Genomic DNA, 210,000 nt, shown 5'->3' with positions numbered 1-210,000 from the left:
GCGCCACAATGACATGGTAAGAGTGCGCTAACACTGGGTACTTACTAAATCACAGGCTCGGGCTTTCATGTCTTAAAACGAATACCCAGTGATAGCACAAGAATTATGCTTCAGACGATGGCTTTCCTCGTCGTCACGCTGCCTGAGTACAGTCTGAACTGGGAACGTAAACCCGGTGCAGATGTGTAGAGATGACCACGCAGGCAAACTGGATAAACAGCTCTGCTCAGCATTGTTTTACCAAGCAAGAACTGAATCCTCTGCACAGCTGAACAAATGAAACGAATACCAAACATTTCTCTGTATTTGTCTGTTAAACCTCTATATCCAGTCTATCTTTCTTAAGCTGTGCTGCCCTACAAAGCCAAAACGCAGCAACTAGACTCACTGATATCTTACCTTAGCATGACAATTATTACACCACAGAAATGTTCCATTTTTGGCCAAAAAAAAACACATGAAAAATTCACAAAAACATGGTAAAAAACAAACTGCAGTGGCTGCTCTCCAGCTAGTTAAGGCTAGCTGGTGAGACTTACACTTAGCTAGAGTTTATTTACTTGCTTTTTACTGTTCCATGGAATCAAATTTGATGCTGTGACAACATAGTAATTGAGAGAGGGAGCCTGTGAGTATGGACTGAAGTTTTGACGTGACACAAAAACTTTCTTTCCCCATAAAGCCCAGTGTTGCTGTACAATTATCTGGTTCATCAGTTAAACTACACTGCAGACGGAAGTCTCTACCAACAGTGACAAACAGAGTGGCATATGATAAATACATATATATATATATATATATATGTCGCGCCTCTCACCCACGTCGTTGCCTTGGTTGGATTGTTTAGGTTTAGGCATGAGGAGTGAGATTGGTTAGGGTTAGGGTAAGAATATCAGGCAGAGTAGGGCAGGGCATGCTTTTGCCATAGTGGGATTCATAATATCGCATCTCCCTCCCTCTTCCTCTCCTTGCAGTTATCATACTCATAGAACAGAAGTTACATCCTGTAACTATTGAGACATTATTATTTCGGGTTCTCCGTCCGTCCCTCCATTCTTGTGAACGCGATATCTCAGGAACACCTGGAATGAATTTCTTCAAATTTGGCACAAACGTCCACTTGGACTCAATGATAAACTTTTAAATTTGGGTGGTCAAAGGTCAAGGAAACTGTGACCTTACAAATATATTTTTTGCCATTACTCAAGAATTCATATGCTAATTATGACAATTTTACAGAAATGTCTAACAGGATGAAATAATGAAGTGATTACATTTTGGACAGACATGGATGTAGACTGTGTAGCGAGATTGGTGCGTGCTACTCTTGAGAAGCATTTTATCTCGTCTTGCATCTACTGGGAAGAGGAAAACAAAATTCCTCTGTCAAAAAGATTTAACAATTAACACATGGAGTGACCAAAAGAAACAACTGGGTTTTCTCTAAAAGAAAACGCGAACCCCTTTTTACGAACATCAAGTTGTCAATTCTGACACTTAAATGGCAACAAAGATTTTCTTCCGGGAAGATAACAAACTTTTATTACTTTGGGAGAATCCTCTCTCGCTTAAATCAACAAAAACTGTTATCTCCTTAATGACCTCAAAGGATTCGCTTGGTCAGAACCCTCCTCTCACACACACTCCCCTTAGCATCTGGAATTCCATAGTTGCCTAGGTCTTGACCTTTCGGTGACCCTGAGAGTCAATGTTGTGCCAGTGGTGGCTTAACATTGCCACCTAACGGTATCGGGAGGTAATAGGATGACTAGTTGAATGTAAAGTTTGTCATAAGTTTAGTAAAACTGATTTTAAGATTGATAATGTTTATTACATATTAAAAATAGTTTACTCTTTTTCTATAAAAATTGGTGGTGCCCCGATCTTTATTTTCTTTTATTTTAATATAATTTACGAGAGCAAGTTATTTAATTACATTAAACAGTAAACGCTACAACTGGGACTTGACCGGTTGGCGGAAGCACACAACCGCAAGGCGGTTATTCTAGTTTCCTTTTGTGATTTTGTTTTTGCTGTGATGGCCGTTACCAGCAGATACACTGTGTGTTTTTGCAACTTCAGCATATAGGATTGTGATGTTTCAACATGTTCTCTTCTCAACTCGTCGCTTTGTCACGCCCCTTGACGTCACTTTATTTTCGACATCAAAACCACTATAGTTATCCTTGGTGTCACTTTAGGATTATGTAATAAAACCACTATAGATAAGTTTAGAAAAGAACTACATGGTTGGGCTTAAAACTGTTACGTTTGTACAATGAAAATGACTCTGAACGTTGTGAACACGGGACACAAATGAACATGATGCACGGGACAGGAACAGTGGTCTCCTGGATGAAAGCCTGATGTTTGTTGGACTCATTCACCTCTCCTGCCGCCTGCCTGGTGTGTGTCTTTTTGCTCTTAAAAGTACGTCACCACACTCCCGGTGCACTTTCTCTGAGCGTTCACCGTTGTCATGGATGGGTTTACATTATAGTTAATGGAACACCCGGTGCATTTCACACAGGCGTTAAAGGGTGCCTTGTGCGGTGGCACCGAACGCCGACACCTGACAGAGCCTCGGTATTCAACGCCCTGCTGAGATGTTCAGCTATATCAGCTGCCTTATGTTCGACACACAGCTCTGCTCGCTCTGCTTGCTCACCGGAGCAGCTCCAGTCTGCGTTAAGCTTTGCCTGTCTGTGACACAGTAGCCTTCAGTGTTGATAGACTATTACCCCTTACGGTCAAACCAATCAGATAGGGCAGTGGGCGGGACATCAGACACAACAGGCAGAGAGAGGTGGCTGCATTATTTAATTGGCAATCGGATAAAAAAATGACCAGTCCGATAATTATAAAAATATTGCAGCTAATAATCGGCCTGGCCGATGATGATGATAATCAGTCGACCCCAACTTTTTAGGTAACACTTTACGTTTTATGTAACGTCTGTGAGAAAAAGTTTTACTGTATAATTTAGTTTTCAGTTTGGCTTTTGTTGGCCTTTTGTTTTAATCAACTGACTGTTTCGGTAGTCACTGCTCTCTGTCTTTGTAAGGCACTGCAGTGTTACTATCTTCCACTCTTATTTCTAAAGAGAGTGACTGCAATGGCCACAGAGCATGAAACAGATAATTTTTTAACTTATCCACATCTTCCCAAACGGAATTGAATTTGAAGTTCAAGCTCATTCAAGCTGACGAACTTCATCCCATGATGCCTTTCTTTCCAGGTGGAGGCCCTGTGTTTGAATTCAATGCAGATTTAATTAAAACATGTAACTTTTAATTACCTAACTAATTAATTTAATAAGTGAAAATAGACTCAGAGCGATAAATTATTGAGGTGGTAATGTTCCTGCAGCAACTCGCTGGCTCACCAAGCCTCCCTGTGACTGACTTCAAGGCTGTGTACAGACTGTTTTTTTTTTTTTTTTTAAGACCGTAACAGGCTGTCCCACAAAAATAGAACGCTTTCATATGCTGACAACAGAAACGCACACAAAACATAAGCGGAAAAACATCCATAGAGGCGTCGCGGCGCATCAGAAAGAAGCTCGGCGACTAAATAAACTTGTAATGCAACAATGGCATTTTATACGGCTTTCTCAAAAAGATAATCAGGAACAGCTATCTATAGTGTTTCAAATTAAAAGTCGACTTTAAATGAAAATTAATTACGCATCAACAATGCTAATTATGATAGAAAGATTACATGCAGACGTGGCAGAATAGAAGATGAGAGGGGAAGATTGGGAAATGTTTGCCTTGCTTATTGTATCTGGGTGGTGGCTATGAAGCGGAACATCAATGTAAATTTGGCAAAAAAAGAAAACTTGTCTTCCGCAGAAAGGAGTCACCTTGAGATTTGGTTGAGGGGAACTTCAGAGGATGCTGCGTGAAGCTTAGGCTCAGCAGATAATTACAAATTTCCTGTCTGAAACACTTAACCTTTTTTTTTTTTTTTGGGTGGGGGTGACAGAGAAGGGCAACATGAACCTATTTTTATAGCTTTTTCTAATTAATCGCACCTAAAACGTCCACATCAACATCCAGCACGTTTCCTCCCTCTGGTAAACATCAATCTCTGATTAAGAATCAGACTGCTAAACATCAAACAGCAGCATCGCTGACACCAGAGCCTATGGTGCTGTTCACAGCATCTTTCAGGTTTGGAGTTAATCACCTCACAAACACACGTCTCTTCTCCCTGACACTTTCATACAGGATTAACAGGCTGGTTGTGTGTGCTTTAATTAATGCAGATTTCTCTGGGTCGTACTGTAGCAGTCTGAGATAATTGTGTTGTGGTTATCGCAGGCTTCAGGTGCTTGTCCTTCATCATTGTCTGAAACAACTGGCTCATCTGTTTCACAGAAAATGACTTGGCATTTTTCCCCCCACAATGTTAATAGTTGACTTGGCGCAGTTTGAGTTTGTTGGATTGGGATTCGTCTTTAACGCCTTTTTGTTCCTTCGTGTTAACTTCTCTCACAGTGTTTTACAATTGCTTTGGCTCAGATTTCACAATATGATATCTTTATATACAAAGTACAAAACACTAAGTCACCGGCTCAGTCCTTAGAGTATATTCACCAGGAAATTCCATTTTACATTATTCTACTCCACTATGTTTCAGAGGTAAATAGTGTACTTTTAACTGCAATACATCCATCTGACAGCTTTAATTGCTTTGTAAATTCAGATTGACTAAACAAAATATAAATCAACTTATAAATTATGATGTAATATTTAGAGCTGCCAATCGATATATATTTAAAATATTTAATCGCATGATTGTCCATTGTTAATCATGAATATTGCAAATTAATCGCACATTTTTTATCTGTTCAAAATGTACCTTAGATTGAGATTTATCAAGTATTTAATACTCTTATCAACATGGGAGTTGACAAATATGCTTGCTTTTTTTATATATATTTATTATTGTAAATCAAATAACAACACAAAACAATGACAAATATTGTCCAGAAACCCTCACAGGTACTGCATTTAGTATAAAAATATGCTCAAATCATAACATAGCAAACTGCAGCCCAACAGACAACAACAGCTGTCAGTGTGTCAGTGTGCTGACTTGACTATGACTTGTTCCAAACTGCATGTGATTATCATAAAGTGGGCATGTCAGTAAAGGGGAGACTCGTGGGTACCCATAGAACCCATTTTCATTCACATATCTGGAGGTCAGAGGTCAAGGGACCCCTTTGAAAATGGCCTTGACAGTTTTTCCTCGACGAGCGTTATTTAACCTCCTTCGCGACAAGCTAGTATGACATGGTTGGTACCAATGTATTCATTAGGTTTTCCTAGTTTCATATGATGCCAGTATCTTCACTCTAGCTTTAAAACTGAGCCTGCTACAACCTAAAAATTGCAAGTTGCATCAATGCATCAAAGAAATTAGTGGCATTAAAACCAATTTGCGTTAACACGTTATTATCGCGTTAACTTTGACAGCCCTAGTATAATTATAGATTAATCTACCCGGCAGTTAAATATAATAGTAGCTGAAATTAGCTCCACCTTTACCAGCTGCAGCATTAGTGACACTTACACACTAATGCATCACTAATCATAATCCAGTAATATAATATATAGCCTATTATTCTGCATAATGTGTGTGTGTGTTAATGTGTGTGTGTGTGTGTGTGTCCTTCCCATATCTTGAAAAACTGTTCGCTCCGTAAGGCCACGTCCCGAACGTGCACTGCACTAGTTCCAATAAACCACAATTTACACTAATAGAACATTCAATGAATTACAACATTTTGACAGTAATTAAAAGGAAATGAATTTGCATTTGTGTTCTTAGTAGCTAATACATGCTAAAACTTGTGCTAACATGAGGTAACAGTGGTGGAATAAGTAGGATACTCAGATTTTACTAAATCAAAAGTAGCACTAGCCTACCACAGTGTATAAATAATGTTACAAGTAAAAGTCTGATTGAGGAATTGCCTGCACACGGCTCTCAACATGGCGACGGCTGAGCTGGTGGTTAGGAGCTAATGATGTTAACAGCACGAGCAGTGCAAACAACGTCAACGGCTGACAGAGTTAACAGTGTTTACCTTGAGGGGGGAACCGGAGGGTGGGCGCCACGTTTCCATGATGACGCTGTGGGTCGGGACGGCGTTGTCAGCGGTAACCGCCGTATGAGAACAGTGCAGAGCTGCGGCGATTAGCTAGCCAGTGGCACACACATTGGGACTCACTGGGAATATGCATAAGCAAACTGAACCAGACCGATCCGAGCATTGACAATTCAATCATATGAAAAAGATATTGTAACCACTTTTTTTGTAATCAATCCGCTGTAAACTATTGTCATGTAGATTAACAGTAGACTACTGGCAGCAGGGTTGCCAGTACATTACAGTTTTTCCAGTTTGCTTACTGTTAACTTAATTTACAGTGTATAACTGTTATAAAACAAAGTGCTGTATTTTATTGAATTTAGTGTCAGCAGATTAGCCGGCACAATATTGTTTTTTGACATTAACAATGGAATTTCACCTTAATCCCAAATACAGTACAATGTAGTCATTTTTATAAATAGAGTATTTTACTGGCAGTATTGATGACAGCCAATTAATGTAAATCACAGTTTGAAATCAGTTCAAATTAACACATGACAACAACAATAAAGGGGCACTTGAGTTCATCTGACGGGGCTGTGGGAGTAATTCCTTTGTGTTCAGACTTTTTCAAATTGAACCTTGAAGTGAAAATTGAGCCAAAGCAATTGTGAAATACTGTATAAACAATTCCTCTGTAAGCTGCCATCAGGCATTTTTAATTTTAATTGTTGAGGCTTTCTAATCTTACATAGGCCCTATAGAATGGTCTAAATCTTCTGTACAGAAAGCCTGCGAGCTGTTCAGTGTAAGGAATAAAATTGCAGTTTAAAAAAGCGACATACTGGAGGGATTTGTCCTCTTGTTAACAACTGAATCAGTCAATAAATAAGTAAATATGAATTATGCAAGTCCTTTCTTCCTATTTGTGCTAAACAGGAGCGAACATAGAGGGAGATAAGTGTGCAGACAGAGCTTGTTGCGTGTGCCTTTGTTCACCGATTATTTATTCGCACATCATTTAATTATACCTCAGCCAAGCCAAGTGCTACATGCCATCAATCTCAATCAATCAATTAGCCAACTAAACAAGCCATGCTCAGACATTCGTTCACTCTCAATTTCCCCATTGTGCTAATTACACTTAAACATGTCATTCCAAATTAAAATTGAACATTTAATGGGATTAGTATTATCTAACTGAAACATCACCCTCCTACTTTCATGCATTCATGATGCACTGACAGCCGGTAACAGCAAATGCCTTGTACCTGCTTTTAATTTTCAAGAGTTTAACCTCAAAAGTTTTTTTTATAAATATACAGAAAATCACATCATTTGTCATGTTTCAAAAAATTCTGTATTTAATGTTCCTTGAGGGTCGCATTATATTTCAATTATTGTATGAGCAAGGGAGAAAAGTGGCTGGTTTCTAAGGTTAAACTATTCCCATTAAAGTTTGAATAATGTTATTGACCTTTACCTGGGATGGATCACTTAAAGTAATGGGAAATGGTGGCACTGACAGAATTATGATGACAGAATTGCTTATGGTTATGAACTGGGTCTTGTACCTCGAAATACCTATCAATTTGTCAAATCACTAACATGTTCAGCCCGGAAATCTTAACAGGGGCCCCCCGAGCCTGTCGGTGTCAGTCATCGTGTCCTTTAAACTGTTTCTCGCCTCTATACCACAGTGCATGTGTCACTCACTGATGGGAGCTCAGATTGCTGCCGCCGCTGCTGCACATCGAATACGTCGGTACAGTATTTCTGCCTCCACTCGAGATCTTTCTTCTTCGGGAGTTTGACAAGTATCAGCGGCTCAGGATGTGATACGAGCAGGTTCAATCCAGCTAATGTATTCAACACGTTAAAAAAAAACAGGCGGGAGTGAATTTTGACAACAAATACAAGTGAATAAATTGTACCGCCTTCCGTCTCCGGGCAGGACGGGACTACAAAGCGAAACGTTTTTTTGATCAAGTCACAACACAGCAGCGCTTTAAACATTGATATCTTTTTATTAAGACAAGTACTGTTCTGATTTTTTTTTTTTCTTTTGTAAAAATGTTGGTGTGAACCAATACAAAATATGCATGGTCATATGAGAAACATCCTCTTCACTACACAAAAGAAAAAAAAATGTCACCTGGGTACAGAGAGAAATTTAAGATTCAACAACAAAAACAACCATTTTTTGGGGGATAATAAAACGACTAACCCCGCCCTCTCCCTCCCTCCCTCCCCGACTCCCTCCCCAGGCTTTAAACATGAGTTTCATCCAAATATCCAGCACATGTTACAGATCATTCATAAAACTTCATGTCACAGTAAATACACCATCTTTTCATCTATGGAAATGTATGCGTGACTGAATGCAAACAGGTGCTTGGTTGACTGTCTGTGGTCACATCCTATAATCACTAAATAACCGATACTGTATGAGCAAAGTGTTAAGGTGGAGGAAGAAGAAGAAGAAGAAGTTTCATGAACATCATCGTGATTTTTGTCAACACTGACTGTACATAATTTTCGTCTGCTTAACAAATCTAGTTTTCTTTCTTTGTGAACTAGGTCTATGCAAAATAATATGTAACGTTTACTGTAACAGTGCACCATATTTAGAACACATAAACATGTACAAATGAGAAAAAAAACATGTACATCTTGTGATTTCTTCAATAGCTGTGGTACTACAGTATATACTTGGGGCCTTTTTAATTTGCATTCTACCTGAGATGCAAAAAAACACAACTATTAACACTCATGAACCTGAGAGAGTGAAAACAAACATACTAAATATCAAGTATTTAAAACAAATTGGATCAGAATGATGCTTCCGGCGATGTTTTTTTTTACGCTCCTCGATTAAAAGCAGCAGTCACGTTATGACCATTTAAGATAAATATCCAACCTCAAAATAAAAATGTCATGCACATAACTGTTTCCATGACACCAAAAGTCTAAAAAATGTACTTTTATTGTAGCTTATTACAGCTTTCAGTACTGTATTCCTCTCTTGATATTACTAGCGAGCCTTGTCCTTGAAGATGTCCAAATAAATAACAAATGAAACGAAGCAGAGAAAATAATTATGACCAATTGGAAACTGTTTTGCGATCACTAATTAAGACAATAAATAGTACACCCTGGCATACGACATTCTAGTCAGTGGAAGCTGCCAAACCACCCCGAAGAAACAAGGAAATGCTTTTTTCTATAAACTCATTCCAGCTTTTTTTTATGCTCCAGGTCGTAATCGTGATGCAAGTCTATGGTGCGTGAATACAGAAAACCTAGATGAGTATTGGCCCTGTAAGATAGAAAGGACAGAAATATACAAGATATACTGTAAGAGTGTACATGAGGATACTGTAAGATACTAACCATATGCCTCAAAATCAAAGAAGGCACTAAATTAAGTCCTTCAGTCCTTTCCTATATAATAAGTATCAAGAGGTGGGTTTAAGGCAGTGGTTATCCTTTTTTCATAATACATTTTTATTAATTTTTTTGATATTTTTTGTCTTATTCAAGCAATACAATGAAATCGCTCTCTAATTACCAAACGGGTTTTTACTCTTCTAGCTGTGACAGACTCTCAGAGGCATGAAGCATGCACGGCCTGCCCGCTGCGTCTCTGACTGCGAGCGCAGGATCTTCTGATTTGTGTTGGTGGGGGGAAATAAAAAAAATAAATTTGCAACAGTAGACTGCTCCTGTGTGAAGGTTTGAGGCTGCGGCATGACAGTTAAGAAAATGATCTTTCCCCAAACCAAGTCTAAAGTTCCACGCAAATCTTTGATAACTTGTAAGGCCGAGAGCCCTCACAAGCTATCAAAGACAGCCCAAAGGTAAAACGTCTTTACAGGCAGCGAGGAAATGTAACTGATTCATGTTTGCAGTGATTGAATGTCTTTATGCTGAAATATGGGTGAGGGTAGAAAAAAGTATATGTAGCAAGAATTTCTAAGCCAGGAAATAAGCAGTGAAAAGTTTTTTTTTTTCCACTTAATACAGGCATTCACGTGGACATACCTTGGTTCCTTATGCTGTACATCACCGAAAGGAAACTTTGCCATTGAAAGTGTAACAACCTTTCTTCCCTTTAACACAGTACTATCTCAATCAAAAAAAAAAAAAAAACCTTGAAAAAAAAATAAACCAATGCCATGGAAATATTTCCAGTTAAATGTCCAATGTATTCTATTATCAGATAAAAAAAATCTATTATTTAGAGAGAAGCACTCCGCACAGTGGACTTTCAGCCTTTGCTGTATACAAGTAATGCTCACTGTATATACGCACACTCACATGATTATTACATTTGGTCCAGGGTCGACCGTGTGGGTGGTATGCAAACGTGAAGAATTTCATATTTAAACCAAAAAGCACACACAGCAGGCTGTACCAATATCCAACAATTAATACATTTGATTAGATTTTATGATCAATGCAGCAGGAACAGTCGCTCTTTTAGGTACTACAGAGTTTAATGTAAAGTTTGACCCTAAAAACCCACATAATATCTGCCATCAGATAGTCTTTTGGCTCCGTACTTATAAGCCATTTTCTTCCATGTTTTTGGTCCATCCATCAAAAGGACGAAAAGAAAAATAATTCTGACAAAAAATAGCTTCTAAAATCACTCATAAAAGAGGCAATGTTTTTAAAGGAGTAGTTCGACATATTCAGGAAATACACTTATTTGCTTTCTTACCGAGAGCTAAATGAGAAGATCAATACCACTGTTATATCTGCATGCTAGGGGTGCATAATTAATCAAAATTGCCTACTGCAATTTTCAAATCGCAGTATTTGTTAAAATCGCAATATTTGTTAAAGGCAAAATGTGAGTTAAAATACCATTTCTTATTAAATATTGATGTGTTGCAGAGATGTCCTGGCCAACTCATCATGTTCTACAGACTTAAGAAAACATCTTTGTTTGGTACAGATCCCCGCAAAAATCACACGATAATAATTACTTAGGTTTTCACCGGCGTTGGTTTGTTTGTTTGTTTGTTTGTTTGTCTGTTTGTTTGTCTGTGACCAGGATAACTCCAAAAGTTTGTGATGGATTTGAATGAAATTTTTTGAAGTGTAGCACAATGAACAATCCATTAGGTGGCGATCCGGATCATGATACGGATTCAGGAAATTGTTTAAGGATTACGATCAGCCTGAGCATTAAGACCACAGGGTATAACACACGCGCAGTGTAACTGTTGACGCGTGACCCAGCCCCCTTCTGAGAGCAGAGAGATACATGTGTGGATGTGTAGCGAGACATCGAGGTGCGGGAGCTGCTGGCCATCCGTTGTGAGAAACACAAAAAGCGGTCGATGACAGGATGACAGAAAACGTAGTGTAACGTTATACAGACATAACTGCCGAATGAGAGAGGCATCTGCCGATACGTTACACGGAAACACACCGTGTTAATAATAAGCCGACCACCTCACGGTACCGCCAGCTGTGAGCTGTGATCTGTTTTTAAAGTCACGCATCTTGGCGGAGGTTTTTCAATGAAAATGAGAATAATGATGTAATACGTATCATTCCCTCTGATATCGCAAATCATATTGCAATTGCAATATCAGTCCAATTAATTGCAATATGACATTTTTTTCAAAATCGTGCAGCCCTACTGCATGCTAAACATGAATTTAAAGCCAGAAATAGAAATGACGTGGGGTGTTGGTAGTTGTATTTCTTTTTGCCTTTGGACAGAGCTCGGCTAGCTAGTTTCCAGTCTTTATGCTAGCTAAACGAAGCAGCTGCTGGCTGTAGCTTCAAGATATGAGAGTGATGTTGCTCTTCTCCTCATTCACTCTGGCCAAGAAAGCAAATAAGCGTATTTCCAAAAAATGTCAAACTATTCCTTTAAGATTTTTTTTTTTCCAGAACCAGTCATTCAGCTAAAGACAACAGAAAAACAAAAGAAAGCAGATGACAGTAAATGTTATCTGCTATTGTGATTTACTGCTAATCTCTCAATCAGCAGGAAAAACCTGATACAGAGTTTAAAAAAGAATAAGTGGTTCTGATTTTCTCTCTAGGAATTTTAACTCTGCATCATGGCACATTACAGCTGTCAGGATGTCTGACTGGACTCCACAACACCCTAAACGAATACTAAACTGACCTCACGTCTACTAATCGTCAGATGTTCTCTTGAAACCAGCGAGGGACCAGCTGTACTTTACGGTTCGGTGTGAAATGATACTTAACGGCACTCCTACTTCACTTTTAGGAACGAAATACATTCTATGATGAGCGTGATTACTCATACAACTGTTACATTAGTAATCGACACAGTGAACCTGACCTCGAAGGGGAGGGGGGGGGGGGGGGGGGGGTTGAGTGAAATCTGCGCTGAAATAAACCAATCTGTGATGACTTTTGCAGGGAGCGTTGGACTTTGACCCAGCAAGGGAGAAATGTGTTGACACTGTGTTCCAGTTACTGAACTCTGGAGATTACTCAAAAAGAAAAAAAGGAAGTGTGTATGAGCTGGCTCCTCAGATCTGGGTACATGAGCTAAAAGCTAGCTGCAGCACACATATAGACAAACACCAGGCCCATTTAATCTTCGAAAGCCAAATGCAACAAAGGATCAGGTGGATTACATTGAAAAAAAAAATCCAACAAGCATGTGAAGGAGGGGGAAAGAAAACAACGAAATAAAGAAAAGAAATAGAACAAGGCACAAAATTGTCTGTAAAATAACTGAACTGTACAGAATAGGCCCCGGCAGTCCAGGAAGGGTCGGATAGGAGACTCAGCAACGCCTCTTCTTACTACTTGGCCATGCCAGTCCAACTTTCCACTTTCTTCTCTTCCTCTTTAAATCTCGCCCTCCCCGCCCCCAAGCCTTCTCGTAACCAATCAGAGTTAGACATAATGCTCCTACAGCACCACCACCACCACCACCACCAGCATCCCCACCCGTCTCTCCTGGCCTGTCCAGTTTAGATATAGTACTCCTTCTTCTCGTCTGTGTTGTTGTGTCCGCCCTCCGCGTTGATGATTGCCGTGTCTGCGTCGGCGGCGTCGTCCGCCCCTTTGGCTTCATGCGTGAAGTAAGTTCCTGCAAAAGCACAGACGAATTAGCGCCCACACCTCTTCAATCCTATCACACTCCACTGACAACAAAAAGCACTTGAACTCTAAGATGTTGTTCATGATCAAGTACGATTGCACTGCCGTCGCCTTACCTTTGTGTCTGGCAAAGTATCGACCGAGAACAATGAGTGCACAGAGGATGGCAAACATCACCACGGCAACCACTCCTCCGATGACAGCATGGTCAATTTTCTGCGGTGCCCCCTCGCCGGCTCTGGAGTCTGAAAACAGGACCGTAAATAATTTCATGATCAGCAAAGCGCCTCAGCCGGTCACTAATACCTCCATACAGACGCGGACCACACGGGAAGCTGTGGCCCATTAAATCATTAGGCTGCCAAAATAAACTAAATTGGTTTGTTTTCTCTCAAAAGCATTTTAGCATGACCTAACCTGCAGATGAAATACTTGAAAAGGCTGTGGAGAAAAATGCCAGCTTATGTTGTTTACCAATAACAAAAAATGAGATGGCAGACGGGACAAATTTGTCCACGGAGGATGGTAATGCTTCACAATTTGAAATTAAAAATCCCACAAACAGGCTATCAACCCATTTAGTTCTCACTTACTGTCCTGACAAATCCTGCAAACCACTGCCAATAATTCAGCTTGATAATACCCAGAATGCAGCTTTTTACTAACTAAAATGTTTAATTTGTTATTATCTCATTGTCCATGAAACAACGCAAATTCAAAGCCCATTTGAATGTACAAAATCTATTCATGTTACATTGAAAGGCATAGTTTAACATGTTTGGGAAATACGCTTATTCTCTTTAAAGGAGTTAAAGGAGAAGATCAATACCTCTCGTGTCTGTGCAATAAATATGGAGCTACAGCCAGCAGCTGGTAAGCTTAGCTTAGCATAGACATAAAGTCTCACAGGAAGGCGTATAAATCGCACGACATTGCAAGGACATTCCGCGTGTCACAAGAACGCATTTTGGGCTTTTTGTGTGTCATTTATACGACGCTTTTAGCATGTCATTTGTATCCCACGCAATATAACTACGGTAACGTCTGCGGTTAGGTTTAGACAACAATACCACTTAGGTTTCGGAAAAACGTCACGATTGGGCTTAAAATAAGTACGTAAACTAAGTAAAATACGTACGGAAACAACGTAACATAAGTACGGAAAACATGTCACTAACGTCACTAAAAAACATGTCACAAACATCACTATCGTAACGTAACCATCCACCTCCCCACGCGCCCGCCATAAGCAGTATTTCTCACTTTTTATTTGAAATAACTAGCTCTGAGCGTAGCACATATACGTGGATGCGTTTACATTGCAGTCAGTACAGACTACATGGCGTACAAATGACACACCCAAAGCAAATACGGCGTTCTTATTGCACGCTAAATGCCTTGAGCATGACCGTGTCATTCATACGCCTTTCCATGCGAACGGGCTGAATGTGTACCATACCCAAGTGTAACTGTACAGACATGAGAGTGGTATCGATCTTCTCATCCGACTCTCGGCAAGACAGTGAATAAGCATATTTGCCAAAATGTTGAACTATTCCTTTAAAAAAATAAAAACAGTATCTATTACTTGTTTAAAATAAAGCCTGATGTCTCTCTAAGTTATAAACCGTATATTTGTGGTGCTATAGTGTTGAACCAGGCTCGTTATATGAACATTTTCAGTGCTTCAAATAGCTGATAATGGCTGCTCGAGCCCCTTGAGTGAGCAGTGTTGAGAAATGTTTTAAGACAGTTATTCCACCATGAAACAGTAGGCACCGTCTGCAATTTCATCGAGAGTTCACACACTGTAAAATACATTGTGATTTAAGAGGCCATTTCTGGAAGTTATAGAGCTCAATCATCAGAAATAGACACAAGTCTGGAGATAAATTGGCGCCCGGTGTCCCCATGCAGAGAAATACGTGGCTGCCTCAGGTGTCAGAGAGTATCACTGTCTAGCATTTAGCCAGATTTATCCGCGCATCGCAGAAGAACAAGGCAAAAAATCTGAAGCCTTTAAATTTCCAGTCTCAGAATAGTTCAGAGGCATTTATCAATAGTCTATATCTGTGCACATTTGGACTGATGGAGGAGTGGCAGGCGAGGGAATGGCTGCACTGTTCTTTGCTGCATGAGAGAGCAGCTCAATTTTCCATCAATCTCACTAGCCATGCTCTGAACTTGAATGATTTTGATAAAAGACGAGCGGAGAGTGCAGAATTTCTCAGCGCTGCGAGGGCGTAATAAGTCGAGTTGAGGGGTCTGAGACAAGTGACATTCACATCTCAACCCCAAAAACAAAATCCAAAAACACCTTGTTCAAGCTGCATTCAGTTCAGCACGAGGACATCTTGGAAGTGCATTGAAACTAATTAATGAGAAAAGTTTTGTTTCAGTTGAGCGCCCACTTAAAATGGACTCGTCTTTCGTTGCTGTGCGTCGGGGTGTGTGAAGCAGGGATGTGCAAGGCGCCGTTTGTTTACTGTATCGCCGATGTCAAGAAAGCACAGTTCATTCCCCGCGGAGAGGGAGCGGGCCCATGCTCCATGCTAATGAACATTCACTACTAAATGGCCTGTTCGCGCCAGTCCTGTCTCCTCACCCCCTCCTTACCTCCCTTACCTCACCTCCCCCCCACACCTCCCTGCCCTCACCTTGCTCCCCGCTGTCTTCCTTTTGACACATCCACGAGGAAACATGCAGGGTCTCGGCCGCCTCTGCACACCGAGGGAGAGTTTTTATTAACAGGTAGAAAAATTCGCCCAGGGTAAGCACCGAGACTCTATCACAAAAATGTCAAACTAAAAAATCCCATAACACCTACAGTATCAACTGTTATGGTTGGCTGCATATCATGTTGCCTGCATTAAGTACACCACTGAACACTGGTTTTCTGTTTGTCAGTTCTGTATTTATTACAAGGGAGGGCCACAAAAACATGATCTCCAATTCAATATAAATGTTACTCTTGTGCTCATTTTCATTCATCTTGCGGTGTTGCTGCAGCCTGCATTACATCGTAAGGAGATTATGAGACATGTTATGTAACGCAGTGTAATACAGAGGTCTAGAGCATAATGTAAGCTGATTTTAAACATAAAGGTCACTAGTCATGAGGTGTAGTATTCTGCCTGTGAAAACAGTTGTTTAATATTATTCTAAGGATCTGAAGCAAGATTTTCTTAAGTCTGAAAATGTCATTTGAGTTATATCAGATTTACAATTTTTAACAGAAACCCTTTGCTACCAACTAGATGTATAGAGTTTGAAAGATAGATGTATATAGTGCTCCAGGGATGATGTATTTTTGTAGGCAAACCAGGAAGTTAGAATCAGCCTCGCTCAAAAAAACAGTGGGATTTTTCCATTGGGTTTTGGGTCATTTCTTTTAATTTATCACATGACTGAAATCCTGTACCTAGGTCACATGATAGCAACTACCCCATCTCCATGACAACTGCGCAAACTCCACTCACTGAAGGACACGAGATATGGCTAAAGCTTCAGAAAAGTGGATCTATATAGTCAAAAATCATTATATATGTGTCTTGTATCCACTGACCATTGGGACCAATTGTGGTTTAGTGTCTTGGACAGGAGGACCCCCCCAACCCTATGATTATTGGGTGACCCACTTCACCTACTGATCTACAGCCGCCCCTAAATCTGTCACCTGCGAGTCCCCCAACTTCATGGATCATAAAGTGCAGGACTATCCCTTTTATGTTGCTGTGAGAAATTATTTTGCTCACAAGGTAGACAAAATAACATGAACATCCTACGATATAATCAGGACAACGACATCCCACGCTTCAGGTTCAGTTGAATCAACACCTCCAGGTACTATAGCAGGTGTTCATGTTATTTTGTCCACTTACTGCATTTGGGTAACAGCGTGAAAAGAGAGGTAGAGGACTCCAGAAGTGCTAATCTGTATTTGACCCAGATCTCTGACCTCAACAAGAACATAGTTTCTTTATAGTGCCATTACTATCATTCTCTCCCTCTTCCTGTGTAGATTAGTTTGTCATTCAGTGCTCTAACACACCCAGGATCAAGTGTGTGATTCCCTCAGGACTTCCATGCTCAATATATATTCGTAATATAACACAGTGCTTAGAATAGAATAAAAAAACTCCAAATGACAGACAGTGTTATTACAGCAGCCTTTGTGGCCTCACACTTGAAATAAGTAGAATTTGATTATGTCTGTAATGTGGCTGGTGTCCATAAGGCCTGCGCAGCTCTGCTCGCGGCTCGATGGGGGGAGTGCTGCTGACATGCCCACACCGGCGCCCTGACAGGATGTGCACAGCCGTGGGGATTTATGGGGGAATAAAGAGGATTTGCAACTGATGCCTGTGTCTGCGCGGCGGTGAAATCTGCTCCGCTGAACTCCCCAGTTCCACATGCTTTACAGTCGCACCTTTCCGTCTCTGTACTGGAATGACTAATTGCCGCTCTGGTCAGCAACAGAGAGTCCTATCAGACTATCTGTCAGAGCTGCGTGCTTGTCACCAGGCTGATAACATGGAACATAATTTCAGTTTTGTCATCTTTTTTTCTTTTTTTTTTTAATAGTTTTCCGCTCACATAACAAGGTGTGTCGCACACACATGCGGTAACCCACGCACACACAAACACATTACAATTTATAGATGTAATTACATGGATATAATTGAAACAATGACTCTCGTGCATTGAAAGAGCAAAGCCGTCACTTGCACTGAATAGACTCTCGCAGTAACCTTTTCCTGGACGGCGGCAGGACAATCGGGCATTGCTGCAGAATCAACTTGAGGACCGTCAATAGTCCCATTTTGGCGGCATTGAACTGCTAACATCCGTGGCCTTTTGTATTCGTTGTTGTTCGGAAAAAGGAAATGAACGTAATGAAATGAGCATACACGGGCAATCTCCACCAAATCATTTTTTTGCTATTGCTGTTGTAGCAGACCATCAACGGAGCACAATGTTGTCCTCGGTTGAATTCCAATGTCACTGCTCGCTCGCTAAATAGATTCCCGGAGTCCTTTGTAACAACCCAAAGAGTGATTTTGAAGATGTGCAAATACAGCTGTGACATTTAACGGAGGTGCTGAAATACAAGTGAAGGTCTCACTACAACTAATAAAATGGCAAATGAATGGAAACGGTGACAACGAACTTGAACTCCTCGATGGCAGTTTATTCTGTCTTTTGAGATTGGCAAACATCTCCGCACAAAAGCCGGTGGTACTCATCTCCACTTCGTGTTTCCGCTCCAACGTGTTTTCAAGGCTAGGGAAGAGGTTGACAAAATAATATATATAAAAAAAAAAAGAATCACTGCTCTCTTCCCAAAGTTGCATGTAACGTGCCACAAAAGTGCACTATATCAGCCGAAAATGAGGACACAGTGCGAGTTCATTGGCACATAACATTCAATCTCCAAACCCTAATGTGCTAAGTAGAGCTCTCATAATCATTTACTACTGCACCGTGAAAAAACAATATTACTGCAGTGAAACAGTCTTTTAACTTCAGGGTGGGCTGGCATTACTAACCTATTCCCTGGAGACCAATTAAAACGGACCATTACAATATTTTCTTTCTTTAATAACTGTTTAAAGGAAAGCAAGGAAAACCTCAGGTCAGAAAAAAGCCCGATTTCAACTGGGAATCAGAGTAAACAAACGTGAGGGGAAAAAAGTAATTAGCATTTCTAAATGATTCTTTAATTTTTCCAATGAAATACTTCAAAGAGAAATGATACATGCGAGAGTTAAAACAATGCTGGTAAATGTTTAATGGCTAATTATGTTGAATACTAAATGCACTCGTAGCAGTCTTTGTTGGAGTCAATAGCGTACGTGGAGTCGAGGCGTGAATCCCCAAGACTAAACAACGTTGGAAACCTGCCAACACCTCACATGTACCAGTGCTGAGGGAGGAAACAGCAAACAAAACATGTATGATAACCTGCCAGAAATGGATTCCTGAAATACCATCTGGTGCAAAGTCACATGGAAAAAAAAAAATCCATGTGTTAGTCAGAACAAAGAAAAGGGAATAACCCTGAAGTCATGTATGTATTCTGTGCAACGCATGTTAAAGTCATAAGGAGTTACAAATCCCTGACGGCTTAGCCAAGCAAGCAATAAAAACCATAATATGGTTAGTAGTATTATCAAACCTTAAGGGTGCAGTATAGAGGCCAAACTCTGGTTCATGCGTAGTGTAATGTTTGCTTGCAAAGCTCTCCTTGGCAGTTAATTTACAACTTCTCTGTAAATCAGGAGGCTGACCTCCCCCCCCTTTAACTCATCACATCCCAAAGCCTCTGTGATGTTTAGTTTTTCTATTCCTTTTAGATTATTCAGCAGAGGTCCTGCTGTAGCATGCTAAACAACAACTTACCCTGGACTGCAGATCTGCAGAAACATAGGGTCTTTTTAATCAAGTCTACAACATAATTCCTTGTTCCGTGTCTTTCCCTCTGTGACAAGCTGGGGGAGAGGGGGGTTACTGAGGGCTTAGCCGGGATATCATGTCCCTGGCTTGGATCATCTCTGAGCATCTGACGAGCTGGAGCATTACCGCCACAGACTCTCTTTATTCCTTCAGAGCTGGGGATTCTGGGTAAATTCCACCCTCTTCCCCAAAAAGAAAATACATCCACTGACAAAGAACTCGTGGAGTACTATTTTTTTTGTGTTTTTTTTGTTCCTGTGATGCTGGTGTAGGGCTGTCGCGGTGAAGGAATTTCCCCTGCGGTGACAACGACTGGCTCAAAAGCGCGATATGCGATGTTATTGCCATTTTTTTTTTTTTTTTACAAATTGCTTAATTTATCCTGATTTTAGTACTATATAAATAAGCGTTATTGTTAGGCTATCATTAGGTATATTGCTGCTTTTTAAATGACAAAAATGAAGGTATTAAATATTTATTTATTGTTAAATGCAGAACACAGAATGGCAATGAGGCACAGCGTTTTTTTCAGCTGAGACACTTTGGTTGCGTCTGGTTGCTATGATACGGAATGTCCGTCGTAGGCGGTAGCAGCATAACAAGAAGACGTTGAAACATGTCTCCAAACTTCTACTTTAGTTGTAGTTGGTTGCACCAACAATACATCCCAAAACTCTGATCTCCGATTTGTTCCCCTGCCATGCCCTAAAAAAGATATAATAGAGGGGCTTTATGGCTCCAAGCTATAGTCCAGCAACGCGTCATTGCTGAGGCTGTGCTCCCGTTTGGGGGAAAGAAACTCGCTGTCACAGTAGAGAAAAGGGAAAATCACGAAAAGCTGTTGTCTAGTAGGTTAATCCAGGCTTTCACACTGAGATTTGAGGCACATACAATATGTGCAAATTCAGTGTCAGTGTGGTAAATCGCTAAATGATGCTGGTCACAGTGACTAGCATGGCTAGCTAAGGTATTGTGAATGCTTGATTTAGGCAAGGCCGCAAAATAATGAAAAATAATTATTAGTTATATGTATAAAACAAGCGTTTGCATAACAAGAGATGAATGCATTCAAATTCTTCAAAATTACAATCCAAACATACGTCAAATTGCATTGAAGTCTATGGGATCTTCGGTTTTCTTTCCCCCAAATGGGGGTGCGGCCTTGACTTTTTGCGAAGTACATGTACGTGCCGGTCTGATGTACAACAGACAATAAGAACAGCTGATTTCAGGCTGCAGGAAACCGTTTCAGCCTCGACAATCGCTGCTCCACTACTCCGAGCACGGACCCGTTTCAGGTTTGGCCTGGGCCCCATCACGGAGATGAGGGAAATTCTATGTGGCTGCATCTGTACCACTGTGTTTATTGCAATATGTCAGAATCAAGTATTTAGATCAGTGAGAAAGAAGGTCGCACATATCTGTCAACCAAGACGTCAACTAAAAGCTTTTTGTTTTAGTGTAAATATGCAATAAAAACACATGGAGAGAAATGAAGTCTGAAAACTCTCAAACACATGAAAGAAATGTTCCTCTGAAAGGGTGACTGATCTCTCCCATGAGGTCTACACGCACACACACGCTCTCTGCATCTTTTAAGGCACTGAAAGACCTGACAATATGAACTCTTGTGAAAGTTTCTGAACATGAAACGGCATAGAAGACAAACAACTGTGAGATTCTGAGCTTTAAAGTCCCCTCGCTGCACAAAACCATATTTAGGCCTTGAACTGATGCTTCAGTTTGCACAGCAACAGCAAGAAAAAAAAAAAAAAAAAAAACTTAACAGAGAGAAGAAAATCCAGCAAGTGAAATCATAGCATTTTGGAAATTAAATCCAATACTTCTTTTTTTGACATATATAATAAACCTCAAAACGGGGAGACAGTGGGCTGACAATATTCAGAAACCCCTTTTCATGTTTTCTTTCATACTACAGAGGGAAAATAGCGTCCACCTGCTGCTTATGTGGATTATTGAATGACAGCAACTTGAAAGCTGAGTGTATTCATTCAGTAAGTTCATCCAAGTCACAAGTACACTGAAAATTACTCAGATCTAGGTGGAGCTATCAAAGTAGGGCACAAAAAACAACGTTTAAAAGGTACAATCTCTGATCCAGATGTAACTAAAAATTATAAGTTGCTTTAATGCTTTAAAGAAATTAGTGGCATTAAAACAAATTTGTGTGAACACGTTATTGTCGCGTTACCTTTGACAGCCCTAGTAAATAGATTTAAATATAGCAACTGGTCCTTATGCAACACAAGCATCAATAATATCAATAAATGGTTCAAATAAACGGATATATGGCTAAAACTAATAATTAAAACAATACAACCAGATTTAAAGGTGCAGTGTGTAGTATCTCGCGGCATCAAGTTTTCTCGTGTGCCAAGTGTGTACGGGAACTACTGTGGCCGGCACAAAAATGTGAAAACGCAAGAGCTAGTCTCAGCTATAGTATAAGCCGTCATCAGCGTGATGACGGCTTATAGCTAAAACGCGTTCGTTTGTTTGACCAGAATAAACTAAAAAAGACTATCCGTGTGTGCCAGTGATTTGTTTCTTCTGTTCTTACCACTACCTGGCACCCGATACTGTTCACGATTTGGAGACGTGCTCGCTGCTATTTTCTATTTTGCCTTTACGTACACAGCCATCGATAAAAGTCAGATAAGACGACGCCTATGTGTATTACCTGATCATTCATGATTTTCTTGCTTACATCTGCAATGTGTGAGTGATTCCTAGTCACGATCAGTTAACAAACATAACAAATTATGATTTAAAAAAAAAAAAAAAAAAAATCAAGAACTCAAACTCTTCAATCTTTATGTGGCAATAACTGAAATTTATGCATCCAAAAATGTACTGATTGGACCTTTAAAATCAGGATACAATAGTAGTTCAGTGGTCCCTGATTACGGCAGAAAATCGCAGCTGGTGGTTGAGGTGGCCTTGCAAATTCACACTCTGGTCATAATGAATGAATACGAAATCGTGCCGTATACTTCCTTATTTAGGAAAACGCTATACTGTGCTGTTATGCTGATTAAGGTTGTGCAAGGCAATCTACCGAAAGCCAGCTTATACCATTGCCCCTGTGACAGGGTATTTAGAAGAGTAGTGAACTGCAAGAAAGCTCAATTACATCCTCCCAGCATGTACTGCATAAATCACCGTAAATCCTCTTTCAAGCCTGTCTTTCGGAAATTACTGGAATGTTACAGCAGAAAACACGGCGACGGGCTGCATCGGTGTAACTCAGAGGACGAGAGCTTAGGGGGGGAAAAAATGCAGAGTAATGCACACTTCTGCAATAGCAACTTCCTGTTTGACTGAGCCACACCCAGCGAGACTGAAATGAGGCTGTATCCATGCAGCATGATCACTGGTATAATAACTTAGCATTTGAGAGAGAGAGAGAAAAAGCAGGTTTGAAGTAGGAATTTAAAAAAATGACGAAGTAATTTGAAACTGAAGCTCTGTCACAGTGAACAGAGATTAAAAAACAACCGAGGAGACCTCACAAATATGAGTACAGACAGACTCTTGACCCTATTTCGTTTTAATAAATAAATACATAATGCACAAACAAATGATTGGAAAGCCAATTATTTGATCAAATAAATGTATAAATGAATGATATCTGAAAGCCGCCACATTAGAATAGTGGAGCTTTGTGATGCAGTCTCACACTGAGTTTCAAACTTATTATGCCACTCCATATTTTTAAGACTGTATGAAATGCAGAGTGGTCATGACAAAAGGGCCAAAAATTGCCGTATCTCTAAAGCAGCTATTGATAAACCGATCTATTCTTTAAGGATAGTTTTTTTGTGTTGAAATGTCACATTCTGGCATATCCAAATGTCAACTCCCAAGGTTGCCTCGCCATCTGTCGAGCCTTAGCGGTGCTTTTGAAATAATAGCGATGGTTAATATTAAAATAATTCTTCGCAACAGAGCTTAATCAGGGTATAAAATAACATGTATAGAGGATGCCAAAAGGTTGCTCTGCTATAAACACCCCCAAATGAGCTGCCTTTTCGTTCATTTTGTTCGTCTTTGAGAAAAAATAGTTATTGATGTTTTTCGGCCTCGCAAAGACGACATGTGACTGGCATTTGTAGGGGAGATGTAAAGGGCATTATAATATGATGGATGGGCCGGTTGAGATATAGCTGCAGATGCTGATAAGATAGCGGAGCAGCAAAGCAGAGTCTCTACGTTCTCTCAGATCAGAACATGTGACTGGAAAAGGGCTATGACAGGTGTCTCTGACAGCCCCGCGCTGCCTGTCCTCAATGTCACCTATCAGCAGCGCTATCTGATTAAAACTGGCCATAAGGTACAAGCCCTCGTTCTTTTCCCTCCCCGGTCACCTGGTCGCACGTGCATGCAAGCTCCCACACACACACACACACACACACACACACACACACAAAGACACATACATGATTGCTGAGAGGGACAGTAGTGGGGGCATACAGTACCTTGCGTGTTGACTGGGTTGGTGGTGGGTGTGGGGATAGTGGTGGGAGCATCTAGATGAAAAGAGTGAAAAAAATAAAGAACATGTATAAGAAATAAAGGAAGACAAGAGTCAAAGAATAGACAAAAGTCATTGAAGACGAGAAGCTGTGCTATAAAAAAAATAATCCTAACATGCATACGTTTTAGCTTCTGTGGAGAGTTAATTTGAATGAGACTGGGAGCCCATGCTAGCGCAGTGCTGCTTTGAGCTAAATGCTAACGTCAGCAGGCTAACACGCTCACAAGGACAATGCTAACATGCTGATGTTTAGCAGGTGTAGTGTTAATCATTGCCTCCACGTTAGCTGAGTGTGTTAGCATGCTAGCATTAGCTATTTAGCTCAAGTGGGCAACCTCCGGGTCTGAAAAGTGAAGCCAATGTGGAAGTGCCTTAAACTTGCATTCTTTCTAACAGCCAGCAGGGGGCGACTACTCTGGTTGCAAAAAGATTGTATAGAAGTCTATGAGAAAATGAGCTTACTTCTCACTTCATTTATTACCTCAGTAAACATTGTAAACATGAGTTTATGGTCTCAATTACTAGTTTCAAGTCTTCTTCAATACAGCATGATGTTCATTTAGTAAATTATGGTCCCATTTAGAGTCAAATAGACCATAAAGCAGGGGATGCTTTAGGGCGTGGCTACCTTGTGATTGACAGGTCGCTACCACTGGGAGTCGTGTGTGTTTTCGTCTTAGAGCTTTAACTCTTTCACAGTGTGTTTTCAGTTCATGAAAGCCTAAAAATGTCTCATATTCAGCGTTCGGTTGCATTTAGCTTCACCCTCATGTGTCACTTCTGGTTGCAAAAAAACAAGATGGCGACAGCCAAAATGCCAAACTCGAGGCTACAAAAAGGCAGTCCGCAAACCAATGTGGACTACGTCCACTTCTTATATACAGTCTATGGTCAGCACGCTAACATGCTGATGTTTAGCATGTATAGTGTTAGCTTAGTGTGTTAGCATACTAACACTATTTAGCACTAAATACAAAGCACAGCAGAGGCTGATGGGAATGTCATGAGTTTTGCAGGTATTTGGTCATAAACCAAATTGGACGAATTAAACTTTTGACTTGATGATGCCATTAAATGAAAAGTCAGTGGATCACCAAGTTATTAAAATGAATCCTGAGGTCGACATGAATGTGAGTATCAAATTTCAAGGCAATAATTCAAATAGTTTACAAGATTTCTAACTCAAAACCGGAAAATGACAACCTCATGATGGCGCTACAGGAAATCAGGGGATCACCAGAGTCATTAGGAGTTGACATATTTCACTACAAAACCAAAAATGCCAACCTCTAGGTGGTGCTAGAGGAATAGCGAGGGGATCATTAGCCTATATCCTTCTCTGGGAACCATTAATGTATAAAATGTCACGGCCATCCATCCAACAGTTGTCAAGATATTTCAGTTTGGATCAAAGTGATGGACCGACTGACCTACAGACCGTCATTGCCATCCACAGGGATGCTTGCTAGCGTGGCTAAAAAAAACACACAAAGAAAAAGACACTAATATTTCACCATGCTGGAGTTTTATTATATTTTATTATGGTATGCTATTCTATTTCTTTTTTTGATACATTTTCTAATTAACTATGAATAATAATGCCTAGCAATCATAGAAAGGTGTTGCTATTTTCCACAGCCGCTCGCAATAATTAAGTCAAACTGCAAATTAAACCACTCTGGTGGTCTCCCGCTGCAGCGCAGCAGAGCCCCGAGCAGCATCCTCCGCCCCACACTGTACTGATTAGGCCTGTCACTAACCCCCAAACAAAATAATCAGAAAGACAAAATGGAGGGCAATTCAGGTATGCTGCGGTACTAAGGAGGGCTGAAAGCGTCCTCATCAGGGGAATATATGCCTGGCTCTGGTGCAGGGGAAAGATAGCACGACCCCTTGCTGTGGCAGAATCGCAGCAGGGGAAATTGGCTGGCTGTCTCCGTGCCTTTACTGTCTGCACTCCATCAAAAGACAGCAGTGGGGGACCACACACTCCCAAACTAATGATAAAACATCAAGGACAGCATAATGTTGCCGCCAGGGATGGAGTGTATGGCGGAGGTGGTGTTGATGGTGGTAGGGGGGTATCGGGGTATCGGGCAGAGAGATTTTACTCTGACAGGATTTGAAGAGGGGTGGGTGGGCTAGATCTCTTTCCCTGTGACCGAAGGCAGTCTGATAGCAGAAATGTCAGTGTCTGGAAGGGGGAAATTGGCCATTCAGGGAAGAGGGTCTTCACAAAGGCCGGGATAGGATGTGGCACATATAATATCCCGGCGAACATGAATTCTCCATGGGCAATTTCCAGGCTGGATGATTCTGGGCTCAGCATTATGAGGGCTGAAATATGAGTGTATTTTGGAGAGGCCATATTTTCAGGGAGCATTTGTATCAGTGAGGAATCTGATATGAGAAAATTTAACCACAAAGTGAAACAATGTAGGAGAAATTGTTTATCTATGCCTGCTTAAACCCAGCTGCCAACACGACAGCAGGGAAGAGATTTTGTTTTGTCTTTTAGTCTATTTGTTTTCTGTTGCTTAAAAGTTACTTCTACATTAAGTTGTATGGAGGTTTTCTTAAAAAAATGAGGTCGTAAAAGAGGTATCTATTGAATTTATATTATGAAAAATCAATCTACAAGCGGAGTTGTTCCTCACTATGTTGCACATTTGATGAAATCAGTGTGATTCACAAGGACAGTTTCACAACAGCCTTTCATAAGAACAGAGAGACCCATGAGTCCTGTCTGCTCATGTTATGTCAGATAAGCCCTGAATTTCCAGTGGCTTGTGAATCTTTGACTCCTTGTCCGCGGAAGATTTATAGGTCAAAAAGTCAACCGTGGGCTAAACCGCGGTGGTAAAAGCAGCATTATTCTCCTGCCAACAGGCAGTATGTGTGAGTTATAGCAGTAGGTCACCTCTCTGAGAGAGACAGGCCTCTCTCTCTCTGGTCACACCACACACCAGCCGGGGGGCACAATTCACAGCCCTGCTGCAGACACGCCCACGTGGAGAACAGCATGTCAAGCCTCTTTCTCAGCCTTTTTTCGACCGGCCGTATACAATACACGCACCACAATAGGACTTGATTTGACGCGGATTTACATCGGCCTCACACCTGTCCGGGCTGTCACGCGGTGAAAGGTCATTAGTCTTTTTGAAATAAGAAGAGCCCGAAGGACTAGCAAGCGGTGGAGGGTGGCAGCAGGATGAAAGGAGGATTGATGGACAATTCGGCTCGGCTCTATCAATAATGCTCACGAACAAATTTATCAAGAACAAAATAACTCATTAAAATAAAGCTATTTGTTGCATGCAGTTGGTTAGACTTTTTTTATGACAGGGGTGTGATGGCTTTAGAGCTGCAGTGGGTCGAATTGGAGCAAATGTGATTTGAATGATGTGAATTTATGAAACAATCACTAAATCCTTACAGTACTGCACGAGACAGGTAATGTGATAAAAATCATGTGCCTCTGTGTCCTCCGGTGCTCCTAATGGCTTCTGCAAGATTTCACAGACCGGAGGAAAACAACCAATCAGAGGCGAGCTGGAGCCTTGCCGTGTCTGAGCAGCTGTCAATCATTCCCAAACTCCGATCAAACGGTCAAACTAGGCAGCGCTGATCAAATATGAATCAATATTCTGTTACTGTAATGCCTATTTCTCGCCTCAAATGTTTTCAGAAACATCTTGTCACTAGGAAATTCTAATAAAGGTTATTATGGAATTTTTGCCCAATGATGCCAACAACTTTCTGCCTACTGAAGCTTTAACAGGAGCAAGAACACACACAGATTACCAAACAAAATGCTAGAAAAGACCAGGAAATTTGTTAGAAAAATGTGAAGTTAGTGGGTGGGATAGTTGTGGTGGACAGTTTGAAGTCGTGCGTCGCTGCTGAGAAGTCAAACACAAATAGCTTCAATGCTAAAACCAATCTATGCTGCAGAAACACACTAATTAAACCACTGTAGCAAGCATGATTAGTCTGGGGCAACAAACCCTCACATGGACCACAACATGATTTTGTCTGGCATTAAATCCTCCAGAAAAAGAGGAGTGGGAGTCGCAGACATAATTATACGCGGTTATGAGCACCTTTTACCAATCTCCTGTGTCTCATTATAGTGAGCTGGAGTCATCGCGCCTCCAACGCTTGCACACCAGAGAAACGGTGTTTAATGGAAATTGGTAAAATATGTGGATAGGAAGTTACTAATTGAAGGCGTCATAGCCAAAGGCACAATCGCTGATAGCAAATATACTGTAGGTAGAAAGGATGGTTGTTTTTTTAATTCTGGACCATTTGCCTCCCATTGCTTTTCATTCATTCAGTGCAAGTTTTAGGGGTGCAGCGTGAAGCAAATGATACATGAAGCAGCAGACCCACATCATTCATTCAGCTCTTAAATGCCTCCAGGCGCTTTGGTGAAAACTATTAGAATATTATATTTTGCGTTTGAGAATAACATAACATTCATTACAAAAAAAATACTGAGGATAGAAGCACGGTAAATCTCCGTTTCAAAGGAATCTTTACGCAACGATTAGGAATTTAGTCGTGATGGCTCGAATAAGTCTGCCTGAAGTGAGCTATTTGCCGGCATATGCTGTCCTTTTGTTTGGGAGCGATCATTATGGGCCCATTGGGAACAAGCAGATGCCATCATCTGCCTGGCAGAGCACGATGATGAATAACCATGGGGCGGCAGAGCTGTGAGAGTCACAGGAAACCTATGTCACGGTGACAAAGTCCCGCATGTCAGCATGGTGGAATAAACACATAAACATCAGACATACGACGGTGTGAAAATCCGTATAATATGTTCCATTAACTGCGTGTCACTTTTTCTGAAACTGGACTCTGAATGCTTTGTACCTGAGAGATTTGGATGAGTGAGGTCCTGCAGTGTATAAGACATTCATACGGTTATTCTTCCTGCAAATTGAAAACATCAACAACACAACACCTATCCACTAAACCATTCAAGAGGCAAGTTTTTAAAGTTTCCAGGTGTGGAAATTCAGTCCTAGGTTACTCTTACAAAGTAAAATAAATAGCTGCATTAGTCCTGCACCCACAGCACTCCCTATTTTCCTTCTCTAATTTCTCCTGACTCTGACAGCTTTTTAGACGCCTCCGATCTGCCCAAGAGCTTGTCCCTCCATTAAAATCCCATTCACCGCTTGCCCTACAATTGGCGAGATGGCGTCGACGTTAAAGCCATTACAAATGCATTCATTTCCACAAATGCACATTTTTCAGTAACTGCAATAAACATTTGCCAGCCACACACACACACACACACAAAACAATGTTACATTGCTGTTTTTTTGACACACAGTTCATGGCTGTCAACACAACCTGAGTAATAATCAAAACAATATCACCATTCTGAAACCTGCAATCGGCTCTCTCACAGTATCCACAATGAGCCCATTTTCAGCAACAGCTTTGCTTTTAGCATAACACTCTGCACCTCCACTCCATCCTGCTGCTTTGGGCACATGTTAGACTGAAACAGGAGTGTTGGTTTCAGTGGCCAAATCTAACGATCTGCATCAATGTGGTTATTCAGATATACAGTAATGGCATGCTTTCGCACCACAGAATAACCCACCAGTGTTTGGATGCTTCAAACAAAGACAGGGCTGTTATATCTCTTTCTAATGTGACAATGTTAGGTATGCAGACAGATCAGACAGGTTCATTTAAATAACATTTAGCTGTTGTCATTGCAGTAGGACTCCTCACAACTTGCTGAAACTATTGGCAATAAAAAGCTTAAGCTAAAGTCGATAACTTAGAGCAAATAAAAACGTTACTTTTATAAACCTGTCACTATATCCTCACAGTAGTGCATGAGATAGATAATCTATGAAAACCTGTGCTGGTGAAACTCACGAACTCCAACCAAAACTTTAAAAACTAGGCAGCACTGATCAAATATGAATCAAGATTCTGTTACTGTAATGCCTATATCTCACCTCAAATGTTTTCAGACACGTCTAGTAGTGTACTGTTTAGCTGTAAAATGAGATAGTTTGCTCCGGCCGGTGGTGCTTTGTTTTGGTTTGACTGTTTTCAACATGGCAGCCGGGTCACAAACCCACAAATTTCTCATTGCTGCCTAGTTTGACAGTTTGATCGGAGTTCACAAGTTTCACGAGTTTTGCGAGCATTGATTGTTAGTTGCCCAGAGACTGCTTGGCTCTGATTGGTTGTTTAGATTTGGGCACGGTGGAAGCCTGCAAATGCCATTAGGATACGGTGACAAGACGTCCCGGTTTGTCTGGCTATCCTGTATATAATAACTCCCTCAGGACCATCCGTTCCTGTCAGTCTTTCACCCGGTGTCTCCATCCTGGCCAAAATGTCGTCTGAGCTCCACATTATCATTATAATAGCCTGTGGCGAGCAACACGATGTGATAGAAATTGTTTGGGTTCAAAACTAAAGTTGAAAAATAATTTCCATAGTTCCAGACTATACAATAAGTTTCCTCTGATGAAAACTCTCTACAGGACTCCCAACCTGTCAGAGCGTCATGACGGGGGATAGCTCAGTGATTAAAGGAGGTGAAAGGAGTGAATGTGATTAGTCATGATTGTCACAGCGTCTAATGCACCCGCCTATAATAATGCCTTCTTTCTGCTCCCACTAGATGCTCAAATGCGCCAAAGTCATCCTGATAAAAACACCTATGGTGCATGCTTATCAGCATGTGCATTAACATACACATGCATGAATGTGCGGTACAAGGGTCCCGATTTGGGGGTTTGAAAATATGGTGACCATACATTAGGAGCACTAGGAGGATACAGAGGAACATGATTTTTTTTTTTTTTTAGATTATGTGTCTCACGCACCACTGTCAGGATATAGTGACAGTTTTATAAAAATAACTTTTTTTTAATCATATTTGCTCAAAGTTACCAACTGCAGCTTTAATTGTGGGCATGGGACCAGATAATGAACTCAGAACAATCAGCTATTTGCCAGCTAAATCAATCCCCACAGATTGGGGAACAAGCACAACATATAAATATAAAGAATTATATTAATATTTAACGGTAGGCTAAGGGATAATGTACAGCAAGCCGATCATTCGCCCGGAAGGGGTTTATTTCACAACAATGACTCGCTAGCTGTACATTATCCCGCTTATTACACAGCTACTTCTTAAGAAATCAATAATTTGACACAAAGATGACATCAAGATGTTTACTAATTCACTGCAAAATCCATTCTCATTGTAAAATATGTGCCCTGGAGGCTTCAAGTTTCATCACATTACATCTTGTTTAAGTTCCATACTGGACCATGATTGGCTTCCAAACTAGTTGCAATGTCAATTTAATTCAATTCAATTCAATTTATTTTTGTATAGCGTCAAATCACAACAGAAGTTATCTCAAGACGCTTTATATATAGAGCAGGTCAATGACCGTACACCATAGTTTAGAGACCCAACAGGATCCACCAAGCGCGCTGTGGCCAGGAAAAACTCCCCGAGTTGTCACAAAGTCATGCTTGCATATACATACAGTACACATCTAAAACTCAGCAGATGAATGTGAAAACAGCCTTCTAGTGTCAAACTCTGCACAAACATGCACAGTGAAGCTCAAATATCCAAGTGGAGTAACATTAGGTTACATTTTCGAGAGGAGGGGATTTAAGTTCTGAGCCTCCGTTTGTGCACGGTGGATTTGCCGTGATTCAAAAGACTCCTGGATATAAACATTTCAACCTGCATGAGTTCTAAGTAAAAACACATCCATTTTAACAGAAATGATTTTGTTGTACTTGAGTGTATACAGCAGATTCACCCTTCCTGGTTTCGGGTACGGTCACTGGCAGGCAGTTTTCTTGGCACACAGGCAGTAACAAATTGAAACTTGGGAGCGAAATACAAAATGCTCTTCTGAACAGCAGGGAGCAAGCGCTCCAAGGAGAGAATGCTAAACTCACCAACAATGGCTGCATCTGCTGCAAATTTATTTCCCCCTCGTCCTCATCACCCCTGCCAGCCACCAAAAATAGGAAATTAAGGTCCGAGGAAGAGTGAATACTTCACTGACTTAACGTCACAATATTTTTCTAAATGATTTCAAAACTTCAAACAGATACCTCCTGCTGTTCTCCCTTGGGGATTCATGTGCTAAGATGTCTGGTGCACCTTTAAACAGTTGAGTTGTTTACAAGTAAGTTTCACATTTTTCAGATTATGTGTGATTGCAGCCAAGTAAAATCACTCCCTCATTTTGTATGTTTGGTTTTATTTCGTGTTCTATTAATTGTTGTATTGAAGATGGTGATGTGTTGAAAACAAATGAGGATAAAAAATCTATTAGTGTGTCGTGTAGAGGTAAAATGAAGAAGTGAGTGAGGAATGAGGAGTGAGGAGAGATTCATACTGGTCGCTGCATTTGAGGTTCAAAGTGAGGGGAATAAACTGCATTCAGAGTCAAGTCCTGGGAGAGATGGTCCCTTTTATTTATTGCCCTTTACTGGTTGGCTGCAGAACACATTGAAATTACACCCACTTCAATATAAGTCAACAGAACCAAAGCCCATCTTCATGGTAGAAATATGAAGTTCAATTTCTGATATGAGACCTAATAGTCATGTTTTTTGTTTTGTTAAGGAGTAGTTGGAGATTTTGGGCTTTCTTGCCAAGAGTTAGATGAGAAGATTGACACCACTCTTGTGTCTGTACAGTAAATATAATGCTGCAACCAGCAGGCATTTAGCCTAGCTTATGATAAAGACTGGAAACAAGGGGAAACAGCTATCCTACCTCTGTCACAAACGTAACAAAATCAGCTGACCACCTGTTTAGTCTGTTTTTTTGGGGCCTCTTCTGGGTTTGCTCGATGACCATGTAACAATATAGGCTGTTTTGTTCAACAATTTCCACCTGAATCATTTTTTATATAAAATCTCACTTCCTGTGTTCCTAACATGCCGACATGACAACTCCCAGAAAGTGAAGCCAAAACATCTTAATCGCCCCCTGGTGGCTGGCTGCAGTATAGGTCATAAATCCTGCCCCCTCCATGTTAGCAGATGGGACACGGGCCAAAATAAAAAGTCAAAGCACACGTCAAATACATTTTACCTCAAGATTATTTCTCTGAGTTTAGGTAGTTCTTATCATGCCGATGTGTGTTCAAGTGTTGATTTTTTGTATAAGTTTGGTTTCAATCAGTTATTTGATGCAATAAAAAAGGGGGTGAGACATCATGATTGACAGCTGTGATTGACAGCTGCTCTGACTGAAGTAGTCGTGCAGCCGGAGCCTCGGGAATTGTACGAGAGAGGAGATGTAACTTTAATTTTCCATAGCCGTCACGACTCTGTGTAATAGAATGATTTGATCTTAAAAGTAGTGGTAGATTAGTGGTTAGTTGTTGTGTCTTTCTAGCCAAACAGCTACCGTGATGCTAACGTAGCAGCTAGGTGGCTCACGCTAACAAGCTGTGGCCGTGTTTGGCTCGTGATTGGCTCGGTTGGGTGTGTGGACGGGACCCTCTAGATTCCGCGGCTCTAGCCCCCCGATCACTACTGCGCAGACTAAATTTCAAGATAGCAGCTGCTGTATCTGGGATATTTTGGCTTCACTTTTGTACATTGACAGGAAGTGCAGACACATCATTCATCTATTTATACAGTCTATGGTCCAAAGTCAACAGCCACTTTATCCATTACTTTCTGTATGGTTCTCATCATGCATTAATAGTGCAGCGGCAGCTCAAATCTTCAACATAAATTCAGAGCTCTGTGAATTTGTCAACTGCAGCCTGTTCCTCTCAATAATGGCTAGCATCCATTATTAGTTTGAAATGTGACTCTGCTTGTTGCACAAACGCTGTACTAAATCCTTATGGTTCCAATACAATCCCCCGACTGCCAAAGCTACTGCAGAGAGTTAAGTCTATAAACCTTCCTATATCAGTAATACATGCTGAATCGTGGCGTAACAGAGTGATGGTGGCATTTACACATCGAGTGCAATGAAGCTTAATACCTACCATATACATAGAGGATGTAGTCATCATAGGCCTCTCCCACAGCATTGGACGCAATGCAGCGATAGGTGCCGTTGTAGGACTTATTGAGGTTCTCGATGTACAGATCAGAGCCGGTGACCACGGCGTGAGGCGGCACGTCCTCGTCTACTCTCAGCCAGTTGATCTGATCGGGACTGAGAGAGCACAAATACCACACACATCACTCAGGCGCTGTCTATCCACGCTAGAAATCTGAAATAAAGGTCAACTCTGAGATTGTCTGAGGAGGGCCATCGGCAGGCCCCGTCTAATGATGTGCTGCTCTATACAGCATGCAAACAACTGGTAGCATTTAAATGGTACGATGAATGTGAAGGTTAAAGGGGGTGCTCGGACTGGCAGAAAGTAGGAAACTTAACAGAAATTTATTTTGAAGTGCGTCCATTCTGCGTGAATACTTACTGTGGTTTTCCTTCTGCGATACACGTCAAATCTAGATTGTCACCCTCTCTGGTTAAACCGTCAGGATATGTCACCACAATCTTCACTTCTGGTTTATCTGAAAAGGAAAGACAAGTATATACAATACTCCAGAGCCATACGTTATAACAAAACTGGCTTTTCCCTGCCTTGTCTACAACCAAAGCTAAAGTTAACAGCCAAAAAGAAACGTAGAGGAGGATGAAATGATTATCCTAGTATGTGCTCAGTAGTAGACAAGTCCTACAGTACCTTACAGCTAAATTTTTTTTCTTCTTCTTCTTATCAATGCTAGCCAAAGATTACCAAAATGTCAAGCGGTTTCAGTCAAGCTTTTCTCTTCCTTGAAAGGTCAGACAAAACAGTAGTCTACCTGAAAAAAATGAATATTCTACACAGACAACAAAAGGCTACCTTGACCTTTCTTTGATGTCTAACAGTGTAAGGCAGCCTGTATTACCTCTTCAATCAATGCACCATTTAAAGAACACCTGAACATCATTGGACACCTGAGCACAAGGTTTTTTTAATTTTTTTTTATCCCTTGTGGTGACTGTATCGCATGGGCTGAGGCATCAGTAGACTAGAATGCCAGGACTGCATGATCCGTAGATAACAGATGGGCAGTGAAAAACATCCAGTACATCTATGATCTCATAATCAGAGGATACACTGGGAGTCTAACTGCACCTGGTCTAATGCTGCTTGCACACATGATGTTGGATTCAATACACGCACCGTGTTTCCATTCAATATGTCTAGCGATTTTAAGCAAACTTTTGAAATGTCACAAAAAAAGAAATTGAATTAGGTGCGTTCCCATCAACTGGTTTGGAGCAAATAAACGCATGGCTGTAATCTGCCAGTAAACAGAGTAGAAGAAGTAGAGGTTGGAACAGGAGACTAAACAAGTCGGCTTGGTCATCTAACAATGGATGCATATCTAACCCATCTACAATAGAGAAATGGAGAGAGTTGTAATTGTTCTTTCATGTCAGCTAGTATTGGCCATGGTTCATACTGACCGTAGACGAAGACAAGCATTCGCACGTTATGGGAATATCCGAGAAGACACTGACAGTAGAAACAGCTGATCAGTCTTGTGAGTTAAATGTTCGCTACGTCAGAATTTATTCGGCAAAGGCTTTTACATAATCCATTTAGCGCATCAACTCTTTTTCAACAAAGGCAAAAAACACCTCAAGCGAACTTAAAAACGTTTTGTATTTGAAGAAGTTATATTGGATTTGTCTGTTTCCATACGGCTTTTCTAATGCGAATAAAAATGTGTGGATGGAAACACGGCTATTGATACCTTTCAATTCATAAAGGCCAGTGTGACAAAATGCATTGATGCTAACTTTGCACTTGCCACCTCCGCTGTAGAGCGGAAGTAGATCCCTACTACTACTAGTACTTTCCATGTTTACTTTTGGTCGGACTCAGAGACAAGCGATATTAGCCCACAGACTAAAAGAGAAATATGAAATTATTTTTTTTTTGCAATGTACACATAATCACATAGATTCTTGCTGGCACATTCATTTAAAACCGGTGATTTTTCAAACAATGCACATATAATATGCATAAAAACGCCTTTTCTGCTCGAAACTAACTTGAATGTGTCTCCTCTGAGTTGAAAAGTTCGTTAAGCCAAATATTTCGACTCTCTCCAAGCGGCATGAATGTGTTAGTGACTGTCAAAGACCCTGTCTGTGTTCCTTGCTTGTTAGCTGTTTAGTTTTTTAGTTATTCTGCTTGTAATTTTTTTAGTCAGTTTTCCAAGTTTCCCAAAATTGACTGCATTTCTGAATATTATTATTTTTTAACTTCAAGGTCTTATTGATAACATTTATATGTAGACAAATATTAAAAAAAAACCCAAAACATCCACAGAGCTTTAAGAAAGGTGCCGAATAAAAGTATTGCTTTTCCTAAAATAAGTTATGATGATTGTGAATTAATCATTTTAAACATTTTGGCGGGTCCAAAATGAATGATATCTTGAAGATATATTGGAAGATATCTGATGTTTAGTTCAACTTCTAACAAGGCTTGTGAGCCAATAGTAAAACTGTGGTATCACGTGATATCTCTGGGTGGTCAGTTAGTGTGGAAAAAAATGGATAAATGGCTGAGATTGATGGTAAGTGTCTGGCAACGACTTGTTGTTAAGTAAATGCAATGAAACGCGGAGGGAAATCTAGTGGCTGAAAATTATCAGTGTCATCGATAGCACCTTTAAAAAAAACTGTTATTGTTAGTGGGTGGTACCCTTATAAATTATCGGAAGTGTTTGTCGTGGGCATGTGATACCAACAAATGCCAGAGCCCCACCAGAAAGTAATTAAGCCCCCAATAGCCCAAGCCAGAGAGAGAAAGTCTCTAGCACTGTCTATGGGGCCTTGGTTTTGTTCAAGGCTTGAAAAAGTAGCTACTGCAGTTTTAGGTCACTCACATTGCACTTCCAAGTGTCTTTGAGCCAGGAGGTCCTTTACAGCTGGGTGGTCAATGACGCAGTCCACTGGCACTCCATCATCCTCTTTGGTGACAGAAAATCTTACTCGGCTGGTGACAGTAAACATCCTGTCATACGTCTCCTCAACTGTTGTCTCACCTAGAAAAACACCACAAGCACGACAAAAGGTGGGGGGGAAGTTAAAGCTCAAAAACAAATCTCAAATCCTGCAGCTGCACCGACCCGCAGTGACCATAATAACCAAACAGTTATAGCTATTAAGAGCACAGTACCTGTCAAAGTGGAGTGCTTTCAAATGGCATTTACATTCAATTTATGATTCAGTGATGCGGCGCCCGGGACGATACTTTAGAGGATTGAGACGGGGGCCCGGGGCCTTCATTTCTGACGAGAGCAGTGAGGAGTGGCCGGGTCATATAAGCCTGATAATGAATGCCTCTGCAGCTTGAGGGTTGAGCATTGTTGGGGCTAACCCTGCAGTAATCTGCTGCCCACTAGGCCCTAGGCTGTCAGAGGGGCATTCATTTAGAGAGCATTACAATGCCACAGGGGCATCGCATTAGCTGCAGTGCTGAGTGTGATGGTTTACTCGCACTTAATGAAGTGAGGAAATAATTACAGCCCCACTCTGACCTGCAGCACACTTCCATTTCAGCCTTGTCACTGGGGAGCCCGGCCGGACTCAGGGAGGGCAAAACACTGTTGTTCCACAGTTGATGATCACCAATACACACATATGTGGCCTCTTGATGGATATTAACCCCGCGTAACACACACTCTCTCACCCAAGACCTGCCTACATAAAATTTGAAGTACCAGCATAGATAACTGGTCAATGCGCGTGAGGGCGTTAAATTTGACCACTCTGCCAACTGCGGCAAGACAACAGGCTGTTTGAAAAGCACACTGACCGTTGGAGAAGAGCAAGTAACACAATGATAATAACAGCAGGAATAAAAAAAAGTGTGACAGCGAGATGGGAACGCAGTAAAAATAACTGTGATTATCTCGCTTTTTTGCTGCAGAATTAATCAGCTGGTAAAAAGTTCTGTCTGGCAGACAATGAACAATTAAAAACCCCAAATGAGTAAAGACATAACAGAACATATAATGTACTGTAGGTCTAAAATGCTGTACATATCCAATGTTATACATTTATTTCCTCCCATAAGCAGTTAATTATAGCCTACATGTAAGTTATTTCACTTCACTCTAAAAAGCTCTGCAAGCATTAACGTGACACACAGCAAATGAGTTAATCCCGACCATCTTTAGTTAAAGTGGAGTGCGGTGATCAGCGGTGATCAGCGGTAACGCTCATAGAAGAACAATGCCGTTTTGTTCCCCGCCAAATAACGACACACATTTCCTATTAAGAGCTCTATTGTCACCGTGCAATCACAGAGACTTGACGCGCAGCACCAGGTCACATTTGTAAGGTCAATGAGGGCGTTTCCAAGCGCACCTGCGCCAAAGAGTTGGGTGAAGTGGAGTATAAATTGGAGGGGTGTGATGATGATGAGTCATTATCCTCTCAAAGAGTCACAATAATTGTCTCATACCAATCACACTGCTGCATTACTGAAATGGCTCAGGAAAAGATGGCACAGAGCAAACGTGGTAGAGTTGGACGAAATGTTGAAATCATTATCACAATATACTAATATGGATATTTTCCAAAATCTACAGTATTTGTATAATCATGATAGGCAAAATCTAACGGAAATTAATTTTGTCAGTTTTTGATCACAGTTTTGCTCAGAATCATTCATTCGGACAACAGAAATCTGTAGAATGATGACATGATACATAAACCATTAACACTGATTTATAGTTGTACATAGGCTCTACGGTGTAGGCTCAATGCTGTACATAGGCTCTACGGTGTAGGCTCTGCACTGTACGTAGGCTCAGCGCTGTATGTAGGCTCTATGCTGTACGTAGGCACTACGCTGTACGTAGGCACTACGCTATACATAGACTCTACGGCATATTCTCTACGCTGTACGTAGGATCTACACTGTACCCAGGCTCTACGTTGTACGTAGGCGCTACGCTGTACATAGGCTCTACAGCATAGGCTCTATGCTGTACGTAGGCTCTACTGCGTAGGCTCTATGCTGCACGTAGGCTCAATGCTGCACGTAGGCTCAGTGCTGTACGTAGGCACTACGACGTAGGTTCTATGCTGTACGTAGGATCTACGCTCTACGTAGGCTCTACGGCATAGGCTCTATGCTGTACGTAGGCTCTATGCTGTACGTAGGCTCTACGGCATAGGCTCTATGCTGTACGTAGGCTCTACTGCGTAGGCTCTATGCTGTACATAGACTCTACTGCTTAGGCTCTACGCTTCACGTAGGCTCAATGCTGCACGTAGGCTCAGTGCTGTACGTAGGCACTACGACGTAGGTTCTATGCTGTACGTAGGATCTACGGCATAGGCTCTATGCTGTACTTAGGCTCTACAGTGTAGGTTCTATGCTGTACGTAGGCTCTACGGCGTAGGCTATATGCTGTAGGCTGCGTCACCCTACAATTAAAATTAAAAACAGTTACTTTTACTGAAATTACTGGAACGCAGAAAAGAGAGGCGACTTTGGAGGCGATTTTCTGTGCTTGCCCGGCCACTGAGAGACATAGACTAGAGAATGTATTTCAAATATTTTCGTATGCAGGTATATTTGACGATTTGATTCGTTGTCTGCAACCATTTATGCCGCATCTGTGTACGCACAATGTGCCCGCTATGCCTCGATTTGGTCCAGGTGCATGGAGAAGAAGGAGCAGCCGGAAATGCGTAGGAGGAAATGCGATGCTAGCAAGCGGACCAATCACAGTTGTTGTGGTCTATGTGTACGGTAGTTACATTTCTGGGGAGGTACACGTCAGGCTACGCCGTAGATTCAACGCAGAAGTATAGACTGGCCTTTAGTGACAGAGTTGCCAATAAAGTAAAGATCAGAGTTGCTGATCTTGTGTGATATATGAAGACACTGAGTGCCATGAAAAGCGCCATTAAATAAAATGTATTATTAGTATTATTATTATTAGGATTCTTTTGCAACTTTACTGATATTGTTACATCAAGGTCAAATTTGTGTTTACTTTTTCTCTTTTCGACTTTGTGTGTATGTTTACTGGATTCATTACTGTGTTGCACTTCTTATAAGAACTTAATGTTAATCTTTCACTTGAGATACTTTGTTTCTTCCTGACATGAGGCACACTATAAATAATTTGACAGCTAGTCTATACTTTTGTGAATCCAGTTTCTTTAATTCATTTTTACAATACCTTTGGTCTATCCCTTGTTCATGGAATCTAATTACTTTCTGATTTGTATTCGCTATCATTGAATTTGTTGTCACTGTACTGTCTTCACAGTTTCCAGAAGAAAAACTACAAGGTCAATCTTCAACCTTAATTGGAAGTGTATTTGGCTCGCTGCAGAGAGTGAGGACAGAAGAGGTACAGAGTTTCATTTACTGTATGTTTGTGTTGAGTTATGTTTCATGTGACATGTCCTGACTGCGGTCCCCTCGATGGACAACGCTACCATCACTCGTGATTTTGTGCAAAAAAAACACAGCTGCTTCCATGCAAACTCAGAGACATTATATACCAAAATAGCAGCACCTTGCCTTGTACTAGTTTGTCTGCATGACAAGGTAGTACAGTCCCAAGATGTTGTGCCTCTCATTTGACTTCTGTACGAAGCAAAATACCAAAGGGACAAGCAAAACACACACTTCAAGGTCAGGAAAATAGTTTTGCTTGCACTCATCTCAGGCAGCGCTGTCATGCAAAAACAAAATGAGTCCTTAATTTGACTTCTAGTATCAATTATTTTCGGTGATGATTCTTCTTACGAAACAATTTGAATATGAGAGACAGTTTCAAAAAACTTTTGAAAGTCCTGAGTCATGTTTTGAAGATCAGACTCATACAGCCATTATCGTCGTACAGGCCGACCAACGCTTGTCAATTATCAGTGTCACTCGAGCCCTGATGAGGAAAACAACTGCGGATCAGGTCGTGGAAGGACTCGAATCTGAATGCAGAGGAGATTTGAGTGTTGCAGCAGAGATGTCAAATCAAACGCTCTTGTGAGCATCAACCACTGATCAGTCCCAGCGCAATCAAGCGTGGCCTCTTCTCAGGGTGACATTTTCTTTCAGTCACTTTCTAACCTGAGTCTTCTGCCTGCCAACACGCTGAGAAGCAGCAACTGATCAAACTGTTTGAAAGTGGCTTCCACATTATGATAATAATATAGATGCTAAACTCGCTCCACTCACTACATCAGTGCAGGACAACAAATTTGAGTGTCATGTTAAATATGAATGATATGGTAACACTTTCTAACAACTTTTATAGAGGGTTTGTACACTGTAATAACTTTATTTAATTTTTTTAAACCAGGAATCCCTTGAGATTAAATTCTCTGTTTCAAGGGAGACCTGGCCCAGATAGCACGCCATTACAATGTTACAAAAATTATAAAATAATGTAAATTATAAAATGAAATAATAATAATAATAATAATAATAATAATAATAATAACAATAATAATAATAATAATAATAATAATAATAATAATAATAATAATAATAACAATATTATTATTAATAATAATATATTTAATAATTCGATAATAATTTACACATCAATTGTAAACCATTCATTAATAAGAACCATTTTGGTGTTGCCAGGTTGTGGAAAAGTTTGATGAGTTAAAGAGAAAGCGTGTCGTGCTGGAGGAGGATTTTCCGCATCCTGGCAACCTAAAAGTTTTTCCTGTAAAGCATTAGTAAAATTATTTATTAACTATTAATAAATCCACAAACTACTGCTTATAAATCATTTATAAAGGGTGCCTTATTAGCAATTATATTACTTTTAAAAAACTGACTTCACTGATGTATTTACTTGTTTCAAAAGCAGCTCTTATAAAGTAGTAAATATTCTAAAATTAACATTCACCTGCTTCATTTTTCTGCAGCGTTCAACCACATCCCAAGAGCCACTTCACTGAAAGGAACTTGCTCAGATGTGAGGAAGAGTGTGGGATACCGACAAAAGCTCCGGAAAAAGTGAGTAAGTAAGCCTTAAGTTTAGAATATGTATTTGCAAATATCCCCAAGGTCAAGAATAAAACTATGCATATTCAAAACAATGAGTGTGAAAAGGGAATACAGCTTTTATTTGATCTGCTAAGAGATTCCCAAAATACACTTTTTTTTCTCCACTGAATATGGATTGTTTCCATGATCCAAAATCATTCAAAGCTGAATTTGAATTGCAATTTTTTTTCATGTGTAAAAATCATGAAATGTTAAGCTGTTTTCCATCAAGTAAAAACTCAATATTTCAAATTTAATTTGAAAAAATACAAGGTCTACTAACTTCTCAAAATTCTGATTAAATCTCCTGCGTACAGTTTTATAACATCTCATACAAATTTTAACGAATCTCCTCCTGTACTCGAGCTGCAGTAGCAGCCGAGCACCGGGCTCCACTACATTTAAATAATATTGCAGCTGTCATTTATGCTAACAAGCATTTTGCCACCTTGTGTGTGGAGTCTCTCTCCGAGGCCAGAGCCCATCAGTCCCTATACCTGCCAGGATGATAAATGGTTGCAAAACCAATCCGGCCAATTTGAAAGTGTGTTTAAATCAGCCGACGGATCTCTTTCTTGCCATTACGGCTGTCTTGCCCGCACAAGACAAAACACGATCACAGAGATTCTATATAAAACCAGTGAGATGTGTGCCTTTTAATCTCAATGCGTGCTCAGGCTAATGAATTGTTTAGCGCGTCCGTAATGAGAAGTGATTTGTGTTTCCTGGGGTACAGGAGGACGTGACTCTCTGGCTCTCTTTATGTATCCACTGCCACTATGGATTAGCCCCGCTCAGCGTGTCAGTGGCATTTCGCTGATCTAACCACCCTGTTGTCTGTCCCTCCCCCTACACAACACTCGACAACTCATAAACAGAAATTGACTTCGACTCCTGTAGGGAACACTGGAGGCACAGATGGCATTTAGCTTCAGACTCGCTCTTGTCTAAATATTTCATCTCTCAACAAGCCAAATGAATCCTCTCCATTCTAATACATATATAATTTGACAACAAGCCCAGAGATATCCACTCTGTGTAAATACAATATGACTAAAATGAATATCCCCCATTGCGGTACAATAAGTACGTAATGAATAATTGATGACCCCTAATCATAACTGAGAGGTAATATGGATTTTTCACCAGCCCAGATTATATACCCCTCTCTGCTGCAGCCTACAACCGGCCGAAGGCACTGAAGATGAAGATGAAATGTGCAGATATGAGTTCATAACCATCTTTAGCAGCTTTATAGTAAATAAAAAAGATTTAGGGTTGTCTTAAAAAAATATAGAATTCAATCAGCGGTCGACTAAATGTTCACAGTAAACATTCAAGCAATTTTAAATCTAAGCATGGCATCTCTGAAATGGAAATGAGTGCCTTTAGGGCAGATGTTTTGTCAGAACATGAGCCTGGATTGCAGCTCTTGCAATTGTGAATGCATAGTTTGATTATTACGTGCTGTAGCTGAGCGAGCAGCCCAGGCGTATGGATGGACAGGGGGAAAAGAAAGAAAGAAAGATGCCAGATTATTTTCTGTGGGTTCTTCCTATACATGCCAGTTACATAATCAGTACAACGCACATTAATGTTTGAGATTAGAACTACATGTTGTTCACGGAGGAAGCGCCTCCAGAGAGCGGGACATGTAGGGAAGTGGACAGGCCCGGAGCGTGTGAAGCAAACTGAGGGAGGCTGTTATTCTACCGACCTGTCAGTTCTTCCTCCCCTTTCATCCATCTGATGGAGGCGGCTGGCTTGCTGCCCATGGCGGTGCAGGTGAGCTCCGTCTCGTTCCCCTCGCTGACCACATCCTCGCGGCTCTCGATGATTGGGTTGCCTGGCGGGACTGACCCAAGGCAACGGTCAGAAACACACCGGAACGACAACATTTACACAAACACAGACACACACAAAATTTTGTAACACTTTAGAATCTGGGTTTAAAACACATGTTTAAGTAACTTAAGTGAATTCCGGTTTCTCACCATAAATCAGTATGAGTTTGTGTCATTAGTTAACACTTAATAGATAACCAAATAATGAGCGTTAACTAACAGTTACTTTAGTAATAAGTTTCACGACTAATTTTAAGAAATGGACATCTTGTGTGTGAAATGATGATAGAGTAATGATGAACACCTCATGTATCATATTTACAATAATTAGTGAATGTATTGGGTAGGCATGAGGCCCTTCTGTTAGCTCTAGCACGGCTGTCCGTTTTCCCCTGACTTGTCAGCTGGCACCTGCTGGATGTTGTTGAAGCAAGAGTTGTTGAAAACAAATCTTGTAAATGTGACATAAACAAGGACCGCAGGCTCATGTAACAACGTGTACAATGTTTGCATCTGACTACCAGTTTGATGGAAAACAACTTCATGTTTCTATGAGAATAGGTACTGTTCTGCTGAGTGACCGATCAGATGCATGGATCGAAATGTCATTTTTTATGCATACTTGGCAACGTTGAGACCTCAGAAGTAGGGAGGAAATCACATCTTTGTTTCTTGCATTCTGGTGATTTTTAAAGAATGAAAATAGCAAAATAATAAGTACACCGTGACAGCATTTTTTATCTTAAATACTTTTATAGTTACTTTTAATTCTCAGGAAAGAATACAGAATAATTGGCCCCTTTGGCATCAACTTGTGTGAAGCTCTGGCATTAACTAATTTTCGTCAGTTTTCATTCAGTCCTTCATTCATTTTTTGCCACTGCTTGAGAATTTCTTCTCTTAGTACTCTCCATTTCTCTATCTTCCATCTCTCACCCACTGAAGGCCCTTTCAGATACAACATAACAATGGCACCACTGCACACTGAAACCCATTATTCCCAATGGCTTGCACCACGCCATGACGGCTTTTCACTGCGACGAGCAAAGCTCAACTTTGGGCACTGCGCGCTGTGATTTGCGCTGAACCCAGCGGCGAGCGCAACTCAAACCGTGATGGTTGTGAGAAGCTCTCTTCCGCTAGGAAACGACATTTTGGTATTGCTGTCTGGGTGGAAACAGTAGGGCTTACATACTGTACAGTGCCAGTCGGGAGAAATACGAGGAAACCGAGACAGGGATGAATGAAAAACGTGAGTCTCCCGGGAAAATCGGGAGGGTTGGCAAGTATGTTTTTATGATACCTGGATCAATTCATAGTGTAATAAAATGACTATATTTGCCATTATTTACTAATTCAACATTTAGTTGGATTTAGTTTAGCATGTAAGTATGCACAAAGTACAGCTTAGATTGATGGGAATGTCATTAGTTTTGCAGGTATTTGTTCATAAAGTAAAGTATTGGACAAAAAATTGTTGACCTTATTGCACTAGATGAAAAGTCAGGGGATCACCAAAGTGATTGCAATTCATCCTGACGGGGGAACATGAATATCTGCACCAAATTTCATGGCAATCAATTGTCGTCAGGACATTTCACTCAAAACCAGTGGGCAACCTCCGGTTCTGAAAAGTGCATTAAACTTGCATTTTTTCTAACAGCCAGCAGGGGGTAACTCCTCTGATTGCAAAAAGAAGTCTGATTGTATAGAAGTCTATGAGAAAATGAGACTACTTCTCACTTGATTTATTACCAGAGTAAACATTGTAAACATGAGTTTATGGTCTCAATCGCTAATTTAAAGTCTTCTTCAATACAGCATGATGTTCATTTAGTAAATTATGGTCCCATTTAGAGGTCAAATAGACTAGTTTGAACGTTTGGTCGGAGTTCGCGAGTGATTGACAGCCGGCTCTCATAGACGGTTGTTGGACAGCAGATCCCAGATCAGCTCTGACTGCTTGTTTTCCTCCGGTCTGTGAAATCTTGCAGATGCCGTTAGGAGCAACGGAGGACACAGAGGCACATGATTTTTTTCAGGTTACCTGTTTCATGTACTACTGTCAGGACATAGCGACCGTTTTATAAAAATAACTTTTTTTTAATAATATTTGCTCCAATCTCGCCTAGTACAGCTTTAAGTCGTCCTTTAAATCGTGAGTCTTATGAAACATGTGTTTCGCACCCCGTATTCTAAATGTTTCCCGACATTCTATGCCAAAGTTATGTAAGTATATGTGATTACATCCTGGGGTGTAAAATGTACACAGAATAGGGTACGGCGCATTCGTCCCTTGCATTAGTCATCGCAACAAACTTGCTGAACTCCAGTTACTTGAAAGCAAAAAGTCAGCGGGGTGTTCATTTCAAGGACTCTTGAATGCAACCCTTGGTTCAGAAAATACTGCAGCTAGGCTTCAATTGTACAACTAGAGTAATTACTTTAAAGTGCTTTTAATTCCTTTCAATCCCCCAGGATGTCTGCATGTATAATAAAGCTTAACTGGAGTAATTTCACTCCAAAGCATCAAAGTGTGGCACAGCTGACTCTCAATAGGGAATCGTTTGGAGCAGCCAAGTCAACATTCACCGGGATTCACAGAGTCAACACAGCTGCCAAAGCCGACGTGGTCTGAGCCATCAGTTTCAGCATCTGCTCCTTTTCGCTATGCTGTTGAGCACCGCGAGAGCCTAATTGGCTGACATTTTGTTTCAGTTGCTAAAGATAACAGGATCAAAGATTACTATTATTTCATATTCACTAGCGAAATACAATAAGAAACGTGTGCGATGAGGAGGGGGTGTGATTGTGTGTGCGTGCGATGTTCGCACATGCACCCTCACACCTACCCAGGACAGTGATGTCTGCGTAGGCTTCCTGAGGAGGATCTGTGTAGAGCTGGCACACGTAGCGTCCCTCGTCGGAGAGTGACACATTGGACAGAGACACCCGCAGTTCGTTGTCAGAGAAATTCACCAGCTGGAACCGGCTGTCCTTCAGAGCTGTGGGGATACATGTGAGACAGAGAGACAGTGAGGATACAGAGTGCAGGGACACGGACGTGAGACATGGGGGTGAGAAAGGGAGAAGGGGGTGAGAATGAGAGAGGGGATGGAGGAAGACAAAGGAGACGCGAGGAGAAAATGAGATAGAGATAAGGGGGGAGAAGAAGGGGGGAGTGTTGCCCTTTAGTGGGCTTTCTCCTTAATTGAGTAAAAGAAAAGTGAGTTTCAAAATGATTCATACAAGTTGATTTATAAAGTAGCTTTACAGTCCACGGAGCACTCGCAGAGACAGGAAAGTGTGAAGAGTGCTCATGAGGACTCCTAACAAGCTAGGAACTCTTAAAATGGGCTGCTGCTGGTCATGGATGGATGCATCGAACTCACATATTCCAGAAAAAAAAAAGGGAGAGGCATTCAAACATACATAATGAATTAAATCACAGTGCGGAGGTAGAGAGGGTCGGGTGCCTGACACTCTAAATCAAAAAGTAGCCGGGAATCTGTATACTAATGGCAGTAAGATTGGCTGGGTTTTCTTTTAATGTTGTCAAACTAGGTTAGCCATCCTTTTCTCACTGAGAGTTTTTTAACTCTGCTTTTCATTTGGGTCAGCCCTCATCCCTAAGCAGCACGCTTTTACATAAACAGCTTTGGTTGATTTGATTGGGAGCCCTTTTGATGTTTTGACCTGCCTTCTTTATCAAGTCCTCTCTGCATCTGTCGAGCTATAACGAACTCTATTCAGGCCCTGTTTAAAGCACGGGGAGTTTGTTATTCCCTTCAGGCTTTGCACTTAGCATCATGATCATTACCCAAGGTCTCGGGGCAGTGTCAACATGAAACCTCATCCCCCAATATAATTTGAGAGCTCTTTGGAAAGCCTCTCCTCAAAGGGAAACAATGACGCTGATGCACTTTGAGAGCCGAAGCACCTGCTAAGGAGGGAAACCCTTCACTTTGGAGACGCACGGTGTGGTTTATAGGCTGCGAGGCAGTTTCGTAACCGGATGACTGCTTACATAAGAGCATAGAGGGGGCACAGTATCTAGTATTCAGTAGTCGGTGTAGGCATACATATTGGGAGATTATTTTCATTAGAGATTAATCCGCTGATTGTTTTCTCAGTTTATATTTTGGTCTATAAAATATCATATAATCAGTTCACTCTCATAGAAGACCAACAAAACAAGAAAATATTCACATTTGAGAAGCTGCAGCCGGTGAATCTTTGGTAGACGATTAATGGATTAGTAAAATTGTTCCTGATTAATTGTCTCTTAGTCAAGTAGCCAATTAAACAACTAATTGTTTCATCTCGTTTTGTGCTGTTGCCCCTCTTGAAGTTCTGAAGATCCCATGGACGAAATGTATCAGCTACAATTTAATGAAACAATGTTTTTTTGGACTATACAGGTAGTCATGTGACTTACATGTATGTGAAAAGTGTCACTTTTGGCAAGAAAGGCGAAGATAATTGCCACTTTGTCTCAGCTCTATGCAGCTTTAAACAGCTTTACTTTACTGTTTTGGTTCACTCTCATGGCTCTCATGGCTCTCATAGCAACACTAGTTGGTGAACATAGCTGAGATTTTAGCAGCTAAAGAGCCAGACATTTCCCTCAGGAGTTGATGGAGACCAAAGACAGAGCTAAAAGAGAGTGAAATGTTGTGGCTACCTTGTGATTGGCAGCTCGCTACCACGGCGTTGTCCGGTCTGGGAGTTGTGCATGTTTTCGTCTTAGAACTTTTACCCTTTCACAGTGTGTTATCAGTTCATCAAAGTTAATTGTAACATTTTGGTCGCCTAAAAATGTCTTGTGATGACTGTTGTGGGATTGTTTGTTTATATTGCGGGACCACTGTCAGTCAAATCTGCTCAGATTAGCCGAGTTTTTGAGTGTTAAATAATATCTAAAGATGTTTTTCTTTTCTTTGATGTTGTTTATTTAGTCATGGCTATTAAAGTTTTAGAGAAATACTTAAGATCTGAAGGAGCTTTTCAACCTGTAGTATCTGATGCTAAAAGGAAATTCTTTTGGCAGAGTATCATTTTAAACATTAAACCTGTGCAATACAAAGTCAGGTAACTCCCGGGGAGAGATGCAGTGAATAAATAATGGTGCGATATTGCATCACCATCCATAGAGGTCCACCTTCGCTGATAGAAGCTCATTCTTCCCATTTCGGATGACAACTCTGCCAAATTGCACGTCATTTCGCATATATCTAGCAGAATAAATACCTCATTCCCAGCAACACTCGCTCAGCCTCTACACCTATGACATAATTCATCTTTATTTGCTGCAATCTCAATTTGTTTATTTGGCCTTCACCGGTACTGTAAAGCTGTTATCATTTTGTATGATATTTGTGTATAGCCTATGTATCTGTTTCTGTGGCTGCTGCTGTTCTTGTAGCTCCTGGTGTGTCTCTATGTCGCTGCTGTTTACTTGCCCGTATACAAAGATCTGCCACTGTGTCGAGCGGCCCTGTTGACAGGTAACAATGCCACTGGCTGAGGGGGGTCACCACAGAACCGGCAGTCCTTTAGGAACAGAGTCTAGAATAGTGCTGCCATGGGGGTTCACTAAACCCCATTACGAGGAACACAAACACACGGCAGCGGCCTAATAACGCCTTTAGCCGCCTGTCAGAAATCGGACATATATTCAGATCTAAAACCATTTTGTGTTTTGTAATCGTCAATGAAACTGCGTTGACTAAGGCAGAGAAAATGACATGTATACATGGCCCACGCAGACCAGCTTAGGAAAGAACGGAGAAGAAAAGGTTGTCCTAACCGCCTGGAAAGATTTCCTTAACAGTACAGAGCTAATATTGATTGTTACTGACATGATCCCAGTCTCCCAGAATAAATATTTCCATGATGCAGAGCACAACATGACCTATGCTTTATATGAATCCATTCTCCTCTGTCATATTCTCGGGTAGCTTTGGGTATTTTGTACAAATATGACGAAGATGTGTACTCGAACTCCCCTGATGCTGTTCGCGAGAGAGAAAATGGAACATACGCGTCTCGCTACCTAGACTTGTGAAATAACAGCTGGGATGCAATATAGACTGAAATGAAGGGTGTTTCTCGTTCACCTTGAATCTTGGCTCGGATCCCAGATAGAAACAAGTAAAAAAGGCAGATACCAAAACTCGGTAGGAGTAGGAGTAGCCCATATGCTCATGCATAATCATAATGTTCAATATCCTAATCTAAGAGATTATCGTAAAATCGAACAGTGACAAGGACACAGAAGTATTCTCATTATGGTAGCGCTGTGTATTATCTCATATCAATCTTGCCGCATTCTGAGCTTAATGACTTGTGTAAAAGAGCCAAGAAGTCAAGGGCAGATGGAATCACGTTTAACCTAAAGCTGGAGCTGATCTTGCAGTGATACCTTCACTGTAAATGTCAAAACCTGAAATGTGAAACCAACACAAAAACTCACAGTTCTGGGGAAACGAAAAAACTGTTGTAGCAGCTCTTCTTCCGTAACACCATCTCACAAATGTAACGAAATTAGCACAAATTCTGAAATGCATGCCGTGGGTCCATGGGCACCGGAAGTAGTCAGCATTAACGATACAAGCTTTATGATTACATTTTTTACTAGAGCACCAAGTTCTTCATAGATCTAGCGTTGTAATTTTGCTCTCAAAGTGCACCAGATTGATGCATTCAACTTTAAAATGTTCAAAATGTTCTTCCGGGTGAGCACCACAGTCTCTCAAAATCCTGTGGGAAACACTGTATCAGCCTACGTCAAAGCTGGCCCCCCCATTTCAGAACTCATTCTGGCGCCGCTGATACAGTCAGGCCATTGTCACATATTTTTCAACGTGAAACTTAGAAGTATAACAGCGTTGGTTAAAGTCTGGATTCAATTTAGACAATTTAAATGAGTTGGTTAAGCTGTGGGAAAGGCTTTGGTTATGATTAAGTAGTTAAATATTAAATAACTTCAGCTGCAAGGTCAAACTTTTCCAATTATAATTGTTGTTGGGTTTTTTTAAAGAGTATGCATGCATAAAAGGGCTGACACATTTTGTAAATCGCAACTGCCTTGTAAAGTTAGCTTGTCACTCTCGTAACAGCAAATTGCGTGAGGAAGTAGCGAGATAATTTGAACAAATTAATTACATGATACTTTGGAATTTATTCAAACTTGATTATGAAAAAATTGACAGCCCTAACACATAACTACAGTAAGAATAAGTTTAATGATGAAGTGGCTCTACAAGGTCAAACTCATGTTTAGAACATACAGTTTGGGTAATAACGTGACTATCATTTTAATATCTCATTCATTCACATTTCACATCTTTGTGTCCCCATATCTTTAACAAAACTGGTTGTCATGGAACAATGTCCACCAAAACAGGACTTTGATTTGAAACAGAGTTTTCCTTTAAAGGTATGGTGGAAGTAATCTTGGTGTGAAGCAGAAATAAAAATAAAGTAGTTAGAATTAGATGCAAACACTTTTCTTTTTAAAGGGGACGTGTGATGCTGAATGCTGAATATACCCTCTGTCTGAAACACTCCGTTTTAACGCCTGTCTCTTTAAGACCCCCTACCGAAAAAGCCCAGTCTGCTCTGATTGATCCGCTTTTCCGGTCTTCCCCATCTGCGTTGTTGCCGTTTTGACAGCGTCACTGCAGCCGGGCACTCACTGTGATTCCCTTTACACCTGGCATTACAATGCGTCTCCTATCCAGATTGTATATGATTTAACCTGAATATATTTACACCTGGTATTAATATGTGTCTCCAGCGTCCACATTGAGATCTGATTGAGATCCGATATGCTCTGTCTGAAAGGGCTGAGAGGAAGCCTCTGGAGGCTGCACGGGCTTGCAGCCAGGCACTGCCGGAGAGGCAGTGTGTAATGCAGGGACACTTAAGCCTCAAAATGCCGTCATTTAGGGGGAGAGGGCCCGCAAACGTGACTTGAGAGGAGAGGAGATGCTGAGCACAGACAGAGCGGTGGCGGCTGTGGTGATCTCTCTGGTCATGGTGGTCCAGAGACCAGAGGAGCGCTGAGAGCACGCAGCAGGTTGAGCATTGCCCCCCCTGCCGAACACACACCCGGTCGAAGGTGTTGATTACTACCGAAGCTTCGGAGCCCAAAAAATGGTACTTGGGACAGATCTAGCATTACCTATTTCCGCCCACGTAATTGTTGGATGTTGGTTGAAAACGCATTTGCATTTTTACACTTGTGTTCAATGTGGTCATAATGCATCCCTGACCACCTCTGGAGGTGGTTTGTCCGATCGGATAACAATCCGTCCTCAAAACTGTGCATTTACACGTGTACTTTCATGTTGTCAAGCACTATCTGATTGCAATCCAATCACCCATAATACATTTTAATGCAGGTGTAAAGGGGCTCTATGTGTGTGTGTCAACTACACAGGGTTTAGCGGCACATCTACCGCTGACTGTATAGTTGTGACATCACAACCTTACGTTTAAAGGCAAAGTTCATTTTGCTGTGTTCATTTCTCCGTGGAAAAAAAACATCTTACTTTCACTTCCCCCGATACCTGCGGTTGAGGTGGTAAAGACCTGCATGGAGGAAAGTGTGGAAAGGGAGGTGGGAGAAGATAGTACTCCACCCCATACTGACTGCCCAAAGCAGATAAATCAATACCTTAAAAGACTTTGACAGAAGCAGCTCAAGATCGCCCTGAAGAAGTAACCCCAATGTGTTTGCATATTTCATGCTTATACTTCACAAGAATTTCAGGAGACATGGTTTACATTGTGTCTGAGGCACCAGCACTTACGTCTAACATCTTTGAAGTAGATGGTCTGTCTGTTGGGATTGAGAAGCTGGATGACGGAGTCGTCGTTGTCCTTCACTCTGCAGCTGATGGTGGCCGTTTCCCCCTCGATCACCGACACGTTGTCGGTCGCCAGGTTCTGACCTTCGACTTCAAAAAATACAGACGGGAACAATTAATTTTCAGATGGGAGGCAAAGCATTCCTGTCTGGGTATTTACAGCCTATCAAATATTTATATTTCCTACAACTGGGACTGCATGTAAACACATGCACAGTGTGCAGATACGTGAATAGGCTGCGTAGATTGTTTGGTTGCAGCCATGTCTAATCCTTTTAATATAAGAGCCATGTGCAATGTTTGTCACTATTGATCTCCCCTAGCTCAGAGTGGGCCCTGTGAGTCAGTGCCAGATGGGCTGTAAGCTCTGCTGCCCACGAAGGTAGGGAGAGAGGAGAGGGTAGGAAGAAAACGAGACAAAGAAAGAGTGTAAGAAAGTGGCGAGTAGTAGATATGGGCCGGGTTGAGGACGAGAGGGGGGAGTTAAACAGAGAGAGATGAGCCGGGCTGGATGCTGTTTATGGTTGAGCTTTATCAGAGCCCTCCATCTGAGGTTCCATGTGACCAATGTGCGCTCCGTGTGCTCAGCTGTTCTGTATCTCTAGGAATAAAAGTGCTGTAAGCGTCTGAGTCACTCTCTGTACACTGGCATTGTTGCCACAGACAGGCCGTGGACCTTGTCATCGTAATTTACACCCCACACAAAAAGCCTGGCTTTGTTTCCCCCCCCAACCCCCCGAAGAGAAAGAGGAAGGGAATCAAAAGTCACCTTGTGCTATATTTATCTGGCAGGTGCCCAAAAAAGCGTAAGGAGAATGGTGAATACGTTTTAATGCCTCAGATTCACACCAGCGGAGAAACAACACTCCCAGCCACAGCCCCAAGAAAACATCAGAAGCACATTTGCATGCCCGAGTTGTCAGACACCTCTATTGCATTCTGACATTTACAAAGTGGAGGAGAGAAAAAAAAAACACCTGCATTTTCAGATAGTGATAATGGGAATAGACAGCCAAACTAACATGATTCAAAATTAACTCTGTGAATGCGGCAAGCAATAAGAAATTAACCTCCTGTGGAGAAAAAGCTCGTCAGACCTGTCTGATGCAATGAACCACCCATTTCATTCCACTCTGCTGCCAGGGATCAGGTTCAGGACAAAATAGGTAAAAACAGACACAGATAACGTTGAGAAAGTACACACTGCAGCAGCCTATTAAAGGTTTTTAATGCAGTTTATATTCACTACTTGCTAATGGGCATTGACATAATGTAATATTAAATTAAAACTCACAGACATGAACTAAATGAAATAGCACAGCAGACGGTGATAGTTTATGATTCTGGTTCAGTGTTTACTGTAGACGAGGGAATACCCCCGACAGCCACTAGGGGCAGAGAGGCCAACAGTGAATGATGGATGAGGGAGAATATAAATATATGCAAGGGTTCTCAACCTTTTTTGCACATTTTTTATACTGGCAATGTTGTTATGGACCAGTGAACGGAGGTGTGGGCCGGTGGGGCATATCGTGTCTGAAATAAGCATCAAACATTTGGATAATATAACACACATATTAGGCCTTTTATCTTAACTTGGCTCCTCTGTGGAAACTCTCAAGTCCTCCCTCAAACTGTTTTTACTCATGTTGACTTGTTAACTGCAAAAGTAAGAGCACACGTAGATTGAGAAAACTATTGCCAAACAAGAACACAACTGGATGATTTAACAAAACCCCAGAATACGTCCAGTACCGATGTTTTTTTCTTGCTGTCTCTGTGCATGGTATCTACAGTATGCTTAAAGCTGCAGTAGGCAGTTTTCTGGAAAAGGCACAGCCCTCCTCCTACAGCTCACCACTCTCTGTCCTAAGCCCCTCCCACCAGACGAGCACAGGCATATGCACGTGCTTCATACAGTAACCTGTACGAGTACTAGTTAGTATGAGTACTAACTCGTACGGTACAGAGTTCTGTACTAGGACGGTATTCTGTTACAGAATTTCCGTCCTGTTTTCTTCGCAAATTTGTGGGCGTGAAGCCCTTTAAAATTACATACTGTGACTCGAGGCACTAGCAAGCATACGCAGCTGTGAGCCTTTGGCTGCGGTTAGCAGAAGGCTAAACTATTAGCAACATTGTCTCTCCATCTCTGAAGCGCTTCACAATATTGTCAGACTCTCCTTTAAACTCTCTTTTTGAGAAGTCCATTTTCCTTTTTTGGGTTGCTTTGTAGTGTAGGCAGTTGTTGCCAATGCTGGAATAGCAACATTTCCTGCAGGATTTTCTGCTGTTAAATCTGGCTTTCACTATCTGAAGGGACGTGCACACGCATCTGCATTTCTAGAACATGCCAATAGGAACGCTCTGACCTGTGATTGGCCAAATTCTCCCATCACGGGCTAGATTTTCTAAAGCCTGAAAACAGAGCCAAGAGGAGGTACAGAAGTCTAGTTTTCTCTCAGAACACTTGAATTACAGTATGTTGAAAGGTTATTATGGGATTGTTGCCCAATGACGCCCAAAATAAGTTTATAGGGAAAGATTGTAGTTATAGCAAATTAACTTCAAAGCAATTGTTCAACATTTCTTGCAGAGAGTTAGATGAGAAGATCACTTTCATATCTGTCTGTTAAATATATGGGTAGGCTACAGCCAGCAGTCTGTTGGTTTAGCTTGCTGGCGTATAGCTAACTGGCTAAGCTAACGGCTGCTGGCCCCCCTATAAAAAGATGAAGCGGCCTTCGTGTTCTCGGTGGGGCTGTTCCCTTTTTACACTTCGGTTTTTGTACAAATTGAACAAATTAGACATAACATGTTAAATGACTTTTAATAATGAGGTAATGGTAGGCTGATTTTGTCAACTTTGGATAGAGCCAGACTAGCTGTTTCCCACTCCTATGCTAAGCTAACCAGCTGCTGGCTCTACTCTAGGGTACATATTTACCGTACAGACATAAGAGTGATATTGACCTTTTTATTTAGCTCTCAGCAAGAATGAGAATATGCTTATTTCTAAAAATGTCCAACTATCCCTTAAAGGTATGGTTAAGGTTACGAGAAAGATTGTGGTTAAGTGAACATTAATTGCAGGTCTGACACAGGACATGAACTTTCCGTTTTGCTACGGGCACACTATTTCCTGCATTGGCATTGGACGTAAATCTTAAGGTGCAGAATCGTCCAAAATGGAAGTAATTCTGGTTTAGTTCAAAATCAGTATCCTGTTTTTGTGGGCTTTGCAGGGAGTGATGAGGACAGGCATTGACAAATTAATGTATTAATGTACAAATACTCTTAGGCTTTCATAATAGGCTTTAAGGTCACATCACAGTAAGTGAGCTTTTTCTCCCGACTCATATCATTTCCTCATGGTCATGTAGCAGCGTGGCTTCGCACTTCATTGCGAACAACTGAATTAGTGAATGAATTCAGAAATGAGAACAAGTAAATAAAGAGAGATAATCACGGGCATCACACCAAAATAATCGTCATGTGGAGAGCTGAAGTGTGTAAGTTTGTGATGATATCAAGTGCGCCGGAGCTCCTCTGCACATGCACTAAGAGCTGCGGAAGATGAGGCGGAAGCAATGTGGAGTGTTTTAATGTCTATTTTATTTCATCGCTGTAAAAGTAATATATTTGGCAGTCAAAACAGCAACATAGAGCGGCCTCAAAGCAAGGTTATTCTGCTCCCAATCTGTTGGACCGAGAGAAAGGGAACGCAATAGATAAATTCTCCATAAGGTTTAGCAGCCCCAAGCAAGGTTGGTCCCCCTCCAATATCCCGGCCTAGGCTCATCTCCAATTCAAAACACACATAAATAACGTCGCTGTGATTAGCAATCCCATCAAAGTGAAAACAGGCCACTTTGTGGAACATGGAGGGTTTTTGCAATTGGAGTAAACATTTTCAATTGCCTCGGCATCCTGGTCATGATTGGGTGCAAATGAGGAGAGGCAGTCATTAATTCTGGGTGGTGGGTGGGGATGGAGGGGGAGTGGGCAGAGGCATGGCACAGATGACTGGCTGATAAATTCACACTCATTCCAGCAGCTGTCTGGAAGAGTAAAGTGCCTGTATCTCTACACATGGCTGCCCTCCTGTTCCTGCATCACAACATACTGAATGAAACAGTCAGAGGAAATACAGACCTTCAAAAGTCTGTGCGCTCTCTGAGGGGATGTACAATCTGGCATCAAGTGCCTGGCATGGAGACTCGCCTCATCAGCTGTACTCAAAATGCAAAACAGCAACTGCCCCCCCAACCAATTTTAACAAAAGTTGACGAAATCAGGAAACATTAGCAGGCCGGCTCCTCCAGCAGAAGTTCGGAGACAGGCACCTTTGAATAAAGCTGGCTCCCTCTTTGAACTTTTCTCTCTTGTTTTCACATCAAAAGACATGAAAGGGGTAGCAAAAAGCAGGACAGCCATCCCCCAATTCCTCTCCCTTGAGTCACGGCTGTCTGCAGCCGTCGTGTCCTTTCAAGGAACAACCAGGACTATAGCCAGTCATTAACAATAAAAGTTTCTCCCTATCCTCCTCTGATGCTGCCTTTTCTCTGCCGCGCGTCTTCATCCAGCTCAGTCATTAAACCCCGATCCTCATGATGAAATGCTGTTTTAAGAATGTTCACAAGTAAGAAGGCCTCGGTCTCAGGGTATAATTAGCGCCGTGCCATTTCTCCCAGACCCTTTGCATGGGAAGGTTTCAAAAAATTTCATACCCACTAATTTGACCGTCTTTTTTGTTTCTTTCCAGCAAAGACGAGCTCTCTTAGAACCTCAGTGGAACCGATTGTATAATGATGCTACAACATGACTTTGAAAATAAGGCTGTTCCACCTGAGAAAGTCACCAACTGAAATGTAAAATGTGTCATTTTTATGAAGCAAATTAAATGGTCGATACACTGTAATGATTGGGTACCACTTTATAATAGGGTGTCCATTATAAAGGGTTTATAAATAAATTGTAACTGAATCATTTACTGAAGCTTTATAGATCAGTTACCAGCATTCACTTCGCTTCCAGAGGGCTGGAGAGGGTGAACGTTACCAATATTTATAACTGCATTATTACCAAACAAAAAGGCTAAACACTAACTAACTAACTAACTAACTAACTAGTCTTATTGTTGACTTATGAATGAACTATAGAGCAACAATAAATGGTTTATTAACCATTTTTGAAGCATTAGTTAAAGCATTAGTTAGAAGTTAATTGGTTTGAAATTGGTATCTGCCTCCCAAGGACTCACCACACTGTTAACCGCTCCCTTTTAATAAATGTTTTACTTTATTACATAAGGAACGGTCCCATGATTCACGCTCACATTTGTCTTGTATAGAGGAATGAACTTGACAAATTCATAGTGCAATAAAGTAAAATATTTTAGGGCAGTACTTGAACATGTCCTTGGGATGCAAAAATCAAAGTCTTTTTTTTTTTTTTTTTTACTTACTAGCATCTGGGCAAGTAAGATGAAGTGTTTTCAACAGTGATCATTTATCAGAAAGTGGTACCATTGCAGTGTGTTTTCTTTTTTTCTTGCTTTGCTAATACCAGCTAAAACCAGAGAAAAGCTGTCAATAATTCACAGTAACATCACACATTAAAAGACAACAACATAGAGAACTGAAGGGTTAGTTCACCTCTTCTAGATAGGGCTGGGTGATAATTCATTATGATAATTTATCGTCTTTCAATGGAATCATATTGTGATGAAATCATACATTGAGATATCGTGATACACAATTACGTCTAAATTGATAATAACAAGCACACACTAACTGAAATGTCTCAGAAAATCTGACTCAGTTAAATTATTGTCTTAATCTGATTACTCTGTATTTGTGTGCATGCATGTAAACATAGTCAGCATAAAGCTGGAAATATTTATTCATTTTTTGCTCTATGATTTCACTTGAAACTGTTGTGTTAATTTTTCACTAAAGATCTTCATTGAATGAGAAAATACTCTTAATACTTGTCATTTGTCAAGTATTTAATTCACACAGGAATAAAAATAGGATTTACCATATGGTTATTTCATATAGATTATTTATTTATTGAATTACCAGAAAACATGCTATATCTTGATATATATTATTATCGAGATATGAAAATATGAAATTACCTATATGGAGACAGAAGATTTTGTCCATATCGCCCAGCCCTACTTCTAATGAGGTGTTAGTTTGCAGGTGGACATTCAGAGAAAGGAGGAGACAGCACGACTCACAACTTCATGTTCCTGAATAATGTTCCGTACGAGCCAAATGTTGTTTGAATATATAGTGTATACAGGTATCTTATTATATACCGTTATGGATAATTGTATATAAGAACGGACATACATTTCTGTACAGTTGTCCAACACTTTGGTTTACGACCACCTTTATGTACTTATGTTCTTTGTGTTTACTGATAATTTGCTAACACTAATATTTGATAATATTGGCATGGTAACACGCTAAGCTAAGATGGTGCACATGGTAAACATGCTAAACATCAGCATTACATTAGCATGTTTTCTAGCTTCCGGGATACGCGGCCCACTGAGCATGTGCAGTAGTGTTTCCCTGTCTGGCCCCGCCCAGAAGCTCGGCCCATAGACTTTACATTGTGATGATGTCACATATGTTTAAATCACTTTTCTCGGCTTGAGGACAAATTACAAATATAAAACATCCATGGATCAAAATTTCATAATAGAAAGATTCAATAATAATTGACCTTGATGCAGTTTGAAGTGTCCTTCTTTACAATGGTGGTCTATGGGGAAAATGCTTTTTGGGCCGTTGGGGGATTTGTTGCCGCAATACCATGAACGGCCACTGGAAGCGAGGCTCAGCGGCGGCATCGTATCCAGGTCTTATTATACTTCTAGGCCCAAAACACAGCTGTGCCTAAGTATAGCTCACAGCGTCTTGTTTTCATTAAGAGAGATAGGCTAGTTAGAGCCAGATGTGTTTATTTTTGCCGTTAGAATAATTGCAATTGGTAAAGTGCACCTCCTAGCATCGTAGATCTCCAGTAAAAAAGCTAATTAAAAAACAGACAAACTTAAGCGGCAACCAAGTGGTCTGAAAAAACAAATTGAAATCTGCCGTTACATGTGGCGAAATGTTGACTTGAGAATTAAGTATATAAAAAGAGTCTCTGCATTTGCAAACGCGTGGCTCTCATCTCCTCCTCTTCCTGAAAGGAAAACACCAACATAACCAACCATTCATGTAAATATGCAACAGATGAACAGGCCGCGATGGACAGCCAATCGATAGACAGACAGAAGCGAGCACTTCCAAATGAACAGCAGGTAGCAAAAAAAAAAAAAAGAAAGAGTACCTGTCACGGTTTCAGTAGCTCCTGTTGCAGCGCAGGACGAGGACGAGAGCAGGAAGAGAAGAAAACAGACAGGTTGTGAGCAGACAGGATGCAAGCAGAGAGCCATATTCCACTGGTGGAAAAAAAAACAACTTATTCATAAGTGATAAATAGGACTGTTGAAATTCATTAAATTCGAGCTCCATATGCTATTTGTGTAATTTTCCACCAATTAAAAGAAATACAAACGGCATCACAATGAGTCATTTTTACAATCCGGTGAGTCTATTTTACCACAGGTGTGTAACCCGACATAATGAGACATTTTCCCCTCTTCATCCCGCGTTATACTAATATTGAGGAACAGAGGGAATATGGGGACTGTGTCTCCAACCCCCCCCCCCCCACCCCACCTCATGTCCCTGATTGAGATTCCAGCCAGCCCCCGCTCTGGAGCAGCCACTGCCTGGAGGCGCTCCCCTGGGACCCTGCGGTGTATCCTGGAGAAGAGAGCACCCATTCGGAACGGTGCCCACCCAAACTGGCATCTCACAGGGCATGGGAGACTGGCGTGTTCCCAAGTCCCCGCAGCAGTGCTCAGGGGCCTGTACCCTCGGGAGAGCTTCCATCATTCATTGTCTGCTATTCATAAACAACCCCCCCCCATTCTCTCTCTCACTCTCTCTCTCACACCTCCCCTGCCCTCTGCTACACATCCATATCTACATTTTTTATATTTCACACACCATCTTTTATTATATTGACATTTCACACACACTTTGGAGCTTCTTTGCTCCGGCCGTGAGCAATGTGGGCTTCAGTTGCAGAGCGCACAGTGTGTTGGAAGTGACTGCTTGTCTCACTTGTCATTGCCGGCGTAATAAGGGTGTAAGGTATGACACATGTCCTTGTTATACTCCTTTGTGCATTTCCAATGTGTCAGCAATTCCCCCGGGATAAAAAGACGTGTGAGTGACAAATCACACGCGATGGGAAACAAATTTTTTTGAACACTGTCCAGGAGCCTGCTGCAATATCTCACATGGCTTCGGCTTCTTTTAAAAAAAACTTCCAAGTGTCAGTCAAAACACTTTCTGTCTTTATTACGCCGATAATTCAACGTAATGAGGCTTCTGGGGCAAATCCGCTTTCGGCTGAGAGTAAAAAAAAGAGGCCGCGAGGTTGATAGCCGGGCTCAAACTCGAGCTTGAATGAGCACACCGTACGCATCCCGGTCCATCCGGCCCTCAGGACAGCCCATAATGAGGCTTTTGAGCTGCTTTAATTGCCAGGTAATTATAATGTTGTAGCAACATTATGTAAATGACTCATTATCATCTCGTATGTGTAGTATATCTGCCCTCGTTTTATGTTACAAGGGTGTAAAAATGTATCACCCTGATACCGGGGCATCTCAGTGTTTAATCTTGTCAACTGAGGCCTGCTTGTATCTAAACAGAGCGACTCGTCGTGATATAGTGCGGTGACACCTTCCCTAACCCTTCAGTATGATCCACTTCCTGCTGGTGGCCTCTGAAGGGGGCTATAAATAGCGTTGTGGCACGTCTGCCGCCGCGCTCCCCCTTCTCTCCTCTGTACCTGCAGCACATTAGGTAGAAGTTATGAGGTGCCAGCTCGCCTGTGATTAGATGTCATGGCTGTCGCTCTGCTTAGACAGTGCTGATAGACAGATTTCTGGGGAAATGCGTGTGATGGCATCCGTGCGAGTGCAGCCGCTGCACCAATCTGTCAATCACGGCGGATGAGAGCAGGCAGGCCAACCATCCTCCGAAATAATGTCTGTCCTTGTCTCTCCTCACCTCTCCTCCTTTTCATTCGGAAGCAGAAACAGCAAAAGTGGAACATTTCCCGGCTTTTCCACCTACATTGACGCTACATTTCCTCCTCGTTGTGAACATTTGAAAGGGCGTATTTTTGCACTGCATTATGTTTTCTATACGAGTGCTCTGGCATTCAGGCGTCTGTGTTCAACCCATTGCCACCCTCAACGAATCCATAATAATCTTCACATTTTTTTTTAAGTCACTGAGGCAAACTGAGACTCTCAGGAGACTGGCTGTCTGTGTGGCAAGAGTGGCACATAGCCTCTCTCTCTCTCTACCGCTGCTGCTGCTCAGTAAAAGCAGTGGGGTAACACTAATGAGGCAACATTTCTTCTCAGTACTAGTGTGATGCCTTTGAATTAATGCTCTTTCTTTCAGGTAAAACATTCCCTTGCTTATTTATGCTCATGATCTGCTGCGTGTTGCATGTCAACCTACTGTGTGATCGCACCGCATAAGAGGACACAACAGAGCTGGATGCTGGAACTCGGCGTAGTTCCCCATAGAGATCCGCGTTGGTTACCTTTGTGTGTGTGCACGGAGCGATGCTGTCTCACTGTGTGTAGCCCACTGTGTTTTCATTTAATTAGAGGGATCAGAGGTGGGCTTCAAACTTTTTCGCTTCAAGGAAATCGGATGGAAAAGCGAGCTCCTGCCGAGCGGACCCAATAAACACGGACGACTTTTAAGGTCGGGATTTTCACAAAAGGAAGCGATCAAAGAGTTTCCACTGTCCTTGCAGAAAGAAGAAGAATAAGAAAAACAGCGCCCGACCCCTCATGCAAGTCTTTCTTGTCAGGCATACTCGTTTTCATATCCACATTAAATAATTCATATATCATTACCTACAGATTTACTGTATAAATACCCTGTACTTATTGGACAAAACAATACTAACTCAATGTCCACTTCACAGCATTTCCCAGAGCTTTCAACCATATCACTGGTTTTTCCATCGGCAGATGCAATGATAACATTTTGACACCTTCATGACAACTGTGCAAACTCCATACCAGAGCTGAATTGATAAGTCTATTAATTGATGGACAGACAATTCTGATATCTGATTATTGTTTAAAGGGGCCCTACATGATGTCCAGGGCATTAATATAGCAGCAAACAACTATTTGCTCTGTAATGCTCTCATACGGCGGTTATAGCTGATAATGCCGTCCTGACTGACGGCGTCGTCGCGGAAGCGTCGTGCCCACCCTCCAGTTCCTTCCCAGGACAACACTGTTAGCTCTGCCAGCTGCGAGCCGCCGACTGGTTGTGTCTAGAAGGGAACCCCCAAATTGCAAAATCTGATCTTTGATTTGCAAAAACTTGCAAAACCTCTAGCGTGACTCACTGCCCGACGACCTATCCTAACCTTAACTATTTGAGGTCAATACCTAACCTTAAATATCTCGCAAGAGTTTCCCCAACTCATGGGACCCCACTGTCGCCATGTTGAGAGCCGTGTGGAGGCAATAGAAATGCTCCCAATCTTGCATTCAGCACGTTAAAGTCATTTTTTTAAGCGAAAATGTAAAAAAAATTAGACTCCAGCGTGTCGAATCGAACCATTTCGGGGTTTTTTTTGGCCATTTTCTGACCTTTTATAGACCTAATGGTTAATTGAGAAAAAAACTATTTGTTGGAGCCCTACTCCATATGCTGATGAAGATAGCATCATACAATTGAAAGCTCCTGAGAAAGCAAGTAAGTGGACTTTGAGTTGGGATTTCATACCTTTAAGCCAACAAGGAAGTGAAGTCCTCCATAACACATGAGGAAAATCTGTTCGCTAATGAGGACTGTGTGATACAACTGAAAGATCTGTCAAAAGCTAGGTGGACCTTGACGTGGGATTGTTTTTTTCAAACTACTATACTCAAGAATTATTATTGGTGGATGCTTTTAACAGACGCATTTGTGCCTGTAATTGTTTGTTATGCAGTTTTGTTAGTCAGTAATTTAGTTGCATTCTATTTACAGACTTGACCTGCTTCTTTTGTTGTTATCAGCTGTCAGGTACAGCTTAATCCAGCCCCACCTGTCAGCGAGATATCAAAACACGCACACCTGCAAACACTACTGGGAATACTCCGATTAATTCTCCCCAGAGTCGACTGAAACATATTAATCAGGTCGGCTTACAGGAGATGCAAAGCATGTTCCCGCACGATAAACTGTAATAAGGAGGAGATTTTGCCAGTATCCCCACAGAGGTGGTTAATTGCTCACTGTTAATGAGATATGCTTTGTAAATGTCCAATCTGTGACCTGAATGTTTGTGTTGTACTCACAAAAAAGCCAGGAGGACACATGTAGTCGAAGACAGCTTTTACTCTGAGAGATTAAGGGATAATCCTTCAGAAATGCTGTCAGATAAAAAGCAGATATATTGAATTTGGTGCCCTGGCTCCTCTTAGTAAGGTGCTATGGGCATCTGTAGTTGCACATAAATAACAATAGATGGATGCTCTTATGAATAAAAGGCTCAAATTAAGTCATTTCAGCATCAGTAATGTCTTTGAAAACAACAATAGAAAGGTGTGTAATCTCATAGGTGCGTGCGACTGGGTCCTGTCACTCACAACACACATTAAAAATGGCTCTGCAGCTGACACAAAAAGCAGCCGCGAACAGCAACCAGCCACTTTAATGACAACTCAGGTGGCGTTCGGCTCTCGCAGTCGTGTGACAAGAAAAGAGAGAGTGCTAACACATTTCTTGACTACTGTAGACGCCAGGCTGCTGTTCCACACAGCCTCACATGACAGACGCCGAGCTCTCCCTGGCTGTTACACAAATAAAACGGCATCAAAATGCACAAAAAAAAATAAAAGCGGAATAAAAAAAAAGACAGCGGCTGCTTAAAATCACGGTGACACATCGATCAAAAGGTAATTTGGCAATAATAAAACAAGACTGTTCTGCGAAGCAGGATGTCTCAAATCAACATGATATGAGGCAGGAAGAGCATTATAGTAACACACTATATTAAGTCATGCTGATTGTGACAAATGCAGGAACTTCAGAGGTCTATAAATCACCAACCAACTGCATTCGCTGGGAGGTACAATGATTTTCCTTTTTTCCTACGAGGCACAATCATTCACTCTGTTATGTTAACAAGACTGGTTGACTGAGCATGGACTTAAGTGCAGCGGCGGCACTGTGCTCTGCAACCAAAAACCAATGCAGCAGAGAGAGACACCCGCTTAAAGCCGTGGCGAAGCTTAACCTCTGGCAAAGTGACACATCACATCTTATTCGAATTGTCTATTTTGGGTGACGCTGCATCTTTTTGTGTTTTTTTTTTTTTTTTTTCTCTTCAGAGTCAGCAGACACTGCCGCAAAGCCTCTTTTCAGTTATTTTTATTTATTTTTTTTAAAGAAAACTTGCGGCAGGAGTGCTGCGTTTGTTACCACAGGAGAGAAAGCGAAGCTCTGATTCAACACGCAGCCCCGCCCGGATCAAAACGCACGCAGAACGATTGGAATCAAAGCCTCCAAAGAGTCTTGAGGGAGGGATTTTTGCTAGTCTGTAATGCCTCACCTATAGTATGGTGTCTTGCCAGGAAAGCTCACATGTTCACAGAGGTGTGTGTGTGCTTTCCTGTCTGCCGGCATAGCTGCTTACTCACTATGAATGTGCATATATCTGCACAAGCATTTCTGTGCGTGTGTGTGTGTGTGAGGGGTAATTAGGACATTAGGAGAAGCTTCTGACAGGCTTGTCATCGCCACAGCCTGCCCGGTGGAGAGGAGGTGGTCAGAGGGGTAAGTGGGGGTCCAGCGGGGTCAAGAGACAGCTGCTGCACCACCACTCACTGTCTGGAAGCTCTCAGAGAATATTAAACCGCCGGGGCCCTCGGCCAACAAGACGCTCCCTCATTTATGGAATACACAAAAGCTGTTTCACAAGGAGGCATAGCCACTAATTTATTCCCACTGTTAAATAATAGTGCTATTGTTTATTATCCTGAAACATGAGAACATAAACATAAAAGGACCAAAATAAATGGCGATGGCATCGCGGTAATTGAGGTTATTTTGTAAATCTAGAGCGCAATTTTTTTTTTTTCCGCGTGATGAGAAATCTGTGTGGTCTCGCGCCTCCTGTGTATCTGTCCCCAGCAGAGAGATGCTCCATTATTACAGTACGAGGCATATTAAATACATCCCCCCCAAGGCTGATGACCTTGGTGATGACGTACCATTAATTGTATGGATGGATTATTATCATCATAACATGCCTCCTTCGCCCGCTCCACTCTCCTTAACACCTGTGCCCATTCTGCCGCCGCTCATACACTCATAATCACATCTATCAGCCCCAAAACGCTAACTGCATCCGGGGACGCTAAACACGTCCATTTGTTTGCAGTTGTAATGTCTTTTGTGCGCCTCAATCAGGCACCTGTCAGACACGCACCTGCTACCTCCGTGCCAAGAAGAAAAAAAAGGCAGAGGGAAGGCCTTTTGTTTCCTCGCAGAGTTTATAATCAGCGCGTTGTTTCCAATCTCCTTCCACCATTTTTCAATTTCCCATTTCCCTTTTCTCAGTCAAATCACTGCTATCAATCAGGTGCATGTTTGAGAGAGGGGAGAGCGAGCGAGTGTTAGAGAGAGAGGGGGAAGTTCCTTGATAGAACCATCTCCAGCCCTAGGCCTCATTAGTCAGAGACTGCAGGAGGAGATGTGTGTGTGTGTGTGAATGTTAGCGGCGGACGCATATGTGTGTGTGATAAAAATGAATACTGCCAGAGTGTGTCTGTCAATATGAGGCCATTTAGCATTCCCCCATTCCATCCAAATGATGCACAGCGGACATTACGCTCTCTATTTGAGTCCTCCTCCTAAATGGATACTCAACCCAGTACGTTCTATTATATTTTGCCCTTTTCCCTCCACTGTGCTTACTGATATCATGGCAGAAGATGACCTATAACGTCTCCAAAACAATTTCTGTGCAGCCATGACAACATCTTCTCCGTATCACCGTGCCCCCTCGCTGTAAAAAAACGTCTCAGAAACCAATGCGGCTGACTGATGTGGCAGTCAATACGAATCAAACCGTAACAGCTGCATAGGCACAAGCAATATTGATCTCGTGTGACGAGAGGCGCTCGCAGTGCATCGACATCTTCTGAAGAGAGTCAACTTAGTCGCTTTGATTGTCTGTTTCATTGAGCGCGCCGACTCTCAGAACAGAAATAGCACCTCTGTTAACATTCATGAGGCACAAATTAGGCAACGAACACAAACAGTGAATAAAGGATGAGCAAACACGACGAGGCCAGATTATTGCCAACGTGGCAATATGCTCGCCGTTTTACTGAGTGTATTGATTATAAAGGGGGATCCATTTGAAGTGGCCATACAAAATGGCAACTACAGTATAGTAAATTCACAATGGCAGGGTAATATACGGCTTCACTGCTTTCATTTATTCACAGCTTGACATTTCCTCCCTTCCACAGAGTGTGCTCTAACTGTGTGCCAATGGCCACATCATTTAGACTGGACCCGCATGAATATTTAACATTAGTGCCTGGCTCGTAGCTCGCAGAAAATGAATTATTTTTAGTGGGCTTCGCAGAGGCACCGTGGAAAACCCTCAGTCCGGTGATGAATCGCTGGAGAGTTTATGTTGTATTAAGCAGGCAAAACAAATGGCTATCAATCATTTGAAGCTTTTGCATGCTCGCCAGCTACACATTGCCCCCCCACACCCTCCCCCTCCACATCCTTACAGAGATTCAGATGGTTTTCAGAGGGATCAGCTGCCAGCCTTGGGTGTGTAAAAAAAGGGTCAGCCTTGAGTTCACTGGTGTTTATTGACAAGCCCTCTGTAGAAGAGGAAGACAGACTCCGGATGTGTTACAGTAGTCTGCTACAGCTAGAGGGAAATGTAAATGAAATTATCCGTACATGTTTTCACTCTTCATGCTTTTAAACAGTTTACAGACAAACTATAAGTATCATGACTTCATCATATAGCCTATATTAGCCTATGTAGGTGTTTACATGTACTAGACTTGCTGACTTCACACCACTGTCATTCTTGCCTTGTAGTTTTGCCTTTGATTACTCTTTTATAGATTCAATTTTTTTCTTCTATTCTTATTTTAGTTTTATATACCTCTTATATACTTATTATTATGGGGATCAATAAAGGCTTATCTTATCTTATCTTATCTTACCTGTGATAACCAATTTTGAGGCAACTGGGTGTCTTATTAAACTGCAAGTAATCCATCTAATAAACACATTTTGTCACTACAAGATTTACATCTGAAGTACGGCATTGATTAATTTACTTATTCTTTTGTTTAACTGATTAAGCATTTTTAGTCTGTGAAATGTCAGAAGATAATGGAGAATGCTTCTTATAATTTTCCCGAGTCCAAGGTGACGTCCTCAAATGTCCTATTTTGTCCAACCAACTGTCCAAAACTCACTGAGACCATTATATAAAACAGAGAACAACCGCAAATGTGGCGTGATCTTCGGTCGTCAATCAAAAACATTGATCTTACAGTAGATCGTTCTGTGAAAGATGTCGACCAACAGCTGATTTAGAGCTCGACAGTGACAGACTCACAATGCGACTACAGCTACGAGCAACAAACTAAATTTACTATTTACAAACCAACCAAAAATGTCAGAAAACACTGGCTAGTTACCGTAATGCTCCGGATAAAACAACATTTATCTCAAACTCTTTTCGCAAAAATCTGGACTCCATATTGCCCTCTTCCCTATCAGCTTACAATGTCCTCTTCTTCTTTTGAGGTTTTTCGATGCTTGCATCTGTTTTTTGCATTACACATACATCGTATGTATACAGTACAGTATATCATATCATCATATTAACTCTGGAAAACATCCACTGAAAATGGAAAGAGCTCAAGCAGACATAAGTCCAACCAATGATCCAACTACAGAGGGATGTTTTAAACTATCTCTTCAATCAATCCCACTGTCCCACCAGTCAGTCAGGCAGCCAACACAAACTCACCCTGTTGTTCAAACCCACAAAACCTGATTTCAAATTCCAGAAAACTTCCAAAAGTTTCCAAAGATACCAAATATGTCAGGCTAAATATTGAGAGAAATGCATCTAAAATGATGCACAAGATATGTGGAATATTTCCATCTGATTGATTGTAAACAACGTATAGCATCAATGAAAAAATAGAACAAGCTGATAAGGAATAAATGTGTGATACTGTCAGACAGTGTCGAGCAAGAAGATCTTTCCAATCTTAAGAAAGTGGATGTTAAATGGCTACACTAGCTGTAACAAAGTGAAGTACAATTGGACAATTGTTTTATGTGCAGTTAAGCATGATTCCGCATCTGCATGACCTATTTTTGATTATTTCTACTCAGAAACTGAACAAAGGTTTAGCAGATTTGTTTCTTCTTTAACAGCCACCATGTTTTTCAGCACATTGGTACAGCTCTGATGAAGGCTCCATGCTGAAATGCGTAAGCATATTCCTATTGTGATGTGAGCCAAATAAACAAGTGAAATGTTAGTATTTTTGTCCTCCTTGACTTTGAAATCTGGCATGTTCTACCATTTCACGTTTGTTTGGAATATGCTCATTGGATTTTAGGTTTAGCACTCCACCATAAATCTCATTGTTGAAGCGTAACATCTCCTTTTCCAAGACAGTAGCCTACATTTGTACAATCAGGTGTGAGCAGTAGGCAATTTGTTCATTTTTAACAGGGGGGGACAGATTTAGGCAATTGCAAATCCGTCTGCTTCTTCAGCACCACGGACAGCGCCATGAATTCATCAGGCTACGTATATGTCAGAGTCATGGTTGGGGACATAGATTCTATCTTGCACAAACCTCATAAAGAATCCATGAGTCAGGCAGACTAGACTATTCAACTACACAACACCTCTGCCCCTGCCATAGGCGCCGGAATAGGAAGGGACAATGTGACTCTCAGTTTTTATGGTAATAAAGTTGAACTTTGGCGATAAAGTCTATATGGCGTCCTTTATCCAATCATAATCAACCCATTGTGTAGCCTGATTCAAATGAAATCAAAGAGATCTGACATCCAGACTGCTACAGTTTCATAATGATATTTTTCCGCTTCTCTCAACTGGTGGGGGCCTTTCCAAGCCGACTACTGTGAGTTTTGCAGCATCTCCCTCGCCACTTCCCGAGGCTGTGAAGTGCTCGCTGCACAGTGTGCCCTTTCTCCCTGCGGGGAGGGTCGGGTGCTCCCCGTGTGTCTGTCAGCCCGGGGCGGACTGTCCTCAGTGCGTCAGGGATCAGCAGTCGGCAACCCAGCCGACCCGTCTTGAAACGCACACACCCCGTCTGATTAAATTGTTTACTATGGAGGAGCTAGATGCAGAGCCAACCCTAGATTAAATTGTTTACTAGAGCACAAAGTTCTAAATAGATCTATAGACACTTAAATTTGCTCTCAAAGTGCACCAGATTCATGCATTTCATTTGAAAATGTAAAAAAATGTTTCCCCCCCCCCCCCGAGGGTTCGAGGTCCACCCACCAGAGTCTCATTAAATCCTGTGGGAGACACTGTATTAAGTCATCCAAAGCTGGTTGCCCCCCAACTTCAAAACTCATTCCAGTGCCGCTGGCTCCTGCTCCCTCTGCTACTAGGAGATGAAGAGTGGGGGTGGCAAGTTAACAAGGGGCATGAATTTTGGCCATTTTGCTAACAAGGGGAATGGCATCCTCCCTCGAATCGCCTACTGGGTGTCAGGGAAGCGTTCAGGTTGAGGTTTGAAGTCAGTATGAAAAAAAGCCTGTTGCCAAGGCCTGCTGGTACAAAGGTGTGAATCATCTCCTCCTGTACAAATTAAATTTCCTGCAAAATTAAGAGGGCTAAGAGATCAAACCTAAGAGTGCATAAAGGAGTAGTTCTTATAGGTGATTAAATGAGCTCTTCATGCTTCCCCTACCTGCTTGGAGTATATTTGATTGGCTATGTAATTACCTTAACATTGGTTAATTGCTAGTCAATTTACCCCTCATTGCAATCACATAACCCTCTAGTCTGCCAATCAGTAATTTAAAAATCAGGTATAAATTCAGTCAGATAAAACACACACACACACATGTACACACACACGTTCTGTTTTCATGACTTTTGAGGACATTACATTGACTCGGCAGTCGGAAGGAACTTTAACAGCAATGGTAAGTGTGTAGTGGATGCATTGTGGCCATTTAGTGTATATGAGACTGTAAAACAACATCTGAAAAATGATATTTCAGTTTTTGGGTCCGTTTACACCGAGCTGAATATGGATGACTTTCACAAATAGGTATCACCTTATTATAAAAGGGAACTCCACCAATTTTCCACACTCAGGATCAGTTTACCTGTAATGGGGAGCTCTAAACAGCCAGCGATATAAACGGAAGTTTGTTTTAACGCCACTCATTTATTTAACTCAAAGACTTACCCTAACTGTAACTGCTAATTGCCTAATCCTAACCCTTAACCTAAACCTAACCCTAAACCAAGTCCTCACACTAAAATATAATAACTGACTGTGTAAAGAGGTTCATGTCCCCACAACTTAGATAATACACACAGACACACACACACACAAACACACACACGCACACACACACATGCACACACACGCACATACAGAGTTTAACAGATTCTCGGATTACTTGACAGTTTCATTAAAACAGATTACCGTGACCCTGAAGTTTTAATCTGCCAGATAAAGTGAAGCTGTTTTTACACCCATCCTCAAGGATGCACTTCATTTCCAACAACATCCAACCCCGAGATGAGATTTGGCCTTTTCTCAAATACAATCTGAATTGCTCCAATTGATTAAACAGAAACTGGCAGGCTGAACAGAACAGAGCAGAGCCGAGTACAAACCCGCGTCCACACAGCCACTGGCAACTGTGGACACAAGATTGAGGGTAAGATATCTGTGAGTGGCCTGGCACCTGAGTCGGAGAGATAGTCCTGCTTACTTGGGGAGGAGGGGGGGGGTCAAATTGGAGACAGACTGGGTGGCTATGCCTGTGTTTCCCCTTCAGGTGAATATTTTATGGATGTGCGATTCAGTTCAGATGACAGTTTGAGATGACTGAGAGTCGGCGTGCAGGCGGCAAGAGTTCAGCGATTTATTATAAGGGAGGGAGTGCGGCACAGGGGAGAGTGAGGCTGAATCTGAGAAATGTGTTAGTGGCTGTTAATGTGAGGAGTCTCGAAATGACTAAAGTTTGTGCTCGCATGTGTATGCATGTGTGAGATGACTGAGTGCTATCTGCAACCGGAGCCCATGAAAGAGAAGAGGCACCGGCAGTACAGATGTGTCTCTCTCTGAGCCCAACATGAAACACAGGAAACGGCCTCTTTGATCATTACCTACCTGTCAGTCTGCCCTCCACAGGGACCGCCTGTTACGACTGCTGATGCGCCGCACTGACAGGCCAGAAACACACACACACACGCAAAACTCAAACACATCGAGAAAAAAAAAAAGGAAAGCAGCACCGCTATGAGCCTGACTGGTGCCGGCATTCAAACTCGTCCCCGAGGAGGCATAACAATGACGACCAGTGGTGTGGGCAAAGCGCAGGTTTATTATTCCATATTTGGATTCCAATTAGCCTCAGCGACTGCGAGGCTTGCCGGGGTCCACATTCATACCAACGGGCAATTTAGTCTCCACTCCCTGTGATTGCATGTTTGTTGAGTGTGGGAGGAAACAAGCAGAAAGCCGTGTGATCAAAGGGAGAACATGTCTAGAAGTAGTGAGTCAAAAGCAAACAAGCTTTTCCAAATTCATTTGTTTGACTTGCTGCTTTCTACAGTCGATATCCTACAACCTGCTGAGAAAATTTGTAGACAAACAGGAAGACATGGAAACTACATATGGACGGGGTCAGCCAGTCCTTCCATCACTGAGAACCTATGAACTTACTCATGTTACTGTGTGGATCTGAATAATCTGAATACATTTTACTGTTTATAACAAGCTGGATTTAAGGCATTTAATGTTGAGTTGTGTTTGCCGTACTGAACTTGTTGTATAGCTGTGTCTAGAAATGTTGCAATTAAGTGGGTGTGAAAATTGTTGTTGTCACTGTGAGGACTAATGTTCAAAAATAGGAAAATAAGACACCAGTAAGAAGAAGGGAAATTTACTGTGGTTCAGTTCAACCAAATTACAAAAACACGTGTCGTAGTAGTTGACACCGTGGGGGTTAACGGGATTTAATTTGTAGTCCTCATAGTTGGGAACATTTCAACCCTGTCACCAAACAAGAAAAGACAATATTAGACGAATCTGCAAAACCCTGAACCCTCACTTTCTGCAATATCTGTCAACTGCAAGTAAAGTATGGTTAAGATCATAAACGATCTTGGTTGTGGCAAATAAATTGTGGTTACACATAGTTAAGGTTAGGCAACTATAACAGGTTAGAGAAAGAACTGGGTACAAACAGGTGGCAACCTTCGGGTCTGAAAAGTGAAGCCAATGCGGAAGTGCCTTAAACTTGCATTCTTTCTAATAGCCAGCAGGGGGCGACTCCTCTGGTTGCAAAAAGAAGTCTGATTGTATAGAAGTCTATGAGAAAATGACCCTACTTCTCACTTGATTTATTACCTCAGTAAACATTGTAAATATGAGTTTATGGTCTCAATCGCTAGTTTCAAGTCTTCTTCAATACAGCATGATGTTCATTTAGTAAATTATGGTCCCATTTAGAGTCAAATCACACATAGAGCAGGGTATGCTTTAGGGCGTGGCTACTTTGTGATTGACAGGTCGCTACCACGGCATTGTCCGGTCTGGGAGTTGTCCCCGTTTTCGTCTTTCAACTTTAACCCTTTCACAGTGTGTTTTCAGTTCATGAAGGTTAATTGTAACATTTTATTGGCCTAAAAAAAGTTATTTTTCAGTGTTCGGTTGCACTAAGCTCCACCCTCTCGTGTCACTGCTGGTTGCAAAGAACCAAGATTGTGACGGATTGTGACAAGATTGTGAAAAACCAAGATGGCAACGGCCAAAATGCCAAACTCGAGGCTTCAAAACGGCAGTCCACAAACCAATGGGTGACATAACGGTGACTATGTCCACTTCTTATATACATTCTATGTGTTTGAAGCAGAAATATCAAAGTCAAACGTCTCAAAACCATGTCAAATGGGTGATCTGACCCTTCAAGGCTATGATACTTCTGCAAAGGCGCAGCAGGAAAACATGGCTTCCGCCTCCATCCTGTGCAGAGACCTTCTGGCTTTGACTAAAACTAACTTTGCAAACCAACTCTTGATGCAAGACTGTCAAAAAAGTCCCGAAACGCTATATCTGTACTGTCTGTTTTGCCGTTGTATCTGTGGTGTAGCAGCTGTTGGTCAAGATTTTTCAAAAGGACGCCTTCAGAGGCTCAGCTTGCTTAGCTTGTTAGGGGGATATCTGCACCTTTCTGATCAATCAAACAGTTTCCAACTCCCCACTCCCCCTGCTGCCTTCGACGCCCTTTCACCACGATCCCTGTTGCTCTTGTTCTCTTGATTTTTCTGTCACCGCTGTTTCCAGCATCCATAGGTTAAAGCTACCTCTTTAATCTTCATGTGCCCCCAACTGGCACAGTAAACAAATGAGCAATATAATGCAGCAGGAAGTATACGCAAATTTATTTATTAATGCAGAGCCGTGTTGGCTGTGTTTCTATTTCAGGCGAGTTCGACTCCGTTGTTGGTGTACCACCCACATGACTCAGGGTGGTCACATTTGGTTGCAGCAATTTACACAGTTTAAGTTGTAATGACTTTTCCACATCTTTCTCAGAAACAGCAAAGACACCTCTGTAACTACTTTGGGGATACACTGCGCAGCCACAGCTCCGACACCATTAGCATACATTGTACTGTCAATTTAAAACTAATGTTTGCAGCTTATTCTAATGGGAATGAGTCAATTTGTTTCGAGAGCAGGATGAGAATATGCGGACGGAGGAAACATGCGGCTGTGATGTTTTGTGGAGGAACATTATATCGTATATATTGCTCCAGATCAGAGCGCCAGATCTTGCAGCGCGACATCAAAGTCTCCTCACACCGAGCAAAACCAGACTCAGAGTCCAACAGACTGACAGACTCACGCATATTCACAGGAGCTTATTGCATCTGTGTTGCTGTGCAGCACAATGCGTCGGTGCCTTCAAGTCAGCAAACATACTAATGAGATCACATCACACAACGTTCGCTTATCTCTCCCTGCCCTTCTCACCTCAGATAAAGAAGATGTATATCTGTCACTGCTTCGGCTGCCTGCCTGTGTACATTTAGAAAACCATTTAGCACAAACAATGTAAATTCACAGACATAATGCTGAATAAATAATGCAGTGATTCATGGCCATTCGGGCACAGCGGTGGAGGATGTATTCAGACTGTTGTCAGGCTGGCCCCTGCTACTACTTTATTATTATGCTTTATATTATTATGCAGATGGGTAAACAACATTTTAATGTTGGTTAGGTGCATATCATTTTACGTATTTTTTTATTTAATTTAATGTACAACAATATATCGTATTTTATGTGCTTATTTTTGTTTTTATAATCTTAAAGGAACAGTGTGTAACATTTAGGGGGATCTATTGGTAGAAATTAATATAATATAAAAAATATGTTTTCTTTAGTGTATCACCTAAAAATAAGAATTGCTGTGTTTTTGTTACTTTAGAATGAGCTGTTTATATCTACATTAGGGCTGTCAATTGATTAAAATATTTAATCGCATGATTGTACATGATTAATCGCAATTAATTGCAAATTAATCACATATTTTTTTATGTGTTCAAAATGTACCTTAAAGGGAGATTTGTCAAGTATTTAATACTCTAATCAACATGGGAGTGGGCAAATATGCTTGCTTTATGCAAATGTATGTATATATTTATTATTGGAAATCAATTAACAACACAAAACAATGACAAATATTGTCCAGAAACCCTCACAGGTACTGCGTTTAGCATACAAAAATATGCTAAAATCATAACATGGCAAACTCAAATCCAACAGGCAACAACAGCTGTCAGTGTGTCAGTGTGCTTACTTGACTATGACTTGCCCCAAAACTGCTCGTAGGTACCCATAGAACCCATTTTCATTCACATATCTGGAGGTCAGAGGTCAAAAATGGCCATGCCAGTTTTTCCTTGCTAAAATTAAGCGCAAGTTTGGAGCGTTATTTTAGCCTCCTTCCTGACAAGCCAGTATGACATGGTTCACTCTAGCTTTAAAACTGAGCCCGCTACCACCGCCGAAAAGATAGTTTGCATTAATGCGTTAAAGAAATTAGTAGCATTAAAATTAATTTGCGTGAACACATTATTATAGCGTTAAAATTGACAGCCATAATCTACACAGGAGCGGACGGGTCTTCTTCACAGAGTCTGCCATGTTTATACTGTAGCAGACAAAACAAACAGTGGCCCTAGATGGGGCCATTCGCATTTTCACATTTTTACATTGACCACCGTAGTTCTCCTACATGCTTGGAACATAAGTGAGGTTTAAGTTTAGATGTTTAAATCCTACACACTTGTAGTGGAGTAAAAAGTACAAAATGACATTATTAGCTAACTGAAATTTAGTAGAAGTTTAAAGTAGCATAAAACTTAAGTACCTACAGAACTGTACTTAGTAATTGTACTTAGTTACTTTGCACTGCTGTATTAGGCCATGGCTGGGTATTATTTGAAAAAAAAAAAAGTTGATATATACACCTTTTAAATAAGAACAACTTCAAAACTCTTTTTTCATTGTTCATTGAACAAAAGATACCAGAGTTCCCAAAGGTCAGTACAAGTAGTCCAAACACCAGTCTTTATCAGTACATATACAGTGTATATATATTATTTAAATCAGGAACTCTCAGATCAAAGAATATGTGAACAAGACCAGGCTGTTCTAGTTTTCAGTACTGGACAGTTTACAACACTCAATTCAGTCGGTACCAAAAAAAGTATTGAGGTTTGATATCCCGCTCTGTAGCGGACTACCATACACTGTAAAATGTCTGGTGCTGAATGTTTGTTTCATACTGTATCCCTCCACTGTCCAGAAAAATAACACTAAAATCATGCTTCTGATGGCCTACAACAAATGCTACTGCTGCTAACAGCAACAATAATCCAGCTGCTATTACTACTGCTAATAACAATAATAAAATGTGAATGTAGGGTGTTGCACAGCCGTTCTTGCCGGAGGAGGCGATGAACACAGAAGAGATGATGATCATGGAGGGAAATAAAGAGAAAGAGTCGACTAAATCTGTGGCACAACACTGCTGACACCTCGTAAGATTAGAGACGCCTCTCAGTCTAAATCAGTCCTCTATCTGCATGCTTAGCGCCATTACTTGCTTTGTGGGGTACTACCCTCAGGGGTGCATTGCCCACACAATGGTGGAGTGCCAGGCTGCAGAGCACGAACACACACACACACACACACACACACTCACACTCACACAGTCACACTGAGAGAGATAGAGATGAATCGAATATGATGATTAACAAGGAAAATTCAGGGGAATCGTTACAGAAAGAGTCTGAACGTCCCCGCAGTGATGGCAACTCCCCAGCAGGAGTTTCCCTTTCTTTTCAAATTTAAATGCAAACTATTATATCTCAACTATATACTGCTATTAATACAGCAGCACAGACTGATGGAGCTTTAACCAGAAAAAAAAAAAATGGCAATTGAGGGATTTTTTCAGTGGTGAGAGTGTGTTTTTCCAGGAAGATCAGGGCTATGCATAGGGTATTGTTTGTTTTGGGCAGAGGAGAGTCTACCACTGGAATGCCAGAGTAAATACCCGGTTTTGTCAGTTCTCCGCGCTGCTGTTTGGGATCCAGAGCAACCGCAGGATCAGCATCAGAGAACATTTTCATCCCTCGGCTTACAGACCTACTGAACTGCAGCTCTGCATCCTCTTCCTAGCCTTGCTGCTCTTAGCTGTGAGCCAGCTTTACTCCTTGAAATAAAAAAAAAAAGGCCCCACAACTGCTCCTCGCATTTGATTTGTGTGCAAGGTTGAAGGACGCACAGTTCATTGGCAACTTCAGCTTGGGATTTTTTTTGCTTTTTGTTGCAATATGAGGAAATTAATAAAACTGTTTCCTGCAGCTTGTTGTTGAGAGCAATATAATAAAAATGACTAAAGGATTTTCTTTTTTCTGAAGCAATTCAATGTCTAAAAAACACTCAAATTCACCATTCAAAACCCAATGCGTTTCAATTTGCACTTTTCCCCACTCCGTTTTGTATTTAAGAGGTGCCGGGTTCTACAGTTATATTTTTAAATTAAATTACCAGAGTCAATTTCAACACTGCAAAATACTTCACATACAACCTGGCAATAACACGGGCCTGTATAATGAGGTAAAATAAAGGCTAAATGAATCCAAATCAGAGGAGCCATGGGACTTGGGGGGGGGGGGAATGTGCACTGTGAACAATTAGCCAGCTCGTGCAGCATACGAATCAGCTCCTGGCACATTACGCACATACTGTAAAGCTCATTACCGCTGCAAAACACACAATCAGTCGATCAAATCCAGTGACAGAGCAGGGAGCGAGCTCTGTCAGGATCCGCCTGTCATTCAACTCTTTAACCCGCCGCTGCACCCTAATCACCCGGCGCAGACACAACAACAGCCTCATGTTGTGTTTTAACAAGTCATGCTTCGTTATGTGCAGGACTTTTCCCAGACTTTTTTTTTTTGCTCTTTGATGGATGCTGACTGTTGTGATGCTTTCATCTCCTCCCTCAAAAAAAAAAAAGAATCCTTGAACGCAAACACCCATGGTTAACATAAAAGGGTTGAGATATTTTAAAACTGACATCACTTCAAAGGGAGTGAACACATTCAAAGGGTATCACAGGAAAGAGATTCAAAAGCCTGCTAGTCACCTGTAATCCAGTGCTAATACGTGGTCCCCACAACGGCATATTAACATTCACCTCATTCACACACACACACACGTGCCCTGGTTGAATATACAGATACACACCGGCAATCATTAATATTCAACTGGACGTCAACAAAAAACATACAGCTGCGAGAATGTCTCACGCGGATATTTTGTAGTTGTAGCTACTTTGTCTGTATTGATTCGACATGCCAAGAGGAAGGATCTACACACACATACACGGATTATATCGTGCATATATCAGTGTCATTACAGATCAGTGGCTGCTTCGTAGTGACAACTATCCTGTTTCGTCTCTTTTCTTCCCGGTGTCTCGTTCTTTCATCACTTCAGCTCTTTGTCTGCCTCCACGTTCTTTGAATTTGTTGCCTCAGTCAGTTGTGTTGAAAGGTGTAGCTTTAAAAAGAGAAACTACCTCACTTCTAAATAAACCAAGGAAGGAACTGTACCTTCAAAGGTTTTGTTTGTTGTTGTTGTTGTTTATTTTTCTACCCACGGAAGTGAAGTTAAAAGTTGTTTTAAAAGTTTAAGGGAACAGCGTTAAATCTTTCATGCAGCACAAACAAGCATTAAATAGAAGTCTATATACCAGTACGTGGCATACTGTCACATGATTCATAGCATATTATAGGTATCACATTCTAACAGGCTCGTTATTTATATTTTATAGATATACAAACGCTTAATAAGTCATTAACTTATGTTTTATAGATGAGTTAACCATTATTAAGAACAATTTATGGGTTGCCAGGTTGTCAAAAATCCCCTTTGCGTGTGTTGATCCTTTCTATTTGGTAATAATGCAGTGATACAATTCATCAATTACGTCTGATTGGTTTCTCGCTTTCTAATAAAACTTCAAGTGTGCCATTATGAATGTTAATAAGTTATTACTAAACGGCTTTTAATCACGTCATCACCATAGACTGTACTGTATATATAGATGGACGACGCTTCTCCACTTCCTCCCACTGTTAAAAAGTGAAGCCAAAATATCCCAGCTGCCATCTTGAGATTTTGACGTCAGTGTCTGCGCATTAGTGATCAGGGATTTGGAGCCGCGGTATCGAGGTCCCGTCGCCACACCAGCCCGAGCCAATCACGAGCCGAGCACAGCTGCAGCTTCTTAGCATGGGCCACCCAGCTGCTACGTTAGCATCACGGTAGCTGTTTGGCTAGAAAGAGACAACAACTAACCATAATATCTCTATAAATAGATTTATGATCAAATTGACACGTTCTTTTACACAGACTCATTACGGTTATGGAAAATTAAAGTTACGTCTCCTCTCTCGTACAATTCCCGAGCCTCCGGCTCCACGACTATTTCACTCAGAGCAGCTGTCAATCACAGCTGTCAATCATGACGTCTCACCCCCTTTTTATAGCATCAAATAACTAATTAAAACCAAACTTATCAGAAAAAATTAACACTTGAACATACATCAGCGTGATAAGAACTACCTAAAATGACAGAAACCATCTTTGGGAAAAATGTATTTGACGTGTACTTTGACATTTTAGTTTGGCCCATGTCCCTTACCTATGACCCATACTGCAGCCAGCCACCAGGGGGCGATCGAGATGTTTAGGCTTCACTTTTGGGGAGCTGTCTTTATATACAGTCTATCATCACCTATAATTGGATAATTGCTGTTGGGGCATGGTTTAGTAAACAGTCAGTTCCTTGTAACTGATCTATGAGTCTTAAATACATATCAAATGTTAATAAAGCTATAAATTAAAGCTTCTAAACCTTTTGTAGGAGGATGACTTATTAGAAAGTCGTATTCAATTATGTTTGTGTCATTGCGAATAAACACCAAAGAAACACTCGCATTATTGTTTTGTAAAGTAATCTCAGGCATCAGGCACAGTAAAAGTGTAAACAATGTGTAACAGAAGGAGGCTGTGAACATCAGCCAGTATACCCTCGGTACAGTTGCAATGAAAAAGAGAATCACACATTTTGGCAGAACACTCATAAGCTCTTAAGGGAAAAATGAGCTTCATCTTTAAGCTGCTCAAATTTCCATTTCCAGTTGATTGCTCTCTCAAACTGCTGCGTATAGTTTGGCAGTGCAAAGCAGATAGAGTCCACTCTATAAAGCAAATCTTTAAACCGCTTTGCATCTTCACTTCGACGCAAACATCAGCAGATTGTGCGAACAGACAAGTGAAGCAAGCAAAGAGAATTAAAAAATAACGACGAGATAAATTCCTTTGTGGACCAGATACAGAAGAAGGATAAAAACATACTTTTTAATTTGTTTCCTCTTTAACGCCCTCAGGCTGCAAGCAGCTTGGTGTACTGCACCAAAATGTAATACTTTTTAAACCTCAGACATGTATGCATAGATGGCCCTAACATCACTAAACTTTAAATTCAGAAGGAATCGGTAATGCAAAATCTATCTGCAAAAATATTCCAGTGCTGTCTCTGTTTTAAGCAAATTGTTGATGGATCAAAAGTGACAAATGAGAATGGCGTCTCAAAAACCACGCAGGCTAAAGGCGACCACACTGCAGGTGAGGCTGATGATGATGTATGCCTTTTGTAGGATAAAAAAATAAAGCTGAAAACTGCTAATCTCTCCACTCTGATTATTGCTGTCACTTTAGATTTATCCATTGTATGTGTGCAGATTTGGCAGTCAATTTCATAGCCTTAAACACAATCTCCCTGGGAAACGCTAAGGTCAAGAGGGATCCATAAATAATCCCTAAGTCTGTGACTCTTCCACTAAGCGTTATTCAAAGAGGATCGATTGGATGTTGTGATTCAAACACAAAAACCCATTCTTTTGCTTATCAGCAAATCTCTCTCCCAGCACTTTCTGGTGATCAATTATTAAAATCAACTTCACATGGCCCGTGTGTGTCAACAAAATGGGGAAGTCAGATTTATTCCATAGGCTAAGACTTTTGAGAGGTAATTTTTCATCTGAGTGGCCTTTAGCATTTCTTATTAAAATACATTATTGTTCTTGTAGATTTATTTATTCAATGTGATAGCTCATTAGTCAGATTAATGTAATGTACTCTCTTCTCACTGGAAATGGTTTGCCTGCAAAGAAGGTCCGTCTCGCTGTATAAATAAATGACACGAGGTAAAGTTCAAGTCTTCTGCTTTTTTGCCGAAACACTGACTTTCATTATGCATCTATTTTTAAGTACAGGCTGATGCTAAATTTAACTTTCAGTACTTCAGTTGTACAGAAGAACAACTCTCAGCTTCAATATTCTAAATTTACTTTAAGTATGAAAAGTAAGCAGCGTTTTAATGATGCTGCTGAGGTGGATCTATTTTTAGATAATAATTGTGCAATCATATTAATCATTATATTGTATATCAAAATCCTCATCTGTCTATAACTGTTGCTGTCAAATTAAAGTTGCAGAGTAAAAACTACTTTATTACACCTGAAAGTGTAAAATTGCATTCATTTGAAATACTTAAGTAAAGTATAAGTACCTCAGAATTGTAGGGACACTACTTTGGTACCATATTGTTTTTTTTTACTACAACTCTTTTTTTACTACAACTAGTAGTGGGCTGGATATCATTTAACAAGACAGGGATAACGTACAGCGAGTCGGTCATTGTTGTGAAATAAACCCCGACAGGGCGATGCAAGAGCTGTACATTAACCTGCTTATTACACGGCTACTTACTTAAGAAATCAATAATTTGACACAAAAATGGTCCGCCAGAGTTCGAGTTCAGAACTGCGTCCATAGAAACGGTCTGTTATACATAGAAACGGTCTGTTATACATAGCAACAGTCTGCTATAAAGAAATAACAGACCGCAGAGTGTCATGATTGACCAATCAGAATCGAGGTTTCAACAAAGCCGTGTAATAATGTTTTATCATCTTTATCATGTTCACACTTTTAGTGATAGTATGCTAAAATTTGCTAATTAGCGCTTAACACAAAGTACAACTGAGGCTGATGGGAATGTCATTAGTTTTGCAGATATTTAGTCATAAACCAAAGGTTTGGGCAAATACAAGTTTTGACCTGATGATGAAATTAATGAAATGATGAAATGCAAAATCAGGGGATCACCGATGTTATTACAATTCATTCTCAGGGGAACATGAATGTCTGTATCAAATTTCATAGCAATCTATCAAATGGTCTAGGCTTTTCACTCAAAATCAGAAATATCTACTTCATGGTGGCGCTAGAGGAAAAGTCAGGGGATCATCGCTAGCGGCTACGACATTTAGAGTGTAGCGCCGTATTTCCTAGTTTTGAGACTGATGTCAAAAATAACACATTTTTAATAGCTTCAAAAATGTAACTCCAACACGTTCATTATTGTTTCATTATTTCATTGTGTTTTACGAACAATACTAACATGACAAAAACGTATACAATGTACCTTTACCATGAAATACAATCATTATACACATTGTTATTCACAAGCATTTAACACTTATGCCACTTTGCCTTAGAGCCATTATTTCTTTAAATACACATGCCCACTGTTGCTCTGATCTCAATGCCGCTCTGAAAATTCTGTATCACCTCAATTATCACAGAGAATGGAGAGTTATTATTATCCTGGAAGGTTGAACTTTAATTAAGAGGAAAAAAGAAACTTGTTGAAGTGAAATTACTAATTTGTATATATGCAACTATAATTCAAGGAAAGCTATCCATTTGAGATTTTACAAGTTAGTGTACAGTCAATTCCTGTGTTTAATTACTTTAATAACCAAATCAGTTATTAATGCTGCATTTACCCCCAGCACCTCTTAAGCTTCTGCATGAAATAGCTGACAGAAAAGATATGTGGGAACATCAGCTATTCTTTGGGAGCAATTTGACGGCCATTCAAAGCTATTTGTAGTCACAATAAAATCAAATAGAATCTCTTTGTCTTGAGTTAGACGTTAAAAACTGCACACAATGTAGTGTGTAGAAGTCAAGGGAACACTTGGATTCTTTCAAATGTTGATGTACGGAAATAAAAGAAAACTGTAAAAGTTCATATTCATTGTCATGCTTACGAAACAGTAACACCAGCTGTGCACAAGTCTTCATCTAATACAGTCGCCAGGTTTCACACAGCAGCAATCCAAACCCACCAAAGTGTTCAGACATGATTGCGTGGTGAAGGCTTGGTATTTCGTATTTTATGATAACAATAATAATGTATCTTTTTATTTTACAACAACATGCTAGTCATTTACTGCAGTATATCAATGCTGTATCCTGAAAATTACATTTATACACTAATAATACACCAATTTGAAACATTAAATCCAATTGGAAGAAGCCTAATGCCACCTGGTTTACATTTTATCAACATAAAGAGAAATCTGACAGTTTTTTATTACACTATTTAAAAAGTTGTTAAACGGTTTTCATTTGTTTTCCCTACACTATCCGCTCTGTGATAATTAAAGTATGATTAACGTCTGTATGGTTATATTTAGGCAACTTAAAGAACTTGTTTAACTTACGTTGTCAATTTTTATCCAAAACCAACATATTTCCCTGTTCTTTAAGGACATTTTTGCAATTCCATTAAAGAGGAACTTTACAATAACCTCTTACAATATTGTCAAACTTTATTGCATGGTACACAGGACAAAAGTTATTTCGAGATGTGCACCATGTTGGGAAGCTGTTGACCCCTTTTATACTGTGGAACCGTCTGATCTTGTGTCTCCTTCGGTCCTGCGCTCCCTTCGATCAATAGCTGCTTCTTGTCAGCTTTTGTCTTTCTATGATAATAAGTAGCAATTCTGTTAATTTTTGCTTTTACCTCCACCTTTCATCTGGTGTTAACAAAAGTTTAACCACCTGACTAAACCTTTGTTGGTCAAGCACATATCGTTGACCCACTTGTAACAGTTATGAGACCCTTTGAAGCAATCAGGTTTAAGGTTCACATGGTTAGAGGTAATATGATACAGATTCAGAGTGATCAAACCTAGTGGAAATTAAATATGCTTACATGTGCAATAAGGATACATGATGCAATAAATACATTCAAGCATGATTAGAATATACGTACGGTATAATTTCCCCACTATACCATTGGTTTTGCATGTTTTAGCCAATTTACACCATTTACTTTGCATCACAGTGAACCATTTTGCAAAAAACGTGCTGCTGTGTTTTAGAATTTAAATCAATTTTACTACTGTTCCAGTTAGCCATAGATTTCCATTTAATGCCATTTTGTCAAAGTTACATCATTGTTCTGAGGTAATGCAGAGTAGACTTTTCATATTAAAGCATTACTACACAATGATTATGTAACATTGACTAAAACTAAAGCACACTGTGACAGATGGATGCAATTTGAGTTTTAAGAGTCTACTCACTGATTTTTCATACTGTGTAAAAATCAGTGGAAATCAATAGAAGTCCGAAACTGTTAAAATCTAAAGCTGTAATAAGATAAGGTATTCCTTTATTAGTCCCACAGTGGGGACATTTGCAATGTTAATTTTTAATTTAATTTATTTTATTTGCTATGTTAAGTGTCCATAATTTGTTGTTAAGGGACTATAACTCACTGGTATGGTCCTTTAGGAGAGTTGAGTATACACACACACACACACACACACACGCACACACGCACACACACACACACACGCACACACACACACACACACACACACACACACACACACACACACATCACTTTAGAGGACATTACACTGATTTACATTAACATTAATCCTGGAGACTTAATCTAACCCTAACCATAACTGCTACTTGCCTAATCCTAACACTTATCCCGATCTCAACCTAAAACTAGCCTTACCCTAACCTTAAACAAAGTCTTCACTCTAAAATGTAATGATTTACATTACGGGGACATGCAAGGAAGGCGAGTCCCCACAATGTGACAATGTGACAGATTTATGTCCCCACAACATGAGTAAAACAAACACATACACACGCCCCCCACACACACACAGACATAGACTTTTAAAAACATAAATAAATAAAAACTGTGTAAAAACACAGGTTTATACTGATGCCACCAATGCATGTGTATGTGTTGTTGATACTTAAAGCCATTGGGAGTCAACCTATATTGGGTTTATCCTCTGGCACTAAACAATTTGAATAATTAAATGAAAAATATTTTACACAAAGCCTTCCAAATATATTTCTGGGCAAAAATAAAACACATGATTTTGTTTTAAAATAACGTTTGTCTCTGTCATTCAAAACAAATTCCTAGATTCAACACTTTACTCGTCTCGCTCCAACTCTCAAAAGCAGAGTCTGCATTGCACATCAAAGCATTCAAATTGCCTCTCTTACTCTTGTGCAAAGTAGGACACACCTTTACTCCGGGGAAATACTGCCCATCTCTACGGCTATTTGAGGAACTACTTACTCCCGGAGGTCTGATTTCTAAAGTCAACAGTATTTGTATAAAATACAACTCATGACTGTGACTCATCTCCACTTTAAATGCCAACCTCAACTCAAGGGAAAAAAGGGTTAGATGATGTCTTTTTCTTTTTACTATGTCAGAAAAAAAGACAGCGATTACAGATAAACACTGTTTACAAAATGTTCTAATACTGGCTGTTTGAGATGATGTGGATCCAGTGTTTGATCACAGTCCTAAGGCAATTTTTCAAATCTATCTGCACTACAAAACAGTCTGATGGAAAACGCATTTGCCGTGCTCTGATTACAGATTATTACAACCCAATGAACAAACATTTGTCTTGTCAACATCTCCAGTATGAACTACTTCCTCATGATTGTGATGCTGTTTGAATTTCACCGCATGCTATTTTTCATGTCAAAAAGTCACTCTCATGTATTACTCATCAAATGTGAGGAAAGCTGCTCGCAGGGCATCCTGCTGGCCATTTAACCACAACGTCCGGGGTTTTAAAACCATTTTTGCATGTCATCCCCCTCTCTCCCTCTCTTTTCTCTCTACATTTGTCCTGTCATCCTCCACCTCCCACTGTTCAGTGAAGGCAAAAAATGCCCCCAAAATTTGATTTAACTTAACTTGCATTTAGTGACAGACTGCAACTATGGAGACCTATACGGATGTTGCAGCCGCAATATGCAAGTCTTATCTTGAGACATAAAGTATATAATAAGTCTACTTATTTGATAACTAAATGAAAATAAACTGTTTATTTTAAGGGCCCTTTTCTTGTGGTTCCAATTAACTGTTAATAAAAGTCTCATAAAAGAAAAAAAATATTTTAGTCAGTTGAACTCGTAAAAATGCAAAATTCATCGCCACAAAAAATATATAAAATGTATGAAGAATAAAGTTTCCAATTTAAAATGATAAATTCATATTTACTGAATTGAAGCAGCTTTTTATTTTTTCAAGTAAATTCTTCAGGAAATCAACAACAGATAATTCAGCACAACTAATTAAAAGAACTCTGATTTTCACTGTAATTATATATATATATATTTCTTACTTCTTTCCAGGAAACTAGTTATAGGAAATGAAATAATAAATATAACTTTAATAAAAAATAACTTTAACAAATATACATTTATAAACAAAATTAATAATAATAAGTTTTCATAATTTCATCAAAAATAACTTGTTTATGAACTGAAACATGCACAAATGAATGGTCGGTTGTATAAGCAGATGAGAGAAGAGGCCTTTGGCTAACCTTTACAATAAAAAAAGAAGTGATAGTTCACAACATGGCAGCTGCAGCACCTTTAGAAACTGTTAAAGAAACAAAGAGAAAATATTATTGTGACCTTTAGCTAATCTTTGCACTAAAAAAGAAGTGCTAGTACACAGCATGGCATCTGCAGCAGCTTTATAAACTGTTAAACAAAGAGAAAATGTAGTTGTGTCTGTAATAATGGAATAAACTGATATTTGCTTATTTACATCATTTTAATATAACATTTAAAAAAAATGTATTTCAACATGATCCCATGAAGCACACAGGCCATGTTAAGACAAATGCAACATAGAGGTTTGGATGTGGCTATAGTTATGCGGACACAAACGTCCAGCGTGGGGCTGTTTTCATGGTTAGGGCTTACATGTAGCAATAAGGGAATTCTACCAATTTTACACATCGAAGTTTGTTCACAGACATCTGTCGCCCTCTCCTCTTCTCTGCTCAAGGCTATATTAGTTTCTACTAGTACAACACATCCAAATCTCTCTCGCAGTTAGAGTTGCATTGTGGGTAATGTAGGCACTAGGTGTTGACAATGACGAAGAATGCATGGAATAAAAAAAATGTCTGTTGCAACAATTTTTGATCCTAAGCTTTTCAAACTATCCATCACGAGTTAGACAATGTTATAGGAGAGGAGTGCTAAATAGGCAACCCGATATCATGACAAAGCGTGTAATAGACCCACCTGGCCACCAGAGGATAGCGTGTCAGTGCCATGTTTTGCGCGTGAATATTACATACCAGTATGAAGGTGCAGTACCAGCAAGGGGCGACAGAACCACTCACTTAGGTTTAGGCAACAAAAAAACGTAGTTAGATTTAGGAAAAATATCATGGTTGGCCTTAAAATAAGTACGTAAACTAAGTGCAATACATATGGAAACAACGTAACATCAGTACAGAAAACATGTGACAAACGTCACTAACATAACTAGCAAAACAAAACACCAGTCTCGAACACCGGTCTCATGGTTGAAAGTCCTGTGTTTGTTGGAGCCATCCACCTCCCCACCCACCTTCCCACCCACCCATCGTAAGCGGTCTTTCTCACTTTTTTTACGCGGATGCCTTTACATTGCAGTCAGTACAGACTGCATGGCGTACAAATGACACACCAAAAGCAAGAACGGCGTTCTTATTGCGCGCTTTTTGCCTTTTTGTGCGACAGGGCTGAAATAGGTGGAGTACTCTATTAATACGACAGCATATAATCATATTCTACACAATAATGTGCTTCCTACTTTGTAGTAACAGTTTGGGGAATACCCCTGTGTATAAAACAAGCTCCATAAAGATATGGTTTTCCACATTTTTTAACTTGACTGGCCTGCACAGAGTATTTGAGTTGTCTGTGATGTTGGCTGGGTAGAGCACTGATCCCTGCAGTCTTCCCAGAGGAGCAAAGGCTATGATAGCAGCTTATTAATGCCCGTAGTTCACTCACATGTGACATACTGTCCACCTACTTTTGTCCGTCTATAGTGCGTCATGTATATGAAATGCCCCTAACTCAGGACTTATCAACATCACCTTGCTATCTTCCTTCCCTCCTCTGCAGTGATCTGAATCTTAATGCCTGCATGATTTGTGCAGACTGTACCCTGTGAATTCTGGTACAGCATGAAACAAATAGCTGGCTGCAGTGTATGCTGCTAGGCAGGCCATTTGGTGGAGTTTGGCACTAAGAGCCTCACTGGACTATTACCGGGAGGGATTTTTTTTTTTTTTTTTTTTAACATCCTTTAATTTATTCTTTTATGAGATCAAAAATGATTTTCATGAGCCAGATGTGGGCAAGAGGGCATCACATATGAAGCTTCAGACAAACAAGGCATTATCATATTACATAAACAATCTCACAGCCCTAAAAACACAAAGACAGACGAGAGAGAGAGAGAGCATGCAGTGCCACAGCCTGGAAGATAACAACTTATGCAAAACAATACGTCCCTCAGGATTCATCTTATACCGATGCTTTGAACTCAGTGAAAGAAATTAATTTCAAAAGTTTAAAGTTTTTTTCTGCAGGCGATTCAACACAGAGGGTGAACTTCAGGTTCAGTCAACAGAGCTGACGGTTTGAACCATGATCTCCACTGACCGCAACAACGCTGTCTTAATAATAATAAAGTGGGGAGCTGTTTTAATAATTGATGACCTCACAGTAGTTTTAAGTATTAATTGTCAGCCATTATTAAATGATTTATTCAAGCATATTTACAATTCAGTAATTAAGATGAATAATTAAAACGAAACAACATGTGAGGCTCACTATAACTGCTGCAGAAGTGTAAGCACACGTTTTTTAATCCTTTGTTTTATTTATAATTTAATACTTGTGCCTTCTTTCAAGAAAAACAGTTTTCTTCTATTTGTATAAAATGTTTGTTGTAATTTAATTTCTATGGAAGCCCATTTCCACCAAGAAAAATGTTTACTTGTATGTCAAAATTATGATGTAATTGACATATTAAGTCACAATTTTGACTTAGTATCACATTATTTTAACTTAATAAATACAAAATATTGATATCTCTATCTTAGTACATCCAATAATTTAATAAGTATCTTATATTTTTACGTACCGTGAGTATGTTTATTTTCATGACGTATAATTTTATATCTATGTGTTTCTTCTCGTGGTGGAAATGTCTTAGTTTATGCAGTTTATCTACTTGTTGTACAGCACATCTCTGTGTAACCCATGTTGTTGTTTTAGATTATCTGAATTTGATCTCTGTTAATTTACGGAGGATGCAGGTAAAACTGAACACATTAATTCTTTATAATGCACAAAATCTGCCAAAAGTTCCTGTCTGCTTTTAGAGCCACACAGATGAAGTGTATGTAACTTCTGCAGAGAGCTTTTGCCATTCCCACAACTCCACTCATGTGCCGTCCTATGCAAATCCATTTACTGTCGATGAAGCCGCAAACCCTCCAGAACCCCCGACCCGAGCTCTCCATCCCTGAGGTTGCTGGTGTGGCGTTCCCCGTCGAGGCCACCTTATTAAGCTGAATGACAAACACTTCAACACTTGAAGTGGAGAGATGCTGCTGGGGAGGAAGCGTGTGTGCTTTCCCACATTTCAGTTGCTTGTTAGTTTTCCAGAGTGGGCTACTTCATTATTCTGTTGTGCCATTTCGAACATCATCAACTTTACAGACTGTTTAACTGTTTGGCTGTTAGTGGAATGTTTCCACTATAAGTACATTTACTCAAGTATACATTTCAGATATTGCTATACATGCTACTTTCTTCTTCTACTCCACTACAATACAGAGGTTGATATTACTACATTTCACAAGCACGCATTCACCTACTGAAAATTTGCATAAGCATAGCCGGTAAATAAGGACATGCCTACAGGAATATATGTACAGACCCCACAGTATAAACCATAGACTGTATATAAGAAGTGGAAGTTGGTTTGTGGACTGCCATTATTAAGCCTCGAGTTCAGAATTTTGGCCGTCGTCAACTTGGTATTTGGCCCTCACCATGTTGGTCGCTTGCAACCAGAAGTGACATGAGAGGGTGGAGCTAAGTACAACCGAACACTGAATAAGACATTTTTTGGCCAAAAAGGTTAAAATTAACTTTGATGAACTGAAAACACACTGTCGAAGGGTTAAAGTTGTAAGACGAAAACACGGACAACTCCCAGACCGGACAACGCCGTGGTAGCGACCTGTCAATCACAAGGTAGCCCCGCCCTAAAGCATACCTTGCTTTATGGTCAATTTTACTCTAAATTGGACCGTAATTTACTAAATGATCATCATCAATGATCATCACAATCGGACTTCTTTTTGCAACCAAAGGAGTCACCCCCTGCTGGCTATTAGAAAGAATGCAAGTTTAAGGCACTTTGGCGTCACTTCTCAGACCCCAGAGTTGCCCACTGTATATAAGGCGGTACACAGCTGTCTGTCATTTTTTTCTCTTCAGCGAACGGAGATTTGCCCTCTAACATTTAGCCGGTCAGGATCAGTCTTGTTTGGTCGGTGTTGTGTCGCAGCAGGGCGTGCATCCATCAGGCTCCACCCACTGTACCAAAAGAGTCCAGTAGAGAGTGGAGCCTGTTTGAGTTAGAACGTAGGTTACGATATTGTAACCTATAGTTCTATAAACACAGGCAGAGCTCTCTACCAAAGGGGGCCCTGCGTTATATACTCTGGGGTCCGCATGTATTCCGGTGGGCACATCCTGATTGTGCAAATTTTCCGTGGGTTTCCTCCCACAGTCCAAAGACATGAAGGTTAGATTAATTGTTGTCCCCTCCCCCCCAACGACCCTGAATACAATGGTTACAGATAATGGATGGATGGATACTATAAGATACAGGGAAGAAGGAGACTGCTAGCTGGATGTAAACAATACTGGATTGAAAAATACTTCAGAACTTGGCTTTGTATGTATTTGACATGTATTCAACACATTTGTTAGAGCTCAAGGACACACAGAATGTGTGTTGGTGTGTAACCCTGAATGTAAACACAACTTTCGTTTGTTTACAGGAAAACTCTGCTTTATACTTCCTCCAGCACCGCACACATGTACATACTGTTTGTATATACAGTATATATAGAGGAGAGAGCAAGAGCGAGAGAGAAAGAGAGAGAGAGAAAGAGAGAGAGATACCACAAAATCAATACCAAATTTGAGAGGTCGACTGCACAGTGAACTCAACCCTGATATTTAAATGTATTTTCACATGACAGGCCCGGTCCAGACTGACAGGGCGAGCAATGCTTGAGGCACCGCTGCCACAAATAATGCAGTTTAATACTTTGCTTTTGCTCCAGCCCCGCGATATTTCCCCCCACTGGCTTTCTAATTCAATGTATGACCTCTCGCCAGAGAGTTTTAAAAGTCTTCAGGCAAAGATCCAGCAGGTTTAGGTCTGGCCAATGACAGATGAGCCGCAGAGGCAGGAGCAAGACAGCTTGCCCTGGGAAAACCACGGAGCTTTGGTCAGCCTGCAGGGGTGAGCTGCTGCTGCAGTGAGGGGAAGGAACAAACTCCTGTAACATTATTTTTCTTTCTACAATATGGCACTATCCTTTCAAACCCACCACCGGCCGCAGCGTGCGTTATGTGCAACTAAACAGTGGGAGACCGTTATGATACGGGCAGTTTTTCTTGTCTTCATTCTCTGCCTGAAACGTACTGCAGACCTTAACTGGCAAATGATTATGGCAGGGAGCGCTGGACACAATTCCCTGCACAAGAAGTAGTCACCTGTGCAGCAAATTCACGTGTGCACGTGGGAGACATGTTTAAATTTAACTGGATGATCAGCGCACATCACAGTCCACAGATTCAGTGATTGATGACACCAAAGGGAGACAATATGAGAGCAACAAAAAGACAAGCCATGTTACCCTCTGGTGTTACTAATTGCTACCATAGAGTTTTTTTTAGAGTTGTTGGAATGAGGCAAAGCTCATTTAGTAATTGGATATGCAAGCAAGCAAGTGAATAATAGATCTTAAGGAGTAAAAGGGCTGTTTTGCATATGAGTGGAAGCTGCTATTTTGCATATTGTAAGTAGTACACTTGAGGATGCTGGTCATTTTCTTTCACTGATGAATATGCTTTTATGTTTGCATGATGTATGGCGTGCACGAGGACACCTGTTTCATAACTGAAAGACACACAAACATTTTGCTTTAATCCCTGTTAAAAGGATCGCCTTATGTTTCTAATTAACAGTTCATGCCCCATCTCTTTCTATCTGAAATTGTGTCACACCATGTGGTATCAATTTATTATATTAGACACAAAAGAGACAGGTGAGAATATTTTGTGCCAACAGACTCCGACCATTTAAAGCTAATTAGATTTAACAATTTTTCTATTATCTGTTATTTCTTAGTAGAATTAGCATTTCCTTGTCTCCTAAATGTCCCACTTTGACTCATGCATACAGCAGATCTTTGCCATGCATCCTCCGTCGCCATTGTAGTCCGGCGCTGGAGGGAGCCTGCCCTCCAGTTACGCCGTTATCAGACGGCTGATAAAACGTTAACAAAGGAGACATTAGAAAGCAAACGGGAGACAGCTGGTGCAATCTTAGCAGAGCAGAGCAGAGCAGCAGTGGAGATGTCAGACAGTCATTCTGAGTCGCTGCCAAAAGCCACAATATGGTCACTAAAATTGCACTGCATGGACAATTTGCTTCTCTGTACAAGAAAAAAAGGCTCTTGAAGACTTAGTGGAGCGTAAGAAGAGTTCTTTTCATAGCCTTGTTTTTAAAAAAATATCATTATACCGTAGCTTTATATCAATACCATGATCTCTACAGGTCATCCTATGTCGAAGGGTTAGCTTGCAGAAAAGCTTAATCAATGTTGCCGTTGGTTGTTGGTTGTTTCTTTGAGTTTATCTTCGAGCCAGCTGGTCCGATTTCTGGCCCGCAGCAGTCAGCAGCGAGTGCCGGCAGTGCACAACTGCACATTTGTCATAATTGTCTGCAGGCAAGCACACAAAAATAGTACTTACAGTTGTTGTGCAGGTTTTCTGCTTTGACAAGTAAACATGCTGTGGGTGAACACACCCAGATCTGCTATTGGCTTGGGCAGCATCATGAGTTCAGGACTGGATCTCTGAACCATGAATACTGGGACTGGGAACTAGGACAATGTGGGTTTTTTCTGCATAATTTGGTGTGCAGTATTTGATCAAAAATGTAAATACAGGTAACATTCCAAACCGAGAAAATATTGACAATTATAATTATTTGCTGAGATTCATGCTGCACCCGATTCGACTGTTATCATTAAATAGGCTTTATCAGTCGCTATAGGCACCATAGGTACGGGTCAGTAGGGGTCAACTACACCTACTACGTTGTAAACATTAAAGTGAAACTGAATAGCAACACATGTTCTAACATGTTGTAAAACTGAATGAAATGTCATATTTTGATCACAAAAAAAAATACTTATTTCGGTTTAGACAACAAAACTACAATTTCTTTAGGTTTAGGCAAAAAAAACAGTTAAGTTTAGGGAAAAACACTGCGTTTTAGTTTAAAATAACTATGAATACAAAGACAACTACACATTGTTGGTTTCACAAGGGGTGCAAACTCCAGTCTACTGATTGACAACCCTGTGTTTTTGTGTCCCACCCATCGTACCACAACCTCCACCCCTTATGGAGTTTTAAATTGTCTAAACTACACCACCTGACTTCTGCTTTTGCTCCTGTCATAACTACTACGGTTTCTAGAGGTCACTGTTGTGTTGTTTTACACCTTCTTTCTGTGATCTACCATGTGAATAGATGATACAACCTACTAGTGGGTGTATTGGCCCTATATTGACCCACATCTATGGTGTTTATAGCGACTGATAACGCCTATTTAATCAGCTGCATGGTGGGAGTCTGCACGTACAAATCGATTTTGTGAAAATTCTGTCAAAGGGCATCAAAAAGCATGCATGCCTGTGTGTCTGCATGTGTGGAGGGAGAAATCTGTAATATCTTTTGTTGCATCATACGTGACTGCCATTCATCAAACCGGGTGACCTCTGGCCGGTGCCCTTAGCCACATCCACAGAGTGCAGCTATGATGGATGCCTTATTAGAGACCTTTATTAGTGTACTTTAGCCGGGAGATAAACTTTGTAATTAATGTCTCAGTTTGAGTATATCTCATTTATTTCAATCGGATAAAGGTGACTCTTCCAGCCGAGCGGAGAACAATGGCCATCGGAGGAGACAGCAGCTTGGCAGCCGAGCGGAGCCTAGGAATGCTGAATAACAATCCCGCCATCCATCATGGTATGTAGGGAGTCAGCAGGCTGTGTTCTTCCCGAGGAGAAGCTCCAAGGAGCAGTTCCCAACCATGAGGGATGGCAGAACTGAAAATGGCCACTTTCCCTTCACTCTGCCTCAGTATATTCTTCAAAAGAGAACCAAATGGTAGGGTTGTATTTGTGCACCTTCCTTGGCAACGTGGACTTCAATTAGAATCCAAAGCATTTTAGCTTCCAGGGGTGCCAATATGTGATACTGGCATGCTGCTGTAATCTACAGTTCAATATCACCCACGCATCATTAAAATCAGAGCTGATAAATGACATAATGATGAGAGCAGCCTGAGCTCTGCTCAGCTACGGTCTGTGATGATGGCAGTAGTAATTTTCCTGTTAGGCTGGCCCCTCCTGTTTACTTAACCTTTCCGCAGTCCTCATTAACTCACCAACACCAGCAACTATGTTGGGTTGCCAAGGGCAAACACAATGGGCAGATGGAGCCGAGCTGAAACCATCACTTAGCCGGGCAGAGGTCAGCTTGCTATCCTGCTGGTCCGAACTCTTCACTCTGAATCTTAACATGTTGTTACATTATTCCTGCTGCCAGCTATGCAACAAGCAATAACCAGTATCTCACAAGCTTTCATTCTCATTTACGGATAAGACGAGGCGTAAATCAGCAGGGTGTTGAGGGAAAGAAATCTCACACTTTCCTTCTGCTCTAAAGATACTCCAGACTTTTTTTTTTCCTAGAAATACCCTTCAGTTTAGCTCCAAGAGAGAGGACAAAATGCAAACCCAGCACTGGGGGTAATGGGATATGCAGTCATTCATTCTGCTGCTGGTTCATGCTCTCTGGCCAAATGACATCTTGGAACACGGCCACGCTGATACAGTAGCACCTCGTGAAATCACAGCTATTATTAATCCAGAGAAGGACAGCAGTCTGATTACCCACAGCCATAAAAGACAGAGAGAGTCACAAAACACAAAACACAGAGTTAGCCGTGCCTGTCTATAAAGAAAAGCTTAACACAGCACTGAAAATGTGTGCAATTAAATTTCCAGGAAATCCAATGCAGTCATAAAAACGCATCTTTAAAGCTGCAATCTGTTACTTTCCTCACATTCAAACTGTAGCAAAGATTACAGAACATCTGAGTTGTGCAAAACTGTATTTTTGTGATTGTTAGTGAGCAGTGAGTTATGAACACATAATTTACTGAGACTGTGAAGTTAGACGACGCCAATATCAAGTGAAACCTGACAAAACCTGGTCAACATTTATCAGCGGTAGCTAGAGGATGGAGAGTGTTTTCAAGCACACTAAATGCTGTTTGGGGCTTTAAGTGTTTCACCACTCTCCGACAAACAGAGGTACAGTTTATAATATTCCAATAAAAAAAACACTGGATTTCAGCTTTAATAATGAATTATGGATCAGCAAGGACAACAGATGTCAGGCCAGTGCATGTCAGTCTCTCTCTCCTCGTTTACTGTCTGCTATCATTAGTTGGCTGAAAATAAAACGGCAAATATTTTTATAAAATATGACTTGCTTAAGTCATTTTTGGGCAGAAATGCTGAGGATTTCCTGCTTTTCTTTGTCTTATGTGATAGTAAACTGATTTTGGGCTGTTGGTCAGACAAAACAAATAATGTGAAGATGTCACTTTCAGCTGTGGGAAGTTGTGATTTTGCGTTTTTCACTATACTCTGACATTTTTAGTTAACAAAATAATTCATTAAATTATTGAGAAAATATTAAGCAGAATAATCAATCATGAAACTAATTGTTAGTTGCAGCCCCAGTCAAAACATGCACAAATAGAAATATATACATGGTTCTCAAACTTTTGATGACAGAAGGCCAATTTAGAGAGCCAGCATATGATTGAGGCCCACGCAGGAAAAATGCAGGCGCGAGCTGTCGACCGAAATCGCTCACTTTAGCTAAAAGCACTAGTTTAAAAGACAGAACGTAATTCCTGCAACACTCCAACCTGCAACCAGTAGCTTTCTACAAGTTGTCATTCCAAACCTGAAAAACGCTTGTCGCAGTAGCCGAGTAGTGTATTAAATGTAAGCTATTGAAAGTGAAAGTATTCTAATGGACCCCGGATGGTTAAAATATAATGCATGCATTTCATGTCACGTTCAGGTGCCGCTCAAAATGTTTCTGAGGGCCGCCATTGGCCGCACTTAATCTTTAATACTTCAATACTTTTCCTAATTTGTCTGGCACCACAGACTGACGAGAAATGAAGACATCACCTTGGAGTTGGGGCTTGGGGCATTTTCTGACATTTCATAGACCGAACGGTCAATACATTAATTGAGAAAATAATCAGCAGTATGAAGACACTTTAGACCTGCTCAATAGAAAATAAAAATTCCAGCAAAAAACTAAGTGAAAGCATTTAATGATGTCCAACAGGAATAACTAGAATAATTTAATATTTATTCAGCCAAGCCCTTATGACTAAAAATAAATTGTAAAGCTGCTTGCACAGTTGTAAGTACCTGCTTCTGTGCAGCTCTCCCAGTCGACCTGTTAAAGCAGATGGCTGGTAATGTCAGCGCTAGCAGGAACTTCCTCTCCCAAGCCCAACTTTGTCTCTGTCAGGTCCCACTGGTTATTTGAAACGCTCACGAAAGGTCACGTCTGCCGTGTTAGAGTAAACAAGAGGCCGGTTATACCAACGTGTTTTGTCTCTGTAACACCCTCGGCGGGACGGCCGCACTCTGTTTTGTTTAAGTGGGCCAGTCTCCAATCAGTTAAATCAACAGCAGCCATTTGGAACGGGAGCCGGAGTGACAGGTGAACTGTGGCTCTGTCTGCTTTCCTTCCTCATGTTATCAGCTCCCAGGTTTGTGAATGGCAGGACTTGAGCCACTCTCCTGTCGATAGTGAAACAACCCACAGGGACACGCGGGAAATCCATTAGCCCAATTCTGCTGTTTGACATGCTCCGAGTGAACTGCACTTATCCTGACACGCTGCTGCCATCTGAAGCTGTCCTGTGGCTGAATAGCGTACTGCATTTGAGCTGACAACCAAATTGGGAAACATATTGAAAACCACATCAGCAAACGCTTTAAAGGTTTTGTTCACCCAAAAAAGAAAAAGAAGAAAAACACATTTCCTATTTACCTCTTGCCATATAGCCATGCAGACAGTTTTGGTTTTTAGTTGTGTTTACTTACACCAACACTTGACAGCACGTAGAAATAGAATGAGAGTAGAACAGACATTCCAATTCAAATCAACATAGCAGGATGTTTTTTTATGTGTACCGTTGCCATTGCAACCCTAGATTTTTAAAAACTTAAGAAATCTCTCGCAAGACTCGCTGCCCGACGACCTATCCTAACCTTAACCAGTCAAGGTCAATGCCTAATCTCAATCATCTCGCGAGAGCTTTGAAAATCAAGGGTTACCATCTAGACACGACCCATTGTAGCGGGCTAACTTCCGTATAAACTTCCATATAAACCAACTTGTGTAACACAACAGCATCTGCGTTTAGTGTGTGTGCGTGTCGTCCCGCCAATGGCGACTATCCCTTTTACACAGACGTTGATTCGGCTGGTTGCAAAAAAGAAGTCTGATTGTACAGAAGAGAAAATGACCCTATTTCTTACTTGATTTATTACTTCAGTAAACATTGTAAACATGAGTTTATGGTCTCAATCGCTAGTTTCAAGTCTTCTACAATACAGCATGATGTTCATTTAGTTAATTATGGTCCCTTTTAGAGTCAAATAGATCATAAAGCAGCGTATGATTTGGGGTGTGGCTACATTGTGATTGACAGGTTGCTACCACAGCGTTTTCCGTTCTGTGAGTTGCCTGTGGTTTTGTCTTGCAACTTTAAACCTTTCACAGTATGTTTTCAGTTCGTGAAAGTTAATTGTAACATTTCTGTCACCTAAAGATGTGTTATTCAGCGTTCGGCTGTACTTAGCTCCGCCCTCTTGTGTCTCTTCTGGTTGCCATAAAACAATATGGCGACGGCCAAAACACCGCTGCCGGCTTAGCGGTGGTACAGCAATGTGTGACACACTTTACAGTCTCACTGCCACGTGTTATCACCATAACAACAACAATCACCATTTTCTTTCAAACTACTTAAATTACTGCGGCAAACAGTTCAATTTCAGTCCTACTCTCATTCTATTTCTATTTGCCAACACTTTCACACCAGAAAAGAAATAACAGTCCCCACTAAATAGGCTCCCAGTTTGTCAGGGGTAAATGCTGGTGACATTCATGCCATCTGGTGACCTCCTCAAAGCAACTATGAGACATTACTCCAGTGGTAGCCGAGGCGAATAGTGTCTCAGCTTGTATTATTGGTTATATATCTCTATGGGTGTCCTTTGGCAACATTTAGGTCACTCCCTCCACTGTGTTATACAAATAAAATTACGCACAGATTGCAATGCAACTGCTATTCCTCTGCTTGGCAAATGCAATGAGGCCAGGAGAAATTGAAAAAGCTGGCAAGGTCTCAGGTACCTGACAGTGACTGTGACTATGATGAAGTATCCTCCTGTTACTACTGTTGACTTTGCCAAATATCAGAGATCTCCACAGTCTCCACCCCATGCTCCGGGCACGCCAGCTTCATAAACAGAGAGGAACCTGTGCCAATATTTCTATAAGTAGCACCAACAGACCAGCCTGTAGGATCATGCCTCTCCAAATATCTTGCTGAGAGGTTACTTCGTCTTCATGTTCTGTTTTGCTCCTCGCTTGATTTTGTGAGATTTCGGGAGCAAATCTCTTCCAGGCCTTGGTGGCTCGGAGCACTGAGAGATTGGAAAGCTGACCTGTTCACAGAAAAGTTGTGAATCCAAACAATTGGTGGCAACAGCTGGTGTTAAAAAACACAGGAGGGGTTCTAAAGCACATAAATGAGTCACTATATAACACAAAAAATATCACCCAAACTTATTTATGCAAAATATACTTTTTTAACAGTGTTTATATCTTTGACTTGTTTAGTTACGACATTTAAGTTTTATATATGTTTTATATATACATTATTTTTATATACAATACCATTCCATAGTTTTGATTCGCCTGCCACAAAAGCTTGATTGACTTGATTCACGTTGTAGAAAGTCCTCTTTATAAATAGATGTTATTTTGTATGAATGGTCTGCAAAAACAGTAATTCTTTTGTAGCCTACATAGAGAACAAAATGCTGTACAATGGTTCAACTAGACTGACAAGTGATAGGGCAGAAAGAGACAAAGATACGTCTGAGCAACAGTTCAATGAGAATAGAAGAAATCACCAGTCATTGGTAAAAGAAACTGGAAGCTTAGCATCAAAATCTGTACAAATAATGCACGTATAAAAAATACATGACTGGATCAGTAGGCAACCTCTGGGTCTGAAAAGTGAAGCCAATGCTGAAGTGCCTTAAACTTGCATTCTTTCTAATATCCAGCAGGGGGCGAGTCCTCTGGTTGCAAAATTAAGTCCGATTGTATAGAAGTCTATGAGAAAATGAGCCTACTTCTCACTTGATTTATTACCTCAGTAAACATCGTAAACATGAGTTTATGGTCTCAATCAGTTTCAAGGGTTTTTCAATACAGCATGATGTTCATTTAGTAAATTATGGTCCCATTTACAGTCAATTAGAACATAAAGCAGGGTATGCTTTAGGGCATAGCAACCTTGTGATTGACAGGTCGCTACCACGACGTTGTCCGGTCTGGGAGTTGTTCGTATTTTTGTCTTAGAACTTAAACCCTTTCGAGGTGTGTTTTCAGTTCATAAAAGTTAATTGTAACACTTTGGTTGCCTTGAAAAGCCTTATTCAGTTACACTTAGCTTCACCACATGTGTGCTTGTATAAAAAGAGGAAAAACACTCAGCATCAACATACAGTACGTAGGCTGTACAGGCTATGACGTGCACCAGTCAGCAGCGTACCATATAGAGTGTGTCCTAGCAACACCGACTCTCACATCTCAACCATTGCTATGGGAAACTCCCAGTCAGAAGAATGACACAAATACGTCCGAAAACTGTTTTAAAAAATGGAAGAAATTATGTAAAATAGCTGCAGTGTCATCATAGATTATATGTCCGCACAAAAAATGGGGAGGATTAAAATTTCAGTTTGACTTTAATTGGATTTAAATCCCATTTTCAATCAAAACAGAAAATCCCCTCACCCGTCAGTATTTGTGTACATGTACATCTTGGAGTAAATACAGCACACACAAAATGCAACCTGAGTATATGCATGTCAAACAAACATGTATGCACAAACACGTGCACACACACACAATTTTTGTAACAGCTGAACTCAGAGGAAGAGACAGGTTATGACAGAAGTAAAGTGGTTATCTGAGATAAGAAATGTCTATCCTTCAACCGAAAATCATATTTCTCACTCCACATTTTATCTGCGAGTAACACCTGTTGCAATAACAACAAGTCAAATGGATACAGACACATGAGGGGTATTCACTTGCCAATATCCTTTTAGATCCAGGGCAGGAAAACGGAGCCACACACTGTATGTATGGTATCCCATTTAAAATCACACTCTGATGTGCAAATTTGTGCAAAGTCACTTGGTGACTGCAGACGGTCTTCCTCGCTCTGTAAACACCTGTGTGGAACTGCTGCCTCCTTCAAAACCAGAACTACCGCAGGCTGCAATTTAATCTAATCCCACAATCGGTGATTCTCATATCTCAACGTAAACACGTTGCATTTATCCCACAAAGCATGGGGCTAGAGGAAATCTGCAGGTCACTCGAGTGAAACCGCGGTAATGTCCCCTTCAGTGTCCATCGATCACGTCAAAACACTCCTTTAGCTCGGGGACATTTCGTGTTTTGACAAGCCTCACTAGACCGAGCACCCTGTGTTTAAGGCCAAAAGCCTATGTTTATGTGGCTGCTGGCAGACTGGGCCCTGAACTACATGTGGCGCGGAAACCTGATCCATTTATCTTTTGGATTGTGAAGATGCATCTGACCTTGCTGCCCTGAGGAAACGTTGATAAAGCTTTTCACCTCAAAATCATGCTTGATAGCATTAACTTTTGCTCTGGAGCTTCCGTGTTACACATCAGCTAACATGTGCAGAGTGTGTTGTGCGCGAGGGTACAATATGCGGTGGCTTGAAATTGGATTGGAAATTTCTCTGTTGTGTTTCCTGGCAATATACTGTAATATAATGTTTTACGGGAGTCCTTAAATGAACTGTTTAAATATTTAAAAGACACTAAAAACGCTGTGTGGTGCGGCTGAATTGTGCAACTGTTGTTCTGGTTTCAAGACAAAATACAGCACATATATGGTTACACTGTGTCGGAAATGCACAGTTCACTTCAGCTGCTATGATTTGGGCATCAAAATGTATACATTGCAACACCATGCCATTACTGACAAAAGAAAGGCAATATGAAGAATTAGGTCAGAGATAACAAGTGCTAAGACTGTGGCTCCAGCTCCACCTCTGTCTGCATCCCCTCTCCTATAGTTCCCTAATGTCTCCCTGCGCTATATCATTAAGGGACCAAGTGAAATGCACAACCAGCTCTCACCTGTTTCAGCTGCTGCCCATTAGCTCATACTGTAAGTCTCTGCAGTCACTTCTCATTCTCTGCCTCTGCACCCATTCCTGGCACACTTACGCTATACTCATCACGCTTTAGTATTTCCAACAGCCATGTTTAAGGGTTGCTTAAAAATGAACTAGTTCATACAAAGTGACGTCCAGGTAAACACGTATAAGCCCGTTCCAAATGGCCACACTCGATAGCGATAGAAGTACCTGTTTGAAGAATTTTAAAAATATTGCTGTGTGAAGTGGATGTGCTTGTTGGATTCAGAAAGTTATATAAATTGTTGGACGCAGTCCCCAAATTCAGGCTCCAGAAAGTTTATTTAATGTTAGTTTTTAAAGGGACAAGTGAACCACAAACTACTACAATAGCCTAAGCTGGTTTGCAATGCACGTCCCTAGTTGCAACCCGTTCTCATTCCCAGGGCACCAATTACCGACACTTTGTCACGGCTGTCAGCGTTCGATACCTCCGCACAAGGCACCCTTTCGCGGTGGTATGAGACGCACCAATCTTTCCATTAACTACTGTGTAAATCCATCTGTGGCAACATTAAATGCACAGGGAAAGTGCTGTGGTGACATAGTTTAAAGAGCAAAAGAGATACACAGGGCAAGCGGGAAGGGAGGTGGATGGGTCCAACAACACAGGGCTTTCATCCAGGAGACCGCTGTTTGTGTCCCATGCGTTAGGTTTTACTTTCACGTTACATTCAGCTGTTCGTTTGTGTCCAGTGTTTACAACATCCAGTCACATTTGCACTGTAAAAATTTAGTAATTTTAAGCCCAACCATGTTGTTTTTTTCCTGAACCTAACTAACTGGTTTTGTTGCCTAATCCTAAATAAGCAGGTTTGTTTAATTCACAACATTAAGCACGTTTTTAGTGCGACAGAAAAAGTGACGCTGTGGGGTCTGACAAAGCGTCAGTATCAGGGGTGTCAAAATTAACGCGATAATAACACTAATTTGTTTTAACGGCACTCATTTTTTTAACACAATCGGTCTTCTGGAAGTTGTACCTGGCTCATTTTAAAGCTAGAGTGAAGATACTGGCATCATATGAAACTAAAAAACCTAAGGAATAAGGAATCCATCAGCTTGTCGCAAAAGAGGTTAAATAACACTCCAAACTTATGCTAAATTTTGGCGAGGAAAAACTGGCATGGCCATTTTCAAAGGGGTCCCTTGACCTCTGACCTCAAGATATGTGAATGAAAATGGGTTCTATGGGTACCCACGAGTCTCCCCTTTACAGACATGCTCACTTTATGATAATCACATGCAGTTTTGGGCACGTCATAGTTAAGTCGGTACACTGACACACTGACAGCTGTTGTTGCCTGTTGGGCTGCAGTTTGCTATGTTATGATTTGAGCATATGTTTTTTAAAGCTAAATGCAGTACCTGTGAGGGTTTCTGGACAATATATGTCATTGTTTCGTGTTGCTAATTGATTTCCAATAATAAATATATACATAAGTTTGCATAAAGCATGCATATTTGTCCACTCCCATGTTGATAAGAGTATTTAATACATGACAAATCTCCCTTTAAGGTTCATTTTGAACAGCTAAAATATGTGTTGTTAATTTGCGATTAATCATCAACAATTATGCGATTAATTGCGATTAATTATTTGAATCGATTAACAGCCTTAATCAGTATATGACGAGTTGGGATGAGAATGTGTTGCTAGTTGTGAAAGGAAGGCATTTGAGACGACGTGAAAGGCACTTTGTTCGAAAGCATATACCTGACACTCCACTTTAGACTGATCCTGTCCAGGTCACAGCAGTAGTGGCAGCATTTTTTCCAAGTTTTTCAAACTTTTTTTATGTCAGTTTCTCTTGACAAATTCACTTCCTGCTCCACATCATTCATCCCGTCTTCTAGGGCAGAGTGTTACTTGAGCTCAAGCATTGATCTCCCTCAGTGCCACTGCCTATACAAATCCACTCCAGCCCATCATTTTCTATTACTGCTGAGGCTGGGCGCTACATGAAAAACTCCAGCCCGGTCCCAAGTTCTACCACCAGCTGTCTACCAGCAGAGGGGAGCTATGACAATGGCAAACAAGAGCTGCTTGGAGTGGAGATACTGCATGGAAGAAGAGGGAAAACATTTGATAAATGTGGATGGGCCATAAAAGCATGCAGCATCCAGCATGCTTAATTGGATTCTTGTCAAGCCAGATGGATATTCTGCTTCTTCTTCATGCAGTTCTCTTATCATCCTGGGTCCCAGAACACTAAGCCTCTGTCTCGTCAGTTCTGCTTCATGGTCAGCCTGACGTCACCCTTCCTGCCTCCTAACTGTGATCGCTGTCACACTTAGAAGATCGTGCCTTTTGTGGAAAAAAACAAATTTGTAATCCTGACCCCTGCGACAATCTCCCCAATCCGTTCACTCTTTGTTCCTCTAGTGGGGACACTCTTCAAATCTCATCTATTGTCCTTTTGTCCACTCTGACTTCTTGTGCCGGCGCCTCCCTTCGTGAAGGAAATGATGCCGAGTGTTCCACCTGCCCTGCCGAGCTCCATCTGTCGACCTCTGCCTGCGTCTCACTGCCCATGTTCACCCATCTCTGTAGGGTTTGTTACCTGTTTGTCCCCTTCTGATAGGAAAATAACTATCCTGGTGGTAAGTGGTTTTCAGTTTCATGCTGTCCCAGTGTATCCTCTGAATTGAACCCTCCAACCAATAGCCAAACAAAGGCGCAACAATCAGATATTAGGTTTGCTTCTTGCTTTTAAAACTCTACCTGTTCCTGACAACAGATGGGGATCACATATGTCAATTCTGTCATTGTCACTTCTCCAGGTTTTTGCCTTTTCATCCATGATTTAATTGATAGCTGCGCTACCAACAGTCATTCCCAAACCCTAACCAAGTTAATATTGTTTTAACCATAATGATGGGGGTCAACTTAAACCAAATTCACAATGTTTTCCTAACCCTGACCGAGTCTTGTTTGTCCCTAAGCCTACCAAAATCTGAATACCGGTGCTTTGCAATGGTTTTGTAAGGAACAGACAAAGGACGTGGTCCTGCTAATAATGTCTTTCTCAGGTAGTTACAAACAACATATTTCATTATTTACCTTGAAAGGCTTGTTGACTGAACACTAATGGATCTGCAGCATCATTGAGATTCCTGTAGTGCTCAGTTACATCTCAGCTCTTGAGTTTTGGCTGCATCTGCTGCTAAATCATCTTCACTTTGAGTCCAACCTTGCCTCTGACAACAATCGTGACACCAATTGTTATTAAAGGGATGGTTTGGATTATTTGACGTGGGGATGTATGATGTACTTATCCATAGTCAGTGTATTACCTACAGTAGATGACGGTCGGCACGCCCCCAGCTTGGAGAAACAGACAGGAGTTTGGGAGTGAAGCAATGTACTGCTCTGGACAGGGCTGGCAGCAAAACATATTTTAGCCACCTAAAAGAAAGGCCCACCTAAAAATATCTATATCAGTTTCAGTGTAAGCTATATTTTGAATATTTTCCGCCAGGGAACTGAACTGAAAGTGAAACTTATCTATAGAGTTTTTTGTTAATGGAGTCTGGTGGCTTTGAAGAGAGCATAGATAAGTTTCACTTTTAGTTCAATTCCTCGTCTGAAAGGGCTGTCGGCAAGATAATGCGGTGAAAATATTCTAAATATAGTGTACACTTAAACGGATAGAGATTTTTTTTTTAGTGGGCCTTTCTTTTAGGTGGCTAAAATACATTTCGCTGCCAGCCCCGTCCACAGCACTATATTGCTTTGCTCCTGTGTCGTTGCTCCGAACTGGGGCGCACCGACCGCCATCTACTGTAGGTAATACACTGACGATGGATAAGTACCTCATACAAAGCCATTTCAAATATTCCAAATTAATTAAAAAAATATACTTTAAGGTTTTTTTTTTTTAGTGGTTATGTCTGCTGATCTTGTTTTATCAGTTTCTTACTGTAAATACCTTTAATATGATCTTGATAAGTGAGGTCATTAGTAGTGATCAGCCAGCAAACATCCCGGTGTTCTCTTGCTGTTTGGCCTGTAGATGAGCTCAGTGGTTGAGCGGGGAGCAGGGACGCCACATTAGCACCATGCAGAGCAGCAGCACTCTGATTTACTGTTCCCAGGGCTGGTGATTGAGGAGAGCATTACGTCACAGCTGATAGATCAGAGAGTCTTACAGCAGAGTGGAGCTCCATCAACTGCTGCTGACAGTAGCGTTAGTGCTGACAACCAACCGAAATGGATTTATGAAAAAGAAAAAAAACCAAAACACAGACGCTCAATGCACTGACACAAAATAGTGAGAGAGCTTACACGCGCACAAACACACATACACACACTGCAGGCACATAATTCTTGAGTGCAAACACCCACATTCAATAAAACACAGGAAGACATTATTGCAGTAAAACTAGATCTGCACAGCACGGTTGCTCCAATAAAGTGCTAACAGGCAAAGTAAAAAACAGCAAGAAGGATGTGAAGGACCACTTTAAGCTGTCAATCTACAGTAGTTTTGTGTTAGTTAATGTATTTGTTATTTCTTCGTGGGTGGCACTTACTTTCGTCTCACACAAAGGTTTCCTCTGACAATCCAAAGGCATGCAGGTGATGTGAATGGAGACTTTAAATTGTTCCTAGGTGTCCTTGTTTTTAATTTGTCTGACATACACTTCTAGATTACATTTTCAAAGAAGACAAACTTGCATGCATTATAGTGATATTTGATATGCATGCATATTCATCTTCTTTGAAAATGTTAGATCCAGTGTACCATGCTGCGTTACGATTTGTCTCTGATTCGGATATCCCCACACATCACTGCAGTTTGTATGAGAAAGTTGGTTTGTCCTTCTCATACAAGTGTAGAATGGTTCTTTATATTACATGAACTGCCTACTTATAAATGTTATCTACTGACTCCTAGAACTATCAGTAGGTTCAACCTTCGGTCATGCGGACAGATTATGTACGTCATTCCTCGAATCTGCACCGTCTTTGGTCTTTTAAGTTTTTGCAGCCTCATCTTAGTGTGAGCTACAGAGTCACTTTAAACATGGAAGATTAATAAAAAAAATAAAAAAAGGATTAAGGACTATTTGAACACTGAATGTTAGTTACTGAACAACACAAATTCATTGGTTTATGCAATTTGTTTGTTTTAAAGGAACAGTGTTTAACAGTTAGGAGGATCTATTGGCAGAAATTTAATATGATATTACAAAGTATGTTTTCTTTAGCATATAATCATCTGAAAATACAAATCTTTGTGTTTTCATTACCTTAGAATGAGCCGTTTATATCTACATACAGAGTGGGTTCACGGAGCCGGCCGCAATGTTTCTACAGTAGCACAGAACGGACAAACCAAACGCTCTAGAGAGGGCCATTCGCGTTTTTGTGGCGGCCGTCGTAGTTCTCCTACATGCTTGGCACACGGGAGAAGCTTCAGTCGGTTGCAATCTGCAACCTCACCGCTATATGCCGCCAGATCCTACATACTGCTCCTTTAAGTCTGTTACTTATCTCTGTTATGGGAAATTTATTTTTGGTTAACCTTTTGCTGTTTTTTTTTTAAGTCTAATATTTGTGGTTTTATGTGAAACTTGTATGCTGCCGTCTTGGCCAGGATTCCCTTGGAAAATAGACTTGAAATCCCAATGTGACTATCCTCGTGAAATAAAGGTTAAATAAAATAAATTAAAAAATATATATATACTCTTGTAAGAGCCAACATGAGTCTCATGTTTTAATGCCTTTGTTCATTATCTTATCAATGTTTAGGGGGCAGCCCTTCTATATGAGGGTCTGCAGGTAAACAACTGCTTTAAGCTAACTCTGGTACTATACATCAAATGGTAGCATTTATATTCAATATTATACATGGTCCCTACTAATAAATGCAATAAATAAAAAACAATTATTTATTTTTTTTGTTTCAGCTCTGGGATGGACTGGCGACATGTCTAAGATGTACACTGCCGCTCACCTGCTGTACGCTGGGATATGCTCCGACCCCTGCAACTCTGCACCGGATAAACGGTAGGCTATAGAAAATGAATGCATGCATTCACTCACCAATCACCATCACATACCAGAAAAAGGTTTGATGCATTCTTCAGGCTTCCTAAAATACTGGCATGTACCAGGTAAAGCTCGCAAAAGGTATTTAAGTTCATGATTTATTTAAAATATACCTGTACATCTGAAAACTAAGATTTTACAGCAGCCAGAGGCTGCATGACTCACTGCGTTGAATAAATGCATGATCTGACTATACAGTTATTAAATAGGAATGATTTTCAGACTAAGCTTTAATGGAGATAAAGTATAGAACTGAATTTCTATTAATTTGCTGATCACGGACATGTAACATATTGGTTCTGAAGCTGAATGTTAAATTAATCATGCAGGCCTCTTTGCATATTACAGTACATTATGGTATTAAACCTTTAACCAACACAATTCAATTTTCTTGTAATTCACAATATGATGTGCATTTTCCTCTCCGTGAACCTCAGCAACCAACCCAACTTTGATCTACCCGGCAACAACAGCAGAGACGCGGGCGCTATAGGCCCCGCATACCAACTGCTTATCAACACAAATGCTAATGTGACCTTTAATATCAGAAACAAAATTATGAATGAGATTCAAATTCAATAGCTGGCAGACATGAAGCATATTCTCTCACTCGACATGAAGCTACAGCTCTCGCTCTGAGAGTACTGTATGGGTTAATAGAAGTTAGTCTGTTTGAGAAACACCAAGGAGTCGCTGATAACAAAGGAAGACTAGAGATGAGTGATGATACAAGTTCGTGTTCGCTCTTGTGACTTCATTAGACCAAATCTTATAGATATATTGTACTGTGAAGTACACTGACTGCTTGAAGGTCATTTGTAATTCAACTTAAGAGACGCATCCTGAAAGCCCCACTATTCACTATACAGGCAGGTATAGGTAAACATTTTAATGATGAGGGTTCATCAGAGGTGGAAAACATACTCACATTGTGTAATCTGTACATAATATAGTTGAAGCCAATCATAAGTCTGCATACATACTGTATGATCACTGTCAGAGCCATTATTTTACTGTAGAAAGAGATGATGCCGAAAACCTCACAGTACCATGGGGGTGGCACACAGCTCACCGCTGCACTCAAACCAAAAATCATTAAAATCATGCTGGAAGTGTAGTGTGTCGGCTACCTGCACTAACAAATTTGTGCTTTTGAGAGTTTGTTTGTTTATCTGTGTGTTATTTAGCAGGATATGAAAATAACAAAAACCTTGTAAACAGATTTCAGTTAAATTTGGTGAAAGGTCATGGGTCATTTAGATTTTTATTTTGAACATGTATATACATATATTTATATTTATTAGGGCTGTCAATTGATTAGAATATTTAATCGCGATTGATCGCATGATTGTCTATAGTTTATTGAGATTAATTGCAAATTAATCACACATTTTTTATCTGTTCAAATATGTACCTTAAAGGGAGATTTGTCAAGTATTTAATACTCTTATCAACATGGGAGTGTGGACATACTGTATATGCTTACTTTATGCAAATGTATGTATATATTTATTACGGAAATCAATTAACAACACAAAAAAATGACAAATATCCAGAAATCCTTACAGGTACTGCATTTAGCATAAAAAATATGCTCAGATCATAACATGGCAAACTCAAACCCAACAGGCAGCGATATCTGTCAGTGTGTCAGTGTGCTGACTTGACTATGACTTGCCCCAAACTGCATGTGATTATCATAAAGTGGGCATGTCTGTAAAGGGGAGACTCGTGGGTACCCATAGAACCCATTTTCATTCACATATCTTGAAGTCAGGGGTCAAGAGATTTCTTTGAAAATTGCCATAACAGTTTTTTCCACAAAATAATTTAGCACAAGTTTGGATCATTATTTAGCCTATCAATGGATTTTTTAGGTTTTCTAGTTTTATATGATGCCAGGACCTTCACGCTAGCTCAAAAAACTGATCCCCCTACAACCTAAAAATCGCAAGTTTAACATGAACATTCTAACTTTCCACCTCAGTGTTCACCATACACACCTCGATCAGTCAAATATGTGATCCAGGTTTAGATTTTGGACTTCTTCATCATTCTTAACATTATGATATTGGTCACATACTGCTACTACTGCTGTTACTTGAATTAAAAAACAAAAAAATCTGGCACAAAACACCCCTCCCCATCAAATGATGTGAGCTTTAACCCTGTTTGTTGCTAACTTGTTGAATTATATCCCAGTGACCAAGAAGCTTAAATACAAAAAAATATACAGATAGTGTTCGTACAATAGTAATTTAATTTGTAAAATAAATGGGTTTTTGCTTTCCCTTCAGCATTCATTTGACAGTGCTTGCTTCCAATTTATACAAGACAAGATAAGAACTTTATTGATCCCACACCGGGGAGATTCACTTGTTACAGCAGCTCAAGACTCAAAAGAAGCAAAGAAAAAGTGATTGAGCGATGGATAAAAAATGAAACAAGATTAAAAAAAAGGCAGAGATGCAAACAAAATAATATAACGTACACTATATACACATTTCACTTTATACAGATATGTCCATAATGGGTTAATGCACCCATCATTTGTTATACCCACTTGGTGTAAAACACTTGTGGGTGTTGCATTCTGTTACTGAAGGAGCTGTTTAAGGCCTCCGCGGCTTCATGCCGGGGGTGAGAGGTGTCGTCCATGACTTTCTAACATCCTCCTCTCACCCACCTCCTGACATTCTGTGTCCACACTGAGCTGAGCACTTTGCACCAAGTCTGCATCCAACACAGGGGTGAGAAAAGCTCAGACCACTTATATATATATAGCCTCACTATTCCATATATACTGTCTATACTGCCGGCTGGTTTAAACTCAAACAATGCATCACATTTTATGAGCTCATCAAACCGTTCTGCATGTAAAATCGTATTCTGCAAGTTTAGTGGTCACCGGCAGGAGAACACAGCCTTCGGGTATTGTATAGAGTACAATACCTCTGAAATGCAGTGAAGTGAAATTGAGATTTACAAAAAAAAAGTTATAATATCGTATTCGTAAATGGGAAATGTACTGCAATCCTTAGATACACCCCTCTATTTAATCAATGTTCAATCAGCAAATCCAGGTTTTACCATAATAGTCTACTATCACTACTATCTACTAACTAAAGAAAAACAGTACACAATGCCAACAATTCATGTTTTCTATTACAATTCCTTATCAATTACTTACTTCCAGGATAGCACATACTGTACAAACATATGCATGCACTCTCAACAAAGATTTCTATGGCGCTAAATGTTCAAAATGTAATTGAGATATTTCGTTGGAGCAACCGGTCACATTTCTAATTAGCTGCACAGCTGCAGTGCCGAAGAGATAAAGGAGTCCCTTCAATTACCCTTAATCAGATGTTAGAACACAAAGGCTGTCTGATAAGGATTATTCCTAAGACGTTTCAGTGATGACAGGCTGTGTGTAATGTGTATTTGCAGTATGGTATGTGCTTATTAACACTAATCTATGGACTTCCTGAGGACATGAGATGGGTGCCTCATTTGGCATATGGCACCCTGAAAAACGATTCAGGGGGGAAGCACTTTACTTCCTCTCAAATAACAACCATCCCGAACCCGCAGCTGACAGTTATGTAAAGTGTTAATTTTTGTTTCAGTTTTCCATCCCCACAAGTAAGGCAGGGTTTTCACGATTCCTCATCTCACAAGGTTGCTACCTCTTGTTTTGCCTTGAGCAAACTCTTTTACATCCCGTCCGGGCTGGGAGAGATGAGCCCTGTTATCCAGATTGAGGTGAGAGGAGGGTTGGTCTCCTGCCTCCAGCACCATCTGCTCCAAATGGCCACTTTTAGACATGCTGAACAGACAATACTGTACTTGCAAACACAGACGGTGATTATCAGAGCCATGACATCATCAATACAGACAGGGCAGAAGGACTATTGACCGTTTTACAGATAACTGACCCTGAACCAACATGAATACTATACTGTATCAGTGTATCCTATAACCTGATCTACAGGCAGGCCTCGTTAACAAAACCAAACTTTACCCATCTATCTTATATTTGTTTCATATCTACCCTTCGGCAGCAAAACCCTCAAGTATAAGCAGTATATAATCAGTATATAGCAGTTTAAAGGGGAATACCACCTAAATTATGAATTCCAATATGTTATTTCCACAGTCAAGGAAAGTTCAATCAATATTTGTGAACATGAGCTACTCTCTCTCAAAGCCAAGAAACCAGAGAAGTAAGTCTCAAACTTGTGATGTCATAGGGTATAAAGTATTTAGCTGCTCCATAGACAATGAATGGGAGGCTGATTTTATGGACACACAGGATGTTTGTTTTCTTTTTTATACCCAAATGAGCTTTTTTCTATTGTTGTGTTCTCATTTGTGAAATAGAAAATGTTCCTATATACTCAGATCATTCTCCTGGTAGCTCTCAGTGTCATCTAGAACATCTCTCCCTATTCATTGTCTATGGAGCAGTTCCACACTTTATACCCTATGACATCACAAGTTTGAGTTTTAGCACTCTAGTTTTTGGATTTGGGAGAGAGTTGTTCATGTTTGCTAATCTTTTTTGGACTGTCTTAGACCATAGGAATAACGTGTATGAATTTTGAAAATGGGCTTAGTTCCCCTTTAATATATGACAATTATCAATCTGGATTCTGAAAAGCTTTTAGTACAGAAACTGTGTAAGTAAAAGTCTTAAAAGACCAGAGAGGCGACATTCAAACACTCTCAGCAGTCAGCTAACTTGTGGCTCTTGCTAACGATATTAGCTGTTCTCTTTCAACAATGGTGGGCTGAAAAAACATGCATGCAGGCTGAAATTCAACCGAGGTGTTCTGTCGACAGATGCGGTGACTTATAAGTAGGAGTAGAACAGTTATGAGTAAGGAAAAGTCTGCTAGCCGCTAGGCTAATTCATGCAGTGTAAAATGCCATCGGCACTCAGGAAGTGCCCTGTCTTAGAGCTGCTATGTGAAAACCATATTTTTGTAGATTATAGCACACTCATAATGCACTGCAGAAGGATTTATGTTTTGTTTTTGTAATGATTATGTACTGAGGTGGATCACACATACACTAGTTATGAAAAGATGCATTTTTTTTTATATAATAGACTCTTGTAGTCTGATATTTGGAGGCACTTTCAAGATAAAAAGGAAGTTTGGAATGATTGCACTGCTTGTATTAATTGATGAAAAATTAACCATGTGCAGTAATATAGGAAATGAGGATGCAATACATTGAGATGCGTCGAGAATCGTTAAAGAGTCGTTGACAGGTGAATCGTAATCGAACCGTGAGGCCAGTGAAGATTCACACCTCTAGAGAGCATGCCTCAAATCACTCATTATACTCCACAGGGTTCAATACGGAGTCCACTCTTCTTGTTTTTCATTATGCAATAACTCAGCCAAATTATATGACAACACAGTGTAAATATGAATCGTTATGCCGACGAGACACACCTGTACAAATCAGTTATGCCGATGACCCTAAAAACAGCCTGCCTCAAACATATGTGAACTGTGTGAACAACCGAGTGCAACACCCTGAATGCCTCCCAGAAGAGACTGTCTGTTATCCCCATAGTTAAATGATATCATGGATGGCCGTTTGGAACAACTCTTTTGGAACATTTTTGACTCATGAACTAGTTCTGATGGAGCATAACCCAACTCTTAATAAGCACATTGACGATGTCTGACTAGATTTTTCCAACATGAGTAATATTCTAAAAGTCAGACCATATCTTGCTTTGTCCTATTTCGGTTTTCCATCCTCTGGACTACTGCAATGCTCTTTTAACTGGATTACCCCCCAAAATATCTGTAAATAGGCTTCAGCTTATAGCCAGAGAGGGCACATCACCCCTACGTTAACATGTTTGCATTGGCTTCCTGTCTTTTTTAGAATAGATTTTAAAATGTCATTACTAGTTTACCATGCTATGAATGGTTTAGCAGCTCCATACTAAGGTCATCGAACCCTGCCTTAGGTCATGGAAAGGCAGCCGATATTAAACTTTGTATAGTCCTCAAATCAACATCTTAAGACTTTTACGTCATTTTGCTTTTATTGTTACTATTTTGTTATTTTACAAGGTTTATATTTACATTTTTATTTTTATTATACCCTGTTTATTGCATTTTAATGGTTCTGTGTGCCACATTTTAATATCTTTATATATTTTAGATGTTTTAAAACAATTTGATGGAAAGCTCTGAGATGTACTGTAGAAAGATTAAAGCCCAAACCATTGTTAGAATAATAATATACAATGAAGCTTTAAATACCCAGGGTGTGTTTAAAGCCTCAGCCTGATATTAACTCAAGCAAAAACAACCGGTGCCTGGAGAGAGAAAAAAAAAGGCTTTCCAGCTACTAGATCAGAGCAGTAGTCCAACCTTTGAACCTAGGCACGGGAGAAACCCAGCCACAGAAGGAGAGGGGGGGTGTTAACCGAGAGGAGAGGCAGGGCTGCAGTAAGTGGTATCCGGGTGGGAGTTTCCGTGTCAGTGGGCTCATCTTACAGCCTCCCTGATGGACCACGGTGACGTCCCCCAGGGTCCAGATGGGATTCAGTGGTCAGCTCGGTGACAGCTGGTGAAGGGTGGTCAGGCTTCATGCATAATGGAGGCTCAGCAGACCACACCACAACCTGACTGCTGCACTGATGTGGAAGTAGTTCCATCACAGTGTCAATACTACGGGGTTACTGGAATATTGACTGCTGTTTAAGCACTATACCCCGCTATGAGCAGCATTTTATATGACTTTAATTTAAACATTTTGTAAAAGCCAGCAGAGCATTTAATTCAACGTGTTGACTGATGATTGATATTTGACTCCGTTTTAACATCTTCTTGTTTATAACAACTTGTCTGTCGTTTTCATATTTTTTATCCTCATTTCTGTCAGTTATGACGACATGATACTCGGCTAAGTAACTGCTGAGGTCTGGGAACATGGCAACATCACTACAGCAAAGGCCAACGGGTCAAGAAACATGAGCAGTCAGATAGGCAGACAGGTTGTAAACAAGCCCACAGGTTATCCAGCGTATCTAGACCACTTGTTTGTTTTTTTAGTTTTTTGTACAACTGGAAGTGAGCACACTCAAAGTGTTGTCTCCTCACTGCACAAAAAATGTATGGTATGGCAAAGTTGAGCCAGGAAGTTGGTCGGTGAACTTTAAACCTGCAATTACTGTTGTTTTTTCGGCCAGTTATTGGCAGTGGAAACTGTGAACACAACACTGACATATCATCAGTGTTAGCAAACACCTGATAAGTCCAGTATTTACTCTCCTTTCAGCTCTGGTTTTGGTCTCCACCAACTCCTGAGGGAAATATCTGTCTCTTTAGCTGCTAAATGCTCCACTATGTTCACCAGCTATAGTCTCTAACTTTGTCTGTCTGCTGTTTGGTGCTGAGCAGAGAGCAGTGAGAGCGAACCAAAACAGTACAGTTCGCGGGCCGTAAAACCAAAACAATGAACTGAAAGATGCTTAAAAACACTCCATAGAGCCAAGGGGAACTGTATGGAGGAATTGAGTGATAATTCTCTGGGGGTTTGTCACAACAAGTAACCCTTTTCACAAGTCAGATGACCCATAGTTAATATGACAATATTGATTATAGCAGCTTCAAAATGTAGGTTGCATTGCACAAGAAAACTGTGCGCGCACACAACAACTGTAAGGTACTGTAGACGTAGGCTGTGTGTTTTACTTATTTATGTATCTTGTAGTTTATTTTATTTACTTTATTTTAAAGCCTGTTTAAGTTCTATCTTTGAACATCTTCCATTTCTCTTTGTCTGCTTAGCTGGTGGCTCATATTCCTTGCCCTGTTGGAATTCCTTCTAGGGCCGTATTCCCAGATCTCAACAATGACTTTGGTGAATTATTATTACCTACTGTATATGAATGATTGCCAAAACAGTGGAAATAAGACCCAGGTTATATGAAACTATAATTTCCCTTTCAGAAACCTGACTGGATAGACTATTTTGCCGGGTGTGAGCCGTGTAGTTCCTCCCAGAGCTTTACATTTCCAGAGCCCTGAGTCCTCGCTTGTCAATGTGTTGAGGAATCAACGCTACCAGCTATTCTGTTGTGAACGGACACACTGCAGTACATCACCTCAATCAGTCATCACGGCCCTCGTAGGCAGCCACCACGACTAGCGACCCGACCCCCATCCCCGACACAGCAGCGAGAAAGTGCTTACCTAGGAGAAAAAGACAGAGAGGACATTAAATCAGTGAGCATAATATTCTAGTGAGCAGCGGACTCGCTTTCACAGATTAGCCAATCTCTCCTCTGCACAGTGCGCTGCCACAGAGTTTTAACCCTCTCTGGCTTCAAGGGAAATAGAGAGAGGGGAGATCATCCCATATATTCTGGCGCTCTGCATTTTCGAATGTGTGCTAAATACAGGCGGTAACAGAGGTGGATACACAACAATTAAAACACAGTGTAACAAAAATTAATAGCAAACATAACGGCAAAAGGCTGCCTTCTTATTTTTCGGAATATTCACAGAGCAGAAAGGACTGCACCAAGCCAAAGGAAGGGGATGAAAACGAAAAAAGCAGATTGTAGGGACTCTGTTCTTTAGCCTGGGAGGGACTGAGCCCTGCATTCAGTCCGCAGCCCTGTGTGAAGTGTTTTTCACTTGGCTCGATCAAAAGACAAGGATGTCTTCCAATGCTGGATGTTACATCACACAGCTTGATTCTTCACACTCTCTTATCCATTTCTCTGCTTATTTGTACCCATTTAAGTCCAAGGACCTCGCAACCCCTCTACCAAGCCAAGCAGCCAAACAAACAAGGCTTAATGAACAATAGGAGGAAAGATGCTGCACGACTACTGAGAGAAAATAAATGGAGATGCATCTTGTGTGTGTGTGAAGGACTTCAGTGAATGGGATCTTGATCAATCAAGTACCTGCTGTTGACACACTGAAGTAGAGAAAAATAGACAAGTGGTTAGTGTGCTTAAAGCTTCTTTATACCATATCCTGAGCAGTAGTATAGCAGCAAACAACTGGTTGGAATGTAAAGATATAGAGGAGTAATGTCTCTGAGCAGAGAATGAAGTCGCTCTCCCTCTGCGTGTGTTGTAATCCGAGTTACCCGGTTACAGCTGATAACCCCGTCCCGACCAGTGGCGGCGTCCCGCCCTACATTCCTGGTCCCTGCCCAGGTAAACACTGTTAGCTTTGTCAGCACTGTTGTTTGCGTTGTTCGTGCTGTTAGCTCAGCCGTCGCCATGTTGAGAGCCATGTGTTTTGTATGTCAATTACTTACCCTGTGTTACCCTGAATTAGTGAAGAAAACTTTTTTTTTTCTTGCATGACTCCACGGCCGCGTTAAACAACAGCAAAACTACATCAAAAACATCCGTTTATAAACTCTCAAACTATTTGTGCAGCATAATCAAAGTCTGATTTATCCAGTCGTTTACTCACTGCTTCCTAAATCTTCGCTAAAACCTTACTATGTAAAACACTTCGGACGAGTAGCGTGCCTGCGCAAGCGGGAGACTATTTATGCGGAAGTGTGATGTGTTTGGGAAGTAGTGAGCATACAACTGGATAAAACAAAGTTTTCTTCAAGAGTTTTGAGGTAACGTGGGGTGAGTAATTGATATACAAATGCTCATTTTGTGGGTGAAGTATTCTTAGAGACAACAATGAATGTGAATCAGGATTGTACCATCTGAAACCATTAATTATGCAAACCACATAAGGGATAACATTTCACTTTAACCCCCTATTTAGCATTTATAAGCAGTATACAGACACTTCATACATTAATTATAACACACTGTAATGTAGTTGTAAATAGATATAAGGACATTTTTCAGTGTGTATTAATGTATATCAACAATCTTATGGACATCGACATTTTATATGATTACAACTACATTATTATGTTTTTATATTATATTATATACTGGTACATATTATATTATATTATATGATATTATACTGTCAATCATCAGGTGCATCACTTACAGTACAGCGGTTAAAATGTCCCCATGTGTGCTTAAAACTACATTGGTGGAACAAGTACTCAGATCTTATATTTAAGTAGCAATACCAGGTGTAGAAATAATAGTAAAAGTTACTCGTAAAATTCCTGCATTCAAAACTTTACTTCAATAATTTTAGCATCAAAATATACTAAAAGTAAAAATACTGATCATTACTGCAAAATGGCCCATTTCAAAGTAATGTATATTATATTATTGATGTATATTAATGTGTTCATATAAAGGTGGGGCTACTTGTAATTACTTTATATATTGCTGGGTAGCTTAGTGAGTTTTCTCGGGGATCAATACATTTATTTGTTAATATTTTGTACTAATCTGAGTCAACTAGTAAGTGAGATTATTACTTTTTACCAGTAAAAAGTTCCCTATGAAATGTAGTGGAGTAGCAGTATAATGTAGCATAAAATGGAAATACTTAAGTAAATATTTGTATTTAAGTACAGTACTTGGGGGAAATTGTACATAGTTACTTCCCACCACAAGTTATAAACTATTTATTATATTAATGCTAAATAGAGGGAATTCAAATTAAGTATTACCACATAAAGTTTCCACAGTGAATAATAACAGGTGAAGAAAATAGCCACCAACACAGAGTGACAATAGACAGATAAACAGTAGGTGACACACTCTGTGGAGGGAATAAGAGTAAAACATTGCCGTATAGCTTTGCACTACGAGTGAGAGCAGGGTCAAGTTAATCTGGTTCCCAGTTGGCTGATCTGAGTCCATCATTAAAAAAAGGCCTCCACCCTTCTTCCTATTGGACTGTGGACCCCAGGTGCTTCAGAGGTGTTTTTTCTTGTCTTAAATTGGCTGAGCTGTGACAGCCAATAGAGCAGGACAAAGATCGACTGGCGCAGACAGACAGACCAGCGCACACAAAGCCTGGGAGACATGAGGCCAAAGCACACTGTCTAGACTGCTACTGATAATCAGTCAAAATGCATCGGTGGGTCAATGGTGAGGAGGAGTTCAAGGTTGTCCACCTGAGTGGGTCTCCCTCGGTGGGAGCCGGCCACTGCCCATTCAATCCAATAGAATTAGCATTGGCTTTCTTTCTGTGAGCCCTGGAAAGACACAGCCTATATCTCTCCAGAGCAATCCAGCTTTTCACTTTGTATTTACCCAGAAATAATGAGATGTCTATCCAGCAACCTTACTGTACGTTTAGCGGTGAGTTATCTCTGCACGTCAGTGTTCATTCTGGTGTTTCCAACCATAGATTTCAACACTTCACAGAGCAGCTCTGTCGCTGTTGTTCTGTGGCCTTGATGAAACACCCCAAAAGGAGGATAGACTGTAATTTTCCAGCCTTGAGCAGTGTTAAGTGCAAAGATTGTTTCTAGCTTCACAAAGAGCTCTGAGCCATTGAACTGACGACCAAGGTCACAACCTTTAAACAAAGTGCAGATAGAGAGATGTTATCTACAGACTCTAGTACAAATACAGTATACTAAGGATAATGTACTAATGATGGTTAATAGAGTGGAGTGATTTCATCATTTAGATAGTATAAATGTGTCTACCGCCAGAGATTAAACCGTGGTAGCTTTCACTTTAATATCTCTGGTTGTAATGGGCCATTGTGGGAAATGTTGCAAATCAATGAGCAGAACTGCTTTATGGTTCCATCAGCTTTTTTATATGATTATTGGCATCAATGTGATGAAATACCTTTATTTTGAAGGTTTTTTAATTTACTGGTCAAACAAAAAAACTCATAGAAAAGTAGATAAAAATAGTTTGGATGATAAGAAATACAAATGTCCTTACAGTAAATCAGAATTATGAGATTATAAGCTATAGCGAGTAATAATTATGACATAATAAGTACAGGTTATAACTTTGTAAGTCAAGTTTATAAGCTTGTAAGTTACAATTATAAGATAATAAGTCAAAACTATGAGATGTAAAGTAAAAAAGTACTTACTGACTAATACTAATTACTATAATGATAATAATAATTATTATTATTATGCATCACTTTTCATCTTTCTTTTTTTTCCCCTTTTTCTGGTGGAAATGAACTTCTATAAAAAAGGCTGGTTATCCATACATAAAAAAAGTTCTAGAAGATCTATACAATATAAAATTATACATAGCGTGTTTGACTATTATCCATATCACCCACACCTAATTTACTTTTAGGATGTTTTTTTTTACTATAGTCAATGTCTTCATAATTTTATTTGCATTTTCATTTATTTTTCTATTAGAACAGAAGAAGAAGAGAACAGAGAATAAAGTTCAGCAAACCATCTTGTTCTTAGCAAATGAATGCAGTGTGTGTATTTACTAATTGCACTGACATCCAAAGATCAATGTGAATATTGCCGCGGTGTCAGATACGTGTAAATAGTTTCATTTCCAGATAAGTAATGCCAAACGCTGAATGACTATTTAATTAAAAAGCCAGGTTTGTCAGCCAAGACCAGCGATTAATAATAAATCGACTAATTAAATAATTAACCCAAAGCCTAAAGCAATTCTTTCAGGTGATACCTCTAGCTGTGTTGTGTTGAGGCTGTATTTAAAAGTACACATGTACTATTTAATCAATACAATATGTGTATGTGTGTGTGAGTGAAACCACACAAGAAGCAGATCTTGGAGCCTGGATAAACTGACAAACAAAAAAAAAGTGCTTGTTTGGATTTTTCCTCAGGCGGTGTTATGCAAAACATGCCTCTGAACCCTATCGATACTGCCCTCAGTTTTGAACCGGAGACTTTGAGCTCGCCCAGGGTTGTCAATCCGCCGCACGCACTCGCAATTTGCTCCTGTGTCAAAAACAAAGACATGAAGAGAAAATAACAATCCAGAGCTGCATAATTTCACAGAGAGACAAGGGCACGGAGGCAATACTGAGTGGCACGAGAAAAAGATAGTGCTATGTTTGGGCCATTGTGCCGCATTTTAAACCACTTCGTTATTTTCGAAGGTTCCTTTCCGAGAGCGGCAGCTCCCTGTGGATCACATCAGTGTCAAGTCATCATCTGCAACAGCAAACTGTTGCTGCTCAAGACGGCAAAACGCACCTCCGGTAAACGCACAGCGATGACGAGCCACCCCGCGGTTTGAGTTAAAAAATTCAACATCTCCTGACAATGAAGTTAGACCGCATCAATTATCAATTACACTTAATGGCGGAGGAGAAATTGAATTAAAAAGGAGTCATGGCTGACCACCGGATACGAAGAGATATTGTTCTTGGCAGGCGCATTCCATTCATTCATCATTGACGTAAAGGTAATAGGACTTCAGAGCTGTACTAATGACCGACGACAGCTTCTCTGTAAAATAGATGAAAGGTGTGCCATTATGGGGTGGACTCATGAGAGGAGAGGCCATGCGGCTAATGACTCATTAGAGACATCTATAGCCAGACAGGCTGGGAGCCAAAAGGCCAGGAGTCCTTTTTTAAAGACTCAATACCCCAGCTGACACTAATTGTAGCCGTCAGGATGGCATGGATTTTCATCGCAGATAATAACAGTCTGCTCCCCTGACACATCTTGGCCTGTTACCCACAACTGGCACTGCCCAGGTCTGCTGCTGTAGCCCCGCTCAACGGTGTCTCCCGTCCCAAAGAGTTGATGCACAACAGCCTCTCGGTCCAAGCGCCATAACACAGCGAGCGCCCGGCACGGTAATGATGGTTTTAAATCTGATAAAGCTGGTAAATGTGAACCGTCCCAGAGTGAGATTCAGCGGTGAGGGTGGCCTGAAAAAGAAAACGCCAGAGAGAGAGAGTAATTTTCAATATTCCCGTTGCATCATTCAGCTCCTGCGAGCACCTGCAGTGTCGAGCAGACACATCTCTCATTTGGACAGAGGCAAAGCGGGATGTTTTATGGTCCGGGCATACTCCCTGTCACTGTGCTAATGTGATTCAGTTCCAAAACAGTCGGAGGAAATGAGAAAAGCGACTCTTTCCCACCCTTGCAGCACTCAGACATGATACACATGGGGCTTTACACTGCTAGCAGGAGGGGGGGGGTGAATTACAAAAAAACCTTTCATGATACATTGACACAAGGAGAGGAAAGACACTCACCACCGACTGCAGCGGCAGCAGCAGCCGCAGCAGCGTGAGATTCTTGATGCTAGATTTGAATGTTAGAGTAGAAACTGTGGCGGCAGTTCATTACACTTCAAACTGAAAATGACTGGCAGTGACTCTCCCCCGGGCCGAGTATGGAACAAGAGCTGAAGTGCTGCGTTTTATAGAAGACAGACTATCGGACATGCTGGCGGTCAAAACAATAATCAGAAAAAACACTCTGAAGGAAGGTGTTTTCTTTCTTTTTACGTCCACAAAATAGGTTTTTACAGAAAGCCTGACGATATCAATTGACCAGAACACCTAAAGCGTTCACTATCAGCCATTTCATAAATAACTGCAGACTATCCAAATGCAGGGGAAACATTAAAGAGAATACACATTCACTTTAATGGGGAACCTGTGCAAATGTGGTCATACTCAGCACAATCCAGCACTTTGGCTATGCAGAAATCAGCAGCACACCACAACTTTTGACTGCTCATTTTCAACATAGGGACTTTCACTAACCTTGACTGCACGCCCGCGTTTGAGGCTTCGATAAATAATTCCTCTTGTTTTATAAGGATATTTTAACTAGAATCAAAATTTAAAGACAAGAGGAGCAAAGAAGAGCATTCTAATATGTTTATGTGCAGCCCGGTCGCACGAAAAGGCGTGTGAATGACACGATAATGCGCAAGGCAAAAGCGCTCAATAAGAATGCCTTTCTTGTTTTTGGTGTGTCAATGGTGTGGCGATTGATATAAAATAAAACATGAGAAAGACTGTATATGGCGGGGGATGGGTCCATTAAACACGACTTTCAACCAGGAGACCAATGTTCAAGACCGGTGTTTTCTTTTGTAAGTTGCGTCAGTGACGTGTTTTTCGCACTTATGTTACGCTGTTTCTGTACGTATTCTACGTAGTTTATGTACTTATTTTAAGGCAAACTATGATGTTTTTCCTAAACCTAACTAAGTGGTTTTGTTGCCAATTTCCATACCAGAGGGCAACTCCAGGGTGTGAAAAGTGAAGCCAATGCTGAAGTGCCTTAAACGTGCATTCTTTCTAATAGCCAGCAGGGGGCGACTCCTCTGGTTGCAAAAAGAAGTCTGATTGTATAGAAGTCTGTGAGAAAATGAGCCTACTTCTCACTTGAATTATTACCTCAGTAAACATTGTAAACATGAGTTTATGGTCTCAATCACTAGTTTCAAGTCTTCTTCAACAAAGCATGATGTTCATTTAGTAAATTATGGTCCCATTTAGAGTCAAACAGACCAAAAAGCAGGGGATGCTTTAGGGCGGGGCTACCTTGTGATTGACAGGTCGCCACCACGGTGTTGTTCGGTCTGGGAGTTGTCCGTGTTTTCATCTTACAACTTTAACCCTTTCACAGTGTGTTTTCAGTTCATGAAAGTTAATTGTAACATTTTGGTCGCCTTAAAATGTCTTAACTAGTGTTCGGTTGTACTTAACTCCACCCTCTTGTGCCACTTCTGGTTGCAAAAAAGCCAAGATGGCGACGGCCAAAAGGCCAAACTGGAGGCTTCAAAACGGCAGTCCACTAACCAATGGGTGACTACATCCATTTCTTATATACAGTCTATTCTTCATACACGCATGTAATGTTCACGCCTTGACAAGGCAAAACTCGACACTAACACGCTATCCTCTGTTGGAAAGGCAGGTCTATTACACACTTTGGCGTGATATTGGGTTGTTATGTAAGAATACTTGATGTTCGCTATTATCAATGTCTCGATGCATGAGCTGATGATTGAGATAAATGATTCAGAATATCTTGTTATATTTGCTGTGCCCTCCAGAAACGAGGAAATACAAAATGTCTTCACAAAAAATGGCAAACTTGATTAACTTCCATGTTCACTTGCTGTTATTAAGTTAAGAAGACTTGAGATTGAACATGCCCCAAAAGCTCCAAGCTAAAGCACCTCATGGATCAAGAATCACTCATTCATTCTGCCCTAGTGATGGTAAAAAGACATACAGATTTCAACAGATGACACCACAATAATGTACTTCGCCTCCTCTCTGAAATGCTTCAAAGCGGAGGAAGCTTTGTGTCTATGAATCCGGGCGTCCTCATTTTTTTTTTTTTTTTTTTAAAAGGGCTTCCAACGGCGAATTAAAACCTGCGCCACCTCAGTCGACCATCTCAATGAGAGGAAACAAATCCATAACCACTGGCTTTAAAAGGCCACGGGACCAACAAACCTTTTAAAAGACCAAAAGAGGTGTAAGCTGAGAAACAAAGGTCAATCTAATATGGACTCCTTTAACGATTGTTTCGCTCTTTGACTAATTCCCAGAGGCAAAAAAGGAGCGAAGACAGAGGGGAGGGATTGAAGGAAGAGCCAGTTAGCTCGTCTCTCTGCTTTCCTTTGTCTATTGAGAATATGTCTATCGCCACAACTATCCCGCTGGGAACTTAACCAGGGTGAGATTTTCTCCCACGTCTTCAACTAACCTTAAAACGGCTCTTTAAGGTAATTGTCATAAATATTTCAAGATATGCCACTGTAATGATAGCCGGGGCGAGGCTAGCCCCGCTATTACTAGGCTAATCTAAACTCCCCATGAGAATTTCTAGATTTAATTTAAGCATTTGGGGGATGAGGCTTGGCGGAGACAAGGGCCATCCATCTTCTCTTAACAGTCCTAATCTTTATAGAGGCTCCAGACTTCAGGTAGTGCATGTGATGGATAGCAACCCCGGCTGAGGACAGTCCATTAGTAGGAAGAGAAAACCACAAAGCCATAGCGCAGCTACACTGTCTAAAGTGCAACGCGGAGGTAGTGGCAGCTCTGTATACTACATTACTAAAGAAAAGAAAAAACACAATGTTTTGGAACAAACGTCCGCCCCAGTTAACCATCCCAGCAGCTCTCATAGGTTCAGATTATTGAACTCTGAGCCTGCAGAGTTCCCCCTCGACTGCCACAGAGCTCAGCAGCCATTAAAGTAACTCTCGACTCAACAGTGTTATTCTGACATCGGGGCAACGATCACAGAGTAAGAGGCGACTAAAGTGCATCCACTCTAAACTTCATTTTGAAGCTTCAATCGCGGAAAAATCCAAGACGTGTTCAATAGTTTAGCCCCGAAATAGCAAATAAAAACTTCTCAACTGTGACAACCGCAGCTCTTGATACAATAGATTGATTGACAGCATGTGACAGCTCAATCAGTATTTGATATCAGCCAAAAAGACTGAAACTAGGTCTATATTTTGGATTTCAGAAAGATGTGTAGGTGGTTAAAACAGCCATATTTTTCTGCCTGGAGGACCTAACCTTGAAGGGTTTAAGATGTATACCGCTCGTCTGTGTCTGTTTTAAAAAACCTCCGGCAAGCGTTTATTTATCACTGATGCTAATTTGTGCATCCAGAAGTCTCCGTGACCTTGTGCCGCGTGGCATTATTGGCGCGACGTTACACAAACAGAAAATGAACAGAAAAACAAACTTTGCTAGTTAATCAGTTCAAGTAAAGCTGACGTGCTTTTACTCCCGCCATGATGTCCAATTAAGAGTTGTGTTTATCACTGGAGCTCTGCAGCGGCGTTTTTTTTTTTTTTTCACAGGTACCCACTGCTGCTGCTGCTGCCGCCACTTTTATCTGCACAGACAGCAGGACACCAGTTCAAAACAAAAACATGGATTATATATAAAGTAAAAAAAAAAAAAGTCTCGTCCATATTTGCAAAGACTTGTTTGTTAAATCGCTCTGAGCAAACACAAAAAACACTGTTTATCACACATTCATTTGGCATTATAGCAAGCTTCAGTGCGTTTCCACGGGGTAAATAAAGGGAAGATAAAATGCAGTAATCCATCACAAATCATCTCAGGCCTCCTGTCATCTCACACAGCATGCTAGCCTGCCTTGGCTTTAATTAAGTTATTCTGGAACTGCTGACAACAAAATAAATAAAGAAATGGAGGGAAAATAGAGGAGAGTGTGAAGTGTGGGGAGTTTCTATGGAGACCCGAAGCATCTGGCTTGATCCCAATAATTTGTTCTCTGCTGTCATCATCTCTTTTTCTGCCTCTCTCTCTCTTTCACACACACACACATACAGTTTATACACACAAAAACTCCCTTTTCCTCACCTCGACGGCACAGAACTTATAAGTTTGATTATAATCGCTGTCATTCTTCAAACATCACAGCATTTTCATCACATCTAGTCCATACTAGTAAATTCTTTAAAGTTTTATTTAATCTTGATGTTCTGTTCCGGGCCCTGGATACCATGCGCCCTCTTTAACAGCTGAAATAACACACTTAACATTGTTTTATCATCTCGATATGTCATGATTTTGACAGTCAAACACCCCCAGCTGCAAAACACGGTTAAAATGAACAGATGTGCATCTGTTTTGTATCTGAGATTGGTGTTGACAATATGTATTACGCACCATTTGCCCTCCAAAATCCCAAACATGTCTATTTATAATTACTGTTATGAGAGTTTTGTATCAGTAATGTTCTAACAGTTTACACTGTAATTCTACAGCAGCATACTGCTAAATTACAGTGATCTCATGGACATTTACTGTGAAATTACAGTTAAATACAGTAATTCTACAGGAACATACTGCTAAATTACAGTAATATACTGGCAACTGCTGTGTGTTTACAGTATATATATTAAACAATAACTTACTCTAAAAATGATACAGTAACTTTTGAATGACTCTTCTACATAATAGCTTTTATTATGGTATGAAAATAAGAATGTTTAAAGAAATAGAATATTTAGTTTTTGTTAATTTTTAGTTATTATTATTATTATTATTCCACATACAGCAGTGGAAAATACCCACGCAACAAAACCAGTGTTCATTAATGATCATTTTGCATGATAAAAATATAAACAATTAGTCAATAAAGACATCTATGAATACTGTCTGTGATAACATCTATTGCTGTTTTCAAAAATAGTTAAACAAACTAATAATATCAGAAATTGACAAACTGGACAATTAACTGATGTGATGCTTTATTCAGCAGATGTGGTCGGATCCGTCACTGTTTACTGTCTGCAGTCAAACAAGGAGAACATCTGCCAAACAGAGCAAAAGATAATAAAAATCTCGCCACATGCTTCTTCTATCATGTAGTCCTTCGGTGCCTGTGTTTCAAGCTAGAAAGTGTCCAGCGGGATAACTACAGTAGTGGTATAAAGTGTTAGACTGTGCCACTCAACAGTATTCTGTCTCAATTTGGACAGTGAAGTAGGGACACCTTTTAAAGCCCGAGGCTTGTTTCAACGCGGTGATGGAGGAGGTCGTAACAGCCTCTCTACAGTTGATTTTAGGGAGAAAGAAGAAGGGGGGATGATGGATGGGTGAACTTTATATTTGACCCGAAGGAAAACAGAACACAATGTAAACCGTGTGAAGGCAGGCCGTCCTGACATTCATATGAAGGCGAGATTAAAGTTCACTTATCAACTTGAAGGTTCAGATGTGCCTTCGGAGTTTACGTTCACTTGATGCGCTGGTCAGGGGGATACTGATGATGAGCTAGTGAGTGGCGTTTTGAGTGAAGTGTAATCTGCTATGATGTTTTAAACTAGTGACTGACAGCAGGTCTTTAACCTGAACATTATGTGTTTATTCATCTTTTCTGGTGTCACAAAGAGCTCACTAATAAATAACTGATGATGTTAATAATGAGTCCAGACTGTAACTGGAGCTCGTACACAGACAAACGGGTCATAAAATAAGCATTTATGCCACAATATAACAGGAGGGTAGTTACTGTGTGGTCGCTATATACGTTTCACTCAATTTCTAATTAGGAACCGCTTAAATACACAAAGTAGGATGCACGCTTGGCTCAACACACCTGTTTAAACTCCTTTTCACTCTCTGATTGATCAGGGAAAATGCACACTTCCATGGTGACATGCATACAGCAGCATGTGTTACCATAGTGACCAAATAATCTTGCATAACCAGGCGAGTCAAGTCAGTTTCATTTAGATGGCCAAATATCACAAATCATTGCCCCGAGGGGCTTTACAATCTGTTGAGCATACGACACCCTCTGTCCTTAGACCCTCGATTTGAAGGAAAATCTCCCCAAATGAACTTTAATGGGGAATTAAATGGAAGAAACCTCAAGAAGAGCAACAGAGAAGGGATCCCTCTCCCGGGATAGACAGACATGCAATAGATGTCGTGTGTACAGAATTAGAACAACATAATAAAGTGATAGTAAGGACAATCAAGATGACAAAATTATAGATAGCATAAGTATGAATGAACTATAGACTATACTGGTTCCTTAAATGAAGTGTGTAACATCTAGGGGGATCTATTGGCAGATATGGAATATAATATGATATGTTTTCTTTAGTGTATAATCACCTGAAAATAAGAATCCTTATGTCTTCATTAGCTTAAAATGAGATATATCATCTACATAGGGAGCAGGTCCTCTTCATTGAGCTGGCCGCCATGTTTCTACAGTAGCCCAGAACGGACAAACCAAACACTGGTTCTACAGAGAGACATTCGAGGTTTTCGCGTCAGCCCTCATAGTTTTCCTACACGCTTGGCACACGGGATAAGTTTCAGTGGTTTACAATCCGCAACCCCACCGCCGAAGATGATGCCGCCAAATGCTACACACTGCACCTTTAATATTTCAGATGATTTAATAGTAGTTTATCTATTGAATTCTTGCTTGAGATGCCTGTTACCTCTTAACACTGGCCCGGCCGGTATTCTGTCTTTCAGAGGTTGTTGTGGGCTGAGTGAAGATACTGGTTTCATATGAAACTATAACATCTAAATAACGCTAAAATAAGTTTTTGCAAGGAAAAAACTGGCATGGCAATTTTCAAAGGGGTCCCTTGACCTCTGACCTCAAGATATGTGAATGAAAATGGGTTCTATGGGTACCCACGAGTCTCCCCTTTAGGCTTTCTGACAATCACGGCATGTTTTTTGGGGGAAAACATGCCGTTTTTTTTAATGCAGTATAAATGTGTTATTTTCGCCTATTCTCAAAATAGTGTATTTGAATATTTCTGCATACTGGGGGTCCCTAAACAGTCTTGGAATTGCATAAATTGGGTAGGACTGGAAAGCTGAGAGTCTTGTGGACAATGAGCCCAACTGTATTCATGTGTGATGATGTTAGTCCCCATAGTAGCCCTTTTATATAGTGAGACCATTCTATGAAACTTGACCTTGCTGTATAAAATGACCTGTGGTGACCTCTAGGATAATCACAGCCTCTTAAACCTTTACAGCCACAAAATAAAGACCTATAGTATTCATATGATGGATGGCTTTACTAGGTAGATTGACAATAAGGAGGTTTCTGTGCAGTTTCCAGAACAGAAGTACTCGCCATCCAATCACCGAAAAATGCAGTTCTTGAAGAAATCTCCAAATGTGAAATGTTTTTGATGCCAAATCACAGCATGGCTTTTTCTACGGTGTTCCTCGAGGTCTTGGTGTCTTAATATGATATTTGGAGAGATTATTTATAATTTTTATCAATTCTTGAGTGGTAAAAAATGGTTAAATTTAGCACCAAATCTTTGTAACAAATGGTATCAACCCAAAAATTTCTACAATAATTTATGAGACATGATAGGGCATGGGAATGACCATAACAAACTTATATAATCAAGATCTACGCTGTTATACACTTCCACAATTTATTTTAATTGATTAATTAATTTATTAATTATGTTTTATTTCTTATTAATGACTAGAACAACTTGACACACAGTGCTGAGCTGCATCTCAAAATGAACTGTGCATGATGCCTGCTGTAATTCTCCATTTATATGAGAAGGTACTTTTGTTTTTTAGAACTGAAGCACACCTTGGTGAAGCGGTGATGCAGGACTCTCCTAATTATACGGAGTGCTTGGAAATGTTACAAAGAGCCCCAAAAAACATGCAGTTACAGTCTTGGCACGATCTGCGTTGACATACTATAAAACACAAACATTTGATATTAAACTAATTGAACTCGCTAATGTCAATGTATGCGTTGTATTTACTTTGTGATGCTAAACTAGATCAAATTTGACAAAGGCTGGTTTCAGTGTCACCACTTCAGACAGCTGCTGCTCCAATTTGAATTTTTGTTTAGTCTCTGTTAAGTCATTATCCGTCCTGCTTTACTTTGTTCCTTCTGTCGACGGCTAAGCAACAAAACGATGTATGAGCAAAAAGGACAGTAGGATCAGTGGGCACAGGGATAACATTAATTGGATATGAAAAAGCCATTTAAGACTCATTCAGATTGAGGACAAATGGGAGTGCCTTAAATTCTCTTGTGCCCCTAGAAAACTTTAAATTTGGCATCTATATAAGGAGAATAAGTGTGAAATGTTTTCACCCATGACAATGAGTGGGCACTTTGGCAGATTAGATTTTTTTGAAATAAGACAAAGCGGAACGGAGGATTTCCTCATGGGAGGAGAAACCTTGGCTCCCAACTCCATCCATTGTCTCCTAGTCTTTTATTTTCCTCTACTTCAACAGAGGGATAATCTGCTTCAAATGACACCATATTGTTGATAGCAGAGAGGCTTATTGTCCCCCTTTCATGTCTCTGATAAAAGACACAGAGAGCTACTGTTCCAGCCGCCGGGATTGAGGAGAGAGTACCATTACACTTCCTCATCTCCATAAAGCCTCCATTCATCCATTTACCTCTCAGGACTCTGGGCTCCAACCAGCCTGAAGGAAGAAGCAGTCGAGTGCAGAAAGCTGCTTCACTTTTCCACCGCTCAGTACGCTGTGGCACCCAAGCAGGCTGATGTGCTGAGTAGTGACAGTCAGCAGATTCGCTTTGTTGTGCACTTTCATTTAGGCAACAGGGGACTGCTTTCGTTAAGTGCAACTCGCTGGGATGAAAGAATTAGAGTTGGCGAAGGCAGGCAACGTTAGTTTTACTCCGTCACTTTGAAATCCCGGCTATAACCATCTGTCTAACTCACTCCAGAAATTCGAGCCAGCAGGAGCTGGGGATAGATTATTCATTTCAACTCCTAGCACTGAAGTTATAAGGCATATCTTTTGCAAGCAGCACGCCGATGCAGAAGCGAGATAGACATAAAGTTATCACAATTGAATATTAATATTGCTTAATTATCCTTCAGGGGAGATATCAGTCCAAAAGAGTGCTGATGGGAACGCAAGGCTTGCCGGAGCATTTTGCAGAGCTCATCGTTAATGGGCGAGGAGGAAGAGGAGAGAAAAAAGGGAGCACTTTACAGTTAGAGAGCGTTCACAGAGCATCTCTCTCTCTCACTCTCTCTCTCACGTCTCTCTAGAAAAGCATTTGAAAGGAGTTCAATACGTCACTCCTGCATCGCGGGCCAGATGGCTGAGCATTAGCAGGAGAGGCTGGAGTCTGAAACCTGACAGTCATTCAATTCACACATCCACTGACCCGGCCGCCCACCTCAAACCGAAGCCCTCCTCAGACACACACACACATTTTGCTACACACACACACACACACACACACGCGCGCAGAGTAATATGTGCTTACAAAATAGAGCCCTCGAGGAGCATAGTGGCTGGCAAAAGCTTTTGTGAGCTCTGAGGAAAGGGGTGACTGACCCTCACTTCTTCGCCATCTTCATTAAAGCCTCCAGGAGAGCAAAGAGAGCCGTAGGCCAACGCTGAAGTAGAGCGAGGCATACACACACACACACATTCACACACATGCACACTTTTGTTTATCAGGAAACAATGATCAGACATGCACACACTGTCAAAGTCTATTCTCACACTACAAAGGTCACATTCACCGGTGCAAGCATTGTCTAATTGCACATTTCATACAATCTCGAGCCTCTGAATGGAAAACCGCGAAGGCATTTCCAAAGATAAAAAAGCAATAAGAGCTCACAATATTATGTTTCTCCCCCCAAACATATTTGGTGGAATCATTGGCATTCAAAATATGGAGTATATTTTTCCAGCTGATATACTTTAAACAAGATAATCATCGGCAGAGGGAAGTGGGGTAGAAATTTCATTGAGCAAACAATGATTATTTTATTCATAATCCAGGGGAAAAGGAATATGGAGAATATCAGATGAGATGATTCAGAAAGAGACAACGAGCTTAGAGCCGCAGAAGAGTCTGCTCTCGTCAACATCAACTAACGTCCCGTACCGCCGGAAATAAAAAGAAAACACTGTCCTACAATCAATAAGATGAAATGAGAGCGGATGGAAGATAGAAAATGGGCAATATTTCAATATTACTCTTTATCGTCTCATATTACCATAACATGAGATACTGTGGTTCACAGTTTTCATGTGTAAATGTATGATAACACATTCTGCTACAAATCTGCTGCAGTGTGATACCCTAAACACTTATAACATATTGCATATATTATTTTTGTTTTAATGTATACGATTTTGCTCAAGTAAAGCCAAAAACTTGAAACATATACTGCCAAGATGATTCATAAAAGCACCCAGCGGCTCCAAAAATATATATATATAAATATAATGTTCTGATGTTTCATTTGTTGGAATATTTTCAAAATAAATGCCAAACACAGAAACATTACAATTAGCTAATATTACATTTGTTAGAAATACATTTCTTACAAACTCTTGTAAAAATAGATATGAAGGGGTTTTGTGCCAACATGAGATACCCATGATTTTAATGAAATGGTACCGTCAGTCCCATATTGATCTCTGGCATAAAAAATAAGCAGATAGAAGTAAAGTACATGTATAGTTCAGGCATCATTGAATGTGTTCTATATGATATCCAGAGCATTAATATAGCAGCAAACAACTATTTGCTATGTGAATATATAGTGGAATAATGTCTACCTGAGCAGAGAATGAAGTCACTCTCTCTCTCTGTGTGTGTTGCAATCTGAGTTTCTCTGTGCTTTGTTGACATAGCCGGGCTGGCTGCGATTGCTTTTAGTGCATGTTAGTCCCAATATGTGCATGCCCCACTGGCTAGCTCACGGACGCCGCTCTGCACTAACTGCTCTCATATGGCGGTTGAAGCCGATAATGCCGTAAAGTGCTTTTGCGGAAGCGTAGCCCCCTCTCTCCAGTTCCCCCCCAGGTTAACACTGTTAGCTCTCTCTGCACTTTCGCCGTTGTTTTCACTGCTGGCACTGTTAGCAATGTTAGCTGTTACATTTTCATACCATGTTGTGAGTGGTGCGGAAGCAATAGAAATGCTCCCAATTTTGCATTTAGCACCTTTAATATTATTTTTTACACCTCCTACAGTAACATGTCAAAATGGCTGGAGGCTGATTCATCTTGAGACATCTGCTTATAAAATGGTTCACAAATATTCACACAATCAATGTCTATAGATTTTGGAATGAAACTTCACACTACTGCTATTGGTATATCATTTGGGAAGCATCACCATATATTTAGGAACAAGAATCACTAAAAATCCACGTCTTACATCAGGATTTAGTTTTAGGTGCAACCTCTTAAATGCAGCTCAAAGATGTTGGACACAGTCATGGGCTCCCCTGTTCACTAATCCACTTCTCCCTCTATAATATAATATGACCACTCAGTAGTTTTTACACTATAGTGAGCAGTAAATTAAATTGTCAGACCTTATGAATCATTTTCATTCTGCGACACATTCTATTGTGGGATTGTTTAGTCCATTGTGGAAATTTCCGAGGGCACCATATACAGAATAAATTTCACACTCAGAATTCGGACACTCAAATAAGATAATATAATCCACTGTGTTGTAAATGGGAAGTGATTTTAGATGCAGTCATGGTCAGCATTTGTTAGTTATGATACCTTCAATGATCAAAAGCTATTTAATTGAGATTTCACTGACTATCAACTGTACAAATTCTCCAAAAAAAGAGGGGCAACACTATCAAAACATCAGCAGAAGATATCTGAATTGGATCTGAAATGATTAGCCATTTAATTGAAAAGTCAATTGACAGAAAATTAACCTGCAGCAATTTTGCAACTGCAACTGATAAAGTAGCTTCTCAATCATGATTATTTGCCGGTTTTTACCCTCTATTATTTGGTACATTTGGGTTTTGAACTGCTTATTAGACATTTGAGGACATTTTCTTGGGGTCAGGGAAACTATGATGGCCATTTTTCACTACTTCCTGACCAGTTATGGACACAAGTAATTCATTGATTAATTTGAAAAGCAAAAGCCAGATACAAATAATGACTATGATTGTTAGATGCAAGCTGGATCTTTATATTTAAAAAAAAAAAAACATGCTGTAAAGTAAAAGGTTACAGGTTTGATACCTGCAAAACATTCATCATAATGACATATATAATGACATATACTCAACATCTTAACATGCTGTCAGAAACACTGCTTTAAAAGTTGTTTTCGAATACATTTTCCAACTTCATTTCACTGATTCATTCATGTTGTTGTGTAAGAGCTGTTGCTTGCCTACATGCACACACATCTACGTCATTACTATGACAACCAATGTTGTTGTTATGACAGCAAAAGATTATCCTGTCAACCACAACTCAGATCTGGTCATGTGTAAATTACATTGTAGACACTCACCACTCTGGATATCACTTGAGGAAAAAAAAAAGACAAACTGCAAAATAATAACTTTCCTTTTAAGAGAGTTAATATGAAACCTGCAAATACCTTTGAGTTTATCCTTTCAACTTCATGATAGTTGATGCTCAGCGTGGTGGCTGATGTGTGAAATGAATGTCAGTATTCTCTAATAGTGAGTATGTCCAAGCATATGGCTCTTTGAACTATGTCTTTATCTCTGACAGCTGTGAACTGCAGCTTCAAGTGCGGCTGAAAATGTGTAAAACGTTGTGTTGCTTCTTCTCATCAACAACGTCGAGCTACTGACTGTTATCCTTTGAAAGTGTTGGTGGAAATCGATAAAACATTTAATAAATGCAATGAGAGGGGCATTCAAGTGCAGAAATAAAGCAACAGAGGAAGAAAAATGTGATTAAACTTCCTCATACTTCCAGGTGCTTTGTGCAGCATTTGCAACTAAAACTGATTTTAATCTGGCATCCTGTCAGCAATATGCTCACTCCAAATTGAGATTGTACAATGTGCCTTCACTGTGGTCCTTGTCACTGCTCAACATATCCTCATACAACTCTTCGTATGATAAAATTCGTTCATATGATGAAAATTATTGCAATTTTTTGTGCATTTTCCTACAAATGTCCAGCAACACGTGTCGATTTCGGCACATTACATGCATACAGTCTTTTCAAAATAGACTTTCGTCTTCAACTTGGTTAGGTTTATGCAACAAAACTACTTGGTTGGTTTAGGAAAAGATCAAGGTTTGGGTTAAAATATCAAAGTTTAAAATACTTGGTTAGGTTTAGGCAACAAAATGACTTAGTTAGGATTAGGAAATCACAGTGGTTTGGGTTAAAATAACTTAAGTACGGAAGTTTCGTGTTTTTATAACCCTTTTTGATCCTCCTTATGTGGCATTTGTCGCTCTTTATACTTCCTGGTTCATAATTACGTGGGTTAGATATGCATTGATTTTGAGGGATATATATGAATTACAGTGCAACTCTGTGAGAATTATTATGCAAAATATTTTTTTTCCTACCATGGCGAAGGCATGACCTGCCCTGCTCTGCCACTGGTTGGCTTACCCTGATATTCGTACCCTAAACCTAACCAATCTCACTCGTCATGCCTAAACCTAACCAACCAATCCAATCAACAAAGGAGCCGAGACGGGGAAGTCCGATGATGTCCTTCTGCATATTAATTAGACATGTGCTTCTGTTTGCTTCGTCAAATTCAATCACTAGTTTTTTATATAGTATTCATTTTGGATCAGGTTTGATTATCTTCAGGTCCGGCTGTCTTTGGGTCCATGTAGAATTGAGTGTTTTTGTTTTTGAAAATTAATTTATGGATGACAGATTTAGGTAGGTGGTCCTCCATTTCTAATTAGGTCCATTTGAAGACCTCCCACCCGCAGACACTGACAATTTATGTACTTCGGATAACACGACTTAGCAGACGATGCCGCAGCCATAAATTGAACCTGGATCTCTGCAGGGGTGTGCAAGAGTTTAGCACCTCCATCAACCGCGGAGCTCTTGATTCTGGTTTTTAATCATCGGCTAATCCAGATCATTAACACAAAATTACACTACTATGAACAAAAGAGCTAGCAGTTGTTTTATCACATTGAAAAATCTCTCTCTCAAGAGCTGCTTAATGCTGAGGTCGGTGTTGGTTTACACATAAAGCTGCAGAGAGATGAAATGCACACTGTGGATATGCTGATAGAATGGGTCAGCATGAGCAAAACGGTGGTTCACAACAATCAGTCAGATTTAAAGAACGAGCCAAATCCAGTGAGTCACTGAATCCAACATGCTTTGAAAAGAAGGTGTAAAGAGAAGATCACTTATAACTCGCCCTGGCAGGGAAACAAAGACAAATCCCTGTCGGCATCCCCTCACCTCTGACCACCCAAAACAGCCTCATCAATACATAAATCTATACTTTAACACATCCAAAGTCAGGTGAGATAAAACCCGCTGCCCACACAGGCAAAGCAGCTTCCATTTTGTGAAAGGCACACCTACAGTAAGAGACAGCCTCGCTGACTGCTGCATCAAAATTGAAACTACCAAATGAAACAGACTTGTAAATCATACGTAAGTCCCTCACAAACATCAAGATTTCCTCAGAAGGCGGCTTCATTTATTTTTCAGCCATGCATATTTAACAGTTGCTCTCACTTGGGGGAAAACAGGCCACTTCATGGAGCTCATTCCAGGAATTCATCAGCACTCTGTCAGGGAACATGGCAGCCAAATCTTTCTATGTCAGAAATACACGGGCCAAAAGGAAAAAAAAAAAAAAGCTGTAAGGAAATAGGACATACTGATCATCAATTGTGCTTGAGACACGACGAACGGAAAAAAAAAAAGAGCAATTCTTAGAAAAGAAAGGAGTCGCATTATGCAATCATTCAGATGTTGTGGAGCTGACGATTCCACATGCAAAAGTTCTATATTCAAAGAAGAAACAAACAACCCGTAATCCCCTTACCACCATACATGCAATCTCCTTCTTTTTTTTTTTTACGATGACTTCCTCTCTTTGCACTGTCAAGTTTTATCATCAGTCTCTCTCTTGCTTCCTAGATCTTAAGATTAAAGCACAGAGAGTGAGATAACATAAGAATATACTGTGTTGTCTCAGACCGCATTGCAATTCTCTGCACTTATACTGGGATTTTTTTTTGTTTTCAAAGGAAAACAGTAGGTAGGATTGGAGCAAATATGATTTAAAAAAAAAAATTATAAAATGGTCACTATATCCTGAAAGTAGTTCATGAGACAGGTAATCTGAAAAAAAATCATGTGCCTCTGTGTCCTCCGGTGCTCCTAATGGCATCTGCAAGATTTCACAGACCGGAGGAAAACAACCAATCAGAGCCAAGCTGGAGCCTTGCCGTCTCTGAGCAGCTGTCAATCACTCGCAAACTCTTACTGTAATGCCTATTTCTCGCATAAAATGTTTTCAGAAACATCTTGTAGTGTACTGTTTAACTGTAAAATGAGAAAGTTTGTGACCCGGCAGCCACGTTGAGATCAGTTGAGGAAATACTGAGCACCGCCCACCAGACGGTGCAAACTTTGTAATTTTACAGCTAAACAGTACACTACAAGATGTTGCATTTTATGCAAGAAATAGACATTACAATAACAGAATATGAATTCATATTTGATCAGCGCTGCCTAGTTTGACCGTTTGATTGCGAGTGATTGACAGCTGCCTCCGTTGAATGAACAGCCAATAGGAACGCTCTCTCTCTCTGAAATGACCTGTGATTGGCCAAAGTCTCCCGTCACAAGCTAGGTTTTTAAAGCCTGAAAACAGAGCTATGAGGAGGTGCAGAGGTCTAGTTATCTCTCAGAACACTTGAATTAAAATATGCTGGAAGGTTATTATGCCCAATGATGCAAAAACATTATTCCTACTGCAGGTTTAATCTTATCTCTATTTCAAAAATCCTACAAATCCTAGTTGGAAAAGCAATGCGCTCACAATGATGCTCTCCCAACTTTTATCTACAGTCAGTATATTTGTGGCAACTGCTAAATTTCAGAACAAAAGGAAGGCAACAAAACAATAACAAAAAATAAATAAATATTTGGTAGACTACCATGAAAGCCATGAAAGTTCAAAGAAATATGGACTTGCGGTGCATTGCATCATGTGGGGGGGCACACCACCGAGTCATCCGCCACGGAGCTCATTCCAGACAAACCTGCAGCCGAGTATATGTGCAGCAAAACAGAGAGATTCATTGATCTTTTTTTTCCCCAACCACCATCGCCTCATTTAAACAAAAAGAAAAAAAAATCTCCTACGTGATATTTATGGGACATAAATAAGAAGTAGACAAATCTAATTTATTTCAGGGTCAATTCCATCAGCTTCCAGAGTCAGTGCAATCAATGGCAGTGAAAACACTGTTCCCTTAAAGTAAAAAAGAAGTAAAAGCTGAAATCTCCATAACTGCCATTGTGAGGTTCTGAGGGTCGACGTGGCTGCATCATAAAGGTCTAATTTAGCCTGTTTTTCTAAGCGAGAGCTGCACGAGCACACCCACCGATTGCCACATGACCTCCGCAAAGAACTAAAACACAGGGTGTTTTCCCTCAGCGCAGCCATAATGATACATTACTATTTATGTTCCGGCAGCTGGTGGGTGGCTGTGCTGAAAAGTCACTCAGTCTGCCTCCTTCATTTGCACCCAGAATCTTGTAAGGAGCTGCGAGTTTCAGTTTTATATGAATGCCTCTGTTAGTTAAGATGCAAATTCCTTTTACAAGATGAATGATGGCTGCAAGTTGTTTGGAGCTGTGAATGGGAAAAATCATGTAAATGACTTTCCCATATAGACTTGTTTGTTTACTGCAGTTCTAGCTATGTGTTTTATGTAGCAAGAAGACTATTGGCCACTCGATGTAACTTAACGGGAAGGACCGAGTTTAAAGTGGAGCTGTAATGATTAGGCGATTAGTAGATTAGTTTAATTGACAATTACTTTGATAATCTATCATATTAGTCATTTTTTCTGCAGGTTACAGTTTCTCAAATGTGTGTTTTGCTGCTTTTCTTCATCACCCTCCCGACTCCAATCGGAGCGCGGCCACAGCTCGTTAGCGTGAGAGCCACCTAGCTGTTGTACTTAGCTGACGTTAGCATCACGGTAGCCGTTTGTCCAGAAAGACACAACAACTAAACATAATATCTCCATAATGAAGGTTATGGTATTGTAACCCTAGTTCTATAAGCACAGGCGGAGCTCTCTACTGGACTCTATTGGTAACACTCTCCTCCAATCACACGCACGCGGTCGCCCACTGAGATTTGCATAAATGTAGCCAGCCAATCAGGACGTGCTTACCGAATACGTGCATTACCACAGTACATGGGGCGGCGTCCAGCGCTACCTGGCATCCCACGCCCTCGTAACTACATTTATGATCAAACTGACGCATGTTCTACTACACAGACTCCTGATTCGTGTTTCAGAACCGTCATCTGCACGTCTGCTAGGATATGAACACACACGACCACGTCCGACAGCGCTGGCTATCCTTACTAATGCTGCTCCATCTACCCCGTCTTCACGAAGAGCAACAACAAACAATTGAAGCGCACTAAACACTAAAATGGCAACATAAAGTATATTTGCCTGTATTTAATTAAGATAATACATAGCCTACTATCATATAGTACACCTGCTGTGCATGTTAATTGATGTCAAAATATGACGCCAACGTTATTAGGTAGCTGGATCTTTATAGACAGTCAAAGTTAAAGCTACATCTCCTCTCAATGTTCCTACTATATGTACAATTCCCGAACCTCGCAGCTCTCGTTTACTTCACTCAGAGCAGCTGTCAGTCATCATCAACGTCATCACACCTCTGCAGCCCGAGTTTAAAGCAACGCAAATTTCCTTTCACGAACAAAAAGTTGAGCTCATAACAAATAAAACACACCCTTGCTCATTTTAATACACTCTTGCTGCTATACAGCCTCACTTGGTCTGGTATATGACCAGTAGCTTATGGCGACTAAAGTTACCATTTCTGAACTCTAGAGAGATATCGGTGTAACTGACATTAATGAGCCACTCCATTGTCTTCATTATTCTTGCTTTAAAGTCAAGGTGTTGGAATTAAAAACACCTAAGTGAAACACATGGTTTGGATTTGCATTTGTTCACACATAAGCTGCTTCCATCACTGCAGACATTTCACCTAGTTATGGGTGATGTATGTTCATACTCTATTTTGAACTGTGATCTTCATATGATCCTCGGTATTGCTAAACGGCATCTATTGTTCTTGTTTATTTGAAATATTTTACCAAAGAAGACCTATCCTACCAGCTCCACAGGTGTACCTTGTGACTAGAATATCAATCCAATCCATTTATCACTAAACTATTTAACATTTAAGAGTCTTTTCTGTATTTAGAAGAGAAATATTTGCAGAGATTTCCTGTCTTTGTTTATTAAAGATCGATGTCTTAACATTGCAGGTCACCATTTTCTGCTCCTCAGTCTCTCGTCTGTTCCCCGCTGCCAAGGGCACTGCGCAGTATAATGCATGCAGCACTAAACAGTAGGCACACTGGGCACATGATGAGAAGTTAGATATGCTTTCTTTAGGCATTAAATACTGCACGCAATCAGAGGTGAAATTAGCACTTTCTGGTTTATTAAATCCCAGGGAGGGAGTCATTTGATTATTCTGCTCCTCCACTTGTGCCTCTTGCCGCTGTCACACCTCAAACTACAAATTAATTGGGTTAAAAATGCAAACCAAAAAAAAGGCAGCACCTCATTTTCTGCCAGATTTTGCACAGGCTAAAAGCTCACAGTCCAAAATCATCATTTGATTTTCAGCTGCTTTATTTAGTTTCCCCCCACGGACTTTTCCTCTATCCAGGCCTGTTAATGTATTTACTGTACATGATATGTATTCTCCTCAAGCCAGGCGGCAAAAATGTGCCACTTCTCCTAGATAATTAATTGTGAAATATAGTCGGTGTGTGTGAGGGCATCAGGGAATAATCTCCGGGGGTAAGGGTATATTTAAACTGGTTCATAACAATAAATATCACAGAATATGAAGCTTGTTTGGGAATATAAATCCTTCTATGGGTTCAGAAAGTCGCTCCTGTCAGCTGCAGATTTAATATTAAAGATTTAATAATGTGATTGTATTATATTCTGGAGTTTCCGGCTTATGGAGAGAGTTGTCCATGTGAATTGTTTTCTACCTGAGCAGCTGCATATCTTCTTATTATAAGTTTTATTCCCCAGTATGCAAGAGAGCAGATCGAAGGAGCGTCATTTTGATTTAAATTTTGTAAAAATGATAACACTTTACAAATTTAATTTTACGGTCCGAATTTGCCGAATAACCGGTGCCAACCTCATGTGACCAAAATTACTTTGATTTGATTTGTGAGAATCAAAGTCTGAATTAATTTTAAATATATATTACACCTAGCAAAATTAAATATTATACTCAGATTAAATTGACGCGTTACGGATGTTACAGAGCTGTCCGTCGTCACTACTGCATTGCATTGTGGGATATCTATGCCGCCGTAGTATCCAACGTTGCATACTGGAATATTTCACCGTAAATACTATGCATTTTGCGTACTATAGGTTTCATACTAAGGTTTCGGACGTACTAAATAATCTCACATACTGTTTTAGCATACTAAAAAGCAAGTTAGTATTGAATTTCGGACGCAACTAGTCTCTCTCTGTTGTGCCCCACTGGATAGCTAATGGCCGCTGCTCTGCAGTGTGCTCACATGGCGGTTACCGCTGATAGCGCTGTCCTGACCGACGACGTCGCCGTGGAAGCGTATAGCGCCCACCTTCCGCTTCCTTCTCAGGTAAACACTGTTAGCTCCGCCAGCACTTTTGCCATTGTTTGCACTGTTTGAGTGTTTGAACCGTTATCTGCGAGCCGTCGCCATGTTGAGAGCTGTGTGGAAGCAATAGATATGCTCTGCATTACGTATTGAGCACCTTTAAAACGAGAGTGTAGTCTCTCTAGGGCTGCAACTAACGATTGTTTTCATTATTGGTTGATTTGCCAAGCATTGTATGGATTAATAGAGACATCGCTTTGTCTATAAAATGTCAAAAAGATTTTTAAAAAAAAATAATTTCCCACAGCTCAAAAGATGTTTTCATTCACATATTTGAGAACCTGAAACCAGATAAAGTTTGATTGTTTTGCTTAAAACAATGAATGAAACCATTATTTGATTATCAAAATAATTGTCAATTCATGTTCTGTCAATCGACTGATAATTGCAGCTCTAGTCTTCAAACTACATAGTTTGGCCGATGATTTCCTCATACTCCAACCCCACACTGGAAGCTGCATCAGCCTCTGTCAAACATTATCAAGGTACTGTAAATAGCTTCTCTAAGTTCAATATTGATTTTGGGTTACAGCACAGTTCTCAGAGTAAACTTCATCCATGTACAGTAAGCATCTGAAGACTGCGGGCAGCGCCTGCATGCACCGCTCTGTCCTCTTTCACTTGACAGGTCCGAGCCATTAGGCTAGACGAGAAAACAATGCTTAGGCTGCTGAAGTAAGAAAAAGTTTTGGACTCTTTTTCATCTGCAAATTAGTCATTGACAAGATCCAAATGGGTAACCTTAATTAACCGAAGCTGCTGCGCTCCGAAGTCTGAACCACCTGGCTGTCAAACGGGGAACACAGCTGGCCATCGATGTGCGGTCAGCGAGAAATGGACTCTGGTGTGTGTGTGTGGGGGAAGTTTGACTGAACTAAAACTCCTTCTTATTACAATATTCATGTTCAAAATAATGGCCACATACATATGTATATGTGTGTGGCCCAAAGGGCTACATCTTCTCCCAGCATTTGCATCTTGTACAGTATTTAAGACAACTACAGCCGAACTGAAAAGGAAGGAAACTTGGCTTCAAAAGGTTTTGAAAATCAGTGGTGGAAGAATGTTTAGAGTTAAAGGACCTATATGTAATATATTTACTGTAATAAATCATAAAATGACCATGATATGTCATCAGAGATTAAGGAAACATGCTGAATTGAAATACTGGCTTCTCTGACAACAACGCTACAGCCAGTATGTTTCCCTTTGAAATTTCCACTCCGGTCCGGAACCTCTGTTTTTGTTTTGGTCGGTGTGAACCCGTCCACTGCCCATTTCGACACCCTGGTGCCACATATGAAACAAACTGGCACGCAAACACAGACTTCTGCAGCCATGGAAGGAAACAAATAGACTGGATCAACAGAGATAACATTAACAATAGATTCTACCCGAACCGAGAAGCCTCGGCACATCTCTCTGTGGTCTGTGTGCAGCTGGGTTATCAAGGCAGCGAGTATTTGAGACACACAGCCGGTGAAGTGATTCCGACTACTGCTGCTGGCCTGATGAAATGCGGTCGTGTCTAGAAGGTTGCGAAAAAATTGCTAAAAAATTGCGCTAACTGCAATCATTCCCACCAGAGGAGCAGATGGGCCTCGGCTCCAATGTGTTGAATTTGGACTACTGTTACCCATTATAAACGCTAGCTGTCAGTGCTACATATTGCTCCTTTAAGTAAAAGTACAGAAATATTATCAGTAAAATGTACTCAAAGTATCAAAAGTAAAAATTATCTTTATACAGAATGTTATATAAGCATTTTATTGTTGTAGTTGGTTGATGTAGGTGGAGATTTTATAGTTTAGTCTATATCAAATTATTACATTTTAGAGGCTGATGATGCAGCAACTTTTGTAAAAACAAAATCTTGTCCTAAAACGTTACCAGTAATTACAGCTGTCAGATAAAAGTAGTGAAGTCAAATGTAGGATATTCTCTGAAGGAGTCGGACCCAGATGGTGATAATGTTTGGACAGTAAATTATTCTCAGGAACTAGAAGAAGCTCGGAGAGCCTCCTTTTTAAGGACTGTGAGTTCAGAAATACTGCCGCATATGAAAGAACGTACACAAATTGTATAACAAGTATTTCCTCAAGTGGGCATGTATATTTCTTTTATAAATGCATAAGTGAAAGGACGGGGTGGAAGGACTTTGATATCGATTTCCATGTGGGAGTTATTCTGTTTATACTTTCTCTCCAAGTTGTTTTGTCTTTATTTTCCTCTTTCCTTTATCTCTAAAAAAGTCACTTTATATTTTGTTGACCCGTCTTGTTGCTGTGTTTTGTTAGGAATGGGAAGTTCTGTCTGTATAGGCTGTGTCCTTTTTCCTGATTGACAGTACTGTTGTTAAAATAAGCCATAGTGATGTACAATACGTCCCTCTAAATTGTAGTGAAGCTGCATAAAACGGAAATGCTCTAGTAAAATTACACTGCAATTACCTAAAAATATAATTATGTGCAGTTCTTGAGTAAATACAACGCTGTTTAAAATACATTTATGTTATGGACCATTACTAATGATTGTTTTTCTTTGATTTAGGTAACAATGATATTCCCCTCCTAGTTTTAGTTCAGCTCTTCAAACCCTTTCCAAACTTCATAGCAGCCCAGTAAAATGTCCTACTTAATAACATATGGTGTCTTTGAGGAAAAAGAAAAGAGGACAGTCGCTGTAATTTCAAAAGCTCTCCCCCCAAATGGTTTCCTCACATGCTGCAAATGCAGCTTGAAGAACTGCTAAGATATCATTTAAGTTTTTAAAGGTCATATAGTTTGATCATTCACGCTGCACAAACTGGTGACAGATGTGATCAGGTCGCGTACTTTGGTCGAGCTTACGTCTGACCCAGAAAATTGGACTGAGAATATTCATGTCTTGCGTCCTCCAGAGACTCTCTTTCATGACCGTCATCCGACCCTTCCTGTAGCACACATGGGCAAACTGCCACACCATACTGTAAAAATGCTACCAGATGGCCTCCATATCCTCTTACTGGCTGACTCTGTGGTTATGGGTTAACTGGGAGACGCCCACACGCCGAGTATTTTCACCGTGATTGTAGTTGGTGCTGTTTGGGCACACACACACACACATAACAGCGCAGCCATGCAGCTTCAAAATCAACGACACAATTATAAAAGGAGAAAATAGTCCAGAGGAAAGGAACATTTTTCATTTGTTGCCCTGCTTCTTCTTCTTCAGAAAATATACAGTGGCCACTCTGCAAGTTAGCACTGATTTGTAATTAAAGTAGAAAGAGTAATTTATTCAACATGTATTTTTGTTCCACAGAGAAATACTAGCAGAGACCCTAAATCGGCTTTTTGGCTACATGGCTGATTGTGGCTCTCATGTATTTTACCATCATATTTAAGTCACAGAGCTAAGTGTCCAATTTTCTGAGAATAAACACCTGGAAATCTTTGAAAAAACCCAGATGGTCATTTAAAAACACTTGTTATTGTTCTGAAGGTTTTTCCCAAATCCTCAAACTCTTCTAACCATCTGGATGAAAAAATATTCCATCTGTTGCACAAAAAAAAAAAGAAAATTGCGACTGAATTTACTAATCCAAGGAGCCGGAAATTACATATGTTCTTGCCGTTTTTGTAAAATCCAAGCAAAAGATTAATATAATATAAAATATCGGAAAGAAACATCGATTTCAATACAACTGATGACAAGAGTTTTAATTGTGGTTTATATTATTCAAATTGAGCTGGCTCCCATCTTTGTTCAGATTAGGAGAAAGAGGCAAACTTGGGAAACGGGTTAAAAATCTTTTTTTTGTTTTAGTGAAACTAAAAGATGTCAGACATCACAGAGTTTTTGAGGAATCTGGAAATACCTTCAGAACATTGATGTTAAACTACCTTCTGGTATTTCAGAAAATTGTGGTGTGTCTTTTTTTATTATTATTTATTTATTTTACTTAAAATATCCGTGACTAAATAAGCAACAATTTCAGAAAATGAAAATAAAAATCCTTATGTATTATTTAAGGCTGATCTCATACACCGTTCATAGCTATACCTACGAAAAGTAATGCACTGTAATTCATATATATCCCACAAAATCAATTTGTATGTAATCCACGTAATGGTGAACCAGGAAGTATAAAGAGTATGGGAGGAGGTTGTATGGGAGGGATGGATGGGCAAACACCAGACTTTCACCCAGGAGACCGTGTCCCGTGTGAAACCAGAAGCCAACGTTGATTTATTTGTCATGTACTGTAACTTCCATACTTATTTGAACCTGAACCAATGCTGGACATTCGTAGGAAAACGCATGAAAATGAGGAATAACTTTTCATAAGATATCATACGAACCGTTGTATGAGGATACATTGATTATTTACGAAGAGTTTTTAAAAAGCCCTGCCTCATCAGGACCTCTTGGGTGTGGTTTCATCAGATTTGATGTTGATCTTGATGTCGCTAAATCCTGATTGGTGCATAGAAATACGTGACATTGCCTTTTTTTTAATTCAGCCCCGCCCAAGAAAAACACCAAATCTCTCATGTGAAATAACTAAATCTTTGGCAGAAAACAGTGTGTTCATGAAGAAGCCAAAATAAAGAACAAAGCTGTGTGAGAAAATAGGTTCTGCAAAGCCAATACGAATGATAACAAACAGCCCATGTGTTGTATTTGACTGATCACGCCCTACACATTATATTTGAATCATGATTAAGCAGTTATTGAGATGCTGAGCCGTCCACTTCTGCAAGTACACAAAATAGCAGGTGATTTGCCACATTTTCAATAACTCACTTAGCTCTGCGTTTCAAAACCGGAGTGAGGAGGAATGTCAGAACAAACAAAACAAATCAGGCCTAATTGTATCTAAAATTAGATAACTGCAAGACAGGAGGGTTTGTAACAGCGAGGGAGGCAGCGGATGAAAGAGCGAATCAAGTCAAGATCATTGAGAGGTGAGTAACAAAGCTCTGCCAAGCGTTAGTGTTGTGGAAAAAAAAAAAAGCTCCTCACCTCAAGGTTACAAGCCGCCAGGCTGTGTGCAGCAAATGAAATACTCAAGGAAGACATAAGTCTCATTAAGGCCCATAAAGGACATCCCTAATAAAATCCTCAGCCTGACATGCAAGAGCTCTCCAGTGATGGCTGATTAATTGCCGGTGCAAATGAAAGCATGAGAGATAGCCGCGGCTCCGTGGCTGTAATTTATCCTCTCCTGTCCTGTCTTGTCCTCGCAGCCTGGGGAGATCACCCAGGAAGACAGGAGACGGAGAGTGGGCGGCTGGTTCGGAGGTGGGAGTGAGTGGGGTATCGTCTTCATATCATGTGGAGGAAAACATGTTTAGGTGGCCGCGGCGAGATCATTTGTTTAGATTGCTTCGGTTATAACAAGCTGCATGTGTTGACATCTGGGTGTTTGAATGGGGGTGGTTGGAGAAAAATTCCCCGAGCAGGTCACACTGATAATAATGACTGCAACACGGCCTGTGAAGAAATATGGCGGCGGCCAAGATGACCCAAAATATATTCTCAGCAGTCATACATCACGCATGCTACTTTATGACAGCTCGCTCTGTAATTCATCAATAACACAATCTTACTGATTCTGAGTCAGGATATATATTTCATCATTTCATCAGCGTCTTTTGTCAGATCTGTGTTTGTGATTAATAGAGACGCTTCCAATGCCAGGAGGGCATACTTGTCAAACATATGGCTAATGAGTGAGTAATTATCTCCATAAAATGCTTTGATGCTCTGCCTTTAATCATAGCTGAATCAGACTAGAGTGGATTAATCAATGGTTATAAGGGAAGCTTTAAGAATAGCCGGTGATGTAACGGGCTGCCGGGGTTATAAGACAGACATGGGGGTCCAAGGACAATCTGGGCCGGGATAATGCCCAGCTGAGGCCAGACGCACACCTGCCCTCTAACTGTAATAAGTGGCCGCGTGTCACATAAAGAGGAGCGAGGAAGGAAACAAAGGAATGGGGTAAAAGGGAAAAACAAGGACATCCCCCGCGTGGACACAGCAGCTACTTTTACATGAACTTTGCTGGTAGTAGTTTATCATGTAGATGTCACAACTTGCTTAGAATAACCTGGTTAAATTCACACTCCCAAGGATGAGAAGCAAGGTGTTGTTTTTAACAAAAAGAAAATCTGGCATTTCGCAGTTCTTTGCTGTTACTATTGGGAAATAATAATCTCCCTTTCCTGCGTTAGAAGCCAGCCAACGACACCTTTCATAGATCTTTTTTTTCTTGTTTGTTTTTAATTGGCAGAATATGAATTCTTTAGTCAGAGCACCTCAAGTAGAAATAAATATTCTGTTAATTCCTTTATTCTTACTGCTATACTCAGTGTCAGGATGACAAATGCTCATGTAGAGAGCTTAATCTGAATACCACCTCAAAGTATTAGGAAAACCAAAACCACCTGAATGTATTATTCAATACTGTCCGACCTAACCCTTTAACCCTAACCTGTCTGAGGCTCTCAGCCTCAAGCCCGTCTATTCCTTCTGAAGACAAAAAACTTTATAGTCACAAATATATTTCATTTGGTATAAAAAGACTCGGTAATTTCCTAAAACTGCTGGGCATTGCAGATTTTAGCAAACTCTACTCAAACAAGAGTAAATAGTGCACTTGTTGGGGACTATTTTTAACCGCAGATTAATACACATTTGGTGAATAAGCCTCAGTATATCAGGCTTTGGATACACAGGGCTGCATGATTATGGCCAAAATGATAATCACGATTATTGTGATCAATACTGAGATCACGATCATTTATCATGATTGTTCATTTATTTTAGGGACAAAGTATTTTTATTGCACTTTCACATTTAAATAAACAGAGCGCTGCTTTCACTTCCATGTTGTGCTACATTCCTGCTAAATTTGTACTAATCTCTGCATCAAAATAATACAAAATAAGAAAAAAATAAGTTCTTCTTCACCTGAATTCAGTGCATTTTCACAAAGCAGATGGGCAAAACAAGTAATATACTGTATATTACTCTTGTACTCTGGACTGCAGCCGCAACATACAGGAACGTTTTTCTCAGGCTGCCGCTGTAGAGTGCGCGTGGAGCGGCATGACGGCTCTCCAAAAGTGAAGCCAAAACATCTCAATCGCCGGCTGGTGGCTGGCTGTTAGTTTAGGAAGCGCTTGATTTGATATGCAGCAGAGTTTTCTATGAGCAGAGCACGCATTTTAAACATCAATATCACAGTCGATCATGTTCATTTAATTGTGGGAAGCTAAAATTGTGATCATGATTAAGATTTGACTAATTGTGCAGCCCTAACTTAATAGTGAGATCAATTCATTGTTGGTTTTCGTCTTCTCATGGGATTTGTTGATATTAAGAAAAATATAGAATATCACCAGAATTGTCCTTTAAAAAACAATGTTTTTGTAACATTTCAGTTACCACCTGATCGGTTATACTAAAATTATCAGTTTAAATGTCGAGATATAAAGACACAATGAACCTGCTAAACATTACTTTACATTACAAAGGAGTTCATGTCACAATAATAAAGGCAATCCAGTTAAAATGGTTCAATCCAGTTTCCTACTTAAAAAGTAAGAAACAAATGTGAATACACCCAAAATGTTGAAATCACCATCACAATCACTGTTTTAATTCTTGAACGTTGTTATTTGATTGTTGCTTGTTGTGGTTGTATTTGTCTGACAGGTGCCACAGATACAAATTAATTTAAGGACATTTCCCGACATTGGCATATAAAACAATAATATGATTATGATATCATAATAATACGCGAAAAAAAATCAATGACAAATTTATGCATTTATGCACTATTCAATACAGCCTGCTCAGAATCATTCAATTAAACAGAAAACAGAAAATGTGTAGGACAATTAAATGTTAAGATCTTCACAATATGATTCCATTGAAATGTCAATAATAGATCATATTTAACCTTTGGTTTTACTCTGAATTTACTTGTTTGATCCCTTTTGTTGCATGTCATTCCTCCTGTCTCTCCTCTCACGTCCTGTCATCTCTCTCCTGTTGACTGTCAAAAAAGATAAAAATACCCCACCAAAAAAAAAAATGTTTATGTAATTTAATGTTCCTACATCAGTGTCTGTATATGTCATTAGTACAACGAATGGAAACCATACACAACTAGACCCAGGTTGGATTTTTTTTCCTTTATCTTAAGTATGATCAATAGCCAGTTTACTCAGCCTGTATAAATTTAGACAGCTGAGCTTCAGCTGAAAGACGTGTGGACGCCACACCGCTGCCACAATCTTCAGTCTAACAAGCTGCTCAGAGCTGATTGAAGCAATGAAAAGTTCAACTGAACCAGTAGGACAAAAGAAGGGCCTGAAGAAACATTCCCTAAACATAACTGGCAGTTTAAGTGACGCTTAACACAACAGCATGGAAGCGATAGCTTAATAACGGGAAACAGAAGCATCAAACGACCGCGGCTGTTGAAACGAGCGACGGCCCGCTGCCAGACTCATTGTCACTGTCTGCCGGTGGTGCGTATGCTGCAGCTCTAACAGATGATATATCATGTGAACTATCATACAGCTGGCTAGAGTGATGATGATTTAAAAGGCTCGGTGAGAGGAGACAGCTTGTCTGAAAGCCTTGTTTCACTGTGTCCGCGGTCTGATGTGATGCATCCCGGAGTCACCTTCAAACGCAGCTCCTCTTGAAGGCTTGATGGTTCTCATAAATACCAAACGTAATTATGATCCACCAGCAAACAAATCTCAATTTTTCAGGCCATTCTGACAAGAGTTAGGGTAAACCAAGTAGGCCTTTTTGCATATCTCGTCCGATTGGTATGTCATTGTGACGGTTTAATACTCCATAATTATGCCATTGTGGATTCCTGATGGAGTGAAGAGCGAGATGTTTCGCCGCAAACTGCGTCAGCCGCTGATGACATAAGAGGTGATGAATATTCGGAGGTGACCTACTCAACACAAAGAGCGATGGCCGCAGACAAAAACAAACATGCGGTGTTGGTTTGTCTGCTTGTGTGTCGAGGGAATTATTAAACATAATTATGCATAATCGCCGGACAAAACATGTCACCCGTCACACTAATAGTTTGTTTACTGTGAATATATCATTTCAAACTTTAGGCGCTGCATGAGCACGAGGTGACAGCATTTTCCTAATAATGTCACTTGCACTTACAATATATTTCGACTGACAGGTGCTTCCCCGAGGGCCCCCGCCAACTGTCATTCAACACTCCGTCAGCCATGGGCTCAATGTGTCATCCAAGTAACCATGAAAGTTCCCACTGCTGTCTTTTCATCTACCTGTACTGCTAATCAACAAGTTAAAGAGACAACAAATAGTATCTCTTTATTCTGCAGGAGTGACGTTTACTATGTTTCAAGGACTAAAATACATCTGTCAAAATAAAGGTGTATGTGTTTGGTAACTTTCCTGCAGTTACTGACAAAGAAGTGCAAACCCCCTACCATCTCCAGACTGCACTTTCTGCAGATTGATTATTCTATTCTTCATATAATTTTGTATTTACCTACTTCGGTTTCTACTAATTGTATTGTCATTTCTGACTACTCTGTATAGAAAACATTTATTTCATATCTCTCCGTCCTTGAAGAGGGATCCCTGCTCTGTTGCTCTAACGTTTCAGTTTTTTCGCTTGCTTAGAGTAAGAGGAGAAGATCGGATCGATACCACTCATATCTGTCCATTACATAAGCTACAGCCAGGAGACAGTTAGTTTAGCTTAGCTCAAAGATTGGAAACAGGGGGAAACAGCTAGCCTGGCAAGGTAAAAAAAAGAAAAAAGAAAAAAGAAACCCACCAACCAGCACCTCTAAAGTTCAATTATTAACATAATAGGCTACATCTTGTCTGTTTAATCTGTAAAAACAACAAGGCCCCCAGAAACATCTCAATGTGACATCTTTAAACTGTTTTTTAAACAAGCGTTAAATAACATGTTAATTAGTAGCGTTGGGGGAATAAATTGATACAGCATAGTATTGCGATATTTTGCGTGGCAATATTGTATCGATACACGGACGTCAAGTATCAATCTTTTATTATATAAACTATTAACAATCCAACGGCCCGCCAGTGAGCCCGGCCTCTATTCTGTCTTTCAGAGTTTGTAGCGGGCTCAGTCTTCAAGCTGGAGTGATGATACTGGTTATCATATGAAACTAAAAACCTAAGAAATCGATTGGTGCCAATGCTGGTGCCAAGAATGCTCAATAACGCTCTAAACTTACACTAAATGTTAGGTAGTGTTCTTGTCTTAACCAATAAATAAAATGTTTTGTAAGCTCTATATGGTAAAAAACAAAAACCTTGTGGCGTAGACTACTGGTAAAGATTGGTTATTGCTTCAATGCCACTGATGTTGTAGGCTATTTAATAAAAGAAAATCCATTTTGATCTATAAAACACGACAGGAGTGTGACTGAGATTAAGTGTACAGTTCTGACCTTAACATGAGGCACAGCAAAATGCTGCTTAATTCATTTTCTACACATGGGTCCCTCACCACACATTCCAACCTTGAGATTGGACAAAGGGGATGAAAAAACTGCTTCCCAGCTCCCCCACACACAGATGTAGCGGGGAGCCGAGATCTGTGTAAATGAAAGCATCACATAATACATTGGACCGAACTGCAACCTTGACTGAAGTCACTGAAAAGACGCCTATTGAAACACATCTTCTTTTGTTCTCTTCAATATTCATCTCGCGTACTTTTTCCACTGCGTCAAAGGGAGAGTGGACACAAGTAAGTTTTTTACACTTTATGGTACAACTAGGGAATTTAAACAACCTCTATGACTGAATACAAATCTTATATATGAGATATGAAAGAAGTTATTAACTAAAGACAAGTAAGAATAATATAGCCAGCTTTACCTTTATGTCCACATTTGTATGTCTTTGTAAATCAAAAGAAATAAATGTTTCTCACTGCCGCATGCAAGATTTCTGTGTGGATTTATACTTATATATTTATTAGGGCTGTCAAAGATAATAATGCGTTAACGCAGTTTCATTTTAATGCCACTAATTTCTTGAACGCATTAACACAACTTACGATTTTTAGGTGATAGCGGGCTAGGTTTTGAAGCTAGAGGGAAGATACATACACCAAAAAAAACTAAAAAACCTATTGAATCCATTGGTACCAACCATGTCATTCCAACTTGTCGTGAAAGAGGCTAAATAACGCTCCAAATTTATGCTTGATTTTGGCGAGGAAAAACGGACCTGGCCATTTTCAGAGGGATCCCTTGACCTCTGACCTCAAGATCTGTGAATGAAAATGGGTTCTTTGGTCACCCACGAGTCTCCCCTTTACAGACATGCACACTTTATGACAATCATATGCAGTTTGAGGCAAATCATAGTCAAGTCAGCACACTGACACACTGACAGCTGTTGTTGCCTGTTGGGCTTAAGTTTGCCATGTTATGATTTGAGCATATTGTTTTATGCTAAATGCAGTACCTGTGAGGGTTTCTGGACAATATTTGTCATTGTTTTGTGTTGTTAATTGATTTCCAATAATAGATATATACACAAGTTTGCATAAAGCAAGCATATTTGTCTACTCCCATGTTGATAAGAGTATTAAATACTTGACAATCTCCCTTTAAGGTACATTTTGAACAGATAAATAATGTGTGATTAATTTGCGATTAATTGCGATTAAATATTTTAATCGATTGACAGCACTAATGTTTATGGATTTGGAAGCTTTTTACTACAATAAAATCTAAATAAAATCAAAATCTTGATTAACACCACCTCAACACCAATCGAAGATGTAAGTTAATAAATAAGATCCATCTAGGAATATAAGCAGTGTGCAACAAGAGAAAAGCTCACAGACATGAAGTGACAATCAACTTGCACAAGAAAATAAATTAACTGGAGGTGATATCTAGATGTTTATGAATCTTAAAGGTGAGAGACTGAGAGAAAACTCAAAGGACATCACCTCTGTGTTGCAGGCAATTTCTGCCTTTCACTTAAAATGTCAAAGGACTAAATTAATTATTAGTGTGGAGATGACTCTCAGCGGCAGAAACATCCTGTTTACAGCAATGAAAAATAAGAAATAGTCCCAGGCCAGATGAAGGTGTTCATACTAAATCGTGAGGACTTTCCTCGGATTTCTTTCATGAAAAAGACGCAATTAAACCAATTTATTAAATATATACCAATCATTAAAAAAAAAAAAAGACTCTTTTATTACATAACTACAACTGACATAAAATACATTATACACAGTAGTAGAAAAGGGAAAGACAAGGTCAGACTGAGAGAGAAGACTTACATGCCATACAGTATATATCAATGGATTACTTTTTTTTGTTCCCTGGGTTAAAACTTTCAACAGCTTCCACCGCTGCACCACAAGCAAGGCTGCTTTCTGATGATTCAAATAATTCCAGCCCCTCTTTTCAAACGGAACATTTTTGATGGATTATGCGGTGTCAACCTTCACCGCGCTGAGCACATTTGAATAAATGTAGATTTGAGATTTACTGAAAGATGAGGCCAACGTGTCAAAGTGATACACAACTGCATGCAAATGCTCCGTACTTTGAAGCCGTAGCATTTCAAAAAATGTGGAATTTTACAAACTTCCATGCAGCAAATATGAATTGTTTTTCCATGTTAATTTCATTCATCCAGGTGGCTGTCACACCGCATATTGCATGTTGTCATATTCCGCTGACAGGCAGTAATGACTGTAATAGTGATTTGGTCTGAGATCTATCAAGATTTTATTACAGAGAAAGTTTTCACTCGCCGTCACATCATTAGAAATTCCAAAAAAAAGAGCTTCAAATGTGAAGAGGTTCAGTTAAATTGGCCTGAACACACAATATGAAAAGGCAGAGAGAATAAAACAGCAATTTGTGCACACAGTGAGAAACAATCAGCGCCGACCTTAGAAGATGTGACATTTGGGTATAAGTGACAAAAATGAAATCATGTACAACAACCCCATTACACATGTATGCCATTTGACAACCCTTAAGTCTACTGATATTTGAAGCAGAATAATCCACGTCGCGCAGGTCCGGCCTATTTATTCATGCACAGATTGCGGCTCTCTCAGGCTTGGGAAATCAGCTTTTGCTTCAATACCGCCTTTGTCGCACGCATACTTCCCTGCCCTCACTAACTACACTATCTGCCTGCCTGTTCAAGCAAAACTTTATGCTAAGTAAATCATTTACATCTCCCAAGCAGCCTATCTGCATTTTCCAATAAAACCCTAAATTGATGGATGTCATCTTAGTGCTCACAGGCAATAACTCCTGCTGGCTTCGAAATAACAATATGTTTTGGTTTTATGAGGTCTAGACATGCTATTCTTTTTAATGACATCCCTAGGCCAGAGCTGTTTACATTTATTGATATCTGTTTTTAGACCGGAGCAACTCCATCTTCCTCAGAGGTTTCCTATGCAGAGCTAAGTTTGACTTATGCTGACAAAACAAAACCTTTCATTTGGTGAGTTAAGACCACAGAGTGAAGCTGTAAAACATAACGTGCTCGTATACTTCTCTCTGAGATGCGTTTTTCTGAGATTAAAGACAGCGTTTCCACTGTATTTGAAAATTCCTAAAAGACAAATGTGAATAATTTTACAGTGTTGTTTTATTAGTTTTATTGAAGGTGCTAAATAACCACTTGTTTATATCCTTTAAAAATCCAGTTGGCATTCACATGAGAACAATAAAGTGTATTCGGAGAATGCTAATAAACCTAACATCTAAGTGTGAAAACATTTAAATTTAATCAGCTACAGTTTAGGCCTGAATACAACTGTGTTTCTTTGGTGGTGTTTCCGCACCATAACGCACACGTCTTAAATGCCCTGAAGACACATTTTCTCAATCAGCTTCTATTTCACAGGAGAGATATCTATATTTGTGTTTTTGTCTGCTCTTCCCACTGATTTGAAGTGGCTGGGAGTCAGTTAGAATATATATTTCAATGCACCAATCAGGATTTAGCAGCATTTGAATCAAAAACTGATGACGGCAGACTTGTGGTCCAGTAAACAGGGTGGAATTACGGACAGAAGCTATTATCATACATTATCGTTGAGAGTGTTAGAAGATAGAAACATTCAGGGCCAATCACATCATCTCTCTTAAAAGCAGAGCTCTCTCCACCATGATGTTCAGTTTGGTAATGTGTTGAGTTTCTCCCAAGAGAAAACTCTTCCCAGGAAGGGAAGGAGTTGCAAGTGCAATCAAAAAGCAAACTTTATTTTGAAAGGCCAGAGGTGATGCACATATTAACCAAATCAACGTATCCTCGTGCAACAGTTCGTATGATATCTGACGAAAAATGATTCCTCATTTTTCATGCATTTTCCTACGAAAGTCCAGCAACACGTGACGCACGTGTCAATTTTCACTCCAGTCTTTTCAAAATAAACTTCCGTCTTCACAGGAAACAAGGTTTAGGCAACAAAATTACTTAGTCAGGTTTTGGAAAAGATTGTGGTTTGGGTTCAAATAACTTTGGAAGTGGTGTAACTGAAGTTATGTGATAAATAAATAAACATTTCTGGTTTCACATGGGATACGAACACCAGTCTCCTGGCAGAAAGTCTGGTGTATTTTGAACCACCCATCCACCCAGACCTTTTCCCTATGCAGCCTTTTTCACTCTTTATACTTCCTGGATTTCGTGGCTTACTTACACAATTGATTTCATGCGATATATACAAATTCGAGTGCATTACTTTTCATAGGTATAGCTCCAAACAGTGTTTGAGAACAGCCTGACCAGATTTGCAGTTTTAAATAACGTACACATTTAATAATAATAAACACAAAAAATGTTTTCCACATACCATTCAGTTAGATCTGGTTGGAACTGAAGTCATTGCAGCCAAACTGGGAACGAGTTTATGGCTGCATAAACTGACAATTCCAGTAATTATCCTGTTTACAACTCAAATAATTATACTGTTTATGATCTGCTGCGCCTCAAGGAAATGAGATTGAGCTTTGTGTCATGCGCTCGCATGAAAATAGAGCTCCCAGACTTCACTCGAGGAAAAGGCAGTAACATGCATACATCTACTGCACTTCCATTTAAATGGACTGACAGCACTCACAGGAGAAGGAGCTCTTTTTATGTGAACAACATTGAAGCTTACAAAATAAAAAATCCATATATGAAGAACGGAGCAAAGTTCAGTCTCCGCGCTGAACCTCGCTGTGTCCATACATTTCACCATCTGTAAAACCCCCTTCGTCCTAAAACTGCATCATTATTGTGCTGCGACATCAAGGCACATTAAAGGAAGCGAAACAGTAGCTCTGTGCTAATGAGTGCTGGCATGTGTTCTGCCTGGGAGGATAGCAGGAAACCAATTGAAAGTGTTTTAGAGAGCAGACTTTACAATGACCAATTAAATTTATGAGAGCATCATGGACTGTCAGAACTAAATGAGACCTGATTGCAGAAAAGAGCGCGGAGCACTGAAAGCACCTCTGCGTGAGAAATGAACTTTGGTTGTTCCTTCAGCTCGTGTGCACACTAAATATGGATTTCTGCTTGTAAGCTACAATGCCGTCCACAAAGACAAAGGTCCCTCTTGCTCAAGAGCTGTCACTACACCTGCTGCAAGTGTACCCGAGTCTGCCGAGGTGCTACTTTGTTATTCTGCCTGTGAGCTGTCTGGTTGCGTGCACACATCTTATTTACTGTATTCTTACGGGTTTGACATAAAAAAATGCTGCTGTAGCTTCTAGTCTACATACTGTATATATACTGTAACCAAAATGAATGTGATAATAACGCACAAATTTGTTTTAACGCCACTAATTTCTTTAACGCATTAACACAAATTGTGATTTTTATGTTGTAGCCGGCTCAGTTTTAAAGATAGAGTGAAGATACTGGCATCATATGAAACAAAAAAACCTAAGGAATCCATTGGTATGAACCATGTCACTAGCTTGTCTCAAAGGAGGTTAAATAACGCTTCAAGCTTAAGCTAAATTTTGGTGAGGAAAAACTGGCATGGACACTTTTTAAGGGGTCCCTTGACCCCTGACCTCAATATATGTGAATGAAAATGGGTGCTATGGGTACCCACGAGTCTCCCCTTTACACACAAGCCCACTTTATTATAATCACATGCAGTTTGAGGCAAGTCATAGTCAAGTCAGCACACTGACACACTGACAGCTGTTGTTGCCTGTTGGGCTTGAGTTTGCCATGTTATGATTTTAACTTGTTTTTTATGCTAAATGCAGTACCTGTGAGGGTTTCTGGACAATATTTGTCACTATTTTGTGTTTTTAATTGATATAAGTAATAAATATATACATATATTTGCATAAAGCAAATAAGAGCATTAAATTCTTGACAAATCTCCCTTTAAGGTGCATTTTGAACAGATAAAAATGATGTGATTAATTTGCGATAAATCAAGATTAACTATAGACAATCATGTGATTAATCTTGATTAAATATTTTAATCAATTGACAGCACTATGTGAGTGTTGAACATGGATGTGGAGTTGGCAGGCATTTATGTTTTGCCTGATTGTGTCTTTTAACCTGTCAATATATACTTTTCTAAAGTTAATAAAAAGGAAGATAATTTGTAATAAATGGAAAGTTTTCTAGTGTCACGGTCGGGGCCTCCCACAGAAATCCATAAAAGTTCAGAGCAGATTCACAAAGCGGCGTCAAAAATAGTACACTTTTGAGTATATTTGTGTATATGCAAATATAACTGCTCTTCTATTTTTTTGGTTGCCAGACGCTGGTGGAACAAAGAACAAAGGACAGATGAAAGAATTAACTCTGACTGAAAATCTGACAAGTGGAATCGGCTTATCTTGACAAATGAATAGCATTAATGAAGGTCTGCCACATCCGTCTATAGTGAGCACTTTTAGCACTAGTTTGTACAGTATAAGTTGTACCAGACTTTAAATAAGAAAGTTATAAAGGGCTGCGAAAGAACCAACATAAAACAAACATCAGCACATAATGATAAATAAAAAAACTTGCACTGTTGACTCCATTAACACCCACAGCTCATTAAGGAGACTCAACAAACCTCAGCACCCCTATTAAACCCCACTGGGAAACAGGAAAGGGAAAAAAAAACATAATTTCCAGCACAACAGGAGTAAAAACAAAATGTAAATACAAAGTTATTAGGTAAATGAATACAATGTGTTAAGAGAAGATACAAAGTTTGCAATTACATTTCTTTAAACGCTTTTTTTAATGTAAAAAGTAACTACTAAATGTAGTGGAGTAAAATTTCTCTTTGAAATGCAGCGGAATATAAGTATAAAGTGGCAGAGAATCGAAGTACTCAAGTACAAGTATGTCGAAATTGTACTTAAGTACAGTACTTGAGTAAATGTACTGTCAATGTATACAGTGTGGGATGGTAACACTGTTTTCCTATCTATCTTTTGTTCTTAAACAAGAGTACAGTCAGGAGGGCTGACTCATTCAGTACATTTTGCTGCTCTTACTTACTGGGGTGGTTACTGTGTATCCTCTTTGCTTACAGTATGTGTCACTTGCCTCTTTGCAGTGCAATACAAGCCCTAATGACACACAAGGTTGCTGGGATCAGCCTATGGAGAGACAACTGTGGTGCCTCACCACTGTGTTAATGTTTGCCTACCTGTTTCAACCTTTTCTAAGAGTGTGGACGCAGCATTTGAGCTGCTACAGCGTAAAAGATTTAAATGGCCTCATCATCATCAATTGTATATTCTACATCTATAACTCAAAGTCTTCTAAACAGATGAATGAATATGTACTGCACCTAAAGCACTGTATGATTCATAAAAATATGGACTATGTTAAAATTGTGGAAGACAAAAATCTACAGATACAGTAAGATGTTTTACATCAAGAGATATGTAGTCATCATCGCTGTGTCTCAAATCCAAACTACATAACAAAACAGTCAGTATTCATATAAAAAGAGAACTTTGATTTTTGAGGGTGATGTCGATGGACACTATTCTCCCACAATGTAATTCTCAAATGATAATAAAAAAACTGTGTGACACAGCAACCAAACAAACAAACAAACAAAAAAGAAATTAATAGTCTACTATAAAATTTTAAAATGTATATGTAACGGTTCATATGATATCTTACGATTTGTTGTGCGTTTTCCAACAAATGTACAGCAACACGTGTCTATTTCCGCTTGTTACATGCATACAGTCTTTTCAAAATAAACTCCTGTCTTCACAGGAAACAACTTGGTTAGGTTTAGGCAACAAAACTACTTAGTTATGTTTAGGAAAAGATTGACAATTTGGGTTAAAATCACACCGGAAGTGGCGTAACTTAACTATGGAAATTACGTAACAAAAACTACGTAGGTTTGGCAAAATATTGTGGTTTGGGTTAAAATAACTACGCTTAAAATACCTGGTTAGGTTCAGGTAACAAAACGACTTAGTTCGTGGAAGTGGCGTTACTTAAGTACAGAATTTACGTGACAAATAAGTCAACATTTGGGTTAAAATACAGAAGTGGTGTAATTTAAGTGCGGAAGTAACGTGGCTCACACAGATTACGAACACCGGTCTCCTAGGGGAAATTCCGGTGTTTTTGAACCCACCCATCCACCCCGACCTCCTCCCTATGCGGCGTTTGTCACTCTTTATTCTCCTACAAATTGATTTTGTGGGATATACTGTATATGAATTACAGTGTATTGCTTTTCGTAGCTACAAACGGTGTATGAGAACTTTGAAAATTTTGAAAGAAAAATTTCTCCTTCGTAAGTAGTTGGCAGAGGTATTTTAAAGATTAACGTCCTACAGCACAAGTATTGTATCATTTCCTGTTAATATAAAACAGTTCAGCATGTTGATTTCTTATATGGGCCACAAACTGCAAAAACGGTATACTATAAACATTAGTATAGTACTGTAAGTAGTAGTATGGAATTGGGATATAGTAATATAATATGCGGGCAATCACACACACAGCCACATACAAAAGCCGAAATGTGTCAGCTCTGGTAGAAACATAATGGTAGAAGCTGTGTGTGTGTCTCTTTGTGCTGTGGAGGTGCCTTTTATCAATAAATATGAAGAGTTACAGCACATCAAAATGTTCAGTTATGCTAAGCACAGACACGGATTTGATTTAGAGATAGAAAAGCTGCTGTGCAGTGAGCTCAACATCTGAACTGCAGGCCAGTTGATCGTTTGGCAGCTTTACTCTCCTTGTTAGCTACAGACAGACTGCTATTTGGGAGCCAACGGATCGAGCCCATATTTCCTTTCAAATACATTTACCTGTCATCTCAGATGTAAACAATGTGACTTTGAGTTTCCCCCTTCCATTAGCTCTATTGCCTCCTATGTCTCTCCGCAGTGCAATGACTCAAGTATGAGAAAGAATCAATAGGCTTCTGGTTTGGGTGAATGAGTCTCAGTGCTTGGTTTGCACAGTCTTGATCAGCCTGACAATGACAGATTATAGTGCTGTATCTGAGAGTAATTAAGATGGGTCTATCGTCACGCTGATAACTCACGAGCATGATGCACCCGAGGCATGCAGCACCAACCTGTCAGACAACAGCTCTCTTCTGTGTAAACATCAGCATCAAAATTTTCTTATGATTCACCTTGAGAGGAGGCAAAATGTCCTGCATCGACTGTCAATTATTCTAAAACCAAACTGAATTACAAAAACCCTTCAAAAGTTTCTGTTTTGTAAACCCATCAATCTTGCAGCAGCAATCTCCTAAGAAATCTCAGTGCACGTCTCTGGAACATATTTTTTAACAGTTGTTGAGTCTTAATGATGCGTTGACTTACAGAGGGAATATACTTACAGTATTTGCCTTCTTGCCGGAGTTAGATGAGAGGATTGATACCACTCTCATGTCTGAACACGAAGCTATAACTGCTGGTAAATTTAGCTTAACACAAAGACTGGAAACAGGTGGAAACAGCTAGCCTGGTTTAGTCCAAACGTAACAACATCTGCCTACCTGCACCTCTAAAGCTCACAAATTAACCAATAAGGGTTTGCTTATTTGACATCTATGAAAAGCTGAGTGTATGAACTACAATTTGCCATTTTTATGGGGGGTTATGCGCCCGGACTATTTCTTGGCCGAGACCAGTAACTTCCTGGAGTCTCCACTGGTTGCTTGTGAACTGGCCCAAGCCACCTTGATTTTAGTCTGAATTAAACAAATGAGACATAACATTTCAATCAGTGAGCTTTAGAGATGCCGGTAGGAGGATTTTGTTTACCCTTGGACCGGTAGCAAACTCTGGGATCTGTGAAGCCAATGCGGAAGTGCCTTAAACATGCATTCTTTCTAACAGCCAGCAGGGGGCGACTCCTCTGGTTGCAAAAAGAAGTCAGATTGTATACAAGTCTATGAGAAAATGACTCTACTTCTCACTTGATTTATTACCTCAGTAAATATTGTAAACATGAGTTTATAGTCTCAATTAGGGATGTTAATAATTAACCGTTTAATCTTTAACCGACATTAAGCATTTTAATTGATTAACGCTATCGGTTCAAACGGTTAAAGGAAATGTTAATAATTAATTAAAAAGCTGAGAAAAACTCGTCAATTAAAGGAGAAAAGCTGGTCCACCTTAAGAGAGTCTGAGCCGGAGTTACAGATACAGGAAGTTGTACAACTCCTCTCGCTTGAGCGGAGGAGTTGTAGCCTCGTAGCATTTAATAACCGATAAATATACTGTATACACACTGTCTGCTACACCTAGGTTCACAGCTAAATTATGGTCCCATTTAGAGTCAAATAGACCATAAAGCAGGGTATGCTTTAGGGCGTGGCTACCTTGTGATTGACAGGTCGCTACCACGGCGTTGTCCGGTCTGAGAGTTGTCTGCGTTTTCATCTTACAACTTCAACCCTTTGTAAGAGTGTGTTTTCGGGTTCACTTAATTGTAACAGTTTGGTCGCCTAACAGTGTCTTATTCAGCGTTCGGTTGTACTTAGCTTCACCCTCTTGTGTCACTTCTGGTTCCAAAAAAACAAGATGGCAACTGCCAAAATGCTGAACTCGAGGCTTCAAAACGGCAGTCCACAAACCAATGGGGGATGTCATGGTGACTACGTCCACTTCTTATATACAGTCTATGCTTTGGATAGAGCCAGCCACGCTGTTTAACCCTGTTTACAGTCTTTAGCTAAGAGCTAAGCTAACCGGCTCAAGTTACATATTTAGCGGACAGAAACGAGAGTGGTATTCATCTTCTTATCGAACTCTTAGCAAGAAAGCATATAAGTGCACTTCAAGTCAGCACACAAACATCTAAAGTAGCAGTAGTGCCGAAATGATTAGTTGATCTGTTGGTCAAAGAACAAACACGCTCTAATTACAAATTCATAAATATGAGGATTTGCTTCTTGGCTATGTTTTATATCATGTAAATTAAATATCTTTGGGTTTTGGACTGTTGATCGGACATTTTTGTGACATTTTGTATTCAAATCAGTTGGTTGAAAAAGTTGCATTTAATCAAAAACTGAACATTTTAAGTTAAAGGTAGAATGTATTTCAGGGCTATTGCCTGAATGCATTATATGGACGTTTCTATTTTTCTTTTATTTAATGTTGTTTCTTTAAGACTTGTTTGTTCCTTCCAGCTGGCATCCCTGAGTGTATTGTTCAAATAAAATTAGAGGAACGTTGGGGTGCAGCGGAGGCCCTACTGAAAAAGAAACATAGAAAGTTGGAAGGACCGGGCTATTCTAATGTCATCCCAGAGTCTAGCTACATTCTGCTGTGTAAGGGAATAATATTTCATTCAGTATGCATAAATGCATTTGAAAACAGCACTCCAACAAGAAAGGGAGGGAGTGATTCCAGGGGATGCTGTTTAGAAAGTAAGGTACCTGTCCCAATATCTCACTGTATAAGCAATAATTTGATTTTTTCTTTACATTTTTTCTCTTATCTCAGAGTAAAGCATGGCATCAGCAGCACATTGTTTTTCTATTAGCAATGCAAGTTTTATTGATTAATGTTCTGTTGGCACTGAGTAGCTATACTTTGATTTTCTCCAGCGACCATTGCATTACTTCCACCTGCGCGCCGCTGCTGCTTACAGAGGACTCTAGGTACACAGTGGTTATTTTATCAGGCTCAGATATGCCCAAACAAACCCAGAGAGGAGACAGAAAGGTGCTGCAACTGAGCCCTGCCAGATAGAGAAAAGCCCTCGCCTTCAGATTTCGATAGAAGCGAACGGCCTTCCATCCAACCACAGCGGACATCGTAGATCGGACTGGTCCAAAGTGGGGCGTGGGCCGGCCAACTCCCAAACTCAATATCTCTAAATGTTGTGATGATAAACCTACTCATTGGCCATTTTTCTTAGCAAACCAGACGAAAATATCCCACGAAAGCCAAACCCTGTGCAGCTGCTGATTAAAGCACCCGGACCTTTTTCATTCCAATTCAAGCAGTGGATTAGCGGGAGCTCGATAACTGAATTTATTGATCCGAGATTCAGTCTTCTCTCTCAGAAATAGTCCTTTATCCACATTGATCAGCAGTTATTTAGTCTTAATGTTGTGACTTCTGGTCTGAGACTCATCCACTCTCGAGGGTCTCTTTTTGTTGAATCTCTCTTTAGCTGTGACGGATGTAAACACAGGATGGTTTCTTAAAAATAGTATCTTGGAAAGAAGAAACAAGGCAACAGTCAGTAAAAGATAAAATCACTGTCTGGACCATCATAGAGTAAGAATATGCTATGCCTATTTTTAGGCTGTAATTATGGTTCCCCTTTAGGTGCAAATAGTGTAATTTTGAACGCCGTAGTGCTCTGATGAAACATATTATCTAATATGTGTGAGAATCAGATCATTGGTGTCTCAGATATTGCATATGACACATGGATGAGTGAGCAAATTATGTAGAGCGCCCCTTTGGGGTGTAGTCATATTTGATAATGTGAGATGAATCCCCAACTTCTGACAAATTCCAACAAGTGAACAAATGTAGCAGGGCAGGGCCCTCCTCAGCCCATTAGTGCACCCTTCAAAATGAAGAGTTCAATTTCCTGAAAATCTCATCAGTGACAATAGAGTACCGAAGACCCTCCCCTTCTGGTGGGACCTTATTTCAGATGAAATATGTATGATAGTTAACAGCAAGAGACAAATCATTTTTTGATCCCGTTTGAATTGCGCCATTTGTCAATTTAAAAGACAATTTTGCAAGTCAAGAAAATCTCAGTTTGTTGTAAAACTGTTGCAGGATAAGACTGTGAAAATATGTAGTTAGAAAGACTACACACCCAAAAGGTGCATAAGTGACGTCTCTCTCGCTGAAGCTACGATGCCCTTGTGTTTTGTACCGGGATGTACTGACACGAGCAACGGGTCTTGCTCGTCCTTTCGCTTCCCGGCTGATAAAAAGACCAGGAGTCGCTGGATAAGATAACATTATATTTGTGCATGTAACATAAGCTAAGGTTTATGTAGCTCACTGAGCGGTTTCAAACAAAACTAAAAACGATACTATGACAAACCTATGACCTCTTGACTTGCAAAATTATTTTTTAAATTGACAAACATCATTATGCGTAGGCTAATTCATGCCACAATTGGTTAGGGTTAGGAAAGGTTGTCGGGCAGCGAGTCTCGTGAGAGTTGTCGCACATTTTCACAATTTGGGGTTGCCTTCTAAACACGATCATGGGGGACAGCGGAAGGGGAGGGACTTTGCCTCTCTATAGACTATATACAGTGCTTTCATTACTGTAGGTGAATCGGTGTATGTTTGAAAAGGGCAGATCAATAACATACTTTGGTTAAGCAGTATGTAAGGGACAATGTAGAGCGAGACGGTCATTGTTGTGAAATAAATCCCGACAGGGATCGCCCTGAAGGGTTTTGTTTCACAACAATGTCCCGCTAGCTGTACATTATCCCGCTTATTACACAGTTACTTACTTAAGAAATCAATAATTTTATACAAAAACGGTCCTCCAGAGTCCGGCATCTGAACTGCGCCCATAGCAACAGTCTATAAAGATTCAACAGAGCCGTGTATTACACAAAAATAACGTTTATAAAGCTATTTGAAAAGGAAAAGATGTTGGTCTGGTGTAATGTTTACCATAGGGTGACCATATTTTCAAACCCCCAAACCGGGACACTTAATTCAATTCAATTCAATTCAATTTATTTTTAAATTTAAGTGTACCACACGTTTATGCACATGCACGTTCATGCACGTGCGTCCACGTACTAATAAGCACGCACCATAGGCGTTTTCATCAGGATGGCTAGCTTGGCGCATTTGTGGCGCATTTGAGCACGGAGTAGGATCAGAAAGAAGGTATTATTATAGGTGGATACATTAGAGGCTGTGACAATCATGACTTATCACATTCACTACTTTCTCCCCCTTTAATCACAGGACTGTCCCCGTCATGAGGCACTGACAGTTTGGGAGTCCTGTAGAGAGTTTCCCTCAGAGGAAACGTATTGCTGTCTGGGCCTACGTACATTATTTTTTCAACTTGTTTCGTCTCAGGCTATTATAATTAAAATTGTGGAGCTCAGAGGACATTTTGGCCAGGATGGAGACACCGTCTGGGTATAAGACGGAACGGCCGGTTCTGAGGGAGTTATATAAGCGGAGCGAAATGTCTGTTGATGCGTAGAAGGAACTGTGTAGAATAATTAATCAAAATGACATGTTTGATGTGCACATAAGCACGGAGGGTTCTGTGGATCGAAACTACACTTAATGTAACCAGCGGATATCTGTTGCGTCCGTGCATAATAGTGGCTTGACCGCACGCAGCATCACTCTCTATAGAGACTGCAGCAGTGCACTGTGCTGCCTCCCTATATACTTATCTCATGCGCACAAATTAATAAATGAATGGAACATGATAAACGTCTATGTAAGTATGATATTATTATTTTAATTGTAGTGAAAACCAGGACAATATGTTAGTGACTGTTGAAAACCGGGACATTTAAGTGTTTTACAGATATGTGTCGGGACTCGGGACACATTAGCTTGAAACCGGGACTGTCCCGGACAAACCGGGAGATCTGGTCACCGTAGTTTACCATGTTCACCTACATTTGCTAATTAGCACTAAACTAAAGCACAGCTGAGATTGATGGGAATGTGATTTGTTTTTTTTTGTTTTTTTATATTTAGTAGTAATAATGAAAGGAGCAGAAGCGGAAGTCAGGCGCTGTGGTATAGACGTGAAACTCCATATAGGGTTAGAGGTCGGGGGCGATGGATGGGATGCACAACACAGGGTTTTCACCCTAAGAGGCCAGGGTTTGCATACTGGGTGAAACCTACAATGTGTAGTTGTCTTTATGTTCACAAGCGTTTCACTTTTGAAACTTAGTTATTTTAAGCCACATCAATAGTTGTCGAGACATGTAAACATGTCAACTTCATGGTGGCGCTTTAGAGGAAAAGTAAAAATAATTTTCTTGAGGGTTTATCCTCATTGCGCATTCATGAAGCGGCTCGGTGAAATCATAATGTGGCAGGAGACAATCCAGCAGTGAGGGCATTTAGCAAATTCAGCATTTAGCAGCAGATGGATTCTCCCTGCAGTCCCTGAACGACTTTACTTCAAAATTATTTGGCAACAGAGCACACTGTATTAAAATTTAGGGAAGGTTTAAAGGTATCAAAGTTTGAATCTCATCCAGCGTCCGTAAAAACACAATTACTGGCATCTGTGGTGTTATCTGTGGGAGACAGATGAATGGTCAGATCACTTTTAGCCATTTTTAAGTAACTTAAATATGGTTTGAATTACAGTACGGTGAAGGTTTACAGAGGATATATCTGCCCGGAGAAAGTACTGCGATTTGACTGCTCCACAGCCTTAATGGTGGCTTGTAATTGCTCCATCACCCATACTAATGTGCACTCTGTGCCCCTTTCAAAACAAAAACATTGCATTTCCTCTTTTTTTTCTCCATTGTGGACCCGATTGTCACCGTCTGAGCACCGCAGCCAATAGAGTGAGGTCTCTCAGATCCAGGGAACAGAGAGAACAATGTCATATTCATAAGCGGAGACATCAGCTCTCCTCCTCATTACCACAGCACAGTCATGAATGGAAGCTTCTGTCCCCACAATCATGAAAGGACCTGTCATCTGTCTGTTTCTCCTAATTGACTGTTTACTACATTTCAACACAGACGGACGGACAGACACATTTTTTCCTCGTCCTCGGTTTGTCATTCAGTTTTGACGCCGCAGTGCAAATCCCTTACATAGAAATGTTCTGAGTTTCTACCCACTAAGTGATAGCATGTCTTCAGCACCTGTGACCTTGACAAAACAACCTCATACAGTATTTACTTGAAGGTCCCACTATTAAGCATGTGGACAAAAACCCTCATACGCAGCACCCAAGGTGATGTTTTTAAGGGGAGATTGGACTCTTTCAGAAACTGAAAAGACTCAGGGATGGAGAGGGAGTTTATTATTTTTTTATCTTATAACATGGACCTCCATAAGCAACTTCTTTCTGTGTAAACGGACTGAACCTGCTCCAACCTCTGACTTGGAAGGACAAATACTAAAGTGAAATCTGCCTATTCACTTGGAGCTGCAAGGACCCTCTGCATGCGCTCGGATCCATTTAAAAAAAAAAAAAGCGATTTCAAAAGAGAGCGCGAAGTTCGATCGTGGACGCACATTCACACACTTGCCGTGTTCAAGGTAGTGAAGGTTTAAAAAACACTCCATTTACAGATGAGAACTTCACACATACACAGCAGCATTCAAAAGTTCAAGGCAGAAACGGCAGAAAAACACATTCTGGAGGTGGGATGTGCATCAGCCCACATGTCTTACACCAGTGGTTAAATTCCTAACATGCATTAGCTGCCAGTTCTCTGCCAGCCCCTCCCTTTCCAACAGCGAGATTAGCTGCCACCGCATAAAGTAGTGCCATGCATTATCTAGCAATTAGAGTGAGGCTTATTAAGCAGAGTTTAATGTAAATTTAATGAGCAATAAATTCAATTTCTTTAAATAGAAGAGTTTATTATTGTTACAAATGATGTACGGCGGTGATCTCGAACGTACCGGCGATGAAATACTTCACAAGTGGGCACATATCAATGGGCCATTAAGTGCGGTATTAAATTTATTCTGAAACATGGTACTGTACTGTAAGTGCTATTTTATACAGATAGTGGGGAGAAGAAGGCCACTTCAGTTTGCTACGGAGGTAGCGCTGACGTACCGCGTGTGGCTCTGAGTAGATATTGGTAGTACAGTAGCAGGTGGTCAATCGACAGAAAAATGGCAAACATTCTCTGGTTTCAGCTTCTTCAGTTGTGAGGGTTTGCTGCTTCGCTTTATCTTATGTGACAGTAAACTGATGGAGTTCAGACAAAACAAGCAATTTGAAGGCAACGTTTTTTTTATTATTATTTTTTGACATTCTAGATGATTAATCAATTAATCAAGAAAAGAAATCGGCAGATTAATCTAAAATGAAAATAATCACTAGTTAAAGTCCTAGTCAGTGGTGGAAGTGCATTTGCTCACGTGCTATATTTAAGTACAATTTTGATGTACTTTCACTTGAATATTTCTGTTTTGTGTTACTTCATACTTCTGCTTCATGACATTTGAGAGGCAATCATTTGGTGTGTATTTGGAAAAGGGCTGCAACAATTAAACAATTAGTTGTCAACTATTAAATTAATTGCCAACTACTTTAATAAACGATAAATCGATTTGAGTAATTTTTTCAAGAACATTTTTTTTTTAATTCTCTAATTCTAGCTTCTTAAACGTGAATATGTTCTGGTCTCTTTACTCCTCTATGGAAGTAATCTGAATATTTTTGAGTTGTGGACAAAACAAGACATTTGAGGACGTCATATTGGGCTTTGGGAAACATTTGATCGACATTTTTCACCATTTTCTGACATTTTAGAGACCAAAGAACTAATCGATTAATCGAGAAAATACTCCACAGATTAATGGTCAATAAAATGAATCATTAGTTGCAGCCCTAGTATGTACATTTACTCAAGTGCTGTTATTAGTACAATTTTGAAGTACTTGCACTAGGATATTTCTGTTTTGTGTTACTTTATACTTCTACTTCATTACATTTGAGAGGCAAATATTTGGTGTGTAAAGTACCTTTTTACGTCACTATTCTGCAGTTACTTTACAGAATAACATTTTACACACAAAACGTGTTCAAATTTTTTATTGGCACAAAAGGTATAGAACAACAGTACAACTATAAAGCAACTGGCATTTTACATATTTGGAACAATGTTTTCCTAGACCCTTATTTCCTAACCCCCCATTCCTCTTTGTGAAGTGATGGAGATAGTGTGGTACGCATGGAAGATTTGGCAACACGTCACACATGGCATTACATTAAGTAATCACAAAGAAGGAAAAACAAACAAATAAAAAAAATAATAAAGATGTTTCATTTTTATGCATTTCTTTTCCCAACGCTATATAATAAAGCTAAATTTAGCCCAACTTGAACAACTGTAAATGATACTTGCACATATTGTTAATGCATCTGTAAAAATAATCCAGTAAAATATTATACTGGTGAAATGTTTCTGCATTCTTATCAAGTAACATTTTGATTGCAGGACTTGCAATGAAGTATTTTTTACACTGTTGTATTTCTACTTATACTTCAATTAAATATCTGAATAATTATGCCCTAGATTACCTTAACACTCACAGAAGTATTCATATGAATGTACTTCCGGTAGGCCCGATAATGCACCACCGACAGAGTACGAGTGATAAACACAGGGACATCCTCACTTGATAACTGAGAAAATAAAACTACCAAACCACCAGAACACACACTGTAAGCAAACACAAATCGAGGGCAGAGCAGCACACTGCGAGCAGATTTCAGCAGTATCCGTTTCAAAGCCGAACCCCACCGCCATAAGCAGCGAGAGACGGACATCTTCAATTACTCACCCTGTCACGTGCCAACTGGCAACCGAGAGCACCCCTAACAACTGTATGTTTCCCTTTGTTTCTCTGAGATCCCCGTCCTTCAGCGGCGCCCTGAGGCTTCGTGACAGCTCGTATTGATCCCCTTCACCATCACTCAGCCCTGACGAATGACTTTAAGCTGGCAATAAGTGGGATTATGCAACCTTCTGAAATTAGTCCACCTGATATGCCACGACAGGCCGAGCCCCGGGAGACGCGGGGAGAGAGAAAACACTGCTAAACAGATTGTCAAAATGCAAAGTGTCAGCATTTCATAACAGGATGCTCTTTAGCGTCAACTTTCTTTTTATGAAGCCCAGGATCAGCTGCCTTTCTTTTTAATGAATCCTCGTTGTGTCTTTAGAACAAACTGAACACCTATTGTGACAAGCAGCATCCAGTTAGCGGGACTGCTCTCCTCTCAACCAGACACAGAGACAAAGTTCAAATCCACTGATGCTGGAGTATTAACAAAGAAAAATTGGAAGCTGTCAAAAAGCAGACTGTCAGCACTTCACAAAGCAAGAGCTTGGGCCTTTTTTGGGGGGTTTGTGGCTCCCAGCAGCTGGCACAAAGAGAATCAAACAAACAAATGTCAGATCAGACCTTCTCTGGCTTCTTAGGGGGATTTTACCTGAACCAAAAAGAAACCCAAATCAGTTTCCTGCTGCTGCTGCTGCTGCTGCAACCCCCTTGGTGTGTTGAGCTCGAGGTTATTGCGCATTCATGATGCATTATTTTATTTGACTGAGAGGTTAATTAACTTAATGTGACAAGGAGACGCCGGACAATGCTGTAAATGTCATTCAACTGCTATTCAACGCGGGCCATAATAAATTCAACAACTGTGAAATGAAAGCAGTGATCTGAAAAAAAGAAATCCCACTGTAAAAAAAAAAAAAATGTCCTTTAACTAGTACACCTCAATGGTGGGACACAGACACACACACACACACACAAAGAAACACACACACACACACACACACACACACACACAAATAGGCTTTGATGAGTTCCTGCAGACCTGTTGATGTCTGATGCAGATACACCACTATATATGAAGCCACTTATGGCCAATATCAGAAACAGAAAATGACATCAATAAGAAGAAGTAGACTTCCAAGTGTGAAACCTGTCATCTGGCAACTGTTGCTTGGCATTTTTTTTTTTTTATAACAACCAGGTGGGGATTGACAACACAACATGTCCATCTACTCCACCGCTGGGAGGGATTTAAAGCTGACATTTTAACCGCTCCACATGCATGCGTCAGTATTGTCATACGTTTTCCAGGAAAAAAAAAAAAAAAAAAACACTGACGCATGCAACTCTGATGCAACCACGGTGGAATAAGCGGAGGGAAATGATAGGGACTGCAATGGTTTGCACATTTATTTTGGTTCCAATAATAAAAAAAAAAAAAAAAAAAAAAAGCCCCTAAAAGCGACATGGCAGATTTACATCTCCAGCAGCCTCAGTGACAGGAGGAAGAAGTGAAGAAGACAGCGGACACACACACAGATCCAACACACACACACACACACACACAGGCATCCGAGGAGGCTGCAGTTGCTTGGCCAGAGGACACACTGTATAGCGAGAGAGTAGAGAGCTGCAATGCGTGTTTTTCTTTTGCTCCGGAGCGCACCTGAAGCGCACACTGGAGAGATTTGGAGACGAGTTGTGGACTGTGGAAGGTTTTTATGCGGTATGATGACTAAAAAAAGAGGAAACAAGCGCGTCTCTCGTCTCGTTTCATAATAAAAAGAGAGCCACGTTTACACAGTGCATTGCCTCCAACTTGCCCTATAGCTCCAAATATACTGTACTGACTCGATTACCACTTTATCTTCGCATGCAATTGTGCAGCTCTTACTACTTTTTCCTGCAGTACAACTCGAGACTACACCCTTTCAATCAGCGACACAAATAGCCTCCAAAACAGTCAGGAGAAAGAGAAACAGCGTGGATATTCCCGGAGTCGACAGCAGCATCAGAGCTGATGGAAAGTGATGCTGCTGTGATTTAACTGGGTGCGCATCTATAGCGCGCAAACGCACCACAACTTCTTCTCCGGTACTCCTTTTCTCTCTATCCTGGCTCTTGCTGTTGCGAAGCTGGGTTACATTCTGCATCACACACAGTCACAAGACACTGACAAACTTACCTTTCGGAAGAAACGCGGCTGAAATCACGAAAACAGAGAGAGAAATAGCGAGAGATCCGCTCCCCGTGATCGCCATGTTGGACACCTGCTTGAGACTGGCGGCGCTAAATCACCTAGAGACGGCCATGGGATGGAAATGTAGACACATGAGAGGCGGAGGGAGGGCTCAAAGCAAAGGGAGCCTGCTATGATATTGGGCTGCGTTTATGTTGCAATGACACATCTACACTGTAAACAATTGCTGTTAATTTACAGCAGGATTTCAACAGAATTAACTGGTTATTGTTAAAAAAACAGTGCTTTACTGTTAATACAAAAGAAAACCTAGGTTAAATTACTAACTGAACTATAATGCATTCTTATATGACAGAAAGTAGACCTCTGGGGTCTGCTGGGATTAAGGTTAACCAGGTTTTTATTATGATTTAGCACATTGCTGTCTTTTTTAGCAAACATATCTTCCTTTTTTTGTTATTTAAGCCTCATTAAATACATTTTTAACACAACATGTTACAGTTTGATTCATTGTGTTTTTCCACAAAAAAAGTGTTAAACAGAGGCACGCAGCCTTTAAAGTGCCCTAAAACATACAATAATACACACTCCTTTAAACAAACAGCAGCTCCCACATGCTATATTGACCTGACTATACTGTATAATAAACATAAACTAAACGCAGTTCTATCTCATTTTGTGCTTCAGCTATAAAAACCAAAGCACAGCCAGATGAGTATAGGTTGGTCTCACCCACATGAACTAACAGACTATAACCATAAAAGAAAATGACTATAATATTCCTATAAAGTGTCTGTGGTTCTCGGTGGTGAGTTTATGGTTATACCTCACCGCGCTCTACTGTATTTTACACATCCCATGGTATCAATGTGACATCCCTTCAATATTCCTATTGGGAATTACAGTGTGGTCAGGGGTAATCTATATGCACTGTATCATAGTTTTGACTTTTTTTTATTTACTGTAATATTCCTACACTGTAAACAATTGCTGTTAATTTACAGCAGGATTTCAACAGTATTAACCTGTTATTGCTAAAAACAGTGCTTTACTGTTAATACAAAAGAAAACCTGTTAAATTACGCTCATAGGCCGTTTTTTAACTGAACTATAATGCATTCTTAAAAAAACATCACTTTACTGCTGATCAACTGTCTAAAGTATCATCAGTAACAGTTTCATGCAGTATTTTTTTAATTCTGGGACCTGATCTGCACATGTGAGGCTTGTACATTGTACATAATTGGAAAATCAGTGAATTAGCTCTGTTGTTGTTGTCTCACATGTTGTTCTGGTTTGCATTCTGTGCTTGTAGCCAGCTATAGACAGACATTTTTGGGAAACGTGTCAACAAGTCTATTATAGCCTTTTTCCTAACAAGTGCCTTTAATTGTATTTAGTGTGACTATTCCTGTCTGTAACCTGCTAAGTCTATTCATCTAGGCAAAAAATAATGTTTATTAAAATGAATGTAAAAAATACAACCTAAATAGTGCATTAAAACAAATCAGTAAGATAATGTAAAAGAAAGGTGGAAAAACAGCTATATAATGTATCTTTAAACAGTAAATTAACTGTAAGATACTGTGAAATTAATAAAAAAAACAGTTCAGACAGTATTTTTCATTAACAGTACAAAGCTGTAAATTTCAGCGACAGTATAATAATGTTAATTTTACAGTAACATAAAGGCAACCCTGCTGCCAGTTCTTTACTGTTATTTTACTGGGAAATTCTTAACAGTGAGGGATATTACAGTAAAAAAAAAAAGTCAAAACTATGAAACAGTGCATATAGATTACCCCTGACCACACTGTAATTCCCTATAGGAATATTGAAGGGATATCACATTGATACCATGGGATGTGTAAAATACAGTAGAGCGCGGTGAGGTATAACCATAAACTCACCACCGAGAACCACAGACACTTTATAGGAATATTATAGTCATTTTCTTTTATGGTTATAGTCTGTTAGTTCATGTGGGTGAGACCAACCTATACTCATCTGGCTGTGCTTTGGTTTTTATAGCTGAAGCACAAAATGAGATAGAACTGCGTTTAGTTTATGTTTATTATACAGTATAGTCGGGTCAATAGCATGAGGGAGCTGCTGTTTGTTTAAAGGAGTGTGTATTATTGTATGTTTTAGGGCACTTTAAAGGCTGCGTGCCTCTGTTTAACACTTTTTTTGTGGAAAAACACAATGAATCAAATTTTAACATGTTGTGTCAAAAATGTATTCAATGAGGCTTAAATAACAAAAAAGGAAGATATGTTTGCTAAAAAAGACAGCAATGTGCTCAATCATATAAAAACCTGTTTAACCTTAATCCCAGCAGACCCCAGAGGTCTACTTTCTGTCATATATCTCACAGGTGCTTTATTCTATCATTCCAATTTTTCATGACATTGTCAATTAATTTGTTCCTAATGACTTCATACCATTGTTTTCTGTTTCTGTTTTAATTAGTGCTTTTTTTTTTTTTTTATATATAATATGTATAATATTTATTGGGGTCCCTAGTCAAAAGCATCCAATCCTGCCCGCCTGTGCAGCTTTAATAGATGGAACTATTTATTGAGTTCATGTTTGCCATGGGTCCTAATTTAAAGTATCACACACTATCAGGGGCTATAGGTTCACTCAGTTAGTCAGTTCATTTGAAGGAGACAGACGCAGATAAAGTATAATGCAGATTTCCTCATGTGCTCTGTTTATTTTTGTTTTACGCAATATGCAAATTAACTGTATCTTTCCTAAAATAATAATAATAATATTTTTTTTTTCAAATGACATTAATTACATAACTAATAATGTTTTGAGAAGAAATAAGTATTATAATAATTTTCTATTATGGTTGTTTCTTACTTTTACTGCTATAATTATTATCTATATTATTGTCTGATGTTTATTTACATATTATTATTTATACGATTAATTTTCATGAATAGTGATTTGTTTGTATTAAAGGGCCAGTGTGGAACATTTCGGGGGATCTATTAGCAGAAATGGAATATAATATTCATAATGTTTTCATTAGTGTTTAATCACCTGAAACTGAGAATTGTTGTGCTTTTGTTAGAATGAGCCTTTAATCTATATAGGGAGCAGGTCCTCTTCAAGGAGTCCACCATGTTTCTACAGTAGCCCAGAATGGACAAACCAAACGCTGGCTCTAGCGAGAGCCTTTCACATTTTTACGTCACCTGAAGGCCACCATCATGCTTGTTAAACCGTGGTACCGTAAGCCGTCGTCTGACTTCCATTGCTCCTAAAGTAGTGTTATAATGGTAAGGATGGCGTTACCACGGTTTTGCACTCTGCGGCAATACTGCAGTCTTGGAAAGAGAGGAGTGGGTGACTCAGTTGGTTGCAATCTGCAACCACACCACTAGATGCCGCCAAATCCTACACACTGTACCTTTAACACTACATAAGAACTATGTATACGTCCTATGTTGTGCAGGGACACGTTTAGTTGTGGCAGTTTCCTCCAAGAAGTTATGAGAAGCGACAGAAGTGTTTTTATACTCCGCACAAAGATTGAAGTTTAAGTTTAAGGTGATATTATCAGTTTTGAAGATTTGATGGTGTTCAAGTGGACACATTCCCTCTCATTTGTGTGCAGCCAGCGAGGTATCTGTCTTTTATGTTTCGTCGTGCATATTCACATTTAAGTGTCTACAGTTTGTGTGTGATGCGAATGTAATTATTCTGTACATTGCCATGTATTTTGAACAGTTTGATGGTGGATTAGATGACGGTGTTGTCGGCTGAGGTGCAATTAAGCCGAATAAATCCATCAGTAACAGAAGAACCACGATGGTGTGTATTTTCTGGAGGGAGTGATAGTTAAAGTATTTTATTCTTGGGGTCCCCAGGGACCCTCAGTCAGTAGTCCTTGTATATTAAAGGGGACATATCATATCATCTGGAGTACCTACCAACCCACATGGGCTGGCTGGATCAGAAAACATGTGATTCAACAAGCCATTGAGATTTGGCTCCCCTTCGTATGTCACATGCAGGCTCATTAGAAGATATCACCCACAGCTATAGACCTACCTTTGCCAAGGTGCACCATATTTTTCAAACAAGTCAATCAGAGTAGACTGGGCTTTTTCGGGAGGGGGTCTTAAAGAGACGGGCGCTAAAATGGACAGTATGAGAAAAATAAAGTGTTTTTTCAATATTAAAGCATGTAAACTAGGAATGTCAAAGTTAACGTGACAACACATTAACGCAAATTTGTTTTAACGCCACTAAATTCTTTAACGCATTAACGCAACTTGCGATTTTCAGGTTGCAGCGGGCTCAGTTTTAGAACTAGCTTCAAGATACTGGCGTCATGACCTCTGACCTCAAGATATGTGAATGTAAATGGGTTCTCTGGGTACCCACGAGTCTCCCCTTTACAGACATGCCCACTTTATGATAATCACATGCAGTTTGGGGCAAGTCATAGTCAAGTCAGCACACTGACATACTGACAGCTGTTGTTGTCTGTTGGGCTTGACTTTGCCATATATTTAATGCTAAATGCAGTACCTGTGAGGGTTTCTGGACAATAAATGTCATTGTTTTGTGTTGTTAATTGATTTCCAATAATAAATATATACATACGTTTGCATAAAGCAGCATATTTGCCCACTCCCATGTTGATAAGAGTATTAAATACTTGACAAATCTCCCTTTAAGGTACATTTTGAACAGATAAAAAAAATGCGATTAATTGCGATTAACTATGGCCAATCATACGATTAATGCAATTAAATATTTTAATCGATTGACAACCCTAACTAATGTTCTAGTAGGAACCCCAAATACAAGTATGAACCTGATAATGAGCGTAATATGTCCCCTTTAAATATGTTGGTAGGAAGAGGGTTGATTAAAGGAATGATCAGTAAAGTTTGGGGAAACTCCGGTTCCCAAGACATTTTGTCCAACAGCGCCTGCCGTTCTTCGAATGGTGCATTTCATCTTGTAGCTGCTACTTACTAGTAGTTTATGCTGAAGAGGTGTCATGCTCCTCAAAATTGGGAAAAGAAAAATCACATTAGAATTTCACATTTCAAAATCAGACTGCTTGAATGGAAATGAAATACTGTAGATTATTAATAAGTGTGATCAATTCAACTCTCTCCTCCGCTCTCTCTTTCTCTCTCTCTCTCTCTCTCTCTCTCTCTCTCTCTCTCTCTCTCTCTGTGTGCGCTTTATTATATCTTGTAACGTTTCAACCCTCCCCGACTTATTCTCACCTGAAACAGTGCATTTGGAATATCTTACGGGAATCACGGGGCTACGGAGGACCGTGCATGACAACGTTGAATCTCATTTCCCTTTTTCATTGTGTCAAAACAGCACAAAGGCTGCTAATTGCACAATCTATTCTCTGAGACTGCGTGTCAGTCCTCATTCCATGGATGAGTAGATAGCATTTAGAGCTTCACTCTAATGCTGCAGCCGTCCCTATCACTACAGATTGAATTCCACACATCAAATTTATTTCAGATGTTATTATCTGTGGCAGCTTGCCAGTTCTGCCTGCCACTCACGCAATGTCTCCACAAGGTGTTTTCCCCCCACAGCTCCGGCCAGGCTGCTTCATTTTCCGACAGCATAGCATCGGTCTGCACCTGGTGGAAATGTGCTCAATCAGTTATATTTCCACATTTTGTATTTTTGTTGGATTTGTAATAACTTGATTTACAGTATATGCCCGATGGTTCATCTCAGTTCTTGTGCACTCACGATACTGCGCTACTTCTCCCAACTTTTGTTTTCACTCTCCGCTGATTCACTCCACTTCTGCATTGCATTTCCCTTTGCTCATGAGAATAGATGGGGTTCCTGGGTCTCTCTGAGAAGAGAAGCCCAGCGCCTCTGTCTCCCTGAGCGGGATGAATAATGGATGGGAATGGATCAGATGACTGAACTGCTTCATTTGAATCCTCTGTAGTAATGGCCAGGCATAGATTCTCTGTATATATGTGTGTGTGTTTGTGTGTGTAGCATGCGAGGAGTGGTCATGCAGCTTGCAAATGGTTAAGTAGTTTATTTTTGAAGATTTTGCATATAGGAGCTACACTGAATACTGGTGGTTCCATTTAATAGGGCAGCCGTCAGCATTTTCTATTTAAATTAGTGGGGAAAAGTGGTAATAAAAGATTTTCGCCCAGGCCTCTTTCTCCGTTAATGTTTGATTATAAATGCAATGGTTTTAAATTAAGATTTCTTTCCTCCCCTTGGTATGAAATCAATCAAATTAACGGAAATTGAATTATTTGAGATGGTAATCTATTTAGGCAAACCATTCACCATGAAAATGTTTTCCTCCTGTTGTGAACGGAAGAATAATTGAATCAGACCCTTGTAAGTGACCCCCAATGGCTGAGCAAGAACAAGGCTTATTGAAACGAAATGTAGATTTTCTCACGCCTTAGGACCACATAAGTGAACAGGCAGGGGTATGTAAAATTCAATTTACCACACATAATATATACATAGATTCACATGATATATGTATAGAACATACAGGAGCAGGATAGAACAGACGGTATAATAATGGACTGTAATCATGTATGAAATATGTGTCTGCAAGCCTCTGTCGTGTCCATAAATCTACCCAAAGTCACATTTTTTAAAAACTTATTCTAGCACAACAGCATTTATAAAGTAGTACAACTGCAAATTTCCATCTCTTTCCCCTTCCCATAGCAAATTATTACAGGAAATGATATTCCAAATATATCACCACAGGTCATCAATTCTTTATGCCTTCAAGGGATGAAACATGTGCACTCAACTGGTTTCCTGCCTCTTTTTTTTGTTACACTTACATACATATAGCTGCACCTGATTCGACTGTTATCAGGCCATTAAACAGGCGTTATCGGTCGCTATATATAAGCACCATAGATGTGGGTTAATAGGGGCCTACTACACCTACTATGCTGTACACATCAAGCCGACGGTCGGCCGCAGGACAGTTTGGTGCCGTCGGTGAGCATCTGTCGGCCTAGTTTTTGCGGTGTGCGAGAGAAATCACTCCGATTGGCGGTTCAGCTGAAATGAATCAGTGCACGAATAGATAAACAGACGTGAGGAAAGCAAGCCAACGAGTGCAATCAAGAGGAAAAACACAGAAGGCTCTTCTCATTTTTCATCTTCATCTCATCTGATCATTCCCATACACGGATATTTTCACAACGACATGGCCATCTGGAATGAAACTAAGTGGTGAGTGAGAGTGGTGTGAAAATGGTCGGCAAACAGCGCTTTGTTTCATGCACGCATCATAGCAACAGCTTGTATATCTGCAGTCCTCAGTCTTCTGGTTTCCCTTTTTGAATGACAAATACAGACTACCGCCGCCTGCTGGTGTGGAGAGTTATTTCATCTCACGCAGGCGCAAAACATACATGGTAGTTGGCCGTCAAGTGTAGTCTTTGCGGTGTGTTCGAGTGCAACTTCGTGGCCAAGATAAAGGCGTCATGAGGCAACTCAACTGGTGTCCTTCGTCACTGCTAGTTCTTTGATGTCGGGTTGGTGTGTGTGGGCCTTAACACGTTGTTAAACTGAATGAAACGTTATGTTTTGAATAAAAACAAAAAGGCTACTTTTGGTAAACTAAACTACAACTTCTTTAGGTTTAGGTGACAAAAACACTTTGTTAAGTTTAGGGAAAACATTGTGTTTTGGCTTAAAATAACTATTTCAAAAATGAAACTTAACAATTGTGGCTTCACACGGGATGCTATTCCCAATCTCCTTGGTGAAAACTCTGTATTTTGTGTCCCATCCATCACCCCCAACACCTACCCCATATGGACTTTCACGCCATCTATACTACAGCTGCGGACTTCCACTTCTGCTCCTGTCGTAATTACTACGTTGCTAGAGGTCGCTGTATATTTCTTTTATACCTTCTTTCGGTGATCTACCATGTGAATAGATGATTAAACCTGATATTGGGTTTAGTAGGCCCCTGTTGACCCACATCTATGGTGCTTTTTGCAATGGATAACACCTTTTTAATGGCCTGATAACTAATCTAATCGGCTGACATGTAGGACCCACTTGTAAATCACATTAATGTAGGTCTAGCCTATATTTTCGAGAAAGGAAATCTTGTTTGCTGCAGGTGAATGTCAAAAAGAATTGTTTCTTGATGCTTTTAAATATTTTCCTAACCTATTTTTTGATAACTTCATAAGTTAGTTATATTGAGTTGATTTACTATTTAAAATTGTCATTTTGTGGTGAATTCAGATCGCTTGTTTGCTTAAGAAACCAAACAGACCTGCCCAAACTCGCACTGTATTCAGTGCATCGGTTCATTAGAAGCAACAGGATTTTTTTTCAAACCTCAGTAAATGTATGTAAATGGCATACAGTAATGACATCCATCATTCTCTGTCTTTTCCCCAACAGACACCACGTAAACACTTAATTGTCAGACACGTGCTCCACATTTTATCAGCCAATGCACGCACAGGCAATTTTGCGTCCCAGCAAACCCACAGACATACAGCAGGTGATTGTAATAAATCATGAGTCACATGGTACCTCACAGGGGCTTAATGGTAATAAATTTGTCAGGGTATATAGTGTATGTCAAGTTGGCTGGATGGGCCTGAGTGTGCCTTTCTTGTCTCTATATGTGTGGAAGAGAAATATTGTTCCAGTCCTCCCATTTATATAAGTCTGAACTCTGAAAGACCCTCGCACTCTGCATTTTTTGGCTACTTCAGAGCTTGAAAGGATGGTATTGACCCACTTCCACCTTTTTATCTGCTTCTAGTGGCCTATCTAATCCACAATACAGTATAGGGCATCTTCTCTGCCTGATGTAACCCAAAGCGCATAAACAGTCAGATGAACAAATACACCTTCAGCAACTCCAGTCATATTCCAAATGTGATCGTTTGAATTAATTGTTAATTATATGAATTATATTGTTACCATGTTTTTTTCTTACAATTGAACTGTCAGGATATAGGTCGATTTGGTCATTCTCTGCTCAGGTAGACATTACTCCTCTATATCTTTACTTAACTAATAGTTGTTTGCTGCTATATTAATGCTCTGATATCGTATAGAGAACCATTTAATGAATTTTTTAGGCTTACCCATGGGATGATACACCATTAACACAATAATTTGATCTTGATTATGGGTAAAGACACGCACACATAATCACAATGAAGAAGAATCTCAACAGGGATTATAAGAATAAAATGAAAAAAACAGAACAAAGCTCTATGATCGCATGTTGGCATAGAAACCGATGGATTTAGCTACGCTTTACTGGAATTATTAGCACAGCTGGAACGCCTGGCTGAAATGCCTACGTACAGTAGACTGAACAGCATAATGCAGGGCCAGGGCCATTAGCATCAAACTGTCCATGACTATTTCTGCTGCGAGCCAAACGGCTGGTGGCTACCCGCTGTTAATGAAGAACACCATGCCTATAATTTACCACATTAGGTTCACAATGAAAGCAATGATATAATAACGTCATATAATGCACATATAGCCCATACAACCACTTTTTGGCCGACAAAAGCCACAACAACCCATGTTTAGCGATTAAGCCTACAGCAAAATCAAGGACTTTCTACTGTAACATTTACTCCAAATAGCATTGAATCTCTCATGGATTAAGACACATTTGCATATTAATTAGGCAGAAAGATCCCATTAACTAAGCATGTACAGTATCTCCCAAAATCCAGATGAAAGATTTGACACATATATTGGCTTGTCCTACAGAGGCCATTTCATTCTGAGGACCTACAGTACATGTAGGTTCAAGCCCACGTCAGCAGAAGTAAATCCCAAAGCCGCAGAGGTGCTGTTCAGGAACTAAACCTGCCCTGTGATTTATAAAATCAGGATTACGACAGTTGATCTGCTTGAGTGGGGTATTAACATCTTGTCAGACACAATAAAGCAAAATCATTATTAGTTCATTATATGCCGTTTTCCCTTATTCAAAACAAACTAAGCCCACATTTTCATCAGGTCTGTGCTGTTCATTTCCAACGATTACGCTGCAAAATATACTCCAAAGACCAACCGAGCGAGAATCAAACCTCAGAAAAATCCAATAAAAATGCTTTAACCTTGACAGAGCATGTAGCAATCATCTGTAATCCTATTGGACACGCAAATTAGTCTCTAAGACTATGCTTTCACACATCAAAATAATTTCATTTTTCAATTACTGAAATCAAAGAGACAATAATATGGCTTAGGAACAGCCAATCACCTCTTAATATTGTTTCTAACCCTAACTGCAAATGTTTTGAAAAGCAGGGAAAGGTTAATATCTTTCAACCTGTTTCAGAGAAGTGGTTTACTAGACAACAGATGCTCCAAACCTCCTGGTGAGTATTTTCAATAGTTATTCAGTTAAAAGAAACTATCCATTTTCAACTAAGGGAGCATGTCACAGTTTTGATTTCCCGTCTACACATAAAGAAACAATAGGCTTTCAACTCTCATTAACAAAAGAGATCTTATCATTTTGTCTTCTCCACTGAGGTTGATGTTCTATAGATTTCATTGACTGCTATTGAAGCACTGACTCTTTGACCTCAGATTACATTAGAGCTTTTATTGAACTCTCAGATTCAGAAAGGTCTCCCCGTCTAGATTAAAGACAAGAGTGATGGAGCATTTGCACTCAAGGACCCTAAACTGAAGATAACATGTCTGACAAGATATGATTACCAATCTCTGATTTATCTAATTGTAATTTAAAACAATTTATGAATTAAGCTGAAACCTTGTTGCTTTCTTATGCTTTTTTTTTTTTTTTTTACATTTTGCTGAGTAGTCCTTATGGGAGCGGGAGTATATGAGTTATTATTTCAGCTTTAATTTGATGTTTTAATTAGATAGTTAGTGGCCTGTAAACTGCTAAGTGGGCTTTATAGTGTCCTAATTTGTATGTAAATCTTCATTGTTATGATAATAAGACACTACAATGTCTTGTGGTGTCACTGTTATGCTGAGCAGGCCCAGAAAAACAGGAACATCCTCTATTGTACTTGATATTTTGTTGAAATTAGTATGCATTATTTTAGAGGATTTGTTTTTATTTTAAAATACTTATTTCATTGAACATTTGGACTTCAATGTGACTATTTCTTATACTCTTCTAACCAGACAACAGACAGCACAGACATCATTTTATTGTGATATATCCATAAACAGCATGCCAATGTATAAAGTCATGTGCAAACACACATACGTTTTCACATGTACACAGTCTGTTGATTTACCCTCAACTTCAAAACCTAACCCAGCTTCAGCTAGATGCTCTATGTACATTACAACTGTTGCATTTATTTTCACTGAGTATCCACCCGTATCTGTAATGTCCTTGTTAAATGAACTAACAAATGCATAACAATACACAGTGCAGTTTCAATAATTCACCTCATCCTATAAGGCTGCTGTTATTCACTTTTTAAATCAGTTCCTGTGTGTGGAGGACACAGCTCATCGAGCAACAGTCTTAGCAGTACAGATTACTTTTCCTCCCCTGTGTTTAAAAAGTTCCCTTATTTAATAAATGAGTGGGAACTGCGGTACGGGGCTCTTTATGTAAATGATACATTACTGTAAGTAGGTTTCACTGAGTTTAGTGAAATTAAATGTTTTTTCCAGTTGCAAATTGACCAACTGTCAAAGATGTGTATCTGTCTTTTTCTTTCCTCTCTATCTAGCTGCTGTAATTTACCAATTATCAGAACATACCCAAAGGTTTGTTAAACATAACATCAATAATAATTATATTCATAATTGATTGTTGTGTTTTTTGTTCTCATGCTAAGACATGGAGTTTTAATTCTTAATGAGAATGTTATAAAAGGCTGAAGGTTTAATTCTCAACAACAATGCTTTTACTAATCCTCCGATCATATAATTTTCAAAGCTCTCAGTGGTATAAAATATTGTATTAAAGGGGACATGTCATGCTCATTTTCAGGTTCATACTTGTATTTTAGGTTTCTACTAGAACATGTTTACATGCTTTAATGTTCCGTTTTAGCGCTTGTCTCTTTAAGCCCCCCCTCCTGAGAAAAGCCCAGTCTGCCTTTCTCAAACCGGACCCACCCCACTCTTACTCCATGACGGAGTAAACTCCATTTGTAGTCACACTCACAGCTGATGAAGCACCCTTCTTTAGGGTATAAATACAGCGGCAAGCTTTGGGACAAACTTCCCTCTCTCTGACAGAAACTGTCGTAACGTTTCATTTCCATGGTTTCGTATCAAGCGGAGGGGATGTGCAAAGGTTGGGGGTGGTTTGAGAAAGGCCCATAGACTTCCTGTAGAAAGGGGAGCCAAATCTGAATGTCTTGTTGTATCACATGTTTTCTGATCTAGGCAGCCCACAAAAAACTGACTGGGTTGTCTTATTTCACAGTTTGTCAGTTGGTAGGCACTCCAGATACCCAGATGGATCAAGCACAGAAAAAGTGAGTTTTTCATGATATGTCCCCTTTAAATATTGCATTTTTAATTTGTTGGTTGATTGATTGAAGTTTGTGCCGCCGTGCCGCCGTCACGCTGAGATGTCATATTGGTTTTGACTGTGCCTGTAAATTAGCATACGTGAAGCCATACTGAGGGATTTTTAATGCATCAGTAATGAGTCCCATACTGTATTAACTAAAATCACTGAAGAGCAGGACTTCATTACAGCTTACAGGCCCCACTACAACTCGAAAACTCAGATTTTGTTTTTATTTGTGCAAAAAGGTGAACTGGTGCAAACATTTAAAGGTGCAGTGTGTGGGATCTGGCGGCATCTTATGGTGTGGTTGCAGATTGCAACCAACTGAAACTTCTCCCGATGATTCTGGTATAAAGATATCTAACCCATTTGATTTGCTGTAAATGCATTGTCAGATCTTTTTATGTGTAATAGTAGTTTTTAAGAGCTGCCGATGTTTGCAGTGGTTGAATGTTGTTTGGAGTGGCATTGAAGGAAATACAATAGCTACTTAGGATATATTAGACAAGCCCTGATCTTTAAAATGCTCTAATCTACCCTCAAGAAAAACTGAATTCAGCAACTGAGACTGAATGCCAACATTTCTCTTCATATTCCACTGGTATCAGTTAATTTTGGGAGGAATTTCTCCTTTTGGATGGGTGACAGTCAAGAGCAACAAGAAAAATGTTAACACGGAGAGGGGAATGGCATGCAACAAAAGTCCCTTGCCAGATTTGTACCACATACTTCACAGTTACATGGTTTCCAGTTTAGATCGCTAGGCGACTAACAAAACTACCACTCATTTTGCATTGTGCTCATTTTTACAGATGCTCAAAACACAGTGTTTGTGCTCGATCAATCAATCCTTTTCATCACTCAGGAGTGTTGCACTGTAAATGGCTGTTTTCTAATTACATGACTCATCTCCGTTTCCACCAAGGACAGACCTTTGTGGAATTTCTATCATCAGTACGGTATCATTTCTTTCAGAATTGTATATCTTTATCTTGAGTTTTCCCGCAAGTTGAGACATTCAATTCCCGAGGTGATGCGTCTTCAATTAGAAACACGTCGAGTTCATTCTTAACATACATTTACAGCATTAGCTAATGCAAGTGGATAGTGTGAAACATGGTTCATTATAATGACGCCAATCAAATCCTCGACGCTGTAGCAGCTCAAAAGCTGCATCCACACTCTTAGAAAAGGTTGAATCAGGTAGCCAAACAATAACTCAGTGGTGAGGCTCTACAGTTGTCTCTCCATAGGCAGATCCCAGCAGCCTTGTGTTGTCATTAGGGCTTACATTGCACTGCAAAGAGGCAGGTGACACAGAATGTAAGCAAAGAGGATACACACAAGTAACCACCCCAAAGTAAGAGCAGCAAAATGTAATGAATGAGTCAGTGCCCCTGACTGTGTTCTTGTTTTAGAACAGAGGATAGGCAGGAAACAGTTTTGTCATCCCACACTGTATACATTTATAGTACATTTACTCAAGTACTGTACATTTTAACATACTTGTACTTGAGTACTTACATTCTCTGCCACTTATACTCTGCTGCATTTCAGAGGGAAATGTACTTTTTGCTCCACTACATTTATTTAATAACTGTACTAGTTACTTTTTAGATACAACATATATGGTATGCTTTTGTGATATGATGCAGCACTATATACTACTAATCTACATAGTATAAGCATTTAATTGGCTCTACATTGATGAACTACAACAGTAAAATGCTCTTACATGTCTTCATTAGTGATAAAAACATAATCATGTAATACTCTATAATGACATAAAACTGTAAAAGGAGGCATTCTGCATACTGAGTTTTGCTTTTACTTAAGTAAAAGTAGTAATACCACAGTGTAAAAATACTCTACTCTACTCGTTACAAGTATAAGTCTTACTTTAGTAAAAGTACAAAAGTGTTAGAAACAAAATATTTTTAAAGTATCAAAAGTATACTCATTATGCAGAATAATATATTATTGGATTATAATTATAGATGCATTACTGTATACATCACATTAATATTGCAGCTGGTTATGGTGTGGCAAATTTTAAATACTTTAACGCTGGGCAGCTTAATCTATAATAATATATCATAATTTATTAGTTGATTCCGATTATCAATACAAAATTGAAATATGTAAAGTAACTAAAGCTGTCAGGTAAATGTAGTGTAGTAAAATATACAGTATTTACCTCTGAGATGTAGTGGAGTAAAAGGAAATGTACTTAGTTACATTACATTACATTGTGCTGTAAAATACTTCTGTACTTTTATTTAAGTAACATTTTGACTTCAGAACTTTTATTTCTCGTCCACCGCTGTGTATGTATAACCAAATATTCCCTCTGCAGAGTGAGTTCTGTCGAGTTCTGCCTCTGTGAAGAAGAACTGGCTCGTGACGACCCACAACAAGCTACTAATATCAAAAAGTTCGATGCTACTTTCTCATAATCGCTCCCACAGTGAAAATGAACCAGGCAGTAAATCATTGTAAATTAAAAGAGGCCTCAGTTGAAATGAGGTAGGCAATGCAATTGGTTTCATTAACTAATTTGCACACTGAGTTATTCAAATCACAAGCAGGGGAGAATGATGGCTTGTTTTTCTACAGTGACCCTAATTATCAAAATACTTCATTAGCAACATGCACTGTCCTGGTATGTTGGCCTCATCATGTCTGTCATGTCGGCAAAAAATAAACACTTGTGAGGCCTATCGGAATAACATCATGTATAACGCTCCAGTGTTTGACTGAGCACACACTAATTAGGCATTTTAAAATTGCGTTCACATATTTTCCCAAAACCTCAGCGGTTCGGTCATAATCCCCCCTGGTATCTAGACATCATGGTGTTATAACGAAGACATGAATAATAACATATTTTAAACCTCCAAAGAATATTTCTATCTCCTGTTTTCTACCAAGTTTTAGGGTTTAACAATACCGACAATAAAACTCTCTGTTCATCTGCGTGGACATCAATATTACAAACCACCCCTAAATCTGATGGCTTCATAAATGTTTTCATCAAAATTTAATAGGAAAACAATCATTGCAGCACAATTTATTTATTAAGTATAACTACAGTACAAAAGGGGCTCTAAGTCATATGAAACTTCTGCTTTAAAAACCCCTAAGCGATCCATAAACCATTGAAAAAATAGCCTTTATTGTTTTATTGCTCAAAATTATTCTGTCCAAGTCTCAAAACAGCGACCTCCTTAACACTTAATGGTTGTTTTTCTGTGTTCATGAGTAGCATTTTATCGTAAAATATTTCCCAAAACTAAAATAAAAAGCAAACATAAGGGGAGGTCATCTGCATTGACATGGTGAGCCATGCTCGGCTCTCTCATCCTCTGACTGGCCTCCAGATACTGCCGTGCTCATCCTCGACCTGACCTTTGGTTTGATGTCTTCCAGCTGGATGTCCAGTGGCAGGCTTTAAAGGCGAGATAAAGTAGTGGACGTTGCTGGCGGACATGAATTGACTTTTGCTGTGAAAACTAGTTCTTCTTAAGCCCTACTTGCAATATGTTATGGTGGAGCTTTGTACAATTATTCCATTCAATGCTACTTTTCACATGGCCAGGCTTGATCAAATGCTTCAGTAGATTCATTCTGATGAGGTTCATAGATACACTCATCCACCAAGCTGTTTTGGTAAAGCTCAAGGAAATTCACCATGGTCTCAAGTCCACCAGTATGTATGAAGACTGCCGCTGTATTAAAAAAGAAAACTACTGATTCATCTTGGACATAAAGTGTGACAAGCACAGACCTTTACTTAATTTCTAATTTCTAAAAATGTCAAAAATGTCTTGCTGAATTATTGGAAAAAAGTGTATGATGTACGATCATTTTTATTTGGTTTAATGATACAAAAAGGGTTTATTCCTGTTGGAATATATCACTCAGTATACGCTTGATACAAGCAGAATATATGACATTGCCATATAATATACAAACAAAAGTCTACAACATGGTAGCGGCTCCATGAGGCTGTACTTAATAAAGCTAGTGTGTAGGATTTGGCGACTTCTAGTGGTGTGGTTGCAGATTGCAACCAACTGAGTACCTCCCTGCTCATTCCTCCCTTTCCAAGACTGCGTTAACATTAGCCAGCTGAGTGCAAAACCGTGGTAACGCTGTTCGCCTCGCTCAGAGGTCATCCTTACCATAATAACACTACTTTAGGAGCAACGGAAGTCAGACGGCAGCTGGCAGTACCACGGTTCATGCTCACTACCGCAGTTTCACAAACGTGTTGGACAACTACGGTAGCTTTCAGGTAATGTAAAAACGTTAAAGGCTCTCTCTAGAGACAGTGTTTAGTTTTTCCATTCTGGGCTACTGTAGAAACATGGCAGTGCAACACGGCAGACTCCGTGAAGAGGACCCGCTCCCTATGTAGATATGAAGGACTCATTCTAAGATAATGAAAACACAACGATTCTTAGTTTCAGGTGATTAAACACTAATGAAAACATAGTTATGAATATTATATTCCATTTCTGCTAATAGATCCCCCGAAATGTTACACACTGTTCCTTTAAGCAGTAACTCTTTCAGCTAAATGCTCAAAAGTTCAATTCACCCTGAGGGGAACATGAATGTGTGCACCACATTTCACTGTAAATCCATCTAATAGTTGTTGAGATACCGTATTTCACTCAAAACCACAAATGTCAGCCTTGTGGGATCATTAGAGGCATTCATAGTCTGAGAACCATGAATGTCTGTACAAAATTTAATGTGAATCCATCGAATAATAGTCTAATAGTTGCTGGATCACAATGATGGACCAACTACAGTACAACATTTTAAATGTTAGCTGGTTTTAGATTTTGAAGGTTGTGGCAGCTGCCAATTCTCTGGTGCTTGCTGTTGTTTCCTTTTCCCTGGTGTTTTTTTGGTTGAGTTGCTGAGTGATTAGAGGGTTATTCAGTTCACCTGTTGCGCAGGGTGTGGGGACTGGCTCTTAAATGATAGTTGAGAGCAGCTTGGTGCATTCCCCTCTTGGCCAATCAGGGTGTAACGACGCCCTTTCTGTAGGGCTTAAAAGAGGAGGGAAACTGCACACCCAGTGTCATTCTGATCTCTCCTTCACTCAATGCATCATGTGTTATCAGTTTTATCAGAAACTCTGGTCTGTTTTGGGCCCTTTTGGGATTCTGTGATCTTTGTGTTTTGTTTGTTGAGAGTGTTGACTCTCCTAGTTGGGGAAATAAGTTAAGTGCCAACCGATTGGCTTACCTGCACTGGGACGTTTAGTACTATTTGTGCAACGATCTGGCTTGCCTTACAATAGCCTAACGCCTGCAGGCTGTATTTTTGTATTCTATTCATTTGTTGATTTTCAATGAAACCCTTTATACCCATTTCTTTTAGTGTATTTTATTTGGGAAAACTTTAAAGGAGGGTAAAAGGAAAAACACAAACCAATATTTCAGTTTCCTTAATTGTTTATTATTGAAGAGGCATTTGTTCATTATTATTATTAAGAAGGCATTTTATTTTATATTATTATGTGGATGGGAACAGTTTTTCAGTCTTCTGACTGAACAACTAAAGTCTGGGGAACTCAGTACCGCCACAAGGTCACATCTAGTCTTTGGCATCATTCTGGTGTTCTGCTTGAAAATATGACAAAAGCTTTGTTTCTGCCATTATTTAACCAACAATTGGCATATAAGGTTCATGCCTCTGTATCGCACAAAGGAGTAAATGAGCTAACCTACTCTAATCTACACTAAGTGAGAAAATGGAATTGAATTAAATATGCTCTTGCCTCTTCAGTGGAACTTAATAAAACCCATCACTGCAGCTCACACGCCATCAATGAATGTTCAGCTGGGGATGCATTCTGCTTTATATTTCCTCTGTGTGAGATAACAGGTCACTGTGAGAAATAATGATGAAACCAACACTTTATTCTCTGCTGAAACGTCTCTTCGTCTGTGTTGGTTCATGGGTGATTGATATGCCAATTACTTAATGTCTGCCTCAGAACTTGCCATTAAATACTGCTGCGTGTTAGTCACTGTACCTGTCTGTAAGTATCAGTGATCTCTGCAGCAAGTCAGAGATTCAGTCCTGAGTGTTCAGCTTCATAGAGTACCTAGCGTTTGCCTCTTTCTTGAGAAATACAGGATACTTTCTCATAACTCGCATCCATACTGAGGCCGAAACCTGTGGTGAGGGGTCACAAGCAGATATTACTTCATGTCAAAGGAATAGTTTGAGATTATGAGTTCATTCGCTTTCTTGGCGTGAGTTAGATGAGAAAATTGATACCACCCCGATGTCTGTGTGGTAAATATGAATGTATGTTTGTTTATTACTAGAGGGCTACCTCGGGTTCTGAAAAGTGAAGCCAATGCATGTGCCTTAAACTTGCATTCTTTCTAATGACCAGAAGTAGGCGACTCCTCTGGTTGCAAAAAGAAGTCTGATTGTATGGAAGTCTATGAGAAAATGGCCCTACTTCTCACTTGATTTATTACCACAGTAAACATTTTAATCATGAGTTTATGGTCTCAATCGCTAGTTTCAAGTCTTCTTCAATACAGCATGATGTTCATTTAGTAAATTATGGTCCCATTTAGAGTCAAACAAACCATAAAGCAGGGTATGCTTTTAGGCATGTCTACTTTGTAATTGATAGGTCACTACCACGGCGTTGTCCGGTCTGGGAATTATCCGTGTTTTTATCTTACAACCTTAACCCTTTTACAGTGTGTTTTCAGTTCATGAAAGTTCATTGTAAAATTTTGGTGGCCTAAAAATGTCTTATCAGCGTTCGTTGGTAATTAGCCCCATCCTCTCTTGTCACGTGTGGTTGCAAAAAAAACAAAATGCCAAACTCATGGCTTCAAAACGGCAGTCCACAAACCAATGGGTGACGTCACGGTTACTACGTCCACTTCTTACAGTTTATGTTAAAAAAAAAAAGTTTAGTCTTTATGCTAAGCTAAAATAACCGGCTACTGGCTCATACTGTACAGACAAGAGCGTGGTATCAATCTTCTCATCCTGGCAAGAAGCAAATAAGCGTATTTCCCAAAATATCAAACTATTAACTTAACACAATGGGCAGTGATTGCAGGTGGGAATCTGGTCATAGGTCATGTCCATCTACAACTGTAAAATGATCAACGATATATATACATAATATGTCACAGCAGTATTATATTATACAGTACATTCATGTTGGAATAATATTAATTATACATATAAATAGCAATGATGAATGTCACACCAGCCAAATAATTATATTTAAACCACTGCATTCTTCATTGCTATTTATATGTCTAATTAATATTTTTCCAACATGAATGTATAACTTAATCAGAATAAAACTGGATACATTCCCTTGTGCTGCACATGTAACTGATCTGGAGTTATATTTCATGTATTATAGCAAAAGAATGACTTTGCCTGCTCATTCATCCATTACAAAGGTATTATCGCTTAATCTGAATGGCTGAATACTGACTCATATGAGATATCTTTATTAAAACATGTCCAGGTCTACAATCCAGCACCTGCCTTTTTAACAGTCACATGCTGTTCATTAAGTCTCCCTTTTTTCTGTCAGTCATATCTCACCCTGGCCATAACTCAGCTGGGGACACGAATGATAACAGCGCCATCATGGGCCTTTTCAATTAGTTTCTGAGATGAAAAATATATAATCCTCATCCTTCATGCCAGGATGCTTTTCCAGATTACAACACAGTCTGTATTAATCATAAAATTTATGAACAAGAAGTCTGTGCTTGCATAGCGCTGCTGCCAGTCACATTGTCTGGCTCCGGGCACTGATAACTACTCATGCACAAGCATAACAAAGACAATTAGGGGTTGAAGTGTGTGTTTATGTTCTACTTATTGTGGTGGTCTTTTATTCTGAGCAATAAATAAAAGGGACTCATAGCACTTAAAGTCCTGGAGCTGTTGGCGAAACATTTGCAGGAAAACAAGACGCTGCGTGATGTTTGTTTATTCTAATTAAGCTTCACTGCACTTAGCTAAAGGTAAAGGAACTTGAATAGGCCTATTGTACAAAAGACTTCTACACAGACATATGTGAAAAAGGAGCTCCATGATTCTGGGATTTCTTTGCTGTTTATTTGGAAATTAATGTAAGGCAACTAAAAGCAAATATGTATACAACAAAATCATGCAGCCATGTAGCACACTTGCTGATTCATATTACAGGTGATGCTCATATTACTGACATTTAAAACACACACAAGTTGTCATTATACTATCAAGGCTATAGGTTACATTAGCCCATGTTCATGCATATAGCAGCTGATAATGAGCCGCACAATTTGCATGATTGGGAAGACACAAATGATTTAATTAAAATAACACAAATGCCATTTTTGAGGGGAAGCAGCTATGAAATGCCATGATGTTGTATAGCCTGCTGGTGCTCAATGTATTATGTGATGCTCTCACATTCGCTTGCAATTATTCACATAACAGTATAGTTGATGGAAACTTCCAACTTCCTCCCCCAAGAGGGGGCAGGAGGATTGGGAGGTCCTTTCACCTCGAGATTCAGATGAATGGGGACAGATACTTGCGTTGTTCTAAAAAACGGAAGTTAATTATTGTAGTTTGGCCCGTTGATTTCGCCACCTCCAAGGGAAGAGATGGTCATTACCCATCTGAAAATAGGACATACAGGATTAAACCAAACACTCCATAGAATAGGCAAGCACCCAACTGGACTATGCACGCACTGTAATAAACTGGAAACTGTCAAGCATGTTCTTATAAAGTGTAACAAATATGACAAAGAAAGAAGGGAATTGCTATCATTTTTATTTTATTTATTTAACTTTTTTTTAACCAGGAGTAAAAACTCATTGAGATTAAAAATCTCTTTTCCAAGAGTGTCCTGGCCAAGATGGGCAGCACCACAGTTACACAGTTGCAGACATAAAACAAACATAACAATTGAAAACGAAGACAAAGAGCAAATTACAGAATCATAAGGTATCAAAAATCATTCATCAACATTCAAAACATCTACAGCCAGATGTGTCTGTTAATTTAATTATTATTATTATTATTATTATTATTAATAATTATTATTTTTTATTTAATTTAATTTAATTTAATTTTTATTTTTAATTTTAATTTTAATTTTAATTTTAATTTTAATTTGTATTTATCTATTTATCTATTTATTTATTTATTTATTTATCAACAAATATGACAAAGAAAGAAGGGAATTGCTATCAGGAGTAGATGATGGAAATATTACAACTGGGAATCTGCTAGGAAAGACATCTAAGAAAGTACACAATCTTCTAATTAATTACTTAAGGGCAACAAGAATAATGGAGATCATTTAAATATTATTATTATTATTGTTATTATTATTACTAATTATTAATTTGTATTTTTTTATTATTATTTTTTCCTGCCAATCTCCTGCTCCACACTCCAGTCCAGTAGGAGGCGGTAATGCACCTATAAGCTGGTTTGCCAACCGCCAATAAACACCAAAGAAGAAGAAGATGATTTCTCCACCTGTTCAACGGGTCTGCAGGTGGAGCTGCAGCAGCGGCTGTAACTCACCTCTCATGGACGCAATTAAGGTAAAAACACACATTTATAGATTCAGTTTGACCTACATTTTTACGAGGACGTTGTAATTTAAACTCAATACTTCTAACATACAAGGCACAATTGGATAGGAAAGATAACTTAAATTATAAAAAATAATATAATAACAAAAATAAGAGGGTAGAAAATAATTCAAGGAACAAAAATAGAAATGCATAAATAAATAAATAATAATAAGACTGCACTCTTCCATAGTAGCTCTAGGGGTCATCATCATATATGCTCAGTTCTTCATAAGCTCTGAGGAGAGACTTTGCATTTGAAGACATGTTCGGTTTCCTTGAGTCTCCCCAGGAGTTAAAAATAATTTAGTCTGCTTCACAGTGAGGAATATTTTTCACAAATTTCCTCCAGATGCTATAGTGTTTTTCTTCAAATATGTCAGCCTAAGTCACACATCTCCTTGCTTGTATTGTACAAAGTTGGTGAGCAAACATTGTATTACGGTTGTGGCTATAGGCTTGTGAGTTTCTATTCCAGTGGTGTTGTTGTCAGCCCAAGTTAGACATGTAGACGTACTGTAAATCCTTTTGTTTCACTTTTTTTTTTTTTTTGCAGATATCAACATGAATAAAGAAGTCTTAAATTTAAACTGGGGTTAGCAATGACCTTTTAAAGGGACTGTTTATAAGAATCAGAAATTGGTTGTAACAGCGACACCTGTGGCCGTTAAGTCAACGAAAGTCAGCGTAGGGCTTGCTCGCTCTAAATAGACATGAACGAGCATCACTCAAAACAGTGAGGTGACACACGTCAGCTAAAACCACAATATCACTCTATATTTCACCTGCTTGGCAGTAATGTTAGCTGACCAGACGGAGGTCTCTTCATGAATCAATGCTGATCTTAGTGTTGGCTTTTCCTGCTTCAGCCTCCCAACCGCGGCTGGGGAGGAAACGGGAGACACCGGCACCCGGTCGGAGACGATAACGTAATCCGTTGAGGAGCCCCGTCACTTCACAAGACACGGGAAACTTCTGTTGGTCTGGAGGAGCTGCAGCATTTATTTCTGCACAAACGTCCACTGTACATTCACTAGATATTCTCAGAGCTAAACTAACTCTTCTGCAGTGTGTAGTGTGCGCACATGCATGTGAAGTGGAGCGAGCTGTGAGTGATGGCAAGCAGGCAGGCAGAGGAGCAGAGTACAGCAGAGACTCCGGCCCTGGAGACCAAAGCTACGGTGTCCTTCGACCGCGGCCAACACTGTTTTGCAAGACGGGCTTCACTAGAGATAACTTTGCGGTTTTGGTGCTTCCGTGTAGTTTGTGTTGGAGTCTGAGTCTGAAAAGCGTAGGGGCACGCGAGCGCGCATGGGACACCGACCCAGATTGATTTATACGTGTAAGAAGTTACAAACAGTCCCTTTAAGTATTTGCCTAGGGAGAGTGCAATAATCAGGTCAGTTGTTTTAGTTGTCTTCCTATTTATAACGTAGGTCAGTGTGACCACACAGCTACTGTAAGTAGGTTGTACATTGCAAGAAAGTGGACATTTTGTTAGTGGATTGTGTTCTGGTTATTCTGGATGTGGCCCTTAACATGACAGCTCAGGTAACCTTGCAAAGGTTGCCTGTACAATCAGATTGGCCCTTTCATTCATGAAAAAGGAGACACTCTTGTGAGTGATGGGCAGCACAAAAGTATGCAGCAGCTAAATTTAGGCCTGTCATCTGGGCTATTTTTCTACTTGACGTATTTCATGTCACTCTTTGTTCTGTTGTGTATTTAACCATGACTCAAATGTAAGTATCTGGCAGAAAGCACCCAAATGTGATAGTTCTGTCTTTCCCACTTGTGATGAATTGAATTAGGCAGAAAGCGACATGCATATGAACACTGCCTGAGCTCCGACAGATATTAGGGGCAAAAATTGAATTGGTTTGGAATAATTTTAAACCCACAGCATCGTCAAACAAGCTTAGTAAAAGAGCGTTGTATTGACTAACTATTGCAGGGGTCATTAAAAGTTTTTTGATTTAAAAAAAAAAAAGGCAATTTAACAGCTTAATGAAGGCAATCAATTTTAAGAATTGTCAGCAGAATGGATTGAGAAGTATACATCCTGACGTTTGTAATTGTAGAAATGGTGTGGAAAAAATCCACTCCCTGAATTGAAAGTTAATGGGCCAGGTGGATACATACGGACAGCCGAGCCATCACACACAGTGTAATTAATTAGCACACTGCATTTGCATTCCTGTTTCTTCTCCGTCAAAAATGAGCAAAACTGTGATACGAGGGCATTTTACTCTGTGAAACGTGTACAATAAATGACAGAATATCATTGTTATGCACTCTTTATCTTGACGGATGCTCTTTTATTGATTCTCATCTCATCACAAGATAGTATAACAAGAGAAAGTCAAATTCTTTATGTCCGTGACACTCAAAACCACAGAAGACCAAAATGCAATTAAATGATAGTGATTCTACACAATATGTGCCAGATAAAGTGTTAATTAGTGAGCTTTAGAGGTGCTAGTAGGCTGTTTTTGTTACCTTTGGACAGAGCCAGGCTAGCCGTTTCCCCCTGTTTCCAGTCTTTGTGCTAAGCTATGTTAGCTGGCTGCTGGCAGTATCTTCATATTTTGGCGTAAAGACATGATTAGAGAGGTATCAAATGTCTTAACTAACTCTCTGCAAGAGAGCAAATAAGCATATTTCCCAAAATGTTAATAGATTCAAAGGTTATATTGATAACATTTTTATGTAGATGAATATTTAAAAAAAATAAAAAAACATCCACAGAGCTTTTAGAAAAGTGCCAAATAAAAGTATGACTTTCCCTGAAAAAATGTATGATTGTGAATTATCATTTTGAGAATTTCGACAGGTCCAAAATAAATGTTTTGTTTATTTCTGTGAAAGATATCTGACGCTTGGTTCCCACTCCGGACCGACGGCGCTGTCTCAGAAGCGTAGCACCCACCCTCCCGTTCCCCCCCCAGGTTAACTCTGTTAGCTCTGTCAGCAGTTGCCTTTGTACTGTTGCCATTGTTTTCACTGTAAGCACTGTTAGCACCAGCTCAGCTGTCGTCATGTTGAGAGCATTTAGCACCTTTTCACAATTTTCAAAGAAGTTTAGTCTTCCCAAACATCACTTCTTCAAACCCGGTCTCACAGGAAGTAGTATAAATACCATAACATTACACAGATATTCTGTGTGTCATGAGTATGCATTTTAGCCTTTTCACATATCATTTGTACGCCGCTTTTCACGTGTCATTTGTCAAAACCCTTAGTTAGGGTAAGGAAAAACGTCATGGTTGGGCTTAAAAGAAGTAAGTAAACTAAGTAAAACATTTTCAGAAACAACGTAACACAACTACAGATATCATGTCACAAATGTCAATAAAAAAGACAAATGTCACTAACGTAACTTACAAAACAAAACACTGATCAACAACGGTCTTGACACATGTCTCCTGGCTAAAAGTCAGGTGTTTGTTGAACCCATCCACCTCCCAACCTGCCAGACTTAAGTGGTCTTTCTTGCTTTTTATATTACATCACTAACACTTACTGTAGCATTTATACACGAATGCATTTACATTGCAGTCAGGACAGGATACATGGCGTACAAATGACATGGACAAATCAAAAAAGGCGTACTGTGGCTCAGAGGTAGAGCAGGTTGTCCACCAATCGGAAGGTCGGTGGTTCGATCCCCGGACGCTCCGGTCACATGTTGATGTGTCCTTGAGCAAGACACTTAACCCCAAATTGCTCCCGAAGGCATAGCCATCGGTGTGTGAATGAGTATTTAGATTAGATCCTGATGGGCAAAGTTGGCACCTTAGCAGCCTCTGCGATCAGTGTGTGAATGGGTGAATGCTGACATGTAGTGTAAAGCGCTTTGAGTGGTCGGAAGACTAGAAAAACACTATATAAATGCAAGTCCATTTACTTATTGCATGCTAAATGCCTTGTTCATTATTATGGCATTTATAAGCCTTTTCGTGCGAGCAGGCTACTTCTTTAGGGACTTACAGCTTCGTAGTTTTGTATATTAACTCTAATTTTCCTGATATACCAGCAGCTGCCAGTATTGACCACCTTTTGACCCCACTGCCCACTACGAAGGGCATGTTCTCTAGTCTCATCCACTCATCAAACCCTATCTGGCTGCACACTATTGAAACACCATGGGAGGATGATTTATATCTGAAAATGGGAGGAGGATCGGGTCGAGTGTTTACGTCAGATTCACTCCTTTTCTGTCTCTGCTGTAGGTACGAGCTGATACGATGCAAGATTCCTCCCCGCTATCACTTAACTAAGGTCAGGCTCTCTGGGATGTATGAAGACTTTCATCCTGTCTGAGATTGACGTCGTCTATCTGATATTCATATGTTTTGGATATGCCCCTCTTTGCACAATATTTGGTTGGAAGCATTCAGTACAATTTCATTATCCCAGTCCCTGCACCATCTGCAATAATTATCGCTTTATGATGAGTCACCCTCACACCTGTAGCCAAATACCAAATCATATGATGAAACATTATTAGCTTTAACTCTTTTAGCTCCATGCCTGATTCTTGTCAGGTGGAAATTCCCTTTTTTCATTTGTTCTGTTTTTATATTTATTTAGAATCTGAATTGAAGTTATCTATTTGGAAAGTCAGGGGGAAGAAAAAAACACAGAAGACCAATTTTACTGACACCGAATACATAACATCTACTAAATTGCTAGGCCCACACACAGACTCAAATACAGCCGTGAAACACACACATGACACATGAGATTTAAGTGGAACTCGGAAGTAAATTGATGATCTTGTCTCTCAGTCACACTCGCTGGAGTACAAATATAACACGATCACTTCAAAGTGCAAAAAGAAATAATACAGTAAAGACTTTTGCTGGGCCTCACCACATGATGGAGGGTGTAATGAAGAATGGCATGAAAAATTGATGGAATCACTTCAAAGATGGCATATGCTTTCATGCTTTGAAATGTTTCTTAGGCAGGTTGTAAATTGCTGGGATTTTCTATATATCAACCTCTAAGTCAAATATTCTTCGTAAGACCTCACTTTATTTATTCCATTAACACTAGATTTTCCTCTTCTTTGCTGGTTGTTGTAGACACATCTCCTGTCTACCGCTTTGAACGTTCATTGTGAAAATTATTACATGAAATTGGTTAACATATAGTGTGTGAAAGTGGAGTTAAAATGCAGCGCTATGTTATAGTTTGAATATTGAACAAAAACGTATAACATCTCTGACCTCAGATTAAGGTGCGGGAGCAGAGTTGTTCAGGTTTCTCGGCTTACTTTTTAGATGAAAAGCAAAGACAAGACATGATTGAAAGGCTGTGGATTGCGAGTGGGGTCAAAGGAAATGAGCAACAGGCAAAATTTCTTTGTTCTTATCTTTCTCACACAATCAATAGAAGTGAAAAGGGGGGAAAAAAATTGAACACCTCCCCTTCAAAGTCCATCTTATTCTGTTTGAAGTCCATATTGTACTTCAAAATGAGAGTAATGCCAGAGGGAGCACCCTTAGCTCCTGTTGGACTTGAAGTTATAGAGTAATGCAATGTTGTATTAGCGCATGAAGGAATTTACTTTTGAAATATATAAAGAAAAACAAATGGTGTCAAATAATTCTTCTTCCAGGGTTTATATATGGACTTGCATTTGCATTTATATGGACTCGCCATTTATATAGCGCTTTTCTAGTCTTCCGACCGCTCAAAGCTCATATGTATGTGTGTCATATATATGATTCATTTGTTTCTTCTCCAGTGGCAATTAAAACACGTAGTATGCCATTTATTTATGGATGACGCCTACATGACGGATTGTGCAGTATGTTACGGCAGTATTTGTTGCTATACGCACATGTTAGATCTGCTGAAATACATATGTTTACAATATATAGCTGCCTTGGTGTAAGGTGGGTGGCTAGTGTTTTTCAAAACCCAGTGGTAGCACCAGGTGGCATCTCCGGTTCTGAAAAGTGAAGTCAATGTGGAAGTGCCTTGAACTTGCATTCTTTCTAATTGCCAGCAGGGGGCGACTCCTCTGGTTGCAAAAAGAAGTCTGATGTGACCCCTATTTCTCACTTGATTTATTACCTCAGTAAACATTGTAAACATGAGTTTATGGTCTCAATCGCTAGTTTCAAGTCTTCTTCAATAAAGCATGATGATCATTTAGTAAATTATGGTCCCATTTAGGGTCAAATGGAACATAAAGGACCTTGTGATTTGCAGGTCGCTACTACGGCGTTGTCCGGTCTGAGTTGTCTGTGTTTTTGTCTTACAACTTTAACCCTTTCACAGTTTGTTTTCAGTTTATAAAAGTTAATTGTAACATTTTTGGTCGCCTAAAAATGTTTTATTCAGCGTTCGGTTGTACTTAGCTCAACCCTCTCGTGTCTCTGGTTGCAGAAAACTGGTTGCAGGAAAACCAAGATGAAGGCGGCCAAATACCAAGATGGCGACGGCCAAAATGCTGAACTCGAGGCTTCAAAACGACAGTCCACGAACCAATGGGTGACATCAAGGTGACTACCTCCACTTCTTACATACAGTCTATGTGTTGGACAGAGCCAGGCCAGCCGTTTGTCTCTGTGCTAAGCTAAGCTAACTGGCCGCTGGATGTAGCTTCATATTTACTGTACAGAAAATGAATAAGTGTCAAACTATTCCTTTAAGCTAAGTCAGTGGGAGTTTTGAATCTCATCCTAATAATACAATCTGCTAACAAATGGCTGCGTTGTTACAGAATCCTTACATTATGATTTAATAGCTATTGAAACCGTTTAAAATCACACCGTTTGCAATTTAATTGAAATTGACTTTCTCGTATAAACCTCCTAATTTGTATATTTCCTAATCTTATTTATGAGATTAAGACTCGCTAGCATAGTGCTGTTGCTACGCTCTGAGTGTTGGTGACACAAATGCAACCTCGGTTATATTTCAACTGGTGTCTGCCTTTTGTGAAACACACACACCTTATTTTCAGCATCAATCTGAAAGCACATTCAAACCCCCACTGACGTTCTAGCGGGGGCTGCAGCCAACGAACCGTGGCCGAGTTAACTTCCAGGTTGGCTTGTAGGATAACGGCCCTGCTGGACTCGAGAGGCTTGTCGAGGCCATAACATTATTCACATAAACACTGCACATTGAAAAACCTGTTAAAGTAAGACTGCATGAACCAACACACTGAGCCCGGCTCTTATCCGTCAGGCTCCTACTGGGCACCTAATAACGGCAATTGTTCCAATGTAGGTACTAACACATACAGTGAAAATAACACATTGCTTTTAAAGGTGTAGCACTTATATGCAGGGCGCACATAGAAGAAAACCAATGACCTATTTCAGTTCAAATCATACATCAACTATATATCCCCTAACCCGTTGAGGTATATACCATGATATGTGTATTCATTTTGTTGATCTCACACTGTAAAAGATTATCCTTTTGATCAATCACACATTTCACGCGTCTCTCATCTTTTTCACTTGAACGTTCTTTGGATGTTTCAGTATTGCAGGGAGCAATTTTGAAGGCAGTTTGATGACTGAGAGCAGTGTTCTGCATAGCCCGGGGTTTGAAATGGGGTTTGAGTATGTTAGAGGCTTGTCATACATCTCGAGTGAAATCCAAAGTGACAGGCTTCTTGAAAGACCGAGGATCTGATGCGAACTGTCACTGCACATTACTGAAGCCGGTGCATGCTAAGCTCGGGTTTACGGGATGTTTGAGCAGGCTGCAGTGAAAAGTCTCGAAATGAGTCTGTTACTCTTTTTGTTAATACCCTTTATAAATAACGACAAATGCATTGTGGAGAGGAGGCTGCTTGCTTGTGTTTTTGATGGCTTTATAACACCAGCCACCTGCTCAGATGTAACATCTGTGTTTGTGTCATTATCAGATTGTTATTAGGTATATTTCAGGGATCTATTAAATTAATGTGTCTGTTATTGTGGCGTAAATGAGGCATAGTGTCAGCGTGTGTGTTGATGGTGATGACAATGAAGGCTGTTTTTAGAGCATATTACGTTACTATTAAGGTACTAAAAATAGAGTGATTTTTATTTACTGATACAGTTATCAGATGTCATTAAAAATGGTTGCATTTAACACAAATACAGAACAATTTAAGAGTTGTTCTCCGCCAATTTGGATTGGATAAGTAATAAAATGTAAGAGATGGACATTTGTTGGAAATTCAGCTATGATAACCTGCTCCAAAACATCTGAAAACAGAACATCTGCCTTAATACTGGGATTATCATGCCTTCGAATTGGGTCGTGTTTACCGTGTTCAAGAGAAGAGTCCATATGAACGCCCCCCTCTTGTGGTATTCTCAACCTTGTAAGTGTAAAGTTTCTGAAAGCTCCAAGTTCACGAGTTGTGACGTGTTTGTTGACGTTGTCAGAAATGGCAGAGGGCATGGAAGTTCATTTTTCGGTACATAATAAATAAAATATATTGTAATTTTAGTCGTATATTGTAATTCTTCGTATTTGTATAATATGTCTGAGGAAAATGTTGAATACCCAACTGGCTAATATTTTTCCCCTGTCATTATGCCTTTGCATTCACTGCATTATTGCCCGCTTGCTAAATTGTTAGCCTCTGTGGCTTCTACACACCAACAGTAACATTAATATTGCCGTTGTTTAGCAGCGGTGTTCTCATGACTTAACCACTTGAACGCCAAGCATATCGTGTACATGACATCCCATGTTGTAAACACAAGCTCACGAGTTTCATGTGAAGGCACCATTAGACAGCTATTTTTATTTGATATAGTCTAGAGTACCAATGCTAAATTAATGTAAACAGCCTCATGTGCCACTGCTGCCAGTTTAGGTTGCTTAGAATGATGTATCTGCACACTGAGAAACCATAAATGTGTGAAAAATAGTGCTAAAATATAACAAAAATAAACTGTGTAGGTCAGATTTGTTTTTAAAAACCAAGAGGAAATATTTGCCTAAAAGCAGCATAAGAGACAGGAAAATAAAATCAAGCACCAATCATACCAAACTGCTGTTGCATTGGCCTGCGTGCTGAACCTCCCATCCAGCTGGAGTGTTGGGAGAGTCAAGCAGTCGGGTTTGAGGGGCCAGGCACCATTGGCACATGATGAAAATCTATTATGCTCTATTTTCCAAATTACACCACTTTTACAGTAGAAAAGTGATCAACATTAGTTCTCATTAATTCTTAATTTTGCATTTGTACACTGTCCATGCATGAATTATACAGTGAGAAGAGAATCTGTGGCCAGTATCCCATTTAAAGTAGAGATGTGCTGCCCCCACATGTCGGAAAGACCACATTACATGTTAAGGATGTGTTGCCATCCTATCTAGAACTCCTTTGTTCATGCTGTAATGCTTTTATATCCCTAGGTGGCAGCAGATATCCAAGATATCTTTACAGTTACACCTATCGGTTAGTTTTGCGAGACTCAGTTTTGTCCTCCATGATTATGCATGCATCTCTTACTTTAATTTAATTTAAAACTAAAACAGCACCTTGAAAGCCTGAAGATCTTATAAATTCATTTATATTTGTCTTAGGGCATATTGCATAATAACACAGCCACTTGTACAATCATACAATTTATGACACATATATTGTTTAATTATGTCGATGTTTGTGATGCTGCAGTTTTTAGTGTTTTTGTATTGGATTGCATTTTATTATATCCAACAATTATATTTCATTCCTAAAATTGTATTTGGTGCACTTTGCAGTTTGACTCCACCAAAAGAACATTTTCAATATTTAAGACACAAAAGTGTTAACGTTGTCCACTCTGGGATTCGCTGTCCAAACTGTTTAAACAGTTTCCATTTGTGAATTTACCAAATTCAATTGAATTGTTTGTGTGACTTTGTTGTCATTATGTGGTCACAGAGCATTTTTCCAGCATTCTGGGTTATGCTGACAAGACAGAGGTGAAGTGTTGTCACTAGTCTGGCAGTCAAACACTGTGGAACTAAGCCTTCTTTGTGCTTAGTGGTGATGAAAGTTGGTTGGAGCATTACAATGACATCTGGCAATGGCACCTTACAGCGGTGACGACAAGGCTGCGCTCTGAATGTGTTGTGTAAATCATCTCAAAAGAATGCACTCTCTATGATGGGGGGAAGCTGTATGGGATTGGACACTGCCTCCTCTCTTTTTTTGCTGTTACATAATGAATATGCATATGGTTGAGTCTGTGTGTCTCTTCTGTGTGTGCTGATGTGTGTGTGGTTGTATGTGAGCTTAGTCAGACTCCTCCAGATCTCTGCCTACGCAGATTAATATCTGCGGTCCACAAAGGAGCCCTGTGTGCCTGTGCAGGACAGAGTCTCAGGACAATGAATCCACTGTCTGACAACACCATCTCCCCTCTCAAGCTAACTGATATGCACCCCTTTAGTCCTGAGGTTAGAGGGAGCTCAGTCTTTCCGCACTAAAGGTGATAATTGAATGACGGAGCCGTGCTCCAAGCTTTCTCAAAGCTTGTCACCGAGTCGTTAATCTTAGAGCCTTGAATTAGAGTATGGCTTTGGCACTTGTGCCTCTACTTTGTTTGGCTTTTTTATTGAAATCACAGGAATGTTCTGTCTTTTTTTAAAAAAGAAAAGGAAATAGTATGCACCAAAAGGTCAAAGACAAAATGAGAAAGTCAGAAACACAATAGAGCTTGATTCAAATAGCCATGATGCTGCATTTCTACCAGCCTGCTACAATAACAGGACAGTGTGTTTATGTTTGATTTTCTTTCGCCTGATTTGAATGGTTATTGATTATGTAATGTACACCGCAAGAGTCGATGAGAGGGAGGGTCTTCTCAAACAATGCTAATAGCTCCACTGTTTTTCTCGTTAGTCACACTGATATCCGCTGAACATAATTATGCGTACTCTTCCCCGCACTACTGACCTCTACTTTTCTCTCCCATGACCTAAAAACCAGTGCTCATACCAGTACTGTACGTTGCCTTCTGTTACAGTAGTGGAGGAGGTACAGTGAGAAGCTATTTTAAAACCTCCTACAGTGGAGGATGTTCACATGTATCCTCTCCAGGAAATAGGCTGACAGTATGGCCAGTATAGAAACATCAAATGATAGATAGATGGATGGATGGAGTTTGACTTAATAATTCATAGAAAGAAAGACATATTATACAGTAGTGTTGCACTATATACCAATACTAGAAAGGTATCACAATACGGTGGTGTCTTCCTGATTTTAGCAACTTTTCCCTCATAAACTTCTAACTTCTTTGTCATCTGAATTTATTATCATTTTGGCAGGGGCACATTTCTTTTTACAAAAAATAAAGCTTTATTAAAGCCTTTAATATGTGATATCTGCTTGCAAATATAAAGTTAACTATCAAAGAAATCACACACTCAGGGGACATTAGATTACAACATGTACATTTTTTAATTAATACATTTTTACATTAAAAAAAAAATGAATTCCATGTGTTATTCCATTACTGATTGATTACTTATTGAGATATGGGCAGGGTATCGTATCAAATCGTGTCAAAATGTTGGTATTGTGACAACTAGAGCTGTCAAAGTTAACCCAATAATAACAGGTTAAAGCTGCAGTGGGTAGAAATGGCAAATATGATTAAAAAAAGTTATTTTTATAAAACGGTCACTATACTGTATGCTGACAGTAGTGCATGAGACAGATAATCTGAAAAAAATCATGTGCCACTGTGTCCTCCGGTGCTCCTAATGGCATCTGCAAGATTTCACAGACTGGATGAAAACAACCAATCAGAGCCGAGCTGGAGCCTTGCCGTCTCTGAGCAGCTGTCAATCACTCACAAACTCTGATCAAACGGTCAAACTAGGCAGCGCTGATCAAATATGAATCAATATTATGTTCCGTTAATGGCTAATTCTCTCCTCAAATGTTTTCAGAAACATCTTGTAGTGTACTGTTTGGCTGTAAAATGAGAAAGTTTGTGACCCGGCCGCCATGTTGAGATCAGTTGAAGAAATACCAAGCACTGCTCACCAGCCGAAGCACAGCCAATAGGAACGCTCTCTCTGAAATGACCTGTGATTGGCCAAAGTCTCCCGTCACAGGCTAGATATTTTAAAGCCTGAAAACAGAGCCATGAGGAGGTGCAGGAGTCTAGTTATTTCTCAGAGCACTTGAATTACAATATGTTGAAAGGTTATTATGGAATTTTTCCCCAATGATGCCAAAAACATTCTGCCTACTGAAGCTTCAACGCAGTTGTTTTAGCGCCACTTGGAATAACGCAACTTGCAATTTTTAGGTTGTAGCGGGCTCAGTTTTAAAGCTAGAGTGAAGGACTGTATCATATGAAATTAGAAAAACTAAGGAAGCCATTGGTACCACCCATGTCATACTAGCTTGGTCTCTTGACCTCTGACCTCAAGATATGTGAATGAAAATGGGTTCTATGGGTACCCACGAGTCTCCCCTTCACAGACATGCCCACTTTATGACAATCAATTGCAGTTTGGGGCAAGTCATAGTCAAGTCAGCACACTGACACACTGACTGAATAAATATATACATTTGCATAAAGCAAGCATATTTGCTCACTCCCATGTTGATAAGAGTATTAAATACTTGAGAAATCTCCCTTTAAGGTACATTTTGAACATAAAAATGTGTGATTAATTTGCGATTAATCGTGATTAACTATGGACAATCATGCGATTAATCACGGTTAAGTATTTTAATTGATTGACAGCCCTAGTGACGACACTAAGTAGTATCAAAAAAGTAGCTGTAAATGTACTGCACGTGTGCATGTGCATGTAGGCGTGAGCTCAAGAGAGTATGCATGTGTGGTCATGGCTCTAATGGGTGAAAGAGGATGAGAGGAGGCAGGAGAAAGAGGGGGAGATAAACCGTAAAAACAGAGAGACAGATGACACAAAATAACTTCAGACAGCCAGAGGTGTGTAATGAAACGTACAGTACGTTTGAAGTTTCAGTGGGTTGTACATGTTTTTCAGATGGCTTCTTTTTTATACCAAACTGAGGAGTAAGAAA

The 210,000-nt window shown here is 40.0% G+C and overlaps 1 protein-coding gene across 3 annotated transcripts; it reads right to left on the bottom strand.

Annotated features, from left to right (window-relative positions):
* Nucleotides 1-11,923: 11,923 nt before the first annotated feature.
* On the bottom strand, nucleotides 11,924-174,919 carry cadm1b (cell adhesion molecule 1b). 3 transcript variants are annotated; one of them, XM_037776004.1, is made up of 11 exons: nucleotides 174,756-174,917; nucleotides 60,411-60,431; nucleotides 53,001-53,147; nucleotides 47,034-47,186; nucleotides 44,055-44,192; nucleotides 37,191-37,349; nucleotides 34,715-34,811; nucleotides 34,274-34,446; nucleotides 24,172-24,222; nucleotides 13,333-13,461; nucleotides 11,924-13,205 (listed from the first exon to the last, which is right to left on the bottom strand). In XM_037776004.1, the coding sequence occupies exons 1-11, from the start codon at nucleotides 174,829-174,831 to the stop codon at nucleotides 13,087-13,089; spliced, it is 1,263 nt and encodes a 420-aa protein (XP_037631932.1). In that variant the 5' UTR covers nucleotides 174,832-174,917; the 3' UTR covers nucleotides 11,924-13,086. The 3 variants fall into 3 exon arrangements, with proteins under 3 accessions (XP_037631932.1, XP_037631934.1, XP_037631935.1); XM_037776006.1 differs by lacking the exon at nucleotides 60,411-60,431 and having other exon boundaries at nucleotides 174,756-174,919; XM_037776007.1 differs by lacking the exon at nucleotides 24,172-24,222 and having other exon boundaries at nucleotides 174,756-174,918.
* Nucleotides 174,920-210,000: the final 35,081 nt, after the last annotated feature.

This window comes from Sebastes umbrosus, chromosome 7 (assembly GCF_015220745.1).
Source record: "Sebastes umbrosus isolate fSebUmb1 chromosome 7, fSebUmb1.pri, whole genome shotgun sequence".
Lineage (NCBI taxonomy): Eukaryota > Metazoa > Chordata > Actinopteri > Perciformes > Sebastidae > Sebastes > Sebastes umbrosus.
This window is presented reverse-complemented; position numbering and strand designations above follow the sequence as displayed.

Bases quoted from the DNA above. Each gene is read 5' to 3' on its own strand.
- cadm1b (XM_037776004.1), bottom strand. From the start codon at position 174,831: ATGGCGATCACGGGGAGCGGATCTCTCGCTATTTCTCTCTCTGTTTTC. The intron at 47,187-53,000 runs GTAAGTGCTGGT...GTATCCCCACAG, and splicing joins CTACTTCAAAGATGTTAGAC to CTCTGAAGGACAGCCGGTTC. The intron at 13,462-24,171 runs GTACTGTATGCC...TCCTGTTTTCAG, and splicing joins CAACCCAGTCAACACGCAAG to ACTCCAGAGCCGGCGAGGGG.